We start from the raw sequence: 241773 nt of genomic DNA, 5'->3' as shown, positions 1-241773 counted from the left end.
CACAAAATAAATGCCTATTCTTGTTTTTGGCCACACCAAATGGCACACTGAATCTTAGTCCCCTCATCAGGGACTGAACCCATGACTCCTGTATTGAAAACATGGAGTCCCAACCACTAGACCACCAAGGAAGTTCCAGCCTTCTTTTCTATAAAAGGATAATATCTCATGATTAAAGAGAAGTAACTATTGGAATTCTTTCAGATAATCTGGAATGAAATGTCACTTTATTCTGGTTTATCTCTGGAAGAAATAAAACAGACTTGTAAAAAGTTCAAAGTCCTTTTCTCAGTGGCTGCAAGCTCCATACTCTGTAGGTTGCCATACGTATCTGCACGGTGGAAGACAGGAACTGTGATAAATACCATTCATGGGTCTGTCTGGTTTTTGTTTCTTCCACTTCATGGAATATCTACTCTCAAGGTTCTCAAAAACCATTTAATCTGTAATCCTTTCCTAGATAATAGTTCTAGAGATTGCTTGCTTTGTGAGTCTCCAAAAGAATATCATAACACCTAAAAGCAAGGCATGAGGCAAAATGTAACTTTGAAAGTTACATTTGAACATGGGAAAATGTAAATGAAATTAGATAGAAATTCTAAGTGTTGAGAAATGACACTGAATTTAGGGGCTAATTCACTTAAATGCAAAAAATTTTCATTCAGATTAGTCAAAATAGCATTTATTTCAGGCTGGATTTTGTTGCCAAGCTAATCTTTCTTACAGTATCTTCGTTGTAAACATTTGAACAGTGCAGAAAGTGAGACATACCTAAACCATGAGGTCCTCACCCCTTCTTCCTATCCCCCAGAGAGGTTTAAGAATTTTGTATATCTTCGTGGATATTTTCACTGCATACATTTCTTGAAAACACACACATTATCATAATATACTTTCTGTTCTGCAATCTGACAACACATGGAGCTGATCTATAGTAAGAAGCTGTAGTGAGGCGGTTTTCCTGCAGGGCTGCCAGTGTGCCATCTTTACTGGTAGTTAAAAAAATTTAAGTTGGGTGTGGAAGGTGCTAGGGCTCTGATGTCCCAGTCTCCTTCTGAGCAAAAGAAATCATCACTGCTTCTCTCTGCTCATTTAGAAAACTCTGTAGCAAACTACAGGGCAGGTGCTGAGTGAGGCTCTGGGTACTCTGAGCCCAGTCAGAGGCATGGCCCCACTCTGCTCTCCTCACAAACCACCGCCCCCAGAAAGCATCTGCTACTCTTTGAAGACAAACTTTACTGAGTACCTGTCACAAATCAAGAGCTCTTAGACACGGCATAGATGAACAAGGTTCCAAACCTGCCCTTCAGAGAGCAGGTCAGAGTCTAGTGGAGACATATACTATTGCTATCATGAGAACACTGTGAAATATGCAGCCTGCTGTTAAGGAGGTAAGATGAGATATCATTTCACTTAGCTCTAAGGAGGAGGGGAGCAGAGGGTTGGGAAGCTTTCCTGAAGTTCAAGGGTGGGATAATTTCAGGCAGAGGGGACAACGCAAGCAGACGCCTGCTTCAGGACAGGCGGGGAAACTGCAGCAGTTTAGGGCTGCTGGAGCATGTGCAGCAGGGTCAAAACACGGAGGTTTTTTTCACACGTGTGTCTGAGACACTGAGGGGTGGAGGGGGGACTGGTTTAGGCAGAAGGATTGGTGTGAGCATAAAGCATCAGAGCACTCATTTACAGCTAAAGGAAGCCAGGAAACTAACCCTGAGACTGTGGCAGGGGGTCCAGAGGAGAAATTATGAGACACTAAACCAGGCATGGATATTTAGTGGGTAAAACCATCTGGGTGTGAGAATGAATTGGATGTGAAGTTTGAAAGAAAAAAAAAGGCAGGTTTTGGAATAACCCCAAGGTTTAAAATGTTGGTGATTGGTAGATGATAGTCTTTTTTGTTTGTTTGTTTTTGCATTACCTGGTACTTACTCCTCAGGATAAAAGCCTTTTTCTATCTTAAACGCTTTCAATTCTATCTTCCCATCCCATCTTCTTAAGACAACGGAGTAATCTGCCTCACCTCCTATTGTCTTCAACCTAGTGCAGTGTGCCCCGGTACCCACAGCGCCCTCCAAATGCTCCACGAGGGTCACGCGTGAGGGGTCCTGTTCCCAGAGCTCTTGGCAGCACCAGGCTCTGTGATCAGATCTTGAACCCTCTCTTCCTTTGCTTTGCCCGACGTGGCCCCCTCTCCTGGTCTCCTTTACTCTGCATGTCGGCTCCTCCACTGGCTCTCCCTCGTCCCTGGTCCCAGAATCAAGTTCATCTTCTCTTCAGATTCTCCAGATGCCATCCCATCCACACCTCCACCTCCGTGATGAAGATTCCCAGCCATTCTTCCAATTCCAAAGTCAGGTGTCCAAGTGTCCTAGGCCGTCAGGGCCCATTTGCCCAGAATGCCTCTCTCCTCATCTACATTCTCTGCTTATGCACAGGGTACCACCAGTGATTATCCTTCAAAGCCTTTATCTGGAGCCACACTTGGGTCTAGCTGGACACGGGCACAGATGCTCAGTTCTCAGCTCCCACCCCCGACCTTTGCATTGCTGTGCTCTTTGTCCTTCCTTTGTTTAAAAAACATATTTGACACATAAAAAACATCTACAAAGTCAGCACCCCACATTCTGGCTTATTATTCCATTCTTTCCTTTATTATTTTTATAATATGTAATACATACAGAACTCTGTAATATTAAACTAGTTGTGAAGCATAATAAATAACCATAAACCTATAACCCAAAAACCTGAACATTACTAATAACCAGCGTCTAACCATGTGTCCGTGATATCTGCTCCCTCTGTTTCCCTCTCAGAGGTTAGTTTTGGCTTATCTTTTTTTTTTTTTTCCACACTTTTAGTTTTACCATTTACACACGCATTGAGAAGATGCTCTTTGGTTTTGCTTGGTTCTGAGCTCAATAAAAATAGCCTCAATCATATCCTGGGACTTTTTTTCTTTAGTATTTTCAGAGATTCATTCTTCTTGTCAGGTGTAGCTGTGGTTCACTTATACTTTTACTACAGAATAATATTCCTTACTGTTAATACACCTAATTTACTTAAATGCTGTCCTGTAGACAGGAAGGCATTTCAGTTTTTCCAGTTGTAAGTATCATGAAGACGTTACTATAAACATTTTTGTACATATCTCCTGGTACACAAAAGCAGGCCTTTACTGGATACATAGCTGGAAGGTGGACTCATAAGCTAGAGTCCAAAGTGTGCAAATGTTCAACTTGGTGAGGTGTGGTTGTTTTCTAAAGCAGGGGCGCCTGTTTACAGATCATGAAATGAGCTCACACGATCTTCTTTAGCACCTGGTGCTGTTAGATTCCTTAACTTTGTAAATGTTATGGATGTAACTTAACAAGCTCATTGTGATAGTAATTTGTATCTCACAAGGTTTCTATTGATTTATAAGCCCCATGTATTTTCTCTTCTGTGAAATGCCTCTTCAAGTCTTTTTAATTTTTTTTTCCTTCTTTTTGATTTTTAAAAATTACTCAAAAAAGCTTCATTTCTTAAATTTAGCTTTCTGACTCTCTGCTTGATTTTCTGCTCCTTGGTAAGGAAAGTGCACTTGATCCTGTAACAGACATATATCCACACAGAAAACCAGGCCTGGCTGACATGTCTTTTTGCTTTAGACCACCTCATAAAGAACCTTAGGTCTCACAGCACAAACTCCTTGAAGGTGGCCTGGGCACACACCACATGCGGATTTTAGTGCTATCCCAACTTTCTTGGTATAAAGGTAAACGATTCTATTACCAGGGGTTAAGGACAGCCTAGTCTTGTTAAGAGGCTGTATTGTAGGAAAGCTTATAGCGGCATATCAAATGCTGGACCGTCCTGAACGCCTCTAGATCCCATCCTGGGAAGAGGAAGTCTGTTTCCTATTATTTAAAAAATAGGAATTCTCTCTATATTCTTCTTACTACTTCCTTCTCAGTTAACAGTATTGTAAATATCAAGTCTTGGTTTGTCTTTTTACTACACTAAATTGTTTACTAGCTTAACCTAAGTGCTAGTTTGGATATATTTGACTTAATCATCTTTAATGGTTAGCATATGTCTCAAGAGATTTGTTCCTGCCCACAGATTTTTTTCTTCATGCAAACATTTAAATATTTGCTTTTTGCAACTCAGACCTTAACGTATTTGGGACTGATTGCTAGGTGAGACGTGAGGCGTGAACTGAGCTTCATTTTTCCCGTAAGGATAACCGTTGTTCTAAAACTACTTACGGAGTCACCCTTCGTCCCCCACTGACCTGTCATGCCATCTCATCATATCTCAGAGGTCAGTATATATGCATGGGCTACTTTCCAGGCTCCTCATTTCACCGCACTGCTCAGAACGCCTGCACCACAGACTCTTCAATACAACTTACTATCTTGTAAGTCTCCTCAACCTCTTCATCATAGTTAGAAGCATCCAGCTATCTTAGTCCTTTGCCATTCCACAAACATTTAAATATCTGCTCATCACATTCAGCAAACCTCTGTTGGAATTTCTGCTTGAAATGGCGTTGAGTCTACAGATAATTTAGGGGGAGATCTGACACCCTTACAACCTTCAGTATTCATGAACAAAGGCAGTTCTTCACTTGTTTCTACCTTGCTTCTTCACCTTTATACTTCAAGTCCCAAATCAGGCCTTAACCTAAAACAATGCCCACCTTAACCATCTGGTTAAGGTATTGGGGAAAGTATTTCACCTTCCCAACTAAAAGTGTGTCTTTTATGTGCAAATTGGGGTGAGTTTGAGGTTTCTGTTGGAGCGATGGTAGAATTCTTCCTTACTGAATATATCAAGAATTTGAGAAGAGTAAGATGATACTGGTTTGAGATGCACTGGGTTTGAGGTGTCTCTTGTATACTGGATGCTTGCTATGCTATGTTCTTCAGGACAGAGGAGTCTGGATAAAGATACTAGTTTGATGAGATTGCCCACTGAAACTACATGACTAAGAAGGTAACTAGTGATGGGATCGTGAGGACCAGGATTTAAATGGGTAGAGGAAGAGAAAATTATGAAAGAAGCTAAGAAATAAGAAACATGTAAAGTTAACCAGAAAAGTGAAGTCAGGAGGAAACAGGGAAAGACGATTTCTGAAGTGGTCAACATTGCCCAAATCCAGAGAAGAAAAATCACTAGAATAGCCAATGTTAGATCTTAACAGATCTAACAATTAAGAGGTCATTTATGACAGAAGAGATGGGTTTTAAAAAAAAAACACTTAACTTCACTGAGTTAAGGAGAGAATGGGAAAAAGTGGTTGGCATAAAACAGACACTCAGATACTTGTTGAAGACAAGCCTGAGAAAAATGGAGAGAAGACAGGCTAGTCTCTAAATGAGCCCAGCTGTGAAAGGAAGGAATAGCAGAATGTCTCAGAGGAGAAACAGGACATTATGAGACCTGACCTCTACCATCATCCCATACACTGGCCTCCATCCCATACACAGGTAGCAGAGTGAGCAAGCTTCCAAACAAGTGCTTCTTTAGAGGGAAAAATAAACATGGGATCCCTAAGGGGAATGATGAGAGTGAGCGAGTGGATGTGAGAGCCATGGATGCTGATGACAAGGTGATGTTCTAGATGACAGAGACACAGAAAAGACTCCGGGTACAGCATGGTCACCTTCCTGCCTTTGAGGTCACCTGACATAAATTAAAGAAGGGGTTTTCCTCAAGCTATCTTCTATATTCTTTAATGAAAATACAGGGGCTCAAACTTGAACAAATTGGTTTTGTCTTTAGATAAAAGGCATCCATCACAGGATCAGATCAACAATACAATGAAGGAAGCCGTTCTGTCACATTATGAGTTGAGAAAAGATATGGTAAACATTTAATGAAACTGGGAAACTTTTAACAAGTGTGATTCAGATAAAATAAATTAAAATATTAGGAAAAGATTATTCTTTCTTATACAGAAGGATGTGCCAACACCTAGAGTAACAGAGCTGCTACGGAAGAGGAATAAGTCCTCCAACTGAGCATCTAGGACAGATTAAATGGACCCTAAAGAAAGCATATAATTCTCTTTTTAAAAGAAAGCATATAATTCTCTCTTTAAGGGCCAGTGATGCCTGAAAAGCCATGTTACTCTTCAGGAACACATGTATATGCTGTTATATAGGATTATCAACTGCTAAGCTTTTTCCCCCTTTCACCTCCAACATACCTGAGTGTATATTTGATGTAACTGCTTTGGGATGAGGCCAGCTTATACCATGAGGGGAGAGGGGACTGTCTTACAGGAAATGAGATCTGATGATGCCAATGACATAGAAAGTAGCTTCTTACTCCAGTCACTGTGTTCAAGTGTGTTCCAGAAAGGGTACCTAGTATACGGAACCAGTCATTCCCACGTGCACTTCCTGAATGTCTTTTCACCCCATCAATCTCTTATTCCCTTTCCTTGAGCACCTACCCTGTGCTGAGCTCTAGAGACCTCACAGAAGCTGCTGTCTATCAAGCTCTCACTATATGCCAGACCCATGTTACCCACCTTACATGCGTTCTCTCATTTAATCCACGTCTCATGCCCACAAGAGAGGAACTAGTATCACTGTCCCCATTTTACAGATGAGAAGATTGTGTTAAGAGAACTGAAGCAATTTGCCTCCGTCATACAGCAAGCATGTGGCAAAGCTGAAACTTGAATCCGGGTGTGTCTGACTTAAAGCCCACGCTCTCAACCATCTCCCTGCACTAACCATGAACAAGTCCACGTGCTGTTCCGATACCGTACACGTTTGGAGTTGGGGCAGTGCAGAAAAGGAAGAACTGAGAAGTGAGGCTGCCCGTCCACCCACTCTGCACAGGACGCGCAGCTGAGCCTGCTCAACTCTGGAACAGGACCCAGGGGTTAACCACCCTTAGCGGCCGCTGCCTCTGCCTACCTCCTTCCTCCCCCTCAGGGCGAGGGAATAGGAAATTACGAGAGAACAAAATGCTTGGAGAATGCTGTATTTAACTCGCTAGGGCAAGCAGCCTGAGCGCCTCTAATAAGCCTCAGGGAGAGTGTGCCTTTGGCTAAAGGGATGCCTTCAAGCATCTCCTGGAGGCTTCAGGAAAGGAGGTCTCCGGGAGAGAGCAGAGTGATGCTTCTTCCCTGTCAGAGTAACAGCTCTAACCACTCAGATTTAAATGTCCCATTGCTCACAGCATCACTCTGCCAAAGGGTCACATTTTCTATTCAACTGAAGTGACCTCCTAGGTCTGGGATAAAAATGAAAAAAGTCTGACTTGCTTTGAAATGCAAAAGACCTCCATCTCCAGCTTGTTCTAGTCCCCAAGGGAGGGACACCCCTGGAGTCTGACTCGCTGCTCTTTATTCAAAGTCCAGACCCTGGTCTTCTATAAGGTCCCCCCAAAGGTCCGCACCCTGGAGTGGTGCAAAGGGCAACCAGATGCAGATGGGCTCCTGGCCATTGCGCTGTTATGATTATAATAGGCACTTTGGACTGTTTCCCTGAGGATCACCAAGTACAGACAGGTTAAAAAAAAAAAAAAAAGTTAGTCTGTATCATATCCCAAAATGGGTCCAAGCCATTTCTCAACCTCGGCCACAGACATGTTCTTCCTCGAAGCATAATCCTCAATCTGCAAAAGATTAAAGGCAGTTTGTTAAAACAAAATGATACGACTTTCTGAACTAAAGTTTGCTCAGCATTCACTAAGATACTCTAAGTACCTTCCACGTCTTATCTTAATATTAATAGTGATCCATTGAGTTAAGCAGAGACAGATATTTATTTATTCACTAGAGTGCCTTATTCTCTGGGCAGAAAAACAATATGTAGTAACTATCTGGTGCTTAGAGGCCTGGCTGGGGTGAGGGGGAGGGGAGGGGAGGGTGGTCTATTTATACCTGGGAGGACTAGAATTGGAGTAATGAGTTGAAACCAAAGCAAGACATTAGTGGGGGTAAATTTCTTCATCTTTTGCCTCTCATTTTATTCTCATTCACATGTAAAATAGCTTTAACAGTTCCATTTAAAACAAGACAGGCACCAAGGGATGCTGCCTACAATGAAACAGCTAACTTACCTGATCCTTGGAAATTTTCCCCACGGCAAAATACTTGGACTTCAAGTTGGAGAAGTAAAGGCCAGATACTGCTGAAGCAGGTGCCATGGCCAGCGATTCTGTTAACCTAATGCCTGAGGAGAGCACCATGAGGAAAAATGCACATTTATTCAGTGCTGAGACAGGCCTGCCAGTTGCTGGAACCCAATAAAGTCTTATTTACAAGTGAGTGAGAGTGAACTTGTGCCTTTTAGGTGGACATATGATGTGGCATGAAAGCTGTGAGCAGAGTGGTGTAGCAAACTCCCACCAAGGGGATGAACAAATTTAGGACATGCAGATCTCCTGTGACCAGGGCAGGGGTGGGGAGGAGGCCTGGAAGACTGTACACTCTTCCCCCGCCCTCCAAGCTCAGTCACAGAGGCTACACCCGGGCCTTCTAAACAAGGACCCCAACCCTGGAGTTGAGGACACCATCTGGGACTGCAGAGGCTCCTGTGGGGCCAAGGTCACTAAGGGATGACTGACAGCTGGGCCCCACTAAGCAAGAGCCCACGTCACGGCTACCTAGCCTACGTCATTCACTTTCTGGACTAGGCAACAGGGCAGTGTGAAGGTTAAGTGCTTTGCCAAAGGTCACCCCGCTGGCTTATGGGTCCTAAATCCCCACCGCCCGGCTCCTGAGCCTGTGCTGAGCCTGCCAGCCCAGATTCAACAAGCCTCACAGCTCCCCACGTGCACCTACATTCTTTGATTCTCCAGCGTGGATGGCACGCTTCTGATGACCTCCACTAACAACAGTGCGTTAACAGTAGTGTAGATATAAAGAGGAAGGGAGCGGAAGGGAAGGATGAGAGTTCTGTGAGACCAAAGTCCAGGGATGCTCCTGGAAGGAATGGAAGGACAGAGCGATGTGAAGTGTGTTACTTACTAGAGGTTACAGAGGTCACTCACTAGCGGAGAGGCTGAAAACAGTAACACACATATATTAAGGAATGGGGTAGGCGATGTGTGAGATGGTATGAATCAGCTAAGCTCCCATCTGTTGTGGTGAAGGGAAAATAATAAACTGATAAACCTAAAGATGGAGATGTAAGACCACCACTTGATAATATGGAGGGAAGAGGTCCCATTTCTACAGGACCTCCATGTGCAGAAATTAAAATCTGTTTCTTTTCCTCTTGTTGGAAAATAATAATGTTATGGAGGTGAAGTGCTAGAACAGACTGTGAGCAGTAAGGAAAGGGCTTCCTCAGTGGCTCAGTAGTAAAGAATCTGCCTCCAGTGCAGGAGCCACAGGAGATGTGGGTTCAATCCCTGGGTTGGAAAGATTCCCTGGAGAAGGGCATGGCAACCCATTTCAGTATTCTTGCCTGGAGAATCCCATGGACAGAGAAGCCTAGCAGGTTACAGTCCATAGGGTCACAAAGAGTTGGACATGACTTCAGCACACGCACAATGAGGAAAGACGGGATTGGGGATTTTACCATAAGCCCCTCTCCATGTTTTCCCCGTCACCCCTTCATGCCTCTCCTTCGCTACTGTGTGTGTCACCCGAGGAAGATGCACGCCCCTCTCCAGCACTGACCTGTGCGCTGCTCCACGTCCGCCAGCCTCCACATGGTCAGCTTCTCAGTGTGGTCAGGCTGGCTGGGATAGCCGGGCGCCGGCCGGATGCCCTCGTAGCGCAGTCTCCGCAGGTCAGCCACAGCCAGCTGCTCACCACTACAGTAACCCCACAGCTCCCTGCGGACCCGCTCGTGCAGCTCCTCAGCAAAGGCCTGGGACCAGGACACGGAACACACAGCTCAGGCAGAGGTGGAAGCCCCTCTCCTGCCTCCATCCTGCCTGCTATCCCACTCGCCCTGCAGGCAGGGAAGATCCGCAGAGGGACAAGTGACAGCCGACAGTCTCAACTCATCTGTAGTGTCAACAGCGGCTCTGGGGCTCAGTTTTGGTCTGTCTGGACTCTGAAAGGTCATAGTCCAAGATCTGAGCTCTGAGGCCCTTCAAACTTTCTCCTGACTCTCAGGTTCTGGTTTACGGTGGCCAGGAGGGGCGGGTGGATCGTGACAGTGGCCTCGGGAAAAGGGAAGTGGCCCCCACAGCAACATAGGCTGCCCCACCCCACAGAGGAAGATGAGGGATCTACAGAGGAGTTCAACATCAGAACGAGAAGCTCTGAATCAGAAATCTGTTTGGCTTTTCTCTGGCTCTTCTGGAAAACATTGTATCAAGGCTCTGGGGGCCGTTCCAACTACAGTGTTGCTGAAGGCTGCTCTGTGCCCAAAGATGAGGCATGAGAGCAACTCATGAATTCAAGATCTAAGAGTACACGTGTTGTTAGAGCCAGGAGTACACACGCACTCAAGCACACACATGCATAAACACACATGCCCGTCCCGTCCCTGGCCCCCAGCCCTGGACCCTGGCCTCAGGGCACCACGGTTCTACCTCGGCCAGCCGGTCCCCCAGCGCCTTGACCATGATGCTGCTGTAGTCATCACACTCCTCCTCGTAGGCCTTGCTCAGCTCCTCCACCCCAAAGCAGGCAACGGCGAACAGGCCCAGGTAGTCAGGGATGCCTGAGTGCAGAGGGGCGATGAAGTCCGAGAGGCAGAGGTAGGGGTCCGAGCTGGCAGAGTCCTTCTCGGCCTTGAAACGCAAGGAGTGGGTGGAGCGGCCATTAGCATGGATGCGGCACTAACACACAGCAAACAGCAATCTAGCATCTTCCAATGAATACAAGCTTCAAACGGGGCTGTCTGTTGTGTTCACCCCAGTATTTAGAAGAGTGCATGATATATAGAGTGTTCAATAAACACATGTTGAATAAACAAATGGAACGAGACTTATATGATATGACGTACACACAGTTGAGAAACCAGTTAACCTCACACACTCACAAATATCTACTGAATGCCTACTGGAACTAGAACCCTAAACAGTTACATAAGATATTTTTTTTTTCCCTCCAAAAGTGTTGTCAACTAGAGATCAACATTAAATCCTGAAGTTATGTTCAAAAGAGGTCTACTTGGTGTATAAGCCTCTACTTTGCATTGACAGAAGCAGTTCAACCAACGGCCAAGGTCAGCAACACAGGGCCACATGCTGCCAGCCATGGGTGGTGGTGAGTCATGAGACAGCTAAGGACACTGATTAAACAAAGCAGGATCTGCTTCTGGAGTTCTGTCCTCAGGCCAGGCAGCCATTCTCCCTGTTTTCCATCTCCAACTGATGACTGACTCTTCCTGCTGCTAAGTTGACAAGCAAACTCTTACACATGTTTCACAAGCAACACATATTTGCTGAGAAGGTAAATAGTGAATGGCTAATATGTACTGAGTGCTTACTATATATCAGGCATTAGTTGGTGCTTTATATGAACTAATTAATTAAATCATCTCGATAACCCTGTGAAGTAAGTGATACCATCAGTTCCATTTTACAGACAAGAAATCTGAGGCAGCAAGAGCTTGAAGAACTAGTTCAAGGCCAGAGAGTCGCAGGTCAGATCCACAACCAAGGCTCCTGACCACTAGGCAGCATTGCTTAGGACAGAACAAATAACCAGTAAGCAGCCAGCCAGAATCATCGTAGTTATTTGCTTGCCAGCTCTAGAAACAAGTACAGTTTAATCAACACGGGCAGAAAATGGTTAAGCGGCTGCAGGCAAGAAGGGAGCTGACAAAGGCACATGGGAATGTCATAGACCCAGGGCCAGCCCCGCAGGGAGAAGCTGCCTTCCAGTTGCACTCGGCCCATCAACTGCTCTTTGCTAACAAAAGCCAGAGGGAGAGGCAAAGCTTCCCGGCACCATAAGGAGAGACAGGTCATAGAGCCCCACAGCACTTTCAAAGACACAGTGATCAGAGCCACTCAGAAGAGAAGACCCCCCAGTGCAGTGAGTCGCTATAGTCAGAATTTTCCAGTGTACTGGAAAAAAAGCACCTCCTTAGAAATATCTATCCAGGTAAGTATATACGTACTGAGGTCATTACATTAAATGCCCTAATACCGTACATCATAGACTGCCTGGACAGGAACGGTGCTGGGTGTAAAAAGAGATCAGAGGACACAGGACTGAAGGAGGGAACTTCAGGCCAGGGAGGAGGTTTCTGAACTGAGTTACTTTGGTAAAAGGAAAGCCACTAATTCCCTAGTGAGGCGGGGCGAGAACTTAACATCAGAATCCTCTTGTGTCTTGCGGTATCTGAGCCTGAGTGCAATGAGGATGTGCTGGGCCTGGGTGCAAACAGCAAAGCTGTAACTACTCCCATTTAACTTGTTAAGGTACCTTTTAATATCCCCAGTTTAAGGATTCCCTCAGATGTTGTTACAGCTAAAATATCTGTATTATGAATTATATGGTGGTTATGATGAAAAGCAATACTATAGTTTTGAAGGACTGAGAATGGTAGTTAAGACCCTGCAAAAATAACTTTCTACCACCCTTTGTTAATGACTGGTGAATTCTGGTTCCAGTTGATTAGGACACCTTGTTTTTTTATAGCAGCTGAAGGGACATGCTTAAAAACTTGCATGTTCAACGGCAGGGGCACAGAGACGGAGCCATGTGCAGAACAGCCTGTTCTCTGACCCAGGAGGAGCCAGTGGTGTGAGGGTGTGGACAGGCTGGGCTCCCTCCAAGCTGTGGGGCTTAGCGTACTCTCCACTGGACCTTGTGTTCTCCTCTGCACATAGACACTGCCTGCCAACAAGCTGAGTGGAAATTAAACAAGATGCTCCATCAAGTGCCCTACTAAGCAGCTGGCCCCCAGTAGACATGCAGTGGAAGTCTGCTCCCACCTGTTTTCTCCTTGCGAAAGGGGGCCACCAGCCTGGTTTAACAACAGGCCTGGACCCAAACCGACATTCTTGAGCAAGTGAAAGTCCACCTGTGTGTGACCCCGAGGCAACAGCAGCGTTACTCCTCACCCATCCAATCTGACAGGAAACACCTCCCTCCTGCTGGTGCCTGAGGCCCAGCTTCCAAACCCGTGTTGCCCCATTCTCTCCATCACAAAGCCTCGGGCTCATGACTGCGATGGGTCATCTGGGGTGAGGGGGCGTGGAGCCAAGCTAACACAAAGCTCAGACTTATGCCAATCTTGTTTATCCGTGCCCGCTGGCAGCACGGCCTCCATACCTGCTGCCTGAGCCCGTAGAAGGTGGCTATGGGCTCCGAGGCCTGTGGCACTGCGCCTTCCGCGTACAGGTGGATATCATCCTGAATGCTCTGTGCTGGCCAGAACCCAACCACACCCCTGGCCTGGAGCTTCTTCTGACTGATCAGTGCCTGCAGCATATTTTGGGCATCATCATAGACCTTTTTGGCCTCTTCACCTATTAGGAAAATATAAGAATTCACCTAGAGATTCAATAACACCCACTAGAGAAAGCTTTTTAAAACTACTACTTGTCCCCAGTTTCCCTCCTTATTCCTCTCTTTTCCTCTCAAACATTTTAAGTCAGTATTTGCAGTCAGCACAGCCCCAGGTGCAGCAGCTGAGGGTTCAGCGGTTCTGCTAAGTACAGCTCCCAGACACAGTCAGCTCAACCAGCTCACACCACTCAGATTTTTCCATTTAACAAAAGGCAGGGCGCCAGCTCTCACTCCCTGCAGTAACGTGTCAGACAGAGTGACACAAAGCAGGCCAGATCCTCCCGTCACCGCGTTCCCTGTGCACACACAGCCCCCCTGACCTCACCGTGACCCCTGGGGTTCAGAACAGCCTACAGAGTGGAGTGGGGTTCGGGTGCTGCAGGGATCCCACAGGCCTCGCCTGGCTACAGCAGTGCCAGCAGGGCCTCAGGGCCTCACCAGGGCCTAGCCGGCCAGCTCTACTTTGGCCTCTCTACTGCTCCCTGTGATCACTCCTGAACACTTCAGAACTAGAGCCCCTTTCTCACTACTGCACCCTGGGGAGCCTGAGAGCTGCTGTATCCCAGAATCCTAATATGAACCCCAGGGATCCCTCCAGGAAGGGGGCAAGGGGCGGTCTCTCAGGCTCCTCTCAGCCCTAACCCCACATGTCCAGCAGTCCACTCCTCATCTTGCTCTGAGCTGGCTGTTACTGAACCCTTTGAAGGGCTTAGCCTTCATGGGCTTAGATCCCATGTCTCTGAGGCAGGGCTGGAAGACAGAAGCAGATTATCTATCGACTGGCTTGTTGCCCCAACCCTTGCCTCCACTGGGCACAATGGACTCCTTGCCATTCAAATCAGCCCAAATGCCCGTGCCTTCCCACTCGGTCTCCTCGGCCCGGAGTGTCCTTACTTCATCACCATCTCACATTCCCAGTCCCAGCCTCAGTAACTCCCACTTAATCTTCAAAGAGCAGTTCAAACCATCTCCTCCAGGAAGCCTCTCCTGATCTTCCAGTTTGAGCTTGAGCTCATCTCCCGGTGTGGTGTCCACAGAGGCCTGGGCTTAGCCCTGAAGCAAAGCCCGGTCTGTCATACGAGAATCACCCTCCACGGCTGCCCCAGCCAGCAGGTACCAGATGGCAGCCATGATACGTCTTCTCTGCAGATCCCCAATGCCCAGCAAGTAACTGATGTCCACAAAGATTCAGTACAAAATGGGTAAGCGAAATGCCAAGTTTAGTCAATAAATAACAATCAACCCAGCAGTTTAAAAACCATCAAAAGACTGAGCAGGTAAACAATATCCTATATCATATTGTAACAATGAACTCTAGGAATCTGCTGGAAGCCCAGGGGTTAGGACTCCATACTCCAAGGACCCAGGTACGATCCCTGGTCAGGACCCCACAAGCTTTGAGGTGCAGCCAAAAGAAAAAACAAAAAACAAAACACTCCATCCAGCATAATCCAAACCCACTGCTCCACTACCTATTCTCATCTTCAAGGGCCCAAGACAATGTCTTGAATATCAGAGCAGGACGGAAGCACTTATGGTACTAACCTACAGTTTTGTCGTCAAATATCTTGGGAAAGCCTCGGTTTGGGTATTTGCCCCGGAGCTGCCAGACGTCGAAGAAAGGCTTCCAATCAATGTAGTCCACCAGCTTCTGCAGGTCATAGTCTTCAAAGACCCGAGTCCCGAGGAACGTGGGCTTCACTGCAGGAAAGGAGTAGCCGTCAACCCTGATGATGCCAGGGCAGGCCTGTGGCTCAGCACCCTTTGTGCCCAGAGCCACCTATGAGAAGCCTTCCTGGCCTGCTCCATCCTGCTCTGTCAGCTCCCATGCCCTGCCTCCCTCCTGTCACCCAGAGGAGTTGTTTTACAAAGAGGGGAACTCGAAATTACTGTGGAGAAGACCTAATTCTGCAGCACATCTTAAATAAAAGTCTTCTTCCCCTGCAGCTGATTGACTACATCACCCTTGGAAACTTCCCTCAACCCCTCCCCTCACCCTCGCCCAAGAAAAAGGCAGACTGGGCTCACCTTCACTTGTACAGAGGAAGATAACACTAAAAGAAAATGCACAGGAGAAAGACACATAGAAGAAGCCACACCTATCAAGTTTTAAAACATGATCAATAATCTATATTGCCTACTGATACATATGGGCTTCCCTCATACTCAGTTGGTAAAGAATCCGCCTGCAATGCAAGAGACCCTGGTTTGATTCCTGGGTCGGGAAGACACACTGGAGGAGGGATGGGCTACCCACTCCAGTATTCCTGGTCCTCCCTGGTGGCTCAGCTGGTAAAGAATCCACCTGCAACGCGGGAGACCTGGGTTCGATCCCTGCATTGGGAAGATCCCCTGGAGAAGAGCAAGGCTACTAACTCCAGTATTCTGGCCTGGAGAATTCCATGCACTGCATAGTCCATGGGATTGCAAAGAGCTGGACACGACTGAGCAACTTTCACTTTCACTGACACATATACACATGATCAAAGTCTAAGGAAATGCATGGAAGCCAGGCGTCAGGTTCAGGGCCCTGCCAGGGAGGCAGGGGCTCACAGGATTTCCACTATGTATTGCTCTGTCTTTTTAAAATGGGCAGTAGGTTCCTTCTTAGGTGACTGGTAGGGGTACATGGATATTCAATACATTCTCCTTTGCACTGCCTTGTGAGGCTTAAGTGAAATACTGGTGAAGACTTCAGAGACAGACGGTGCCCCTGGGCTTCCTGGACACCACTGCTGCCCCCTGTGCCACCAAGCCTGGGGGGGTCAGGCCGGGGTCCAAGGTCACTCTGCTGCCCGCTTCCCAGCCCTCACATCCTCAGTTTCCTGATCTGCAAACAGGGATCAGAGAACTTAAACTAAACCACCATGCTCTGGTGCTCAGTGATAACACAGGAAGTCTCAAGAGTGTTTTTCTCTCATTAGGTGGTATAAGTGAGAGGTCAAAGTATAGGAAAAGTATGCGCAGCTTCTTAATTTTGCCTAGAAATCTCTACCTTTTTATATCACTCATGGGAGCTTTTTCCCATGTGTTCCTGGTCATTTTTTTACTATACAGGACAATCCCTTCCTTGTAAGTATTTTATTCTGCTGATCTGTTTGGTAATTAAAAAGAAACTACAGCTGTTCTCCTGACTGAAGTGTCCTCTTGCTTGGAAAGACAGGGAAACACTGGTTCTGGGTGACTGAAGGGTGTTATTCTTGAATGAGCTTGTTGGTCAGAGCTGGAGGTTTGTTTGAGGTTTCTAGGTTTACCATCGAAGACCTAGAAAAGAAGAACCCTTCCTTTTCCTTTTATTGACTTCCTGAAAATATGCCAGGACTGGGCTGTCCTTGAGGGGCCCTGCAAGGGGGTTTGGAGAAGGCAATGGCACCCCACTTCAGTACTCTTGCCTGGAAAATCCCATGGACGGAGGAGCCTGGAAGGCTGCAGTCGCTGTCGGGGTCGCTGAGGGTCAGACACGACTGAGCGACTTCACTTTGACTTTTCACTTTCATGCATTGGAGAAGGAAATGGCAACCCACTCCAGTGTTTTTGCCTGGAGAATCCCCGGGATGGAGGAGCCTGGTGGGCTGCCGTCTTTGGGGTTGCACAGAGTCAGACACAACTGAAGTGACTTAGCAGCAGTAGCAGCAGCAAGGGGGTTAAACAGCTCTTGAAAACTGCCACCACTGACACCTGGAACTGTGGACCTTGAGGGAACTATTTCTAGTGAGATGTATTTTGGACATTTGACTTGACTAAAATAGATTTTCCCTTGTGATATTTTCCCAATTTCATAGCGAAAGCTGAAGACAAAATCATCAATTGGGCTGGTATAGTAATGCATTTTTTTCAAAGGTTTACACATATTATCTTATTTTATTCTCACAACATTTCCATAAAGTAACTCCTTTCTTACATTTTAGAAATTGTCACACATGGAAGTAAGATGTTCAGGGCCACTCAGGGATTCAGAGACAGGAGCCAAGTTGGGATTAGAACCCGGGCCTCTTAATTCCCCATGTGCCTTCTTCACGCTAAACGCAGCTGAACTAAATCTAGAACCCAGCTCATCTACGTTTCCAGTTTAATACCCATCACTCTGCTGAGCATGTGTAGAACATGGATGAGATAAGGAATGGAAGCAGATGAGAGGTATTACCTTGGAAATATGGATTCAATTAATATAACCCCTGTTCACCCTGTCTCAGTTTTGCATTCATATCTCATGCCTCTCTGAACCTATCAAAATATCTTACACATTATAGTGAACACCTATGCAAGGCAAGAAAGGCTAGAAACCAGAAGGGAAAGAAACCAAATGAAAGAAATCATAAGAGGGAAGCGTCCAAGTGAGAATAAGAGTGAACAGAAACAGAAGAGCCTGCTTTGCTGCAATGTTTTAGTCTCTTCAACATGCAGGAATTTGCAATTTCAGACATTCCATGTCTGTACTTGGGCCGGCTGGGACCCAGGCCAAAGCGGTGACACTGCCATCCAGGCAGGTCTCTAGAATGGCTTCCAGATGAAGAAGGCCCACTCAGGCACAGCGCAGAGGCAAGAGTACGGTTTAGAAGACACAGCAGAGATTGAATGTTAGTAACCTTTCCAGTTATCACTTGAAATTCCATTTCTTCAAATTAAAGCAGAGATAATAACACATTCATTTCAGGGTTGTGTCAAGGACTCAGAGCTGCTGCAGTTCAATCTCAGGACAGTGTTTGGTTCTCTATAAATGGCACCTATTGACTTTCACTTTCAATCATCATTGTCGTTCATCATCACTGCTGAACATAATTAAGAGTTTCCAGCTGCCTGTTTGATTCTGCTGACCTGGAAATGCAAACCTCTCTTCAGCTCAGAGCTATCACATGCACTTTTCTCTAACCCACAGCCCAACAGACCTGGAGGAGGCTCTGACAGCCAGTCAATATGGAAACCATTTTCTCTAGCTTGCCTTAAGGTTAAGTATCTTCTCTCCTGTGAAAAAAGAAAAGTTATTCAGTCAGAGACTTAGATTTTCAGCTGCTATTATGAAAGTATGTCCAAGGAAGCTAGTAAATATATTTCACAAGAAAACAAAAATTCATACTCTAGAAAACTCTTCCTGTTACATCTAAAATGGCTTCACATCAGCACCAGAACAATAGAGAGTAAAGATGCAATCCACATCCAGTACACGTGGATACATAAATGCAAGGCAGACCTGCAGCCTTAACTGTAAGGTAAATAAGCGTGCAATGGGGCAGACTCCTGCCCGAACTTTACCTGAGGCTGGGGTTCACTGGGGCCACCGACTGCCCTGAGGCCCAGAAGGCAGAACCAAGAAACAGCCAACTGTGGGCAGATTAAGGAGTGGGCAAGCCAACCACAGTGTCTTGGTCCAGCCAACACCTCAGGAATGTATTCCTTTCTCACTGTTGGTCGTCACACTGCACTTACCGGGCCATCCCCAAAATGCATCCCCTATCCACAACACAAAGCCCAGTAAGCAGATAACCAGGAAGAAATATCCTGACAACCTCTAAAGCGTAATCATGCCTGATCTCCACAGATCCTCTGAAGCTCCTCTAGAGAAGGATAGTTCTCGAAACACTATTCTGCACAGAGAGTGTTGGATGATCAGGGAGAGAAGCTTACAATGTTCCTCATGTCTTCATTCTCTTCCATTATTTCCTTAAGAATAAGGATCTGTGGGAGTCATTTAGGCACACTGTCTCAGTTCCTGTCTTGCTGCTGCCTCTGAGCTCATGTTTTATTCATTCTCATAACTCGGGTAGCAAACAGCACCCAACACCTACTGCTTACTCAATATATGTTTGGCAGAATAAATAAAATTAATTTTAATATAGCCAAAAATTATTGGGAACAGTAAAGAATGCTGATGTGAAGCAGAAAGTAGGACTTTTCTAAAATGATCCCAAACCTTCCCCTCTTCCAACAGCAAAATAAAGATAATAACTGTAGGATCATTCTATTACCCAAACAAGAGGGGGGTTTTTGTTACTTACCTTGAGAGATTCATAATGGTCCTGTCTAATATCTTCATATTCTTCCAGGATCTCCTCAAAGTACTCATCTTTTAGATTCTCATCTAACAGTTGAGAACACTGGAAATGCAAGATCAAAATTCAGTAACCACAGAGCAGCGAAAGAAGATAAAACAGGCATAACAATGGTCAGTCCTGAGGTCACAACCTTCAGGAAGCCTTCCCGTGTTAACGTCATTTCCTCCCTTTACCAATTATGCCAGTTTCTGCCTGGCTGTACAGTAAAGGGTTAACTCAGTAGGCTGGGGACGTTTCAGTGCTGCACATTCTAAAGAGAGGACAGTTCCTGTGAGATAAATACTAAGCCTCCAGTGATAAAGAGTGTCTTTGTCTACCTGGGGCCTTGGGCTATCCCAGATTGTTTATGCTAACAATGTGATTTATGGGGGGACTTGGCTTGTGCTCTGTCTGACCTCTGGAGCGGTTCAAGACTGAGTAACTAAGGTCAGTCAAGTGAGCAGGCCACACCTACGTGACTGGCTTCCAGTAAAAGCCCAAGGCACCCAGGCTCTGTTTAGCATCCCTAGCTGGCAATGTTCCATCCATGCTATCACACATTATTAGCTGAAGTATCAAGCCCTGTCCATATGACTCCATAGGGAGAGACACCTGGAAGCTGGTGCCTGGCCTTTTCTCGATCTCACTCAATTTTAATCTGTATCCATTCATGGTAATAAACTGTGATTGTGAGTTTAATAGCATTTCTGAGTTCTGTGAGTCACTGAATAAATCACTGAAACTGAGGGGGTTCTGGGGATCCACAACACACTGGGTAGGCACCCTCTCTTCAGGGTTTCAAAGATACTCTGTTTCTCTCTCCATCACTGCACTTTTCACAGGCTTCCAGCATCTGTCTACGTGTCTACTTCCATCCTTACTGAATGTTTGCTGCCAGAATGAGGTTGATCTTCACAGTCAACCATGAACTTCTGCTAAAACAAGAAAGGAAACTGATTGGGAAATGTGAGGCTACTCAGTAAACTATAAAACAGATTCAGCCAAGAATATTTATGACTACGATTACCAAGGTGGTAGAAGAATCTCTTCCACCAAAGCTCAAAATATAATCACCAAGAAGAAAGACATGGTTGCCGCTAATCACATCAGTTCCAAAATCACAGCTCTGCCCTATTCCTGCATCCTCCAGCAGGATTTTCTAACACACAAACAGGCAGGAAAGTTCAATATCGTTATTGGAAAGGGAGGAAATTAGGCTGGATGACAACTACAGTGCCCATCAGCTTTAAATGTCTAGAATTCTATGTAAATTGCCAAAGTATCTCTAATAACAATCCAATGACCTATGAGTGAGTATAAGACCAAATCGCTTTATTAAGGAACAAAATCAGAAAAGGCCATTGTGATAAGCCTCAAACTAGGCCCCCAAATGGTATTCACATCAGTCTTACATGAGCCTCGCCTCAGTGGAGTTCTCCTTTAGGAAACTCAGTAGAGCTCACGAAAACAAGAAGGAATGCCTACTCCCGAGTCCCCAAAGTACATGCAGCCAACGCTTTGAAGAATTTAAAACATTGTTACATTCTGCTAGATTTTAAACTCTGGGAAAGTAAGCCTCGCTATTTCCAGAACTTGACAGCACCCAACAGGAACTACTGGGGAGATGGAAGGTGCTGCTTCCGTTGGCTGGCCCCTTCCACACCCCCCAGGGAACCCCTGCTCCCAGAGGTATGGTGACAAGCCCCTTCCTGCCCAGGCTGACTTGCTCAATAAGAACAAGTTCATGGTCAATTATATGGGCTGTTCCATATGATCAATCACAAAATCAGAGTCAACTTGGGTTTTCATGCCAACCATCTGACACAGTACAGCTTTTCTTTTCCTCTTTTTCTTTCTCACAGCAAATTACAGCACAATGAGAGGGAATACACTGAAAATAAATTCTGGCATCTTGTTTTTTATTATAAAAAAAGAAAAAAGCAAGGAGGCATCCCCCAATCTAAATCTCCAACTATTAAGCAGTTACCATATTTTGGAATCTTTCAAATAAATACATGAGACAGTAGCCAGAGCATAAGCCTGTGTCGTACTCACTGCAGTGAGATCAAAAGACTCTAAACCAACTATCAATCTAAACAAATCAGCCTAAACAAACTCTACCAATGACTCCCAAGATGTGTCACCAGCAGTTACCCAACTGATTTATCATCAGGCTTATATCTGAGTGATTTCAAAGGTGGCTGTTCCTTTGTATATGAGAAGAACCAACCACAGTCGGTTGGACCACACAGTGAAGAACACAGATGCCCCTGCCTCCTCCTCTGCTGGCTTCCAGCTGGGCCCATGGTGCTTAAGCTCTTCAGGACAATGGAAGAGTGTCCTAGAGCTGGAATCAAGAGGCCAAGTGGTTCCCAGCTTTACGCCCTGACCTGTAGGGGCTGTATCAGTCCTGTGTACTCAAATGGGTTCAACAGCCTGGTCTTCAAATGGGAAAGTCAGTCGCTCATTAGCATTTGAAAATAGCACTAGCCTTAAAGAGAGTTGCACTGGTTACTCAACCATGGACCTGAAATAAGCTCCTAGGAAATACAATCCAAATATAAGATATAAATAGTGTTTCAAAATTGAGTTGTAGAAATGTACTTTATTTGCACATTAGTCTATGTAAATTTCAAATTAAAAAACTGCAATTTTATGATTTCGGCCCAATTTAATTTTATCCTTAATAAAGGAGACTTATTAAACATTAACAAAACAAGTTTAACTAATGCAGCACAGAGTAAGGCCACCTGCGTTCCGATCCACACCTGCTACTTGAGGGATCTGTGGCCTCAAGAGTTACTAACCTCTTTGTTCCCGTATCCTCGCTTCTAAAATGGGGATAATGAAAACATCTACTTCATGAGAATTAAATAAAAAATCCATGTAAAGCGCTTAGTGCAGTGCTGGCCACACTATAAATGTTTAATAATGTTAGCGGTTACTGTACAGCTTTAATTCACAGGTCTGAAAGAATTCCTTTGGAAAATGGTTCGGGAAGTGTGGCGGCCCTCATCCAGGCTGCGGGATAGCGCATGGAGTGTCACAAATCACCAGGCCCTCAGTGACCTTCCTTGCCTGCAAATGTGATGGCTGGACTAGACCGTGCTGTGTGTGCTCAGTTGCTTCCGTCACGTCCAACTCTTTGTGACTGTAGGACTACAGCCCACCAGGCTCCTCTGTCTATGGGCTTCTCCAGGCAGAATACTGGAGTGGGTAGCCATGCCCTTCTCTAGGGACTGAACCTAGGTTTCCTGCATTGCAGGCAGATTCTTTACCCACTGGGCCACCTGGGAATCCCTGGACTGGATTAGTGATGTTTAAATTGTGCTCGTTTGACGAGAAACAGGAGTGGGATGAGGGAGGGGAAGGGGTCACCCTTTTTTGCCCACTGAGTTTCCAGAGAAGATGTCACTTGCAAAGGTTTCTGTGGCAAAAACATACTTGGAAACCACTGGATCACATGGTCACTCAGATTCCCAACAGCTATTATGTCCCATTAGTCAATGAATATAATGAAATACATAACAAGAGAAAATGTTAGGCTTCATGATAGAGAAAAGCAGGAAAAACCACTAAGGTAAGTTGTTTATTATGTTCACTAAACTCTGCGTTTTGAACATATATCTGTGAATGTTTTTCTGTCTTCAGGTAGGGTCAACTGGCCCATTTCAGTTTAAACGTTTTTCTATCTGGAAATGGGTTATTAAAAAAAAATTCTACATTCCTCTTACTCAACCATAATAAAGAATGAAATTTTCAGCAACATGGATGGACCTAGAGATTATCATACTAAGTGAAGTCAGAAAAAGACAAATATCAAATGATACACTTACATGCAGAATCTAAAACAGAACCCAAATGAATGTATTTCGGAAACAAAAACAGAATCATGAACACAGAGGACAGACTGGTGGTTGCCAAGGGAGAGGGAATGGGGGAAGAGGTGGATTGGGAGGTTGGGATTACCAGATGTAAGCTTTGTATGTAGGATGGATAAACAACAAGGTCTCGTTGTATAGCACAGGGAACTATATTCCATAATGGGGAAGAATATTAAAAAAAAAAAAAGAATGTATAAATATGTGTGACTTGATCACTTTGCTGTATGGCAGAAATTAACATAACATTGTAAATCAACTATACTTCAATTAAAAAAACTGATAAATTCTACATTCCATTAGGTAGAGTAAAGAAAGTGCCCACTCATATTTGTAAATATTTGTAAATGACTGAAATCCCCCTCTGGGTTGGTGTCCTGGCATCATTGCTCTGCTGCTCAGACCAGCACTGCTGATGCTGGCTCAGGAAGAAGTCCCTGAAAGCACAGGACACACTGACCCACCCTCCTCCGGCAATGCAGATACCTGCAGTGACCCTACCACAAGCCCTAGGATAGTCTGACAATTTTTTAGTAGAATAGGACAAAAATAAACAGAAGATCTTGAGCAATACCCTTAACTCTCAATGCTCTCTGTTTTCTCGTTACAACAGATCCACAGTAACATGAGGCCCACACTTACCACCACCACGCTCTTGGATGCATCCAGGACGTGGATCACGGGCGCACTGTATCTTGGGGCTATTTTAACTGCTGTGTGGGTTCTGAAAAGAGGGTCAGGGAGAAAAGCACATCCATCAGGGCTGACAGTTGCTACACAACTCCTGTTCAGAACCACTAGAGATAATGTGTTTCTACAGTGCTTTCCAGAGAAAAATTTCACAGTACTTATAAATAAATATTGAACATCCCTTGAAAAGCGAGAATGACCTTCTCCCCACCCTAACATGGGGAAGCCAAGGGGAAAAGACATGGATTTTTGGCCCAGGCAACAAAGACATCTAGGATCAAAAGAGGACAATGTCCTCAGCTCTCTGCCAATGGGATCATACCTGTGACCTCACACTCATTAGCAGCCTGTCTGAACTAAGGGAGCAGACTGGCCTGGTGACTGCACTTTGCTGTCATAAAGGTCAAAGTGGAGTTTTTTTCCTGCAGATGAACTGGGCCACCAGCCAGAGACCCTGGAGAAGCAGACAGTGGCAGGGGACATGGGATACCACTCCCCAGCTGCTGCTCCCCGCCTCCCACCAGGAGACACCAACACTCCTCCAACCCAAGCCCACCTTCTACTTGTCGGAAGGAAACTCGGACCTAAATAAATTCAACACACAGTAATACAGAGAGGTCAAAGCAACAAGATTTTATCCTAACACTGGCTCAACCCCCAATTTCTTTCGCCAAACCTGAAAATGTCAGTTCTGAGGAAGAAACACTCTTTAATGCTTAAAATTACCTGATTTTACCAACAAATTGCCCTCTGATTGCTGAATGTTTATAACAATAGCACAGGCTACATATCTGCTATTTTAGTATAGAGCATAACATATTAAAGTGAGAACTGAAGATATATATACATCCTTCCTTACTGCATGTGGTTAATCTAGGGCCCTGAGGCTGGGACAGAAGTGCAGACTTTGCCACAATTCCATGCACAAGGGTGATAACCATAGTTCCCACTCCCACTAAACGGACAGTGTTTCCAGTCTTCTCTCCTCCTTCTTTCCCCCTTAAAGCAGCAGCAGCTTTCCCCAAGTCACATACTTTCATATTCTTTCTCCTCAACTAAAATACATTCCCATTTGGAAAGATGTCCAGAATGTGCTATTTTATGGGGAAAAACTAAACTAGCAAAAACAGTGTGTTTAATAGAATTTTATTTAAAAAATAAACAAAATACTACCACCCTCAACCTGCCCCAACCAACCAACCTTAAAGTGTCTGTATAATAGAAAAAGCAAAGACAGATACCAAAATGTCAGCATTGGTTACCTGGAGATTAGAACTGGGACTGAATCTGGGAAGGAAGAGACAAAAGTTTACTTTCTGAATTGTTTGACATGTTCTAATAAGTGTGAATTGCTGAGGCAATTTTTGAAAAAAAAAAAAATTAAAGGTGTAATATCTGAGTGTGTTTTTAATAGGCTTCTAAGGAAAGACTCTAAAAACTCATTCACAATGAGACAGACAAAACCTCTAACATTTCACCAGTCCCCTTTCTCAGCATATTTCCCTACAGAAATAGAAAGCAAAGGATGAAAGCCATAAGCCACAGAACTGGGCTGTAAGATGGAAGTTCAGCCCTAGACCAGCTAGCACAGAAGGAGCCTTCTGAACTGGGAGGCTGGAGTGGCCACCGGCAGGGGGCACTGCACCGCAGCCCTGGAGCAGCCTAACGAACGCCACGGACTCCTCATGACCATCTGTGCCTACTGTGTGCTTGGAGACCAAAGATTCTGAAGTTATCCTGGGTAGTCTATGAGGCGGGGAAGATTTTCAAACAGGAAGAAAAGTTATAAAGAAGGAGTTGCTTCTAGCTTCAAAACAGAACACAAGTCAAGACTCTGTATGTTTCCTCTTCCTCAGAGGCTTAAACACACAAATATACCTATGTCCTTTTCCTCCACGAAGCTCCCCCAGGAAGCAATAGTTTAGGCCCGATGTGATTTCAGTGACATTTCTTTTAAAGCTAGTTGGTAAAAACCGAAATGTTTAAATCAACATAATTGATATTTAGTATGTATCCAAGGTTTCTCAGTGCAATTCTGGTCATTGTCTATTTGATGGTCTGGAAAAGGGCGCTGAGCAGAAATGGATGGATTTCATGATTTAAAAAAACAAAACAAATCAAAGTGCTCCTTTCCAACATAAAAACTGCCCAAGATGGATGAGTACAGGCATGAAGTTTGAGTTTGTCCAGCTATCAACAATAAATGCTGGAGAGGGTGTGGAGAAAAGGGAACCCTCTTACACTGTTGGTGGGAATGCAAACTAGTACAGCCACTATGGAGAACAGTGTGGAGATTCCTCAAAAAACTGTAAATAAAACTGCCATACAACCCAGCAATCCCACTGCTGGGCATACACACCAAGGAAACCAAAATTAAAAGAGACACGTGTACCTCAATGTTCATCGCAGCACTGTTTACAAGAGCCAGGACATGGAAGCAACCTAGATGTCCATCAGCAGATGAATGGATAAGAAAGCTGTGGTACATATACACAATGGAATATTACTCAGCTATTAAAAAGAACACATTTGAATCAGTTCTAATGAGATGGATGAAACTGGAGCCTATTATACAGAGTGAAGTAAGTCAGAAAGAAAAACACTAATACAGTATACTAACACATATATATGGAATGACCCTACATACGAGACAGCGAAAGAGACACAGATGTAAAGAAGAGACTTTTGGACTTTGTGGGAGAAAGCGAGGGTGGGATGCTTTGAGAAAACAGCACTGAAACATATATATTACCATATGTGAAATAGATCACCAGTCCGAGTTCAAGGCATGAAACAGGGCACTCAAAGCCGGTGCACTGGGACAACTCTGAGGGATGGGATGAGGAGGGAGGTGGGAGGGGGTTCAGGGTGGGGGACACATGTACACCCATGGCTGATTCATGTCAATGTATGGCAAAAACCACCACAATATTCTAAAGTAATTAGCCTCCAATTAAAATAAATTAATTTTTTTAAAAAAGAGTGCTTCTGGTTTGACATTAATTCCACTTTTTTCTAAGCTTCCATTTATGCGAACTTCTCCAGGTGGAAGAAGTCTGAAAAAATGCAAAACACTGGAATCTCTCCTCTCCTTCCTACATACCCAGAGCAAAGGGGTAGAGGCTGAGGCTGAATCTCAAATGCATCTCTGCTAAATCACTAGTCAACATCTAGGATTTAATTAGTCACCTCCCATAGTGACCGACTAACCACGGCAGTGTCGTCCCTAGCCCAAGGTCTCCCACCTTGCCACCAGTGTGGATTAGGCCTCATCCATGCTAAGTGGTTAGGTGTCGAATATGGAGGTCTTCCCTGAGCCTGTGGAACTGCTGGCACCAAGTCACCCCCAGCTTCAGGCTGGAGCTGATCTAAGAGGGCATAAGAAGAAATTCTTTCACATTCTGAAAAAGAACACATACTCCAAGCATCTATTTCATGTCCTACCCTATCCCAGAATTAGTGTTTTACATAAATGCAGCGTGACCAAAACTTAAAATGTGATGAGAAAAATGAAAGAAAATGGAAAATAAATTTCAGGAAAATTAAGATAGAATCAAGAGTGAGATTAGCATATAAAATTCATTCCATGAAATCCTATACAGAGGAAAATATTATCAGTTATGTAATTCAGCACCATACTTTGGAGCAATTTAAAAAAACAAAACAAAACTCAGAAAATTACCTCCCGCTTTGAGCAATGTGACTTCCTGTTGAATTCTCCAAGTTAAATTACACAAAAGATAATTGAGAAAGACATTTTGCAGCTATTGGCTTTAAACCAGTTAAAAAATTGAGAGCTAACTGCCAGACTTTTGCCCTTGAGAAGTTCTGTAGCTAAAAGGGCCAGATTTCTATTAAAGTCATTTCTAGTTTGTGATACAAAATCATCTGTATTACAGACAGGACACTGTTCAGTTTTCTATTCTCTTATTGCTACAGGTTTAGAAGGGCCACTCCAAGCACATTTCTACTCACAAATGATCCCAGATCTGTATAAGCCTTTCAGCCTCTCCAAGGATCCATCCTCAAGCCTCATTTTGAGTGTCTGGGGGAACAGTTCTAATTCTCTCATGCTACCTACTGCAGGCCCCTGAAGTCTGGGAAGGCCATACTGCTATTCCCCTCAGAAATCTGCTTTCACGAGAACTTGGAAGTCCTGAGCCTCCATCTGCTCAAAAAGGAGTTAGTAAAGGAAAGAACTGGGCCACTGCTAAGCCCTCCCTTGACAGGTCTGTAGGAGGTGATGATAAGGGTTCTCAGATGGGTTCTGAGACATTCAAACTCCTGAATGCGTTCTAGCAAAGCTGACTTTCCTGGGGCAGATGGCTTCTTACACAGATGCGAAAAGCACTAACCATAAAGGAAGAGATCCATAGATCAGACTTCATGAACATGAAGAACATCTGTTACCCCAAATACCGCTAAGAAAATAAAAAGTAAGCCATATTGGAAGAATCTGTTGCCATTTCTCTCTCTCTCTTTCTCTCTCTCTCGATTTGATCCCTGGGTCAGGAAGAACCCTTAGAAAATGGAATGGCTACCCACTCCAGTATTCTTGCCTGGAGAATTCCGTGGACAAAGGAGCCTGGCAGGCTACAGTCGATGGGGTTGCAGAGAGTCAGACACCACTGACAGACTAACACTTTCTGAGAAATAGCTGCATCCAATGTGAATAAAGAATGCATACAAATTAGTAAGAAAAAATGGTAAAATACCTAATTTAAAAAGAAAAAATTCAAAAAGCATATCCTGTCAATATACATATGAAAATGTACTGAACATCATTAGTCAGCAGAGAAATATAAATGAAGATCTTATTAAGATATTATTGCATACATACTAAAATGGCAAACACTGAAAAAGGTGTAGAATAACTTGAAACCTCATAATTGCTGGTGGGAGTATAAATTAGTACAATCACTTTGGAAAAAGACCCTGCAATAAATATCTAATGCAGATGTTGTTGCCATATAGTCACTAAGTTGTGTCTGACTTTTGTGACCCTGTGAACTACAGTACACTAGGCTCCTCTGTCCATGGAATGCAGATGACCATATGTATGTTCTGTGACCCAGCAAGTCTGCTTCAGGGAAGATACACATTTATAGCAGCATTCCATGTTAACAGTCCCAAACTGGGAAAACCCAAATGCCCACGACAGTAGCATGGATAAATAAACCAGAGGGCATTATACAATTCAATATTTTACCACAAAGAGAAAAAAAAAAAAACACACCAAAAACCCCCAACTACTGTAACAATGAGTTTGGGGCTTAAAGACATAATGTTGAGCTAGACACAGAAGAATATACAAAGTAGATGGAGTATAAGTAGTATCAGTGGAATCCACTCATACAAAGCGGCAGTGCAGGCACAGCTGGAGAAAGAGATGGCTACCTGCAGGCACGACTACTGGCTTTTATTTTCTAAATAATTTTTCAGAAACTGTAACAGGCAAGGAAGAGAAGAGAACCAAAAAACTCATCGAAAAACAGAGTATTGGAGTTAAAGAGACCTGGGAGATCATGGGAACCAGATGTCTGTCTCCTGGGAGGAACCTTCAGTTTTCCAGATGAAAAGAACAAATATTCTGTAAGAGCATGAAGACTGTTGGTCATTACCGATCTAATTGATTACTTGGTATACCAGGTTATAACTGTTAAGAGTCATTTATGGCTAATGTTGCCAATGATGTATCTTGAGAGGCTAGTCATGTTACTTCCGATTATTTTTTAAGGAAACTCTTTAGTCTGTGACTCTTACTTGGTGAGAGATATAATAGAATTAACTACTGGTAATGTTCCAACTTGGGCTTTTCTGGTGGCTCAGTGGCAAAGAAGCTGCCTGCCAATGCAGGAGACACAAGAGACGCGAGTTTGATCCCTGGGTCAGGAAAATCACCTGGAGAAGAAAATGGCAGCCCACTGCAGTATTCTTGCCTTGGAAAACCCACGGACAGAGAGACCCGGCAGACTACAGTCCGTGGGGTGACAAAGGGGCTGCACACAGCTTAGAGACTAAGCAACAACAGGCTCCAGCTTGAACAAGTGCAGGATGTGGTTTCCTGATGTTGAACTTCCAAGTGTAGAGTCCCCATAAAATCTTTCTTATTTGCAAACTAGCATCACATTCACATAACTCATAATGCATTTCATTACATCTGCTCATTTAAATATTTCTTTATTCCTATTTTATAACCATGATTTTAAAAGGTCTTTCATGTTGATAGTAATCTATAGATTCTCTTACCATTCTCTTTACTAAGCTAATGACTATTCCCACTATAATCATTCAATTACCCAAACGATGCTCATTGAAATCCCAGTTATTGATGGATAGTCATATTCCTGGAGAACAATCTGTCGCATAATCCTAGCAGGTTAAGTTCTTCATGGAAAAACAAAGCCAGTTTTCTAACGTGGACAATAACAGCCACACTATTGAGTTCTCCAAGTATGAAAAGGAATTAGTGGAGATAGAACACTGTAACCACTCATGAAAATGTTCTATTCAGATTATAAGTAGGAGGATGGTCAATTTTATGTGCCAATTTGGCAAGGCCATGGTACCCAGTTTTTCGTCAAACAACAATCTAGATGTTTCTGTGAGGATATTTTTCAGATGTGATTAACATTTACATCAGTAGTCTCTGAGTAAAGCAGATTGCCCTCCATAATATGGGTAGGCCTCATCTAATCAATTGAAGACCTTAAGAGAAGGCTGTATATTGTCACCCTCTTTATTTAACTTATATGCAGAGTACATCATGTGAAATGCTGGGCTGGATGAAGCACAAGGTGGAATCAAGATTGCCAGGAAGAATATCAATAACCTCAGATATGCACCCTTATGGAAGAAAGCGAAGAGGAACTAAAGAGCCTCTTGATGAAGGTGGAAGAGGAGAGTGAAAAAGCTAGCTTAAAACTCAACATCCAAAAAACTAAGATCAGGGCATCTCGTCCCATCACTTCATGGCAAATAGATGGGGAAACAATAGAAACAGTAAAAGACTTTATTTTCTTGGGCTCCAAAATCACTGTAGACAATGACTGTGGCCATGAAATTAAAGGACGCTTGCTCCTTGGAAGAAAAGTTATGGAGGGAAGGCGCCAAGATGGCGGAGGAGTAGGACGGGGAAAACACTTTCTCCCCCACAAATTCATCAAAAGAGCATTTAAACGTAGAGTAAATTCCACAAAACAACTTCTGAATGCCGGCAGAGGACATCAGGCACCCAGAAAAGCAACCCAACTCCTCGAAAGGAGGTAGGAAAAAATACTAAAGACAATAAAAGAGACAAAAGAGGGAGGGACGGAGTTCTGTCCTGGGAAGGGAGTCTTAAAAAGAGAGAAGTTTCCAAACACCAGGAAACCTTCTCACTGCCGAATCCATGCCGAGCTTTGGAAGCACAGAGGACAACATAACAGGGAGAAAAAATAAATAAACAATTAAAACTCGCAGATTGCGAGCCCTACGGTAACTCCTCCAGCGGAGAAGCAGCGCAGACGCCTGCATCCGCCATTAGCAAGCGGGGGCTGGGCAGGGAGGCGCGGCGCGGGCTGCATCGCTGAGAGTAAGAATCTGGCCTGAATACCCTGAGCACTATCTGAGCGAAATAATTTGGGCTAGCAAACCAGACTGTGGGATATCTACCATACGAAAAGCCAGCCCTAACCTAAGACACCGCCAGCCCGCGCACGGAACAAAGGACTAAACAGAGGTAGCCGGCTGCAAACCTTCCCCCTCCGGTGACAGGCAGCCAGAGCCGGAAGGGGGCAATCGCAGCCCCAGAGCGACATTATCTATAAAACTGGCTTCTTTGCTAACTAAAACTTATTGGGGGTCTGGACGGTCAACATCTGCCTGAGAAGGTGTGCCGGTTTTACACCCAGATAACCAAGTGGCAGGGAGGCGATAAGTCGCAGCATTGGCGCTCGCCAAACACCTCATCACCTGTGCTGCTCGGACCTGGGAAGAGCACAAAACGCAGCCCCAACTGAGTCTGCGCCTCTGAGGACTACCTGAGTGCCTGAACCTGAGCGGCTTGGACCTGGGAGGTGCATGCAACCCAGGCCCAGCCTCGGATTGTTCCCGGCGGAACAATCTAGAGCCTGAGCAGTATGGGCAGGGAGGCTACACGCGCCGTGAGCGGGGGCAGACCCAGTGTGGCTGAGGCACTGCGAGCGCACGCCAGTGTCATTTGTTTGCAGCATCCCTCCCTCCCTCCCCATAGCGCGACTGAACAAAGAGAAGAAATACAGCTCCACCCACCAGAACACCGACACAAGCTTCCCTAACCAGGAAACCTTGACAAGCCACCTCTACATACCCACACACAGCGAGGAAACGCCACAATATAAGAGAACTCCACAAACTGCCAGAATACAGAAAGGACTCCCAAACTCAGCAATTTAAACAAGATGAAGAGACAGAGGAATACCCAGCAGATAAAGGAACAGGATAAATGCCCACCAAACCAAACAAAAGAGGAAGAGATAGGGAATCTACCTGATAAAGAATTCCAAATAATGATAGTGAAATTGATCCAAAATCTTGAAATTAAAATGGAATCACAGATAAATAGCCTGGAGACAAGGATTGAGAAGATGCAAGAAAGGTTTAACAAGGACCTAGAAGAAATAAAAAAGAGTCAATATATAATGAATAATGCAATAAATGAAATTAAAAACACTCTGGAGCCAACAAATAGTAGAATAACAGAGGCAGAAGATAGGATTAGTGAATTAGAAGATAGAATGGTAGAAATAAATGAATCAGAGAGGATAAAAGAAAAACGAATTAAAAGAAATGAGGACAATCTCAGAGACCTCCAGGACAATATTAAACGCTACAACATTCGAATCATAGGGGTTCCAGAAGAAGAAGACAAAAAGAAAGACCATGAGAAAATACTTGAGGAGATAATAGTTGAAAACTTCCCTAAAATGGGGAAGGAAATAATCACCCAAGTCCAAGAAACCCAGAGAGTCCCAAACAGGATAAACCCAAGGAGAAACACCCCAAGACACATATTAATCAAATTAACAAAGATCAAACACAAAGGACAAATATTAAAAGCAGCAAGGGAAAAACAACAAATAACACACAAGAGAATTCCCATAAGGATAACAGCTGATCTTTCAATAGAAACTCTTCAAGCCAGGAGGGAATGGCAAGACATACTTAAAATGATGAAAGAAAATAACCTACAGCCCAGATTATTGTACCCAGCAAGGATCTCATTCAAGTATGAAGGAGAAATCAAAAGCTTTTCAGACAAGCAAAAGCTGAGAGAATTCTGCACCACCAAACCAGCTCTCCAACAAATACTAAAGGATATTCTCTAGACAGGAAACACAAAAATGGTATATAAACTCGAACCCAAAACAATAAAGTAAATGGCAACGGGATCATACTTATTAGTAATTACCTTAAACGCAAATGGGTTGAATGCCCCAACCAAAAGACAAAGACTGGCTGAATGGATACAAAAACAAGACCCCTACATATGTTGTCTACAAGAGACCCACCTCAAAACAGGGGACACATACAGACTGAAAGTGAAGGGCTGGAAAAAGATTTTCCATGCAAATTGGGACCAAAAGAAAGCAGGAGTCACAATACTCGTATCAGATAAATTAGACTTTAAAACAAAGGCTGTGAAAAGAGACAAAGAAGGTCACTATATAATGATCAAAGGATCAATCCAAGAAGAAGATATAACAATTATAAATATATATCCACCCAACATGGGAGTACCGCAGTATGTAAGACAAATCCTAACAAGTATGAAAGGAGAAATTAACAATAACACAATAATAGTGGGAGACTTTAATACCCCACTCACACTTATGGATAGATCAACTAAACAGAAAATTAACAAGGGGAAAAAAAAAACAAACAAACATGTATCTATAAAGCTCACTAAAGCAAAGCACAGTAAAATGAGGTATGGCAATAAAAGGCGTTAAATTTATCAAATAAAAAAAATAATAAAGTGCTGAAAAATTAAAGCTGTCAAAAAAAAAAAAAACAAAATAGGGGCAGTATTCTTTAACAATGACAATATCATAAAAAACAAAGAAAGGCTGTAAAAGTGTTCCAGATTAAAAGAGACTTTATCAACATGACAATGAAATGCAATATCTGATCCTGGACTAGATCTTGTACTAGAAGGAAAAAGTGCTAAAAAGGACACTGAGGGTCAGTTAACAGTATTAGAATACAGACAGTAGATTTAATAAAAGTATTTTATCCATGTTAAATTACTGAAGTTGACAACTGTACTATTACAGTTATTAACCGAATATCCCTATTCTTAGGAAATTCAGAAATATGTACTGAAGTATGTGGGATACTTCATGGGAATAAAAACCATGATATCTGCAGCAGGCCTTCCAAGAGTTTAGAAAAAAACTTTTTGGGTGGGGAGCAGACAAATAATAAAGAAATGGGGTGAAATGATAAGAACAAGTGAAAAATCTGGGCAGAGGTTATATGGATATTATTTGTATTATTTTTGGAACTTTTCTTTAAGCTTGACATTAAAAATTAAAAATGTGCAAAAAAAAAAAAAAAAAAGAAACCACAGCAGAGACAAAAAAAAAATATATATCAGCATACACAAAAGTAGAGAGATAGTATAATGAACCCCCATATATCATTACCAAGTTTCAGTGATTGTAAACATTTTGTCCATCTTATTTCATGCACCCTCCTTGCCTAAATCTGGAAAATCTTAAACCAAAATCCAAGACATCATATCATTCACCTGTAAATACTCCAGAATACATCTCTAATAGATAATGACTATTAAAAATGCCAGTCACAACACCAAGATTGTAAAATAAATCTAAAAACATAATAAAAAAAAAAAAAAAAGAAAAGTTATGACCAACCTAGACAGCATGTTAAAAAGCAGAGACATTACTTTGCCAACAAAAGTCTGTACAGTCAAAGCTTTCTAATAGTGATGTATGGATGTGAGAGTTGGACCATAAAGGCTGAGCACCAAAGAATCGATGCTTTCAAACTGTGGTGTTGAAGGCGGCTCTTTAGAGTCCCTTGGACTGCAAGGAGATCAAAACAGTCAATCCTATAGGAAATCAGTCCTGAATACTCATTGGAAGGACTGAAGCTCCAGTATGTTGGTCACCTGATGTGAAGAGCCGACTCACTGGTAAAGACCCTGATGCTGGGAAAGATTGAAGGCAGGAGGAGAAGGGGACGACAGAGAATGAGATGGTTGGATGGCATCACCAACTCAATGGACATGAGTTTGCGCAAGCTCTGGGAGATGTAATGGACAGGCAAGCGTGGTGTGCTGCAGTCCGTGGGGTCACAATCAGATACGACTGAGCAATTCAGCAACAACAACAAAGAGAAAAGACTGGGGTTCCCAGAGGAAGAAGGCCTTCTGCCTCCAGACTGCCTTTGGACTCAAGATTCAATAGCAACTCTTGCCAGGCCTCCAGTATGGCCACCTTCTCTGCAGATTTCAGATGTTCTTGCTTCCAGAATCACATGAGACAGTTCCTAAAATCAATTTCTCTCTGTCCCGCTCCCCTCATGCCCCATGTACAGACACACATCCTGTTTGGAGATTCCTAACTACTACAAGTGGCTTAACATACAGTTGTTTCTCGTGTGAAAGGAACTCTGAATAGCTTTGGCCTGGCCATCTACTATATTTTGTATCAGAAACAAACTGCATGCTTGTGTGACCATCGGGACCAATGCTCTATCTGGGCACTGCTCCCTGCCAAAGTGAGCTATATGGGGCATAAGGAATGTGCCATAAAAAGTCTACCTCTAATTAACATACCTCTCACCAACTATCATTATGATCATGACCCCAGGAGATATCTGACAAAATGAACAATGATCATGTGACCAAATTTGAACTTTCTCTTCTTTAAATTATTTGACCCAAAGGTTCCCAAAAGGTCTCCTTTTCAGAAACAACTTCCCAAAGTGATCCTCTGATTCATTTTCTCTCAGTCAGCTTTCTATCTCAACTATTACAAGGTCAGAGTTTCTTCAATAGAGCTTGTAATTACTCAGACACCTGCTTCAAGACAGAGAGTGGGCTAAAATTCAAGCAATGCCTTTGTGCTAAAACACACATCTTCACTCAGTCTGATTGCAGGAAGTATAAGTGTTCATTAGAAGCCTCAGGAACTGAACAGGAGGTGAGAGGATTAAGGGAAAGAGGATTACAGGCCAAAGGAATCCAGAAACAGGTGTGGGGGTGGCATTGATGGAGGAGTTTCCTGCAGCAGGCCCCCAAATTATTTTGGCTCTTGAGGTACGAAGACTGGAAAGTTCATGTATTTATATAACACGGAGCCAAGGTACTACGCGTAGGAAAAACCTCAGGTTTTATCACTGTTTTTAAACACTAGCATCTATGAAAATTTCAGTGAGGCAACAAGCTCATTAGCATGACTCACCTGGAAGTGGTAGCTCCTCCGATCAACAATGGGATCTTTATAGCTAGTCTCTCCATTTCCTTAGCGACAAAAATCATTTCATCCAGGGAAGGAGTGATGAGTCCTGACAGGCCAATTATATCTATTATTTAAAAAAAGGAAAAAAAGAACAATGACAAGGAGGATGGGAGAAAAAGAGTAAAGGTATGAAGACTCATTTTCAAAACTCTGTAATAAAGACCACAAGCCAGAAGATAAATTCCCAATTTCTATTAATAATTTTGAGACTTCTTTTCTGACTGGGGGTTTTCAATTTATTGTTTGCTTTTGGTAGTAAATATGATTTGCAACTTCAAGTTGCAATAATCTGCTTGCCACTGTTTCAGGAAAAGCCACGAAACTGTTAGTTCATGATTTCCCAGATGGGATAAGCCACAGTGTCAGAAGAAATATAAGAACAAATACACACAGAGAAAAATAAAATCTAATACAAATTGTTCTAAGAAGCCTGTCCCATACCCCTTCCTCAGAACTATAAAGGAGCTTCACGGTTACCTATTCACCCCTTTAGTCCCCGTTATAAATGGAAATGACAGAACCCTCCAGGCAGGAGCTATCACTTGAGTGTCTGCATGTCCCAGTAACCTATCACCCTTCGCCGACGGACACTGGGAGAACACAATTTACTGAAATGCCCAGGAACCCAGTTGCATAGTACCTGCTTTGTGGTCTAGAGCAGCCTTCAGTATCTTGTCACATGGAGTCATGACTCCTAAATCAATAACTCTGGGGTACAGAAACGAGATGTGAGATAATTAATGAGATCCCATTAATTATCAAAAAAGCTAAAGGAACATTTTTATTTAGCCATTAAACACCGCTCTCATGTAAACTGGAATCACACTGAAAAGCTCACCAAACATTGACAACCGACTCAGTGATGACTGCCATTGATTAGGAACTGACCCTGGGCAGGGGCTACACTAAGCTTTTTCAAAGACCTTCGCTGACACAATCCACAGAGCATGTAATTCACCCGTTTAAGGTAGCTTTTGGTAGAGGAAATTATTTTCTAAGCTCTGGTAAAATATATATAATACATAATGTGCCACTTTAACCATTTTTAAGTGTACAGTTGAGGGTCACTAGTTAGTCGCAATGTTGTGTAACCATCACTACTATTTAATTTCAAAACTCTCTCATTGCCCCAAACAGAAACTCTATAATCCCTCAGCAACAAGTAACCTTTACTTTGCCTTCCATCTCTATGAATTTGCCTTGTCTGGATATTTCTACAAGCAGAATCATACATCATTTGTCTTTATGGGTCTGGCTAATTTCACTTAGCCTAACATCTTTAGGGTTCCTCCCCCACTGTAGCCTAAGTCAGAACTTCATTCCTTTTTAAGGCTGAATAATATTTCATTGTATGAATGTGCCAGATGTTTATTCATTCATCTGTCAATGGACACCTGGGTTATTTCCACTATGCTAAGCCTTCTATATAAACAATCTTGTTTAACCCTCACAGGAACTGTACGTGGAAGCACAATCATGGGGTCTGTGTCTTTTTCTTGGGGTGGGGGGGGTTGTTTTCATATATTTATTTCATGTATTTATCCAAATATATACATGGGATGGACTGTTATAAGTGGGATTATTGCACTAAACAATATAAATATTTTTATGATGTTTGATTCCTATTTTAAATTTGATTTTGAGGTAGGTTTTACCAAAGAATACTTTTTCTTTAATTCTTGAAAACATGATTTTTACATTTTTAATAAAGAAGGGTCCAGAAAAGCATGTGCCAGGAAGTTAAGCATTTTGTCCAGCCAGACAACTCACTAGTAGCGGAGCTGGGATCTGAACCAGGATCTGACATGAAAACGCATCTTCTTAGCCATGGAGGCCAATAAAGACGTTAGAGAAGTTCACTCCCTCAATATCTACTGAACAGGATACCCTACATGGAAGCCAACAAGAAGGATAAGGAAGAAGGGATCAGTTCCTGTACATGAAAAGCTGATGAGAAGGGAATCTCCCAGAAGTCAAAGGAGAGGGACAACGAATGAAAGAACAGCTACCAGGAGAGATGAGCACGACTCAGAGGAAGAGCAGACCACGTGGGCACGTGAGGAGAGTGGGACTGGGCACAGGAAGCCCGGAGCGCGCTTTCCACGGAGCTGTGACTCAAGGAGGGGATGGCTTCCTGGATCTCAGAGAAAACGGGATTTCAGCCTTGGAAAATGTTCTGTAAACTACTCTATTCTAGATTTAGAGAGTACCAAGGATGTCCATCACTTTGACAATTTAATTTCATCATGAGCATTGGTTATAAAGATGTTTTAAAAATTACAGTGCACATTTTCTTTTGTTTCCTCATGTCAACAATTCTTAAATAACTAAACAGACAAAATGATTTTAAGTTAAAAAAAAAAAAAAGCAATGCTTAAGTACCACTACCTGACATCATAGCAGCTGTTAACAGTGGGTGTTGAACACCAAGGGCACGAAGGAGCATTGTTTCTCATTATATACCTGTTTATATTTAAGTTGGATTTTTTAGCTTGTTATCATAGTACTTAAAAAAAAAAATAGGAGGATTCAGGATGGGGAACACATGTATACTAATTAAATAATTTTCTATTAAAGAAAAAGAAAAAAAAATAAACTAGCACAAAGAGAATCCTCAGAAAGTGGACAATTTCAAATCAATGATGACTCTCTTCAGTCTAGTGGATTAGCACTAATCCACTAAAAAACATGCCACAGAGGTTGATGAAGGGGCACTGCAGGTTATAATGGGGGTGAGGTGGCCCCTTTCTTTCTCTTTAGCACACTGCACATAGGCCGGTAACTGGGTTTGTTGAACTATGACTAAATACAGCCTATAACACCAAGTGAAAGAGCATATTGCTTTTACATCAAGACAAAGAGGTATGGATTTCAAAGCTGACTGCTTTCAACATTGTATGTTGTATTTTAAGAATTAAAACCCATCAGTATGACGGCAAGAATCATCTCACTCTCAATCCTTTTTCTTGTTTCAGGCGCTCTATCTTTCAGGAACGTGTGCCTGCTTGCTTTGTTGGAGGAAAAATAAGGAGACCTTGTGGTCAGATAGAAATGGAGGAAAGAGAAAGCTGTAGGGAGTGAGCTCAGAGAGGGAGAAGAGGGCATCTTAATGGTGATTACTTAAAATTTCAAAATATTAAGTTTGAGTTTTTTTTAAGAAATCTAAATGGAGCTCTCAGGTAGTCATCTGGATCTGTAAGCCTGCAGCCCAGGTGAGCGATCCAAGCTGGAGATAAAACCTGGGACTTGTTGGCATATTACATGGCGTTAAGAAGTCCTGAGACCATGTGTAAAATATTCAGAAAAATGAATTGCCAAAAGTGGGTAGGGGTTGGAGAGAAGGGGTTGAGGGAAGAGTGGGAAGAGGAGGGGAAGGGGAGAGATGGAGATGACGGGAGAGGAACAGAAAAAAAAAAATTCATGAGACTGAATGAGATGATCTAAGACTGTCTGTCCAGACCTATTTTAATCAGATCTGACTTATCAAGATCCCCAGGTGGTCAGAAGGTTCACTGAAGTCTGAGAAGCAGTGAGGACAGACGGAGAAGAGGTCCCAGGGTTAAGCCCTGAAGAATCCCCTTTTCGGGGGTCACACAGAGAAGAAGCAATCACCAAGAGAGGTGACCAGATGTTAGGGAGGTTAAGAAGAGGTCTGGAAACAATGAACTGGGGGCCTAGAGTATGACGAGTTCAACTTCCAACTTATTAGGCTGCTTTAACAAGTTTTGTTGGGAAACAGTCAAATATATCACTGCTTAGAGGAGCACTTTATAATGTTTTCCATGCATAGAAAATAGTACTTATGGCACTGGGATACAGGAAGGAGGCTACTCGCCACCAGGGTCAACCAATCTAGGACTGGGACTGTCCTCACTCACACCCTGGAGAAAGAAGGGGATCTGTATGTGGGCACATGTGAGTTGAGAAACTGCTGGCAAGTTCTGAATTAGAACACAGTGTGCTAAGTGCCAGGCAGGAGGCCTTTACAGTGTGCTGTGAGAGGCCATCTAACCTGGACAACAGTTTTAGGAGGATTCCAGGAGGGTACTATCGCCTGAATCTTGAGCAAGTACTAGCCAGGTGAAGGAAAGAAGAGGGCCATCCAGTAGAGACTAGCACAACGAAGGTCTAGAATCATGAACAGCTGGCCCTGGGGAACTCTGGCTGAAGGAAAGGATCCAAAGCCTGGGTCAATCCCATCCCTGCCTGCCGCCACCCTTCCCAACCCCTCCCCATTTTCTCTCCCCTTTACTACAACTCCCTGCTTCCCCTGCATACATCTACACCTCCCTTGGCTTTCTCTTGATTTCCCTTCTGCACTCTGAGCTATACCCCATGTCTGTAAGTCTCTTCTTATACACATTCTTTCATTTTGCCACATGAGAGATTAAAGAAAATAAAAATGAATGCTATGGAAATTTCAAACTTTTACATTCATCATTCTAAAGTGGTTATAACAGAGCTGTAAACATTAGCATTTAATTTGGGCTTCTAATTCAGACAAAATATAAGCTGCACCAAATGCCTTAGCAAAGGCATCCAAAACTATTTAAGAATATATACAATTTTGAAAATAAATCTTTTAATAGATTAAGCCCCTTTTACTCTCCAGAAAGAATTAAAAAGTAAAATAAAACTAATTTTTCTTAGGGTGCCTCACATCTGTTAAGTGAGGTTAAAGGTGGCAGTGTCTTCTGATCCTGCAATTCACATGTATCACCACTAGATGGGAGTACTGTACCAGTTTGCAGTCCCAACCAAGATTTCCAACGTGTGGTTAAGCTGTGTGTCAACAGATAAAAGGATAAAGATGTGATAGATGCATACAATGAAACCATTAAGAAACCATAAGAAAGAAAGAAGTCTTTCCACTGAAACAATGGATGGACCCTGAAGGCATTATGCTGAGATAAGATATACAGTGAAAGAAAAATACTGTATGACAGGCTTATATGGGGAGTCTAAAAAGCTGAATGCACAGAAACAGAGTAGAAGAGGTGTTACTAGGGGCTGTAGGGTGGGGAAAACGGGGAGATGTTGGTCAAGGGTACAAACTTCCAGCTGGAAGATGACTAAGTTCTAGGGATCTAATACACAGCACTCTGAACAGAGTTAACAACACTGCATGCTATGAGAGTGTTAACCACAAATAAGAAATGGTAATTATGTGATGGGTTAGCTAACACTATGTGCTGATCATACTGCAAATCAAATCAATGTTTTACACCTTAAGCTTACTCAATGTTGTATGTCAATTCTATTTCAATTAAGCTCCAAAAGCACACACACACACCAGTTGAAAGCATCCAAATAATTATCAGGAGAACCTGTGAGGTGCTAGGAAAGATTAGTGTACCCTTGACTTAAATACACTCCTTTTCCTCACTTAGCTGAAAACTCTAGCATTATACAGTTTTAAAGTGTTCCCTTCTTAACCATATATTATTTACCCATATATTACTTACTAGATATTTATATTAAGAACCATTGATTAACACAAAAATACATCTCAGATAAGTTTCACCAGATCCATATTTTTAAAAGTACTAGATGTATATTTCATTTTAAATTTTGTTATTACATCCTATTTTTTCTTATCCAATTAAACAGGGTGCATTATGTTAAATGAGAAAAGTCTAAATTTGTCTTTTTATATAATTATTAGAGTATTCTAAACTCAACTTTATGTATTCAAATATCTGATCAAAATACGTTTAAATATTCTAAATTATTTCTAAAGAGGAATTAAACTGGAATATTAATACTAGACATTGCAGTTAAAGTTGCTTAAAACTGGAATAAATATTGAAAGCTAAACTGACACAGTACAGAATCCTGACTTTTGGACTCAGAAGCCCTGAGGATGGCCTGCCGCTTGCTAGCTGTGTAAATGAGAAGTACAATAATTGAGGCAGGCAAAGCAGGATCAAGACCACGAAAAGAAAAAAAGAATGAAGGACAGGAAAAAAAGAAAAAGAAAGACAGAAATCAGGACAAGAATACAAAGGGGAAAAAAAGGAAAAAACAGTTATATAAAAGCAGCACTATATAAATTGTGAAGTGGTAAATAAATGTTAGGCATTAGTAAACTCTAATACCTAAGGTGGACATATCCCCAGATCTATTCAAATTCTCAAATCTGCAAATTCTATTGCATCATCCCCATAAAAAAATGTGCTTTTTCTGTCTAGACAGAACTATCACTTTGAATCCTTTTTACTTCTTTTTTCCCCACAAAGAACTCTTAGCATTTCATGAGATTTACTGACCAGTGACAAAGAGCCGGGAATGAAAAAGTTGTATTAGCATCTGGTACTAGATGGTTTGCTAGACTCACTCAACTAGCTGGGTGATTCACCCAGGCATTAGCCTGCAGCACGGATACATAGTCAAAGTATACATTTCACTGCACAAGGCCTATCTCAGGGGCATCTGTCTACTACCTGACATCATAACATTAAACCCATCAGTGTAGAGAGTCCATGTATTATGAGACACAAGACTCAAAGGGGTGTTTGACCCCCAAAGAAAAAAGGTTTGCACATTCACTTATTTTTTACAAAAAGAATAAAGTTTCATCAGAAGATGTTTCTCCAGTTGCCATTATTATGTGAGTGCTCAGTCAGGTCTGACTCTTTGCAAGCCCACGGGCGGTAGCCCACCAGGCTCCTCTGTTGATGGAATTTTGTAAGCAAGAATACTAGAGTGGGTTGCCATTTCCTACACCAGGGGATCTTCCTGACCCAGGGATTGAACCCAGGTCTCTTGTGTCTCCTGTATTGGCAGGCAGATTCTTTACCACTATGTCACCTGGGAAGCCAGCAAAAAATAAGCGATCCTTCAGTGTACAAGCCAGAGGAGATGGGTGTGCTGGAGGAAAGCTTTCGGGTTTAATAAGTCGCTTTCACTGATGACATCGGGCTCCAGTAGCACCCTGGAGAAATGCTACAGTTCTCCCTGGCCTCTTAAAATGCCTTTACTGGAGGAAGAAACATTACTGGTATGATTCTCTCAGCTACTTACCCATTTTTCATAATACAAAAGGATAAACACAGACGATGATATCTCAAGAATTGCTTTAGAATTGCTTTAGGGAGCTTGCTTACAAATTGCTTTTTTTCAGTAGTTTTTGTCTTATTATCACCATTGAATATGTACCTGGCTTTTTAGCCTGACAAACAGTAAAGTTCCTGAATGGAGAAAAGTCAACTAAATCATCTGGGTGTCTCTGATACAATTCATGGTAAACAGTAGATGATCTATAAACATTTATTGGCTGAAATGAATTTGAACTAATTGAGATGAATGCAAATAGAAATCAACAGCATAGGATTTGAAAAGATGAGACAACAGCAGAAATGTCAAGAGATTTTAGGAAGCCAACACCTTATCAAATATTTATTCCTCATCCAAATACTTATTCTATACGTAAAAATCTTACTGTAACAACCTCCACTGTCTCTCTGGAATATTTATCTTTAAAAAAATAATAAATGTATTCCAAGAAAAATATTCCTTGTTTCCAGGACTAGGAGAGAATGCTCCATCTTTTGATAGTGAACAAGCAGCCAAACAGAAGTGCCTGTGAAGACAGTCAGAGAAGAAGGTGCCACTCTGCCAATGCTCCTTCATCTCCAACCTTCCTTAGCCGCATTTAATTAGCCTTGAACACAGACATGGATGAACAGTTTGAAAGCAGGGAGGGCCTTAGAGGGTGATGGCTGTCTGACAGTGGGAACTCTCTAACCCTGACCCCAAGGGGGCCCAGCCGCAGCTGCAGTTGTTTCTCCTCTCTATAGAGAAAACAGCACATGGAAAGAAGTTCACGCCTCAAAAGGACTGTTGGCTGGATATGGACCAGAGAAGACATTAGTTATATCAGGCTTTTCATTACAAAGAATATGTTGAAATGCGAGCAAAACACACTCTTACTGTGGGTCATGAGCTCTGACACAGAAATAAATTGGCGCTAAATAATTATTCAACTATAATGAGAGATATAAGAAAGGGATTTTACTTGTATACAACATTCAAAAACTAGCTTCATCAATACTAAGAGGCATGCATGGTTCTCTTCTAAGCAAAGGAAAAAGAACGGTCAAAGCCTTCTTATAAAACTCCATTTAGCCAAGGTCTTAATAAGATCTTGGCTTTAAAATCTGGCAGCTTATTGAGAGTAAAAAGGAAATATGGCCATGGGGTGGGGTCCAATGTTTGAGCCTCTGGCCTGAAGTCAATTCCCCAGAAGCCTCTGGGTTGTTTGACCCTGCTTGAATACTGTTTTCTATTCTTTTTGTCCTTACTGAATGTACACCATTAAATAATTGTTAAATTACTTCATTTGAAAAGGTATGTTCAATGTAGAAAATTCAAAAACATGTGAAGAAAAACAACCTCTAACATCCACAGCTCTTCCCTGCCCTTCCCACCCAAGACGTATCACCTGTTAATGCTTTTACTTTAAATAAGAAAGGGGCTCAGGTAAGAAAGGTGGGTCCTAATTTACCTGAAATTATTGCAGCCAAGAACCACTCCAACTATGTTCTTGCCTATGTCGTGTACGTCACCTTTAACAGTAGCCAGCACGATGGTGCCTTGGTAAGGGTCCTGGAGAGGAAGTCAAACAGCTCAGCATTGCTAGGTCACCTGGTTCTCTGGAGCCAGGCAGGTGTTGGCACAGAAAGCAATTCAATACAACCAAGGCAACCCTCAAAGATGGACCCAGAACCCAAGCCTCATGCTCTGTGCAAAGAAGGCTGTAAGCTGCAGCAACCCCCCAGGTGGTTCACTGAGGGGGCTTCAACCCAGATCATGTGTTCCATCATCTCAAAAACAGTTTAAGTTCAAATACAAAACAGTCCCATCACTGAAGATCATATTTGTAACCCCCAAGCCTATCTGACAAATGTTTAGTAAATGTTAGCAGTAAAGGGAGAGGGAGGCTCTGGTGAACTGCATGTGCCCCATTAGAATGGGAAGGACCACAGCAGGCCAGGGCAGGAGGGCTCAGACTATCTTCTTCAACACCGTTGTTCCATCACAATCTCCTCCCTCAAAAAAAGAAAAATAAAGAAGAGAAAAAGACATGCAAGGCAAGTGGGATTTTTATGAACACTACCGTCAGAGCCATTCACAAACACAGATAGATTTAAGAATTCAGAATCTTAGGGGCCAAAGCCGACTGAGCTTCACAGGGAGCTAAACAAGGTCAAAAGCTTAACGATTTACTGTGGTGGCACAGCCAACAAGAAGGGAACTAAATCCAGCAGTGGTGCCAAGAACATGACCAGCGCACAGAGAATATTCAGGTAAGACGTTTTCCAAAACCAAACAGTATCTCAAGGGCAGGGTCGAGCACACTACCTGCCACGTGTAAGAGCTCTGTAAATAGCTGGTAGATGAATGAACGAACTGGTTTTGTCTTGAAATCATGGCTTTGTTTAGAAAATAATGTTTCTATTAAAAATTTCATAAAGCCACGTTCTATAGAAAATCCTAGGGTATTCTGATACTTGGTAAAAAATTTGTTTCACTTCTCTGCTTCATCGTCAATGACACAGTCAAGCCCAATGGCTTAGGTCCCTACCCTCCCGCCCAGTAAGAGTATCCAGAGCCAATTCCTCACAAGGTCCACAGGCCCCAACAAAATGACTTGCCTCATCTTCTATTTTGCCAGTAAGCACTTTGGTTTCTTCTCTCTCTTTTTCCATGAAGGGAATAAGGTGACCCACGGCCTTCTTCATGACCCGAGCTGACTTTATAACCTGGGTAAAATATACACAGAGTCAAGCATCTTTACCAAAACACCTGGATGGTTACACATGGTTGCTTGTGAAATTTTAGCATCAATTATCATGCATGTTATGACCTCAGGTCAGCCACCCTTGAGTCCATTTTTGACAGTGGGTGGGTGAGGAATGAGTTCATCATGAGGAAAATTAATCAGTCAGGTACAGAAGAAGAAAAACAAGGCTGGAAATCAAATGTTGCAGTTTCTGTCCTCTGAACTTCTGCATGTTATTTTTTCTCCACCTAGAAGGCCTTCTATCATTTCCTGAAGTTCTGCACATCCTCCAAGTGTCAAGCTTCTCCTCCAAAAGCCCCTTCTCAGCCTTCTCTTCTCAATCCCCAGTGTCACAATTCACTTATAATTAAGGCTTATGCAAAAGGAAAAAGAGCCTTACAGTCTACAGAATTAGAGAAAAATTTTGTAAACATAAATTGGATAAGGGATTAATATCCAAAATATATAAAGAACTAATGCAACTTTATAATAATAATAATAATCTGATTAAAAAATGGACAGGAGAACTAAAAAGGTATTTTTCCAAAAAGGATATCAAAGTGGCCAATAGGCACATGATAAGATGCTCAACATCACTAATTGTCAGGGAGATAACAAATACAAATCACACTAAGATACCACTTCACACATGATAGCTCAGGGCTTCCCTGATAGCTCAGTTGGTAAAGAATCCACCTGCAATGCAGGAGACCCCAGTTCAATTCCTGGGTTGGGAAGATCTGCTGTAGAAGGGATAGGCTACCCACTCCAGTACTCTGGCCTGGAGAATTCCATGGACTGTATAGTCCATGGGGTCACAAAGAGTAGCTGAGTGACTTTCACTTTCATATGTTAGAATGGTTACCATCAAGAAAACAAAAACCAACAGGTGCTGGTGAGGTTGTGGTGAAAAGGGAACTCTTATGCACTGATGGTGGGAATGGAAAACAATATGGAGGTTCTTAGAAAAATTAAAAATAGGTCTACCACATGATCAAGCAATTCCACTTCTCAGTATAAACCTACAGGAAATGAAAATAGGATTTCAATAGGTTTATCAGAGCATTATTTATAACAGCCAAGACATGGAACAACCCAAATGCCCATCAACAGGTGAATGGATAAAAAAGATGTGGTATATATACAGAATGGAGTATCATTCAGCCATGATAAGAGAGGATATTTGGCCATGTGCAAAAAAACGCAGATGGATCTTGAGGACATTATACTAAGCAAGATAAATCAGAAAGAGAAAGATAAGTACTGGATGATCTCACTTATATGCAGAACCTAAAAGAAGTCAAACTGGAAAGAAAAAACAAAACAGAGTGAAACTGTGGTTACCATGGGATAGAGATGGGAGGGTGAGACTGATGATATTTAAGGGTACAAACTTGTAACAAGTAAATAAGCCAAAGGGCTCTAACACACAGTATAATGAATAGACAATCATGTACTATAGTTACATAGTGTGATAAATATTATTTCAACGGCAATCATATTAAAATATGTATCACTGTACACCTTAAATTTACAAAATGTAATATGTCAAATTTGTTAAATAGATAAAAAAGAACAGGGACTTTCATAAAAGTTCACGAATGTATACTAAAATTTATGAGAAGCAGGATGAGAAAACAGGGTATTTGTACAGTCTCAACGTTTCTCCCTACAAAAAAATTTACAGTGGAGAAACATAGAAGACACTCTTAACAAAATGATCAACGTTAACCTCACCAGGCTTCCTGATATGAGAAGGGCACAGCATTACTCTGCGTTATTCTCGCCAAAAATGAGAAAACATCAGGAAAATTCAAACTGAGAGAGAGCCTATCATTTACCAAACTGTACAATACTCTTCAAAAGTCAAGGTCATAACTCAGGAACTGTTCAAGATAAAAGCAATGTGGGATTATGGAACACAAAGAGAAGAGAAGAATAGCAGAAACACTGGTGAAATGTGAATAAGGTCATTAGTTAACATGATTATATCAGTATTAATTTCCTGGTTCTGATAACTACACTCTGATCAAGTGAAAAGGTTAACATTAGGGGAAGAAGTTGAGGGGGATACATGATCACTTAAACTGCATCTGCAACTTGCAAGTCTAAAGTTTACTCAAACATAAGAAGTTAAAACAATAAGTTGACATCATGAAAAAAAAAGACTGTGAAACTATCCCAGACTTGGGGAGACTAATGCAGGACAACTGAATGTTCCCTGAGTGTGGTGGTGGTTTCACAGGTACAGACATGTTAAAGCTTATCAAACTGCATCCTTTAAACATGCACATTTTATTGCATGTGAATTATAAAACAGTAAATCTATAAGAAAAGATAAATGCTATGAAGGAAAATGGGGAATGGACAATGAATAATTAAATATAGAATAAATTTTAAAAATCAATTATACTTCAATTTTAAAAAGTTAAAGAAAAAAAAAAAAGAACAGGGATTTTTTTGTTTTTTGTATGCCTCACAGACCTGAACCCAGAAGTCTCAAAAAGTGCCAGTGTTAACCAATGTGGTCGGTAGCTGCTGTAAATCAAAATAAGAGGAAGACTACTGGTTTTACTTGAAACATATTATTTAATGCATGTCATTATTTAAAATGGTAATGATCTTTTCAAAATATTCATCCTTAAGAATGAACACTGGCTGGTCAAATCAAATCTTAACATGATTGACTTTACACTAGTCTTGGGTTTTATTTTAATTTGAGGGGTCGGGGGAGAGACTTGTGCTGGGGTAAGAGATGGTACAGAAGCCCAGAACATGAAGACTAATGCTGGGAATGTCCAGATGACCTCTAACATCCACATCACCCTAGATGGACTTTTCAGACTATGCCTAAAAGTGAATTCAGACAAAGAATGAACAGAATCACACCTCAATGCCCCTGGGCTTTCATCAAAATTAAACCAGAGAAACAGACTCAAATTTACTATTTATTAAAAGATAAAGGCTCTTTCCTTCAATTGTGAAACTTTTTCCCCCATTTGCCAACCTGAGGTAGAAACATTTTTCCAGCTCCAAAAAGATCACCAACAATTTTCATGCCATTCATCAGCGGCCCTTCAATTATATTCAGAGGTCGGGGATATTTTTCCTGGTTTAACCTGGCTTCCTCAGTATCTTCAATAATATATTTTTCAATGCCCTACAGAAAAAACAAAAAATTAGGGAAAATTCACAGGATATATTGGCTTAAGTTCAAACATCCAACAACAAATAAATAGTTAAGAGTGTGGGTTTTGGAATCAGACTGCATGTGTTCAAATCCTGGCTCTTATCACTAATTTAGACAACTTATTAAGCATCAGGTTCCTCATTTAATAATCATACAATACCAACCTCACATGGTTATTTTGAGGATTAAATGTGTAAAATGTAAAGTGCCTAGATGGCTTTATTGACATAAAGCATTTTATTGATATAAAGTGAAAAATTAGTGACAGGAGTACTAATAAATTCAAATTCATAATAAAATACACTTTTTATCCTAGTGGTTTACCAGATTACATGTAAACAAATATCTCCTGTGAAATCACTGTTTTCCCACTGACAGGGCTGGGTGCAGGGAGGACCCAGCCTTCACTGATCAAGCCCTAATCCTCCAGTGCCCCCAGTTCAAGGATCCAAACTAGTTCTACAACCTGAAGTAGGTGAATCTCAAAAGTTCCAAGAAATTAAAAGTTAAATTCTAGAGACCAAAACAAACAAACAAACAAAACAAAACCCTGAAATTTCCAGACTCACAAATGAGGAAACCGAAGCCAAGAGATTATCTATCTGGACTAAAAGTCTAACTACAGCAGAAAAGCCAGAACTCATTTGTTGATCAAGAGACAGCCACATGGTCTAGAACAGCACTTCTCACCTCGGGCACTACTGACAGTTGCACTGAATAATTCTCTGTGGTGTAGGCCTCTACTGTGCAGTATAGCATGTTCACCAGCATCCCTGGTCACATGCCAGTAAAAACCTCCCACTCCAGTCAGAACAACCTAAAATATCTCCAGATACTGCCTAATGTTCTAGACATAGAGGTGGGATGGAGGGCAAATCACTCAGGAGTAGTCCAGGGAATCTCCTTCATCAGCTGCTGCCAGTACCTCTCCTCCAGCCATGCCATCAGCCACCAGGACCAGCACCCAGCCTCCGGCCCACACTCACCTTCACAAGAGCGTACTCAAGGCGTTCTTCGAGAGGGCCATTCCTCCACTCATCAGTCTGGATGACTTTCTTCCCTCCTTTGCCCTGAGTCTGGATTGAAATGTGAATAGAGAGATGGTACAACAGGTCACTTTCTCAGCTAGTTGGCAGAAAAAAACTATGTCTTATTCTTCCCTTATGTTTCAAGGCCCTAGTACAGTGCCGGCATGAATAAAATCTTTGGAAAATGCTTGAGGTAAGGAGAGAGGGAAATAGCAACCCACTCCAGTACTCTTGCCTGGAAAATCCCACGGACGGAGGAGCCTGATAGGCTACAGTCCATGGGGTTGCAGAGTCAGACATGACTGAGCGACTTCACTTCACTTCAAGGAGAGAGGAAAAGAGAGAAATCTTATAGGTTTTGAACTTTTATTTAAAAATTTTCTCCTTTCCAGTTTTATTGAAGTATAATTGACATACAGTACTATACAAATTTCAGGTGTACAGCATAAAGAGCTGATTTATGTACAAATGAAATGATTACTACAGTAAGTTTAATGTATATCCATCAGTATGAAAAAGCAAAGAGATAGGACACCGATAGATGAACTCCCCAGGTCGGTAGGTGCCCATATGCCACTGGAGATCAGTGGAGAAATTACTCCAGAAAGAGTGAAGAGATGGAGCCAAAGCAAAAACAACACCCAGTTACGGATGTGACTGGTGATAGAACCAAGTTCTGATGCTGTAAAGAGCAATACTGCATAGGAACCTGGAATGTTAGGTGCATGAATCAAGGTAAATTGGAAGTGGTCAAACAGGAGATGGCAAGAGGGAACATCAACATTTTAGGAATCAGTGAACTAAAATGGACTGGAATGGGTGAATTTAACTCAGATGACCATTATATCTACTACTGTGGGCAAGAATCCCTTAGAAGAAACGGAGTAGCCCTCAGAGTCAACAAGAGTTTGAAATGTACTACTTGGGTGCAATCTCAAAAATGACAGAATGATCTCTGTTCGTTTCCAAGGCAAACCATTCAACATCACGGTAATCCAAGTCTATGCCTCGACTGTAATGCTGAAGAAGCCGAAGTTGAACGGTTCTATGAAGACCTACAAGACCTTCCAGAATTAACATCCCCAAAAGATGTCCTCTTCATTATAGGGGACTGGAAGGCAAAAGTAGGAAGTCAAGAGATACCTGGACTAAAAGGCAAATTTGGCCTTGGAGTACAAAATGAAGCAGGCAAAGGCTAACAGACTTTTGCCAAAAGAACGCACTGGTCATAGCAAACACCCTCTTCCAACAACACAAGAGAAGACTCTACACAAGGACATCACCAGATGGTCAATACCGAAATCAGATTGATTATATTCTTTGCAGCCAAAGATGGAGAAGCTCTATACAGTCAGCAAAAACAAGACTGAGAGTTGACTGTAGCTCTGGTCATCAACTCTTTGTTGCCAAATTCAGACTTAAATTGAAGAAAGTAGGGAAAACCAGTAGATAATTCAGGTCTGACCTAAATCAAATCCCTTACGATTATATAGTGGAAGTGACAAATAGATTCAAGGGATTAGATCTGATAGAGTGCCTGAAGAACTATGGATGGAGGTTTGTGACATTGTTCAGGAAGCAGTGATCAACACCATCCCCAAGAAAAAGAAATACAAAAAGGCAAAATGGTTGTCTGAGCAGGCCTTACAAATAGCTGAGAAAAGAAGAGATGCAAAAGGCAAAGGACAAAAGGAAAGATATACCCATCTGGATGCAGAGTTCCAAAGAATAGCAAGAAGAGATAAAAAAAAAAAAGCCTTCCTCAGTGATCAGTGCAAAGAAATAGAGGAAAACAAAAGAATGGGAAAGACTAGAGATCTCTTCAAGAAAATTAGAGATACCAAGGGAACATTTCATGCAAAGATGGGCTCAATAAAGGACAGAAATGGTATGGACCTAACAGAAGCAGAAGATATTAAAAAGAGGTGGCAAGAATACACAGAAGAACTGTACAAAAAAGATCTTCACAACCCAGATAATCACAATGGTGTGATCACTCACCTAAAGCCAGACATCCTGGAATGTGAAGTCAAGTGGACCTTAGGGAGCATCACTACAAACAAAGCTAGTGGAGGTGATGGAATAGTTGAGCTATTTCAAACCCTGAAAGATGATGCTGTGAAAGTGCTGCACTCAATACACCAGCAAATTTGGAAAACTCAGCAGTAGCCACGGGACTGGAAAAGGTCAACTTTCATTCCAATCCCAAAGAAAGGCAATGCCAAAGAATACTCAAACTACCTCACAACTGCACTCAGCAAAGTAATGCTCAAAATTCTCCAAGCCAGGCTTAAACAGTACGTGAACTGTGAACTTCCAGATGTTCACGCTGGATTTAAAAAAGGCAGAGGAGCCAGAGATCAATTGCCAACATCCGTTGGATCATCAAAAAAGCAAGAGAGTTCCAGAAAAACATCTACTTCTGCTTTGTTGACTATGCCAAAGCCTTTGACCGTGTGGATCACAACAAACTGTGGAAAATTCTTAAAGAGATGGGAATACCAAACCGCCTTACCTGCCTCCTGAGAAACCTGTATGCAGGTCAAGAAGCAACACTTAGAACTGGACATGGAACAATAGACTGGTTCCAAATCAGGAAAGGAGTATGTCAAGGCTGTATATTGTCACCCTGCTTATTTAACTTACATGCAGAATACATCAAAACGCTGGACTGGATGAAGCATAAGCTGGAATCAGGACTGCTGGGAGAAATATCAATAACCTCAGATATGCAGATGTCACCACCCTTATGGCAGAAAGAGAAGAAGAACTAAAGAGTGTCTTGATGAAAGTGAAAGAGGAGAGTGAAGAAGTTGGCTTAAAGCTCAATATTCAGAAAACTAAGATTATGGCATCTTGTCCCATCACTTCATGGCAAATAGATGGTTAAACAGTGGAAACAGTAACAGACTTTATTTTTTTGGGCTCCAAAATCACTGCAGATGGTGACTGCAGCCATGATATTAAAAGACACTTGCTCCTTGGAAGAAAAGTTATGACCAACCTAGACAGCATATTAAAAAGCAGAGACATTACTTTGCAAACAAAGGTCCATTTAGTCAAAGCTATGGTTCTTCCAGTAGTCATGTATGGCTGTGAGAGCTGGACTATAAAGAAAGCTGAGCACAGAAGAATTGATGTTTTTGAACTGTGGTGTTGGAGAAGACTCTTGAGAGTCCCTTGGACTGCAAGGAGATCCAACCAGTCCATCCTAAAGGATATCAGCCCTAAATATTCATTGGAAGGACTAATGCTGAAGTTGAAATTCCAACACTTTGGCCACCTGATGTGAAGAACTGACCCATTTGAAAAGATCCTGATACTGGGAAAGATTGAAGGTGGGAGGAGAAGGGGACAAGAGAGGATGAGATTGTTGGATGGCATCACTGACTCGATGGACAAGAGTGTGAGTAAACTCTGGGAGTTGGTGATGGACAGGGAGGCCTGGTGTGCTGCAGTCATGGGGTCACAAAGAGTTGGACACAACTGAGTGCCTGAACTGATATCCATCATCTCATATAGGTAGAGAATAAAATAGAAAAAAACATTTTTTTTCCTTGTGATGAGAACTCCTGAGTTTTCTAACATCTGTCATATATATTATACACCAGTGTCAATGATATTTATCACATTGTACATTAAATCCCTAGTAATTATGCATCTTAAGAGGAATTCCCTTCATCCAATTTTCCCTCCTGTTAGCCCCTGCCTCTGGTAACTTCAAATCTGATCTCTTTTCCTATGAGTTTTGGGGTTTTTTTTTTAAAGCATAATCGACCTATAATTTTAGTTCCTGGTACACAGTATAGTGATTCAATATTTCTATAATTATAAAATGATCCTCACTAGGATTTGAATGTTCAGTAGAGAGACTGAGTGAGACTCCATTTTTTTTTTTTTTCCTTTTCTTCTTTCCTAAAAGATAGCATCTTGGGACTAAAGATTTCCCGGACAGTAAGAAAAGCTAAAGCTGATATCTGATGAGCTTTTAAAGTTCTCATATAGCACCATCACTACCCAGATATGTGAAGCGTCTGTAACAAAGGCAAGTCAGAAATTGTCTTAGAGGTGGGCACACTGTGAGGTACAAGACATAGACCGTGCTCTCAAGGACTTTGCCGTATCATAAGGTAGATGGAAATACACAGAGAAAGGTAAGCTACAAGAGAAAGCCTGTGCCAAGGGCTGAATGAGAAGATGACGGAGAAGGCAATGGCACCCCACTCCAGTACTCTTGTCTGGAAAATCTCATGGATGGAGGAGCCTGGAAGGCTGCAGTCCACGGGGTCAGTAAGAGTCGGGCACGACTGAACGACTTCACTTTCACCTTTCACTTTTATGCATTGGAGAAGGAAATGGCAACCCGCTCCAGTGTTCTTGCCTGGAGAATCCCAGGGACTGGGGAGCCTGGTGGGCTGCCGTCTATGGGGTAGCACAAAGTCGGACATGACTGAAGCATCTTAGCAGCAGCAGCAGCAAGGTAGATGGAAATACACAGAGAAAGGTAAGCTACAAGAGAAAGCCTGTGCCAAGTGCTGAATGAGAAGATGACACAGACAAGGCTAGGAATTTTGAGGACAGAGTGATCATCACAAACTGGAGTGGTGAAGAGAGACTTTGAAGAAGCTGACAGATTCAGCAAAGGGACAAAATCGTGATGATCCTGGGATGGAAGGTGAATTGCTTATCTGTTTCTTCCATCTCAAGTGATGTCACTCGCTGCCCAAATCTGAAATCTAAGTATCACTCTTGACTCTCCATCCAGTCTTCACATTCAATTAGTTACCCAGCCCTAAAAATTACACCGCCTCAATATTTTGCTCTACTCTGCTTCCACTTTCATAGTTCAAGCATCTAACTGGTCTCCACAGCCCAGGATCACCCTGGCCCCAATGCGTCTTCCACACTGTAGCCAGAGGGGCCTTTCCAAAACACAAACCTGATCAAACTGCCCCCATGGGAAGATTCACTGTAAGATCCCTGCTGCTGCTGCTAAGTCGCTTCAGTCGTGTCCGACTCTGTGCGACCCCAGAGACGGCAGCCCACCAGGCTCCCCCATCCCTGGGATTCTCAGGCAAGAACACTGGAGTGGGTTGCCATTTCCTTGTCCAATACATGAAAGTGAAAAGTGAAAGTGAAGTTGCTCAGTCGTGTCCAGCTCTTAGCGACCCCATGGACTGCAGCCTACCAGGCTCCTCTGCCCATGGGATTTTCCAGGCAAGAGTACTGGAGTGGGTTGCCACTGCCTTCTCCATATTGCTCTGCAAATGTTGTATTGATTCCTTTTCATGCTGGACAATGTCTGAACCAATTGTTTCCTAGCTTCATTTTCTGCCATTCCTGAAGAACTCAGCCTATCCTGAACATCTCAATTCCTTATGTTCTCCATCATCTCTCTCATCCTTGGCCCTTTACATCCATTCATCTGACAATATTTTCTTTAGCACCTACCAGAATACCAGGCCACAGCTAGATGCAGACACTCCTCCTCTGGCAGAGAATACCAGTACTGTACCCCAACCCCAAACTTTAGCCTGGCCAACTCCTGTTGAGCTCTCAGGTCCCCCCTAACCCATCACTCTGGGAGGCTTTTCCTGACCACCTCTACCTTTGGGTTCAGTGGCCCTCCCAAGCAGCCTACAGCATCCTGTACATGCCTTATCACAGCATCTCCCCACCACACTGGATGACAACTGCCCCTACATACTTGTGCACATCTCCCTGCACTGCAGGCTCTACAGGGGCATGCCTCTCTTATCAGTTAGATCCTCTAAGTTCAGAAAGGACAAAGCAGAAAACAAAACATGGGAAAATATTAGCTGAATGATTTAAAGCTGAATGAGAACCGATTTCCCAGAGCAATGTTTGTGCAGGATAGTAGAGGCCAAGCCAAAGAGTGCTAGGAACCCACGCTATGGAGTTTGGATTTAACCTTCCAGGCAACTGTGGCAAGGGTGCAGGTGGGGGAATGACAAGAATTCTGAAGCTTCAGAGTAACATTCCAAGTAGTATTTTTTCACCGGGGAAGTGAGACACACGGCTTGTGGGATCTTAGTTCCCCAGCCAGGGATTGAACCTGGGCCCTTTGCACTGAAAGTGCCAAGTCCTAACCACTGGACCACCAGGGAATTCCCACCAAAGTAGTATTTTTAAGAGAACCCTAGAAAGGGGAGAATGTTTTAGTAGTTCATGATGAAAGCCTGCACTACAGTGGTAGGAACAGGAAGAGAAGGAAAGGACAAACATAAAAGTATTAATGGACAGCATGGAAGGAGGAGGACTGGGAGGAACTCCAGGATTGAGGGCTGGGGTGGTAACTGATCACACAGGGCACTCTCATATGCAAAGAGACTAATGCTGCTCTCATATGACAAAAAAACCTTAAAGAAGATGGCAATTAAAAAATGTAGAGCAATCTTGAGAAAGAAGAATGGAACTGGAGGAATCAACCTGCCTGACTTCAGGCTCTACTACAAAGCCACAGTCATCAAGACAGTATGGTACTGGCACAAAGACAGAAATATAGATCAATGGAACAAAATGGAAAGCCCAGAGATAAATCCATGCACCTACGGATACCTTATCTTCGACAAAGGAGGCAAGAATATACAGTGGAGAAAAGACAATCTCTTTAACAAGTGGTGCTGGGAAAACTGGTCAACAACTTGTAAAAGAATGAAACTAGAACACTTTCTAACACCATACACAAAAATAAACTCAAAATGGATTAAAGATCTAAACATAAGACCAGAAACTATAAAACTCCTAGAGGAGAACATAGGCAAAACACTCTCCGACATACATCACAGCAGGATCCTCTATGACCCACCTCCCAGAATATTGGAAATAAAAGCAAAAATAAACAAATGGGACCTAATTAAAATTAAAAGCTTCTGCACAACAAAAGAAACTATAAGCAAGGTGAAGACAGCCTTCAGAATGGGAGAAAATAATAGCAAATGAAGCAACTGACAAACAACTAATCTCAAAAATATACAAGCAACTCCTGCAGCTCAATTCCAGAAAAATAAACAACCCAATCAAAAAATGGACCAAAGAACTAAACAGACATTTCTCCAAAGAAGACATACAGATGGCTAACAAACACATGAAAAGATGCTCAACATCACTTATTATCAGAGAAATGCAAATCAAAACCACTATGAGGTACCATTTCATGCCAGTTAGAATGGCTGCGATCCAAAAGTCTACAAGCAATAAATGCTGGAGAGGGTGTGGAGAAAAGGGAACCCTCTTACACTGTTGGTGGGAATGCAAACTAGTACAGCCACTATGGAGAACAGTGTGGAGATTCCTCAAAAAACTGGAAATAGAACTGCCATACGATCCAGCAATCCCACTGCTGGGCATACACACTGAGGAAACCAGAAGGGAAAGAGACACATGTACCCCAATGTTCATCGCAGAACTGTTTATAATAGCCAGGACATGGAAGCAACCTAGATGTCCATCAGCAGATGAATGGATAAGAAAGCTGTGGTACATATACACAATGGAGTATTACTCAGCCATTAAAAAGAATACATTTGAATCCGTTCTAATGAGGTGGATGAAACGGGAGCCTATCATACAGAGTGAAGTAAGCCAGAAAGAAAAACACCAATACAGTATACTAACGCAAATATATGGAATTTAGAAAGATGGTAATGACAACCCTGTATGCGAGACAGCAAAAGAGACACAGATGTATAGACAGTCTTTTGGACTTTGTGGGGGGTGGGGATGATTTGGGAGAATGGCATTAAAACATGTATAATATCATATAAGAAATGAATCGCCAGTCTAGGTTCGATGCAGGATACAGGAAGCTTGGGGCTGGTGCACTGGGATGACCCAGAGACATGGTATGGGGAGGGAGATGGGAGGGAGGTTCAGGATGGGGAACATGTGTATACCCATGGCGGATGCATGTTGATGTATGGCAAAACCAATACAATATTGTAAAGTAAAAAAAAAAATTAATAAATTTTTAAAAATGTATTTTTTAAGCATTATTTATAATAGAAAAAGACACAGAAACAATCTATGTGTTCATCAGTGAATGAACGGATAAAAAAGTGTGATATACTATGTATATAATGGAATATTATTCTGCCATAAAAAGAGGAAATCCTGCCATTTGAAACAGCATGGGTGGAACTTGAGGGCAATATGCTAAGTGAAATAAGTCAAACAGAAATGCAAATACCATATGATCTCACTTACACTTGGAATCTAAAAACAGAAACAAATGTGGTGATGGATGTTAACCAGACTTACTGTGATGAGCATTCCATAATATATACTGATATCAAATCATTATGCTATACATCTAACACTAATATATGTTGATCATATCTCAATTTTTAGATCTAAAAATGATAAAATTCATAGATTATATACTCTGACATTTTTTTAAGAGAAAATACAAAACTAGACCAGTGTGACACCTTCCCCAACCCCCCGCAAAAAAAAGAGTCCTTCTAAAGCTCACATTCTCATCACTTGATATATGTAAACATCACTTGTCCTGTCAACCACACAATCAGGCAATTCCTGCCTGTGGGATGGAGTCTGATAAGTAAAAACGGCAGAGTGTTCCAAATACTCTTGGAAAAAAGGCCAAGTGTGTTCACAGAAAAACAGCAGTGTGCCACATGGAAGGGGCAGGGAGAGGGCAATGCTGTGTGATTGTGAACAGTAGGAAGCGAGAATGCAAAGTGTGGCCCGTGAGGATTTCTCACCATGTACAGAGTTTCATTATCACACCTGATATATGATAAACATGCTTCAGAAAATCAATATTCTAAATGGTACCATTTCAGAGCAGCTATTTCAGAAGCATGACCCGGCACACTGGGTCCATCTGCTTTCCAACTAGTTATTCAGTAGGACACTCTCCATGATCCAAACTTAAGTTGTTGCGCCCTCACACACTGAGCGGCCCAGACACCAGACACATGGAGAAAGCTTCCAAGCATGGTGGCCGCTCAACTGCTCAATTGGCTACTCCTTCATCTGCTTCTACTGCTCAACAGTAGCTCCCCATTAGTAAGGTGCCTCATGAGGGCATGTATTTTATTTCTGATATCAAACTGGACCAGCACCTAGGGAGGAAACTGCTCAAGCAAAAACCAAAGGGGAGTGTGAGCACCCACTGGCAACGAGAAAACCAAGGCCAGATAAGGAACAGAGACCTTTTTTCTAGAAAAGCATCAAGGATACTTACATCTAATAAACCTATCATCTGCTGAAGATTCTAAGCTGAAAATGCACTTACTTACATAACCCTCCAAACATCACAGCTTAGCCCCTCACCTACCTTGCATGTAGGTGGGCTTCCCTTGTGGCTTAGATGTTAAACCATCTGCCTGCAATGCGGGAGACCTGGGTTCGATCCCTGGGTCGGGAAGGTTCCCTGGAGGAGGAAATGGCAACCCACTCCAATATTCTTGCCTGAAGAATGCCATGGACGGAGGAGCCTGGTGGGCTACAGTCCACGGGGTCGCACAGTCGGACATGACTGAGCGACTTCACTTTCACTTTACCTTGCACGTGCTCAGAACACTGACATTAGCCTATTGTTTCAGCAAAAGCATCTAACACTAAGCTTTTTTTTTAAATAATAAAATGTTGAATATATCATGTAATTTATTGAAAACTGTCCCAAGAGTGAAAAACAGAATGGCGGTGTGGGTCCAGAGTGGTTGTCAGTGGTTGTTTTCCCTCGAGATGGCAGGCTGAACAGAAGCTGCGATCCGCTGCCTTTGTCCAGCATCACAAGAGAGGATGGTACTGCATGTCGCCTACCCAGGGAAAGGTCAAAATTCAAAGTACAGTTTCTCCTGAATGCTTACTGCCTGCATATCATCATAAGTTGGGGACACGTGTATTCTCACAATCCAAGGCCATGCAAGAGCCATCACACCCAGAGATTGTCCCTGTTAACACCCAAACAGTACTGCCCAATGAACAAACTCCACGTGAGATAATGGTCTCGTGTTACCTGGAACTTCTTCTTACCCAAGATAATTTAGTCAGCACAGGTCAGCCTGCCCCATACCAAGGATATCATTTTTCAATAAAGCCCATTAGATTAGTAAGGTCAGAGATGAGACTCTTCCTACCCTTTTCAACAATAACACTGAATGATCTATCAGATGTAACTTGAGTGTAGACCTTATTATTTGACAATGAAAAGAGATAATCATTCTCTCATAAAGAAAAAAATTCAACCCTTATCTGCCTCATAATATTCCTGCTTTTCATGCTGTTTGCAATCAGTATACCCTGAGGAATGGTTAAAGAGCTGGCAACTCCTGGTAGTGATGAAAGCATACTTGCTTTGTTATTAATTCCTTAACAGCAACAGAAGTCACCTTGAATGCAGACAGTTAACCTACTCGACAGACGGGGTCAGTGGCTTATAATAAGTCCTGTGGTTACATAAACAGGGAGGCAATTTTTTTTATGATGGATTGATGAAGCCTTGAAATTGCTATTAAGATTTCCCCTCTTACTCTTCAGCTGTCCCTTAGGAGCAAAACCTCTTGGCAGTTTAGCAAGATATAAAGAAATAAAAACTTGTAAACAAGTACTGGAAGTGAATGTAGACCGAAAAGAATGACTGCTATAAAATACAAAACCAACAAAATCTTAAATGAGAACAGCCTCACAAATAAGGAGCCCTATCTTTCCTAAGTGAGAGCTGTCTCATCTGGACAGTGAAGATAAGAAACCGCATCACATTATGGGTTAACTAAGAATGCTTGAGTAGAAGCTATGATGCCCCTCTGGTCTTCAGTAGAACCCTGTCTTAGTTGGCAATTAATGAACAATCTCCTGCCAAGTGGAAAGCAGGCTAAGAAAAAAAGCTGGATATTGTTTCATACTTGTATCCTGGTGTCCAAAGAAATGGCTCAGCACTTTGTCTGAATAGACATAATCATGGAAATAGGGAAGGAAATCTAGCCACTGTTTCTTATGTAATGAACTGAGAAGAGCTTGTTTATATTTGCAACAGTCAAGATCCAGGACATTCTGTCCTGCGTCCATCTAAGAAATTATAAATGTCCTAAGGAATTGAGAGGAGGGTCATGTGCTCACTGGCACTGAGTCTGAACTCATCTTTGTTGAGTGAACCTAAGGCTAACATAGGCAGTTTCAGAAATCAAAATCTTGCCATCTGTGACAAGGACAAATCAAGGACGCAATTAACCCTAAGCTATCCTATCCCTTTTCCAGAACACTTTAGTACTCTTCAAAGGAAGAGGAAAAGTCAGAAGTTCTGCCAAAGTTAAATTCATATTTTAACCTAGAGAACATTAAACCAGGTGGTAACATACACAAAGGCATTCCTCCATTTTCCTGGTATGCTCTGTGAGAAAAATTTCTTCCTTTGCCATTGCTTTCTGAAATAAATTATAAAGTAAGTTTTCTTGAAAAAAGATTTCATCTTTCCTTAAACTCAATTCTAGAAAGCAACACCCATGATAGATAATTAATATACCTTAGTTCAGTTCAGTCGCTCAGTCGTGTCCGACTCTTTGCGACCCCATGAGTTGCAGCAGGCCAGGCCTCCTTGTCCATTACCAACTCCCGGAGTTCACTCAAACTCATGTTCGTCGAGTCGGTGATGCCATCCAGCCATCTCATCCTCTGTCGTGCCCTTCTCCTCCTGCCCCCAATCCTTCCCAGCATTAGAGTCTTTTCCAATGAGTCAACTCTTCGCATAAGGTGGCCAAAGTACTGGAGTTTAAGCCTCAGCATCAGTCCTTCCAATGAACACCCTTTAGGATGGACTGGTTGGATCTCCTTGCAGTCCAAGGGACTCTCAAGAGTCTTCTCCAACACCACAGTTCAAAAGCATCAATTCTTCTGCGCTCAGCTTTCTTCACAGCCCAACTCTCACATCCATACATGACCACTGGAAAAACCATAGCCTTGACTAGACAGACCTTTGTTGGCAAAGTAATATCTCTGCTTTTGAATATGCTATCTAGGTTGGTCATAACTTTCCTTCCAAGGAGTAAGCATCTTTTAATTTCATGGCTGCAGTCACCATCTGCAGTGATTTTGGAGCCTCAAAAAATAGTCTGACACTGTTTCCACTGCTTCCCCATCTATTTCCCATGAAGTGATGGGACAAGATGCCATGATCTTTGTTTTCTGAATGTTGAGCTTTAAGCCAACTTTTTCACTCTCCTCTTTCACTTTCATCAAGAGGCTTTTGAGTTCCTCTTCACTTTCTGCCATAAGGGTGGTGTCATCTGCATATCTAAAGTTACTGATATTTCTCCCGGCAATCTTGATTCCAGCTTGTGCTTCTTCCAGTCCAGCATTTCTCATGATGTACTCTGCATAAAAGTTAAATAAGCAGGGTAACAATATACAGCCTTGACATACTCCATTTCCTATTTGGAACCAGTCTGTTGTTTCATGTCCAGTTCTAACTATTGCTTCCTGAACTGCATATAGGTTTCTCAAGAGGCAGGTCAGGTGTTCTGGTATTCCCATCTCTTTCAGAATTTTCCAGTTTATTGTGATCCACACAGTCAAAGGCTTTGGCATAGTCAATAAAGCAGAAATAGATGTTTTTCTGGAACTCTCTTGCTTTTTCCATGATCCAGCGGATGTTGGCAATTTGATCTCTGGTTCCTCTGCCTTTTCTAAAACCAGCTTGAACATCTGGAAGTTCACAGTTCACGTACTGCTGAAACCTGGCTTGGAGAATTTTGAGCATTACTTTGCTAGCGTGTGAGATGAGTGCAATTGTGCGGTAGTCTGAGCATTCTTTGGCATTGCCTTGGTCTGACAGAATGTGGTCCACTGGAGAAGGGAATGGCAAACCACTTCAGTATTCTTGCCTTGAGAACCCCATGAACAGTATAATATACCTAGGACTGCCCAATACATAATAAATGGAAACAAGAAACTGATTTTGGATTAACTATAATTATTCTTACGTCTATAGATCAAAAGTGTGCAGACCTCAAGCTTTGAACTGTAGATTTGGACTAGATCCTAACATAAACAGGATACATATATAAAAATGTAAAGATATAAAAATGGGTACCAGGTAATCACATGGTCACACAAGAAAATCCAAAATAGTCAATTCGTAGCATGAGATATCGGAGAAGGCAATGGTACCCAACTCCAGTATTCTTGCCTGGCAAATCCCATGGATGGAGAAGCCTGGTAGGCTGCAGTCCATGGAGTCGCTAGGAGTCAGACATGACTGAGCGACCTCACTTTCACTTTTCACTTTCATGCACTGGAGAAGGAAATGGTAACCCACTCCAGTGTTCTTGCCTGGAGAATCCCAGGGACGGGGGAGCCTCGTGGGCTGCCGTCTCTGGGGTTGCACAGAGTCGGACATGACTGAAGTAACTTAGCAGCAGCAGCAGCATTAGATATGGCACCCCACTCCCGTACTCTTGCCTGGGAAATCCCATGGATGGAGGAGCCTGGTGGGCTGCAGTCCATGGGGTCACTACAAGTCAGACACGATTGAGCCACTTCACTTTCACTTTTCACTTTCATGTATTGGAGAAGGAAATGGCAACCCACTCCAGTGTTCTTGCCTGGAGAATCCCAGGGATAGGGGAGCCTGGTGGGCTGCCGTCTCTGGGGTCGCACAGAGTCGGACACGACTGAAGCAACTTAGCAGCAGCAGCAACATGAGATAGAAAAGTATCTGATAAAATGAAAAGATGCTCCTAGTATACTACTAAACAAACAGGTTACCAAAAAAGCATCAAGAAAAGTTAGATTTTTATAAAAATGTACATGAGTGTGTGTGTGCATGTGCATATGCATGAACATACTTATTAGCACTTTTTGTTTCAGAAGAATAAAACCAAAACCATGAATAGAAGGCTATAATAAAACCTCAACAGTGGTTAATGATGGGTAGTAGGATTATGAATAATTTCTATTTCTTCTTTTGCTTAACCTTATTTTATAAATTTTTAAAAATTAATACGTGTTACTTTGGTCTGAGAAAAATAAATTTTACATTTCAAAATAAACTTACAGAAATACAAATTAAGAGTACTGAAGCAGATATTTAAGGCCTGTTTCTTCTTCCTCGCCCTAATGAAAATACCTTCTCTGGAACTCTCTGTAGAAACCTTCAGTGATCCAAAGACATGGTGCTATCCTTTCTTCCATTCTACAATGAAAGACTAGTAACTGTACATTTAAGACAGATTCAAAGAAAAAAAGGAAAAGCCATCCATCAGAACCTCTCTCCTTACCTGGGCGTAGTGTAAGAGCTTCTCGGTGGCCTCAGGGTCTCTGTTCCAGATGAGGTCCTCACAGAGCTGGAGAAGCTCCTTGTGGATGTCATCATATACAGGAAGGCTTCCAGCATTCACTATTCCCATGTCCATACCAAACTAAGGGCAATAAAAACAAAAATAAGGATTTCCAGTGATACTCTAAACCAGGGATCAGTGACTCTTTCTGTGAAGGACCAGATTAAAAATACCATAGGCCACAGCCTCTGTCACAACCACTCAACTCTGCTGCTATAGCATAATGGCCGTCATAGACAGAATACAAGTGAGAGCGTGTGGCTTTGTTCTAATAAAGTTTTATTCACAGAAAATGGCAGCAGACCAGGTTAGTTTGTGGGCCAAAGTCTGCAAACACTTGCCCTAAGTAAAGGCTGGTGTCCAAGGCAAACAGGTGTTCCACTATACCTTGATCGCATGGTACAGGAAAACCCCATGCATTGCCTCTCGAATGGCTTCCATTCCTCGGAAGGAGAAGGACAAGTTGGAAAGACCACCGCTTACTTTGGCTCCAGGCAGCGTTTCCTGGAAAAAATTTTAACATATGAAAAGATTTCCCTAGTTTGCCAAAAGCAGCAATCGTGTTCCTTAAGCTTTTTAAAATAAGAATGGAAAGTAAAAAAATATATAAAGTCCCAAGTAAATCAGAACTTCTTAATATTGGAAATAAAAGCAAAAATAAACAAATGGGATGTAATTAAACTTAAAAGCTTATGCACATCAAAGGAAACTATTAGCAAGGTGAAAAGGCAGCCTTCAGAATGGGAGAAAATAATAGCAAATGAAGCAACTGACAAACAACTAATCTCAAAAATATACAAGCAACTCCTACAGCTCAACTCCAGAAAAATAAATGACCCAATCAAAAAATGGGCCAAAGAACTAAATAGACATTTCTCCAAAGAAGACATACAGATGGCTAACAAACACATGAAAAGATGCTCAACATCACTCATTATCAGAGAAATGCAAATCAAAACCACTATGAGGTACCATTTCACACCAGTCAGAATGGCTGCAATCCAAAAGTCTACAAGAAATAAATGCTGGAGAGGGGGTGGAGAAAAGGGAACCCTCTTACACTGTTGGTGGGAATGCAGACTAGTACAGCCACTATGGAGAACAGTGTGGAGATTTCTTAAAAAACTGGAAATAGAACTGCCTTATGGTCCAGCAATCCCACTGCTGGGCATACACACTGAGGAAACCAGAAGGGAAAGAGACACGTGAACCCCAATGTTCATCGCAGCACTGTTTATAATAGCCAGGACATGGAAGCAACCTAGATGTCCATCAGCAGATGAATGGATAAGAAAGCTGTGGTACATATACACAATGGAGTATTACTCAGCCATTAAAAAGAATACATTTGAATCAGTTCTAATGAGGTGGATGAAACTGGAGCCTATTATACAGAGTGAAGTAAGCCAGAAGGAAAAACACCAATACAGTATACTAATGCATATATATGGAATTTAGAAAGATGGTCACAATAACCCTGTGTACAAGACAGCAAAAGAGACACTGATGTATAGAACAGTCTTATGGACTCTGTGGGAGAGGGAGAGGGTGGGAAGATTTGGGAGAATGGCAATGAAACATGTAAAATATCATGTAGGAAACGAGTTGCCAGTCCAGGTTCGATGCAGGATGCTGGATGCTTGGGGCTGGTGCACTGGGACGAGCAGAGGGATGGTGTGGGGAGGGAGGAGGGAGGAGGGTTCAGGATGGGGAACACATGTATACCTGTGGCGGATTCATTTTGATATTTGGCAAAACTAATACAATTTGTAAAGTTTAAAAATAAAATTAAAAAAAAATAAAATAGGAAGGCAGACTAAAAAAAAACAAATAAATAAAATAAACGCAGCAATTTGATGAAAAAAAAAAAAAAAAAGAACTTCTTGTACCTAGACACAGACTACAACTTGGATATCAGGGAGACACGAAAGCAATGCTTCATTGTTTTTCCTACTATAATCTCCCTAAGGGAAAAGAAAAACTTCTGCTTTATCTCTGTGTACTTCTACAGTGACCATGATATGGCTACAATACATGGTGAGTGTGACATAAAGTATTTGCTGAATAGGGATTTCCCTGGCGGTCCAGTGGTTAAAACTCTTGAGCTTTCACTGCAGGAGGCAGGGGTTCAATCCCTGGTTGGAGAACTAAGATCCCGCATGGTCCAGCTAAATATATATGCGTGTGTGTATATATATACACACACACACACATCTGTTGGATAAATAACAGAAAAAGAAAGAAACACTGACAGATAAGAGAAGGAAAACCAGAGAGGACAAACACAGAGAAGTTGGTTATTCACGAGCTACTAGAAGGCTTCTATAGCCTAAAGGAACAATCTCCCTAGTTCACTAGAAACCTGACTAATTTTAAAAGGACAAAAGGAAACTGAGGTCCCCACCACACCTTATGACATATGAAGCATTAGTTTGCATGTAAAACAGGAACTCTTACTTCCTGTTAGATAGGGTACAGACTAGTTCAAGCATTTTGGGAGAGAGAGCTGCCTTTATCTACCACTGGACCCAACCCTTCCGCTTCTGGGTATATGCTATAGGGAACCTCACGAAGAGATACATACAAGAGATGTATACACACAGTTTTGTTCATAACTTACCCAAACTGGAAACAAACCAAGCGTATGTCAACTACAGAACAGTTAATTATGGAAAAGGTAAATGATGGAATATTATACATTAGTAAAATTGAACAAAGCACAACTACAACACAGGTGGAGGAAAAAGGCATAAGAATCGTAAGAGTCTGTTTATATTAACATGAAGTTCAAAAATATGCAAAACTAACTATACTATTTCTACAGTGAATTCTTGCCATTTGTGGTACTTATGTTCCATGAGTCACTGCAAACACTGAACTGGGGCATGCTGAAAACCACTGCTCTCACAGGAAGTGCAGGGTTAGGTCTGTGAAACTCTGGTCGCAAAACTGTCATCACTGATCAACATATAACCCTGTTTCCTATGTGTCCATTTACAGCTATCTTGTTTAATATATACTGTTGATTCCCTAATGTTGTGCGCTCACAGCCCACAGCATGACAATTCATGTCTAAACAAAGTCCATCTAACAAACATTTTCTCCATGAAGCACATCACAGCCTTTGTGCACACAGGAACACAGGGCAGCACTTCACCATAGTACGCAGGGGCTATCCAAATACAGAAATCAATCAGCAAAATTTTAAAAAAGCTCAAAAACGTGAAAAATGTGGCACTAAACAGGCCATGAAAAGGGTGCTTGTTTACAGAATGAGGACTGAACCCAGGGATGCAGGGTGTTGCCTCTGTTGACTCATCCGGATCACAGGGGTCAGGCACTCAAGAGTTTTCACCACTCTGCACGTGTGCGTGCCCGTGAATGACTGCAGAAGAACAGTTAGTATTGATTTTGGAGTCACAAATAATTTTCTCTTTTTTAATAATTTTATTTATTAAATTTCTGGCTGTGCTGGGTATCTGTTGCTGCTTGGGCTTTCTCTAGTTGCTGTGAGTGGAGGCTGCTCTTCATTGCAATGCATGAGCTTCTCATCGTGGTGGCTTATCTTGTTGCTGAGCATGGGCTCTAGGGTGCACGGGCTTCAGGAGTTGCAGTACATGGGCTTAGTAGTTGTAGCTCCCGGGCTCCAGACCATAGGATCAATAGCTGTGGTGCACAGGCTTTGCTGCTCACCAGCATGTGGGAACTTTTTCTGGACCAGTGATCAAACCTGTGTCTCCTGCATTGGCAGGCAGATTCTTTACCACTGAGCCATCAGGGAAGCCCACAAATAAATTTTAGTGAGTAGGTAAATTTGCAAATAAAAAACCCAGGATAATTCAGATTGACTGTGTATATAGAAGTGTTAAAATCATATAGAAAAGCAGCAAGTAGTACCATAAAACTCAGAACGAGGTGTAATCAGAAAGGAAGAGACATGGGACACTTTCCATTTCCTGTTTCAGGTCCCAGGTGGAAGCTACTATATGCCTCATAATCATTTATCAAACTCTGTATCTTTTATATATCCCCCAGTGTGTGTGTGTTTTACATCACAATATAAAATAACATAGAAAAAAATTTACAAAGCTCCTAAATTTCAGAAAGCCAATTTGCTACAAGAATAAGAATGTCAATATTCCTTGCCAATAAATATATATATGTGAGCTCAAGCTATTCACTGAAGCCATATGATAAATCTAAGCAATGTCTTGGATAGAAAGGAGAAAAATGTTCATACTTACTTTAATGACTTTTGTTGCATTGATAAAATTAACAGCATACAAGTTATGTTCTTCCATCCCAGTACCAATGGTGAGGATATTAGGGTCAAAGATGATGTCATTTGGATTGAAGCCCAGTTTTTTCAAAAGGAGATGGTAGGCCCGGGTGCACACTCTGATTTTGGTATCTGTTTCTGTTGCCTGGGGAAGGAGTAAAAATGTAATTTGAAAGAGAAAAATGAGGTGTTCTCTATGAAAAAGGAAGGACCATTCACTTGTCGAAAGCACTTAGGTACCAATGCTTGGATTCCATAGAAATCCAAATGCCAAACAGCCTTTAAACATTTATCAAATTATCTCAGAGGAGGAATTGGTTTAAAGTCCCTTTATGTTTTCATCCACACAACAGCTATAATGCTTCTGTAAAAATCAAATCTCACACACACACATATGGTATATTAATATATAGGTTTCTTAAAAAGACACAAGTGATAAGAATTCAAATAAATGACAAAATTAGTGCCCCTCCTCTCTGGACCTGCCTGCACTGTCACCCAGGCTTTCTTGGCCCTTCCTATAGTAAGTCTACACAGATTCAAAGATGTGCATTTATTACCCACCTCCAACCCCACCCATCACAGCATTAGCTAATATAATATATTTCCAAACAGTGACCCTAGGAAGCCAAGCACTGACTCCAGCAAAGCCCAACCCACCGATGCTTCCTACCTCCCTCAGAATCAGGTCCCGCACCTCCAATTTTGAGATTTTATTTTTACAGAAGCAGTGTAGCTGCTGTGCTGATGAAAACATCTCCCCCCTCATCTACTCCACTCTCCCCACACCACTCCTTTGATGTTCCTGAGACCCACCAAGCTTGTCTTCCCTCAGGGCCAGTGTGGGAAGTGGCCACTATCTATTTCTATCCATGGCTGTCACTGCCTGGAACACACTGTGACATGGCAGCACTCAGGCCTCTGCACAAATGTCCCCTTTTCAGAGAAGCCTTCCTTAATCATGATCTCTAAACCAGTTCCACCACCGCCTTCTGCCTCCTCCACCCCTCTTCATAGCATCTCTCCTCCTAGAAATTATTTTCCATGTTACAGAAAAACCTGAACGAACTTTTTAGTCAACCCAATATATTTATCTGGCATGTTGTTTATTGTTTTTTTACTTGTTTCTTTAGATATGATTAATTGGACTAGAATCAGTCTTGCTGTACCCCCAGAGCCGAGAGCAGTGCCTGCCAGAGGATGTGCTCAATATTTCTGTTGAATGAATGAATGTACCTCTGAACAGAGCATTTCTGAACTTTGTCAGGGAAACTGTCTTCAGGTCAAATTTACAATCTCAATGCAAGGCTTATGCAGTGAATTACATGCTGAATGATTTCTGGTTGCAGAAAAAACAAATTTGCTCTAAAGAAAAAATGAATACTTGCTATCACTACAGAATTCCGAAAAAATAAGTAACATACAACTCTGAGTAAATATGTAAAATGTTTTTGAAAAATGGCCAACACCACTGAATGAAGTGTTGAGTCTTCCAAGCTAACTACTTGGAGGCAGGATACCCTTGACTGGATGTGAGTGCTAAGAGCGGTCGAGAAGCAGTTCCTGATCACACACATCTTCACCTCTAAGGGGAGCTCTCCAGGGGCCCACAGGGAGGAGGGGTGAGGATACTCTATGCAGTTCAAGGACATTTAGTGAGGCCCCATCCTCCAGAGAAAGGCATGGTGGTGGTGGTGTTGTTCAGTCGCTCATTCATGTCTGACTCTTTGCAACCCCATGGACTGCAGCACACCAGGCCTCCCTGTCCCTCACCATCTCCTGGAGTTTGCCCAAGTTCATGTTCATTGTATCAGTGATGCCATCCAACCATCTTATTCTCTGACACCCTCTTCTCCTTCTGCCCTCAATCTTTCCCAGCATCAGGGACTTTTCCAAAGAATCGTCTGTTTGCATCAGATGACCAAAATACTGGCTCTTCAGCTTCAGTCTTTCCAGTGAATACTCAGAATTGATCTCCCTTAAGATTGACTGGTTTGATCTCCTTGCTGTCCAAGGGACTTTCAGGAAGGAGTCTTCTCCAGCACCACAGTTCGAAGGCATCAATTCTTTGCTGTTCTGCCTTCTTTACGGTCCAGCACTCACAACCGTATGCGACTACTGGGAAGACCATAGCCTTAACTATACGGGCCTTTGTTGGCAGAGCAATGTCTCCGCTTTTCAAGACACTGTCTAGGTTTGTCCCTGTATGGAACAACTGATGGGTTCAAGATCGAGAAAGGAGCATGACAGGGCTGTCTACTGTCACCCTGTTTGTTTACCCTATAAGCTGAGCACTTCATGAGAAATGCTGGGCTGGACAAGTTACAAGCTGGAATCAAGATAGACAGGAGAAACATCAACAACCTCAGACATGCAGATGATACCACTCTAATGGCACAAAGGGAAGAGGAAATAAAGAGCCTTTTGATGAGGGTGAAGGAGGAGAGTGAAAGAGTCGGCTTAAGACTAAATATTAAAAAAAACTAAGATCACGGCAACCAGTCCCATTACTGCATGGCAAATAGAAGGGGAAAAGGTGGAAGCAGTGACAGATTTCCTCTTCTTGGGCTCCAAAAACACTGCAGACAGTGACTGCCACCATGAAATCATAAGACGACTGCTTCTTGACAGGAAAAGCATGGTGAGAGGAACACAAAAAAACTCACTCAGATCTAGGCTTCTGACTGCTCGCCTACCTTGGTGTTCTTTCACAACTGGTCTCGTTGGTCTCTAATCTCTCCCTGTTCCTGTGGCTGCTCAGGTTAGAATTCACCTCCTGCTGGGGATATGACTTAGCAGATCACAGGTTCTAGGGAACAGACCACAAGGAGGGGGCTCTGTAGCCCCACTGCTCCAGGCTTTAGAGAAGGTGGGAGACTCTCATCTTTCTTAACTGAATGTCTTCAACAACTTCTTACTTCTCCCTTCAATTAGTGATAAAGTTAAGGTTAAAATCAACATGTGAGCCCAGAAGAAAGTGGTCAAGAGCAGGTCACCTAGGGCTGCCTTTTCATCTTCAACTTCAGTTATCCGTTCACCAGAAGGCCAAACAGAGGTCTAGGTTCTAGGTTAATGGCCCAGCTAAGCTCATTAACTGAATAGGAACAGGGGTTTGGGGCTACCAGTGCTGTTACTATTTCATAGTAACCTAGTTGGGTTGGTGAAGTGAAGTGAAAGTCGCTCAGTCGTGTCCAAATCTTTGTGACTCCACTGACTATACAGTCCATGGAATTCTCCAGGCCAGAATACTGGAGTGGGTAGCCTTTCCCTTCTCCAGGGGATCTTCCCAACTCAGAGATTGAACCCAGGTCTCCTGCATTGCAGGTGAATTCTTTACCAGCTGAGCCACAAGGGAAGTTGGGTTGGTAGGTCCTGGTCATTTCTTTCATCTGAGTCATGAATCTATCACTAGGTCAGAACCCAAGCAACCATCAGCTCCATAAGAATGAGGTCTTTTCAAATTGTTCTCCCAACACCTAGTACACTACTTGCCACATTAAAAGAAAGCAACTACCATCTGTTGAATAAACAAGCAAATCTCAGAATGCACAGTTTCAAAGGACAGGCCTTTGCCATAAGCATATCAAGCTAGATTCTCCAAGATTCCCTCTGTCCTGTTCTTCAGCCAGGGTGGTGACACAAACATGCTAATAAGCCTCAAGGCTTGAGGATTTTACAGATCCAGAAGGCTCTGCTGGCACATTTGAGTAACCCGAAGGGATTTCTGTTTTCTAATACTAATACCTGTTCCTGAACCTCACTCAAGACCAGTTAAATCAGAACCCTGAAATGAGACCTAAGTAACAGTATTTAAAGAGCCTCTTAGTGATCCTAATGTACAGCCCAGGTGAGAACCACTGATGAGTGAGATGCACCTTCTTAGGCTGAGTTAGAAGAAACCCCAGAGACAATACTGCAAACCTAAGGGCCAAGGTGGAGAAGGCAATGGCACCCCACTCCAGTACTCTTGCCTAGAAAATCCCATGGACGGCGGAGCCTGGTAGCTGCAGTCCATGGGGTCGCTAAGAGTCGGACACGACTGAGCGACTTCACTTTCACTTTTCACTTTCACGCGTTGGAGAAGGAAATGGCAACCCACTCCAGTCTTCTTGCCTGGAGAATCCCAGGGATGGGGGAGCCTGGTGGGCTTCTGTCTATGGGTCACACAGAGTCGGACACGACTGAAGCGACTTAGCAGCAGCAGCAGCAAGGGCCAAGAGGGAGGAATAAATATCTTCTCTCTAATTTTACAATTTACTAGGTTTATCTACTAGGTGTATCTACTTAAGCTGTAGGAAAGCTAGATAGCCATCAGTAGGTAGAGGCTTCGTTAATAAATCCACTGCTCAGCCACAGCATGATTATCAGACACTTAGGGAGAAATAAGATGAATGTAAAATAATTTTTTATTTATTTATCAAGGCTGATACTATGAGAAGGCAAAAAAAAGGATCAAAGATACCCAGATACTGTGAAAATGCAAGCTAACAAGAAGCAGAGAAGGAATAGGCCAACTTAAGAGGCAGCTTAAAGGTTTCAAATGACTGAACCAGCTTAACATGGGACAGGGAATACAGCAGGGGCCATTCTGCTGCCAGAGTTCAAAATGGAAGTGGTGGAAGAGACGCACATGCCACCATCAGACAGGCACTGACAAGTCAGAAAGAAAAAGGCTGAGAAAGGGAACTTTCGAAGGGAAAAACAACATGACAAGAGACATCTGGGCTTTACAAAATCACTGAGGACATAGACTTTGTTCAGAAATCCTTGGAGTGGCTTCTCTACTGTAGTTAACGTGTGAACATGAGCTGAAGGCAAGGGTGAGGACACCCAGAGCCCAGGGAGAAGCAGCAGCCTGAGGGCAGAAATGGAGGCAGGGGATGAAGCTCAGGGGACAGCACTGAGCTGGGAGATGCGAGGTCGCCTTGGAACGTCTCCCAGTTCACTCCTCACCTGAAAGAATGGAGGCTGTGTCCCTGGCAGAACTCACACTTGAGGCAGAATGTGGATGCTAGGAACTTGGGATTAACGGGGAAATGGACAGGATTTCAGACTTGAAGGCAACATTGAGAGGCAACCTGGTGAGGAAAAGAGGACTGCATTTTCCCATCAGCGTTTTGTTTCTCAAGTTCATCTGATGGTCATAACTTGGCCAGGAACAGCATAGTTGCTCCTGGGTTGGGGGATGTGAAAATGAGTTTGGCTTGGAGTCCATGGCCAAGGGTGGGAGAAGGAGGTGGAGTGGGCACAGGTGCTCAGTGCCATGGACGGAAGGACAGCCAGGAGGGGCCCTGGGGAAGCACAATGGAGAAAGAATAAATCTCCACAAGTGGGATTTGGGGGCAGGGTGTGTGTGTTAGGGGAGGGGTAACAATGGAGGCTGCCCAGAAAAAAGGGAAGTTGAATAAAGGGAAGTTTCTCCATTAGCTGAGAATTTCTGATTGCTTAGATTTGACCTTGGAGCCAACTATGAAGAGGCAATCTGCCACACAAGGGATTGGTGTAGACAAAATTGCAGGGAGAAGGTTCATAAGCTGCTTTTTCTAAGGCACTGTTTTCAAATACTATTGAGAACTTCACAGCCATGAATCAGGCCAGCCAGAGACAGGCTGGTGACCAGGCAGCAGCAGAGCCAACCTGACTGCCCAGTGACATGACACTGACAAAATGCAATGCTGTTGGCCCTGTGTGTGCGTGCTCAGTTGTGTCCAGCTTTTTTGTGACCCCAGGGACTGTAGCCCACCAGGCTCCTCTGTCCCTGGGATTTCCCAGGGAAGACTACTGAAGTGGGTTGCCATTTCCTTCTCCAGAGAAGGAAATTCTTAGTACACATATCAATCCCTGGAAAGAGCAGAGGATGGGTCTGCTTTAGTACCTTCAAAGGGAAAGCTAGGAAGCAGATACAGTAGAAAGAGACAGCTCCCAGGAAGAACAAAAGAAGACTGACCTACTATCTAGAGATGTATTTAAAACAAATACCCCCAAATATTAGGTAAGACCTACAACCTATCTAGATAAGACCTATAACCTGCCAGGAGCCAGTGAGAGACATTCCACTCGTGACAAAGGTCATGAGGAAGGAGGCTCGGCATACGCAAAGGCGGGATCAAGCCTCAGGAGTCCCCCCGGATATTCTCGAGCATCTTCCCCCAAAAAACCAGAGTCTGCCTACTTTGTTGCTTTGTGCTCTCACCTCTGACTTTACTGGGGGCTGTCCCCCACCACCATCTCGCTCTCACTGACAAAGAGTTAACTTACAGCTCCAATTAACAAAGTTCCTGGGCAACTAGGAGTGTTTAAATCCAAACCCCTCAGATGGCTCTCTAACTCGCCTGACAAGTTTACCCGGACTCCTACAGCTATGCATACGATTGTTTACAGTCTCCCAGTCTCGAGAGGCACAGGAAGCTTAGAGCCTCTCAGAGAGTTAGAAACTGTCAGAATAAACAGTAAAGGATTTCATTGATGAGCCAATGCTTGTTGCCAAGTTTTCACATCCCCTGTATTGTATCCTTGAATGTGTATTAATTAATAGTTGGTATGTAGAAAAAATAAGTAGTGGCCTTGGTGTTAGAACTTTAGACCCTTAAGGTAATAAATGCTTTCCTTTGTTGTAAACCCATTACACATCCGCCCTATAGAAATGCAATTTTATCTTTGGAAGACTTATTTTCTCTAAGAGTAATTATTTTAAGATTAAGTCTTTGTTGATAAGTCCTTGTCAAGAGTCATAAAATGTTAATAGGCCTTCTGGCCAGAAGATGATGTAAATCACCTAAACCATTTGTATACGATAAATTTGCAGGAATGAAACCCTGGTTTTTGATAAGGATCAGAGACTGCTGACTTTGCATCCCCTATTATCCTCTATGTGTAACTTAGGGTATATAAGCCCCTGTTAAAAATAAAGCTACGGGCCTTGCTCACCAACGCTTGGTCTCCCCATGTCATTTTACTCCTTAACTTCCAGCTGAGTCTCCATCTGGAGCGCGGATATCCTCTGCGACCATTTATTTGTCTGGGCTTCTAAGACCCACTCGAGAAGGTGTCTAAGGTGGGGCACCTTCCGCTATTCGAGAGGGCGCCTGCGGCCTCCGTGGTCAGAGCTAACCTGGTGTCACGGGTTATATTGATTTTCCGCGTAAACCAAGCTACTCAGCCTCTTTTCTCCACTGAATTTTCCTACTGAGCTATCCTCATTCTATTACTCTTTATATCTCTAATTAACATTTGAATAGGTCGCCTAAGCCGTCTCTCCTTCGAATACCCTGGATCAGCCGGGGCTGGACCCCAGCAATAACCTATCTAGTTTTGCCTTCCTTTTAACAGGGCTTCCCAGGTAGTGCTCCAAGCCCTAAAAATGAACTCTCTCCCTGCTTTTCAGATCTTTCTGGAATCCTACTGTCCTAGATTTTCCCTGCTTCATCAAGTCTTTCTTCCACTTTCACCAAAACCTCTGAAAGACACTGAATCTTGAAAGGAGCTGGGTCCTCTACTGGCCTTTATATATTCTCAGTGCCCAGAGCCAGCACTTGGCAGATAGAAGAGGATTAAATACGAAAACCTTATTTGTCCTTTCTCCATCAGCCAGATAACATCAGAGAGAAAAATGAGTTGCAGAAAAGAAGTCGCCCCGGATTAAGAACTGGGTAACTCACAATCAAAAATGGACAAAAGATCTAAAGAAGACATACAGATGGCCAAAGAGAAACGGAAATCAAAATTTGCAAATCAAAATACCTATGATGAGGTATTACCTCACATCAGTAAGAATCAGTTCAGTCGCTCAGTCATGTCCGACTTTTCGAGAACCCATGAACCACAGCACGCCAGGCCTCCCTGTCCATTACCAACTCCCAGAGTCCACCCAGACCCATGTCCATTGAGTCGGTGATGCCATCCAACCATCTCATCCTCTGTTGTCCCCTTCTCCTCCTGCCCTCAATACTTCCCAGCATCAGGGTCTTTTCAAATGAGTCAGCTCTTCACATCAGGTGGCCAAAGTATTGGAGTTTCAGCTTCAGCATCAGTCCTTCCAATGAACACCAAGGACTGATCTCCTTTAGGATGGACTGGTTGGATCTCCTTGCAGTCCAAGGGACTCTCAAGAGTCTTCTCCAACACCACAGTTCAAAAGCATCAATTCTTTGGCACTCAACTTTCTTTATAGTCCAACTCTCACATCCATACATGACTACTGAAAAATCATAGCCTTGACTAGACGGGCCTTTGTTGGCAAAGTAATGTCTCTGCTTTTGAATATGCTGTCTAGGTTGGTCATAACTTTCCTTACAAAGAGTAAACGTTTTTTAATTTCATGGCTGCAGTCACCATTTGCAGTGATTTTGGAGCCCCCAAAAATAAAGTCAGCCACTGACTGACATCAGTCAGAATAGTCATCACCAAAAAGTCTACAATAACAAATGCTGCAATAGAAAGGGGAACATAAACCGGTGCAGTCACTGTGGAAAATGGTATGGAGGTTCCTCAAAAAATTAAAAATAGAGCTACAACATGATTCACAATCCCACTCTTGGGCATATATCCAGAGTAAACCACAATTCAAAAAGATACTATTGGCAATTTGGACCAGATAATTCTGTGCTTTGTAGGGTTTTTAGCAGCATCCTTGCCCTCTCCCACTAGATGTCAGAAGGACATTCCCTCCCAACAACCCAGTCATGACAACAAACAAAAATCTGTCTAGACATTGCCAAGTGTCTCCTGGGGTGGCCAAATCACCCCATTTGGGAACTACTGGTTTAGAAGAACCACCAGTGACATAGCAGGTGAGGAGATCAGAAAGCAGACTCATCTGAATGGTCTTTATCATGAGCCAATGTCTCTTCACGGCTTTTCTCTAGAAACAACAGAGAGAGGCTGTTAGCTAGAAAATCCTACTCCACAAAGCCAAATACTACAGGCTGGATGAAGCAACACTATGTCTCAACAGGAGCAAATGAATCCACTCAAATCTCTCTCACAACAAATGCATTCCGGGAAACTGGGACCCTCAGCATTGGAGGTATGCCAACTGAATGTCATGCTATTATTTCTGGTGGACAGGATGAACACCCCAGGCATGGAGGTAAGACCAAACGTGGGTCGGAGGCTTATGCTCCTCATATTCCTACAACAAACTCTCACCTCTGAAGGCGCACTGGACAAGTCTCCTTCCTACAAAGAATTTAAAATACAATCCATCTTATAAAGAAAGGCTAAAGGAGAGAAATACTCTACCATGTCATCTTTGCCAGAGAGGGGTGACCTCTCTATAGCCACTAAAAAGGAGTCTCTTGAAATGTGAAAATATACATCAGATTTTAACAAAGCTCAAAGAGTGTCAGAGAAGAAAAACTGAGAATCAACTCCTTGGCTGGGGTCAACTACCTTCAGCAAAGTAAAAGTAAAGGTGATTTTGGTTTCCTAGAACTACTGGTACACATCCTACTGGAAAATAAAACTACGGGTACACACGCTACTGGAATATTCAACTCAAAACCAGTATCAACTTATCTGAATTTAATTAAAAAAGCTGATGAAATAAAAATCTAAAAATTATACCAAAGGAAAAATATTTATGAAAGGAAAAATAAACAAAAATCACAACAAGGAAACAACACAAATACATAGGAATGCTCTTGACATTTCCTATTAAAGAAAAACTATAAAACTTGATTGAATAGTAACTGGAAAGACATATCATGTTCCTGAATGACTCCCAGATACAGATTCCTCATTATTTTCTAGATTCGGTGCTAAGTCACTTCAGTCATGTCTGACTCTGCTTCCCCAAGGACTGTAGCCTGCTAGGTTCCCCTGTCTACGGAATTCTCCAGGCACAAATACTGGAGTGGGCTGCCATGCCCTTCTCCAGTTTTCAAGATTCAGTTCAGTTCAGTTCAGCCGCTCATTTGTGTCCGACTCTTTGTGACCCCATGAACTGCAGCACACCAGGCCTCCCTGTCCATCACCAACTCCTGGAGTTCACCCAAACCCACGTCCATCGAGTCAGTGATGCCATCCAGCCATCTCATCCTCTGTCCTCCCCTTCTCCTCCTGCCCCCAATCCCTCCCAGCATCAGTCTTTTCCAATGAGTCAACTCGTCACATGAGGTGGCCAAAGTACTGGAGTTTCAGCTTTAGCATCAGTCCTTCCAAAGAACACCCAGGACTGATCTCCTTCAGAATGGACTGGTTGGATCTCCCCACAGTCCATGGGACTCTCAAGAGTCTTCTCCAACACCACAGTTCAAAAGCATCAATTCTTCTGCACTCAGCTTTCTTCACAGTCCAACTCTCACATCCATACATGACTACTGGAAAAACCATAGCCTTGACTAGACAGACCTTTGTTGGCAAAATAATGTCTCTGCTTTTGAATATGCTATCTAGGTTGGTCATAACTTTCCTTCCAAGGAGTAAGCATCTTAATTTCATGGCTGCAGTCACCATCTGCAGTGATTTTGGAGCCCCCAGAAATAAAGTCTGACACTGTTTCCACTGTTTCCCCATCTATTTCCCATGAAGTGATGGGACCAGATGCCATGATCTTAGTTTTCTGAATGTTGAGCTTTAAGCCAACTTTTTCACTCTCCTCTTTCACTTTCATCGAGAGGCTTTTTAGTTCCTCTTCACTTTCTGCCATAAGGGTGGTTAGGATTAGTTAATTTTAATCAATATCCTGATAGAGTTTTATTTCTCTATAAATTATAAAATTATTTTAAAATCATTTTAACATAGGAAAATGTGTTGAATATAATGAATCTTTTATATGAAAATACTGATTATCTTTTCATATAATCAGTATACACATGTATAAGCAAAAATAATATAGTCTATTCTATTATGTGCTAACTGTACTTCTAAGAAGCCTTACATAATCAAAAATTGTCATATAAAAATAATCATTTCAATCAGAAAAGGAGAATTCAATCTAGAAAGTGAGTAGTGATAGTTATTTTTCCCCACAGAAGATTCTTACTATAATTTATATATTATCACATAAGAAATTCCCTGGCAGTGGTTAAGAATCCACGTAGGGGACACTGGTTTGATCCCTGGTCCAGGAAGATCCCACATGCTACAGGGCAACTGAGCCTTTGTGTTACAACTGCTGAAGCCCAGAGGCCCTAGAGCCTGTACTCTGCAACAAGTAAAGCTCAGCAATAAGAGGCCCTCACACTGCAACTAGAGAGTACCCCCCACTGGTCACAACTAGGAAGCTGGTACATAGCAACGAAGATCCAGCACAGCCTAGAACAAATAAATAAAGTTATAAAAAAATGTTTTTAAAAAGTTGATTTAAACTACTAACATCAACCAAAAAACACAGAGATGCTTCCTTATTTGCCTTCTAATCCAGAAGTCTCAAGGCCAGTTCTGTCATACCTGGCCTTGACCTTGCTTTGACCTTGAGGTTGTCATCACAGTATAGATGACAAGCATAAAGCAAAGACAGCCATCATGTACTGGAACAACAGTATGTGTGAATTCCTCTGCTTTATTTGGTTGCAACAGTGGTTTTCCATTTAAGAGAGCTTTCTACTTATAACGTGTGCTATCAGTCAAGCAAAGCAAATCTTGGTTCTTAACTGATTGTTACACTCAACAGTGTTGTGAACTCAATCGACAGAAGAAATGCCTTTGCACCAAAATATCTGCATTGTTGTTTCCTGAACTTTTCAACTACATGAATTTTTTTGCTTTGCTCTTTATAATTTTTAATACAATTCTTTAATGAGCATGTAAGTCTATAATCATACAGAAAAATATTTTTAATTAGGAAAAGCATTTTTGAAAAAGCTACCTTTAATTTCACCATCTCACTCTAACAATTATTCTCGTTTACAACATTTTCCTCCAAACTTTACCAAATGGAGTTTTTATGTAGCTGTATATATACAGTGTCTATATAACTATTGTTTTATGGTTTTATTTATATCTTGAAAGCACTGTTATGCTGCACCACAATATTCATAATTAATACTTAAATACTTTGAATAATATTTCAACAGACTGATGTAACATAAGTTATCAGTATCTACCCATTTGGGCATTAAGGTTATTATATCGTCAATAAAAAGCTAGTGAAAAATCTCTTCATATACAGTATTCTTATGCTGCTAATGCTTTTATTGGGATAACTTCCCAGAAATGAGATCATTATCTCAAAGGGTATGAACATTTTTATGCCTTTAGGTATTACAGGGTCATTCAAAAGGACTATCCCTGGAGAAGGAAATGACAACCCACTCCAGTATTCTTGCCTGGAATTGACAAGTCCATTGACAGAGGAGCCTGGCAGGCTGCAGTCCATGAAGTTACATGACTGAGCACACAGGCATGAGGGTGGAGGGAGATGTGTTTGTAGCAATAAACTTGGTAGAACTTAAAAAAAAAAGTCAATCCCAATTTATGCTACACTCTACAATGAACAAGACTTTCTCTTTACCACTGTTATACCAGCACAGATCTTGATGATTTTAAAGTATACTTTTGCTAACTTAGTAAGGACAAACCATTACCTTAATATTGCCCTAATGTGTATTTTTCTCATAACTGGCAAGTCAAAAAATTTCTTCTACATTTGCTCTTTATTTGTGGACACATTCAAATCTAAATTGGGAATGCTTGTTCTTAGCCAAGATCAAGTACTCTGCAGTGGAGATAACACAGGATTTGGAAGCATGTATCAGTTTTCAAACCAGGCAGGCCAGGGATCCAAATGTGGCTCCGTTATGTCCCAGCCATTTGACCTTGGCTCACTGTAAAACAGGACGACAGCTACCCCACGTGGCTGCTATAAGGACTAAATGAGACAAACTCTGCTGCTGGTTTTCAGCCAGAGTATTCATGAGAATCACCTCCAAGCCTGTAAAATTATTGAAGCCAGATCTTACCCCAGGCCAAATGAGTCAGAAACTCAAGGGGCAGAACCCAGGGCTATGTATGTTTTTTTAAAAGCACAGGCAGTGACTATCCTTCCCTGTGGGAACATTTCTGCTTTACACTCCCAGGAAAGCACCACATACACAAAGCACACAACACTCCACTCTCATTCTCAGAGCTTACCTTGCCTCCTGCTTCACTGAGAAAACAGAAGCACAGACTCCCCCAGCATTCTCAGCTCGGCCTTCTCTCCTTCACTATGAGCATGCTAACTCCCCCTCCCTGTGCAGACTGGCTGCCAGTCCTCTCAGCCCACGAGGTCATGGACCCAGCAAGTGCCCCCTTTCTCTTGCACATCAATTCCTCCCCTTCTGTCTACCAGGTCATTCCCCCCAGCTTACAAAACCATGTGGTCACATCACCTACCTTCACACAGACACACACACACATTCATTCTTATTCTCACATGCATCCCTGGTTTCCACTCTATTTCTGTTCCCCTTTATGGCAAAACTCCCCTCAAATGGTTTACATCTGCTGCCCCCATCCCATTCTCTGCAAGATCATAAACTACTCCGTTTCCAAATCCAAGAGTAAATGCTTGTCTCTTCCTCCCTGATCTATCCTCAGCTCACCATGCCCTTCAGAAAGCTTGTTCTTCACTTGGCTTCCAGGTGAACTCTCTCCTCTGTTTCCTCTTTTACCAAGGAAGCGTGTCCTTCCTAAGTCCTTCCGAAAGCATCCTCTCCTCTTCCTGACCATGAAGCACTGTGGCTGCAAGAGTCACTTGTTCCTAAGACCTCTTATCTACTATGGTTCCTTTGGTGAAGTCAGTCTCACTGCTTTAATTTCCATCAATGCACAAATAATTCCCAAGGAAGGGAATCTTATCTTCAAGCCAGACTTTGCCCAGGAAAACCAGACTCATCTACACAAGCACACACTTAACATACAAACATGTATCCAAACACACACTTCTAGTCAACCCCATCCAAACAGGCTGTTCCCTGACCTTCTATCTCACCTTCCCAGGCCAAAAAACCTAAAAACTTTCCAGACTCCTACTCCTTTCATGGTTCACAGCCTCCATGAAGGCAAATCCTACTGGCTCTATTTCAAAAATATATCTAGAAACAGATGAGTCCTTACATATTCTATTGCTCCCACCTTGGTCCCAGTCACAATCATCTCTCACCTGAACTACAGCAACAACCTCCAATGGTTCTGCTTGGTCCCCACAGACTCTTCTCCACAAAGAACCAGAGTGGTTTTGAAATACAACTCGGACCAGGTTCACTCCTCTGCTCAGAACCCTTCAGTGGCTTCTCAGATCACTCAGGGGAAAAGTCCAAGTGTTAGCAGAGGTCTCCAAGACCCTACGTGATTTGACCTGAAGGCTTTCTAACATCATGTCCTCCCCCATCACCTCTTCTCCCCTCTGATCTGGCTCTACCAGCCGCCCTGTGGTTTTCAAACATGACCTGCAGGCGTCTATCTCAAGGCTCCCTCTGCCCTACATTTTTACATGTTTCATTCCTTGGTTCCCTTCAGCTGTCTGCTAAGATGTCACCTTATCCATGAGGCCATCTCCAACCACCCTACATAAAAGAGCATCTCCCACCGTGGTACGCCTGTCACCCTCATTCTCTCCATATCCCTTCATTGTATTCAACACTACCCAGGGGTGTGTGCGTGTATTTTTATGTTGTTTTTTCCCTTATTCCTTTTGCCCCCTAAGAATACAAATTGTGCACGGGAAGGGACTAGGTTTTGTTCCTTGCTAACTCCTCACAGCCTGGCACATACTAGGTGCTCAAGATACATTTGAAGGAATTAGAGAAGACATCTGCCTCCTTTAAACAGGCTGCTATATAAATTTGAAAAAGAACATTTAGGTAACAAAAAAGAGCTCCTGGAAGAACATAAAATTCAAGAGAACATAAACATAAAACATAAAACTCAAGAGAAGATAAATGTAGATGTCAAAATCTCACAAATGTCAAAGTTGAAAAACTGGAGAGAAAAGGTAAAAAAATTAGGCAATCTTTCCAAAACATCCAGTTTCTGAATAATACACAGGCCACGAGAGGATAAACCATTCAAGGAAACTTCTTGCAACTGTGGCCGTAAGTGTCCTGACTGACAGTGCCTACTGAGGGCTTAACACAATGAATGGCTCATGATCACGAGACTTCAGAAAACCATGGACACAGCAGATCCAAGAAACATCCAGAAAAAGGGTCAATAAACAGGCTTCATAAAAAGAATCAAGGGTTAGACAAGCACTGAGCTTCTTACCAGTACCAACTGAAACTACAAGACAACGGATCAATGAGTTAAAAACATAGAGAAAATAATTTCAGGCTTGTACTCATATAATTTTCAATTAAGTATAAAAGTAGAATAAAGCCATTTTCAGACACATAAGGCTTCAAAAATGTTTACTTTCATGTCTTCTTTCACCAGAGGATGCACTTCGCTAAATAAGAGATTAAACCAAGTATGAGGAAACTGAAATCTAAACAGCTATGAGAGAGGTGAAAAGAACTGTCAGGATGATGGGGAGGGACATATCACAGCGACAGCTATGCCATCAGTCTCCTGAGCAACCACTCCTGATTATGTCAGAAGTCTTGGAGGGAGAATTATTCAACAAATTAAAATGACAGTCTACTTAAGGTGTCTGCATACACTGCATATTGGAAATTTACACAACTAGGGAAGAGTTTGAAAATATATAAAAACAAAATAAACACAAAGGTAAGTATTAACTTCTCAGAAAACAAAGAGGATTCAGGAAAGGAAAATGAATCACGGTAAACTACACGGCTCCACTTTTACACTCAGTTCAGTTCAGTTGCTCAATCGTGTCCAACTCTTTGCGACCCCATGGACTGCAGCATGCCAGGCCTCCCTATCCATCACCAACTCCTGGAGTTTACTCAAACCCATGTTCATTGAGTCGGTGATGCCATCCAACCATCTCATCCTCTGTCGTCCCTTTCTCCTCTCTCCTTCAATCTTTTCCAGCATCAGGGTCTTTTCAAATGAGTCAGCTCTTTGCATCAGGTGGCCAAAGTATTCGAGTTTCAGCCTCAACATCAGTCCTTCCAATGAACACCCAGGACTGATCTCCTTTAGAATGGACTGGTTGGATCTCCTGGCAGTCCAAGGGACTCTCAAGAGTCTTCTCCAACACCACAGTTCAAAAGCATCAATTCTTTGTGCTCACCTTTCCTTATAGTCCAACTCTCGCATCCATACATGACTACTGGAAAAACCACAGCCTTGACTAGATGGACTTTTGTTGGCAAAGTAATGTCTCTGCTTTTCAATATGCTGTCTAGGTTGGTCAAACTTTTATTCTGAGGAGCAAGTGTCTGTTAATTTTATGGCTGCAGTCACCATCTGCAGTGATTTTGGAGCCCAAAAAAATAAAGTCTGCCACTGTTTCCCCATCTATTTGCCACGAAGTGATAGGACCAAATGCAATGATCTTCGTTTTCTGAATGTTGAGCTTTAAGCCAACTTTTTCACTCTCCTCTTTCACTTTCATCAAGAGGCTTTTTGGTTCCTCTTCTCTTTCTGCCATAAGGGTGGTGTCATCTGCATATCTGAGGTTATTGATATTTCTCCCTGTAATCTTGATTCCAGCTTGTGCTTCTTCCAGCCCAGCATTTCTCATGATGTACTCTGCATAGAAGTTAAATAAGCAGGGTGACAATATACAGCCTTGACATACTCCTTTTCCTATTTGGAACCAGTCTGTTGTTCCATGTCCAGTTCTAACTGTTGCTTCCTGACCTGCATACAGGTTTCTCAAGAGGCAAGTCAGGTGGTCTGGTATTCCCATCTCTTTCAGAATTTTCCACAGTTTATTGTGATCCACACAAAGGCTTTGGCATAGTCAATAAAGCAGAAATAGATGTTTTTCTGGAACTCTCTTGCTTTTTCCATGATCCAGTGGATGTTGGCCATTTGATCTCTGGTTTCTTTGCCTTTTCTAAAACCAGCTTGAACATGTGGAAGTTCATGATTCACATATTGCTGAAGCCTGGCTTGGAGAATTTTGAGCATTACTTTACTAGCGTGTAAGACGAGTGCAATTGTGTGGTAGTTTGAGCATTCTTTGGCACTGCCTTTATTAGGGATTGGAATGAAAACTGACTTTTGCCAGTCCTGTGGCCACTGCTGAGTTTTCCAAATTTGCTGGCATGTTGAGTGCAGCACTTTCACAGCATCATCTTTTAGGATTTGCAATAGCTCAACTGGAATTCCATCACCTCCACTAGTTTTGTTCATAGTGATGCTTTCTAAGGCCCACTTGAGTTCACATTCTAGGATGTCTGGCTCTAGGTGAGTAATCACACCACCATGATTATCTGGGTCGTGAAGATCTTTTTTGTACAGTTCTTCTGTGTATTCTGGCCACCTCTTCTTAATATCTTCTGCTTCTGTTAGGTCCATACCATTTCTGTCCTTTATTGAGCCCATCTGTGCATGAAATGTTCCCTTGGTATCTCTAATTTTCTTGAGGACATCTCTACTCTTTCCCATTCTATTGTTTCCCTCTATTTCTTTGCAGTGATCACTGAGGAAGGCTTTCTTATAACTCCTTGCTATTCTTGGAACTCTCGATTCAAATGGGTATATCTTTCCTTTTGTCCTTTGCTTTTTGTTTCTTTTCTTTTCACAGCTGTTTGTGGACCTCCTCAGACAGCCATTTTGCTTTTTGCATTTCTTTTTCTTGGGGATGGTCTTGCTCCCTGTCTCCTGTACAATGTCGTGAACCTCCGTCCATAGTTCATCAGGCACTCTATCAGATCTAGTCCCTTAAATCTATTTCTCACTTCCACTTTATAATCGTAAGGGGCTTTGATTTAGGTCATACTTGAATGGTCTAGTGGTTTTCCCTACTTTCTTCAATTTAAGTCTGAATTTGGCAATAAGGAGTTCATGATCTGAGCCACAGTCGGCTCCCAGTCTTGTTTTTGCTGACTGTATCAAGCTTCTCCATCTTTGGCTGCAAAGAATATAACCAATCTAATTTCGGTGTTGACCATCTGGTGACGTCCATCTGTAGAGTCTTCTCTTGTGTTGTTGGAAGAGGGTGCTTGCTATGACCTGTGCATTTTCTTGGCAGAACTCTATTAGCCTTTGCCCTGCTTCATTCTGTATTCCAAGGCCAAATTTGCCTGTTATTCCAGGTGTTTCTTGACTTCCTACTTTTGCATTCCAGTCCCCTATAATGAAAAGGACATCTTTTTTGGGTGTTAATTCCAGAAGGTCTTGTAGGTCTTCATAGAACCATTCAACTTCAGCTTCTTCAGCATTACTGGTTGGGGCATAGACTTGGATTACTGTGATATTGAATGGTTTGCCTTGGAAATCAACACAGATCATTCTGTCTTTTTTGAGACTGCATCCAAGTACTGCATTTCGGACTCTTGTTGACTATGATGACTACTCCATTTCTTCTAAGGGATTTTTGCCCACAGTAGTAGACATAATGGTCATCTGACTTAAATTCACCCATTCCAGTCCATTTTAGTTCACTGATTCCTAAAATGCCGACGTTCACTCTTGCCATCTCCTGTTTGATCACTTCCAATTTGCCTTGATTCATGGACCTCACATTCCAAGTTCCTATGCAATATTGCTCTTTATAGCATTGGACCTTGCTACCATCACCAGTCACATCCACAACTGGGCACTGTTTTTGCTTGGCTCCGTCTCTTCATTCTTTTCGGAGTTATTTCTCCACTGATCTCTGGTAGTATATTGGGCACTTACTGACCTGGGGAATTCATCTTTCAGTGTCATATCTTTTTGCCTTTTCATACTGTTCATGGGGTTCTCAAGGCAGGAATACTGAAGTGGTTTGCCATTCCCTTCTCCAGTGGACCACATTTTGTCAGAACTCTCCACCATGACCCGTCCTTCTTGGGTGGCCCTACACAGCATGGCTCATGGTTTCATTGAGTTAGACAAGGCTGTGGTCCATGTGATTAGATTGGTTAGTTTTCTGTGATTGTGGTTTTCAATCTGTCTGCCTTCTGATGGAGAAGGATAAGAGGCTTATGAAAGCTTCCTGATGGGATAGATTGACTGAGGGGGATACAGGGTCTTATTCTGATGGGCGGTACCATGCTCAGTAAATCTTTAATTTTCTGTTGATGGGTGGAGCTGTGTTTCCTCCCTGCTATTTACCTGGGGCCAAATTTACCTGCTATTTACCTGAGGTGGAGGTAATGAAGAACAGTGACCTCCCTCAAAAGATCCCATGCATGTACTGCTATAGTCTGTGTCCCCAAGCCTGCAGCAGGCCACCAGTGACCCACGCCTTCGCTGGAGACTCCTGGACCCACCCCAGACACCTACAGGCAAGTCCGGGACAGTCTCCTGTGGGGCCACTGTTCCTTTCTCCTGGGTCCTGGTGCACAAGCTTCTGCTGTGCCCTCCAAGAGTCTATTTCCCAGTCCTGTGTAAGTTCTGGCAGCTCTAAGTACTTTTACACTACTTAATATAAGTGCCAAAAATAGTTACAACTGAAATTAACTATATTGGAAAGATGGGGGGATAAAAGGAAAGATACATGGAGTGGGGGTAGAGGATGATGAAAAAGTCAAGTTCTTAACCACTAGAACAGCAATAAATAATAACTAAAACTGGAATTTGAAGATGAGGAGATAAATGATATAAGAATCAGCTAAATTATAAGCAGTTGTCTGGGGATCTGGAGGCTTAGGGCTTTTGTTTTTCATAAAACAATATATGCTTTATGTTTTCATAAAAAAAACATACGTCTCTTTTAACTATCTGCATAGTCGTACCTTTGGTAAAAAAATAAAAATTATGTCAACTGGCCTTACCACACTTAACTAGCAGCAGAAGATGACTTTTCAGAAGGAAAATTTAACAATGTATATCAAAATGTCACATAAGCACACTCTTTGACCTAGCCATTCCACTTTTACGAACTAAGAAAATCACTCTACAAGGGAAAAACGAATGCATGACTTAGGATATTCATTTGCTATTTTGTGTTTCTTTTTCTAAAAATTGCTGCTCATTTTCTTTGTTCATTCTTCCACTGACTTGATAGGGGTATTTTACTCTCTGATTTATAGAAACTTTTTGCATATTAGGGGTATTAACCCACTGTTGTAACTCATGCTGCAAATAAAACCATATCTTTTGTCATACAAAGTTTTACATTTTTATATAAATAGGTCTATCAGTTTTATTTCTGGCTTTCTAAATTTAGATAAATATTTTCCCATATATCCTTTGGACCTTTTTTTTTTTACATTTAGACCTTTAATTGATGTATATTTTATTTTGGTATATGGTGGGAAATTGGGCTCAAGTTTATTTTCTTCTAAAATCATAGCCAGTTGTCCAATAGCATTTATTGAGTAATTTCTTTTTCAACTGATGTAGAGACTAAAATATAATCAAATTTTCCTATCTAGATAGATGTAAACAGGTGTACACACATACACACACACACATATATATATATACACACAAACATATATACGTATATATAGAGGCAGACCTTGTTTTACTGTTCTTCATAGATACTGCATTGCTTTACAAACTGAAGTTATGTGGCAACCAAGCATTAAGCAAATCTATTGATACCACTTTTCCAACAGCATTTGCTCACTTCATGTCTATGTCACATTTTGGTAATTCTCACAATGTTTCAAACTTATTTTTTATTATTCTACTTGTTATGGTGATCTTTGATGCTACTACTATAACTCCCTGGAGGTTCAGATGATAGCAGTTTTTAGCAATAAAGTATTTTTAATTAAGGTATGTACTTTTTTTCTAGACAATCAATCTCTGGGTTTGGAAGATCCCCTGGAGAAGGGAATGGCAACCCACTCCAATATTCTTGCCTGGGAAATCCATGGACAGACGAGCCCCGTGGGTTACAGTCCATGGGGTTGCAAAGAGTCAGACACGACTAAATGACTAACACTTTCACTTTCAATGTTATTGCACACTTAATAGACTATAGTATAGTGTAAACATAATTTTTCTATGCACTAGGAAACCAAAAGTTCATGTGACTGGCTTTCCTACGATATTTGCTTTATTGCAGTGGCCTGGAATGGAACCCATGGTATCTCTAAGGTATGCCCATGTGTATACATATGTATGGTACATACAGTATACACATCTGTTTTGGACTCAGTTCTCTTCCACTGCTTTAAGCCACCATGTAACACAGTGAAGCCAGATCAAAAGAAATCACTCACCTGTCCTTCTTCATCAAAAGCCATAACCACCACGGCAGCTCCAAACTTCTTAATCTTTCTGGCCTTCTCCAAGAAGTCATCCTCTCCCTCCTTCAAGCTGATGCTATTAACAATGCACTTCCCCTGGCAGCACTTTAAGCCGGCTTCAATCACAGCAAAATTGGAAGAGTCAATGCACAAGGGCACCTGAGCACAGAAAGGCAAGACGATCACAGAAAGACAGCAAGTCACCACAAATCCCCTTCCAAGGACTCTCATATATTCCCTCTTTCTCCTTTAGGGAAACAATATACAAATAACAGAGATAGGATTTTAATCTTTTTCTTGTTCCTAAATACCAAAATATTTGGAGTAATTCCAGTCTAATAAGAGACCTCATATGTGCGCCAGAAACTGGTAACTCAAAAGATCATAGCTAAACATCAGATTGAGAGCACAGAAGTCATTTCACTGGGGTCATTTCGTCCCCTCTGATTCTGATTTTAAACAGGTCATTTAGCTTCTCTTCACCTTAAATTCTCAAAATATTTACTCCCAGAGAAGCCTTGAGGCTTCTAAGTGCAGAGCTTTAAGACACAAATGAAGGATGGGTTAATGTAATTCAGTGCTTACCACAGGACTTCTCACTTAAACATTTGCTGAAACTTAACAAAAAAATGACAGCCCTAGCTCTAAAGGCACTAGGAAGTGTCCTTAAAAGAATAACAAAAACAAAAAAAAAGTCAAAACTCACTCATCACAAGTCCAATTGTAAAGAAATGAACATTTTTAATTTTTTAGAACCCATCTAAAATTTTTGAAAAGCTTGACACAAAAATTAACTTTCATCTTAAAGAACAAATGTAAAAGCCAACATTAATACCTCAATTTAATCTTGTTTTATAATTTTGTCTTACTCTGATATGCCTAAAAAGGTCTCTTCTTCCTGCAATAAGGAAGGACTATCTGATATCTGAGTTCCCTAGTCTGTGGTAGAAACAGAACTAATGATTTGGTAGGAACAGGTAAGTATATCCTTCAGAGACATGAAAAGTTAGTTCTTAGCCTATTCAGACATCAGAGGAAATTCAATAATCCTTGTGACCAATTCCAGAAGCGTTGCAAACAGTCGCACTACGGTCACATCTTTTTCTTTGAAGTCTGGTTTATATTGAAAGGCTGCCATTATGTGAGAAAATGAACAACCAGAAACCACTGAGCTTTCAACACAGTACAACAGAAAACCAGCGTATGAGATGACAGACAAAGGGAAAAGTGACAAAGTCAATGAGCGACAGAGCAGCACGTGTAAATTCCCCTTGATGAATCGAAGTTCTGCACAACCTTGGCAATGTCAGGCTCGGAAGCAATGAAGTTGCAGAATCTGGTCATTGCACTTGGACCATCCAGCATGCCATCATCCATGTTAATATCCAACACCTGGGCTCCCATTTCCACCTGCATTTTGGCAACGCTCAGTGCTTCCTGAGGAAAGAATTCAAGAGGAAGCAGTATCAGGAGAGGGTAACTCAAGAAAAGGCTGACAAAAGTAGTCCTTCATCATCCCGGGCAGCCCCTTCTAATTCCACTAGGCTACCTAGCCAGCCCTTCACCGTCCCACCCCGACCCTGAGATGCTCTCAACCATCACAGATGAACCTTTCCTAAACATCTCTTCCATCACAGTTCATCACTCCTCAGAACCCCCAGAGGCTCTGATTCCTCCCGTAAAGAATCTCAGTCCCTCAGCATGGTGTTCCAGGTCCTGGGGACCTGCCCCATCATCTTATCCAATTCAACATCTCCCCCTGAACCCTGGCACCCTTCACCCAGCTAAATCTGCTCCTACCTCTGTGCCACACATATTGTTCCCTCTGTTTCAAATATAATCCCCTCCCTTTCCGTACTATTTAAGACTCAGCTCAATTCCCACCTCCTTCAAGAAAAGTCATTACAGAAACCATCCAAAACATATCTAACTATTCACCAAATCATGCAAAGCATTCACTGCAGGCTACTGACAGCAGTTACATGAAATATAAGTTAAACTTTTTTATGCTAAAAGGATTTTCAAATCCATTAATACATTATTATACACTGTAAATCTCCAAGTACAAAATACAGCATTTTCCCACTTATGATCATTTAAGGAATATCCTGTAGGATCAGCGTTTCAGAGAACATACTTTGGGAAACATACTTTGCTTATTCCACAATGACTGGCTGCCTCTAAACATCTGCAACAATTATAAACATTATCACATGGTATATGACATTACCATTTCCTCATGGTTTCACAAATATGGGCTTATTCTCTGAAACAGATTTTAAGCATTTGGAAAATTGAGAAAGGTCTTATGTATCTCCTATTCTTGTTTGAACAATGATAGGCAAAACAGATATGTTCAATAAAGTTTTCTAACTGACTGGTAGAGACTTTAAGTCTTTGTTGTATGCTTCATAGTGTAATAAAATAAGCAGGGATAAAATCAACAGTAGATTCTAATATTGTCCTAATTTTTTATTAGCCAAAGAAAATCAAACAAATTTTTAGCAATCATGAGAAGAGGCATAAGACCCTCTGGCACAGGCCACAAGGGAAAACCATTCATAATGAGGCATGAGACCCTCTGGCACAGACCACGAGGGAATTCCATTCACAATGATCCAACATTACACAGAGAAAAAGGGTTGCAATAAGATTCAGCAAATCAAAAAGTGTTTTGGTATCAGCAATATATTAAATATCATGAATAAAAAGAAGCGTAAGTCATAGTCCTTGTTCTTGAAGGGCTTACATCTAGTTGAGGGCATACGACAGTCATATAAGAAGCTATGAATGCTGCCATACGATGTGAGAGTCAAATGTTTTGCCTAAACACCTGGAAGGGCGAGATCTCTGAGGACTGAAGAGAGAAAGCTACCTGAGAGGGAGTGGCTTCAGCTGCCCCTGGAAAACAAACTGGAGGAAGCAAAGGGGAGACAGTAAGCAGTGACCTGCTTAGACCAGAGGTCAAAAGACACAAAACAGAGATGCCAACGCCTGACCTTTCTACATCAGAAGAGCAACAGAATAATAGCTCAGGGGTCCAACTTCCCACACATGCCCCAAGGGATGAAGTGATTTGTTTAAAGATGTACAAGTTGAGTGAACAGACTGGGCTGGATCTTCTCTCAGGTCAGTGCTCGTTCCCGTAACCACAGAACCTTGAGGGAACACTAAATAGGGGAACTACAATCCAGCGAGGAGTCATTCCTCCCCACACAATTCCTACTTCCCAGCCCCATCCCTGCTGAGACAGCAGAGCAGTGAAGGGTATGGGCTTGGAGGACTTGGGGTCTAACATTCACTTGCTGTGAAACAACAGGCGAGTGGTTTAACCTCCCCCAAGCCTTCAACTGGACATCTGTAAAATGGGGATGATAACAGCAACTCTCTCACAGGTCTGAAAAGATGAAGTAAATAATGCCACAAAGCGCTGAGCACAGGCATATAGTAAGACCTTAGGAGATGACAGATACCACTCCCACTTGCCTGCTTCTTCCTAAAACGCTGTCTGCTCTCAGTAGCAAATCTATCAAATCTGAGACTGAAAAGGACACCACAGACTGGTTTTAATTATCAAAACATAAAGAGAACACCGCCACTGCAGAACTCTATACCACCATGAACGGTCATAGGGATTTCATAAGAGTAGACATGAATGAAGGCCCGGAGGCAGAAGAAAGCCTCCTGGAACATTCAGATGACAGATCAGGACAGAAGGCAGGCTGGTATCTAACTGGAGAGGACTGGATGATGGCCTAGGGAGTTTGGGTTGAATCCCATGTGCAAAAAAAGCCACCCCATGAAAGCTTTTTTTTTTTTTTTTTTTGGGGGGGGGGTCAGTCCATGGGGTCACACCATGAAAGCTTTTGAACTTGGGGAGACCATAGTAGCAGGACGTGCTGGCTGAGCAGTAGCAGAGATGAAGGGAAGAAGACAGATGGGAACCATCAGGAACCATATAACCACATAACCGAAGTACCCGCAGAGCAGATCTCCATGGGACACCACAGAGCACTCATTAACACGGTCATAAAGGAGAAGGCAATGGCACCCCACTCCAGTACTCTTGCCTGGAAAATCCCGTGGACGGAGGAGCCTGGTAGGCTGCAATCCATGGGGTCGCTAGGAGTTGGATACAACTGAGCGACTTCACTTTCACTTTTCACTTTCATGCATTGGAGAAGGAAATGGCAACCCACTCCAGTGTTCTTGCCTGGAGAATCCCAGGGATGGGGGAGCCTGGTGGGCTGCCGTCTATGGGGTCGCACAGAGTTGGATACAACTTGAAGCGACTTAGCAGCAGCAGCAGCAAAGGATGATAAATGCACACTTTCTCTGTGACTAAAACTAAGTCTACTTTGATACTGGTTGCTGAAGATCTAAAGGTTTTAAAATCTTAAAATGAGAGAAGGTTAATGAAAAAAATAAAATCATTAAAGCCCAGATCAGATTCCTCCGTGATTTAACTTCATATTTGCATAAGAAAAAAGAAGTCTGTCCATGGTGGGCTCTCTCTGGATTAAATTCTGCTCATTCATAGAATGATCAAGTTTAAGAACACTAGGGCAAAACTTTTCAAGGCAGGGCCTATTCTTTCTTTTGTGTTTGCTTGTTTATTGTAGTTTACAGTGAATAGAATCAATAATACCATGCTGGTCAGTATCTGATGTGGTCATGAGAATATAAATAGGAATTTTCTTGGCTTTCCATTTCTTTCAAGGATTTGTGAGAAGCTGAAATGAACAGTATCTTCAAACTTTTAAAATTTCACAATTAATAGAAACAGCTAGAACCTGGGTCCCTCCCATCTCATCCCATTTCATACCTCGAGTGCATTTTTTTAACAAATATCAACAAGAGCAGCTTTGATTTTTCGAAGCCTCATCCTCCCACCAGCCTGGCCGGCTGCAAACACACTTTACCATTCTCACACTGTCTGGTAGCTCTGCTAACAATGCTATCAAAGGCAGAGCAGCTTTGTTTACATGCTGTCTTAGCCAAAATACATGGCGGATGCCTCAAGGGTCTTATTAATGATGCTCACTTCATAATTTCCTGCCATGATGAGCTTAGCAAATCTCCTGGATCCTGCAACGTTACAGCGCTCTCCAATGTTAACAAAGTTGGTGTATGGTCCAATCCTGAAGGGCTCTAGACCTTAAAAGGAGAAGTATTTTGAAAATTTTCTGAAAATACATGTAAAGACAAGAGACAGAAAACAAATGTTGTCGTGAGATAGAAAAGAAGTTTCTATGCCACATCCCATCTGACTAGCTAGGCATGGCCTTTTCCCCTAGGGATATTTAAACACGGTACAAGTCTCTACGTTTATAACCAGAACTCTCAAAAGAAGAAATATTTCAGGGTTGGAAATTGCAAATTTCTCTAAAGAGCTGAATTGTAACCAGCTCTGAGTAACAAAGCAAAATTATCATCATATTCTTATGTAACCAAGACTCTGGGGCAAAAGCCATGAGGTTAGAATCTAAAGGAATGCTCCCCAGCTGTCCCTTCAGACATGGGCTCGAAGCCAGATGGAGTAAGCTTTCTTAATCCTACCAACAGTGTATTTAGAGTTTTATCTCATCTCTTTGATCCAGAGGGCAAGAACCAATAATCAGCAAGGCCAGACAGGGTGACTAGGAAGGACTCGGGCTGAACGCTGGGAGACAGCTGACCCTAGGCGAGCCACTTAGGCTTTTTGCTCCTCCTTCCTTATTTGTCAAGGGACAATAACATCTCACCGTTAAAGGCTGATTTAGTGGCAAATATCAGATAATTACTATGGATGTGTTACACTGAGGAAAAAAGCAACATGCAGTATAAAGTACTACCAGAGGAAATGACCTTTAACTGTTTTTGTTCTACTTAATATTTACAGTATTAGGAGCAGAAGCCTTGCTAGATGGTCACAGGCAGGCTCTGGGGACAGTCAGCCCCAGGATGCGAGCCTGTACAGCCATTTTAGTCAGCACCCCAGGGGACTTGTCTCGGAGGCTTCAGCTTACGAAAGGGCTCCAGGTCTTTTGTTCCCTGACTTGGAAGACTATCACTTCCCAGTTTGGGCCAGTGATTTCCTTCCCCATTGGTACCATCCTCACGGCCTCATTCCCCCATGCCAGCCTCGGGGCATCCCTGATCTTTAGTTAGAACCTGGAGTTCCCAGGACACACAAGCAGGCTGCCAACATTTAAATGCTAGAGAGGCCCTACTGCCTTGCTCTAAAAGCATTTCACACAAAGCACTTCTGATCTATTATCAATGTGAAGCATCTGACAGAAAAACTACATTTACTCTCAAGCCTGCAATTTATAAAAGAACAATTAAAAAGAGTATGTTTGATGTTATTCTTCTAAAATCTGATTGAAGGTGTTTTTTTAAAACAATTTAGAAATAGCACATGAAATTCAAATCAGAAGAAAGAATTCTTTCATTCTTACATATAGAAACTCTTTTTAAAATCGTAACTAAATGGTTATCTCCTATTTCAACTGTGGCGAAGGTTAACCATTTTAACTTAGTCCTTGGCTGAAGTGGTTCAGATGGTAAAGAATCTGCCTACAATATGGGAGACCCAGGTTCAAACCCTGGGTGGGGAAGATCCCCGGGAGAAGGGAGTGGCAACCCACGCTGGTACTCTTGCCTGGAGAATTCCGTGGACAGAGGAGCCTGACAGACCACAGTCCACAGAGTCGCAAAGAGCTGGGCACAACTGAACAACTTACACTTTGGCCGAAGTAAGATCTGAGGATGAAATAAACTATTCCACCACACCTCTCTCTAATAAAAGCCCCCTTTTCAGGGTAGGGGGTGTATCATAAATCACAAATCCCTCTTCTTCTAGTTTTATCCTATCTTCTGGAGAATAAAAAGGAAAAAAAGGGTAGACTGAAGAGGTATATTTTTAACTCAACTTCATCTCACTCACTGGGATTAATTCTATGCAGTATGTTCATAGTGAAAAAAGTAGTTATTACTTTTACTGTAACTTGTACTTTATTTCACTTTTCTTAGGAGACGTATGGAACAAAAATACATCAGTTTAGAGAAATGTTAAATTCTCAGTTAGGGTGCAGAATTCCTCGTGTGTGCTATTTGCAGGTTCTCTAAGAAACTGTATATACATTTTCCTTTTTGCTTAAAGATATTTTCTAAGAATACAACATTAAAGTGTTGTGGGAAAAAATAAAAAATTTAAAGCTTTTTTTCTAATTGTTGGCATGATAACCTATTTTACCAACACTCTTTTGAACACTGAAGCTTATTCTGAAAAAGGGAAGCTGCCTACCCCACAGGGCTGTTGAGAACAAAACAAATAATAGATATTACAACTCTTTGTAAAGTCCTGAACACATACTCAACATAAGAGCAGGTCAATGATATTTTAGAAGCACATAAAACTTTCTAGGAAGAGACTACCATCATTAAAAAACCTTGAGCCTGGGCTAGATTTTTTAGCAACTAGCAGCAAATCTGACAATTAAAATTGTTAGGCTGTGCTCCACGTACATTTTCAAAGCAGTGCACAATAATTCTGACCAAAGGCACTACCTGTGCCTTCCTTCACATTTCCCTGAAGTATCTTCCTGCTCCCATCCCTAAAAAACACAATGGGTTCTTTGCCAGAATTTAAGTGCCAAGAAAAACACATAGTCTTCTTTGACTTAATAAACAAGTTCCTTGACATAAACATCACTACCACGTAGACTAAACATACAAACTTAATCTACAAACGATTTCTGAAATTATAAAAAAATCACACCTTTACAACTTACCAGACAGTAGCATATGCCCTTCGAAAACAGTGGCAGGTGGAACTCTAGGCTTACAGTTTTTCACAGCTTCAGCAATTTCTCTGAGTTAAAAGAGAAAACACAATATCCATTAACTCAGAACAAAATTCAATTAAGCTGATTTCCAGCTATGACATTTAGTCTGTTTAACATAATTATATACCTAGTTCCAAATGTGCAGCAGCAATTGTGCTTTTTAGTTTTCTCAGTAATGCAGAAACTGAATCTATAATATTTCACATTTCTGTATCTGTCCCATCTGCTGTGTATGGACTGGACCAGTTTCTATGCTCAGACGTGAACCTACAAACATGCACCTACAGATATGAGACAGTTTACACAAATGCACACAGCAAATCTCCTCGACCTTTCCCAAACCTGAAGATGTCCTTAAGCCACACAGTAATTTAAAAGAAAGAAAAGGCTTCATTGTTGAGAAGGAAGAGTAAAGAGGAGAGGAGATGCCTAGAGCAAAGGAAATTAAATCCTTTAGGTATTTTTTTTCAAGCACACACACACACAGTAGAGAGGATTCAGAGTAAGACATCACTAAAACTCCAAAATAACTACTCCTGGAAATTTGTTTTAGTTATTCATACTCTTTGGAACCTTCTCGGCTTCAATGAAATATGTCTCTATTCAGCCTTGAAAAATCTGCCTGCTCTACTAAACTGATCAGGACCAGTATGAACCATTCACTACAGCCCCCCAAATTAATATGTGAATGACAAAATAAAAGCAGCAAATATACATATACAGAGATAGATAAACAGACACACACACACACACATAGGTATTTTTGAAGCAACTCTTTTTATAAAGGAGGAAAGTGAATGTGAACGTGGCTTAGTCATGTCCAACTCTTTGTGACCCCATGGACTATACAGTGCATGGAATTCTCCAGGCCAGAATACTGGAGTGGGGAGTAGCTTTTCCCTTCTTCAGGGGATCTTCCCAACCCAGGGTTTAAACCCAGATTTCCTGCCTTGCAGGCAGATTCTTTACCAGCTGAGCCACAAGGGAAGCCCTATAAAGGAGGCGATAACCTTAAAAACAAAAAGAGATCCAAAGATAAGCTATCCTCAACTATTAATAGCTTTCAGATAGTATTTAAAAGATGTTTAAAAAATTATAGACTCTTAATAGAGTCTATCACAGAGGTCAACAAAAGCAGTGCAACATTAGGCAATTCACAAAGTGAATATTTTATAGGTATGAAACAGATGCAGAACAGTCAGGTGACTAGCTCAAAATATGATCATCAGTCACTTTAGGAAAAAAAAAAAAAAAAGAAACAATCCTCAACTATATTTTACTCCAATTGTTTTTCAATTCCAAACCTCTTTATAAGAGGATTAATCACGAAACTGCAAGGACTTAACCATACCCTTCACCATGTCCTGTCTCACACTCCCTTCCTTAATCCTCAACAACTTGGATTAAGCAGTGACTGTGCCAGGTGAGGTGAAGATACTCTTCTTGACCTCAATGTGCTTGCCGCTTACTGTCTTTTCTGTCCATGAAAGAATCTAGTGGAGGCAGGTATTTCTCCACATATGAGCTGTCCTTCCTTGAGCACTGGAAGTAAACACTGGAATATTAATCAGTTATGTAAAGGTACGGTGTTAAGATAGCTAGCATTTGCTTATAATCATCTAAAGGGGAAAACGAAGTTAGAAAATAGATAAAATAAGAATAGCAAAATGCTGAAAATTATGAAAATTACATCTTAGGCACATGGGATTTCATTTTATTATTTTTGTACTTTATAAAAATTAAAGTATCCTAGTTTGCTAGGACTGCCATAATGAAATACCACAGGCTAAGGAGTTTAAACAGCAAGATTCATTTCTCAAAGTTTTGGAGGCTAGAAGTCTCAGGTCAAGGCGTCAGTAGGACTGGTTTCCTCTCCTTGGCTTCTAAATGACCCTCTTCTCCCTGTGCTTTCACAGGGTCCCCTCCTGTGTGTGTGTGTCCTCACCAGTCACACACTGGATCAGGATCTATTCACATGACCTCATTTTACCTTAATTACCTGCTTAACCACCCTACCTCTAACTATTGTCACATTCAGAACTGGGGATTAGGGCTTCGATCTATGAATTTTGAGGGGGACACAATTCATCCCATAACAAAAAATTAAACACTTAGAAGTGATTATCACCTGATATGATCTGGTGTCGTACCACAGCATCCGCCAACTATGTTGACCAAGCCATCAACAGCAAAATCCTGCATTTAGAAAAAGTTTCAGAGAGCTCATCTGAATTCTAAGTTCACCACCATCAATTCACCATCAATTCAGCATCAATTCTAAGTTCACCACCATCCACAGTTCCTGAATAACTAATTTTACATTTAAAAGAGAGCTAAACATATTTGACTCTAGATATAAAGCCTTCACAAGACTCAGATACTTAAAAGCAGAGAACAGTTCAGATGAAATGCAATGAGACATCTGCCTGTCTGATCATAATAAAAATTTCTTTTACCTATATGCTGAGCAGAATGAATGTGAACTGAATAATGTATTTTCCAATAACATCTAAGTTATTAGTATTTAAATTTAAATTCAAATGTTGAAAAAATCAAAAATTCAATTCCTCAGTCACAATAACCACATTTCAAGTACTCCAATGATCGCAAGTGATAGAGGTTACATAATGCATAATGTGGGTCGGGAGTTTAACCACAGCTGGTCTGAAGGAAAAGATAACCGAGAGGGAACTCAAGGAAATGAAAAGTGACAGTACTGAAAAGAGCATCTACATAAGGTACTGAAATCATAAGAATTAAGTCAGAAGAGGAGACAATGTCAATAAGCCAGAAGCTAAAAATCCAAGGAATGAGGAAAAGAGACCCAGGGGTTAGAAATAAGGAGGAGTTGTGGGCAATACGGTTTTGTGAACCAGGACTTCAAAGATGGAAGGTGTATGGAGAGAACAAGAGCGGGGGTGATGACAATGGGGAGCAAAGAGATGTCAACGCCACCCAGCAGTTTTGTGGGTAGAGAAGACCACTTGGGAGTGCTCAGAGGATGAGTTTCAGTTAGTTTGGGTCTGACCTCACTGAGAATCCACTTGTTTCTACTATGAGAGGGATGCTGACAGCAAGCCCCTTCCTCTGCCTCCATCATATTCATTCATCTTAAGCTTTTATTTCTTATATACTTATATATACTTATATATTGGGTTTTCTTTAGAGGCAAAGTCTACATCTAAATATTCTAAATCAAAAATTCCATTTCTTTATCTCTTAAAAACCAAGTGAAAGAGGATTCGTGACCTTTAAATGCATGGCCATCACGTGGGGAGTTTCATCATAGTCACCGAAGGTATTGGGAAGACCTAAGAAAGCATATTTCAACCATTACTGGAAATTTTCACAAACAGACATAGTATTTGTAAAGGCTTTAGGTTAAAAGGTTAGCAAACTTTTTATTTATAATTAAAGCAAGATTACTTAAAAAAATAACAATTCATAATATTAAACATAAGTACAGAGACAACATATCAAACAACAACAAAATCACAGAGGAAAATAAATACCATTATTTCTTTTCCATTTCAAAGAAAAGCTTCACTACTACATGGGACTGAATTCCTCTACCTCTGGCCCTCCCCTTCCTATAAAGGAAATTAATTCTAGTCACCTAGCTGCCAGGGGGCAAGGTTTGAGGGAGTACCACACATCCTTTGAACTATCAAGCACCAGGCATGCAATTAAAAACAACCAAAACACAGCCCATCCCCTTTCAAGTAAGTTTTCCCAAGTAAGACTTCAGCATCTAATCACCCAATTTCCTGTTTTATTTATTATCCACTTCTAGTTATCTTATTCCTAATGCTCAAAAACATACTCCAGGAAATCTGGTTAACCCAGGATGGATTATCAATATTAAAAGGACAGCTTAAAAGTTGTCTACATTTATCTTATGAATTTTTATATACCATAAATTTGAAGTCCTAACTTAAAAAGAGGAAAAGTAACAGGTTCTTTATCTGCTCATTTGTTGATACAGGGGAACAAAGAGGGCTCTCACACAGGGTCTTTGCGCCCATCACTTTGGCCATGCCCACATGGCAAGCACTGTCACCAATTCCAAGACTCTGGTCAGTTAAGCAATGAGGCTACATTCCCCCAAGCTCTGTCCACTTCTGACACTTTCAGGCTGAGCCAAACTGTTCTTTCATATCTAGACGGAAACAGTTGTCCAGACCGAAGTATTCTTCATTTAAAAAATTCCTATTAAAAGCTGACTATATCCTAAGATCTACAAAACAAACTCTTTTAATCCAGATCTGCTTCCCTATCTACTCAGGTCTTGTGTATCTGGATTCTCCTATGTATGACTCCCCTGAAACACATACCTGCATTGGGATAACAGAGAACATAAGCTGTTGTACATTTTCCAACTGTTTCAATAAAAGGTCTCATTTCAGCTGCACCCAGAGCACAATTTAATCCAATGCTGAAAAACAAAAAGAAGAGATTAGAAGCACCCTCTTTTATTCTAAATATTTATACACATACAAAGTTATGATGAGGAAAGGAGTATATTTAAAACCAAGCAGATCATAAATCTCTTGATTTGAAGCACATTTAATTCAGCTCCAGTCAAAGCCACCTCACTGATGTTCCCTGCAGCACTAAATATTTCCGCCCATGTCTCCAACAGATGATCTTACAGCTTAAGGATCCACACTATAAATAAAAAAATAAGTTCACAGTTTCATCACTGGTATACCACGAAACAAAAATGTCTGCAAATTACCACCACTAATAAACATTGATTGGAAAGCAATACTGCAGAGAAAGAAAAAGGAAGATCTTGCAGGTCGATGGAATATTAATGGTATATGGAAGCCACTTTGGGAGTCTAGAAGACCAAGACTTGGCCCTTGATCCAACTGACTTGCAACATGATCTTGGACTTAGAATTTGTCCTCTTATAAATTAAGTGGGTTTACTTGCAACCAAGGAGCTCTGTGTTTTGCAAATGAAACTTACTGCGACTCAAAACAGATCAAAGCAGAGCTGCTAAAACCCCTACAAAGCCACTCTCAGCGGGAGCTGCCAAGGCCTTCAGGAATTCAAGAATTAACTTGACTGGGACTATGTCATCTTTTATTTTTTCATATTTAACTTTTTTTCCCTTTATTATGATTTCTTAGTGCAATGTGATATACTAGATTAGACCTGGAACAGAAAAAGAACAGTGTGGAAAAACTTGAAACCTAAATAAAGTGTGTGAGTTAAGATAACAGTAATATGCTTTTAGTTTTGCTGAAAGTATCACAGGTAATGCAAGATGTCACATTAGAAAAAACTAGATTAAAAAAAAAAAAAAAACTAGCTGAAGAGCACACAGGAACTCTGTGTACCATGTGTGCCACTTTTATGCAAATCTGAAATTATTCCACAATAAAAAGTTTATTTAACAAATTCACAACTGCCATTTGTGATAAAAAAAAAAAAAACTCCTAGTTTACTAGGAACAGAAGAAAACTTCTCACACTGGATAAAGCACATCTATTTGGTGATGTAGAATTAAATGTTTTTCCCACAAGATCTGGAACAAGGTAAGGACTTCTTTCACCTCCTGCTAAAGGTCATGCTGGGAGTCCTAAGAGGGAATTAAGAGAAAATGGAAAATAAAAGGTATGCAGATTGGAAAGGAAGAAACAAATTTGTCTTTTTTCACAGGTAAGACTATCTATTACTATTCCAAAGAATCATCTAAAATGCTCTTTGAACCCAAACTGTAAAGTACAAGGTTCATATACAAAAGTTAACTGTTTACCTAAACACTAGCAATGAGCAATTGAAATTTGAAATACAAAACATAACAGTTTACATAACATATTTACAATGGCACCAAAACAAATGAAATACTTGTGTATAACTTCAAAACTCTGATGAAAAAAATCAAGGAAGATCTAAATAAATGGAGATATATCCTAAGTTCATGAACGGGAAGATTTATTATACTTAAGACCTCAATTTTTCCCAATTTTATATACATTCACACACATCAATTAAAATCCAGCAAATTATTTGTGAATACCAATGAACTGATCCTAAAGTTTACATGAAGAAGTAAACAACTGCTAATACAATTCTTAGAGGAGAAGAACAAAGTTGAAGGACTGATACTACCTGACTTCAAGATGCATTAAAAAGCTAAAGGAACCTCTGGTATTGATGAGAGCACAGAGCAACGCAGCAGAATAGAATCTAGGAACATAATCAACTGACTTTTGACAAAGAAGCGAAGGCAATCCAATGGAGAAAGGACTATCTTTTCAAGAAACAGTGCTGGAACAACTGGACATTCGCATTTGACAACTTAATCTAGACACACATCTTACATCTTTCATAAAATTAATGCAACATGGTTAACTGTAAATTGCAAAACTATTAAAGATATAAATATGTATATAAAGATTACACAAGAGATAAATCTACGTGACCATGGGTTTGGCAATGAGTTTTAGATACAGTACCAAAAGTAGGTTCCATGAAAGAAAAATAAATTGATAAGCTGGACTTCACTAAAATTAAAAACTCTGTCCAATGAAAGAGCAGACTTTAAGAGCATAAGAAGACAAGCCATAGGCTGGGAGCAAATATTTGTAAAACACATATATGGTATTCAAAGTTGCTGGTTTTTGTTTTTTAATTCTTAAAACTCAACAATAAGAAAACTACCCAACTCAAAAAAAATAAACAAAAGATCTGAAGAGCAAACAGCTACCTCAAGGTGTTGTTGCCAAAATTAAAAGAGCATAAAGCACTTAGAACTGAGCCTGGCACACAGCAAACTCCCAATAAACGTCTACGACTCTTATTTTTATGGCGAACACTATAATAAAAGTTCACAGAGCACTCTGAGAAGAACATTGACCTGGGCTGGTAAGCGAGGGAAGCGTCCCTGGAGAGGACCCTAGGGATGGACTTAAAAGGCTCATGTGTGGGGGTGAGAATGCAGGGCAGGCACAGCCTCCAGGCAGAGGTAGTCCACGCATGGACAAGGCACAGGAAGAAACTGTGTATACTCTAAGAGCTTCCATCTCATCACCATTTTGATCAGAAAAATATAGAGATATCTTAAAATACAATGCAAAAGCCATATTAATTTTTAAAAATATTTATATATTTTTTTGGCTGCAATGGGTCTTAGTTGCTGCACTCGGGATCTTCCATCTTTGGTTTAGCATCAGAACTTTGAATTGCAGCATGTGGGATCTAGTTCCCTGACCAGGGTTTGAACCCAGGCCCCTTGCATTGGAAGTGCAGAGTATTAGCCATTGGACCACCAGGAAAATCCCGGCCATGTTAATTTTAAAGATAAAAATCTAAGTTTTCGAATTCCTACTGTATTCCAAATTAGGCTGTTTCACCTTATTCCAAGCTAGGCTGTTTCTGGTTGCTCCACAAGCAGAGAGTGAAAAAAACTTGCTGTTTTTAAGTGCTGATAATAGATTTAAAGTGTTTTTACTGGGCCAAGGCAGTCTTAAACTATAAGGGGAACATTCACAGACAAAAAGGCAACTCTCTGGCTTGTCCAAGGAGTATAAGAACTCTCCCAGTAACTCAAATTGATTCATTTAGGTTGTCTTCTGATGTCCTCAGGGCAGTCAGAATATACCTCAAGGAAAGTCGATATTTCACACAAGTGATACGGAGGGAATATGAAGAAGCAATTCGCTCCCAGGTCACAGGCTGTAGTCACTAGAAGAGATGAACCCCAAAAGGAATGGAGGCAGGAAAGAATGATCACTCACCAGAGTGGGTCTGCATGAGACACGCTGATGACAAATGCCTCCCCAGTCTGGCCAGAGAGAGTCCGCCCACTTTTATCAACAATTGTCCCTGAAATCTGAATTCAAAAAGTAAACTCAGTCAACCACATAGACTTAAGAATACAGTCTCAAAAACAAAATAAAACTAAGAAGCTTTAAAAACAAACAAACAAACAAACATGAAAGAGAACTGTAGCACTAAGGCAACACTGTTTAACCATGGTTGGAAACAGATGAGTGCCCAGGGGAGAGGTTGGAAAGCCAAAGAAACAGAGAAAAGGGAAAGTCAGGGAGGCAAAAGCAGTGCCCAAAAAAGCTTTAGGATTTACACCACCAGTCCCATCGGAGAGGACTTTCCACAGATATTTAAGGTTATCCTGGTCTCTTGCTGTTCAACATCTGATTCGTCTAACAACGCTTGTGAGTTCTAATCTATTCTCAGCAAGCAGTGCGGGCCTGCCTAGTGCATCGGTGAACTGGCAGTCTGCTGTCTCTGGTGGTGGACGCTTCATGGTCAGCTTCAAGTCCGTCCCTCCCTGGGCCCTAGAGACAGTGAGCCTTTGACTCTGGGGACCAATTCAGCCAGGCTTCCTTGGAATAGCCTGCCTTTCACCAACCACCTCTAGATTCGTTGTCTTCATGTTTCCGCAGATAAGACTGCTATTGGTTTGAAGTGATGGTAGGAGGGAGGTAGAGAGAGGAAGTTAAAATAGTTGGTTCCTAAAAGATGATCAATACTCTCAAAAGTTCTGTGTCAGGAAAACTAAAACCCCACCCTCAAAATGATGATATTAAAAAAAAAAAAAAAAAAAACACAAAATTCATCAAGCGAATACTTTAGGACTTACAAAGACAGGCCGGGGAACATACTCCTCTTCAAAAAGTTTTTGGACTGCAAACAAAGCTGCCTGCCAGGGAGAAAAAGGGACATCTTTGTTACCGAGAGACCGTGTCAAAGGTCACAGTCTAACAGGCTGATCAGAATGTTCCTTTTACCAAGGCCTCTTCAGATAAGACACATATCACACTCTCTGGGGAGGAGAAACAAGTCCTCCATGTGACATACAACACCCACACCCCCTTCTCAAGGTAACACTGTACATATTCAGTTCAGTTCAGTTCAGTCCCCCAGTCATGTCCGACTCTTTGTGACCCCGTGAACCGCAGCACGCCAGGCCTCCCAGTCCATCACCAACTCCCGGAGTTCACCCAAACCCATGTCCATTGAGTCGGTGATGCCATCCAACCATCCCATCCTCTGTTGTCCCCTTCTCCTCCTGCCCTCAATCTTTCCCAGCATCAAGGTCTTTTCAAATAAGTCCCAGCATCAAGGTCTTTGCATCAGGTGGCCAAAGTATTGGAATTTCAGCTTCAGCAGCAGTCCTTCCAATGAACACCCAGGACTGATCTCCTTTAGGATGGACTGGCTGGATCTCCTTGCAGTCCAAGGGACTCTCAAGAGTCTTCTCCAACACCACAGTTCAAAAGCATCAATTCTTCAGCACTCAGCTTTATAGTCCAACTCTCACATCCATACATGACCACTGGAAAAACCATAACCTTGACTAGATGGACCTTTGTTGGCAAAGTAATGTCTCTGCTTTTCAATATGCTATCTAGGTTGGTCATAACTTTCCTTCCAAGGAGTAAGCATCTTTTAATTTCATAGCTGCAATCACCATCTGCAGTGATTTTGGAGCTCCAAAAATAAAGTCTGACACTGTTTCCACAGTTTAACCATCTATTTGCCATGAAGTGATGGGACCAGATGCCATGATCTTAGTTCTCTGAATGTTGAGTTTTAAGCCAACTTTTCCATTCTCCACTTTCACTTTCATCAAGAGGCTCTTTAGTTCTTCTTAGCTTTCTGCCATAAGGGTGGTGTCATCTGCATATCTGAGGTTATTGATATTTCTCCTGGCAATCTTGATTCCAGCTTATGCTTCCACTGTACATATTACAACAAAAAAAAACGCTGACTGGAAGTCCACCCATGAACTAATATTTCCCCTGAGGAAGAGCTGAAGAGCTACTCTTTTTCTTCCTTCTCTCAATCAAAACTAAAAAGACGTAAATATGAAGCCTCTACTTCTACAGCCTCACATAAACAAGGTAGGTCCATGAACCAACAGTGTGCTGCTGCTGCTAAGTCACCTCAGTCGTGTCCGACTCTGTGCGACCCCATAAACAGCAGCCCATCAGGCTCCCCCGTCTCTGGGATTCTCCAGGCAAGAACACTGGAGTGGGTTGCCATTTCCTTCTCCAATGCGTGAAAGTGAAGTCGCTCAGTCGTGTCCGACTCTAGCGACCCCATGGACTGCAGCCCGCCAGGCTCCTCCATCTATGGGAATCTCCAGGCAAGAGTACTGGAGTGGGGTGCCATTGCCTTCTCCGAACCAACAGTGTATGTCACTGCAAAAAAGAATATGAGCTAGAATGGGTTGTAAAGACACAAATGCTGTGTTAATCTGTACTGTCCATGTTTTCTTAAGTTCCAAGACCAGAAACTAAGGTCCTCTAATGCCCAAAGCTCTTCCATATCTGAACCCACAGACAGAGATACTGCATACATAAAAACTATAGTAAGGTAGTATTTTTCACCTATTAGAGTGGAAAAGATCAAAAAGTTCAATAGAGGGGGTGTGGTGAAAGCAGCAGCATTCCTGTGGACTGCTCCCTGACTGGAGGATAAATGAGTACAATCTTGGAGGGTGGAGATCAAAAGTAACAGTGCCCAGACTCTTTAACGCAGCAATTTCACATGTAGAAATTTATACTCAGAGACACTGTCAAAAATGTATGCGTGAGGATAGCTACTTTTTATTCCACACACTAAGTACCTTTGTACGTATGTAAGGAATACAAGCACATACGCACACTCACTCGTATACTTTTCTCTGAATGGAATCTCCATAGGGCCTCCACACCAGGAACAGCAGTTGTCCCTCAGGAAGACAGCTAGATACCCAGGGAATGGGGGCAGGGAGGATATTTACTTTTTATTCCATACATTTATCTTGAATTTTAGAATCGTGCATATATATCTGACCTATGCATCCATGCACATACAGTAGCTATACATGAAAATATTCAGTTTCATAATTAAAAAGTTCTTTATATAAAATAATAATGTTGTATGTCCTCACTTCATGAGGGGAAGCACCCCAGCCGGCACCCCAGATCAGCCCCCTTTTCCTCCTTTAACTCACCTTGGCATTGGCGGTATCAAAAATAGTTTCAATGAGTAAGATATCCACTCCACCATCCAGAAGCCCTTTGGCCTGCTCTTTGTATGCTTCAACAAGTTCATCAAATGCTGCAGAAAACAAACCACACCCAGGACATCAGTCATCAATATCCTTTGAAAGCCCAGGACACATCAAATTTAGGCCTGGTTCCAGGTGAACTACCTATTGCTGGTTTGTATGCACAATTGAAGGGCAACACCACATTTTATAAGAAACATGGCAGTGATGGAAGTTAAACCAGCAAACTAAACACAGACACTCCTAAACACTCTGCACACAGGCTCACCTCCCATATGTGAGCAAGAGAACAAGCCACTGACTGGGTGGGGAGGGACATGATTTCTTGAGCCCTGGCTCTTACTTTAAGATCTTTAAAACAGATCTTTCCAGGGATGGTTTTAATCAATCAATTCAGGGAAGAGTGTGAGGAATAATTAGAGAAACGTGTCACACTGGTGTGGATTCATGACTGGTCGAGTCACATTCTCTCACGCCCTCTGGGGTAAAATGTGGTTCTACTGATTTTGCGCCTGTCCTCTGACACCAACTCTGTCAGAAAAGAAACCTGCCTGGTGTGCAATTTCAGTCTCAAACACAAAAGCGTACAATCAAATCCTGGGTAAACTTTTTGTTAAAAATGTCTTATCTATTTCCATCTCAGAGGGTATCCCACTCGCCATTTTATCTCTCACCCAGGAAAGGAAAGATGCACATACATTCAATAGAGTAGCCTACTTCATCTTACATAGTGCAAGAGAGGAAAGCTCTCCACTGCCACATTAAGACCAAAAGAAGCTCCGCCACATGTCCGCCCAAAATGAGCAACTCCTAGTGGAAAAGTGTGTCTGGAACCAAAATCTACAAATCACGCTTGCCTGAACTTGTCTTTGACACAGAATTCATTACCACACACGGTATTACTATTTGGCTCTGACCGTTTAATTCTTTTTGTTTTTTTTCCAGTCTAATGCTTAAACTGACCTACCCTTCTCATAAAATTTCAATGCAAGTATGCTTACAGATGCTGGTGTATAATGTTAGTCTGTTTATAACTGCTCCCTGACAAATAAAGTGGAGTCTAGCAGGCTATTCTATAAACTGACCAAGGCCTAGTATCTATATTTGCTCAACTTCTCAGTTTAAAGTTTCATTTTGATTGGTTTTATTTCCACAGCTGATAAAGAAGCCCAAACACAACAACAGAAAGCAGACTCAAGATAAATAATACTAATCCAATGACTAATAACAGCTCACTTTTATTTAAATGTCTACCACATTCCAGGGACTGCTAAGCCCTTAAGTCACAACAACCCCTAAACAGAAGCTGGCACTGGCCCCATATTACAGATGTACAGATTACTGAAACACCGAGGTACTTGCCCAAGGTCAATGATTGTATATGATACTCACTGATGTTCCTGTAATCTGGTCTTTCCACAGATGGCGACACAGAGAGTGTCTTGTTAGTTGGACCCAGAGCTCCTGCCACATACCTCTTAATTCCTTTGGGAAAAGAAAAACAAGTGTGAAACCCCTAAATAGCTTGCCCTTTTTGTTGTGAGTCAATAGGCCATCAGATTTTCCCTAGAACATAGGAATACAATCTTTTGTCCATCGCTCCGAAATTCAGAAAGCACAAAAGCCTCACTTCTTCCCTTAATTCAACAACAAAACTTGACCTCACCTCAACTACAAGAGGCTATTTATAGTTTTTACTCACTTAGTAGACAATTCATAGATTTTACTGCAAATAGATATTTGATTATGAGGGCCGTCCTGGACCCCACTGGGGAAATTATGAGACATGAAGTATGTGCACATGTGACCTCCAAGCCAATGCAAAAAACCTGAATTCTCATATCTGGCTTCAAAGAGTTTCAGTTAGTAATCCTTTTCTCTCAACCACAGCCATGTGAAAGTGAAAGTCATTCAGTCACGTCCAACTCTGCAATCCCATGGACTGTAGCCTCCCAGGTTCTTCTCTCTGTGGAACTCTCCAGGCAAGAATACTGGAGTGGGTTGCCATTTCCTTCTCCAGGGAATCTTCCCAACCCAGGGATCGATCCCAGGTCTCCCGCATTGTAGGCAGATTCTTTACCATCTGAGTTACCATGGAAGCATCACCACAGCTATGCTTGGACAAATTCTCTCTTCCTACCCTTAAGAAACTTTGAAGGTCATGAACATAGGTTCTGCAAAATTTCCTCACAGCAGCACTGATCTTGAAATGCTCCCCACTGCTGTATTGCAGGGCCTTTGCAGGGGGAAAATATTAAATCACAATGAGTAATTACAAAGCCTGAAATTAAAGTATGAAAGAGATCCAATCTTACTTTAATAGCTCTTTAAGAACTCCTGAATAATCTTTCCTTTAGGCTAGAGTCCTGGTGCTCCTAAGAGCCTGACATGTTGTGTTCATTTACATATCATAACAGAAGCAGGGGGCACACTGCTCATCACTTGTGTTGATTTTAACTAAATGGTTATGTTTTACCATTTACCAACCAATCGATAACCCAGCCTTTAGCAGGTTACAATATTCTTTATCCACCCCCTCCACCCCCCTGCCAAGCTGGACAATAATGTTGGTATAAGAAAAACACTCTTATCTTTCCCTGCTTTGGCTGACTGAATATCCTCTGCCCTGTGATTCTTTTGGGGCAATAGTCTATGCCCTTCCATATTTAACATTATCTCTCAGAAACAGAGTTCCTATAAATTGCTTCAGTCTTCATTAGTATGCTGTGTCTAACTTCCTAACAATTTTGCTTTACATCTTTCCTGTTGGCAATAATTTCACATTTCCAAATCTTAAGGGGTTCCATATATTTCTTCTATCCCTTTCCCGCCCTCAAAGCCTCCCCTCCAGCTGGTGCCCAAGTGTTCTTATGGCAGCCAGCCAGGAGGTGAGTTATTTTGGGGAGCCATTTTTCAAATCCCAGCAAGACTGACTCTACTGTGCTACACAACAGCGCCTTCAAAGACATTAGTGGCATGAAGTGGAAAACACTCCAAAGACCATCTCTCTTTACCTAGGTAAGGAAAACCTCAAGGATGAGGGTCGCTTAAAAGGGATAAGATCAAATATCTTAATGATCACCACTATGACCACAGCAGTCAGTTGCGCCTCAGTAACCTGAAGATGTGCTTCTGAAGGTGGAGAGATCATCTTAGCTGTAAACGCATGGGGAATCCATGGTACCAGCTATAAAATTAAGACATAACATCGAATAAACACAGAGCAGGAGACAGACCGATGGAGATGGGGTCAATTCAGAGAGACGTTGAATGCTTGATTATGAAACTGCAGAGAAGTAACCTACAAACAAGTACACGATGGCATCTGCAGTGTTGCTGTAGGCCAGCTGTCACGGAAGGAAAAAGGGCAATAAGCACAGATTATTACAGCTAAGAATGTCAAAGGAAGCAGCTTTGGTTTTTTGTTTTGATTTTTAAAGCAAAAAGAAAAAAAAAAAAGGAGAACAAGGTTCCTTACCTGTCTGGAGAGATATGTCCTCGGCTGCTTTTCTGGCCACTCCCGCAGAGCACATGTTCATCCGGTAGGCCTAATACATCAATGGCAAGGGTTAGTTTGTCTTTTTTCTTCCATAAAATAAGTAAGGAATTCATGACCTTCTAAAACTCAATTTTATTCAATAAGAAAATGCAGAGTGAATTAATTTGAGGTCTGAATAAAATCTTAGCCAATAAGGCCTACCAGCTGCCCCAGAAATGAAGGCAACAGGAAGGGCAAGTCTTTGGGAACTACTTTTACGTTCCTCCCCAAAACCATGAGCTAGCTGGCAAACTCTGGACATCTGGCACATCAGAATAAGCTGATGTCACGAAATATGCTGAGAAAAAAAACAGTAATGGGAAAATCACAGGCTTCAGAGATAGGACACCTGGGTTCCAGAACCAGCTCTGTCACCACCTGCCTAGGCAGTTCCCTCAGCAACTCCCTCAGGCCCTGGTTTCTTTCACCATACAATGGTTAGAGACAGTGGGTCTGAACTTTTTGTAGATTATTAACCTCTAGAGGATCTGGAGAAGGGCCATGAACCCTCTCATTATGACTAAAAGGCAAGCATACACAAAGGTCCAAAGCAGTGCCCACAAGTTCTATTGAAATAGTCAAGCCCATTCATTTACGTGCTATTACTGCTCTTGCACTATAATGCCAGTGTTGAGCAGTTGCAACAGAGACTGTATGTGCCAACAAAGCTTAAAATATTTACTGCCTGGCCTTTTAAAGAAAAAGTTTGCCAATCCTGCCCCAAAATAACACAAAAGCAATTATGACACGATTTCATTTTCCCTTGATAACCTCAAAGGCAAGTGATTTCACAAAGCCCCAATACTGAGGGAAATCAGTGTCAGGGCACTCAGGACTACATGCCTGAACACAGAGGCAAGTCTGGGAAAAATTCTACCCAGAAATAGGAATCTCAGCCTCTACCACCTATTTTCATCAGGTTTACAAAAACTGAATATGGAAGCATTGTGTTGATTAAAAAGAAACCAGATCCTTTACCCCCCACCCACTAAGATGCCTGCTAAGAGGACAAAACAAAAACAAATCCAGGGCTTCCCTGGTGCTCAGTGGTAAAGAATCCAAGGCAACGGCACCCCACTTCAGTACTCTTGCCTGGAAAATCCCATGGACAGAGGAGCCTGGTAGGCTGCAGTCCATGGGGTCGCCAAGAGTTGGACACGACTGAGCGACTTCACTTTCACTTTTCACTTTCATGCACTGGAGAAGAAAATGGCAACCCACTCCAGTGTTCTTGCCCGAAGAATCCCAGGGACGGGGGAGCCTGGTGGGCTGCCGTCTATGGGGTCGCACAGAGTCGAACACAACTGAAGTGACTTAGCAGCAGCAGCAGCCAATGCAGGAGACATGGGCTTGATCCTCTAACCAGGAAGATATCACATGTCTCAGAGCAACTAAGCCCGTGTACCACAACTATTAATTCTGTGCTCTAGAGCCCAGGAGCTGCAACTACTGAAGCCCGCACTTGTCCTGTGGTCTGCAACAGAAGTCACCGCAATGAGAAGCCTGAGCACCACAACTGGAGAGCAGACCTCCTCCTCGCTACAACTAGAGAAAAGCCTGCACAGCAACGAAGACCCAGCACAGCCAAAAATAAACAAATAAAGTTATTAAAAAAAAAAAAAAAAGAAACAGGACAAATGCTGGCAAAGATGTGGAAAAACTGGAACCCTTGTATGCTGTTGGTGGGTTTATAAAATGATGCAGGTACTGCAGAAAATAGTGTGGTAGTTTTGCAAAAAATTAAACAGAATTACTGTATAGCTCAGCAACTCTACTTCTGGGTATATATTCAAAAGATATGCGAGCACAGATGCAAAACAGATTATCTGTACACTGTGCTCAGAGTAACACTGTCCACAACAGCCAAAAGGCAGAACCAACCTAAGTATCCAATAGTGGATGAATGAATAAACACAATATGGTATATCCATACAATGGAATACTATTCAACTTTGAAAAAGGAAGGATATTCCAATGCATGCTACAGCATGAGTGAACCTTAGGGGACATTAAGTGAAATAAGCCAGTCACAAAAGGACAAATACTGATAATCCACTTACATGAGGCAGCTAGGAACTAAATTCACAAAGACAGACAGCAGAATGGTGGTTTCTAAGGGCTGGGGGAAGGGAAAATTGGGAATTATTGTTTAATGGGTATAGAGTTTACTGTTTTACAAGATGAAGCGTTCCATGGATAGATGGTGGTAATGGTGGCACAGCAAACAATGTGAATATATGTAATGCCATTGAACTGCACGCTTAAACATGGTTAAAATGGTGAATTTTATGTTACATGTATTTTGCCACCATTTTTTTAAAAAGGGAAACCAGATCTGTCACTCAATTTAAAAAGGCTTCACAAAACTGCACACATGGCCAACCATTATGCTTTTATTCAATTACTGCATAATAAGCATCATTTTTATTTGATTATCACTTGTCCACAAAAGAAACCAGCTGGAAAATGACTGGGCTGTTATGGTTACAAGCCGAAGAGATTCCAACCATTTCCTCTGTCTGACCACAAACAACAGATAACTAGATATTAGCTTGACCCTGCAGGTTTGGCTGGTTTTCTCACTAGCAACTACCAATAGTAAATGCTCATGACTATCTCAGATACAAGCAAAAATGAAATCCTTACCAAGTGTTCCAGGCCATAGTCAGCTTGGGCAATAGAAGTGCTGCTGAAAGTATTTGTTTCAATGATATCTGCCCCAGCTAGGAGGTACTCCTGCAACAAGAGAAAGTCATGTCAATGCTATGAGTCACAGAATCCCTGCCTCCTAATAGTAAATTTGCCTTTTCCTCACCATCTTCACCAAATACCTTTTGACTACTTACTAAATGCAAGGCACTGCAGTACATACAGGACAGAGACACAAAAGGATATAGGGATTTCATAAAAAGGCATGTGGTATAAATAAAACAGAACTTGAAGTCAGACAAAGTTCAAATGTGGTGTGAACTGAGTCGAGTTCCTTAAACTCTGAGCCTCAGTTTCATTTGAAAGTAGTATAACCCTGCTTCACCGGTGACCAGATGATAGCACAGATCACACATCAAGCTTCTGGCACATGATGGCCCTCAACAAATATTCCGTCTGTTCCTCTGCCATGTCCCAGCTTCGGCACAGCTAGGATTCTGTTGAGAAGGGCCCTCTCGCTGCAATCTCAATTCTGACCACAGCTGCTTCAGCCCACAGGTCCTGGCCCCTGCGAGCCAGATCAGAACCCTCACTAAACCCCGAGGACCTTGGTGCCCTCCTGTTCTCCCTGTTTGAAATCTTTCTTCCTTGTTTCACTCTGTTTCAATCTGATAAACACTCTGGTGAATTTTCCAACACTAAGTAAACTCCTGATTTTCCAACACTGAGTAAACGTAACCCCACATAAGCAGATAAGACACTGTTTGCAGAAATATTTGGAAATAAAATCCAAGATTTACACACTTTTAAGTCACAAACAGCCTAAATACTCACCAATAGGGAAACGGCTAAATAAACTATAATATGTCCATTTTATTACATGTTATGTGGTAGCTAAAAAACACCATGTGTGGGGAGTTCCCTGGTGGTCCAGTGGTTAAGACTCTGTTTTCACTGCAGGGGATATGGGTTTGATCCCTGGTCAGGGAACTAAGATTCTGCATGCAACAAGCAGCCAAAAAATAGGTAAAACAACAACAACAACACTGTGTATAAATATCTACGAATATGGAAACATCTCCAAAAATACTATTCAGTAGAAAAACAAAATTAATATGACACCATATAAATTTAAAATATACACACATACAAATAATATTGAGTTTTCTAGTATACACAAACATATACACTTATGCATAAATGCATAACAAATGATTTGGAAAGACATACACCAACTAGTGTAAGTGGTTATCTCTGGGGGAAAAAAATAGAAATTTGGAGTATTGGTTAAAAGGGAATTTATTCTTAACTATGAGTTCTGTTTTATCAGAACAAATTAAAATTTAGCTTTTCAAAAAAGAGAAAGAAAAACTGAAAACAACCTTAAGGCCTAGGAATAAGGTTAAATTAAGCAAACGGTGATATATGTACAGAATAAATTTGTACAAAGTTATTAAAACCATGTCTCAGAATATTTAATACTCATGGTATTAAAAAATGCAAATTATAAAATAGTATGGAGTAATAATAATCCCAATTTAATTTTAAAAACCCAAATACAGAAAACTAGTCTGAAATATAAATTAAAATATGTGAATGGCAAGTATGTCTTGGTACTGAATTTACAGTCCATGGGGTCACAGAGCTGGACATGACTGAGTAACTGGGCATAAACACACATACTGATATTACAGGTGGTTTTTATTTTCTTTTATGTTTTTCTATCAAGCTAGACATTTTATTTTTGTAACAATGAACACATATTATCTCTATAAATAGGCAGAGAGTATTTCTAAATTCCCAGTTATTTTCTCCAATTCTCCATAGGTTTAAATTTTTCCATAATATGAAGTTTATAAGGTGTTTTTTCTAGCTCTTCACCTTTTCTCTCCACTTTCTTTCCTGGAATAATATCCCACTCATGGACTCGGGATATGACACCCCAAGATTCCAAGCCTATTCTCACCAATTAAAACACGTGTGAGTGCTATATTAAAAATGGATACGCAACAAGGACCTACTGTGTAGCACAGGGACCTCTGCTCGATCTCATGTGCAGCCAGGATGGGAGGGGAGTTGAGGGAGAATGGAGACACATACATGTATGGCTGAGTCACTCTGCTGTGCACCTTCAACTATTACAACATTGTTAGTTAGCTATGCTCCGATATAAAATTAAAAGTTTAAGCAAAAAAGCATGGATGGATGTGGGCAAGCTACTTAATTACTCTGCTCCTCAGGTTTCTTCTGTAAAAGCTGTCAAGATTAAAGGAGGCCATTAATGACAACACAGCCAGAGTCTACCTACAGGTGTTTTAAAATATCAGTTCCTGTAGGTCTCAGCCTAACAGCAGCAATGAGCTAGGAAATGCATGAGGCATTCACCTGGGGCCTTACCCCCAGTGCTGAGCCAGGGCGGAGCCAAGGCCACGGCCTGACTGGCCCTAGCGATTCTTATCACAATTGCAAGACTCACCTCAGCAATTACTATCAGGGAACTTTTGAAAAAACAAAAAGGTCCTACTATCCACAGGTCCTGAAGGGTGCAGGCATGCTCAGGCCACACAGTGAGGTAGCTGGGGGTTGGAGGGAAATAACTGAGAGAACCAGGGTTCTGTCTTCATTGGGATCAAGGTAGATGCTTAGAATATTGTGGGTTCACTCTTTACTGAAGAACTTAAAACCTAACAGTAGGAATTAGGGTTCAGGAAGGAAAAGGCAGGGTCACTCATTTAGGTTACCCAGGCCTTTCTCCAAGAGGAACTTCATGGCGGGGGAAGCCTGGTTGCTAGTCGGTCAGTCAGCAGCCGTTTCATACAGCTGGCAGGGTGTTTACAGACAAGGACGCCTTTGAAATAGATGCCTCCCCAACCAGAAGCTGAAAGTCAGGCACCTACATTCTTAGTGTCAGAGACTTGCATTTTGTATAGAGCCTGGACACTCCATTAAAATTAAGGATCAGTGGATCAGCTCTATGGTCAGTAATACTACTAGAAATAACTAAGTGTGAAAAGACCTAGTCTTTTTTCCTTCCTCATCCATGAACACGATATGGTCTCTACATCCAGAGAACTCCAGCGAATCAATATCCCTCACAAATGGGACAGCCAGATACACCTTATTGTATTTACTGCCATTTTGATTCATGTCCCTATCCTGGGAAATTTGCTATTCTTTCTAGTTGTCTATCTAACACAGAAGACAAAGATTCACTCTCTTGAAAAACATTTACTGACTTACTTTGTGCAAGATACTGTTCTAAGCAGTTGGAATTCAGTAGTGAAAAATAGGCATAAATTAGTGCCCTCAGGAAGCTAATGGTTGGGGAAGGGTGGCGATTTCACCAATTGCATGATAAGAACTGATGTTTGTATCCATATTGGGCTTCCCTGGTGGCTCAATGTAAAGAATTCTCCTGCAATGCAGGGGATACAGGAGACACAGGTTCAATCCCTGGATCGGGGAGATCCCTGGAGATAGAAATGGCAACCTATTCCAGTATTCTTGCCTGGACAATCCCATGGACAGAGGAGCCTGGCATGCTGCAGTCCATGGGGCTTCAAAAAGTTGGACATGACTGAGTATGCATGCATAATAATTGTAACTGTATCAAGCAATTCATACCCATGATGGCATTCCCAATATACAATGTACTGGAATTTTATAATGCAATTTGACTACATATTAGAAGGCCTAGCAGAAAAACTTGTAGAATCAACCTCTTCAAGAACCAACTTTAAATCTTCTAGTACTGACAATTTCTATTACAACAAAGGAAAGGTATTCCTAGTTTTTCTTGAAATGAAAACTATTCTGCATCTTATCTAGAACAAAGTCTTGACCAGCCAAGGGAAGGTTCCTTCCAGTCTCAATGAATCATTTAATCATTCATTCGTTTAAGTGATTTCCTTAAGAAGAGTCTGAAAGGCACCAAAAACAAAAATAAACAAGTGGGACTACATCAAACTAAAAAGCATCTACACAGCAAAAGAAACAAGCAATAAAATGAAAAGGCAATCAACTGAATTGGAGAAAATATTTGCAAATCATGTATCTGATATGGATATCCAAAATGAAGAATTCATACAATTCAGTAACTAACAAAAAAATACAAACAAACCAATTCAAAAAAAAAAATGGGCAGAATACAGGACTTCCCTGGCAGTCCAGTGGTTAAAGACTCTACACTTCCACTGCAGGGGGTATAGTTGGATCCCTGGTCAGGGAACTAAGATTCTATATGCAGCAAAAAGGAAAAAATGAGCAGGAGACTGCAACAGACATTTTTCCAAGGAAGACATACAGATGGCCAACAGGTTCATGAAAAGACAGTCAACATCACTAACTGCAAATCAAAATCACAATGAGATATCAGAGCTCACCTATCAGAATGGCTTTTATCAAAAAGACAAGAAATAACAAGTGTTGGTAAAGAGATACAGAAAAGGGAGCTCTTGCGGGAATGTAAAGTTTGCACAACCTCAATGGAAAATAGAATGGCGACTCCTCAAAAAATTAAAAATAGAACTACTATATGACCCAGAAATTTTATTTCTGGGTATTATCCAAATAAAACAAAACCACTAACTCAAAAAGATAGAAGATACTTAGTTGATCCTGCCAGTAGCATGCTTGTTTCAAATATTAAGCCGTGCATGTCTAAGAACATACGGTCAGGACAGTGAAACTGTGAATGGTTCACAGAATCAATGACGGTTCCTTCGGTTGCTTGCTTCTCTCAGAAAGCCCAGAGATAAGCCCATGCGCTTATAGGTACCTTATCTTTGACAAAGGAGGAAAGAATATACAATGGAGAAAAGATAGTCTCTTTAATAAGCGGTGCTGGGAAAACTGGACAGCTAGGTGTAAAAGAATGAAATTAGAACACTTCCTAACAACACACAAAAATAAGCTCAAAATGGATTAAGAACTTAAATGTAAGACCAGAAACTATAAAACTCTTAGAAGAAAACACAGATAGAACACTCTTTGATACAAATCACAGCAAGATCCTCTATAACCCACCTTCTAGAGTAAAATAAGAACAAAGATAAACAAATTGGACCTAATTAAACTTAAAAGTTTTCTGCACAGCAAAGGAAACCATAAACAAGATGAAGAGACAACCCTCAGAATGGGAGAAAATAATTGCAAATAAAGCAACTGAGAAAGGATTAACCTCTAAAATATACAAGCAGCTCATGCAGCTCAATATCAGAAAAACAACCCAACCAAAAAATGAGCAGAAGACGTGATAGACATTGCTCCAAAGAAGACATACAGATAGCTAATAAGCACATGAAAAAAATGCTCAACACCGTTTACTATTAGAAAAATGCAACCAAACGTACAATGAGGTATCACCTCCCAACAGTCAAAATGGCCATTATCAAAAATCAACAAACAGCAAATGCTGGAAAGGAGTGGAGAAAAGGGAACCCTCTTGCACAGTTAGTGCAAATATAAATTGATGCGGTCACTATGGAAATTCCTTAAAAAACTAGGAATAAAACTACACATGACCCAGCAATCCCACTACTGGACATATATCCTGAGAAAACCACAATTCTAAAAGACACACATATCCCAGTGTTCACTGCAACATGTTCACCATTTACAATAGCCAGGACATGGAAGTAACCCAGATGTCTAGTGAGAGATGAATGGATAAAGAAGATGTGGTACACATATACAATGGAATATTATTCAGCCATAAAAAGGAATGAATTTGAGTCCATTCTAGTGAGGCAGATGAACCTAGAGTCTGTCACACAGAGTGAAGTAAGTCAGAAAGAGAAAAACAAATATCATATATTAACCCATATATATGGAATCTAAAACAGTGGTACTGATGAATCTCTTTGCTGGGCAGGAACAGAGATGGAGGCACAGAGGACAGACTTGTGGGACCCAGCAGGAGGAGGGGGAGGATGAACTGAAAGAGCAGCACTGAAACATACACATTACCACGTGTGAAAGAGCCGGGGGGAATCTGCTGTCCGGCACAGGCAGCTCAGCCCAGTGCTCTATGACAGCTTAGAGGGGTGGGAGGTAGGAGAGAGGCTGAAGGAGGAGGGGACATAAGCACACCTACAGCTGATTCATGTTGATGTATGGCAGAAACCAACACAATACTGTAAAGCAATTAACCTCCAGTTAAATAAATTTAAAAAAAAAAGATGTACCCATGTTCACTGTAGCATTACTTACAGTTGTCAACATATGGAGACAATCTAAGTGTCTACTGACAGATGAATGAAAAAAGGAAATGTCATATGTATATGTAATGGAATATAACTGAGCTATAAAAAAGAAGAAAGGTAGTTGCCAGAAGTTGGGGAGTGGACAGTGGGGGAAACGGATGAAGGGGGCCAAAAGGTACAGGCTTCTAGTTATAAAGTAAGTCACGAGGATGAATGCACAGCATGAAGACTGCAGTTACTACCACTATAAGTTGCTAAGATTAAAAATCTTCATTACAAGAAAAATACTGTAACTATGTATGGTAACAGATATTACCTAGACTTACTGTGGTGACCATTTTGTAACATATACTAACATCTAATCATTACGTTGCACACCTGTAACTAATGTTATTTGTCAGTTATACTGCAATTTTTAAAAGAAGTCTGAAATATCTATAACAATGCCCTACTCCAAAGAGAAAATTTTCTCAGTAAAGTCACTCTGTCCTTCAAATTGAATCCAGACCAAGAAAACAGATTAAATCAAATTATTTCTTTTAGCCATAGTTCTACAAAATTCCTATGATAACCTATAAAACAATTTAGTTTTATGTTTATTTTTAAAAGTCTAGCAATACCCAGTTACCTGCTTCTGATCTATTTATGTTGGCTAGCTAGACAGAAAAATGAGATGAAAGAACATGGGATTTCAGGTCAGCAATCCTCTGTATCACCAGTTATTTAACCTCTGAGATGCTCAGTTTTCAAATCTACAGAATGAGAATAACAATTACCTTTCAGTTTCACATCACTGGGGCTGCTGTAGTGAATTAGATGCCCCAAAGGAAATCAGGCCTGAATATTCATTGGAAGGACTGATGCTAAAGCTGAAGCTCCAATACTTTGGTCACCTGATGTGAAGAACTGACTCACTGGAAAAGACCCTGATGCTGGGAAAGACTGAAAGCAGGAGGAGAAGGGGACGACAGAGGATGAGATGGTTGGATGGCATTACCAACTCTATGGACATGAGTCTAAGCAAGCTCTAGGAGTTGGTGATAGACAGAGAAGCCTGGCATGCTGCCGTCCATGGGGTTGCCAAGATGACTGAGCAGCCAAACTGAACTGAAACCTGCTTTCTGAATAAGCTACCTCTTTCTGAATAAATCACCCCTTTCTCTGTCTCCCCCAGAGCACTTAGCACAGTGGTCTGCCCTCAGGACACCAAAGGACTTGCAGAATGATAGATAAAAATATAAGAACTCAAGGAAGCTTTACCTTATGGATTTGGTAAATGACACTGGGCTGAGTTATACTTAAAATGTCATTGTTGCCTTTCAGGGGCCTGGCATGATCTTTAAATTCTTGTCCTCGGAAGTCTTCTTCACTCAGCTTGTGCTGCTGGATCATGGTCCCCATCCCTCCATCAAGCACCATAATCCTCTCCTGCAGGATAGCTTCAATCTCATCTTGCAGGGTCTTCTTCATCCCTGCTTTAAAGAAAACGAAAATGTGAGTTTCCAAAATGAAAGGGGAAAAATACGTGTGCAGAGAGATTGCAGACTAAATTAAAATAATTCACAACAGGGAGTAAATGGGGCTCATAGATATATTCTCTCAATCCTGCAGACTTTGAAAAAGGCTGCCCCAAAATGTTTTCATTAAGTTACAACAATGCTTAATGAAACAAGAGGTTGTACACAGCACAGAATCACTGGTATAGCACTACATCAAGGTTAACGTAGGCTGTAGTTATTCCTGTTTCAAAGATGAGCACAACAGACAGCAGAGAGCCAATTGCTACAAGCCCAGGCCAGCTGCTGGAGGTCTGCAGGACTCCCTCCCCGTTGGCTCTGTGCATGTGCCCAGAATAAGACATAAGATTTGGTTTGATAACCGAAAGCCATCAATAATTCCAAACTGCCATTTAGACTGTTAAGTCTGACAGTCTCTTCCACTACCACCAGAACTCATGACAGGCTACCCAGTCTTGAAAAGCCCTAATGCATACTCCTTCCAATCCTATTTTCTGGTCTCCAAGAACTACTGGAAAGCCACAAAACCATGCTGATTGGAATCCTCGCAATTCCTAACTTTGAGCCTCTTCTTTGGTTCACCTTTTCTCAGCTCCCTCAACAACACTTCTCATACCTGCTGTCCCAGACCTCTGCTTGCCTTTAGCACAAAATCCTTCTCATCCTTTTAACTCAGAGGTGATTTCACCTAATCCTGTACAAGAGTCTTCTTTGGGGAGCTCCCCAAATTCACCCCCCCACACACACAGCACAAAATCCTCTTGTATCTTGGTTCCCTCTGCACCTAAAGAAGAACATGTGATCACTTCCACCCACACCTCCCACTGTCCTTCCCATTTACCCCTTCCCACCTCCAGCAATTCTACCTCAACCTATCTTCATGCTGTGGCTTCTTCCTCCACCACACTACTGAAATCACTCCCTAAAGTCACACATGGTCTTCTAATTATCAAAAACAATGGGCTCCAATCTAAGACTCAGATTCCAAGCTGTCCACTTGTTACAGCCTGCCCCTCAATCTACTGTCCAAAACCAAATTTGCCACATTCCCTGTCTGATTTCTCTATTTTTCTGAATGCATCACCCTTTGCAGAAAACTGACCTGACAACCTCAGTGTTACGTGACTCCTCATTCTCCTTGATAATCATATCTACTCAGATCTCAAGCCCTATAGCTCTGGCATCCAAAATGCCATCCATATTGGGCCCACCTTCCATCCCAGTGCCAACCCTTTCCTCAAGTCATTACCACACATTCAGCCATCATAGGTCCTCTGTGAGCTTCAGTTTGCATCCATGAAAACTAAGAAAGACAATGCCTGCTCACCCCAACTTCACGGAATTGTCTTATGGGTTAAAGGAAATCAGATACAAAGATGCTTTGTTTAAAAAAAAAAAAAAAATCAAGTGTCATACAAACTGTCATCTCAACCACCGGGGTGACTATACCTGGTCACCCTATGTTCCAATCCATCCTATGCACCAGATTCATCTTCCTAAAAAGCATGTTTAAACCAGTTGCTTCCAATGCTTCAACAATGCTTCCAATGCTTCCAACCTTCAACAATTCCCTACTGCCTACCAAACTTACTACAAGTTATTCAAAACAAACTACAATGACACCCACTGCTCTAGTCAACATGTACTTCTGTGCTCCCTGAGAGGGGAGAAAAGCTGGAGTAAAATGCAGCTGGCTCTAAGCTCTTTGAGCCTCTTGGAGGAAGACTGGGATTAGGCCAACTCATCTGTATCCCTAGCAATACCAAGGACAGTATCCAGCAGTTAAGTGTTCAGTAAGTATTTCCTAAACCGACACAGCAAAACAGTGAGGAAAGATGACAAGAGAAGGTATTTAAACCCCAAACCAGTAATGTATGAATATTTGTAAACTGGCAGTGGTGCAAATGTAAAACCCAGACCTTACTGTCCAGAGTCTTAGGTATTCTATAAAGAAACAGGGGATGGATGGTGGCTATAGAGCTATTGTGACTGAATGATTCCTTAATAGGCTTCAGAAAGGTTGTGCTAGCAACCTGTAAATTGGTGGGTATCTGGTTTCTTTCTCAAAGGGCATTATGTTTATTTCAGGGTTTACTATTCCTTTCAAAAACTGGCTAATTTTGTTTATTGAGCTAATAGGGGTAAGAAAACTGAAAAAGGAACAAAGTTAAGATCCAAAAATCCGAGCAGTAGTACTTCAAGCACCAAAGGAAAAAAAATCACTTCCTGAAAGTGTGAAGAAAAGGCAGGGCTTACTGAGACATATATAACAGAAAGACTGGTAGGCAACCGGGCAGTGGTTTGGTCATTTCCAATTAATGTCAACAAAGGCAATTCAGGGGTGGCATTAATTTAGACACCCCATGATGTGGCTGTCCTTCAGCTAAGAAACACTCAGAATTTGATATGATTAAGCTAATGGGGATAGGATGAAAAAAGCCAAGAAATCTGGGTTTTAGTCCCAGCTCTCAAAAGTAGCTATGGGGTTTTGGACAGGCTGTGTTTTGCCTTATCACAGGACATGTGACAACAGAACGAGATGATGCATTTGAAGGCATATTCCAGATGCTAACGACTGGAACTCTCATATCATAAAAGTCATGAGACATATAACCTTGGCATAATCACCCCATAAATGTTAGCAACTCCTATTATGTCATTATTATTGCATAGCTAATAAAAAGTAGAGCTAGGATTGAAACTCTAAAGGTTGCTTTCTATACTCTACAAGTCCAGTGGGTTAAGAAAAAGGATCACAGAAGCCTGAAGCTCTCAGTTCTGTTAAAGCTGGGGCAGGAGGCAGGAATAGCATGTTTACAGATTTAGAGATGAACTTGAATGTGGCACAGCAAACACAATAATCAGCAAAAATATCTACATGGAGATCCTTTCAGATGGGGAATAAAAAGAAAGATTAAAAACTTTAACCTATATGCTCAATTGAATTCCTTTCTTTTTCAAAGAATGTAGCTGCAACTCTTCCTAAAATGAGGGCATGTGTGATGAATCACCCAGTGGGTAGGAACACGGTGTCTGGGCGTGGTGAAGGGGCGCTGGAGGAGGGAGTAGCTCATGCGTGCCTGCATGCAATCAAAGGTTTTTCCCCAAACTTTAAACATTTTATTTTGTAATGGTGTATAGCCAATTAACAATGTTGTGGTTGTTTCAGGAGAACAGCAAAGGGACTCCCCCATACATATACATGTTAGCATTCTCCCCCAAACCTCCCTCCCCTGGAACATAACACTGAGCAGAGTTCCATCTGCTATACAATAGTCCCTGTTGGCTATCCAAGGTATTCAAGGGACTTCCCTGGTAGTTCTATGGTTAAGACTTCGCCTTCTAACAAAGGAGGCACAGGTTTGACCCCTGGTTGGGGAGCTAGTGGAGGTGATGGAATTCCAGTTGAGCTATTCCAAATCCTGAAAGATGATGCTGTGAAAGTGCTGTACTCAATATGCCAGCAAATTTGGAAAACTCAGCAGTGGCCACAGGACTGGAAAAGGTCAGTTTTCATTCCAATCCCAAAGAAAGGCAATGCCAAAGAATGCTCAAACGACCGCACAATTGCACTCATCTCACACGCTAATAAAGTAATGCTCAAAATTCTCCAAGCCAGGCTTCAGTAATACGTGAACCGTGAACTTCCTGATGTTCAAGCTGGTTTTAGAAAAGGCAGAGGAACCAGAGATCAAATTGCCAACATCTGCTGGATCATGGAAAAGGCAAAAGAGTTCCAGAAAAACATCTATTTCTGCTTTATTGACTATGCCAAAGCCTTTGACTGTGTGGGTCACAATAAACTGTGGAAAATTCTGAAAGAGATGGGAATACCAGACCACCTGACCTGCCTCTTGAGAAATCTGTATGCAGGTCAGGAAGCAACAGTTAGAACTGGACATGGAACAACAGACTGGTTCCAAATAGGAAAAGGAGTATGTCAAGGCTGTATATTGTCACCTGGCTTATTTAACTTCTATGCAGAGTACATCATGAGAAACGCTGGACTGGAAGAAGCACAAGCTGGAATCAAGATTGCCAGGAGAAATATCAATAACCTCAGATATGCAGATGACACCACCCTTATGGCAGAAAGTGAAGAAGAACTCAAAAGCCTCTTGATGAAGGTGAAAGTGGAGAGTGAAAAAGTTGGCTTAAAGCTCAACATTCAGAAAACGAAGATCATGGCATCCGGTCCCATCACTTCATGGGAAATAGACGGGGAAACAGTGGAAACAGTGTCAGACTTCATTTTTCTGGGCTCCAAAATCACTGCAGATGGTGACTGCAGCCATGAAATTAAAAGATGCTTACTCCTTGGAAGGAAAGTTATGACCAACCTAGATAGCATATTGAAAAGCAGAGACATTACTTTGCCAACAAAGGTCCGTCTAGTCAAGGCTATGGTTTTTCCAGTGCTCGTGTATGGATGTGAGAGTTGGACTGTAAAGAAGGCTGAGTGCTGAAGAATTGATGCTTTTGAACTATAGTGTTGCAGAAGACTCTTGAGAGTCCCTTGGACTGCAAGGAGATCCAACCAGTCCATTCTGAAAGAGATCAGCCCTGGGATTTCTTTGGAAGGAATGATGCTAAAGCTGAAACTCCAGTACTTTGGCCGCCTCATGTGAAGAGTTGACTCATTGGAAAAGACTCTGATGCTGGGAGGGATTGGGGGCAGGAGGAGAAGGGGACGACAGGATGAGATGGCTGGATGGCAACACTGACTCGATGGACGTGAGTCTGAGTGAACTTCAGGAGTTGGTGATGGACAGGGAGGCCTGGCGTGCTGCGACTCATGGGGTCACAAAGAGCTGGACACGACTGAGACTGAACTGAACTGAACTGAACTGGGGAGCTAAGATCCCATGTGCCTCAGAGCCAAGAAAACAAAACATAAAATAGAAACAATACTGTAACAAATTCAATAAAGACTTTAATAATGGTCCACATCAAAAAAAGTGCCCACTCTTGCCACTATTATTCAACATAGTTTTGGAAAACAGAGCCATGGCAGAGAATAAAAAGAAATAAAAGGAATCCAGAAGAAAAATAAGAGGTAAAACCCTCACTGTTTGCAGATGACATAATATTATACATCAGATCAGATCAGATCAGTCGCTCAGTCGTGTCCGACTCTTTGCGACCCCATGAATCGCAGCACGCCAGGCCTCCCTGTCCATCACCAACTCCCGGAGATCACTCAGACTCATGTCCATCGAGTCAGTAATGCCATCCAGCCGTCTCATCCTGTCGTCCCCTTCCCCTCTTGCCCCCAATCCCTCCCAGCATCAGAGTCTTTTCCAATGAGTCAACTCTTCACATGAGGCGGCCAAAGTACTGGAGTTTCAGCTTTAGCATCATTCCTTCCAAAGAAATCCCAGGGCTGATCTCCTTCAGAATGGACCGGTTGGATCTCCTTGCAGTCCAAGGGACTCTCAAGAGTCTTCTCCAACACCACAGTTCAAAAGCATAAATTCTTCAGCACTCAGCCTTCTTCACAGTCCAACTCTCACATCCATACACGAGCACTGGAAAAACCATAGCCTTGACTAGACGGACCTTTGTTGGCAAAGTAATGTCTCTGCTTTTCAATATGCTATCTAGGTTAGTCATAACTTTCCTTCCAAGGAGTAAGCGTCTTTTAATTTCATGGCTGCAGTCACCATCTGCAGTGATTTTGGAGCCCAGAAAAATGAAGTCTGACACTGTTTCCACTGTTTCCCCATCTATTTGCCATGAAGTGATGGGACCGGATGCCATGATCTTCGTTTTCTGAATGTTGAGCTTTAAGCCAACTTTTTCACTCTCCACTTTCACCTTCATCAAGAAGCTTTTGAGTTCCCCTTCACTTTCTGCCATAAGGGTGGTGTCATCTGCATATCTGAGGTTATTGATATTTCTCGCGGCAATCTTGATTCCAGCTTGTGCTTCTTCCAGTCCAGCGTTTCTCATGATGTACTCTGCATAGAAGTTAAATAAGCAGGATGACAATATACAGCCTTGACGTACTCCTTTTCCTATTTGGAACCAGTCTGTTGTTCCATGTCCAGTTCTAACTGTTGCTTCCTGACCTGCATACAGATTTCTCAAGAGGCAGGTCAGGTGGTCTGGTATTCCCATCTCTTTCAGAATTTTCCACAGTTTATTGTGACCCACACAGTCAAAGGCTTTGGCATAGTCAATAAAGCAGAAATAGATGTTTTTCTGGAACTCTTTTGCTTTTTTCCATGATCCAGCGGATGTTGGCAATTTGATCTCTGGTTCCTCTGCCTTTTCTAAAACCAGCTTGAACATCAGGAAGTTCACGGTTCACGTATTACTGAAGCCTGGCTTGGAGAATTTTGAGCATTACTTTATTAGCGTGTGAGATGAGTGCAATTGTGCGGTCGTTTGAGCATTCTTTGGCATTGCCTTTCTTTGGGATTGGAATGAAAACTGACCTTTTCCAGTCCTGTGGCCACTGCTGAGTTTTCCAAATTTGCTGGCATATTGAGTGCAGCACTTGCACAGCATCATCTTTCAGGATTTGGAATATTATACATAGAAAATCCTAAAGATGCCACCAGAACATTACTAGAATTAATCAGTGAAAATAGTGAAGTCACAGGATCTAAACTTAATATACAAAAATCCCTGCATTGTTATTTACTAACAATGGAAAATCTCAAACTAAGGGAACAATCCCATTCACAAATGCAACAAAAAGAATAAAATACCTAGGAATAAACCTATCTAAAGAGACAAAAGACCTGTATGCAGAAAACTATAAGACACTAATGAAAGAAATCAAAGATGACACAAGAGAGATGGAGAGAGATACTATGTTCTTGGATTGGAAGAATCAATTTTGTGAAAATAATCATACCACCAAAACAATCTACAGATTCACTGAAATCTCTATCAACTATCAATGGTATTTTTCACAGAGCTAGAACAATTTCACAATGTGTATGGAAACACAAAAGACCTCAAATAGCCAAAGCAATCTTGAGAAAGAAAAAGAGAGATGGAAGAATCAACCTTCCTGACTTCACACTATACCACAAAGCTTCAGTCATCAAGACAGTATGGTACTGGCACAAGACACCAAATATAGACCAACAGAATCAGATAAAAAGCCCAGAGGTAAACCCATGCACCTATGGTACCTTGTCTTTGACAAAGGAGGAAGAATAAAAGAATATACAATGGAGAAAAGACAGCCTCTTCAATAAGTGGTGCTGAGAAAACTGGACTGCTACATGTAAAAGAATAAAACTAGCACATTTCATAACACCATGCACAAAAATAAACTCAAAATGGATTAAAGACTTAAATAAATGTAAGCCCAGAAACTGTAAACCTCTTTGAGAAAAACATACGCAGTATACTCTTGGACATAAATCACAGCAAGATCCTCTTTGACTCACCTCCGAGAGTAATAAAAATAAAAATAAACAAATGGGGCCTAATTAAACTTAAAGGCTTTTGCACAGCAAAGGAAACCATAAACAAGATGAAAAGACAACAGTGAGAATGGGAGAAAATAACTGCAAATGAAACAACTGACAAGGATTAATCTCCCAAATATATAAACAGCTCATACAGCTCAATATAATATCAGAAAAACAAACAGCCCAGTCAAAAAATGAGCAAAAGACCTGAACAGGCATTTCTCCAAAGAAGACATACAGGTGGCCAATAAACACATGAAAAGATGCCCAATATAATTAGTTATTAGAAAAATCTAAATCAAAACTACAATGAGGTATCGCCTTACACCAGTCAGAATGGCCGTCATCAAAAAAAATCTACAAACAATAAAAATTACAGAGGATGTAGAGAAAAGGGAACCCTCCTCCACTGTTGGTAGGAATGTAAATTGAAGCAGGCACTATGGAGAACAGTATGGAGATTCCTTTTAAAACTAGGAATAAAACTACCATATGATCCAGCAATCCCACTACTGTGCGTAGACCCTGAGAAAAACCACAATTCTAAGAGACACATGTACCCCAGTGTTCATTGCTGCACTATTTACAATAGCCAGGACATGGAATCAGTCTAGGTGTCCATCCACAGATGAATAAAGATGTGGTACATAAATAACAATGGGATATTTCTCAGCCATAAAAAAGAATGAATTTGAGTCAGTTCTAGTGAGGTGGATGAAGCTAGAACCTATTAAAACAGAGTAAAGTTAAGTCAGAAAGAGAAAAACAAATATCATTTTTAACACTTATATATGGACTCTAGAAAAATAGGATTGATGAACCTATCTGCAGGGAAAGAATGGAGATGCAGGTACAGAGAATGGACTTGTGGACTCAGTGGGAAAAGAAGAGAGCAAATGGATGGAGAAAGCAGCATCAACATATATACAGTACCACCAATTCAATGGACATAAACTTGTGCAAATTGCGGGAGATGGTGAGGGACAGGGAGGCCGGGCGTGCTACAGTCCACAGGGTTGCAAAGAGTTGGACACAACTTGGTGACTGAACAACAATAAAGTATAAAACAGAAGTTGCTTTATAACACAAGGAGCCCAGCCTGGCGCTCTGTGATGACTTAGAGGGGTGGGGGAGGGGGCAGGAGGGGGGCTTTAAGAGGGAGAGGATATACATATAATTATGGCTGATTCTCTCTTCAAGAAAATTAGAGATACCAAGGGGACATTTCATGCAAAGATGGGCTCAATAAAGAATAGAAATGGTATGGACCTAACAGAAGCAGAAGATATTAAGAAGAGGTGGCAAGAATACACAGAAGAACTGTACAAAAAAGATCTTCATGACCCAGAAAATCATGATGATGTGATCACTGACCTAGAGCCAGACATCCTGGAATGTGAAGTCAAGTGGGCCTTACAAATCATCACTACGAACAAAGCTAGTGGAGGTGATGGAATTCCAGTTGAGCTATTTCAAATCCTGAAGATGATGCTGTGAAAGTGCTGCACTCAATACGCCAGCAAATTTGGAAAACTCAGCAGTAGCCACAGGACTGGAAAACGTCAGCCTTCATTCCAATCACAAAGAAAGGCAATGCCAAAGAATGCTCAAACTACAGCACAATTGCACTCATCTCACATACTAGCACGGAGAAGGCAATGGCATCCCACTCCAGGACTCTTGCCTGGAAAATCCCATGGATGGAGGAGCCTGGTGGGCTACAGTCCATGGGGTCGCTGAGAGTCGGACACGACTGAGCGACTTCACTTTCACTTTTCACTCTTATGCATTGGAGAAGGAAATGGCAACCCACTCCAGTGTTCATGCCTTGAGAATCCCAGGGACAGGGGAGCCTGGTGGGCTGCCGTCTATGGGGTCACACAGAGTTGGACACGACTGAAGTGACTTAGCAGCAGCAGCACATACTAGCAAAGTAATGCTCAAAATTCTCCAAGCCAGGCTTCAGCAATACGTGAACCCTGAACTTCCTGATGTTCAAGCTGGTTTTAGAAAAGGCAGAGGAACCAGAGATCAAATTGCCAACATCCGCTGGATCATGGAAAAAGCAAGAGTTCCAGAAAAACATCTATTTCTGCTTTATTGACTATGCCAAAGCCTTTGACTGTGTGGATCACAATCAACTGTGGAAAATTCTGAAAGAGATGGGAATACCAGACCACCGGACCTCCCTCTTGAGAAACCTATATGCAGGTCAGGAAGCAACAGTTAGAATTGGACATGGAACAACAGACTGGTTCCAAATAGGAAAAGGAGTACGTCAAGGCTGTATATTGTCATCTTGCTTATTTAACTTCTATGCAGAGTACATCATGAGAAACGCTGGACTGGAAGAAGCACAAGCTGGAATCAAGATTGCCAGGAGAAATATCAATAACCTCAGATATGCAGATGACACCACCCTTATGGCAGAAAGTGAAGAGGAACTCAAAAGCCTCTTGATGAAGGTGAAAGTGGAGAGTGAAAAAGTTGGCTTAAAGCTCAACATTCAGAAAACAAAGATCATGGCATCCGGTCCCATCACTTCATGGGAAATAGATGGGGAAACAGTGGAAACAGTGTCAGACTTCATTTTTCTGGGCTCCAAAATCACTGCAGATGGTGACTGCAGCCATGAAATTAAAAGACGCTTACTCCTTGGAAGGAAAGTTATGACCAACCTAGATAGCATATTAAAAAGTAGAGACATTACTTTGCTAACAAAGGTCCATCTAGTCAAGGCTATGGTTTTTCCTGTGATCATGTATGGATGTGAGAGTTGGACTGTAAAGAAGGCTGAGTGCTGAAGAATTTATGCTTTTGAACCGTGGTGTTGGAGAAGACTCTTGAGAGTCCCTTGGACTGCAAGGAGATCCAACCAGTCCATTCTGAAGGAGATCAGCCCTGGGATTTCTTTGGAAGGAATGATGCTGAAGCTGAAACTCCAGTACTTTGGCCACCTCATGTGAAGAGTTGACTCAATGGAAAAGACTCTGATTCTGGGAGGGATTGGGGGCAGGAGGAGAAGGGGACGACAAAGCATGAGATGGCTGGATGGCATCACTGATTCGATGGACGAGAGTCTGAGTGATCCCCAGGAGTTGGTGATGGACAGGGAGGCCTGGTATGCTGCGATTCATGGAGTCACAAAGAGTTGGACACGACTGAGTGACTTTATTGAACTGAACTGATGGCTGATTCTTGTTGTATGGCAGAAATCAACACAACATTGTAAAACAATCTTCTCCAATTAAAAAATAAATTACAAAAACTAAAATGGTCCACATTGAAAAAAAGTCTTAAAAAATAAAAAAGTATTCAAACCTTTGAGGAAAAAAAAAAATCCCAGTTTTTTCTACAAAGAAATATGTCTTTTGGCATCAGTAAAATGGCCAGTAGTTTATCAGGAAGGTAGATCAGTTGGTCAAGAATCCACCTGCAATGCAGGAGACTGGGGTTCAATCCCTGGGTCAGGAAGATCCCCTGCAGAAGAAAATGGCAGCCCACTCCAGTATGCTTGCCTGAAAAATCCCATGGACAGAGGATCCTGATGGGCTACAGTCCGTGGGGTCGCAAGAATCAGACAGGACTTAGCAACTAAAACCATCACCATCAACCAAAATGATCAGTAAATACCATATGATTTACATGTCTTTGTACTTCTTTCTCCTCCACTGACCAAGTACACAAGAGTTTAAGGAGATAGAAATAAGAAAGCAAAGTTAACATAACAACAAAAGAAATGCCCTCCCTCCGTGCACCCTGGTCTCCTTCATCAGAGCTGGTTTGGCCTTTCTCTACTCACTGCAAATCTGACAGCGGAGTGTGCCCCTACTTGGCCTATTTTCAAAAAAGGGCTAAGCATTTTCCCAAGAGGCCTCTAATGTATTCACTTTTCAAATCAGAAATATAAATTGTTTTCAATCTTTAAGATAGTTCACCATTTACCATAAAACAACCCCATCCCCACACAAATCCTGATAGCTTGTTAAGAGTTATCATATATATAAGAGACAAAAGGTTTTTTAAAAAACTCTAAACAAAACATGTAATTTTTTAAATAAGAAGCTTGACCAACTTAACTCTGTAATTTATGTGGAAGACTAAAAGCCCAAAAAGAACTAACTTAACTTTAAAAAAGTAGAAAGAGATTACTTGACCTATCAAATATTATTATATACTACAAGATATTATAAAATAAGGAAAGTAAGATATAGAATATCTTCTCACTTAGCACATGGCAAGACATCTAAAGACTTAAATAGCTCAACCTATAATTTTTTTTTTAAGTAAATTTGATTACATAAAAACAAAGGATTTCTGTCAAATGAAAGTCACCACTGACAAAAGTAATAAACAGATTATCAACTGAAGGAAGATTCTGCAATGTCAAACTGAAAGGTACTGGGACTTCCCTGGCGGTCCAGTGGTTAGGACTCTGCGCTTTCACTGCTGGGGCCCAGGGTTAGATCCCTGGTCAGGGAATTAAGATCCTGCAAACCACACAGCACAGCCAAAGGAAGGGGAAAAAAAAAAAAAAAACCTGAAAGAGACTAAAATCTATAACATACCAGGAGCTCCTACAAATCAATAAGAAATTAAACAGAAAAATGGGCAAAAGATGTGAATAGGCAAATCGAGGGAGGGAAAAACTGAATACTCAACAATATATGAAGAGATGCTCCAACTATAAGCCATCAGAGCGACATGAATTAAAACAAGACAAAACCAATATATATGCAATGGATGGGCAGTAATTAGAAGATTGGATAATACCAAAGAAAATCAGAACCCTTGCTTTTTGGAATGTAGACAGATACAGTCATTCTGGAGAGCAACCTAGCAGGAGTCAGTAAAATTAAGCATGTGGAAAACTCAACAGTCTCACTCCTGAGTGTATTTCCCAAACAAAGGCTCCACTGATGCATAGAGAACATATCAGAGGATATTAGAGAAGTCGCAAATTGGAGACAACCTTGGGAAATGGCAAAGTCAAATGTGCAGGATGCTCGTGTGTGGAATACTACTGAGTGGTAGCCAGATTTACCACTGTATTGCTCTATTGATTGAGTGAGGAAGTCAGAAACGGCTAACTAGTGAAGTCACTCAGTCGTGTCTGACTCTTTGCGACCCCATGGACTGTAGCCTACCACGCTCCTCTGTCCATGGGATTTTCCAGGCAAGAGTACCAGAGTGGGTTGCCATTTCCTTTTCCAATGCATGAAAGTGAAAAGTGAAAGTGAAGTCGCTCAGTCATGTCCGACTCTTGGCAACCTCATGGACTGCAGCCTACCAGGCTCCTCTGTCCATGGGATTTTCCAGGCAAGAGTACTGGAGTGGGGTGCCATTGCCTTCTCCGGCTCTAGTCCTGTTCAACTCTTTGCGACTCTATGGACTGTAGCCTGCCAGGCTCCTCTGTCCATAGGATTCCGCAGGCAAGAATACTGGAGTAGGTTGCCATGCCCTTCTCCAAGGGATCTTCCCGACCCAGGGATAGAACCTGAGTCTCCTGCATCTCCTGCATTGCAGGTACCACCTGGGATGATATATATAAATAACACAGTCTAAAAGAGAAAGACACAAGGAATGTCCTTGTCCAGTAAGCCTAAGAGATCACAATGTTTTTCCCAGCTTGAAAGGACCTAGTCAATATACTTTATTTGGGTGATTTTTTTTCTACCCATTAATGTTTTATTTCCCAGTAATGATACCATGATTCATAGTAAATGCTCCAAAGAGTAAACAAACATGGCATTAACTGGTTAAAGGACCAATTAGATGTTGAGATGGGTAAGTCAGTATCACCCTTAAGAACCATCCTAAATAATGGTTCTTTAAAACAAGAACCATCCTAAAGACAAGATGATGGCATAAACCAATAAACCCCAAATACACATGATTTTAAGTAATAAATTACTGTCAAGAACACAGTTACTCTATAGACAGAATGATCCCATGTAGCTCTGATTTACTTAGGACTCCCACATCCACTGCACTAACTGGGGAAAACACAGAGCAAGGAAAAGAATTTTGCATTATAAACAAATGATCCCAACACTTCTCAGCACTTTCCTGACTTGACTATATTAAAGACTATCTTCAGTTCAGTTCAGTCGCTCAGTCATGTCCGACTCTTTGCGACCCCATGAATCGCAGCATGCCAGGCCTCCCTGTCCGGGAGGGACCGGAACACCAACTCCCGGAGTTCACCCAAACTCATGTCCATCGAGTCGGTGATGCCATCCAGCCACCTCATCTTCTGTCGTCCCCTTCTCCTCATAAGTCCCTTGCAAGACACTTCATTTCTGAATCTCTAACTTCTAGTTTGCACCAATGTGCTACATTTTGTAGACATGTCTTTACTTGTGCAATATTCCACTTCTGAAATAGCATACTATTTCTCCTTTGATTTTAATGAGACCGGGAAGGATTAGAAACATGTAACTACTGCTGCTGCTGCGTCGCTTCAGTCACGTCTGACTCTGTGCGACCACATAGACAGCAGCCCACTAGGCTCCTCCGTCCCTGGGATTCTCCAGGCAAGAACACTAGAGTGGGTTGCCATTTCCTTCTCCAGAGCTAGATTCAAACACTTAACAATTTTCCTTTCATCTGCTGTAAAAAGATCACTATTTAAACTATTCTAAATCTTCAGGGGTTTTTGCTCCAGATACATTCAGATAAAAAAGAAATCACATACTTCATTTTTTTAAATTACATGGGAAAAGGAAGGTCAGAAGTCATCAGTAAAAAATACTGTTCAAATAAACAAATGATATCCCTGTGGGAGATATAGGTCTCACTTTACAGTAACAGTGATAAAATGTTTCTTAGTCACATATCCACCTGTTTCATGAATAATTCTAATGGTCCCATTTATCAGGACCTTAGAATCAAAGGGTCACTAGCTTACCTCTGAAAAATTTCAGTTATGGAATTCCTGAGCTGAAGATCCTTATCTGTCACATCTACTGTTATGTCCTTGTTACTGATTCTCTTGTTTCTTCACTTGCTACTTCATACCTCACAAGTTTTAATAGGTGTATTTGTTCACAAATTACAATCAGGGAGGGCATTAAAGACCTAGAGCTCATTTTAAAACTGAAAATATTGATATACTTAGTTATTGTGTTAGTTTTCTTTTTCCTCATTGTTAATGTGAGAGTCACCAACATCAAAATCACCTGGAATTATTACCCCTTATCCCAACCTACTGAGTACCCACTAATCTATTCTAACATAGTTATTTTACACACACTAGAGTTGACAGAACTACTGTTGTTACCTCGAAGTGGAGAAAAAAAAGTTCAATGCAGTTGCAAATAGCTTTCTGGGCTTCCTTATTTCTCAGCACCTGAACCTTCTTTGGCTTAGATGCTCAATAAATATATTGAATAAGAACGTTCAATCATGCAAAACTTCTATAAGGCCCGGACGGAATACGGTACATCAAACTGAAAAGTTTAGTTACCCTGGCGCTCAGAATATGTTTCGGGGGCACGTGTCGGGGCGTGCTTTATGGATTTGATGGTTTGTCCACCTTGAGAGGAAGCCGGGTGGGTCGGGGAGAGAAGGAACGCAGGCAGCGAGAAAACACGGGACCTCAGGGTTCGCACGTTCAGAGGCGCCGCCCGCCCCCAGGGAAAGCTAACAAGGTGTCTCCGGGTGGTAACTGAATCACCCTAGAGATTTGGAGGTATTAAAGCACCGAAGCGCGGAGAGCGGGTCGCTGCGTTACCAGATGGCGTCAGGTCCTGGAGCGTGGGGGCCATGCTCCGGAGTCTTCTTTCTCCTCCTCCGGCCGGGGGACGCGGCAGAAAAGACGCACCCTCCACACGTGACGGCCCAGAGCCACGCCAGCCAGCGCCGGGCCAGTAGTTCACAGAAGGTCGGGGTCCCAAGGACACTGAGGGGCCTGCCCGCAACCAGACCCGACAGCGGGGCTTCCGTCAGGGCCAGAGCGCCGCGCGGCGCTGACAGGAGGCGCCCGGCCCAGACCGCTGCTCAGACACGTGCTTTCTTCTCGGTCACCTGGCCTGTCCTCGGCAAAGGCCTGGCGGCTAAACCAGCGCGACCGGAGGCCGAGTCGACAGGAGGACGCGGGCCTGACCCGAAGAGGAGGACGACGTGGCGACCGAGGCGCGGGGCCACGGCTGGCAGTCCCCGGTGGGTTTGGGTAACTCAGAAAACTGTTATTCTGCGCGCAATCCGGCCTCGCAGTGGGAGGTCCCGCCCCTTCAGGCCCGCGATTGGTCTATAGGAGCCCGTAGCGACTCTATTGGCTGACCGATTCAACCACTCATATGAGGCTTTGTCGCCCCCTCCCCCGCCCCCCCCCCCCCGGGATTTCTGGGAGATGTAGTTCAGGATCCCAGGTGACCCTCTGAGGTTTTGCGCGTCTCAGTCCAGCGTCTGAAAGTGTGGCCACCAGTAGTCTCCCCAAATTTAAATCCTGGTACGAAGTTGGCGCTGACTTCAAAATGTATTAATACGATGTCAAGAGGCTGGTACTTGAAGTCTGGAAGAGCAGGTACTAGTCACGCTTTACTGTTAACTGGCTTTGGGCAACATAATCTCAGGCTCCACTCTACACTTTATAAGAAAGGAAATGATAGGGTGGTGATAATTACTATTTTACAAGGTTGTTGTAGGGATTAGTAGTAGGATCGTGTGAACGTGCTGGGAAACTCTGAAGTACATACATGCATGTTAATTGTCACTTTTTGACAATAAACATTTATTAAGCACACACTATGTGTCAGACTTTAGACTACACGCTCGGAATGCAAAGACAGACAAACTACATCATATCCCCACCTTTCTCTTAAGAGGAAGAACTCACAATCTGACTAAGAATAATAATTTAACAGAAAAAAAAAAAATCACATGTAGTGTACCAAAGAAACTCAGAACCCCAAGGGTGTTGGGGGAAGATTTCAAAGGAGAAGCTGAGTTCTAAAGAGAAAGTATGTGCCAAGTTAAGGCCATTTTTGTAGAGAGAAACTAATGGGAAGAAACAGCACTTGAGAGAATTTGAAAATAAAGGACAGCTGTGTAAAATGAGATGGTTGGATGATAGCATCAACTCAGTAGACATGAGTCTGAGCAAACTCCAGGAGATGGTGAAGGACAGGGGAGCCTGGCGTGCTGCAGTCCATGGGGCCGCAAAGAGTTGGACATGACTTGGCGACTGAACAACAACAACAACAACCAGTTTTGTGGAAGACAATTTTTCGATGGCCCAGCTGGCAGGGGATGGTTTCAGGGTGGTTCAAGCTTCTTACATTTATTGTACACATTATTTCTAATCTAATGCCATTGCTGGTCTGACAGGGGATACTGATCCTTGGTCCAGAGTTTGGGGACCCTTGGCTTAGAGGGTAGGACAAATGATAATCAAGTATATCTTTATAAAGCAAGATTAGTACCCTGGAGAAAGATCTCTATAAGCTAGTGTCTGTCATCATCCTTGTTTACTGATGAGAAAACCAAAGTAAAGAGAGGTTGGCTGATCAGAGGGCAAGAGTGCAATGCTGTTTACAATTCATTGATCACAACCAGTTGCAGATTTTTTTGTTTCTTCTCCACCCCCACTGCTTTACTTAACTAACCTAGAAGAAAAGGGCAAAAAAAAAAAAAAAACAGAGAGAAGTTAAACTGCCCAAGGTCACATTTCTAAGAGGTGATAAAGCTGGGCTTCAAACCTGGGAAAACTGGTTTCAACATTCCCCCTGTTTATCACTAAGCCCTAATACTTTATTTGAACAGCTGATGAAAGAGCCCCCTTTCCAGAACAATGGACACACCAAATTGCTTGCAATTTCCATTGTTACTCAGATTCCCTGGCCTTAATTTACAGAATAAAGTGAGTTTATAAAATGTCACCTCACTGTTAACATTAAATAAATGTTGTCATTCATGAAACCTGGAATCTTAAATATTCTATATTTTCAATGGGAGATATTCTTACTTGGCGTTTGGGGCCAGATAAAACTTTAATCTTAAGATCAAAGCAGAGCAGCGGCTGTGCTTTGCTGGAGTACCTGTAAAGAGATACCCCACGTCCAAGGTAAGAGAAACCCAAGTAAGACGGTAGGTGTTGCGAGAAGGCATCAGAGAGCAGACACACAGAAACCATAATCACAGAAAACTAGTCAATCTAATTACATGGACCACAGCTTTGTCTAACGCAATGAAACTAAGCCATGCCATGTGGGGCCACCCAAGACAGGCGGGTCATGGTGGAGAGGTCTGACAGAATGTGGTCCACTGGAGAAGGGAATGGCAAACCACTTCACTTTTCTTGCCTTGAGAACCCCATGAACCGTATGAAAAGGCAAAATGATAGGATACTGAAAGAGGAACTCCCCAGGTCAGTAGGTGCCCAATATGCTACTGGATATCAGTGGAGAAATAACTCCAGAAAGAATGAAGGGATGGAGCCAAAGCAAAAACAATACCCAGCTGTGGATATGACTGGTGATAGAAGCAAAGTCTGATGCTGTAAAGAGCAATACTGCATAGGAACCTGGAATGTCAGGTCCATGAATCAAGGCAAATTGGACGTGGTCAAACAAGAGATGGCAAGAGTGAACATCTACATTCTAGGAATCAGTGGACTAAATGGGTTCACTGGAATGGGTGAATTTAACTCAATGACCATTATATGTACTACTGCGGGCAGGAATCCCTCAGAAGAAATGGAGTAGCCATTATGGTCAACAAAAGAGTATGAACTGCAGTACTTGGATGAAATCTCAAAAACAACAGAATGATATCTGTTCATTTCCAAGGCAAACCACACAGTAATCCAAGTCTATGCCCCAACCAGTAACGCTGAAGAAGCTGAAGTTGAACGGTTCTATGAAGACCTACAAGACCTTGTAGAACTAACACCCAAAAAAGATGTCCTTTTCATTATAGGGGACCGGAATTAAAAAGTAGGAAGTCGAGAAACAACCGGAGTAACAGGCAAATTTGGCCTTGGAATACGGAATGAAGCAGGGCAAAGGCTAATAGAGTTTTACCATGAGAACGCACTGGTCATAACAAACACCCTCTTCCAACAACACAAGAGAGGACCCTACACATGGACATCACCAGATGGTCAACATCAAAATCAGATTGATTATATTCTTTGAAGCCAAAGATGGAGAAGCTCTATACAGTCAGCAAAAACAAAACCAGGAGCTGACTGTGACTCAGATCATGAACTCCTTATTGCCAAATTCAGACTGAAATTGAAGAAAGTAGGGAAAACCACTAGACCATTCAGGTACGACCTAAATCAAATCCTGTATAATTATACAGTGGAAGTGAGAAATAGATTTAAGGGCCTAGATCTGATAGAGTGCCTGATGAACTATGGAATGAGGTTCGTGACATTGTACAGGAGACAGGGATCAAGACCATCCCATGGAAAAGAAATGCAAAAAAGCAAAATGGCTGTCTGAGGAGGCCCTACAATAGCTGTGAAAAGAAGAGAAGTGAAAAGCAAAGGAGAAAAGGAAAGATATAAACATCTGAATGCAGAGTTCCAAAGAATAGCAAGAAGAGATAAGAAAGCCTTCCTCAGCGACCACTGCAAAGAAATAGAGGAAAACAACAGAATGGGAAAGACTAGAGATCTCTTCAAGAAAATTAGAGATACCAAGGGAACATTTCATGCAAAGATGGGCACAATACAGGGCAGAAATGGTATGGACCTAACAGAAGCAGTAGATATTAAGAAGAGGTGGCAAGAATACACAGAAGAACTGTACAAAAAAGATCTTCACAACCGAGATAATCACAATGGTGTGATCACTCACCTAGAGCCACACATCCTAGAATGTGAAGTCAAGTGGGCCTTAGAAAGCATCACTACGAACAAAGCTAGTGGAGATGATGAAAGTCCAGTTGAGCTATTTCAAATCCTGAAAGATGATGCTGTGCAAGTGCTGCACTCAATATGCCAGCAAATTTGGACAACTCAGCAGTGGCCACAGGACTGGAAAAGGTCAGTTTTCATTCCAATCCCAAAGAAGACAATGCCAAAGAATGCTCAAACTACCACACAATTGCACTCAACTCACACGCTAGTACAGTAATACTCAAAATTCTCCAAGCCAGGCTTCAGCAATATTTGAACCATGAACTTCCAGATGTTCAAGCTGGTTTTAGAAAAGGAAGAGGAACCAGAGATCAAATTGCCAACATCTGCTGCTGCTGCTGCTGCTGCTACTAAGTCGCTTCAGTTGTGTCCGACTCTGTGCGACCCCACAGACGGCAGCCCACCAGGCTCCGCCATCCCTGGGATTCTCCAGGCAAAAACACTGGAGTGGGTTTCCATTTCCTTCTCCAATGCATGAAAGTGAAAAGTGAAAGTGAAGTCAGTTGCTCAGTCGTATCCAACTCTTGGCGACCCCATGGACTGTAGCCCACCAGGCTCCTCCATTCATGGAATTTTCCAGGCAAGAGTACTGGAGTGGGTTGCCATTGCCTTCTCTGGCCAACACCCGCTGGATCATTGAAAAAGCAAGACAGTTCCAGAAACACATCTATTTCTGCTTTATTGACTATGCCAAAGCCTTTGACTGTGTGGATCACAATCAACTGTGGAAAATTCTGAAAGAGATGGGAATACCAGACCACCTCACCTGCCTCTTAAGAAGGTCATGCAGGTCAGGAAGCAACAGTTAGAACTGGACATGGAACAACAGACTGGTTCCAAATAGGAAAAGGAGTATGTCAAGGCTGTATATTGTCACCCTGCTTATTTAACTTCTATGCAGAGTACATCTTGAGAAACACAGGGCTGGAAGAAGCACAAGCTGGAATCAAGATTGCCGCGAGAAATATCTGTAACCTCAGATAGGCAGATGACACCACCCTTATGGCAGAAAGTGAAGAGGAACTCAAAAGCCTCTTGATGAAGGTGAAAGTGGAGAGTGAAAAAGTTGGCTTAAAGCTCAACATTCAGAAAACGAAGATCATGGCATCTGGTCCCATCACTTCATGGGAAATAGATGGGGAAACAGTGGAAACAGTGTCAGACTTTGTTTTTTGGGGCTCCAAAATCAGCCATGAAATTAAAAGACACTTACTCCTTGGAAGGAAAGTTATGACCAACCTAGATAGCATATTCAAAAGCAGAGACATTACTTTGCCAACAAAGGTCCGTCTAGTCAAGGCTATGGTTTTTCCTGTGGTCATGTATGGATGTGAGAGTTGGACTGTGAAGAAAGCTGAGCACCGAAGAATTGATGGTTTTGAACTGTGGTGTTGGAGAAGACTCTTGAGAGTCCCTTGGACTGCAAGGAGATCCAACCAGTCCATTCTGAAGGAGATCAGCTCTGGGTGTTCTTTGGAAGGAATGATGCTAAAGCTGAAACTCCAGTACTTTGGCCACCTCATGCGAAGAGTTGACTCATTGGGAAAGACTCTGATTCTGGGAGGGATTGGGGGCAGGAGGAGAAGGGAACAACAGAGGATGAGATGGCTGGATGGCATCACCGACTCGATGGACATGAATTTGAGTGAACTCCGGGAGTTGGTGATGGACAGGGAGGCCTGGCGTACTGCGATTCATGGGGTCACAAAGAGTGAGACATGACTGAGCGACTGAACTGAACTGACTGAACTGAAAACTTTAATGTTTACAGGTTCATGGGGACTTCCCCAGTGGTCTCTTGATTAAAAATACACCTGCTAATGCGGGGGACATGGGTTCGATCCCTGGTTCAGAAAGATCTCACATACCTCGGAGCAACTAAGCAGGTGCTCCACAACTACTGAAACCCATGTGCTTAGGGCCCGTGTGACGTGACTTGTGAAGCCTGTGTACCTGAAGCCTGTACTCTGCAACTAGAGAAGCCACTGTAATGAAAAGCCCACATACCGGCAACTAGAGAAAGACCTCACTGCCAAAAGACCCCGTGCAGCGAAAGATAAATAAATGAATAAAGGGTTGGGGCTTTCCTGGTGGCTTAGTGGTAAAGAATCCAGCTGCCAATGCAGGAGACCAGGGTTCGATCCCTGCGTTGGGAAGATCCCCTGGAGGAAGGCATGGGAACCCACTCCAGTATTCTTGCCTGGAGAATCCCCATGGACAGAGGAGCCTGGCGGGCTACAGTCCATGGGGTCGCAAAGAGTCAGACATGACTGAGCGACTAACCAGAGCACATATGCAGATGATAGGCAGTAAATAAGTGTATTAAAAATAATAATAATAAAGTCTTATTTTAGGACAGACTTTTTCTGTCTTGGTCTTGTTATATAGCCACAGTAACATTTAATACCTGGCACAAGGTGGCATGTGACTAAATAGTGTTCACAAGGGTAAATTACTGGAGGAATATTGCAGCCATTGTGTTTTGGACATTATCTGATGAACACTGCTAGCACAGCTTCCATAGCAGACTTTTTACTGGCAGAAAGAGGGGGTTTTTTTGTTTGTTTGTTTTGTTTTGTCTTAAGCAGGATGTAATTTGAAAGCTATAATCATTCTCTGAAACTGGAAATATGATTCCTTTATTTGCCAATGGTAAGATAAATCTCCCAGGTGGTGCCAGTGGTAAAGAACCCACCTGCCAATGCAGGAGACAAAAGAGACAGTGGGGTTTGATCCCTGGGTGGGGAAGATTCCCTGGTGGAGGGCACAGCAACCCACTCCAGTATTCTTGCCTGGAGAATCCCATTTGCAGAGGAGCATGGCGGGCTACAGTCCATAGAGTCACAAAGAGTGGGATGTAACTGGAGCAACTTAGCACTCACACAAGATAATTTCACTAGTGTTAACATTAAATAAAGCAAAATAATCCCTAGGTCAAGCTGACTGCAACTTGATTAAAGTTATTAATCTTGGTAAAGAAACACTCGCCTCTCAGCAACTCTGGGAGGGTGGGACTGAGTACTGGTTAGGAATGGAGGCATAGACCAAGGAACTCAGGAAGGCTCACCTGGCTGCTGAGACCTTTAACCCTGTTCCTGAGATGAAGGTGCAGCTGGTGTCTGTAATGGAGATTGCGTATCTTCTGCTATAATGACTGGACAACATTAGTTTTCAAAGTCATTCAAGTATTGCCTCAGTCTTTCTAGAAAGCTAGTCTTTCTCTGGTGACAGACAACCATGTTGGTATTCCCCTTTAAAGTGTAAAAGTACTGTTCCCCTTTAAAGTATAAAAGTACTATACCTGGTATGTGATTAAGGATACCCATGTATAAGGATCATGTACTTCTAATAGTATTTGAGGTGGTTTTCACACTTGGCCAGACAGTTGGTATTAAGAACCTTAATATAAACCTTATTAAAACCATCAATTTGGACGTCACAGAAATGAACTGTAGCCTGAAAACATTAAAATTAAATAATGTATTTTTTCTTCAAGTAAATATTTAATCACCAATTATTCAATTTGTCAAAAACCATTAATGTGCAGTGCAAGGTTAGTTCTGCAGTGTGTTCAATCTTGGATTTTTTTAAAAATTAGGAACTAAATGAATGTCAAAGAAACTGAAACCCATGTCACTGTTCAGATTATCAAAATGTCTAATTAATATTTACAGCAGAGCTTTAGAAAATTCTATCAAATAAATGCCAGTTAAGTACCCAAAGTGGATAGGCACCATGTCAGATGCTTTGGGGAACATAAAGATGTTCAGAATAGGATTTGCTCCCCAAAGATCCTGCAAGACAAATTATGAGTGAATAAGATAAAGTGGATCATAATAAATGGGATAACAGAAATACAAGGGGAAAGCTAGTAACTAGAAGAAAGAAAGAAGTTCATTCAAAATATGAAAACCCAAGAAATTCATGTAAAGAGATAGATTTGGACTACAATGTAAGAAAAAATAATGGTGCTAGGGGCTGAATGTTTGTGTCCCCTCCAAATTCATATGTTGAAATCCTAATGCTCATTGGTAGTAGGGGCTTTGGGATGTGGCTAGGTCATGAAGGTGGAACCTTCAGAGGGAGTTAGGGACCTTGTAAGAGAGGCCCAGTAAAGCTCCCTTGTCCCCTCTGCTATGTGAGGATATACAGGGAAGTTTGGGTTCTCATCTAACCACGCTAATACCATGATCTTGAACTTCTCAGTCTCCAGAACTATGAGAAATATAAATCTGTTGTTAATACCCTACCTATAGATGCCTGCGGTATTTTGTTAGAGCAGCCCAGATGGAGTAAGACAAGTGGGAAGGAAGGAAAATGATATTACTTTTTAATGCTATTGTAAATGGAACTGTTTCATCGGTTCCTTTTCAGACTGTTAATTGCAAGGGTGTAGAAATACAGCTGATTTTGAGGTGTTGATGTTAAATCTCCTTGCTGAATTCTTTTGGCTCTGACAAATTTTTGTAGGTTTGTTAGAATTTTCTACATATAACATCATATCATCTGTAGAACAGAGATAATTTCACTTTCTTTCTAATCTGGATGGCTTTTCTCTTTTTAAATGTCATCTTTTCTAAGACTCTATTCATTTATTTGGCCATGCCATGTGCCATGTGGGATCTTAGTTCCCCAACCAGGGGTTGAACCCACACCCCCTGCACTGGAAGCAAGGAGTCTGAACCAGTGAACCACCAGGAAAGTCCCTCAAATTTTTTATTTCCGATGAATGGGTCATATTTTCTGGTTTATGGTCTGTTTTACATTTTTTTTGTTATTGTTGAGAACTAGACCTTCTGAGTATAATGTAGTAATTCTGGAAGTCTAATTCTCCCACTCTTCAGGGATTGCTAGTTTTTGCCGGTTGAGGGCTAGAGCCATGTGAATTTTCCAAACTAACTTTGCAGCACTTGTATCGTATGTTAGGTAAGATCACTGATCTCTTCCATCATCTCTGCAGTTGTCTTTGGCCTTACAAAGATCTCCTTAAATGTCTGGTTCCCATAAAGTGAAAAATAGATCCCGTCTTTGAATCCCCTCCTTGCTGGAAATCCACTTCAGCCCATGTAGGTTGAAACAATGCTTGACTTCTGTGTTGGCTCCTCAGTGATAAAAAGCAGCAATTAGCACTCAAAACACATGACCTCGACTTTTGAAAGATAAGCTCCTTGCTACCCACCTTGACTGTAGCAAGCTACACCAGGAACGCTTGCCCCTGTTCACAGCTGCCTGCCACAGGGTTGAAGGATGGGAGATGGTACCTGGTACAGCCCGAGATTCAGCTGCTTCAGTAGACTCTCTCCAGGCTCTGCAACTGTTCTGCCAGCCCAGCTTTCCAAACTAGTTGCTTCAGACAGCTCCTGCCAATTCAGTTGTTTTTTTGTTGGAGGGACAGCTATTTCAATCTTCTCCATTTTGCCTATGCTGTCTTCCTGTATCTCATGTTAGAGAGAAGTCTGAGCCCAGATGACTTGTATTTTGTTGTCTTTTTTCTGTCTGGTTACATTATTTTCTTATCTTGAAAATTATCTTTTTTGAATGGCAGAATATGTCGAGGTGTTAGTTTTTCTTTATTGATTTTTGCCCAGTATACTGTGTGTTCTTTTGCTTGAATGCTTAAATCCTTTTTTTCAGTTCAAGAAAATCTTATTTAGTGATATATTTGATTATTGCTTCTGTTCAACCATTCTGTTACTTTAGAATAATTATAATTGTTAGGGTTTAAAAACATTTAACTTAGATATCCATCCTCCACTTCTGATTTTTGCAAAATAATTGCTGTCTTTATAAAACCCATTTCTGATGCAGATTTTAATTTTGTTATTCCTTTGTTAGATTCCTCTCATTCTTTTGTCACCTATCCTCCATTTTGTAAAAAATTGCTGTCTAAACTCTTCACCTCATTCTGATTTCTCCAAATCACTATATGCTCCTCTTCCATGTCTGTATATAGCCTAGCATTAATTTTTATGGTTCCTATATTATTATACTTCATTGAATTTAAGACACTTTGATATGTGCTAGTGTTATTGTATTAAATAATCTTTTTGGCCACACCATGCAGCATTCTGGATATTAGTGGCTGTAAAATACAGTGGTTGTAAAACGAGTGAATGAATGTGTCGAATTAGGTACAAAATGTCCTTATCTCTCTTTATCAAAACTCATATAAAGCTGAGAAATAAAAAGATAAAAGTTAAAATGTTTAGTATATCTAAAATATCATAAATGTAGCTATACAGCTAGGTGAGGAAGCTGTCAAGGTTACTATTACTGTATTGTTTAGGGTAAGGCCAAGCTGTTGTAACAGATATTCTAAATACAGTGGCTTAAAACATACACAAGTTTCTGTTTCCACATGGCAGTTTTGAGGGGAGCAGCCCATACCACTGGGGTGATCTCCCGACAGAAACTCAGATTTCTTCTAAGCTGTAGCTGTACCATTCCTCGAACTCAGCAACTATGAATGACTCCTGTTACTTTTCTCCTAAAAGACTCCTTATTTAGTCCACTGTATTCAGAAAAAGTTAGAGGAAGTTGTTAGTTTTAACACAGCTTTGCCAATTCCTTTCTTCTTTCAATAAAATGTTTTTGTATTATCATGTGTTTTAATTATGTTTTCATCAAAACATCGGAGCCTCAGATTCAGATAATTGAAAAAATGGAAAATGTCCCCCATGTAGCCTAATTACCCAAGGAAAACTAAATGATTAAGTAAATCAGCCTTACTTTCTGTTGTAAAAAAAAAAAAAAAAATCTGACTTCATTTTCAATTCAAATAAACTCAAATCTTTATTTTGAGGAATCATTTAAAAACCACTGAGAAATAAATATTGAACAGAATCTTATGAAGGCAGTTAAGTCAAGATTAAAATGCTGTTGTGCTAATAGAATTAAAATTTGTATTACGTAAATCTTTCTCATTTGTGCAGTATAATATGTAGCTACACTTTTTTAAGTTTTTCATGAAACAAGGGTGGGGATGCTAGAAGGAGGGCTTATGTGTACTGAAGTTGTGTTTGGGAATAGTTATATAAAAATCATGTATAAATTCAGGAAATAATTCCATTGTCTTAAACATTCTGATCAAAGTTTTTCAAAGTATTTAATTAAAGAGTAAAATATAAACTGTCAAAAATTAATTGGCCTGGTATCTAGCATAAATTATACGTTTTAGCTAACATGAAATAGTACATACTGAATATTTTATAAGATGAAGTAAGTCAAAGATTGTAATGGGAATATTTTATATGCTTGGATAAATATGTTTTAAGTGTTTTCTCATATAATACACATCAAATCTAAAAGAAATCATGTAAACAATTACCACAACTTTTATCTAGTGAAACTTGACAATTGTGGTTGTCTCAGAAAGCATTCTTGTTACCAGTCTGTGCTGCCTTGGTTATTCACAGGTGTTTTTCTAATTGGCTAACTCATTCTAAGGGCTTCCCTGGTGGCTCAGTGGTAGAGTCTGGGTTCAATCCCTGGGTTGGGAAGATCCCCTGGAGAAGGAAATGGCTACCCACTCCAGTATGCCTGCCTGAAAAATTCCATGGACAGAGGAGTCTGGTGGGTTCTAGTCCATGGGGTCACAAGAGTTGGACACAATTTAGCAACTAAAGTTAAATCATTCTAAGGATTATTTTTTAATGATTTATGGGTTCTGTTAATTTCTACTGTAAAGTGATTCAGTTATACATGTATATACATTCTTCCTCATACTCTTTTCCATTATGATTTATCACAGGATATTGAATATAGTTCCTGTGCTGTACAGTAGACCTTGCTGTTTATCCATATATATAATAGCTTGAATCTCCTAATCCCAAACTCCCAGTCCTTCCCTCCTCCATGGCAAGCACAAATCTGTTCTGTGAGTCTGTTTCATAGGCGAGTTCTTTGTGTCGTATTTTAGATTCCACATATAAATGATGGCATATGGTATTTGTTTTTCTCTTACTTCATTTAGGATGATAATCTCCAGGTTCATCCGTGTTGCCTCAAGTGGCATTATTTCATTCTTTTTTATGGCTGAGTAGCATTCTATTGGGAGAAGGAAATGGCAACCCACTTCAGTGTTCTTGCCTGGAGAATCCCAGGGACGGGGGAGCCTGGTGGGCTGCCGTCTCTGGGGTTGCACAGAGTCGGACATGACTGAAGCGACTTAGCAGCAGCAGCATTCTATTGTGTGTATAGACTAATCTTTATTCATTTGTCAATAGACATTTAGGTTATTTCCATGCCTTAGTGTTGTGAATAGTGCTACAGTGAACACTGGGGTGCATGTGTCTTTTCCAATTCGTTTTTTCGGGATATATGCTGAGGAGTGGGATGGCAGGATCTTATGGCCACTCTTTTTTTTGTTTTTTGAGGAACCTCTATACTGTTTTCCATAGTGGCTGTACCAATTGACATTCCCACTAACAGTGTAAGAGAGTTCCCTTTTCTCCACACTCTCTCCAGTATTTGTTATCTGTAGGCTTTTAAATGATGGCCTTTCTGACCAGTGTAACATGGTATCTCATTGTAGTTTTGATTTGCACTTCTTAATAATTAATGAATATTTTTTCATGTTGGCCATCTGTATGTCTTCACTGAAGTGTCTGCTTAGGTCTTCTGCCCATTTTTTCAGTTGGATTGTTTCTTTGTTCTAAGTATCATTATTGAAAGTAGTTGAAAAGAATTCCCAATGTTTAAATACATGACCCAAAAAAGCCATTTATTTCTTACTGATACTCCAATTTGCCATCACTTCTGCCCATTTGTTTTATCAACACGGAAGTTTGCAGTGCTTTGGAGATTACTTCGAAAAGACTTTAAGGTACTGGGGAATCCTTGGTTAGGGATTCCCATTGATGGATCACAACCGCCTTCAGCTCCCAGCTTTAAAAGAATGATGATTTGTCAGCTGCTTGCTGACTCAGATGGGTTAGAATCTGACTACAATGCAGGAGACCTGGGTTCCATCTGCAGGTTTGGAAGATCTCCTGGAGAAGAGAATGGCTACCCACCCCAATATTCTTGCCTGGAGAATTCCATGGACAGAGGATCCTAATGGGCTACAGTCCATGGGATCACGAAGAGTCAGACACGACTGAATGACTAACACACTAAGTACTGAGTTATTAATTAATGAATCCAAAAGGGGAAAAAAAAACTTGTCTCCTTCTCTGCCGATTCCATCTGAAATATGAGAACGTCGCACAGAGGGCAGTTAAAGCACTACATAGGCTCCTGGGTATTTGAGAAAGTTCACGGACACAGTTGAATGCACTCAGTGCCTTCTTGTCAAATAACCCAAGGCGACTGTGGGTGAGTCTTTGTCAGCTTGGTAATAATTAACTACTTCTTAAAATACAAAGACAGGGAGGAATAAACTAGGAGATTAGGACTGACATACACACACTACTATATATAAAGCAGTAACTAATAATAGCCTACTATACAGCATAGAGAATTCTACTCAGTACTCTGCAATGACCTGTATAGGAAAAGAATCTTAAAAAGAGTGAATATATGTGTATGTGTAACTGATTCACCTTGTTGTACACCTGAAATTAATACAACATTGTCAATCAACTATACTCCAATTAAAATTAATTTTAAAAAGAAATACAAGTTTCTGACTTTATATCATTTTGATTTGCTTCTTTTCACTTAAAGGCTGTAGAGAGCTCATCTCCAGCTTATTTCATGAATATGTGTGAATCAGGTACGCAGCAGGAAAGAATATGAAGACAAGTGTACCCATCTGAAATTCAGCCATTGCCAATATTTGTATATCACCAACCAGATGGTACAGGGGTTGGCCTGACCATTCATGTGGTCCAACCATTAACCTTTCCAGTAAGAGCTTCTCTATCTGTTTTACACTTCCTGATTACTAATGACCCTTTCCATTACCTCTAATCCAGTGGTTTTCAATTGAGGGTTAGTAGAATCATCCATGGAGCTTTCAAAAAATGCAGATGTCTGTTGGGGGCCAGAGTGAGGCACTCGGCCCGTGGCAAAGGTCATGAGGAAGGAGGCTCAACATACGCAAAGGCGGGATCGAGCCTTAGAAGTCCCCCTGGAAATCCTCGAGCATCTACCCCCATAACTAGAGCCTGCCTGCTTTACTACTTTGTGCTCCCACCTACACCTCTGACTTTACGGGGGGCTGTCCCCCACCACCTCTTTTGGAGAAGGAGTTAACTTAGAGCTCCAGTTAATAAAAACTCCTGGGTGTGACAAGAGTGTTTTAACCTACAAACTCCTCTGAAGGTTCTCTAGCCTGCCTGACAGGCTTGTCTGGCCACATGTGATTGCTCACAGCCTCTCAACTGTGAGAGGCACGAGATGCTTTAAACCTTCTAAAAACAGGTTCCTTAGAAAAGTTAGAAAACTATGAGTATAATGGGCTGATTAGAAATTGTATTGGTGAAGGGTTTTTCATTTGTTGAGCCAATGTTTGTTGCTAAGTCTCCACATCCCCTGCCCTTACACACATTAATGAATATATAGAAGAAATAAGTATTAACCTTTGATATTAATCACATTAGACCTTAGGCTAAGTAAATTCTTTCCTTAACTAAAACCCACTACACCCTCACCCTATAGGAATGTAACTTTATTTGGGTGGCGTCTGTTTTAAGAATAATCACCCCTGGAGAAATAAGTGTCCTGGTTGACTGACCACTGTCCCAAGGAGAGGGTCATAAATTGTCAGCAGGTCCCCCTGGCCAGAAGATGATGTAACACCCCTAAGACCTCTGTATACATTTGTATGAAGCACCTGACTTTGATAAAAGTCAGGACTGCTGACCCCACGTGACTTTGGCATAACATCTCAGTGTATAAAAGTAGCCCATGGAAAATAAAGAATTGGGATCAGTTTCTCGAAATACTGGTCTCCCCATGTCGCTCTCTGTCTCACTCTGGCTGAATCTCCATCTGGAGCACGGAACCCGCCATGGTTACTAATTATGCCTGGGCTTCTAAGATCCAACCGGGGAGGCCTCAGTGTCTCCTCTCCTTCGGGAGAACGGAAGGACGCCTGCGACCTACGTAAGTGGTGCAAAGTTCTTGTCTTGAAGTTTTATTGGTCTCCCACGTAAACCAAGCTACTCAGCCTCTTTTCTCCACTGAATTTTCCTACTGAGCTATCCTCATTCTATTACTCTTTACATCTCTAATTAATATCTAATTGAAGCTATTGTATCCTGATCCTCACCGACGCCGTCCCCGCTTCGAATACCCTGGATCAGCCGGGGCTGGACCCCGGCAGATGTCCAGGTCTTAACCCAGACCTTCACAACTAGAAGCTCTGGGGTTAGGGCTCGGGGTGCCATACACTTTCAAAATACCTACTGGGGATTCTGAAATGATATCTGGGGTAAAAATTTCTTCCTAATCCATTTAGTTCCCTAGTCCATTCATCACTCACCTCTAACTGGGCCAATCTTAATTCCTCATCTCAAATTTACCCTCTACCCAACAAGCCAGTCTCTAATTCTTTAAACAAGGCAAATGCTAAACCAAATGAGAGTTTTAAGTGATGATGGAAATTTTAAGTGAGGAAAGTTTGTGGTTAACCAAAGAAACTGGTTATTAGTTGAAATAATAATAATAATAAAACAGGGATTCCTTTTCTTTTACAAATTAAGTTTAATCAATAATTCAGCTTCAGAAATAAAAATAACTTCTAAAATGAGAGTACAAACATGTTTATTAAGTGTTTCAGAGTTTATTTCCCTTTTTCATTTGTTAGCAGATAGTGTTGATCCATTCTCTTGCTTGAATGTTGTAAAGAAACTAAAATTTTAGGAAGATGAACCACCTACACCAATTGTAAAACACCACAAATTCCCACTAGTAGCCTCAAAGGCAGAATATCTTCCCGTTTTTCTCCCTATACAGCTAGAATATAGCACCTGCATGAAGTAGAATAAGGAGTCACAGTTCACCTAAACACCACCCCAAAAGTGTCTGGCACTGAACTCAAGGACTCAGATTTCAGAAATCTGTAAACTATCAGCTACTTAATAAAATGAAGCAAATTAAATGAAACTTACAAAGGTTGAAGGTTCTAAATGGGCCAATTGTGTAAAAATATTAAGTTACGGGACAGTCATGAATGGAAAATATCCCATTTCCAGCTACTGGTGGAAATCTAGAAAAATCTGAAGAAAAAGACTATAGGTTAACAGGCACATGACTGTTTTTCTAGTAACACTTCAATTGCTATTTACAACTGTTTTTGTTTGTTTGTAATTCATCTGATCATTAAGGATTCAGATATAAAAAGAATTCCTGCTTTATTCTTTACAAGCTGTCAACAAGATGGAAAAACAGGGGAGGTACAGCAAACAGCAGCATGAGCAGAAAAATGAATGAAAGCTGACAGATATGGGTGGCAGGAGCCATCGGTGTCCTCTGCAAGGGGCTTCCACATAGACATGGAAGGAGGTGTGGCAATGCCCCATCCAATCACAGTGGGGACACTCACTGAGAGCGGGCAGAAACATCAAGAATTCCTGCTACACAAAATGAATCCACCTGAAGTATGTAAAGGTTCTGCAGTTAAAGAACTTACCTCTACTGTTGGTGAGAATTAGTCCTTTCCTACCAACTCCTCCCTCTAACACCTTCTCTTTATCAGATAGTAAAACTAAAAGGCAAAAAAAGGAGAAATTCTGCCTGGAGAGCTATAAAAATAGCAGCTTTTGACTTGTCCCCCATCATAACTATTGCTATTGACACCTGTTTGTTTAAAAACAGAGCACTTATATATGGTCATCTCGTGAGACTCTAACATACTAACAAGCTCTAAAAAAAGCACAGAAACCTGGAATCAATAAATAATCCCCCCCAAACACATTTTACCTAGTGATTCCATCTTCCTCCCTGGCAATGAAACATTTCCATGGTGAGGTTCCTGCTTTGCAGTATGAGTAAGGCATTGCAATCCACTAACTGGACCACGTAGTCCTAAATAAAGAAGAGCTGACTATGATTTCTACCTAAAATGTTTTAAGTGCTAAAAGTCTTTTGGGGTGTCTGTTTCTATTCTCTGGAAGTTCACAATATTCAATTCAGCTAACGAGATGACAGTTACCATTTATCTTAAATATAATCTTTGGATAAGCCAGAAAGTAAAACACCAGTATCCCAAATATATTCCCCAAGAGATAACCATATAAACATATTATATATACGAAGAATTTTTTTTTAATGTCAAACATTTACTATTATTTTTCTGGTCTTGAATCTTGGGTATTTCAGAATTTTCCCATTTTGTATGTTCCTTCTATCCTTAGGTCTTCCTAATTTCACACTACTCAAGGATTGGCTTTGTTTTATAACCCCTGATATTTCATTGCACTTAGCTAAAAACTCAGAAGTAAAGAAACCTACTTATAAAGTACGCTATGTCATCTACTAGAAAAACTTAACTTCAGCCATCTTACACTGCTGGCAATAACTGAGTTGCGAAAAAAGTGTTCTCCCTCTACAACGTAATAAAGCTTGTCAAAGTTTCCAAGAAACAAACTGTGACTTCAGCTTTTATTGCGTTCTAATCAGCGACTACAAAACCCCAGCCTCACAGATCGCTCTCCCCGTAGAGTGCGGAGGAGAATGCGGTGTAATCCAGGGCTCCGGGCACGCTGCCTGGGCCTGAGTAGGCAGGCATCCTCTTGATGCAGTACTGGGCCTGGTCTGGGGGCAGCTCCCGACGCAACTCCTCCGCCAAGATGTATGGCTGGAAAACAGTACACACATGTTTTAAAAATCAATGGCAAGACACACTGGAACTTAAATGGTTTAAATACTGACATACTTCTTGCATTTGTTTAATTGTTAAAAAAAGGATTAACTGAATCAGTCTGCTATACACCTGAAATTAACACAACATTGTTAATCAACTATATTCTAAAATAAGATAAAGATAAAAAAATAAAAGACTAAAGGTAGGGAGTCTAACAGGCACAGTACCAGACAGCCAACCAAAGGCTGAGTTTTACTTGTAATTTGTCTTCTGGCCAGTGGGAAATTTAAAATGCTTCATAGAGGCAAAGGGAGCAGTACCATCAACACTTCTCAAATTGAGCCATAATATTAGTGAAAAATACTATGATGTAAATTTCATACAGAAAGATAAAGGGGAGGTTGGTTTATACCATACACTAATGAAAATATAGGAATATTTAATTTAAAATGATCAATGTGGTTTTTAAAAAATACATGTGATATGTGCTTGCTTTCCTACACAATTTATTAAAAAACTAGAGGCATGTTGCCACTGGTGAAAAACTCCTTCTAAAGCAAAACTAAACTGACATTGAACAATGGAGTCTTTTTTTTTTAATGTCAAATGTCCAAGAGAAAATAGGATAATTCTCATAAAATAGACTGATAGGTCAAGATAAATAAAGAGCAAATATATTGTAATATATAGTAGGGCTTTGGGTGTGTTAGATAAGCCTTGGTTTATTATCTCCTAAACCAGTTGGACCTTCTCCCCTCAACCCCTATCCACATGATAAAGGATTCATTTTAAAACAAACATAATTATTTTAAAGATAGTTTATGTTGTCAGATAAGATTTTTTTTAAGGTAATAAACATGGCCAAGCCGATGTGTTTTAGAATCCTAACTTCCTTTCCCTTTCAGCTAGAACACAAGACAAAGGGATCATATCCCAAACTGAACTTATACATATTGAAAAGTTTTAATATTGTTTTGGGAGATTTGAAAATTCTAAACTTGCAATTAAACTCCTACTTAATTTCTAGGTTACATGTAATGAAAAACTTGCCAATTTTTACAAAGAATGGATGGCTCTATTCAACTTTGCTCCAAGGGCTGGGCACAGTCAGTGTCATTGATCCTTGGGAGAAGGTTCTCAGTTTTCTAACATCTGAATTGCACTGTTTCATCTTTCAGAAATCTTATCTACCAATCCAGAATGTAAAGTAGGGTTGAACCAGAAAAACACACACAAAAAAACTGCAAAATTCATACTGCTGGTTCCTTCTATGAAACTCCCCATAAGGACCAAGCACAAATGCCAAGACAGAATGTCTGTGTTTAGCCTCTTCCCAGTACACCAGCGTTACGTTTAAGTGCTTTCTGAATTCAGTGTGGATGCGGTATAAAAGGCAGCAGTATCAAAATCATTATTATTTGCAACATTGCTTCCATTCTTATTGGAATAAAGCAGCAGACTGTCAGAAAGGCAGAAGAAAATGTGTCGATGCAGACCTTGTCAGAAGCCAGGATCCGGAAGGACGCGATGACCTGCTCGGCCGTGTCGGTATCAGCCGTCTCTCTGGTCATGAAGTCGATGAAAGACTGGAAGGTGACGGTGCCCTGCCCGTTGGGATCCACCAGGGTCATGATTCGGGCAAACTCAGCTTCACCCTGAGGCAAGGTTGCAAGGAAACATTGACTTCAACAGTCCACAACTCCTAACTGTGCTGCTTTCCCGCTTTTACCTGTTGGCATGCAAGTTCCCTTTTGCTTGAAAACTTAAATATTCCCTGCACTTCCCTTCCATGTTTGGAACAGATTCCCCTTATGGGCGACTTAAGTTTACTGTCATTAACGGATTTTGAAATGTAGCTACAGCATCAACCCGGAAGCTCCTGATGTCCGAATTCCTCTCTCTCTCTGATCCATGTCGCCTTGGGTTGTTGTTGTTTAGTTGCTAAGTCACGTCTGACTCTCTCTGTCACCCCATGGGCTGTAGCCCACCAGGCTCCTCTGTCTATAGGATTCTCCAGGCAAGAATATTGAAGCGGGTTGCCATATTCTTATCCAGGAGATCTTCCTGACCAAGGGATCAAACCCACGTTTCCCATCTCCTCCACTGGCAGGCAGATTCTTTACTGCTGAGCCACCAGGGAAGCCCTGTTGCCTTGGGACTTAACATAATTATGGAAGAAGAATTCAGAGACTTAGGCCTTTTCTCAGGCTATAATTGAGAAGAATAATACTGCCAAAGAGAAGGCAGGTTAGAGGCGGGCTCTGACAGTGCTTATTTGAAAAGGGAGATGCATCAAAGTAATTTATGTTTAACATTACATATTAAGTCATTATTGACTGGGGGATTTTCGCAGAAACTAAAGCCTGTAGGACAGTGATTTTTGCTTTGACTGGCCAAAAATTAATACGTTACTTCACTAACACTTTGCGAGTTATTACATTCAATAATTACACCTGACACCTATATAAAGTCTCTTCCAGCACAATGAGTTTCATTTTCACTTTCCGTATCAGAATCAATCACTAAGATATTTTGTCTTTTTGTTGGTCTAATTTTCACATCATCTGAATCAGAACTATATTTGGAAGAACTATCATATTACGAGATACTAAAGTATACATGTCACTCAGACAATCAGAGAAAGAATTTGCATAAAATTCATTGAAAAATTCTTCACTCAAAATTTCGCTATGCATCATTTTAAAAAATTTTATGGTAATAAGCTTGTGTTTATAATATATACAAGTTGGGACAAGAAGCTAATGGGGCAAAATGTGAATGATAACAACAATTGTTAAGTTTTGCATAATGAACCCTTGACCAATTTTAAGTTCTAACAGCTTCGCATGATGACGTAAATTACATCACTCTCACATTTCCAGTCAATAATGTTCAGGTAACAAAAGACATATTAATATGTCTTTGGTCAGTAATGTGTTAACAGGTAACACAGAAGTAAGGTTAATACAGGTACTCACAACCCACAGGGAAATGTAAGATTTCTTAGCTGATTTAAAAATTTTTTTAAATAATTAATTAATTTTTTGGCTGTGCTAGGTCTTCATTGCTGTGTGGGCTTTTCTCTAGTTGCAGAGTGGGGGCTACTCTCTCATTGCACAAAGGCTTCTCATTGTGATGGCTTCTCTTGTTATGGAGCACAGCCTCTAGGATGCACAGGCTTCAGTGGCTGTGGTACGTGGGCTCAGCAGTAGTAATTCCCAGGCTCTAGAACACAGGCTCAGTAGTTGCGGTGCATGAGTTTAGTTGCACCAAGGCACATGGGATCTTCTCTGATCAAGGATCGACCCTGTGTCTCTGGCATTGGCAGGTCGATTCTTTACCACTGAGCTACCAGGGAAGCCCACTAAAAACTTTTTACCTTCTAAAATACTAGAGGAAAAAACACTTTGAAAATCAGGAGGAAATGCCACTGAAGTGTCTACTTTCAATGGGCAAATTGTAGGGTATGTAAATTATCTCTCAAATAATGCTGTTTAAAAACCATCAGGAAAGTTTTATGTTATCTTCCTTCACAAGGGAAAAACCAGCTGACCAATGACTGAATGAAAATATATGTTCTGACTCCAGGAAGTCATTTTCATATGGTACCAGGCAAACTGTCAATGTTACCTAGTAACCTTGGTAAATGAAACAATCCCAAGTGGGCTGCCACAGTTTAAGGCAGTTGTCTTCTAAAATACAAACCTAAATAAGCTCAGTAAAATATCATAGTAGTAAAATTTCAACTTCTGTCTTACCAGGTCATAACCCATGGAGATCAGGCAGGCTCTGAAATCCTCATGATCCATTAGACCATTCTTCCTCTTTCAACAAAAAGAAAGAAGAAAGAAGTTGAGTGTTAGAGGCAAAATAAACAACTCGACTTGACCAGGGAACAAAATCCAGCAAGAGAAGGGACACTTTGACATCTGCCAAAGAATTTTTAAAGGTCTGATTTACAGAAAGGACAGGCCCAACACAGGGACATTACATTACAAAATAATTTCTTAAAAAGGAAAAAGTAGGGAAGGAAGGTAAACAGCAGTCAGAAATGGAGACCACACCTTAGAAAGCAGGAGGAATACCCAGTGCTACTGAAAATGACTATGTCAGAAGCTGCCCACTGCCACCCACTGATGACCGAACACAATGTAAGTGTTGTGAGAATGCCTCACACTCTTGAGGCCCCAGGCAGACCTCGCTTGTAAAAGTCCCCCAAAGATGACAGCAGGGCTAGGATTCATGCTGCAGTTACCCTACAGCCACTCTCAGGCCCAAGTCCCTCCAAGATGTAGAATCCTTAACTTAAACTTCTATTAATTCTTTTACTGGGCAGCGGGAAGGGAAAGCTAGTATGGAAGGAGTTCTTTTTTTTTTTTTTTTTTTTTTAATTTTTCACTCCTTCTTAGTTTTTTTTTTTTTTTTAACTTTACAATATTGTATTGGTTTTGCCATATATCAACATGAATCCGCCACAGGTATACAAGTGTTTGAAAGGAGTTCTTGTTAGATGAATGAAAATTATTCACTGAAACTGGGAAGCTGGGTTTTTTGTTTTTTAATTAATTTTTATTGGACTATAGTTGCTTTACTTAAACTTTTAAACTTGGCAGGTTCTGCATTGTCCTCCTTTGCACCTTTGTTGCAAGAGACAGTCTCGTTACCCTGGATTCAAATAGATGTGGATTTTCCCTCTCTGAAGTGGCCCAAACAAGCGGAACTGTCCTCCTAAAAGCCCAGGTGATATATGCAGGAACAATGGTCAATTATTTCCCTCCATGGAAGGAAAAAGACCCGACCTGAAGGAAGTCAGGTCAGTGTGATAGCATCAACAGTACAGCTGTGCTGAAGCCAAAATAACTTTAGTATCCATGTCTGTATATAATACTTTATTTATGCCTCAGGTCCCTGATCAGAAGTCTACTTTCTGAACTCATTAATAGGCCTGAATATGGCTGGTCTAGTCCACAGGCATTTTAAGAACCATTTAACTAATACCTGTAAATCATACACAGGGTCCTGAGCAAAAGAATGAAATATACTTTGTTAGGGATCTTTTAACAAATAGAATGTGGCCTTAAGAGTCACTATTAACTAAATGATAAGCAAACGGCATTTTCTTGTGAAGAACTGGTTTTACCCAATTATATTCAAATCAAAATATTAGATAATATTTTAAGGGTAGCACTAAACTTTTTATATGGTCATCATTTTGTTGATACATTTTCCTCATAACATTTCATGAGCTGATTTTGTTCGTTAAAAAAGAAAATTAAGTTTTATGGCAAAAGAGTAGGCTAATTTTCATCAGGTGCTTTACCTAAATAGTTAATTAGGAAAAGTACATTACAGCTTTGTATTTAAGTGCTTAGAAAATGACCTAAATCCTTCAACTATATTCTGTTAAGGATGTACTTTCACTTAGAATAAATCTTGCTTTGCTCCCAACTACAAAGGCATTTGTTAAGTGATCTGTATAAAAGGGCCCACAAACGTAGACCTTGTCTGATGTCACCTTGAGCAACATCAGAACTTAGCACACTTCATTTCAGTGGCTCTTTTCCTCTGGCCTTAATCATCCTGTTTCCCAGTAAATTTTAAGGACATGACGACTTAAAAATAACAGTATGACTGCTATTTCAAATATGTCTTTTGATGTCCCCAGCATTGCCTTTCAAATAAGTAGGAGTGAGGTACCCTGTCGAAGTGGTTGAAGGAGGCTCTGAACTCATTCATCTGCTCCTGGGTGATGCCCTTCGCATCTCTCGTCAGGATCTGGGTCTCCACTTCGTTGATGGTTCTGGCGATAGTCGTCAACAGCAGCTCCCAGCCCACACGAATGTGCTACCAAGGGAAAAACAGCAAATGATCAGCTCCAGGTTCTCCCGGCAGGTCAATCTCGCCTGCTCGCTTTCATAACAGGAGAGTCAACCCAAAGGGAGACAAGTAGGACTTCTCGATACATTTTTTTTTAAATTCTACTTTTGCACTTTCTTTCAAGATTCTATAGTGGGAAATACTCAGAAGTGAGGAGCAGGGTTCTAACAGTGACAACTAGCACCTTGTAGAATACAATGTACAGTGTACAGTCTTTCTGTCACTAGGAACACCTTTCTATTCACCAGGTAGCAGGATGAGCCCTGGATTATACCCACTGGCTCCCAGAAGGATCAAACTGGGCCAAACTGGTAGAAATAGAACAGTCCCATTCCTGGGAGTTTCTCCAAAGCAGTGCAGTGAATTCACTGTTGTGATAACAATGATGACAAAGGATGATGTTGATAAATAACAACTATATAGCACTTGATTTGAGCTGCTCAGGTGGCGCTAGTGGTAAAGAATCCACCTGCCAATGTAGGAGATGCAAGAGACATGGGTTCAGTCTCTGGGTCAGGAAGATCCCTTGGAGAAGGAAATGGCAACCCACTCCAGTATTCTTGACTTGGAAATCCCATGGACAGAGGAGCATGGCAGGCTATGGTCCATGGGGTTGCAAAGAGTTGGACATGACTGAGCGACTGATCACCCACACACAGTGCTTGATCTACTTCACAAAATGATTTCACATGCAGTGACAGTAAAGGCTTAATGATCCCTCACGTTCATACTTGTAGAACGAAACAGGAACAGATAGAGACAAATGTGGGCGGAAAACACCCTGACCAGGTGAAATGGTCACAGGCAGACACCAGGGCGCCGCAGGCCTGTGCGGCAGCTGTACCTCCATAGTATAATTAGTGTGCTTGTTGTCAAAGACCAGGGCCTCCTGGATGAGCTGATGGTCGCCTTCCAGCTTGTCGATGTTGTTCTTGTAGTTAATGATGTTGTGCTCGTACTGCTTCAGTTGGTTCATCTGGTCCTCCAGGGCTCCTGTGATTTGGATGGAGCTCCGGGCAATCTCCTGGTGGAGGCAAGAGCAGGGGAGGAGGACAAGGTGAGCCAGCCTCTCGAATGACTCTGTGGGCGACATCCTTCCTGGTTCTGCTTCTGATGCCAGCTACACCAGCATTTTAGGTGGCAGCCAAAGTCCCTTATTTTTCAGATGAAGTAGGAAATAGGGCAGTACCACAGCATGAAGGAAGCCCTAGTTCTAATCTATCTAGAGAATAGGAAAAGAAAAAAAATCAACCAAGATCCATGAAGAAAGGAGGCCTTTCAGCCTCTTCCAATGAAGACGGATGCCTGAAGCGGCCTCTTTTCGAGGAGACTGGGGGATGGTCTGCAGGAATGTGGCTGCCAGACAGATTTCAGACCACTAGATGCTTCATCAGCGGTCAAAAGAATTTCCTAGATTTTTAGATGTTCTCCTCTTTAAGAAAGAAGCCAACATTTTATCACCATGAGGGGGGACTCAGAGAAAAAAAAGAACAGTAGGTCAATAAATATCTCTTGGCTGCTCTTGGTAATAAAATGAACCCAGAAATCAATTGTCATTCAAAGATTACTTTTCCTTAAAGGTTCTGAATATGCCAAGTATTTGTGACTCTTCACACATCCTCCTTAGGGATGGATGGTTTAGAATCTAGGTCCTGCAGAGGCTAAAAACTGAGAAGGAGACCCATCACCATTTTTAATGACAAGATGAATGGATGACAGCGAGAACAGCCTCCCAACCTTCGGTGCGTGTACACCCTCCCCCAGCACCCCGCCCTCCCCCCAACCCCCCTAAACTGATGCACAGGCTTCAACAGCCCAGGGGCCACCCAGGGTAAGACCCAGGTGACTTGGACAGGGCTCTCATGGCACTGAGTGGACACCAGTGGTTGTGTCAGCTTGGGGACCGATTTGGAGGCCGTGACATGCTTTCTCTGAAGCACCAACCCACCTCCATCTTGTTCTGGATCCAGGGCCCGATGGCATTGGCCTGTGCAGCGAACTGGCGCCGCAGACGCTCGTTGGCATGCTGGCGGGCCAGCTCCTCCTGCAGTGACTGGTCCCGGATGGGCACGAGCTGCTTCACCTGCCAGGATTCAAGGACAACAGGGCTTAGAGGCCAGTGGTGGTCCAGGAGATGTAACCAAGATGGTTACAAGATGGTGGTGGGTGGAGGGCAGGGGTGGGAGCAGAGTGGGAGGGGAGGGAGGGAGAAGAAGGGGGAGGGGGAGGAAGGGGAGTGTGCTCCCTACTTTAGGGACTAAGGGGGAGCTCAGTCTAGCGTTGATTGCCACCCAGTGCCACCAGTGCCTGCTGAAAGGCTAAGTCTGCATGAGGGACGCTGACCATTTGTCTAACTTGGGGTTCCCGGCCTGCAGCACTAATCCGGGGTGGGGGGGGGTGGGGGTTGCGGTGCAGGTTGCAGGGCTGGGTGCAGAGTGCAGAGGATTTGTGAACTTGAATGAACCAAAACTGACATCCTTATTTTCCCCAGCTCCAGAGGAAAATGAGCATTTCCTTCGATTATGAATATGGACACCAAGTCCACTGTGACTTTATCACAACAGGAATCACATTCTTACATACGTTAGTTACTGCCTACCTCTCAAAATATGATGGACACTCATCACCACTCACATTTACTAGGTCTGCTATTAGACCTAGGTTTAAAATATGGTAGTATATTCCAACTTTAAAAATACATTTTCTTGGTCTTTTATTTTTTATTGATGTATAGTTGATTTATAATGTTGTGCTAATTTCAGTTGTATAGCAAAGTGATTCAGTTATATGCATATATATTTTAATAACTATTTTTCAATGTAATTTATTTGCTTTGTAACCTTTAATATTATTTATGAATGTATACATATTTTTATCAGAAAGGAGCCACAGGCTTCCCTGGACTACCAAAGGGATCTAAGACACAAAAAAGTTGGGAACCCCTGCCAGGTTCATGAGCTCAACCCTGTATGATGCTGGCCCACCAGAAAGGATCCCACCTGGCCCATATTTTTTTCCATTCCATTTGTACCCTGTGATTTATATTTTATGCTATGCCTGAGTTCTCTTTGGATCCACAGACAAAAGAGCTACTTCAGAAGCCTTTTTCTGTGTGTACTGGCAAAAAGACATTACTATTCAATGTCCCTTTTACAAAACTCCCTCTGGAAAATTTTGCTCTATAACTTAAGTGACAGGAGAAGAGTTTGTCTCACTTTAAGGGAGGGAAGCTCAAGAGGGAGGGGACATATGTATACCCGTGGCTGATTCATGTTGATATCTGGCAGAAAACAACAAAATTCTGTAAAGCAATTATCCTTCAATTAAAAAATAAATAAATTTTAAGAAAAGAAGTGACATATTTCCCTTTTTCTGCCCAAGGAAACTACTCAGCTCAACACCGTTTCCTTTTTACTCTGACTGTCTGAAGACCAGAGCTAATTTTAAGTTCAGAAACAAGAACTAACTGTCTCTCAGTTTAACAAGAACTTAACTGTCTCTGTGGAGAAGGCAATGGCACCCCACTCCAGTACTCCTGCCTGGAAAATCCCATGGACGGAGGAGCCTGGAAGGCTGCAGTCCATGGGGTCGCTAAGAGTCAGACACGACTGAGTGACTTCACTTTCACTTTTCACTTGCATGCATTGGAGAAGGAAATGGCAACCCGCTCCAGTGTTCTTGACAGAGTCGGACACGACTGAAGTGACTTAGCAGCAGCAGTAACTGACTCTCAGTTTAACACTTTCTTTCCCATACCTGTTTCTTTCCCCTCTCTTTGGCATGGTTTATAACTAAACAGTTGTTACATGTGTTTTTATAGCAAGCCACCTCAAATCCACCTGCTGGACTTCTTTACTGAAGACTTAGCAGCCTACTAAGATAACCGTGCTACAATTTAAACCATGAAAATAAATCTTTCTTAAGAATGAGACAAAAGGGTTCAAATGATCCCACTGGACTATAATTAAATCTGTACAGTTTCCCAAAATATAAGTGGCAGTAAATGAGCAGAGAGTCCTTTGGTTCCCCATATACAGTTTCCTAAGTAATTTCCCCACATTTTAAATTCACACACACTCAGGACATGTCTATCCCATATTCTTAAAAATCTCTGATGAAGTACCAGCAGAAAATGGATTCCACCAAATTTTCAGCTGGGGTTTTAAAAATAGTTTTAGTATCACAACCTGTACTGAGTTTGCTAACACTGAGAAGATTTTCCTTAAGGACAATCATTTCTACTTTCTTACAGATCATAGAAACTGCTAAATGTATTTAGGTATTGAAGAGTGTAACATATTTCATCTGTGAAAAACAAGACAACAGGCCCAAAATAGAGTCGCTTAGGCTAAATCCCACTCCACCAGACCTAGACTTAAATACAATTTCCGCTCTCCCAGAAATGGAATCTTAAAAACCAGTGAATCAGGAATCACCTGATCAGCACTAGTGCGACCATCTGCCAGGTAGACCCCTAAAGAGAAGTAACTTTGCAATAACCAACCTTCTTTTTTTGGCCATGTAACTTCCTTGTTCCTACTCTTTTCTGCCTATAAAAGTCTTTCATTTTGTACAGCTCCTTGGAGCTCCCTTCTGTCTGCTAGACTGGATGCAGCCCAGTTCAAACTGACTTTTGCTCAAAAAAAGCTTAAACTTGCTACTATGCCTCAGTTTCTCTTTTAATGCAACTGTGAAATTTGGGGTGAAGGGCAACTCTGATCACCAGGGAGTCACTCTAACTTCCCCAGGGGTTCACCTCTTCTCTCCACCTCAGCTTGAGAACATCCGCCTCACCCCACACCCTCCTTGCCCACCCCTGGACCTTCAGTTACCCACCTTGTCCCACTTGGACCGGATCTCGTCCACGGTGACGGTGCTGTAGGGGTTGCTTGAGCTGATCCTGATGCTGTAGCTCTGGATCACCTTCTCCACCTCGTTCTGGATGGCCAGGATGGACTGCCGCTCGCCGTCAGCCTCGGGCAGCGTGGCCTTGAACTGCTCATGGGCAGTGATCAAGCTCTAAGCCAGAGACAAGCGGAGAAAACCTGACTTACTTCAGAGTGAATTTTACAGGCATATAAATAACTTTACAACTGCAGGACTCTCCAGTGGATGACAAATTCTGAATGTCTCAGAGAAGCTATCTGGTACACAAAAGTCAAGTTCGTCGAAATGGGGGGAAAAAAGACCTCCTGATGACTCACTGGTGTCTATTAATCCAAAGTCTTTAAAAAATAATTGTTTTCTTCTTTTAAAAACCATAATTGATTTAATCATGATGCTCAGCTACTGTTTAGGTCTTACTCACCAGCAACGCGCAGAACTTAAATTAGCTGCCTTTCCTAATGACCAGGGTTTATTTACCCTTAGCCCCTCAAAAGGAACCCACCATTTGCTGCCTTTAAACCTACAGACCACCAGGAAGTACCTCCCTTTCCTGCAAAAGAAAAAGGCCACAGAAACCGACTCATTCCCCTCAGGCTTTATAAAGCCTCCACTTAACAACCCTATCCTTGGACCCTAGAGGGTAAAACAGCAGCTCCTTATGTTCAGTTGTATGTAGATGCCATGGGGACCACCTTCCAGGGCCATGCTAATACTCAGTACAGATGCTGCAACCAATCAGCTGCCAGCACACCTTTCACTAAATGAAGAGACTACTTCACGCATCAAGTATGGCTTCCAAGGAATATTTTGATGTCTCACTTATTCCAAAAACGATTTTAGATTGCCAACCTCTGCTTAAGAGTGCATGCAAGAAACATTGTCACAGCTTCTTTCACAAGACAAAGGCCATGTTCAAGGAAGTAATTTCTTCCCCCCTACAACCAGGTACAAACCCTTCTAGAATGCTCCTTGGCAAAAATTCCTGTTCCTTGGTTGGGTTCAAATCCCAACCTTCACTATTTCTTTTATATCTAGATTATTTTTGATGATCCAACAGTATTTTCTCTTTATATTCCATTATACATCAAATGGTCTCTAAATAAATTGGGTCCTGGCTATTTGAGAGGAACTTAGCTCCCTAAATCACTTTTAAGTCTTATTTGTAATTCTGATGCTCCAGAAGAGATCCAAAGCAGACCATTTCGGATTGTGGGAAGTAGAAGGTGCTGGTTTGTGTTTTTTTTATGCTTTATGGTCTGGTGAAATTCCATAGATTTTAATGAACAGTAAATGCGAACACTGCAAAGTAGGTAACTTACCAGCCAATAAACTCATCATTTGCTGTGACTAAGTCCAAGAGCATATATGTCTATTCTGCTCATATGATTTCACATTCTATTTTAAAGAACATACCCTTTTAGACATATTCTCCTTTATTTGGCTGATGTTAATTTAGCTGTAGCAGAGTAGTATACACATTTTTAAGCTAAAGGTCAAAGGGTACATTGGGCTTTCTAGTCCTATACATGCGTGTGTGTTTTTGGCTTCGCTGCACAGCATGCAGAATCTTAGTTTCCTGACTAGGGAGCAAACCCCTGCTTCCTGAAGTGGAAGTTCAGAGTTTTAACCCCTAGACTACCAGGGATGTCGCCAGCCACATTTTTCTTAATTAAAAAATGAGACAAAACAAAAGAGAGAACTCTTTTGAAATTACGATTCATTTCTAGTAGTGGGAACACAGAGCTGTGTTCACTTACCTGGATCTCTTCAATGCTGTGGACAATGAACATGTCTTGTAGATCCTCCATGGCGCCTTCCATCCAGTTGTTGAAAGGAGCTGCTCTCTTAGCAAACTCCAGGTGAAGTTGATCGATGGTTTCCAGCAATTTCTCAGTTCTCTGAAGATTAAATAGAAGTCAGTGTTATCATAGACTAAATCAGAAAAAGTTCTCGGAACATGTAAAGATGCACTCCAAAGCAATAAACTATTATCTGACATTTCGTCCATCACAACCCTCCCATTATCAGCATGTGTATACAAAAAGATTAACTGATGTCCAAATGACTAGGCTGAGCCCTGCAGGTCTCTGAAGTGCCTTCTGAATCAGAGGTGGATTTAATTACATCCAGAGTCACAATGTTCTGAAAGTATTTAAAATATTCTACCACCTGTTACTCTTGTATTTTTTAAAATTTTTATTTATTTATTATTTGTCTATCTATTTTGGCTGTGCTGGGTCTTTGTTGCTGCGAGTTTGCTTTCTCCAGTTGTGGCAAGTGGGGGCTACTTTTCATTGTGGTTCTCAGGCATCTCATTGCAGTGGCTTCTCTTATTGCAGAGCATGCGCTCCAGAGCACAGGCTCAGTATTAATAGCTGTGGCACAGGCTTAGTTGCTCCGTGGCATGTGGAACCTTCCCAGGGACCTGGGATCAAACCCATATCCCCTACATTGGCAGGCAGATTCTTAACCACTAGACCACCGGGAAAGTCCCCACATCCTACCTTTTGAAGACTAAGAATCCACATAGAGTATGCAGTAAGGTGCTTTCAGCTAAAGTACACTTTAGAAGTTAGAGGACCTGATTCTCTAACCATGCTGGTTCATAGAAAATTCATGGTATCGTCCTCATTTTATGATCAACACTGTGCCTTTCCCAACAGTCACCTACCTAGAGAGGACAGGAGGAACTACAGTTTCATGTTCTTAAATCCTCATTCAGAATTTAACTCAGAGAACCTCTCTGCCTTTCTGGCCATTTGAAAGCACAAGGCTTCAAGTCACAGAGAACAATATTATGCTCATTTCCTATGGCAGGGAGGCATCTGGAATCTAAAACTCTTCCATAGTTGGGAGTCATTTTTCCTCTTGTTCAAAAAATTTGAGCTTTCTCTGTCACATGCCTGGTCCATCCTTTCTCTCATCGTTTTTCTTTAAGTGAATATATTAACAGCTGGTTCGCATCTAGGAAGCCTGATATTACACATGTTAAAAGCTTCATCGAGTCAGGGTGAAAAGACTCAGAAAATTGCTAACTGCTTCTTTCTTCATGTCGTCTGAGTCTTCCATGGTGAGAGAAGACTGCATGTGTGCATGCTCAATCGCTTCAGTTGTGTCTGACTTTGCAACACTATGAACCATAGCCCACCAGGCTCCTCTGTCCATAGGATTCTCCTGGCAAGAATACTGGAATGGGTTGCCATGCCCTCCTCCAGAGGATCTTCCCGACCCAGGAATCAAACTTGTGTCTCCTCTATCTACTGCACTGAAGGCAGATTCTTTACCACTGAGCCACCAGGGAAATCTTGAGAGATGATTAGGTTCAGCTAAAAACCAGCCACTTACTTCTGTTTCTCCAAGTCTTATACTTGAATAGGGCCAGATTCATCCTGATTCTGTTTCACATCCATTTTTACTTACCTCAACATGTGTTGCCATCTTCCCTTTGAATGTCTCAACTTCCATTCTTCCTTATTTCCTGACTCAGTCTCAGCTCAATTTACTCTTAGATAAGGATGTTGGGAAATTCACTGCCATTATTATTTCACAAAAATGAGTTTATACCATTATCTCATTACTACTGGACTTTTGTATTTTTAATTCAAAAAGGCATGTCATTGCCATATGGATAAATGACAACAAAACTACCAACTTTCCATTTTCCTTGTTCTCCTGCTTTTCATGTTCTCTGTAGAAGCTCTATTCACTACACATGCTTTTTTTTTTTTTTAATATTTATTTTATTTGGCTGTGCTCTGTCTTAGTTGTGGCACACAGGATCTTTAGTTGCGACATGTGAGATCTAGTTCCCTGACCAGGGATCGAACCTGGGACCCCTGTATTGGGAGCATAGAGTCTTAGCCACTGGGGCACCAGGGAAGTCCACAGACAATCTGTTTTGGTTTATACACATCATGCCACAGAAAAACAAAATGAATAACAGTGAGTTAGTAAAGGAACCTCTGTTAGAAGGTGTCATGCCAACAGGTGGCCTGGAGACTCACCTCCAGGGCCTCTCTCCTCTTCTGAGTGAGCGTTCCCAGCCGGTCCCACTGGTCACAGATTTTCTGGCAGCGATCATTAACATTCACAGCGTCGTGATAGTCCAGTTCACTATCAGAAGGGAAAACGAAGAATAACTTTCCCAGATGACATAAAGAAAAGAGGACACAGGCTCAAAATAAATTGGTAGTAATTAAAAAAAAAAAAAAAAAGATGTAATGGAGAACGAGCAGGGTGTTTCAGGGTTTTGTTCAGCACTGCAAACATGATCGCTATTCTCTGACATCACAGGAAGAATTAGGAAAATTCTTGCTGGTCAACAGATTTCTAAACAGAGAGAAAAGCTGTCCTCTTGACACCTCAGGTTAACTTTATTCTGCCTTCATTTTCTTGGCCGGGCCCCTGGAGTGCATTATTTTTAAGTGGTGATGTACCTGTAAATGAAGCCAAGAATCTGACCTGAGGACAGTCCCAGGGACCGTGCTGAAGCCACGGTGACGGGAACATCAAATGAGTCATGGGGGAGGGAGGGAGAGGGGGATCAGCCTGCACCCCATTGTGTCCTTGGCTCCTCTCAAAGGGCACCAGGCTGGACAGAGCACCACGTCCCGGGGGGAAGGCAGGGGGCGGAGGTGCTGGGACTCTGAGCCCAGCAGCACCAAGCCCTTCTTCTCTGACAAGGACTGACTCATGTCACTCGTGTGACAGCAGGGACACCATGACTTCTCCCTCAGGGGTCCCTGTTCCTCACCAGCCCTGCTGTACATCCTAATGGGATCTTTGTGAGGTGAGATAACCTGAATTTACCATTCAAGCAAATTATTGACTAGAAAGTAAACCTAGTGTCTCTGGGGATAGAAAGTTTGAATCCTGGACAAAATTTAATCACCCTTTTAGTTAGGATGAAAGCAAGCCTCAAAACGGTCCAAAGTGAGGCTTTTAGGAAATTCCCTCCTATCGGACCAAATCCATTTCCCTGAAGCTTATTCCTTCTTTCGACTCTAAATTAAGGCAATGCCTGTTAACCTGCTTTTTATTCTCTTAAACAAAATTAACTTGTCTTTATTGAATGTCACTGTTTCTGAATAAAGGAGATGCATGTGTTGTGATGTGAGTGTGCTTTCTGTGGGTAAGAAGCTCCCAATCATCTAAAGAATCCAGTTCTTAAGAGCAGCTTTGTACACACGTACTCACACAGACACACACACACACACACATACACACAGACACACACACACAGACACACACCACTGAGATGGACTGAGATTCTCTGATTATTATAACCAGAAAATCAAAACCAACCAAAACATGACAGCAATACATTTAGCCCTGAATACAAAGTGAAAACGATATGGCTCTTCAAATGCAACTATTAAAGAGCAGAAAGACTTCAAAACTAAAAACCCAGGAACCTTCTAGTGATCCACAGTGGAGGCATCAATCACAGCTTTCTGTGATTATCATCAGGGCGAACATTTATCCCTCTTTCTAATTCATACATACTAGCTCTACACACGGAGAAGGCAATGGCACCCCACTCCAGTACTCTTGCCTGGAAAATCCCATGGACAGAGGAGCCTGGTGGGCTGCAGTCCATGGGGTCATTAAGAGTTGGACACGACTGAGCAACTTCACTTTATTTTTTCACTTTCATGCATTGGAGAAGGAAATGGCAACCCACTCCAGTGTTCTTGCCTGGAGAATCCCAGGGAAGGGGGAGCCTGGTGGGCCTCCGTCTATGGGGTCACGCAGAGTCGGATACGACTGAGGCGACTTAGCAGCAGCAGCAGCAGCAGCTCTACACATACCGAATTCCAAGGACTTAGGGAGTGCATAGCTGTGCAGGGTATTTTCTTTTCTTCTGTACTTTGAGGACTGCATAAACATTCATTATTTTAGAAAAGGTAAAAAGGAAAGGGAGACTAATAATAGTAAGATGAACACAGGTTTAGATTCTGTGGTTCCTCTCTTGAGTGAGTAAAGAAATACACATTGGGGATACCAGGAATAATAATAATATAAAATTGTTACTTAATTTTTATGAGCAATATTTGAAACCATCCCAAATTATTTATGGGAACTATGATATAACATTAAATTGCTTGTGTTTCCCTCCCTTTTTTTATTTGAAATTGTTAACAAGCAGCCAGATGGCCAACATTCAAGAAGCATAAGAAATAAGACAATGGTAAAGCCACAAATACAGTGAAAAACTGGATATGAAAGCCACAAATATTTAAGAATATATTTGGGCAAGGCTGAATAAGAAGATAGTTCTAAAAGAGGCCAACTCTGTTAATTAAGGAATTCACTCCAGTCAAAAGGGAGAAACATGAGAGTCTTAAAATGTAACATTATCATAAAAAACATTTATTATTGGTTGTTTAAAGTTATCATTATGTGACAAGCTCTAAAAAGTGTACAGATCTATCAGTGGTAATAATGAGGGATAGAGAAGTAGGGAATGGAATTCTGTATTTATGAAAAGGAGCAAGGATCTTAAAAAAAAAAGGCTTAGGAACAACAGAGCAGCCCCTCTCTGGAAGGATGGCCACAGCCAGAGGCAGCGTCTGGATCAGTGGGACCTACAACACCCACCAGGGCTTGAACTACCCTGGCCTCGACCTCATGCTAGCTCCTCTCATAAAATAAAGAGCATGAAAATGAAACGGCACTTATTTGATGACAAAGGAAAGTGGGGCCTTAATATCTCTTCCTTTGGAGGCATCTTGGTCTTTGGTTTCAGGGGCGGGGGGTAATATGGGGCATCTCATGCACCCAGGCCTGGGTGAGGCCCCCTTTGCAAGCCATGCTCCCATCCCGAGTGCTCGTTTCTCATCCTCTTGGAAGTGGAGCTGCCCGTGCTGGGCGTGAGGGTGCTGCCCGATGGATGGACACAGGGACGCTACCAAAACCAAAGGGCCAGCACAAAAGTCAGTGTCACTCTTTAAGGAAAAAAAAATAGGACCCGGACTGTGACTCAGCCATGAAAAAGAATGAAATAGTGCCGTTTGCAGCAACATGGATGGATCTAGAGATTGTCAAACTGAGTGAAGGAAGTCAGACAGGGAAGGAGAAATATCCTATAACATCCCTTATAGATGGAATCTAAAAAGAAATGATATAAATGAACTTACTTACCAAACAGAAACAGATTCACAGATTTAAAGAATGAACTTATGGTGGCCGGGTGGGGGGAGGATGGGGGAAAGGGAGAGTTAAAAGTTTGGGATGGACATGTACACCGAACTATATTTAAAATGGATAACCAACAAAGACCTGCCATATAGCACATTGGTTCAATGTTATGTGGCAGCCTGGATGGGAGGGGAGTCTGGGGGAAAATGGATGCATGTATATGTATGGCTGAGTTTCTTTGCTGTTCACCTGAAACTACCACAACACAGTTAATTGGCTATCTGAAAGTGAAAGTCTTGTCGCTCAGTTGTGTTCGACTCTTTGCGAACCCATAGCCCTTCAGGCTCCTCTGTCCATGGAATTCTTCAGGCCAAGAATACTGAGTGGGTAGCCATTCCCTTCTCCAGGGGATCTTCCTGACCCAGGGATTTCCTACATTGCAGGCAGATTCTTTACTGTGTGAGCCACCAGGGAAGCCCTGATACCCCAATACAAAATATACAGTTGAGGGGGGAAAAAAAAACCCAATACAAAATAAAAAGCTTAGGAAAAAAGAAAAAAAAAAAAACCAGGCCCAATCCCATCACAGCATCCTCTGGCTTGGATCAACATTTAGGAAAGGACAGGAAAGGCGGGCCCCCACAGCCCCCTCCCTGGGAATGCCTGGGGAAGCTCTCTGTAGGGTCCTTGGTGGGACCCAGGGCTCAATGTCAGCGGCGGAGCCCGCAGGCAGCACATACTTGAGCTCCTGGGCGATGGCGGCAATCTGCTCCACACGGTCCTGGTGTGCAGCCAGGTCGCTCTCGAAGGCCTCGTGCTTCCGCAGCAGAGCCCGAACTTCCGTCAGGGTTGACGACTCGTAATCCTTCTGCAGCAAGATCTGCTCTTTGCCTGCAATGGTTGCAGCAAGGGAGTGTGAGGGCTTTGGCCTCTTTGCAAAGTCCTGGGTCATTTCAGAAAACCAAGAGAAGGGAGAAAGAAGGACAGCCCTGAAGAGGCAGAGATAATATCTCAGCTAGAATTCAGGCTGTCACTCTGCTAAGGAGGCCTTGAGCCCCTGTGTGTTCTAGAACGGTGGAACGCACACTGCGTGCATGCTAGGTCACTTCAGTCATGTCTGACTCTTTGCGACTCTAGGGACTGTAGCCTGAAGCCTTCTCTGGCCATGGAATTCTCCGGGAAAGAATACTGGAATGGGTTGCTGTGCCCTCTCCCAGGGGATCTTCCCGACCCAGAAATAGAACCTCCATCTCTTAAGTCTCCTGCACTGCCAGGTGAGTGGGAAGCCCGGAAAGCACACTGAGCACGTTCTAAAGAACAAGTCTGTGTTATTCCTAAAGAAGTACCTGACTTCCTTGTGATGCTCAGTTAAGCTAGTAATTACTAGCCCATGAACATTATCCGGGATTATTAGACAAAACACGTGTACTCTTACTTGTCTGCCCATGGGTTCAACCATCTTAGCCCGATTCTGCTTGTTTGAAAACTTTATTTTTTACTGAGATTAAATGCAGCCTGTGATTTTTTTCTAATAACAACAGAAAAATTTCTCTCTGAAACTGTTTCGCCACAAATATTTCTTAAGTCAAGCAAGTTCTGTGGTTATAACTGGACCCATTTTTATTCCCTGGTTGATGACCTTTAAGAATGTAATTCCACAAAGCTAGACATGGAAAGCAAATGTTCACATACTGAATGATGACAACACAGCACTATGTGCCAAATGCCAACTGAAATACCTTATAAATATGAACTCATTAAATCTTCACAAAAACCCTGTGAAGGAGGGACGACTGTTACCCCACTTTGCAGAGGACACTGAGGCCTTGAGAGGTAAGAAGCATGCAGGGTGCACAGTTGGGAGGTGTCAGTGCTAGGAGGCCAACCTGCCTGGCTGCACGTCTGTGTGACCGTCTTTCTGTGCAACATGGACAGTCAAGCAGTACGACAGCAAAAGGAACCCAAAGGATGAGGGAAACCTCCCTGTCCTTTCTCAAAATAGATGATCATGTCACGAGGGGATGTTCTGTTCTTCTACCTCAGCAAAGAGCGCAGAGTCTAAATGATAGCACAAGCACAGCATCACAGCCATGCAAACAGGTATGCCTGTGAGGCCTGAAAGGAGCAGATGAATCTAAGTGAAACAAGAGCATTGGGAAGACAGAAAACCATACCTTGTGTTCTTTCCTTGCAAGCAGATTTGCTAAGTGGGAAATTTTGTTGCTTTTGTAGCATTTAATAAAACTTCTATCTGCAGAAGCTAGTTTCTGGGCCAGGGCTGTCTGACCCACAGTTAGGGAATAAACAGATGATTGTGGAATCAGACAGAGGAAAGTAGGGTGAGTCAGGAGGAGGCTGGGCCTTAAGGAGGACGAGGCCTAGCTGTGTAGTTAAGTGTGGGAAGAATGTACTATGAGTCCTGTTTGGTAAAAACATCCATCTTCATCTCTACTTTTTTGTTTTTGGCTGCACAGTACAGCTTGCTGGATCTCAGTTCCCTGACCTGGGATTGAACCTGGGCCACAACAATGAAAGCATGGAGTCCTAACCGCTAGACTGCCAGGAAATTCCCCATACCCATCTCCTGAAGTACCCTAGGACCTGGGACAGCAAACCAGAAAGGGGCGAGGGCAGCTGCCTACAGGGCCACAGGCACCAGGGACAGTGGTCACTGCACACATGCACGGCTCTGTCCGCAACTCAACCCCAATTTTCCAGGAGCCCACCGTGCCCCAAGGACTCACCGTACGCCCAGGTTTCATGCGTGGATGCCTTCTGCCGGAACTTCTCAGCCAGGTGCTCCACGCGCTCCAGCCTCCGGATCTCGTTCAGCAGCCACTCCTCGTAGCCCTTCTCTGCCTGCTCCAGCCGCTGCCAGGCGCCCGCAATGTCCTGGGATGGTTGGGGACAAGCACAGCATATCCGTTATGTTCTGGCCCCCTGGGCTCCCCTCTGATCCCCTCTGTGATGTCAGCGGCATTTTCCTGGGTGCCTTCTTGTCCTTCCTTCGCCCTCTGTACTCCCCACCCACCCCAAATAACCATCCCCATGTTTTGGCTTCTAAACATCTTCATTACCACCTTTTGGACTTTTTGGACTAAGATGGCCCTTCTCATCAGTGAACAGATATCAAATGCTTCTCCAGATGTGGACAAAGGTTTACACACTTTAATTTTCTGGCTACTAGAAGCTGAAGCCACAGAATGACTCAGCCTCAAAATGACTCAGAGACTGGGCTCTACCAGCCGCCAACTGGTTCCCGGACATCACACGCGTGCAGGCGCTGTGGGAACCTTTGGTATAAGAGTGGACAGCACCTGTAAAGTTCCCAGGGCCCCCGTGTAGTTTTCATGACTGTGGTGGGGGGTGGGGAGAAAGACAACAAATAAGGAATTAAACAAGCAAAACTCCTATTTCCGACAGTGATGTGCTGCTAAGGAAAAACAACTCACAGTCAAGTGACACTGATGAGGGCATGTGAGAGCGGTTCCTTTAGGCGGGTTACTGAGCGGAGACGCCTCTGAGGAGCTGGCATTTGAGTCGAGACCTCAGGGATGGGAAAGCCAAGTTCATGATGAAGGGAGGGATGAGCTAAAGGCCTGTGGAAGGGGTGCACTCTGGGCTTGGGAAGGGCCACAGCAGGTGTGTCCATAGATGGCTGAGGGGCAGAGCAGCCGGAGATGAGGTCAGCAGGGCGGGGTGGGGGTCGGACCACGTCAGATCCCGGAAAAGGGATCTGGATCTTATTCTAGATATTTTAGAAAGTCACTGGAGGGTTTTGAGAAGAAAGGAGACATACTGTGATTTATGTTTTAAAAAGATGGGGACTTCCCTGGTAGTCCAGGGGTTAAGACTCAATGCAGGGGATGTGGGTTTGACTCCTGGTTGGGGAACTACGAGATCCCACATGCCACAGGGCACAGCTGGCATGCCACAGGAAAAAAATTTTTTTAAAAGATGATGGCAGCTGCTATGTAGAGAATGCATTTTAGGGGGAAAAGAACAAGAAAAGCAAGTGAGAAAGTCACTGCAGGGTCCAAAGAGAAGCACTGGTGGCTTAGCACAGGCGACAGCAACAGAGGTCGAGAGAAGGGCTCAGGTTCAAGGTATGATCCCGAGCCAGGGGAACTTGCTGAGGAACCAGATACAAGAAAGTGACAGAATGGGAGGATCTGAGATGACACCTGGGTCTGGGGCTTTAGTAACTTAGGGGTCAGTGATGCCATTTACTCACACAGAGCTCACTGCAGAAGGACTCCTGGATGTTAGGTTTTGAGACATCCAAGTGGACATATGAATCTGGAACTGGGGCAGAAATCAGAGCTGGAGATGTCAAATTTGGGAGACATTGCCATTATAGCTGGTAATTAAAGCCACAAGCCTGGATGAGTTCACTTGCAGGTGTCAAGACAGAGGAGAAAGTCAGGAACCCTTGACCCAGAAACCATCTACCTATAGCCTCGGGGGAGGAAGCAAAGCTGTGAGCAGTGACTGGAAGGACTCGGTGGTCAGGCAGGAGGAACTCAGCTAAGTTCAAGAGTGGAAGGAGTTTCAAGGAAGCCATGGTCACAGCAACAGAAAACATGAAAGCAGAAGGGACCACTGGGTTGTCAACATGGATGGTGCTGACTTTGAACAGAACAGTCTCCATGTAGGTGGGATGGAAGCCAGATTACTTACTGCAGGTTGAAGAGTAAAAGAAGTAAAGGAAGAGGAAGGAACCAAAGCTAAGGACCATAAAGAATTCTCTCTGGATATCCTGCTGCAAAGGGAGCTGAGAAACAGGACAGCTGCTGTGGGGAGACGTGGAGTCATAGGAGGTTTTCATTTTTGTCTGGTAGATTCTAGACTGCTTCCTAATGCGGATGGGAAAGATTCAGCAGAGTGGGAGAAACCAATATGCAGAGAGGGAGGTAAATGTAGGACTGAGGCCTGGAGAAGGTGAAACGGGGAGGTGGTAACAGGAGGGAACAGAGGTATGTGATGGAGACGCCAGTCCACCCAGAGGCGGGGAGGGGAGGGAGGGACACCATCACCAGGTGTCTGTGAGAGGCCTGCTCTGTGTGAGGCACCAACAGCAGGGAGAGGCAAGAATTGCATGATGGCAGAGAGAAAATATCCAGAAGGAAGTGGCCACAGGGTCAAAATTATAGTCAGTGCCTCCTCTCAGCGGCAAATCAGAGGAGGGACTTTATGAAAAAAAAGAGCAGGGTGCCCCCGGGGCCAAGGGGCTACTCACCGACACCATCTTGCCCTCGGAGGGCATGAAGGCCGGCCGGTTGCTGATCCTCAGCTTGGTCTGCAGGGTGTTGAAGTTGATCTCCAGCTGGCACTTCTCCTGCACCTTGGGAGGCTTGTGCTTCCGGCGATAATCCCGGAAGTCCTCCAGCTTCTTCTGCATGGCCTGCATGGTCTTCTCAGGAGTCCGGTTCTCGAGCCAGGGGATCGTGCGCCGAATCCATTCCAAAAGCTGCTCCCAAAACACACACACACACATAAAAACTGCTGAAAAAAACAGCAAACTGACCCCCAGTTATAAAACAGAGGCATCTAACAATTGGGAATGGGTTGACCAAAAGCTCCTGAGATTATAGAAGTCTGTAACAGCCCCATCTGTAAGGAGGACACAAATGGAGACTTCAGTCCCCACCCAGGGCCACTCACCCTTGCCCAAGTGTACAGGTTGAAAACTCAGAGTCAGCACAAGGCATGTTTTACAAAAATGAGACATTTACAGGAAACTTGGGGACCAGACATGAGCAGACAAATGCTGGATGGAGCTTTCAAATGAAAAAAAAAAAAAACAACCAAAAACTTCACGTGGTGGAATAAAATCAGGAAAGGACTGGGTTTAACTTAAAATGTATTTCTAGTTTCAATCGGCTCAAATCTAATGGGTCTATTTACTACACAAAAGCACTGTAAATCTGGAACTGACTCAATGCCAAAGTGTATTTTAATAGCTAACTTTCAAGGAAATCCACAGGATGAAGGTGGAAATGGCAATGAATCCCAAGAATGAAGGATGCCCCGTTCTCTTGAATTACCACCAAGGCCTTACAAACGCCCTGCACAGTCTATCTGAAGAGGATGAATAAAGGACCAAGTAAGACAATGAAGGCTATCATCACTGAGGAGCATCTGTCCTTTGGTCCTGGTCATACTTCAACCCTGAAGCTGGATCACTGGCATTAAATGATGCTGCAAATGGAATTTTCCCACAACAGTGCAAAGTAAAAACAGCATCATCAGCTTGGACTAATACATACAACTACTTGGGAAAATTGATTCCAAGTGTTCCGATGCTTTACCCAGGACAGGCCAAGTATGAGCCCGAGTAACTCACAGCAAACATGACTTGTTCTCCGCTACTGTCACTGTGGCTGAGTTCAATCCAGAGAGGATCTCAGCCTGGTCCTGCTTTGCTTTGGTTGCATGCATACTCGGTTGTGGCCAACTCTTTGCAACCCCATGGACTATAGCCTGCTAGGCTCCTCTGTCCATGGGATTCTCCAGGCAAGAATACTAGAGTAGGTTGCCATGTCCTTCTGCAGGGAATCTTCCCGACCCAGGCATCGAACTTAAGTCTCCTGCATCTCCTGCACTGGCATGTGGATTCTTTACCACTAAGCCACCTGGCTTCTCCGGTCCTGCTTAGTTAATATTTACACTATAATAAGAACAAAAAGAAGAGCAGCGTGGAAAGTGCTACTCTAACCAAGAATCTGACTGAAGAGCTGTAAAAAGGCATCCTGGAAACTCATGCTCAAATGTCTTGGACGGAGGGCTCTACCAGCTCTGCCTCCACCAGGTTCCCTCTAGATATTTGATATTTAAATACATACACAGGGCTGAGCCTCTGTCATCTCACTATGGATTGTACATGTTCCTTAGATCCTAAGTCACTGCGTGGAGCCGGGATCCTGAATACGGAGTGCATCCAATGTGATGTCAGAAGCCAATGAAGCAGGAAAAAAACAAGGAACGCAGTGTCATCTAGGGGAGTCCAACCCCGGAGGTGCAGAGCTTCTAACATGCAAACTACCTCCATGCCCTGCAGTGCTTGGAACAACCTGCAGCAGGATCTTAGTGCCAATAATTAAGCTGCTACAAGATGAACAATTCCTGAGAGCTAGTGGAGTTTCCTACTTTAGTCTACCTGAGATGAAAAATGCAAAGAAAAACAAAACAAAACAAAACACTTGACAATCCGTGTTCACCCTCTGTTTCTCACCCTCAGGGAGGGAATGGACAAGACCGCGGGGACCCGTTTCCTTTACCTCACTCGCTAGCCTCTCATATTCTTCCATCAGCCTCTCATTCTCTTGATTCACAGCAAGAACCTTACATATCCTGTTAGCCGCTGTCTCAGCCTGTAAAACACAATAGGTAAACAGGACGGCTCTGTCGACAGGGACGTGCATACACAAGGCGGAAGGCGGCAGGGCAGGGGTGGCATGTGCTGTAAATGGTGCAGCTTCTAGGTTCTGGTGGGGTAAGCCTGAGGATATGGCTCTTGCACACTATGGGTCATTGCATTCCTTTAGGACAGTTTCATACAGACTTACACAGCAAGGTGAATATACTGTAGGGAATAACAGGAAGATTAGCGTTAGTTGAAAACATGAGCTTTGTGGAACATCAAACAAGTTAGTAACAGAAATCGATGGGTCGCAGAAACAAAAATCTCTGGTCCCTGGGCGTCCACCTGAGCCCTCCCAGGGGTCCCCAACTTCCGGGATCTAATGCCTGATGATCTGAGGTGGAGCTGATGTAATAAGAATAGAAATAAAGTGCACAGTAAATGTAATGCATTTGAATCATCCCGAAACCATCCCCTACCCTGGTCCATGGAAAAACTGTCTTCCCTGAAATCGGCCCCTGGTGCCAAAAAGGTTGGAGCCTGCTGCTCTAACCGACCTCAAAACTACAGGGCAGGAACTCTCCAATCACATTAGATATCAAAGCAGAGAGGACTGGGTTCTAAATACATCTATCATTCCCCTGAGCTCACAGAAGCCCTTCTTTTCCCAAAATGAACACATAGAATGTGTTAGCTGGGATCCTTTCTCGGAACAGAACCTGCTTTAAGACTTTGTTTAATCCACCTGAGTAGCTGTTGTGGTATCAGTAATTTTCTATTGTCCTTCTGTGGGGAGCTTGAGCTAGGAGTGGCCAAGTACCTTAAACCATGACCATGAGACCCATCTGGCTTCCAGCCCTCCTGCCTCATCCCAAGTCTTGCTTCTGAAACCCTCATAGGGGCCAATTTCCAATTACTACCATTTTCTGGAGACGGTCTTATAGAGTTATAGAGATCATAGAAATAATACATCCCTTGTCCACCCCCATCTATAAGAACACTGCAAGTAGAGATACGGGAACAGGCAGGAGGCAAAAACAGGGGACCAGGGAGAAAACGGAGGGACACCTACCTGTGATGTCCCTCAGGCTGTTGGTTAACGAGCATGCATTTTTTTTGAGGTTTTAACACTGTTATCTTTTCACTATTTCAGTTACATTAATATTCATCTTGCAAGATGTTTGAACAGGTCACTGAATAGTGAAGAGCATCCAGGTAGAAGAGAACTATTAATAAAAATGGGCCCTGGAAAGGTGTCCACTCCTCCTGGTCAAATCCCTCTTCACCACTCAATCAGTGCAGCCCAATTTTCATGGCTCTTGCTTTTCCTAAAGCATGAGTATTTCCCACAATTGACTAGTGAAATGTGAGCAATATCTTAGAAGGACAGAGAACTAAGAACACTTCAAGAACTTGAAAGGTAAAGCTATTAAGTAAAAAAGCATTCACAGTTTGGAACTTGCCAAGTTAGGTCATTACAAAACACTCAGAAAGAGTCCCAGGTAAGATGTGAAGTGCTTGGACACACACCCAGGCATGCACGCATGTGCTCGCGTGCACACGTAGACATGTAACTGAAACCAATGCACAGGGCAGCATGGCAACCGGATAGACGAGGGTTAAATACCTGCTCCGCGCCCGCGAAAGCATGGTAGAAGCAGGAAACGTATGTCATGATAGCTCTTTCATCGGGCTTGGGAGTGTTCACAATGTCTGAGGGAGGGAAAAATAACACAGAGAACAGACATACACACAGATGAAGAGTAGAAACCAGGGTGAACAAAGGGAAGAACAAACTGATTTACATTTGACTTTCTGCGTTTTTTGGGCCCACCATCCTGACCTTTAGGAAGGCCGTGCAGAACTGAACGCTCGTGAACACAATGCTTTCAACCAGCACGTTTCTTTTTACATCGTCAAAATGAGGGTTTCTCTCCCACCCTGGGTGGGTTTTTTTTTTTTTTTTTTAAGTGCAGGCAAGGTATTCCTATGGGAACCCGGGTGCTGCCTATTAGAGTTGGTTCCCACTTCCTAAGGACCTGTGGGATCCTGCCTTTTAAGTGGATCACGTCATCTGCCATTTTGGCTGTAAGCAGCCATCTCACATCTGTCCCTTTGCAAGATGCAGGAGGACATGTAGACCTCTCTGGCCCCTTCGTGGCCACCACTTCCCCTCCCCTCCCTCACAATCCTTGGCTTTCTGCTCTGTGCACAGCCCTCACTTAAACGGGGATGAAGTTCACTGAAGACAGCACGTTTTCTAATCCTTCTATACATACTTACCATGCGATTGATAGAAACCACCCAGAGTAACAGAACTTCTACAAAGAAGGGCATACATGACTTGAACTTCTTACTATGACTCTCGCCACCATATGTAGGAGCTGCCAAGACAACCACCAGGAAGAGAGAAAACAGAACCACAGGAACATACACTCTTCCTTTCTCACCTTGGCCACCCCATTTCTAACTTGAGACTCAGTTCAGTCACTGACAGAATGCAGTTAAAAAAGGTGTTGTGTAATTCCCCAAGGTGAAAGCTCGTCATCGGATTTCCAGAGGATATCAATAGGATATGGGCTTGTGGAACAGCATGGAACCTTCTAGAAAATGAACATGAATGGCATACTACTTACTGCATAAACAGTACGTTTCAAAGAAAAACAGACTGAAAAAAACAAATGACTGCTTCTTTGGAACCAGATGGATCTCCTTACTCCGAGGAGTTGGGGGATGGGGGAGAGAAAAACAACTGGAGAAAAAAGTCAAGACACAGAAGGTAAGAGGTGAGTGGCGACTTATGTGTCACATCCTCACCTTCTGTGCACCGGCAAAAGCATGATAGTAACAGGAGACATAAGTCATGATGGCTCTCTCACCAGGTCTGGCAGCGTATACTAAACCCGTGTGGAAAAAAGAAGGTAAACTGCTAGGATGTTCCAACAGCAGCAGGCCTCTCAGAGAGGCCAAAGTCTTAAATCTTCCCCCTTGCCCACATACTTCTGATGTTCAAACTTTGGCTCAAATCAAAGAAGTCACATTTGCAAGTTCCTTACTCTGTGTGCACTTCTAAGAACCGCCAGAGAGAAGGGCACGGCCAGCTCAGAAGAGCCCTAAACAAGCAAGTAAGTCCCATCCATGCCTGGAGTGGGAACTCCAGAATTCCACTGAGTGCACACAATGGTGCCCCCTCCCTCTGGACAGATGGGGTGTCCCAGGGTCACCCAGAGGCCTCCGGCAGGTCCACACAGACCATGAGCACCGAAAAATCTACAGCTGGTGCTCACTGGAGGCAGGAACATAGAGAAACAACTTTCACAGCTTTTTTAAAAGTGTGGAAGGTACTTAAGACGGGAAAGAATCTCACCAGTTTTTATTATAGGTTCATGGCTGGGTAGCCCAATTAGCTACTCCATTTAGAGTTCAGAGACCATCACAAATGACAAGAAGAAAGGTCAAAGGATTTGCCAAAGCGATTAACGATCTGAGGGGAGGAAACTGGTATTTAAGACATTACAATGAAAGAGTGACAGAGGGAGGAACATGTTACTACGAAGCTGTGGGGATGGTGAGTCCAGACGCAGGTGGCAAACACACAGAGGATAATTAACGGTGGGGGAAGATCTGCTGGGGAGCTGGTTACACCACCGCATGCCCCCCACCCAAGCCACTCAAGCTCATAACTCTTTTGCCAGAAGACTCTTACAGAAACTACTCTGCAAAGAAAATAATATCATACATAAGCGTTTTTCTGAACCATTAAAAACAAAACAAAAAAGGAAAAATATTAAGAGGCAATGATGTCACAGAGGAGCAGGAAATGAACAGAGTGCCAACATATCCCATGTCCTCAGGATAAGCAGAAGATACGCCCAGACCAGGACTCAGAATAAAGGAGAGCCAGGAGCAAGAGGATGACCAGCCTGCCAGAGTAACAGGGTAATTCCAAGCTCACCCTCCACTGTCAGAAGTCAGGGAGGCATCAGTGAAGGAAAAAATGAATTTACCGTCACTTGTTTTTTCCTCTCTTCAGTATCCTAGCAGTTCATTCAAGTGGTAAACTCTGCATAGGTATTTACTGCACGTAAAGTTTAAAGGCCAGAGCACCCAAATGTAAACGTAGGTCAGAAGATGGATGGACAAGAAGAAAAAGGTACTTCTTGTACATTGAGACTTCATTGTTTCATTGCCTTTCTCCCTCTAATGAGTTTGTGAAAAACCATAAGTAGATTCCAAAGAATGTATTCAAGTGTGTTCAACATCCAGTATTACAGGTGTTTGATAAAATGGCCATTAACAAACAGGCAAAATTAGACTATTCACTGACAGATCACTGAATGGGTTACACTGTGGCCCTCAAAATGACAGGTGGAGTCCTGCTTCCTGGTACCTGTGAATGCGACCTTATTAGAAGTATATCTTTGCAGATGTGATCAAGATGAGGTCATGCTGGAGAAAGACGCACCCTTAATCCACGGTGACCGGTATCCTTTAGGAAGAGGGAAAAGGCATAGAAACAGATGCAGAGGGAAGATGGCCATGTAAAGACAGTCAAGAGACTGGAGCAATGCTAAAAGGAGCTGAAGAACACCTGCGGCTTCTAGAAGCTGGAAGAACAAGAAGAGGTCCTCCTCCACAGACTCCGGAGGGAGAACGGCCCTGCCAACACCGTGATTTCAGAGTTACAGTTTACAGAACTAAGAGAGAATAAATTTCTGTTGTTTCAAGTCACCTACTTCGTGGTATTTTGTTAGGGCAGCCATGATACAGTCACCAAAAATAAGGAAGAACAGAAGAATGACAACTGACCAGAACCAAGCTCTTCGTTTTCCCCCAACAATGCTAATTAGCAGAAGCAACAAACCAACAGAGAATAGTACGATTCACAACAAGCACAGGAATATAAATTCCTTGAGGGCTGGGCCCTGCCTTATATATCTCGTCATCTGCAGCATCTCCAGGGTCTTGTATATGGTGGGTGCTCATCAAGCATCTGCTGAGTGAGAAGTGATTCATGCATAAGTGAAATGAAATAAGTGAATGATGTCCATGTATATGCACTTCCAATGCTGTGCCAGGGCAAAACTCACACAAACTCATCTCACAAAAAGGGCAGGAAAAGTTCTGAAACCAGTCCCCAGCATGAGGGCTGCTAAGCTAAAACATATTGAAAGGTTCCAGCTCTAATGAAACTAAATTTAACTCGAACAAATTAAAGATGAGACATGAAAATCTGAGAGGCACACGATGGCTAACTGTTCTATTGTCTACATTGTGATTCCATAACTTCTAGTGGGAAGGATTGTTTTTCCTTGTGGAGTCTTAAAGCTTAAGGAGAGTTATTTGTTAAATTTCTGCCTATGTAGTTCAAAAAAGAAGCAACCTTATGTTGTTTAAAAAATTAAATTAAGATAGGAAGCTTTCCATTGAAAATCACAAACCAAAGCATTCCGTTTCTTTGCCAAAGTTGAACCTTTTACCAAGTCCTTTCACTACAGTCTTGCTGGCTTGCTTTTGAATAGGATTCTAAAAAATAACTTTGAACTAGCTACACATGAAATATTCTATTAATTATGAGGCCAATGACAGAAACTTCCAAGGGACCCTAGGGCTTCAGATGTAACCTAGCTATACACTTTACAAGTCCCCACGTGTGGCCGTAACATAGGGAGCCCACAGATTTTCTGTAAGTCAGTAAACACAATTTTCATCTCACCTTCTGCATCCAACATTTTGGGAATATCCAGGTGCTTCTCTGCTATTTCCATGGCCAGGTTGATATTTCCTATTGGGTCATCCTGCATGGAAAAGAATATAACCAGCTTTTTAACATGTTTTTTGAACAGCACTTAATGAATTTTTTTTATATGCCTCATTTTGGGGCTGAAACTTTCCCATCCATACATAACCACAATAGTATAAGATTTTCTTTCTTATCTTTTCCCAAACACTTCAAACATTTAGAGAAACATCAAAAATAACATAAAAATTACTCAATCCATGCACACTTTATAAAATGTGAGCCAAAAGTCTGAGAGAACAGATACTGTGTGGCTGGGAGGAAAGTTGTGAAATATCTTCTCATGAATGGGAAAAAAAAACAAAATGTCCTGGATACTTTGGCATTTATTTCCAACTCTTGATAACAAAAATTTAGATGATTCCAAAAGGAAGCATGAAACATACATTTTTCCCAGATCTGGAAGGTGGTCATGGAGAATATTCATTAGTACAACACTAACTTTACATTTATTTATGTTTTAAATACAAGAAAATTCTGCTTTTAGCCTGTTTAGGTGAAACTTTTAGATCACTAAAGATTGTTACAACATGGCTACAAAGAGCCAAAGTTCGGTTTGCAGAATATTAAATTTTAAAAATCAAATTATTAAAGAAACTATAGAAACAATATTGTAAATGAAAACTGTGAAGAAATTTTTGTTCTTACGACTGTGTTTGTCATCCACAGTAAAACTGGTTAAATATATATGTAACATAACAAAGCATATTTAACCAGATGTTTTTAACTGAAATACTGAAAAATTAAAAGATGTATTTAATATTTCTTCTTTTTATCTTCTAAAGAGATTAAGTATTGTGAATCTGAAATGGGGTGGGGGAGTATATAATACAGAAAAATCAAAATGAGAAGTAATGTTAGTCCAGAGATGACTATAACGAACTTTATCATCAAAGCCATTTAAACATTTCAGAAGCTGCAGTGTTTTGCAATGAGAACAATCACTTTGATATGGTGAAACATTTAAAACATGCAGGCTTCAAAGACGTTCAGTGCTCAAGGAAGAAACCAAAGCAAGCCTCCTGGCCTCTCAGAGTTCACTATCATTTCAGGCAAAACGTTTTTTCAATTCCGTGTTGTCTTCACAAAGCATATAATCCTTTTATTAAAAGCAGCCATATAATAAGGGGAGTCTTAGCTGCACATTTTATGCAAATTTTGTAAAGCCAAATAGATGAGTAAAAGTTTCTTTTTGTTCTTAACACAGAAGAAAAATTTCAGCATTAAAAACAAAGTAATAATTCAGAGACTTTGTGAATGGTATCTCACTTAGAATGTGACTTGACATAAAACATGGCAATTAAGTGTTTTCTCGGCTCAGCTACTGGTATGTGACCCTGGGCAGATTACAAAATTCTCCTCTTCTTCACCTGTAAATCTGGGATAATAAGAGTACCAACTTTACAGGCATGTTACATTACACAGCTTACTGTGCATTATGAAGACTGAAAGACTAATTGCGCATGTACATGCAGGCATGCTCTGTCGCTTCAGTTGTGTCTGACTCTTTGCAACTCCATGGACCATAGCCCACCAGGATCCTCTGTCCACAGGATTTTCCTGGCAAGAATACTGGAGTGGGTTGCCATGCCCTCCTCCAGGGGATCTTCCCCACCCAGGGACTGAACCCGTGTCTCCTGCACTGGAGGCAGATTCTTTATTGCTGAGCCACCAGGGAAGCCCTTGTATAATATACATAAAATATATGTATTAATATTAACAGTAAAACCCAGATGTATGACACATACTAATACATATATAATAAACATATATACTTATTAAGTGCCTAATCTAGAGCTTATCAAAGTATTAACTGGTACTGTTAATTATTATCATTTTTTTACTGATCATAGGTGGCCAATTACCACATGTCTATTGACCTTTTGTAATAAAAACTTCCCAGGTGGCGTTAATGGTAAAGAATCCACCTGCTAAGGCAGGAGACACAAGAGACTCAGGTTCAAGCCCATGGTTGGGAAGACCTCCTGGAGTAATGGAAATGGCAAACTACTCTAGTATTCTTGCCTGCAAAATTCCATGGACAGAGGAGCCTGGTAGGCAGAGGAGCCTGGCAGGCTACAGTCTTTGGGGCTGCAAACAGTCGGACACGACTGAGCGACTGAACACTAAAAACTGACCCTTATAAATGGCTAATGAAGTTAGGTCTATTTAGTATAATTCCTTCATTTTGCAAATAAGCTAAACAGTAACTGAAAAAAATATACACTGTCTCTAGGTTTCAGAATAACTCTGGGATGAGAACATACACTTGGGGAAGTTGAAAAACTCTGGCTGCCCATTCCCTTTGGCAGTCTTCCATTTGAGGACCACAGTTCTCACCTTCAGGACACAAGTGCATTTTTCATGTGCTACCCCATGGTCAGTGAAGACAGGTCAGGGGGAGGGTGGTGAGCATGTGACAACTGCAAGGTGGCCAAAGCCAGCACACTCTTCCACGCCCCCCTCCACGGGTCACACCATGAGAGAAGCATGCAGCAAAGACCAGATTCCACACCAAACACAGCAACTCGAGGTGCACGGCCAGCCAAGCACACCAGCAGCGGGGGGAAATGTGCCCGACGCCCTGGCAGGAATGGTCATGGGGCGTCTTAAGTCTTTACATGGCCTTATTACTGGGCAGATAGACTGTCCATTGCAAGATTTAGAAGGGGGCAGGATTTCTTTTTTCCATCACAGATCACATGTGCAAACTATTTTAAAGAAAGAATTCAGACTATTTGAAACTTAAGCGCAATAAAAGCTTAAGCTTAAAGGGAGAATGAAACTTTCCTAAGCTGGAAAAAAAAAAAAAAAAGAACTTTCGTAAGCTGAATTTTTTTAAAAGAGAAGAACAAAAATTCCCCAAACCTCTTTTCTAAGGGTGCAACTAACACCTTACATCAATAGCAAGGTAATTATGAAGCATCTCTTGTGTGAGAAACAAGTTAATCAACTCTGAATAAATAGGTCAGCAACTAAATCCTTCAGAAAAGATAAAAGGAATTTAAATACAAGGTTTGGGGTATCTGCATCTCCTTCCCCAAATAGATACTTCACTTCCCATATTTTCAATCTGGGAATGTAAAATCTCTAAGAAACATACATAAAGCTTTCATAGTAAATCAAACCAATACAACAAACATCGTAATATGGGCCAAAATGGTGACTTGGCTCTGGGTCATGTCCTGCCCTAAAATGACAAGTGAGCACTCTCCCGGCCACCCTTCCTGTCCTCACCCCTCGCCGGGCTGGCCGGGAGGGCATACTGGCAGCAGCCTGGGTGTTGGTGTGAGTTCAGGGCCGACGGGCTCAGTCTCAGACGACATGCTGGGGGCAGGGTGGACACAGCATGCCAGGCCCCCCAAATGACCTTGTTCAGCTTTGAGTAGTCAATGAGGTCGGGCCGGTGTCTGTGGATGAGCGCACAGAGTCCAAGGCCATCTTTCCAGCTGCACGACAGTCACAGTCGGGAGGAACAGGAACTCGGGTTAATGGAGAGGCGGCAGCAGCAGCAGCAAGGGGCTGCCCTTGGTCATACGTTGGCCTGGAATTTGGGACCCAGAGCCCCAGGTACCTCCCTCGCTCCCCCACCCAGTGACGCTGTGGCCCCTTCCCTGGGAACACTCATCTCTCTCCTGGGGTCTGCCAAGGACTGCCACCCCTTATACTAGTTTTGATTCCATCTACGGCTTCAGGCTCAGCCTTGCCTGGGACTCCCTCCCTGCTGCGCTTCTGCTGTGCTGGTCAGTTCTGTGCTGGGAGAACCAGCAGGGACGGAGGGAAGATGTTCCCCCCACCAATGCTCCTCTTGCCACTCAGGATCTGGCAGGTCTGGCTCCCTCCTTTCTCTCTCGTCCAAGTCCCTGGAGTCGGCCCAACAGACAGACACCAGGACGGTCCACCCTGAAACGCCCAGGACACACTTTCCTCCAAGAGCACGCTCCTTAGTACGCTCCGAAATCCTACACTCTCCCCTATCCTTCTTCATAGGGTTCTTTTCTATTATTGCTTTATTTGTTTGTTTGTTTTAAGGCAATGACGCATAAGCACTTGAAGGACTTAAAGACACCACTGTGTTCCCAGGCACCCTCAGGCTATGAGCTCCCTGGTGGCAGGTTCACTGAAGACCAGGAGCGGGAGTCCTGTGCCTTGAAGGGTGGGGAAGAAGGAGACCCCAGGAGCTATACTGTTGAAGGGCTCAGGCCCATTTTGGGCCAGAGGAAGAAAAGAAGGTAAGTGGAAGGCCAGACTGGGCTTCTGACATTCACCCAGCAGGTCCCAGCCTTCCAGGTCCTCTCATCCTGACAGCTTGTTGTACGAACAGCAAGGCTCCTCCTCACCTGTGTGCACTCAGGACACCTAATAATACTTATCTCCCTAGATGAGCCTCCCCTCCTGGGGGCTCATCTGTATCCTTCATTTCTTTTCTCTGATCTATGGGGGCTAGGGACCCATTTACATTCACGGGTATCCCTGTCACACAAAGGCAGAAAACATAAACACCCGGCAAAAGATGGACACGAGAAAGGACAGACCGAAACAAGGGACAGAAATCATGCTCTCACATTATTTCTGGATCTCCTTCATTCAGCTCCCTATAGTTTTTCAAACAGGCCTTTTCTATTTTTCTCCAATCCCAGCCTACAAAGCTGACTGATGAAGCATCTTCTGGGCACTGCAGACAAGAGGGACAGGGTGGACCTCGTACATGGGATATGCAGACCCTAGTTCAATCTCCCCTTGTCCCTGAGAAGCCATCCCTGCCGTATCCCTGCATGATGCTCACAAACCATACCAGTCTCCCTAGCCTGAATCCAATGTTTTCCCCAGTGGGACCCTAAGCATCAATCAGTCCAGAGCCTGAGTTCTACTACATACAGAAAACGCCCCACAGACAGGAAGAGACACTGAAATAAATAAACACTGTTCTCCCTGTCCACTCATATTCCAGAGGGCATATAAGGACCCCAGGGCCCTGGCTGCTCACCTGGTATGGAAGTTCTGAATGTTCACATTTCTATAAGGAGCAGTCTTCCTTTGACACCAAAGTAGCAGGCCTTCTTTGGCAGAGGTTTCTGTAATGATAGCCAAGAGAAAGAGTTCACCCTCACCCATCACTCACCCAAGTTCTTGTATTTGTTAAAAGAGACTTCCTAGAGGGCCCATCACCAAAGACATCACCTCTGCAAGAGGAGAGGGGCTGGAACCCTCTTCCCAGGGACTGACTTCTGATGCCCCTTGAAGGGGCTTAAAAGGGATAATACAGAAGCAACAACAAGGTATGACATAATGAATACCAATCCAGACATCACGGGTACTGGTAACTTGCCTTTCTGATGAAAAAAAAATTTTTTTAATGTGTGTAATTTATAACTTAACTAACCTGTCATTGTCATTGCAACCCACTCCAGTATTCTTGCCTCGAGAATCCCATGGACGGAGGAGCCTGGGGGCTACAGTCCACAGGGTCTCGAAGAGTCGGACACGACTGAGCGACTAACAAATACACACCACCTGTCAATGATCTCATTTAAAATGTATATTCTTAAGTAAATGGAATTCAGAGAGGCCACTGTGTCTGAAATGTATTCCCTTCTATATTCCCTCAGTGATTTAAAAATACTTAAAGGTTTTTATTGGCAAATTCCACGTTTGGCCACTGGGGTTCTGACCAAGGCGGAAAAAAAAAAAAAAACAACCAACCACTACTGGGAATTTCCTGGTATTCCAGGGATTAAGACGACGCGTCTACTGCAGGGGGCTCAGGTCCCATCTCTAGTTGGAGAACTAAGATCCCGCATGCCACACAGTGTGGCAAAACAATAAGAACAACAGCCTCCTTGCTGCAACAGCCATGAAGACACTGTTTAGATGTCTCACGGCTGGGAACACAGCACAGAACTAATGTCCCAGCTGCCACTCTCTGAATCCACCCCTGCATCCCCCTGAGGACACACTTCTTCAGGGCTACTCCAGCCCCAGGCTGAGCAAAGGACGGGCACCAAAGTGGGGCCATTCCTGCCGCAAGTGGGACTCCTCTGAGAGCAACTGAGGCTGAGGGACTCCCCATCAGCCCGGCTGAACCTGCCTGAGGACCACTCTGCAAAATGAGATTTTTCTTTCCCAAGTCCTTCTCTCCACAGCACAAGTGTCAGCCAGGCACTAGGCGCCCTGCCATCTACTGCTTCCCTTATCTTATCCTCCACAGGCATTTCCCCCAACAAATCTCTAGCATTTCTGCTATGAACTGAATGTCTGTGTGTGTGTGTGTGTGTTAGTCACTCAGTCATGTCCAACTCTTTGCGACCCCATGGACTGTAGCCCACCAGGCTCCTTTGTCCATGAGATTCTCCAGGCAAGAGTACTGGAGTAGGTTGCCGTTTCCTTCTCCACTGAAAGTCTGCTGCTAAGGCGCTTCAGTCGTGTCTGACTCCGTGCGACCCCATAGACGGCAGCCCACGAGGCTCCCCTGTCCCTGGGATTCTCCAAGAAAGAACACTGGAGTGGGTTGCCATTTCCTTCTCCAGTGCATGAAAGTGAAAAGTGAAAGGGAAGTTGCTCAGTCATGTCTGACTCTTAGCGACCCCATGGACCCCAGCCTACAAGGCTCCTCCGCCCATGGGATTTTCCAGGCAAGAGTGCTGGAGTGGGTGCCATTGCTTTCTCTGACTGAATGTCTGTGTCCCCCTCAAATTCATGGGTTGGAGCCCTAACCACCAATGTGATGGTACTTAGAGATGGAGCCTTTGGGAGGTGATTAGGGTTAGATGAGGTCATGAGGGTAGGGCCCTCATGATGGGATTAGTGCCCTCATAAGATGAGCAAGCTCTCTGCTGTCTCTCTCTGTCTTTCTCTTCCCACCTGTCTTTCTCCCTTCCCTCTTCTTCTCTGCCATGTGAGGACACAGAGAGAAGGCAGCCATCTACAAGCCGAGAGCCCTCACTAGAAACTAACAGTGCTAGCAACCTGATCTTGCACTTTCAGCCAAATAAATTTCTGTTAAGCCACCCAGGCTATGGTATTTTGTATGGCAGCCTGAACAGGTTATGACAGCTTCTAACGCCATCCTGGCACTTGCTTCTTAGAGGACCCAAAGTTTCATACATCCAAATAGCTCCTCAAAACCTGAACATGTGGACTCTCATTCAAAATTGGGCCTTGGCCTTCCATTTCAGTATGAAGTTGACTTTTTCAAATCAAGATAAGTATTCTATAATTACTTCTCTGAAGTTCCCACTTCTAGTTCAGACTTTTCTTTGACCCATAATCCAGATGAAACAACACAACCCCCCAAATTTTGTGTGCTCCAAGAATAATTTGAATGGCTCCTGATCATGTCTCTTATTAATAGCAAATTCCTGTTAAGGAAAAAGACTGAAAGATCTAAGACTTTATTGCAATATTAAGTCATACAGATATTGAAACATGGCACTCCATAGCTAGCTGTTCTGCTATAGACATAACAGCCTGCCTTTGGGGTTCTAGCCAATGGTAAGAAAATAGTAAGAAAAAGTACAATAGGAGGAGATAATCCAAACTTTTAAATAAAACTTGGATTAGTGCTCACTTCGGCAGCACATATACTAAAATTGGAATGATACAGAGAAAATTAGCATAGCCCCTGTGCATGAATGACACGAAAATCTGCGAAGTGTTCCATATTTTAAAATATTGTATTCTAACACACATAGACGAAATCTAGAAAAATGGTACTGAAGAATTTATTCACAGGGCAGCTCTGGAGAAACAGACATAGAGAACAGACTTATGGACGTGGGGAGAGGGGAGGAGAGGGTGAGATGTATGGAAAGAGTAACATGGAAACTTATATTACCATATGTAAAATAGAGAGCCAACAGGAATTTGCTGTATGGCTCAGGAAACTCAAAACAGGGGCTCTGTATCAGCCTAGAGGGGTGGGATGGGGAGGGAGATGGGAGGGAGGTTCAAAAGGGAGGGGATATGTATACTTATGTCTGATTCATGTTGAGGTTTGACAGAAAACAACAAAATTCTGTAAAGCAAATATACTTCAATAAAAAAATAAATTAAAAAAAAAACAGGTTAGGTAAGTAAACATACAGAAAGTAGATTAATACAACCTTATAACTGCCACTTACATTTAGATTTATGATTTTTCTTAAAGATTTTTTGACGTGGACTATGTTTAAAGTCTTTATTGAATTTGTTACAATATTGCTTCTGTTTTGTTTTGGTTTGTTTGGCCCCAAGGCAGGGGATGTTAGCTCCCCAACTAGGGATTGAAACTGTACCCCCTGCGTTGGAAGGGAAAGTCTTAACTGCTAGACCACCAGGGAAGTCCCTTAACCTTAGATTTGTAAGTCATTTTGTAAATCATTATTGTTTAGTCACTAAGTTGTGTCTGACTCTTTGCGACCCCATGGATTGTAGCCCACCAGGCTCCTTCCGTCCATGGGATTCCCCAGGCAAGAAAAGCCATGAGTTTAACCTAATTTCTGTTTGAATATGTCTGAACACTCTTAGACCATGAATGCTGAAGCAAGTATTTCCCCTGTTGAATTGGCTACTGTAATAAAGCTGACTCTCTCTCACCCCAATTTAATTTTGAGGCATTCAATGGAAGGTTACAAGCCTGTGCCAAATAGCACACGACTGAGGTATACCTCACCCCCTGTAGGTGAAGGTTAAACCTGAAAAGTCCCCACAGAAAACCCTGACGGTGGGTACACAAAGCATGCTATAAATAGGCAGTGTCATCTGTCATTCCATCATGAGCAACCATACGACACACCAAGGAACTGCACCTACTCAGGCTTCTCTGCACTGCCCTCAGCAGCAGATACGGCAACCTCTCGTTTTCCTTCTTAGAAGAAGCCCATCATTTCTGTTGATGGAGAGTGGCTTCTCAAAGAATTCCGTCTAAATAACAATGTCTTTTTCTACATAATAGATGTCATTTAAATAAATTAGACAATTCTTCTGTACGCTTACAGAAATTAAGTGAGGTTTTTTTAAGAAATGACTCCATGAAAGTTAAACAAATAAAAAAATAGATTAGCAAACTATCTACTGTGTAGGACACTAAAAGACTTCTGTTTGAAGAGATTTATTTAAGCACTTTGCCAGTGGAGTCGCAATTCTGAATGTTTATTTCCTAGTCATTTGAAAATCTTTCTATCACGATGTGTTTTACAAAAAAACTATGATTTGATTATCTTATCTTGGACACATTAATAATAATTTGGGGGAAAACCTCTAGTGGATCATACCATTCATAGTTACATTTGAAATAGAAGTAAGTTTTCAATTAATATTATCAGTAATTTAAAATGTAACCAATCAGAAAAACCTGAGGTCAAGTTCACCTCTGTGATACCTGTGGGAAAAGGATTTGCTTCCCATGGGTGGAGGAGCCTGGTAGGCTACAGTCCATGGGGTCGCTAAGAGTCGGACACGACTGAGCGACTTCACTTTCACTTTTCACTTTCATGCATTGAGAAGGAAATGGCAGCCCACTCCAGTGTTCTTGCCTGGAGAATCCCAGGAATGGGGGAGCCTGGTGGGCTGCCGTCTATGGGGTCGCACAGAGTCGGACACGACTGAAGCAACTTAGCAGCAGCAGCAGTGTAGTAAATGCAATGATGTGAACAAGATTTTTTAACTTGTTCTACAAAGTGGGTTCAACTGCTTAAATATTTAAATGTAGAAGTATATAAAATTGATTAAATGATTATAAATTATTCTTTCTTAACAAAGCAGGAACTTTTTAAAAGCATCTCATAATTTTCACAAGCATGAACGGAATGTACTTTAATAAGAGTACATTGTATGAGGGACTTTCCTGGAGGTTCAGTGGTTAAGAATCTGCCTTGCAATGCAGGGGTTATGGGTTTGATCCCCGGTCAGGGAACTAAGATCCCCCATGCCACAGAGCAACTAAGCCCGAGAGCTTCAACTATTGAGCCCAGACACTCCGGAGCCCATGTACCAAAACTAGAGAGTCCATATGTCTGCAGTGAAGATCCCTAATGCACAATTAAGACATGACACAGTCAAATAAATAAATATTTCTTTAAAAAAGTCCATTGTATGAAAGTTTTCAAATTCAGGCTCAATAAATTCAAGCTGCCTGCTATTCCTGAGCTTGAATTACTGAGGCTTTAATATCATTATATTTTAGTTTGATCTTTAGAGAAATTCCTAGACAGAATTATAAACAATGCTCTTGGCCCTTACCATTCAGGTGCCTGGTTATCTGTTAGGAGACAAACTTGGAGAAGGTTGAACAAGTCAGACTACACTTAAGTATGATATGCAGCTACGCATTTTGTGATGCAAGTGCTAAACAAGCCAAGTCCTAATTTTAAGACTGTCAATTTGACACTTTTGACAGTGTTGAATTCATCAAAACATTTGGGAACGCAGTGGGCGTAAAAGACTAAAGAGTTCCATCTTCAGTGGCAGGGCCAAGGATTGGGATTATATTACAACAATGAAACAGTTACTGGGCTCAAAAATAGGATGACAATAGAGATTTTGTTTTGTTTTTTTTTTAAAAAGAGGGGGGAGGGAGTGAAGGATAAGAGAGAGAGGAAGTTAAAAATGAACTAAGGAATGAACAAACAGATTTCAATTGATTATCTTTTCGCACTTGGAAAAAAAAGGGTTTCAAGCTGTGAAGTCTAAAGAACTGTTATAATCATGAACCGAAAAGTATAATAAGCAATAAAGAAGCTCAAAAAAAAAATACTCATTTAAAAAAGCGACTTCTGTTCTGAACATGTGCTCATCTTTTCCTAAATGATTCCACCCCCATGAATGAAATAGCATTGCTGGGGTCTCTTTTTTCATACAAATAGAAAACTCGTGAAAACCCAACTCAGGCATCTTTCATTCAATCATGTAAGTGACTGTTCAGTTTTATAAAACTCTATTCAAACTTGACTTTATCAACTCAATTTTATTCTAAGTATCTATCAGGTTTTTACCCAAGTCATTTACCTTCAACTGAAATATCCTGAATAGCAAAGCGCAGGATGATGGTCCAGATCATACCCAGCGTCATCTTCACGTTGCCATCAACAATTTCTTTAGGTAAGAAAAAACAACAAAAAATGAAGTTAAAGATAACATAATCAGTATATAAAGTTTTCCTATGAGTCTTCTATAAGTTTTGATTTCAGAGCTATTGGAAAATAACATACGGAAAGACGAGTTTCTGTTTTTGTAAGTGTTGTAGCATGTCTAGTTATAAATGTGGTATTCATAACCAAATGTCTCCAGTTTAAATTCTAAGTTAATAATGAGCACAGATCTTGCATATGCAAAGGCACTGAAAACAACCCAGGGATTTCCCAGGTTTAAAGACTAGATGTGCTAAGGTTCTAAATAATCAAACACAGAGAACACAGACTCATCTTTACTCTGATTCTTCTTCTCAAGCTCCCCAGTTGGCAGGCTATCGGATTCAGTTGCAAAATAAATGAATGGCAGGGTAGTCTCAGCTCCTGCTAGACTCACCAGGACTCCCAATCTCCCACAGATAATGGAGATCCTTCTTATTAGTTCTTATTAAGAGTCACTGGGCTGGGGAAACCATAATTCAAAAAAACACATGTATACCAATGTTCACTGCAGTACTATTTACAACAGCCAGGACAAGGAAGCAATCTAGATGTTCACTGACAGATGAATGGATAGAAAAGTTGTATGAAGTTCCCTGGTGGCACAGAGAGTAAAGAGTCTGCCTACAATGCGGGGGACCCAGGTTCAATCCCTGGGTCAGGAAGATCTCCTGGAGAAGGAAATGGCAACCCACTCCAGTATTCTTTCCTAGAGAATCCCCATAGACAGAGGAGCCTGGCAGGCTACAGTCCATGCGGTTGTGAAGAGTTGGACCCAACTGAGTGACTTCACATTCACATATTTATAAGGGATACAGTCATAAAAAGGAATGAAATTGAGTCAGCTATAGTGATGCAGATGAACCTAAAGTATGGTATACAGAGTGAAGTAAGTCAGAAAGAGAAAAACAAATATCGTATATTAATGCATACATATGCAATCTACAAAAATGGTACTAATGAATCCATTTGCAGAGCAGGAACACAGATGCAGACGTAGAGAACGGACTTGTGCACACAGGAGGGGAAGTCTGTGTTAGGACGAACTAAGAGAAGAGCACTGACTTATATATACTACGAGGTATAAAATATGTAGCTAGTGGGAAGAAGCTGCTCTATGGCACAGGGAGCTCAGCTCGGTGCTCTGTGATGACCTAAAGGGGCGGGATGTGGAGAGTGAGAGGGAGGCTCCAGAGGGAGGGGATATATGTACACATACAGCTGATTCACACTGTTGTATGGCAGAAACTAACACAACATTGTAAAGCAATTGTACTCCAATTTTTAAAAAAACTCACTGGGCTATATAAACTCTTTCTCCTTCAGATGATTAGTCTGATTCTATTTGTTTTTTTGCACAAAGCATTGAGTTTCTCTTTATTATGTGTAATATAGGAAAAATTATTCAAATTAAAATTATTTTTTAAGGACTGTCACATGCTCTGATTCCTTTCACTGCTGATCACCTCAGTTCCTCCAAAGTCATAATCTTTAAGCTACGATATTTTTCAAACAGAAGTTTTGTCCAGTCCACAGCTCTCGTATCTGTCAGCCTTGCCACAATTATTTTAGGTGGGCCTTTTTGATTGCCAATGGAATACGGACACACTTCAAAATTCCCCATCTGTACTCTTTGGGATCCAATTTTCTAAAGCAGTTTACTTCAGGACCATGTTTAGGGTCAGGAGATGGATCTGTCTAGTTCTGGATCTGACACCCTCTAAAAATGTATTAAGGCTTCCCAAATGGCTCAGTGATAAAGAATCTGCCTGACAACGCAGGTGATGCAGATTCAATCCCTGGGTCGGGAAGATCCCCTGGAAAAGGAAATGGCAACCCGCTCCAGTATTCTTGCCTAGAAAATTCCATGGACAGAGGAACCTGGTGGGCTACAGTTCATGGGGTTGCAAAGAGTCGGACACGACTGAGCACACACACACACAAATGCATGAAGTTCAAATCACATCGTAAGTTATCACATCCTAGAACAATAAGATCATTGGGAAAATGGCAATATCGTCTTAAAATTTGGACACTGTGTTCTCAAGATAAATGCCTAAAAAAAGAAGCCATCTTTGTTTCATGTCAATGTTAAAAATAAGTGCTAAATCAATACAGCTAATAAGTTAAAAGCTTAATATACGAGGGGAAAGTATCAGCTCTATTTGACTCTATTCTTTTCAAACAGCCTTAGAGCCTTGTCTCCTGTGCATGTATCCAGAGCTTGGCAAAGAGGCTGACACGGTAGATGGGGGGAGGGAACAGGGAGGGAAGAAGGCAACCAGCTGCAGGCCCACTGCCCTTTGGGGAGGTTGATGCACTTTCCCATCACACCCCATTTACCTTCTGCCCCGATGGACACCAGCTTCACGCCTTTGCTGGCTATGTAATCCAAGGCTTTGTTGACATTAGCGATTTTGTGGAATCGCATTTTTCCTCGGTCAGGTTTGGGCAGCCTTTCCCCTGTCGGGTGAAAAGAGAACCGTGTAGACACAGAGAAAAGAGCCCCTTGATGTGGAATGAAGATGACAAAATTCAGAGCACACGCCCTCCTTAAACAAAAATCGTTATCTGACTGTTTCTCGTGTGTCTCTAGTTTCTGTAAATCACAGTACTTTCAAGATGAAATGGACCAGAGCAGAGGCTGTGCTATGAAGTCCATATGCTTTTCAGACCTGCTAGGAGAGCCTTGTTTGGTCTATGAGCCAATGTTTAAATAAGAAAGAGAGAAGCCAGCTGGGGCCCCCGCAGCAATTGGAGTAGCTGACCAGCTATAAGAAGAAGTCAGGGAGCCTCATTCAAATTGCAGGGCTCATCTCAGACACGGGAGTATGAGGATATCCCGGCAGCCCTGCCTTCATCCATTCTCCAGTCCAATGTCTAAACCAGCTAGCTGACATTCAGGGCAAGGTATAACCCCTCAGAAACTTTGACTCCTGTTTGCAGAGTTAAGCCAATATGTACACTGGCTTTTGGCACGAAAGACAATTTTTGGAATACACACTAGCCAGACTAAACCTGGACAGGGCAGCCTGGTGAGGAGTTATATAAATGTCATTTTCTCTTCTCTCATTCTGTTTCGAGGTGGGTGGCAGAAACATTATTTTAATAAGTCCGTTTTAAACAGAATTCGCTCCTCTTTTAGAAGAGAAAAATAACTCCAGACAGATTGCTCTTTGGAAAGTTTTCTTTGCCAATAATACCATGTTCTTGCCCAGCCAGGTTCAAAGGGAGCTTTTTTTTTAAAAAAAAAAAAAAAAAACAGAGGCATATATATCTACTGCTCAGACAAAATGGGTATAACACCTACAAAAAATGTTTAAGACTCACCTGAGATGACTTCCAAAAGTAGCATGAGCTTAAGGCCATTCCGGAAATCTTCCTCGATGTTCTCGATCTGAGTGCCAGCTTTCCTGAGGTGGGAGTTGCACCAGGCGGTGAAGGTCTGCGACAGAAGCAAAGAGTGCTGAGCACAGCTCTGCTGACACCCAGTGCCCCTCTGTGAGGACCACACCCAGCGTCGCACACCTTCTGGGCCACAGGAGGATGGGGCATCTTGGAATTGGATAGAAAGAACGATTGGAAGCCCAAAGGTAAGATATAAGTAACATTTCCTCTTTAGAGACTAAGAAAAGGAAGTCATTTATTTGGTCTAACCACTTGAGGAATTTTTGTTCAGTTTAAACAGGTACTACTTTTGGAATTAACACATATACACTACTATATGTAAAGTGGATAACCAACAAGGACCTACTGTATGGCACAGGGAACTTTATTCAATGGTTTGTAATAACCTATAATGGAAAACTGCAAGGAGATCCAACCAGTCCATTCTGAAGGAGATCAGCCCTGGGATTTCTTTGGAAGGAATGATGCTAAAGCTGAAACTCCAGTACTTTGGCCACCTCATGCAAGAGTTGACTCATTGGAAAAGACTCTGATGCTGGGAGGGATTGGGGGCAGGAGGAGAAGGGGACGCCAGAGCATGAGATGGCTGGATGGCATCACGGACTCGATGGATGTGAGTCTCAGTGAACTCCGGGAGTTGGTGATGGACAGGGAGGCCTGGCGTGCTGCGATTCATGGGGTCGCAAAGAGTCAGACACGACTGAGCGACTGATCTGATAATGGAAAAGAATCTGAAAAAGAATATATATTTATATATATATATATATATATATACATACACGCATATATCCTCCTTAAAGCACTGCATGAAGGAACTATTCCGTGCCCAGTCACTTCAGTTGTGTCCGACTCTTTGCAACCCATGGACTGTAGCCCATCAGGCTCCTCTATCCATGGGATTTTCCAGGCAAGAATACTGGAGTGGGTTGCCATTTCCTCCTCCAGGGGATCTTCCCCACTTAGGGATTGAACCGGCATCTCCTCTGTCTCCTTCACTGCAGGCAGATTCTTTACAGCTGAGCCATCGGGGAAGTTTGTGTGTATATTACACACACACACACACACACACACACACACACACATATATGCACATATATACACACAGACAAACACATATATATATGCACACATATATATATATAACTGAATCTGTGTGCTGTATACCTGTTAGTAAATCAACTATACTTCAATAAAAAAATAATAAAAAAATTGTAAAAGGTACTGTGTTTTTATACCAATGCCATTGCCTTCTGAAAACCTCTTACTCTGTAAGAAAGACAGATTAAATTAGGATGTGCATACAAGAAAAATCTATGTGCTTACAGAACAGATGAATAAATAACCCTTACAGAATGTTCAAAATGTCATACTTTAGAGCAGAAGGTGGGAGGTGTAGTAAGAAGGGGAAGAAAAGAGGGACTCATAACCACTAATTATCTACAACTAGTTTATCCTGGATGAACAACAATTTTAAGCTAGTAACTGAATCAATTAAACAAATTTGCAGTATAGTCAATCATTATTAATAATAATAACAGCAAGAGTAATAATAGTGACCTCCTACTGGCATATTCCAGGCCCTGGGTTAGACCCCAGATTTCAAAGACAATTAGATAGAGCTCTGCCCTAGAAAGGTTCAGATTCCAGTCAAGTTAAGAAATAACTAAGGCAATATTAAGCAGAAATATGAATGATATACTAAGGGGTATCCGAAGTCATTCTGTTTATTTTTCAAGCTTCTTTTAACTTGGCTTCCACTTGTGCACTATTTCCTGCCAAAACCAGATTAGAAATGCTTCTGGCAGCTGCTGGCTAAGAATGCAAACTGTCCCCTTGTCACACAACAGCTGCTGGGCTCAAGAACAAAGTGCCCGGCACACTACGCTGGAGGGAGACTCACAAATAGGGTTTGTGCTGTAGATAAGAAAATAAACCTCTCAGAAATAGACTTTTTCCAAGTTAGAATACAAAAAGACAGAGTTTCCATTAAAATGATTTTCCTGGATAATAAAAAGGATTTTCAAATTTGACTAACAGTTATTTCAAGAACTATGTGAAAGGAATTTGCAGCAGCACAGACAGACCTGGAGATGATCATACCAAGTGAAGTAAATCGGAAAGAGAAAGACAAATACCATACGATAGCACTTCTATGTGGAATCTAAAATATGACTCAAATTAACTTATCTACAAAACAGAAAGGACTCACAAACACAGAGAACAGATTTGTTGTTGCCAAGGGGGAGGGGGTCAGGGGTCAGGAGAGAGAGGGATTGGAAGGTTAGATAGTAGACGCAAACCATTATATATAGAACGAATAAACAAGAAGGTCCTAACTGTATATAGCACAGGGAACTATATTCAGTATCCTGTGATAAATCACAGTGGAAAAGAACACACACAAAAAATGAATATATATGTATAACTGAATCACTCTCCTGTACAGAAGAAATTAACACAACATTGCAAATCAACTCTACTTCAATAAAATAAAAAAAAGAAATATGTGATGGCATTAAATTCTAGGGTAAAAAGAAAATGTAGGTATTTGCTTAGATTTACAATAATAAATGTTACTGTGAGAGCCTAAACTAATAATTATTTCTCCCAAAACACACCTAAACTTTATTCCAGTCTAAACAGAGAGATACCTTAAGTCATATACTCTAGATCTGCACCTAATCAATATGATAGTCACTGACACACATATTTAACTATAATTAATTAAAATTAAAGGAAATAAAATTTTAGTTCCCCAGCTGCACAAGCCACCTTTCAAGTGCTCAAAAGCTACACAGAACTAGTGGCGGCTATGCTGGATGGAGTAGCCATGGAACGTGAAAGTTCTACTGGACAGTGCTAGTCCAGATAATCATCATTCCTGTTCTGAAGCTAAGATTATTAACAAGAGTCTATTATCACCTATCTATTATTTCAAGAATCTATTATTCAAAATTCAAGGGGTACAGAAAGGTATAAAGGAGAAAGCTTCCCTCTCCACTCCTGGTCACCCAGTTCTCGGTCACCCAGTTTCCTTCCCCAGAGGGAACAACAAAGAGATTCAGTTTCTTGCGTTTCTCTTCAACAACATTCTACACATGTGTAAACACAGATACATACATCATTTTCTCTATCCCTTTAACATAAATCACAATATACACATTGTTCTGCACCTGGATTTTTAATTTATGGCTGATTCATGTCAATGTATGGCAAAAACCACTACAATATTGTAAAGTAATTAGCCTCCAATTAAAATAAATTAAGAAAATAAACATTTAGCAATTGCTTTAACCAAAAAAAAAAAAGAAAGAAAGAAAAATATAACCCAGGGATCATTCACTATCAACAAAGATCACTCCTTTTTTATGGCTGTATAGTATTCTATTATTGTAAATATACCATCTTTTTTGAACTAGTTCCTTGGATGAACATTTTAGGCTGCTTTCAGATAACCAAGTTCATATAGTTAAAAAACTTCCCAGGCCCCATTTTCAGCAAGCAAAACTACTTTGAAAGTAGTTTTTCAGTTTTTTTCTGACAATACTGAGACTAACCATATTCTTAATCTTTTGGGAAAGGTACAAGAGAATATAGCAGGTTGTGATTTTTTTTTAATGGAATTAATAGAGAAAAAAATTAAAAACTCAACTCAGAAAACTCAGCTCAAAAAAAAATCTTTATTGAGTTGTCTTTATCTAGATTCTACTTTAAAATGTGCAAATATTGCTGGTGTAAATTTCCTTACTTTGTTACCATGTTATTTAAGGCCCTTCATAATACAAGTATCAGAAGCACTTCTGGATAGAGCGCCAAGTCTGTTCATGAAGTCAGTGCAGTTCCTGACCCCCCACTGTGGAACACTGTGAACGTCTGTTGGATACCACCTTTTTATAGGCATGCATACGATGAAGGTAATTTACCATAGATAATTATTCAGTTGTGCTAAGCCAGAGAATGAATTGAATCTACAAGGTCAATTTAGTCAGTTAAGTGTAATGAAGTTTCACTTTCTTTAATGAGTATTCTGAAGGGCCAATAAATGTGGTGACTAACTTCAATGCAAAAAAGGACCCCAATGGCTTTGTGATAATAGCTTGCAAAGAGGCCAGTACATTCTGAAAAGGAATTTTAAGCTTTATTAGACTGTTTAATTTTCACTCTATTTACAGTTTTCATTACCGTGGCCCACAGAGACCGTTTCCATGCCTTCCCCATTGTCCCCTGCTTCCGTAAAAAGCTGCAAATCATGGAGGAGATAGAAATGAAATCCATCACAGCAGCAACAAAATCCCACACATCGTACCTAAAAGGCATCTTCGTGGATTTTCTTGTTACTTGATGGCAATGTGCATCTTTAAGGTCCCTGCAAACTAAATCTTGGAGAACTGAAATGGAACCAAGGTATGTCCATGTGGTTTTGAAAGGAGGCTCCTTGGGTCAAACCAGATTACCAAGGCAGGTGTCCTTTCTGAAAAGGAATGGTGTTCTATAAACCAGACACAGTCCCACGAGGAAAGAGGTCAATGTATCCCAGCCTAGAGTCCATCTCAGACGCTGCCTCGTCACATTAAGGCTCTCTAACCTCCTCCCTTGCCTCCAACTCAAACCTCCCTCTCTCTCTCTCTCCTAGAAAAGAGCTACTTCTCTGCTCCTGTTCACCTAGTGATAAACACATATACTTTTTTTTTTCAGTATTCATTTACTTGGCTGTCAGGTTTTAGTTGTGGCTCCAGGATCTTTTGTTGCAGCATACAAGCTCTCAAGTTGTGGCTCTTGGGCTTAATTGCTCCATAAGCATGTGGGATCCTCCCAGACTAAGGACTAAACCCGTGTCCCCTACATTGGCAGGCGGATTCTTAACCATGGGACCACCAGGGAAGTCTCTATAGATCCTTTCTGCATCTTAAAATTAAGCACATTAAAAAATCTTTCTGAGCCTCACAAAGAGAACCAAGATGGGAAAACATAACCATCTACTCACAGATAGAAAAGGCTGACGTTCCTAGTCCTTCTCACCCTCCTAAGATACTCATGACAAAGCTAAGGGAATGATGGACCTTAGAGATGATCATACTAACTGAAGTAGGTCAGAGAAAAATAAGTATCATATGATATTGCTTATATATGTAGAATTTTTTTTAAAAAAAAGGAATACAAATGAATTTATATACAAAACAGAAATAGACTTACAGACATAGAAAAGAAACTTATGGTTACCAAAGGGGAAGGGGGGAGGATAAATTAGGAGTTTGGAATTCACAGATACACCCTACTATGTATAAAATAGGTAACCAACAAGGACCTCCTGTATGGCACAGGAAACTATACTCAATATTTTGTAATAACCTATAAGGGAAAAGAATCTGAAAAAGAATAGACATACGTATACCTGAATCACTCTGCTGTACACCTGAAATTAACCCTTTAATCAATTATACTTCAATAAAAAATAAAATAAATACATATGGATTTATTTCTTTAAAAGCTAAGGGAATGAGTGTTTAGTCACTGAAAGATGGAAAGGCACGGGAGTCTTTGTCTCACTGTGTATACATTCCTTTGGCAGAGGAGTAAATAATAGCATTTCCCCCTGAAATATACAGAATCATAACCCATGAGTCACCGGCCAGGAAGGACAGTGGGTGCAGATTGGTCTCCCTGCTCATAGGGCACCCTCCCTGGCCACTGTACTGAAACTCTGGAAAAACAGAGAACAGAGGAAAACAACTGGGGGTTAAGGCTCTGTGGCCACGACTTGTAGTAGTATGTTTTCGTGTGAAAAGTCTGAAGGATACTCAAATGATCAGCAGATGCACCTCCACTGTACTCCTGAACATAATCTAGAGAGCCAGAAAACGCTCTTCAACCCCTAAAACATGGTGGTGAGAAAAATGTCAGTTGGAATGGCCAAAACCTGGAAGCAACCTAAATGTCCATTGACAGATGAATGGATAAAGAAGATGTGGTACATATATACAATGGAATATTACTCAGTCATAATAAAGAATGCAATAATGCCACCTGCAGCGACATGGATGCACCTAGAGATTGTCATACTAAGCAAAGTGTGTCTGAGAAAAACAGATATCATACGACATCACTTATATGTCTATCTAAATATGACACAAACAGACTTATTTACAAAACAGAAACAGATTCACAGACAGAAAACAAACTTATAGTTACCAAAGAAGAAAGGTTGGGGAAGGGGGTAAATTAGAGGAGTTTGGGATTAACATACACACTGCTGCTGCTGCTAAGTCGCTTCAGTCGTATCCGACTCTGTGTGACCCCATAGACGGCCGCCCACCAGGCTCCTCTGTCCCTGGGATTCTCCAGGCAAGAACACTGGAGTGGGTTGCCATTTCCTTCTCCAATGCATGAAAGTGAAAAGTGAAAGGGAAGTCGCTCAGTCGTGTCCGACTCTTCACGACCCCATGGACTGCAGCCCACCAGGCTCCCCCGTCCCTGGGATTCTCCAGGCAAGAGTACTGGAGTGGAGTGCCATTTCCTTCTCCAACACATACACACTGCTATATATAAAACAGATGACCAAAATGACCTGCTATATAGCACAGGGAACTCTACACCTGAAACACACTAGAAATCGACTGTACTCTAATATAATATAAAAAATTTTTTAAAGGAAAGAAAAATGTCAGTTGTAGGAGTTTCCTAAGAATATCTGTTAGCACGAATTGCTATCTCCATTCAGAAGCCACACCTTCTTCTTTGAAGAACTTACTAGCAAAGTTCCCAGTCCATAGAAACTCTGTTGCCTTTCTCAAAGTTAAATTATATGTCATGATAATCAGTACACTGTGCTTAATGACAAAAAAATACTTATATCCTCACTGAAATGTCGAGATACGCTTGAGTTATTGAACATTATGCATTTGTATTTAGTTTCTTTTTAAGTTAATTAAGCCTACAGATATAACAACCTACATCGTAGATTATTCCAAAGAGAGAGGGGAAAACAACATCTTTCCATGAAAATGAGTAATATCTGTGATTAATTATATTGTTAAAATAACACAAGTTTGCAGCTCTACCTGGGAGACATCATCATCTGACACAAAAAAGGACCAAAAGAAAAAAAAATCCATCCTGCATCTGACACAGGTCTCTGAGTATGAGTCCATTTCACGCCATCAGTTAATTGTTAATTCTTCTAGCAATAAGGCTGTAGGACTGGGCTGGCTCCTGTAAGACTACCCTTGTTCAATTTACTATTCCATTTTCTCCAAACAAAAATCTGGCAACATAACAGATATCAATTTGCTTTATATTTTGTGAGCCAGCTTTTATTTTCATAATAACTACGTAAAATACTAATTTGAGGTCACATTTCCTAACATGGAGACTCACTTCAGTCATTGGGCATTTCTGAATGAAACAGAACAGGGTTTACCGAGGGCTGGGGCATTTGGGCACAGCAGCATGAAGTTTGGGCTAGGTAAGCCTGAATAACTTTCAGCTTTTAAATCCACTAATTATAAAACAACATTGTCACTGGGAGTTTGGGGTTGGCAGATGCAAACTATTATATAAAGAATGGATAAACAACAAAGCCCTACTCTATAGTATGAGTTGGTGGTGGACAGGGAGGCCTGGCGTGCTGCGATTCATGGGGTCGCAAAGAGTCGGACACGACTGAGCGACTGATCTGATCTGATCTGATAGCACAGGGAGCTGTAATATATTCAATATTTTGAGATAAACCACAACAGAAAAGAATACTTTAAAAGAAAGAAATGTATATAAATAACTGAATCTCTTTGCTGTACAGTAGAAATTAATACAACACTGCAAATCAACTATACTTAAAAAGCAGCACTGTCTATCAGGTCAAAACCAGTTTAAGGCAGCATCAGAGTTTTCTACAATTTTGAGTAGCTTATCATTTACTGTCGTCTGTGAGTAAAGACATCAAGAGGGTCAGAGTGTGGATTCCTGGCCAGATCCTCTGGGCAAGACAACTGAGCCCCAGGTGAGCAGAAATAGTGGTCCCCAAGAGAGAGTGGAGGGCCCGGTCCAGCTCACTATCATGGCTTGGAACTCAGATTCTATTTCTGACTCTGACACCACGCAATTATTTGTCCTTCATGTCCTGACACTTTCCCAGCTACCAAAAAAAACCGCCACAATCAACTTATGAAATTATTCAAAAGGTTATCAGGAGAAGAAATACAAAGGCCAGCTGGGCAACACAATCTATTATCACAATAGCTCTGAACTGCCTCCTGCAAAAAACTATTGAAAACTACAACTCTGTTAAGTCAATTTTCTAACAACGCTCCATTTCTTTTTCTACTTACAATAATCATTATAACCGTGTTTTTTTTTCCACTTCACAAATTCCCAATTTGCCAGGATTGCTTCTAATTACTATCCTGGTCCTTTTTTAATATTTGAAAAGTAAGGCAGGGGGTGGGAGTGTCTAGGAAGATACACACATTTTGTAAAATGTCTGGTTAAGGGAGGAGAAGCGGGGCAGCTCTGGCATTTTAAGTAAGGAGGCATTGCCCTCCTCAAGGGCAGAGAGCTGCTCCTCTGAGGGGGCAGATCCATGCAACCCATGTTCACCTCAAAGTTTCCCCACCCCTCATCCAGAAAAACCCTGACCCATGCATCATGGGGGAACAGCCCTGGGTGAGTTTGCACGATGCCACAATGCCTGGAATCACATCAGAAAAACACTCCAGAATCACATCAGACAAATCAGCAGAGTGACTTTAAATTGAAAGGGTCAGACACTCTACCAACTTTAAAAACATTTAAAAGGTGTTTCTCAGGATCAGGGACACAAGAGAACAGTCTGGTGGTTGTCAGGGGGAGGAGTTGGGAGAGGGATGGCGTGGAAGAGGGATAGAGTAGAAGGTTGGGGTTAGCAGATGCAAGCTTTTATATAGATAAAAACACCCACTGCTGTTCTCTTGAGCTCTTACACGATCTATATTTGCAAAATATTTTCCAGGCCCCTACAATTCATCATACTTCCCAACCAACTCATTGTATTAGGTCCATGGATCATTGCTTAGGGAAGAAATAAGCCACGGGATTTGTAGAGGCAAACTATTATTTATAGGACGGATAAACAACAATGTTTTACTGTATAGCACAGAGATCTATATGCAAAAGTCTATGAGAAACCATAAGGGAAAAGGATATAAAAGAAAAAGACTGCATATGTGCATGTAACTGAATCACTTTCCTGTACAGCAGTAACACAACCCTGTAAATCAAGTATATGTCAATTTTTAAAAAAGAACAAAATTGAACGCCATTGCAGGGGCGGGGGGAAAGGTGTTTCTGCTGGTGTTTAACATTAGAATAGCTCTCAGGACTCAGCAGTCACTCACAATGGTGACCAACTGTTCAGTACAATGAACATTGACTAATCATCAATCAAGATCATAATGATCTTCAAAAAATTCCAAGTCTTCAAGGTTGCCAAGCACCCAAGCACACTTTTCAATTACACACAACATTTTAAAAAAGTGAATCAAAGCAAGAAGTAAGTAAGTAGAAGAGTGTTCCTTCTAAGGACGCTGCATGCACTGCAATCAATTACCAGACATCTCGGAAGTCCATTTGGGGCCCTAACATTCTCATAACTGGCATAACCAGGCAGCTAACGGCATGGTGGGTAGCCCTTTTATTCTCTGGCCATAAATCTCTGCTTAGTCTCCAAGATCCTGCTGGATAACATAGCACACAACAGCTCAGGTTAGCAGTCCTTAAAAATCACCAGTTCTAAAAGCCTGAGCTTGGCTCTGTGACCAACTCAGCGTCTGGTGTGGGCAAGTCAGCTCATCTTTCCTGTGACATTTTTTCTTTTTTTAAATTTCACTGAAGTACAACTGGCTTGCCATGTTGTGTTAATTTCTGCTGTATAGCAAAGTGACTCAGTTATACACATATATATTTTCGTCATATTCTTTTTCATTATGGTTTATTACAGGATATTGAATATAGCTCCCCGTGCTAGACAGTGGGACTTGTTGTTTATCCGTCCTATAAATAATAGTTTGCCTCTGCCAATCCTGTGGCTTATTTCTTCCCCTAAGCAATGCATCATGAACCTAATACAACGAGTTGGCTGGGAAGTATGATGAATTGTAGGGGACTGCAAAATATTTTGCAAATATAAATGCTACAGGAACACAAGAGAACAGCAAGCAGTAGGTGATGGAAATTCAAAGAAATTTGAGGTGCTTTGGGGTTTCAATGGAAAGGGAAGTAAGTCACTGCATAGAAAAATAAAGACAGTCCATGGTCACAATTTATGTCTACCTGAGCATAGGAGATACTCCATCTCTGATAAACGAGTATAAACGCACTGTCAGTTCAGCACATTTCATAGACTGCTGCTATACACAGACAGCGAGGGATGCACGGACCCAGAACCACACCAGTTCTCTACCTTTCCTGGTTTATCACATAAACTCACCCCACCATTCAAAGAAACGAGGACACCACTGGCATATCTTAACTTCCTCAGGGTACAAGGTGCTTACAATACTAGTGTTTGCTCATAAAGAGTAAAAATATTTTGTCCATGCATTAAAAAAAAACTTACTCCTAAGGCAGAGTTAATATGAAGGGCTACATGGAAATCAGAATTTGGTTCATGATACATTAGATACAAACAGCCTTAAAGTTAACTCATGCAAAAAGGCAAATTCCATTGCACTCCATTGCAAATGGAAGGCCCACAACTGGTTTCTCAGGCTTTCCACATGCCCACAGGCACAGACTATGCATCAAAGATCCACAAAATGAACACAGTAGTCTCCGCTGCTGCTGCTGCTAAGTCGCTTCAGTCATGTCCGACTCTGTGCAACCCTAGAGACGGCAGCCCACCAGGCTCCCCCGTCTCTGGGATTCTCCAGGCAAGAACACTGGAGTGGGTTGCCATTTCCTTCTCCAATGTATGAAAGTGAAAAGTCAAAGTGAAGTGGCTCAGTCATGTCCGACTCTTAGCGACCCCATGAACTGCAGCCTACCAGGCTCCTCCATCCATGGGATTTTCCAGGCAAGAGTGCTGGAGTGGGGTGCCACTGCCTTCTCCGCAGTACTCTCTAGTCCTGCCTTATTCACCTTTGTATCACCTAATGAACGCAGCACCCAGCAGGTACACCTGTATGAACCCATACAGAGCCAGGACCCATTCAAGTTTTTAATACTTCAAGCTTAAATTGTGACAATTTCAGTCATAAATAAATTGGAGCCTTAACAGTACCAACATACAGCTTTTCATCTGAGTATCAGGAATACACATAAACACAAATTTAATGACTCAAAGACAAAGTAAGAGAAAAAAAAAAGAGAGGCAGTCTTTTCCCACTGATTCATCCCCAACAAATACTGCCTACAAGTAGGCTTCAGGCTTTCTTTCTAGGCAATGTGAGAATAGCTAACAATCTCTAATTAAGGAGTGTCAAAGCCTACGAGCAACTCAAGTAGGGCTGTCACCATGAGAGGGCTTTAAGGACTTGGTAAGGGAGCAGGAAAAATCCTCTCAGAAATACCTGGTGGGTGACACCATCACCTGGAACATTCTAAAAATGTCTGTGAGAGTGACACACAGGGAATCTGGGATTTTTTTTTTTTTCCTGCACCACACATTTTGTGGGAAACTTGGTTCCCTGACCCCCAGCTTGGAAGCTCAGAGTCCTAACCATTGGGCCGCCAGGGAATTCCCAAAGATGGGATTTTTGTTTTGTGTTCCAGACACTTTATCCTGGGACACAGTGGCACTCAGTAACTATTTGCTGAATAACATCTTGTTTGACTTTTTGGGACAAAGAAGACAGCTAACAGATTTTTTAAACTGAAAAAATAAAAACCACTGCAGAGCTAGAAGTCTCTATCTGGTCAAGTTCCAGGCTTTTGAAGATTCTTATTATGTCAAACTTAACTAGAGAACCCTTAAATGTTTAAAAAAATAAAATAAAAAGGAGTCTATAATCTTGTCTCCCAAAAAATGGCTCACTACTCATAAAAATCCTCACTACTGAAGAGGATCTAAAAATAGAATCTGGCTAATGGGTGACACCTGAAGTGGGGAGGGTAAAAATGGCTTTCCCAGCCCTTGAAAACACAGTCCTAACCAGCTCTGGTTTTCATCATGAATTTTAGGCTTCAATCACCAGGTTCATAAAACTGACTTCCATTTAGTCCCTGGATGTTCAGAATAGATAAAAAAAATGTGCTAATGATCCTCAAGGCTACCTGATGGGACAAAAATGCTTTTCAGGTTTTAAACAAAGCCAAGTCTAGCCCAGACTAATTCTGGTTTAAGGAATGATCTGTCTGATATATGGAGTCTCCTTCATAACTTCCAGAAAGGATGGGACAGATTAAAGTCATGGAATTTGGAAAGAGGAAATAGCTAAATAAGGTAATATAGGGAGGTTCAAGAGGGAGGAGATATATGTATACCTATGGCTGACTCATGTTGATGTTTGACAGAAAACAACAAAACTCTGTAAAACAACTACCTTCAACTAAAAAATAAATAAAATTTTAACATAATAAGGTACTTTATGTTAGGAAAAATCTGAGCTCTGAAGGTCAAGTGGTGCACTGGCTACAGCACCCCTTCCACGCTATTCTACAGCTCATGTATCTAACCACTAGATGAGTAAGCAATGCAGCCCGGTTCTTTTCTACAGAAGGGAATGCCTTTTGTTCAGTTCAGGGACAATCCTCCTTGCTCCCATCGAAAAGAATCTGCCGCTATTCGGACATTAGTTTCAATACTCCTAATCTATAAATGTACAACTGTACTTCAGGTTCTCTTTTGAACCAGCTGGAACAGCTCTCCAGTTTCTCATGAGTTAGTTAAACATCATCTTTAACACGTATTTATTTTTCTGCTTATATGAGAGTCGTGATTTTACCTTTACTTAAGAACTGTCTTATAGAGTCTTTCTTCTAAAAAGAGGTAAACATTCAAATGTGCTAAAATATTCACTATTCCAATCTAAATTTTACTGATCTGATTTTGATGAAGGCCAGTAGTAATCAATGCACAAGAATGATATCTGCAGAAAACAAACACACGGTTACCAAAGAGGGATGAGGGTGGGGGAGCGATAAATTAGTAATTTAGGGTTAGCAGATACAAACTAATATATATAAAATAAATGACAAGGTCCTACCTACTGTAGAGCACAGGGAACTATAGTCAATATTCTGTAATAAATCATAATGGAGAAGAATGCAAAAAAGAATATGCTAATATATATATATACATACACATATGTATGGATATATAACTGAATCACTTTGCTGTATACCAGAAACTAACACAATATTGTAAATCAACTATATTACAATAAAAAATAAAAAGGACATGAACAAAAATGTTACAAAAAAGAATGAAACAGTGAACTAACTGGAGTCTATCACTCGCTGATATTAACGACAGTACACGTCCCTTGTCCTGTGAAAATGACAACTGTCAGAAGTCTCAGCTTACTGCATTCCTTTTTCATTTCAATCCCAATGTGTGTCCCCGTGTTCCCTCTTACACAGATCACCATAAATAATATTGGATTTGGGTTGAATTATTTAGCACTTTTCTCTGTTTCATAAAAAATCATACATTTCTCTGGAGGCTAAAGTATATTTCCATCTGTTAATTTCCTCCCCACTCAAGAAAATTCCCTACAAACATTTTATTACCACTTACAGGAGTCTTCATTACTCATTCCCTATTTCTTACTTTTCAGCTGCAATTACTCATCTTTACATCTCTATAGCCCTCAAGACAGAGGCAACCTAGCAAGGACAGCAACAGTTCTCTGAGCCACAGACCAGGTACTAGTTTGCAATCCAAACTACCTTTAATTCCAAGGGATGTTTTTCAATTCTTGAGAGAACCGACTTGTGGACACAGCAGTGGAAAGAGATGGTGGGACAAATTAAGAGAGCAGCATTGACAGATATACATTACCACGTGTAAAACAGCTAGTGGGGAACTTCTGTATAGCACAGGGAGCTCAGCTTGGTGCTCAGTGGTGACTAGATGGGTGGGAGGGAGGCTCAAAGGGAGGGGATTTATGTATACTTACCGTTGATTCAACACTGCTGTACAGCAGAAACCAACATAACACTGTAAAGTAATTATCCAGTTAAAAATAAATTTTCTAAAAAGTTACAGCTTTCTGTCTTCTAAAGGGCAATTAAATGATCTTGATGAAACTCCCCATCTTAACTGTTAAATGGAAAAAAAGGAAGTTAAGATTAGCAATATGCAATTACTTCCCAAACAATTTTAGGACTGGAAGCATATGCGTACCAAATCAAATATCCACAGAATCAAAGTTTTGGTCATTTTTGTTTTAAAGTATTAGAACCAAAAAAAAAAAAAAGATAAGTTCAAAGAACCACATGAAAGCTACTGATGCCTGGTCATTTGAGCTTAAAGATTTCCTGAGGCCAACAACCTGACTTAGCCTCTGGCTGGGAGTTGCGTGGGGTCACACCTGCCTCCCGCAAGCTGGCACAACCTCGGTGAAGAATTCCTTTGAGGACTTTCTGGTAAGCAAGCATTTAAGGCTCCCAACAAACAGCCTTACATATGATTGATCCTGAGCTATGCTTCCCAAAATAACTTGTTCCCTTGGAGCCTGGGTAATTATGTGCAAGACACGGCTCTGGGTCAGGGCACACCCAACTGTTCCTTGGTTATAGGCAAGAGCAGCATTCATTGTACTTTCATGACCCTCTTCTTGAGGATGAATTCAAGCTTAAAGAAAAGCTTACTGATGTTTTTCCCCCTCCCCGTCCCCTCCCCCGAGTCCATCCCGGCAACTGGGGAAGCAGCTTGTTCTACCCAGACAGCAAAATAAATATACTTTAATTCAACTTCACCATATTGTTACTATTTTCAGGGACCCAAATAAATGGTTGCCTACACAGAAAAATTAAAAGTGCTTATTTTGAAGGAAATGGCTCTCTGGAATACGCCACGTGCTTTGTGCTGGTGGTTTGAACCCTAGCACGGTTCTAAGTGGGTAACAGTCCCCAGGCAGTTCCATCCACAGGTTTTCACTACATACAGGGAAAGCTCTGGAAAGCAGAAGGGCTACGAAAAAGGGAAGCTGCGCATTTCCAAAGCTCCTGCCACTGGAGGGAATCAGGCTGGCACTTCCTCCATCAAGAAGTTCTTCCCTAGGGCTCATGCTGAGGGCAAAGTGTTCAAAAGTCTTCATATTCTAAGCCATTTAGACAATATATATTATAGTGTAAAACATAAATATATGCTTTTCAACTATGGCCTCAAGTCATCTAGCAGGCAATAGGACAAAATGTTAACACTGGTTTTCTCTATGGTGTGACTTTAAAAAATTTCTTCTCCATATTTTCTGTAATAAAGACATATGACTTGGGCAATTATTTGAAAATGTATCTCCAAAAAGTAGTTTAGGAAAGCCTATACAATCTGTTAGGTTAGATTCTCTGCCCTTCTCTGGTTAGCTGTAATTATGCTAACTAGCTTTACTTTCCTCAGCCTTTGTCATTCTACCTGAAAAAGGAAAGTGACTTAAATTGGACATACTCCAGCAAGTCTAAATTTCTGAAGTTAATCACTTGATAAAGTGCTACTTCAAGGCTTTTTTGGGGGGTAAGTTTCACAGTAGAAATCCCTAGTTCAATATCACATTTTAAAATGTCATATAAAATAGATAAGTGATAAGAACCTACTGCATAGCACAGAGAATTCTACTCAACACTCTGTAATGGCCTATATGGGAAAAGAATCTTTAAAAAGACAAGAATGGACATATGTCTATGTATAACCGATTCACTTTGCTATATTCCTGAAGCTAATAGAACATTGTAAATCAACTATACTCCAGCAACAACAAAAAATGCCCCGTGGAGAAGGTACACCCTGTCCAAGTCCAAGGCCATGGAGGAAAAATCCTTTGGAGTCCTTAGTGTCTAGTTACCCAGACACCAGTGACAGCAATAGACCCACGGTCACCCTCCAGGTATTTCTGACAGCAATTTCCCTGTTTCCTGACCAAGTCCTTAAAGGACTCCCATGGCGACTACTCTATCTGTGTCTCATCACAGAAGGGACAATTTCACATTAAACGCAATTTTATCTGACATTAAATATACTTATTCCCACTTTACTATCAGACTTTCAAGTCTCTAAAGATATGTATAATTTTTTTAAGAAAAAGATTTAAGCTGTCATAAAAAACAAACTTAGAGATCTGACCTTGGAAATAGGTCCAGATATTTTAATAATGTTTAACTCAGATTTTTTGGGCTTCCCTGGTGGCTCAGGTGGTCAAGAATCCACCTGCAATGCAGGAGACCCGGGTTTGATTCCTGGGTCAGGAAGATCCGCTGCAGAAGGGAAGAGCTCTAGTATTTGCATTTTTTCAACTTCAGAAATAGGCCAGAATTTTCAGAAAAGGCATTATTGTCCAATAGACAAATTATTTGGGTCTCAATATTATTTTAACCTTCTCTGAAATGGCCTTGTGTATCTCCTCTGAACAGAGTGACCACAGAATTTAAAGTCTAAGCCGGACCACCTCTGAGGGTCAAAGGTGACACTATTTATAGTTACTCTAGGACAATACTGTCCACTCCAGTATTCTTGCCTAGAGAATTCCGTGGACAGAGTAGCCTTGTGGGCTACAGTCTATGCGGTTGCAAAGAGTTGGACATGGCTGAGTGATTAGCACTTTAAGTTTTTATTTACTTTTATTATTTATTTTTTACTGTGCTGGGTCTTCTTTGCTACATGGGCTTCCTCTAGCTGCTGCAAGCAGGGGCTACTCGATAGTTGCGATGTGTGAGCTTCTCACTGCTGTGGCGTCTTTTGTTGTGGGTCACAGGCTCCTGGGTGCCTGGGCTTCAGAAGCTGCAGCAGAGGGGCTCGGTAGTTGCGGCTCCCAGGCACCAGAGCACAAGCTTAATAACTCTGCAGCATGGGCTTAGTTGCTTGAATCAGGGATCAGGGATTAAACCCATGTCTCCTGCATTGGCAGGCGACCTCTTTACCCTGAGCCACTGGTAAAGAAAATCCTTAATTTTCTAGACGTGCAAAATCAGCACCCTTAAAGTCTAGCACATATTATTATCAAACTATCTGAGGTATGAGCATAAATATTACTTACAAGACTACACAGACGGTATACAAACTACCAAAATGACAACGGTGATGTGGATCTCAGAGGGAAACCTGGCCCACAGGAGGCCTCCAGTAAGGTCAGTGGTCCCATACTTCTCAGATATAGGGCTCACTCCCACTGCTGGCTGCAACGCTTGGTCTTCCAAAGGATTCATGAGTTAGAAGACTCAGAAATTACTGGGCTGTGATATTTAAATCTGTCGAAGTTTTAGAACTCTCATTCACTAATATTTGCATTTTTTCAACTTCAGAAATAGGCCAGAACTTTCAGAAAAGGCATTATTGTCCAATATACAAATTATTTGGGTCTCAATATTATTTTAACCTTCTCTGAAATGGCCTTGTGTATCTCCTCTGAACAGAGTGACCACAGAATTTAAAGTCTAAGCCGGACCACCTCTGAGGGTCAAAGGTGACACTATTTATAGTTACTCTGGGACAAGAGCCACAACTGAGATTGTCTTGGGAAAACCTAGATGAGGGGGTCACCTGACCTCTGGGATCAATCTCTCCCTCTTCCTCATTACCTTTCATAAAGAACTGAAAATCTGAGAGATGGGCATCATGCTATATGCCTTCAACCAACAGAGTGTTAAATGTCTATTACACCTCAATAAAGGTGGGAAACAAATAAAATCAATCTTTGCAAGGAAGGAGGTGGCCTGGAACTGCTACACGCAGATAGTCCCTATCCCTTCCAGGCCTCCCCTAGAAATTCACAAACCTAAGCAGGCGAGGACCTGATCTATGTCTAAATAAAAGCTCCGGAAGCAGTCTTGGCAAGGCTGCCCCTAAAAATAACCTTTCCCCAAAGCCATGTTAGATGTCTGTTCGACTCCTTCCTCTGGCTCTCTTCTGGGGATGGTGGAGGAAATAAAGATGCAGAGGTATCAAATTCAGCATCTTCAGACACTGTTCCCACCTCCTGTCTCAAATTCAAGGTCCCCACTCAAAGCAGTAAAAGCAATGGTCACAGGAGTCAGACCAATAAACCTGAAGGAGGCTATGGGATCAATTTATCTGATCAGTCTGCAGCAAGAGAAGAGAAATGGCCTACCAGTACTGCCTTCTCACAAACTTCGGTGAACCCATCCACCAAGTTTACAGGATGTTAAAAGCCTGTGCCTCTGCCAACAGAGGTTTCTTGGCACAATTTTGTTCTCTTCCCCTTCCGAGCCTGAAATTCACCATTAGGGTTCTTCTTGGAACCAGGAATAAGACAACAGCATTATTGTCTTAGAAAGGTCACCGTTAAAATATTGATGATCCCCTGGACACTCCTGGTGGTCCAGCGGTTAAGACTCCACCTACCAATGGTTTGATCTCTGGTCCCAGAAGATTCCACATGCTGTGAGGCAACTAAGCCTGCGTGCTACAACCACGGAAACCTTTGTGCCCTAGAACCTGTGCTCTGCAACAAGAGAAGCCTCTGCAATGACAAGTCTGCACACCACAACTAGAGCGGAGCCCCCACTCCTCACAACTAGGGAAAGCCTGTGCACAGCAACCACGACCCAATGCAGCCAAAAAAAAAGTTAAAAAAAACTGATGATCCTTGGAAAGGCAGATCTTGCCTAAAAATCTTTAGTTTTTAGGAATAGACAATCATAGCATAATCATAATACTGTGAGAAATTATCAGGGGAACTGGGGGTAAGGAGAGGAGTCCAAGCAGAGCAGGGAAGAGACCTGGATGGTCAAAAAGCAGGTAGCAGGAAGCCTGGGTCTGGGGGAGGAGCCAGAACTTTGAAAACAGGGAAGGCAACAATTGGCTCACTTGGCAATTTTGCTTCACAATTTGGTTTAGAGAATAAAGCATCTGTTGAACATAACTTTTTTTTTTTCCTTTTAGGATTGCACATCCCTGGTAATTACTTCACAATGTACACATTTATCAAAACATGTGGCATACTAAATATATACAATTTTTCACTTCTCAATGACACCTCAATAAAGCTGAGGTAGGGGGAAGAGCCGGGCATCCTTTATTTGTGAAACTTGCCCGGTAGGGTTCAGAGGGATTCACTATATGTTCTCTCTGCTTCTGGGTATGCTTGAAATTTTCTATAATAAGTTAAAAATAAATAAAAGAAAGGCAGGGTATTTTCAATGTAAAGTGAAGGGAGTCCTTGGCACTGCCACTGGCCAAATGTCTGTGGAGCCCAAGTCTTGGCGAGCATCCTTGTCCACTAAGACATCATGTCTGCTGGAAGATGGATCTAATCTACACCCTTGCCTCTGGAAGTCTCCTTTTCTCGTTCCAAAAGGGAACTGACTCAATTCCTTAGGCATCCTGAACTCCAGTTTCTTTTTGGAACTGTGTCAGACAGACCAGCAGTTAATTCCAAAGATGTGCCCTTAGTGGCATGTCCAAGAAGCCTCCATTTGAAAGATGTAGTTGGCTTTTCCTGGGGTCCCTGTGCTCCTCCTCTGGGATTTCTGTGGGATAGAGTGATTGCTAGAGCCTGACTATGGGAAAATCTTGGAAGGACAATATTTTCCATGTCTCAGATTTAGTCTTCTCATTCTCATCAGATAGTCCCCCTTAACCCACTTAGAAATTAAAAATCCAGACACACACCCCCTTTCAAACGGGGGTTTGGGGGAGGGATGCATTGGGAATCTGGGTTTAGCAGATGCAAACTATTATATTTTGGGTTGGCCAAAAAGTTCATTAGAGTTTTTGCATAAGATGTTATGAGAAAACCTGAATGAATTTTCTGATCAACCCATATTTTGGTTCAATCCAATATATAATGGATAAAGGTCCTACTGTATAACATAGAGAACTATATTCAATATCCTGTAAGAAACTATAATGGAAAAGAATATGAAAAAGAATACATGTATATAACGGAATCACTTTGTTGTACAGCAGAAATTAACACAACATTGTAAATCAACCAAACTTCAACAAGATAAATCTTTTAAAAATAAAAATAAAAGCACCTCCTCTGGAGTTAAGTCACCTGGATACAAAATTCAGCTCTGCCACTTGCAGATCAAAATACACAATAAAATAATTAGCACCTCTGTATTTTATAAAATTTTGATTGTGAAAGATAATATCTTTGTAATACAGACAAAATTCTGTGTACCTTTCCCAGCCACCACTTCCCCACCCTCAACCACCCGTAGGTGGGCTACTTAACCTCCCTAATGGAAAAGTAAGAATCACACTACTCATCTCTTAAGACTGCCATGACATTGGAATAAAATAATATAGATGGTTGAAACAGTGCCTGGAAATTCTCAATAAAGAGCTGCTCTGCCATATAACAGTGAATAGCTTGGAATACTGGGAACCATGTGCCAAAGCCCCTCCCCCTCTTTTTTTAATCCACTAGCAAAAAATCCACATTTTAAAAGATCATTTTTACTGTCTTATTGGAATATTTTTCTTGTATTGTTATGCTGAAAAAACAAATATAAACAAGATTAAAAAAAAACTTGAAACAAAACACCTAAATGAGGACCACCATTCATCTCATTTTTAAAATTTTATAAACAATAAAACAGAAAAAGTTGGGACTTCCTTGGCAGTCATGACTCCCAGAGCTCAGTCTTTCTCTCCTATAACAAAACCCACTGTGTATGCAGGTTTCTATTATGGGCACTTTGAATCACTCAAATGAGACTTGGGGATTATGAATAACCAGCATGAGCAGCAAGATATATCATATTCAGAGCCACAAAACAACTCTCAATAAATTTAAAAGGATATAAGTCTTACAAAGTATCTCAGACCATAATAGAATTAAGTTAGAAATCAGAAACAAAAAGCCCTCCATAAAATTCCCAGATAAGTGGAAATAACACATTTCTAGGTAACCTAAGGGTGAAAGGAAAAATCAAAGGAAATATTAGGGACATCCTTGGCAGTCCAGTGGTTAAAACTCTGAGCTTCCAATTCAGGGTGCGTGGGTTCAATCCCTAGTTGGGGAACTAAATCCCACATGCTGCATGTTGCAGCCAAATAATAATAATAAACAAAAACAGAAAAGAGAAATCTACCTTGTGGTTGAATGCTACATTTGGTATGTTAAGAGGAAACTAATTCTTTTCAGTCATGAAACTACTTCTCTTAATAATCCTTACAAATTTGCAACAAAGTCTTCCTCAAGAAGGCCCCGCCTTGGCCACTCCAGTTGCAGAAGGATTCTATGTCACAGACTTGAGCACACACCACAAATAGTTTCTTACAGCTTTTCACTTCCTTTGGAAACCATAACTTATCTCATGAGCTAAAAGAGCTCCCATTCCACGGTGCCAAGTCCCTGGGTTTCTGTTCTAGCAACTAAACCAATTCAAATGCCAGATTCAGATGGCAAAGTTCCAACAAAACACCAAGGTGAGATTTCTCCAGGAAGAAAAGCAAAGACATTTCGACAGTTTGAGTGGTTCCAAGTCGTCCAATAAATGCATGTTTTCATCCAGAAAAGCAATGCTTCCTCATTTCGGTAATTACTGCTTCCTGCAGGAGCCCTCAATGTTAGTTCACCTCAGCGTCTGCCAGGTACATCTTCCACTTCCCCCTCCTAACAGTTTCAAACTTGGCCTCTGAGCAGGTAACTCCTGCATGTAAATCTCTAGGCTTGACCTTTCTTTTCAATGTTTCCATGGGCTGTCAATCCCTCAATCCAAACCTTTCCATTTTAACTGCTACAAAAACTTAAATACCCCCTTATTTTCCCAGTTGAATACCAAAGGCACTAGAAATCAGACTAGAAACAAGCTGATTTCAGTTTTATGGCTTGGCTACTGTGAGGTCTTGGTCAAATACTGTACCTCAAATATAGTGGGACAGTAGCCGTGATACAGTGGTTTTATCGGGTCGAGCCATAAGAAACTGCAATTTGGGGAGGTCAAAAATTTCCTATGGTTCAACCTAATAAGTACAAAATATCTTAAAATTCTAATAAAAAGCAATGAGATTATCTCCTAAGTAATTATTATCTTCCCATCCTGTTCGACTATGATAAAGTAACTTAAAGACCCCTCATGACTCTAAAAGATAGGATTTCTTGATTTGCCAATCTCAGTTATAAGTATCTATATAAGATGCAGTCATATCTTCAATATCAAAGGCTGTTGTCATTCCCCACCCCAATCTCATAGTCACCTACTTGTCCTCTTGACCTTCACAATTACTAAAAAAACAGTTTTTTACTAAGATAGCAAGCCTTTTCATGTTGTGATAGACACTAATAAGAATCTATTTTCATTATACAGTAATCTCTAGGAATGATGCCTAACATTTAACCCCTAGCAAAAACAAACAAACACAACTCAAAGTCACATTAACTATGTAGTCCTGAATTTGGCTTATACCAAGACTGTCCCAGGTAGATTCTTTTCCAGGGTCCACAGAATCACCTGCATCTCTTCCCTATTTTCTAATTCTGCTACTGTGAAGCCTGGCATGTCTTCCAAAAATTCTTGTTTTACCAGGTTTTACATACAGAAAAACAAATTTAAATGTATACTTCTCTGTCTCAATGAATTTGGAATTTTATTACATGGGTAGATGTTTTCAATCTGGACAAAACAGTCATGTGAAATTAAATCTAGGTTATCAGAATTTTGTTCATTCATGTAGTGACACATTTTATTATCATTTAAATATATCTACATGTATGGTTTTATTTTATTCCCCAAATCTCTAAATTGCAACTTTTAAAAAACATTAAGCAGCTTCTCTTTCTAGGATCAGTCTTGGAATAAGAACCAAGTTGGAGAAATCCATCATTTGTGGAACTTGAGAAAATGCTTTGAGAAAACACCTTTAAGGAGCATTAAACATGAGTGTGAGGTGGATTTAATACATCTGTAGCTCATGGAGTTACAAAGATTGCAAAAAAAAATGATTAATAACTGTACTAAATTCTTTTCCGAAATATGACTTGTAATTTCTGTACTTCACAAATGTGAGTGCAGACTCCGAGTAGGCCCAGGGGACCAAAGAAGAGCATCTGCTCACGGGAGAGACCAGGAGAGCATCTAGTGAGCCACGTTCTAGAGGAGGGGCCTGAGCAGAAAGGACTCCCAGAACGGGGGAGGAGGCCGGACTTGGGTATAAGCAAAGGGATGAACTAAAAACAACACAATGACCACAAGAACCCTTGGAGTAAGAGGAGTAGCCGACAGAGGATGGCCTGACCTCCCAAACCCCTGTGAGAGGTCTGAAAGGCCCCCCTCAAGGCAATAAAGAACCGCAGAGGGAGACTACCCTGGTGGTCCAATGGTTAACAATCTGCCTTGCAACGCAGGGGACGTGGGATCAATCCCTGCCTGGCAAACTAAGTTCCCATGGAGCAATGAATCCTGCAAGCCACAACTAGAGTCGTCATGCAGCAACGAAAGATCCCAAATAACATGTCAAAGATCCGTGTGCCATTCCTAAGACCCGAGGCAGCCAAATAAATAAATTTAAAAAAAGAATCACAGAGCGGCTTTAAGTAGAAATACACGACTAGGCTTATGTTTCATAAAGATCACTCCTGCAGCATCTTTCTCTATGAGCCTCTTCTATAAATTCTGGCTCACCTAGGCTTCCATATTTTTAGACCTGGGGTGTCAAGAGTAAGATGAAGTCCTAAGCTCCCAAGTTTTGGTGTAAACCAGGGTAGGGGTATTTTGGCATTCATTCATTTAACAAATATTCCCGGGGGCGGGGCGGGGGGGGGGCGCGGTTGGTGCATAAGGGCTGTGTTAGAAGTGTAACTCAGTCTTGTCTTCCTTCTGGGAGCTCTAGGTTTGCTCCCAGCTCAGACCATGGTTACCTCTAGCCACTACTATGGGGCTGCCTCCTGTACTTCTCTTCCTCCTCTGGTTCTCCCATCTCTGACTCTCTTGAGGATTCTTCCCCTACTGCTCATGCCTTCAGGGTCCCTGTATTCCATCATTGGTCCACTTCAGGGAGATAAGTTGAGCACAAGCACGGAGTGTGGAAGGGTGACGAAGCAGAGGCCACCGCCCCAACCCAGACAGTTAACGCAGAGACTCTGAAGGGCCTTAAAGCACATGATGGGAGGAAGGGGCAGGGTCTGGGGGACTTTAGGAGGTGGGCTCCACAGGGGCTGGGAGAGAGGAAGGGCTCGAGGCTAACTCCCAGGTTCCCCACCTGGGTGCCCGAGAGGAAGATGCTTCCAAGCACTGTGACCAGGAACCATGTAGAAGGGGCTCTGGAAATGTTCTCTGCTTCATTCCGTGAGCCAGTCCCTCTTCTGTGCTTCTCACTCCCCTGTCTCCTGAACTATGCTGCATGTCCCTTAAGGCCTGGGATAGAGCCAACTCCATGCTCTAACCCTGGTACCCAGCATGACCGTAATCAACAGCTGCCAAAGAACGAACGGCCATGCTCCTGCTCCACTTCTATTCTGCTCCTCAGTACAGGTTGCAAGGGAACAATCTTCTACTGACAGTTTCTGCTCAAGGAAAATGTAGGGGGAGGGGTATACTGAGAAGTGTGTGTGCAATTGCTCAGACAGGTGTTTGTGTAAAACATAGTTTTCAGCCTTCTTTAGACAGACCCATCTCTTGTGTTTGAGATGTTCCTGCCTGAGAAATTCGTCTAGCACAGTAGTTAGCAAGCAATTTCCCCTCATCTTTGCTTTCTGTTCTTTCTGGAAGAACTAGTCCCGTTCCCAGGGAAACAGTGGTACGGTTCTGACCGTCCTCCAACGTATTCCGTGTCAACTCCTCTGCTTGTCATGGGAGCACCCCCACCCACCTGGGAGCTGCGCATTTTCTGTAGGTGTCTCCCAGCTGCAGCAATAGACTGCAGGGCATTCTGACACTTTTCTGAAGCTGTGTTCATTAGGTTTCCCAGCTAAGAGTTCTATTCCTCCTCCCACACTCTCAGAAAAGCTTATCTGGGGTTCAAGTTTCTTCCTCGGTGAATTAGGTTGAAGGGTGAAGGGCAGACTCCAGGACATATCACAGTACCTAAAAGAAGATGAAGAGAAAAAGACTGATTTCTCCACCTTACAGCTACTGCACCTGTGACTCTGCACAGCAAACCAAGGGCACCTTGAGAACAACAGCCACTCTGGGGGCAGAGGTCTCTTAGGGCTCCTACAAGATCCTATCTTATAAGCCTGCCCATCATCAACTCTCTCTGGACATCAATGGATACCTGAAACTCCAGTCCTCTCTTTAGGCAACAGCCACCTGGATGCACAACTGGCCCCTCAGCACTCGGCCCCCTGCATTGGATGATACATCCCATAAATGGTTAGCCTTCTGACCAGACACATCTCCTAGTGGAGAAGCAGGTACTCCTGGTTAGTTTCGTTACTTGTCAATATCACGATCTTGAGTTTTAAGTCCAGGAGCTCTAATGGTGAGATCGTGTCTGCTTAATTGGATTTATACAGCAGCCTGCCAGGGAACCACATGGGGTTATTTAGTACTTTTTATAATCCCTCCTGATCTCTCTCAAATCAATGCCTTCCTCAACACTGCTTCTAATCCTCACCACTTGAAATGTATAGTCCCCGTAATGAGTTCTACCTGGATCCTCCACCTCAGGCGCTTACCGGCTCCCGTTTATTCTGCAAACAATAAACTACTTGAAACGGGGCTCCTCCTAGCTCAAGCATTCCCCAAAGCTCTCTTGGAGCTCGAAGTCCACACTCACCCTGGCATCCCAGGTCCTCTATAACCTGGCTCCCCAGTTTACCAATGTAATTTTCTCTCTGAATTTGTTTTTTATTTATTTATTTTTAATTGGAGGACAATTACTTTACAATATTGGGTTGGCTTCTGCCATACATCAACATGAATCAGCCATAAGTATACACATGTTCCCTCCCTCTTGAACCTCCCTCCTACCTCCCACTGCATCCCACTTCTCTAGGTTGTCACAGAACACTGGGACTGAATCTGCATCTTTGGCTTCAGTTAAGCTCCTCTCTTCTTCACACTTCTTCAAACACATCTTGAATAACAGACATGTCAGCAAGCACATCACGGAGCTGAGTGTCTCGAGGCCCGAATCCCGGTCTGGCCACTTGGTGACTTTCTCACCCTCCCCCATCCCACCTCTCTAGGTCAGATGTGACTGTACTAATGTTACTGAGCTGTACACCTAAAAATGGTTAAAATGGTAAAGTTTATGCTCTGTACATCTTACTTCACACAAAAAAACTACATCCAAATCACTAAGGAACAAATAATGTGTTTCTTTTTCCCTCGAAAGTCCAACCGCAATACTGATTGCTATCAACACTGCTTGATGAAATTAACAACTATTGGCTGCATAAGGATAGTAATAACATTTACATTTACAGATCACTGTGCGGTCTACAAAGCCCCTTCGATGGAAACTAGTTTGACCATTTGATTCTGAAAAACTATGAGGCAAGAAAGACAGGGAATCCCTTATCTGTATTTTCCAGATGAAGATACACAATTCTAAAGGTCTAGTGACTTAATTATGGCCAAACAGAGAGTACCAGGCGGAGTTGAGGTTCATCTAGGGCTCATGAATTTGAGACACTGCACAGGCCCTTGGTTCATCATTCACCTTGTTGGAACAATTCTCACCTTTTCTTCCCCAGGAAAAATTCCCGCAGGACCAATGTGCAGGGTAGAAGAGCCCGCACCTGCATCCTAAGCCAACAGCTGCTCATCAGAACATGGAAAGGGGCAACTGGCAGTTTCTGAACTCTCTATTTAATCCGGACCTGTGGGCAGCTACTCCCACGCAAGTGTCCTTCCACACTGCCTGACCCCACGTGGCAACATTTTAGTCTGATGGCAGGACTGACAGCCGGTGCACTGAGGTGAATGGTGAGCTGGTCCATCTAAATTGTGACTACACAGGACTTGAATTTCTTTAGAAACAATGAGAAATGATCAGAATTCTGAATGTGGAATAAGTGAACAACTCTCTTATGCTCTTGACAATGAACAGAAAAGTGTATTGATCACCTAGCTCTTACAGATCAAGGATGGAAGAAGCCTTTATGTACCGAAACACACAGTCACTTCCTAAAAAGGCCTGTTTTAGCCTTGCAGGGTGGTGAAGGACAGCACTCTGTGCCCACAGAGATAGCACACATATTCAGCATTGCTGTTCTGACAAGTCACCTCCCAATTAAGCCACTGTTGAATTAAAGGCTGAATGTGCTCTTTGCTTCCAGGAGAAACTTATTTCTAAGCACCAAAGATCTGGAAGTTTTAAAAGTCCACTGAAGACAGCCCCATTTACATGAATACAAATATTCTCAAATACCCCTGGAAACAGCAGGGGAGAACTCTGAAGTACCTGTACACACTCTTGCTAAATTCAACATCTTCTAAACTGTGGCAAGAGCACAGTGCACCCTCAAAAAAATCAAAAGCGAATTATTGCCACAAGAACCAGAGATTTCACTTCTTGGTACACAATCAAAAAAAAAAAAAAAACCCAAACTGAAAGCAAGGTCAAGAAAAGGTATTTATATACCTATGTTCACAGCACTGTTTACAATAACCAAAAGGTAGAAGCAACCCATGGGTGAATCCATCAATGGATGATAAACAAAATATGTGGGCCATACAGTCAGAGAATTATTATTCAGCTTTAAAAATAAGGAAATTCTGACCCATGACACAACATGGATGAACCTACAGGGCATGATTCTAAGTGAAATCAACCAGACACGAAAGGGTAAACAGTGTATGAGTCCAGGAGGAGGTCCCCAGGGGCCTAATCCATAGAGACAGAAAGTAGAAGGGTGGTTGCCGGGAGCTAGGGGTGGGGGGAATAGAAAATTATTGCTCAATGGTACAGAGTTTGAGTTTAAAGGGTTTTGCAAGAAGGAAAGAGTTACGGAGACTGACTACACAATATGAATGTACTTAAGACCACTGAACTGTACACTTTAAAATAGTCAAGATGACAAAATTAATGTAAAAAAAAGAAACCTCTCCTCACACACACACAGCACTATACTTTTACTAAGTCCTCTGTAGTGAGGAATTCCATACCAGAGAGCAAGGATTACCACAGTCCATGAGACTCTGTGAACTGTGGATATAATTAGGCCCCACATCCATTATAACACTACAGACGTCATCATGTGTTACCAGCATCTGTTGACAGATCTCATACCCGGCATATCACTGAAACGGCAAGTGCGGAGAAGGTAGCCCACAATAGAAACAATGGCATTTTATCCTTGTCCTGTTCCAGCAGTTTGGCTCATAGGACATAAATAGAGGCCACTGCACTGGCTGCCACGACCTCCCAGTTCAGAACTATTTTACTGCCTTGAGTGAGTTCTCTACAAAAAGTAGAAAATAGAGGATCTTCTGGATCTGTTCAGGTCCATGTCCTAATGGAAATTTCCTTCTGTTTTGTTTTTCCCTAATGTCACAACACAGCACTCAACCTACCTGAGAAAAAAAATTAATTCTCACTTTTTAGCATTATTCTGTACTAGGACCAGGGCACATGTCTGTTTTTCAATAATATATTTCAAGTGTTATACAGTTTTAATAATATATTCACATAGGAACCCCAAACTTTAAAAAATTACAACAAGGAAATTATATCCCCAAATAGTGTGTATTAAAAATTATATATAATTATATATTATATGTAAAATAATTAAAAACTATGTATGCGAATACATATATTTTATATACATATATGTATATATGACAAATGACATATGTCTATATGGCTTTTGAAAACTAAAATTAACTCTGCCCTATACTGTAATTTTAAAAAAAATCAACAAAAACTATTGTGATTAGACTATTACTTTCAAAATGATGGGCAGACTACCTATCATGAGAAAAAAAAGAGCAATCTTTGCAAGACTTAAAACTTAAAAAAAAATCCATGAAAAAAATGTAGTAATAAAAACCGTGGAAAACTTTTTTAAAAAAAGAAACACACTGTTAAAAATCAAAGCAACGATTTAACTTCTTTCTGACTGATGATGCGTCCATCAGCCCAGATGACACAATAATAATAAACAGTAATAATCCTCAGGCCAGGTGTTTCCCTCACAATAAATCATTTTAAAAACTGTAGAAGATCTGAAATTTTATTCTCCTCTATAGACTCAACTTCCACTTATCACTCTCATTCCACTGTTTCCAAGAAGGTAGGGACTCAGAGGGAGAATGAAATGTAGCTAAACTGGAGCTTGCAAATAAATAATTTATTAAGTGGTCTCCTTAACAGAGAAATGACAACAAAAGAAAAATCTGGATTTGAAAATATTTGGTTATTTTATAAATAACCAAAAAACCCTCTAAAATGGTTATTTGATAATCATCCAAATATGAGACCTCTCTGCCTCTGTTTGTTAGGAGTATGGGATGTGTTTCCTGCAGCCAGACACTTATTCACCAAGCACTATCAGATAATCACCCATTGTGGCAGCTACGCAGAGCATTCCCATGCACACATATGGTCAAAAGACGTTATCCACTTAAAAGCAGGCCCTTAGAAGGGAAACACACTTTGCCCCACCCCAAGAAAAACAGGGGGTGAAAAAGCATAGGGCACTTTGCTTCTGCCAGGACACTGTCATCAGAAGGTTGGGTGAGCAGGTCTGCGTTGGCATCCCTGACCCGGCCAGGCTCTGCGCCCAGTCAAACGGAGGTGCGATTTAGCCTCCTGGTGAGCCGTCCCTAGAGTTCTAGCCAAAGGGATCAAGAAGAAACCTTGAAATAGTGGAATGTTCCACTGGGCCCCCAGAGAGCGCCAAAGAAGATGAGCAGGGAACTTTTAGAGCTGGCTGACTCCCTCGTCCCTGTGTGCTTACCTCAACGAACCATAAATAGAGTGTGAAATAACTATTACTTTATGGGTGAATGTCTGGTGATCATACAGCATCCCTCTCCAAGAAGCCCCAGAACATTTAATAAATGATTTCCAGTTCTTCTCTGGGGCAGCCCTGTGAAAATCGGAATGAAGCTGATGTTCATTTGACCTCTTTTATTTGGGGAGGGATGGGGGGGCGTTACTGAACACAACGGGACCAGCAAATAACTCTGTGGCGAAGGTCACAGACTCGAGGGGTCAGGAGCGGACCTGAGACTCTTTCAGATTCTGGTTTAAGGCAGGTTAAAACTGAAACGCCCGCACTGTTCTTCCCTTAACATTTTTCGTTTTGTAACTCGTGTGACACACGCGCGCACCCACGCACACGCGCGCGCGCACCCACGACGCCCAGTTCCCTGACCGTCCCTGGACTTTATCTCCTCTCTCCCGGGGCACCCGGGCTTCTAGGACACGGGACCACACAGCCTCCATCAAGCGCCCTCCCGCTAGTCCACCCGGTCGGCGGCGACCCCGCGCGGGAGGCCCCCCGGGTAAAGGGACACACGGACAAGCGGGTCGAGCCCGCAGACGGTGAGCACGCGACCCCGGCTGACCTTCCTCTGCTGCTTCTCCCAGGCGGGGTCGAGGAGCAGGTCGCGGTCCCACTCCTCCTCCTGGATCATGTACTCGTCATCCTCGTAGACGTAGTTGTACTGCACACCAGGCTCGATCTGGTTCATGGCGCTCGGTGGTCGCGGCGGCGGCGCGGCGCGCAGGGTCGGACGGGCGGGCGGGCGGAGACGCGGCGGAGCCGGCTAGGCGCGGGCGGCGGGCAGGTGGGCGCGGGGTGACCTTCGCGCGGTCCTCTCGGGGCGGTACGCTGGGCGCTGGGTCGCGGGCGAAGCACCAGCTCGGGCTCCGAGCGGCTGCCGTGCCGCTTAATACCCGCGCCGCCCGTCACGTGGCCGCGCGGCCGCGCCCCCGCCCCGCCTGGGCCTCCGCCCGCGCCCGCCCGCGTCGCTCCGAGCACGTGCTGGCTGGCGGCGGGGCCGGGCGACTCTGGTCCGCACGCAGGGTGCTACCCCAGACCTGCCCCACGGCGAGCTGAGTCCACCGGCACCATCTACCCTGAGGCTTATGGAGCGGCAGGACTTGCCGGCGCCCAGGTGGGTTACCCGGGTGCTTGGGTGTTCGGGGATCAGAGGAGGGACACACGTGGTTTGGGTCCCTGACCACTCCCCCCAACCCCACCCCACACCCCGGCACATCTGTGTTGTCCAGATGTGAATACGTTTTCCAAACGTGAATACGTTTTCCATGTGTTCCCACATATTCATAGATTCCACACACACACCCCTAAAAAGTAAAGTTCAGAAGCTACAGACTCCCTTTTCTTCTTACTCTCCTCCCTTGCCCTTACCTGGGGAAATCAAGGCAAAGGACTTGGACCAACTGTGTTAAAAAGTCAGGAACCAAACCAAAGGCAGAAAGTGTCTGCTCTCACCTGCCACTCATAAATTTGAAACAACTGACAATGGAGGACAAGCAGCCAGCTTCATGTTACATGTTCATCTCCCCCTGGTGTGTTGCACTTAAGCCTTTTCGTCCTTACGGTCCTGGCTAGCTGTTTCCTGTCCCTTGTGCCCCTGTAGGAACCAAGATGAGGTCCCTTGAAGAGGAGGTTGTGTTAGGCCCTAGGAATCCAGAGGGCGACTAACAGGCAAGGCACTTGCCTCCTGCAACTCATGTCCAAAGTGAATAAAAGTTGCCCACAGGCTATATAACTGTGGTTCAAGGCTACTAACTTGTTGACAGGTTTCAAGCTGAAAGTATGCCTGGATTTATCATCGTTCCTTAGAATTTTTTCCATCACTTAGTTTTATTGTTTTGAGCTTTAAGGCAATGGCACCCCACTCCAGTACTCTTGCCTGGAAAATCCTGTGGACAGAGGAGCCTGGTAGGCTGCAGTCCATGGGCTCCCTAAGAGTCAGATAGGACTGAGCGACTTCACTTTCACTTTTCACTTTCGTGCATTGGAGAAGAAAATGGCAACCCACTCCAGTGTTCTTGCCTGGAGGATCCCAGGACGGGGGAGCCTGGTAGGCTTCAGTCCATGGGGTTGCTAGGAGTCGGACACAACTGAACGACTTCACTGACTTTTCACTTTCATGCATTGGAGGAGGAAATGGCAACCCACTCCAGTGTTCTTGCCTGGAGAATCCCAGGGACGGGGGAGCCTGGTGGGCTGCCGTCTATGGGGTCGCACAGAGTCGGACACGACTGAAGCGACTTAGCAGCAGCAGTTCTGCCAAAAGACTCTGACAAATTCGCAAATACATCATGCTAATATTTTTAAACAACATGTCCACTAAATGTTCGTTTTTAAACAACACGTCCATTAAAATATGAACTCTGTGAGGCCAGGGATTTAGTCTCATTCATGGCCGTAATCCCCAGAAAGTAGAAATATGTCTACCATATACCACACACTAGTGCACAAGTGTTTGTTGATGAAATAAGTATCCTTAGAAACAGTGACTGAACTAATTTGCTGGGGTTTAAATTTAAAATTTTAGTTTTGGATTAAAATCATAATCTCTCAACAAGTTTATGAGTAAATTTTAACTATTAGAAATAGGACCAACAACTGCAAAAACTGTTTATATTAGGCCTTGAAAATTGTGGGGACCTCAGGTTCCAGATGAGAGCTATTAAAAGACATCAGATTCACAATCCTGCCTGAAACAACTGAAATCTGAGGGGAAATATATTAAGCAAAGCATTTGAAGACACTGACCATCATGCAACAAAGGATAATGATCCTTGAGAGGCAGAAAACAAATGGCATGTGTATTATGATTGTCCCAGATTATCACCTGGAAAAAGATTCCAAGATGTATTATAAAGGGAATAAAGGGAACGCAGGTATAACTCAGTGGTCTTCCTGAACTGTGAGTTCAGAGAGACCAATGCAGCTAGAATTTGCAAGGCCAGTTGCAGAAGAGGAGACGGCTGCAAAGAGAGAGAACCCTGGAGACTTGCAGAGGGTCTCCCTTGAGTCTGATCAGTGAATGCATGGGAGAAAAACATTTGAGGTCAGGAAAGAAGCACCCAAAAAGATTAGAAAGAAGGATGGTTAGAATTTAGAGAAGTCTAGGAATAGTTTCCATTTCCATTAACTAGAAGGGAAAACCTTATAATTCACAGAGCGTCAGATGGAGTATTCAGAAGTGAGGGTTTGGGAAAGAGGCTTTAGGCTTAAACTAAATGATGCATACTGGTTGTTGTTCAGTCGCTCATTCATGTCTGACTCTTTGTGACCCCATGTACTGCAGCACACCAGACTTCCCTGTCCCTCACCATCTCTCGGAGTTTGCTCAAACTCATGTCCGTTAAGTAAGTGATGCCATCCAACTATCTCATCCTCTTTTGTCCCCTTCTTCTCCTGCCTTCAATCTTTCCCAGCATCAGGGGTCTTTTTGAATGAGTCAGCTCTTTCCATCAGGTGGCCAAAGTATTGGAGCTTCAGCATCAGTCCTTCCAAAGAATATTCAGGGTATATTTCCTTCAGGATTGACTGGTTTGATCTCCCTGTAGTCCAAGGGACTCTCGAGTTTTTCTCCAACACCACAGTTCAAAAGCATCAATTCTTTGGCACTCAGCCTTCTTTAGGGTCCAACTTTCACATCAGTACATGACTACTAGAAAAACCATAGCTATGACTATATGGACCTTTGTCAGCAAAGTAATATAATGTCCATGCTTTTTAATATGCTGTCTAGGTTTGTCATAGCTAGATGTATTGGTGCTACTTGAAAAAGCTCCAAAGCAAGATCTGAAAGAATCAAACTGTTTCCAAGTCACATAATTGCATCCCAGAAGAAAACTTAAAAATACACATAGGAAAACAAAATTGTTCAACACTTACCAAAGTAAAAATTGCAGTTTCTGGCACATATCAAATATTACCAAGTATGCAATGAAACAGGAATATATGATCCATAATCAGATCACATCAGTCGCTCAGTCGTGTCCGACTGTTTGCGACCCCATGAATCGCAGCACGCCAGGCCTCCCTGTCCATCACCAACTCCCAGAGTTCACTGAGACTCACGTCCATTGAGTCAGTGATGCCAACCAGCCATCTCATCCTCTGTCGTCCCCTTCTCCTCTTGCCCCCAATCCCTCCCAGCATCAGAGTCTTTTCCAATGTGTCAACTCTTCGCATGAGGTGGCCAAAGTACTGGAGTTTCAGCTTTAGCATCATTCCTTCCGAAGAAATCCCAGGGCTGATCTGCTTCAGAATGGACTGGTTGGGTCTCCCTGCAGTCCAAGGGACTCTCAAGAGTCTTCTCCAACACCACAGTTCAAAAGCATTAATTCTTCGGCACTCAGCCTTCTTCACAGTCCAACTCTCACATCCATACGTGACCACAGGAAAAACCATAGCCTTGACTAGATGAACCTTTGTTGGCAAAGTAATGTCTCTGCTTTTGAATATGCTATCTAGGTTGGTCATAACTTTCCTTCCAAGGAGTAAGCGTCTTTTAATTTCATGGATGCACTCACCATCTGCAGTGATTTTGGAGCCCAGAAAAATAAAGTCTGACACTGTTTCCACTGTTTCCCCATCTATTTCCCATGAAGTGATGGGACCGGATGCCATGATCTTCGTTTTCTGAATGTTGAGCTTTAAGCCAACTTTTTCACTCTCCACTTTCACTTTCATCAAGAGGCTTTTTAGTTCCTGTTCACTTTCTGCCATAAGGGTGGTGTCATCTGCATATCTGAGGTGATTGATATTTCTCCTGGCAATCTTGATTCCAGCTTGTGCTTCTTCCAGCCCAGCGTTTCTCATGATGTACTCTAAAAGTACAATATCTGAGATTAAAAATACCCTTAATGGGGGGCTTCCCTGGTGGTCCAGTGGTTAAGACTCTGCCTTCCAAGTGCAGGGGATGCAAGATCAATCCCTGGTTGGGGAACAAAGATCTCACAATCTGCAGGGCAACTAAGCCCATGTGCCACTACTGGAGATGCCCACACACCACAACTGAGACCTGATGTAGCCAAATTCATAAAATAAATGTTTTAAAAATATCCTAAATGGGGTTCACTACCGGGTAGATAGACTTTGGCTAAGAAAAAATGAATGAACTTGAACACTTAGCAATAGAAATAATCCAATACAAACATGGAGAGAGAAAAAAAAATAAGCAGAGGATGAGTGAGATGGCAAAATTTCAGGCAGTCTAATGATTGTGTAGTTGGAGTCCCTAAAGTGAGAGAATAGAGAAGGAAGAAAAAAAAAAAAAACTTGAAGGAATAACAGCTAAATTTAAGAAGTTAGTAAAGAGACTTCTACTTCTGGCCAACATGGAGCAATAAGGACTGAAATTACCTTTCCTCTTTTTTAAAAAATATTTATTTGGCTGCATCGGGTTTCTTAGTTGTTTATTATTTTTAGTTGTGTCACATCTAGTGGTGATGTGTGGGTTCACTGGTTGCGGCCCGTGGGCTTAGTCACTCCACTGCATGAGGGATCTTAGTCCCCTGCTGCTGCTGCTAAGTCGCTTCAGTCGTGTCTGACTCTGTGCGACCCCATAGACGGCAGCCCACCAGGCTCCCCCGTCCCTGGGATTCTCCAGGCAAGAACACTGGAGTGGGTTGCCATTTCCTCCTCCAATGCATGAAAGTGAAAAGTCAGTGAAGTCGTTCAGTTGTGTCCGACTCCTAGCAACCCCATGGACTGAAGCCTACCAGGCTCCCCCGTCCTGGGATCCTCCAGGCAAGAACACTGGAGTGGGTTGCCATTTCCTTCTCCAATGCATGAAAGTGAAAAGTGAAAGTGAAGTCACTTAGTCGTGTCCAACTCTTCACGACCCCATGGACTGCAGCCTACCATGCTCCTCCATCCACCTGCTGCTGCTGCTGGTAAGTCACTTCAGTCGTGTCCGACTCTGTGCGACCCCACAGACGGAAGCCCACCAGGCTCCCCCGTCCCTGGGACTCTCCAGGCAAGAACACTGGAGTGGGTTGCCATTTCCTTCTCCAATGCATGAAAGTGAAAAGTGAAAGTGAAGTTGCTCAGTCTTGTCCGACTGTTAGCACCCCATGGACTGCAGGCTACCAGGCTCCTCCGTCCATGGGATTTTCCAGGCAAGAGTACTGGAGTGGGGTGCCATTGCATTCTCCATCCATCCACCTGACCAGGGACCAAATCTGAGTCCCTTGCATTGCGAGGCAGATTCTTAACCATTGGATCACCAGGGAAGTCCCTCACCTCTCCTCGTGAAACAAGAAGGAAAAAAAAAAAGAAAATTACAGCATATGAAACAATGGTTTTCCAATAACAACAGATATCATGTAATGAAGGACAGGAATCCTGAGATGGGAAACAAACCAAGGGAGTTCTGTAACTGCCTCAGTTTGTATCCCTGGGAGAGCTTGCAGACCAGACCATTGAGGTAGAGTCCAAAAGGCTCCCTGAGTTGCGAACATGAAGCTGAGAGTCCAGGGAGAAGAAGGCAGCAAGTATTCATAGGATAAAGTATCACAGAGGAGAGGACCACACACAGGGAGAGGGCTCTGGACATCTTCTGGACTTCTGAGTTTCCCATCTGAGTGCATACTGATCAGAACATGCTTGGGAGGAAGCCACCTGTGTTCAAGGAAAGAGCCATCTGAAAGGGTTAGAGAGAATAGTGCATGGCATTCACACAGGACCAGGTGGGTGCCTGCTCCAATCCCGGGACTGCAAAAACATTCAGTTCACAGAGCATTGAGTAGAGGACCTAGGAGGGTCTTTATATTTTTTTAATTTCCATTTTAACCATTTAAAAATGTTTTTCTTTTTCATGGCTGTGCTAGGTCTTCACTGTTGTACTCAGGCTTTCTCTAGTTGCAATGAGCAGGGGCTACTCTCTAGTTGGCACACAGGTTTCTCATATGATGGCTTCTCTTGTTGAGGAACAAGGGCTCTAGATGCATGGGCTCAGTTGTTGTGGCCCACAGGCTAAGTTGCCCCAAGGCATGTGGGATCTTCCCAGACCAGGGATTGAACCCATGTTCCCTGCATTGGAAAGCGGATTCTTAACCACTGGACCACCAGGGAAGTCCCTAGGGAGATCTTACTTCAGTAGTGTAGACTGAATTATTCCTAGACAAGTAGTAACGTGGACTTAATTATTTCTAAATTAGGCCTAGAATGACCACGGCTCTTCCATAAAAAAAAAAAAATCATAAAACAATCACAAATTTATAAAAGCAAGACTCAAAAGGATAAAACTGTTTCCAAGTAACTGTTTCTAAGTAACTGAACCACATCACAGAGCAAAGCTCAAGATTTATAAAGACACAGAAACATCCAGCACTCAACAAGGTGAAAGTCACAATTTCCAGCACCCAATCAAAGATTCCCGCATATACAAAGAAGCAGGAAAACACAACCCATAGTGAAAATCAGATCAGATCAGATCAGTCGCTCAGTCGTGTCTGACTCTTTGCGACCCCATGAATCGCAGCACGCCAGGCCTCCCTGTCCAGCACCAACTCCCGGAGTTCACTCAGACTCATGTCCATCGAGTCAGTGATGCCATCCAGCCATCTCACAAATAGCAAGCAATTAAAACTGATTGAGGACTGACACAGATATTAGAGTTAGAGGTAGAGTCCAGAGGGTTCCCTGAGTTGAGGACATGAAGCTGACAGTTCAGGGAGACGAAGGCAACAAGTATTCATGGGATAAAGCATCAGAGAGGAGAGAGCCACACACAGACAGAGGGCTCTGGGTATCTTCTGAGTTTCCCATCTGAGTGCGTATTAACTCTAAAAACAAGGAAGGGGGGTGTTAGAAAGTATTTTTTTTAACTGAATGAAGATGAAAACAATATATCAGAAGTTGTGGGGTGCCATTAAAGCAGTGCTTAAGAAGGAAATGGCAACCCACTCCAGTATTGTTGCCTGGAAAATCTCATGGATGCAGGAGCCTGGTGGGCTGCAGTCCATGGGGTCGCGAACAGTCAGACATGACTGAACAGCTAACACTTACTTACTTAAGGGGAAATTTATAGCACTAAATGCTTATATTAGCAAAAAAGGATCTTACATTAATAACCTCAGATCAGATCAGTAGCTCAGTCGTGTCCGACTCTTTGCGACCCCATGAATTGCAGCACGCCAGGCCTCCCTGTCCATCACCAACTCCTGGAGTTCACTCAAACTCACATCCATCAAGTCGGTGATGCCATCCAGCCATCTCATCCTCTGTCATCCCCTTTACCTCCTGCCACCAATCCCTCCCAGCATCAGTCTTTTCCAGTGGGTCAACTATTCGCATAAGGTGGCCAAAGTACTGGAGTTTCAGCTTTTATCAGTCCTTCCAAAGAACACCCAGGACTGATCTCCTTTAGAATGGACTGGTTGGATCTCCTTGCAGTCCTAGGGACTCTCAAGAGTTTTCTCCAACACCACAGTTCAAAAGCATCAGTTCTTCGGTGCTCAACTTTCTTCACAGTCCAACTCTCACATCCATACATGACTACTGGAAAATCCATAGCCTTGACTAGACGGACCTTTGTGGGCAAAGTAATATCTCTGCTTTTGAATATGCTGTCTAGGTTGGTCATAACTTTCCTTCCAAGGAGGAAACATCTTTTAATTTCATGGCTGCAGTCACCATCTGCAGTGATTTTGGAGCCCAGAAAAATAAAGTCTGACAGTGTTTCCACTGTTTCCCCATCTATTTGCCATGAAGTGATGGGACCAGATGCCATGATCTTTGTTTTCTGAATGTTGAGCTTTAAGCCAACTTTTTCACTCTCCTCTTTCACTTTCATCAGGAGGCTTTTTAGTTCCTCTTCACTTTCTGCCATAAGGGTGGTGTCATCTGCATATCTGAGGTGATTGATATTTCTCCTGGCAATCTTGATTCCAGCTTGTGCTTCCAGCCCAGCATTTCTCATGATGTACTCTGCATATAAGTTAAATAAGCAGGGTGACAATATACAGCCTTGACGTACTCCTTTTCCTATTTGGAACCAGTCTGTTGTTCCATGTCCAGTTCTAACTTTTGCTTCCTGACCTGCATACAGGTTTCTCAAGAGGCAGGTCAGGAGGTCTGGTATTCCCATCTCTTTCAGAATTGTCCACAGTTTATTGTGATACACACAGTCAAAGGCTTTGGCATAGTCAATAAAGCAGAAATCGATGTTTTTCTGGAACTCTCTTGCTTTTTCCATGATCCAGTGGATGCTGGCAATTTGATCTCTGGTTCCTCTGCCTTTTCTAAAACCAGCTTGAACATCAGGAAGTTCACGGTTCACATATTGCTGAAGCCTGGCTTGGAAAATTTTGAGCATTACTTTACTAGCATGTGAGATGAAAGCAATTGTGTGGTAGTTTGAGCATTCTTTGGCATTGCCCTTCTTTGGGATTGGAATGAAAACTGACCTTTTCCAGTCCTGTGGCCACTGCTGAGTTTTCCAAATTTGCTGGCATATTGAGTGCAGCACTTTCACAGTATCATCTTTCAGGATTTGAAATAGCTCAACTTGCAGGATGGAGGATATATATTTTTAAAATACCTAAATAAAACTTCTAGAAATAAAAGGAGTTAAATCTGAGATAAAAGTGTGCTGGGTGGGGATTAAGAGCAGGTTAGAGATTGCAGATGAAAAGAGTAGCAAATTTGAAAGTATAAAAATATAAAATTATGGGGACTTTCTTGGTGGTCCAGTGGCTAAGACTCCACATTCCCAGTGCAAGGAACTTGAGTTCAATTACTGGTTGGGGAACTAGATCCCACATGCCACAACTCAGAGTTTGCATACCACGACTAAAGATCCCACATGCTGCGACTAAGGCCCAGCACAGTCAAATAAATAAATATTTTTAAAAAATAGAAGCTATCCAAAATGAAATAGAGACAGAAAAAAATAATCCAGGAGAATGAAAAGAACTTTGGTGACTTTATTAGGGGGTAATATACCATAGGTCCTTAGTATGACTGCACATGCTTGCAGGTATGCCAAAATTGCAGAACCCGAGCTGCTTTATTTATCCAGGCTATTTCTCACCATTATATTTGCAGTG

The 241773-nt window shown here is 42.1% G+C and overlaps 2 protein-coding genes and 2 non-coding genes across 7 annotated transcripts; 1 reads left to right on the top strand and 3 right to left on the bottom strand.

Annotated features, from left to right (window-relative positions):
• Positions 1–2622: 2622 nt before the first annotated feature.
• MTR (5-methyltetrahydrofolate-homocysteine methyltransferase) lies at positions 2623–138751 on the bottom strand. 4 transcript variants are annotated; one of them, XM_061404931.1, is made up of 33 exons: positions 138274–138751; positions 122849–123060; positions 115383–115472; positions 112677–112746; positions 110591–110683; positions 109142–109248; positions 106781–106840; positions 105915–106009; positions 102498–102598; positions 101413–101474; positions 100292–100359; positions 98110–98189; positions 95379–95491; positions 91631–91771; positions 90308–90493; positions 69109–69288; positions 65252–65368; positions 64805–64945; positions 50502–50591; positions 49333–49485; positions 46198–46305; positions 45048–45148; positions 37182–37249; positions 36485–36605; positions 23985–24066; positions 19426–19524; positions 18319–18394; positions 14978–15133; positions 13196–13392; positions 10498–10698; positions 9632–9824; positions 8065–8177; positions 2623–7617 (listed from the first exon to the last, which is right to left on the bottom strand). In XM_061404931.1, exons 1-33 carry the CDS (start codon positions 138305–138307, stop codon positions 7531–7533), a joined length of 3795 nt encoding a protein of 1264 aa, XP_061260915.1. In that variant the 5' UTR covers positions 138308–138751; the 3' UTR covers positions 2623–7530. The 4 variants fall into 4 exon arrangements, with proteins under 4 accessions (XP_061260915.1, XP_061260914.1, XP_061260917.1 ...); XM_061404930.1 differs by having other exon boundaries at positions 122849–123063; positions 138274–138746; XM_061404933.1 differs by lacking the exons at positions 105915–106009; positions 106781–106840; positions 109142–109248; ... (3 more) ...; positions 122849–123060; positions 138274–138751 and adding an exon at positions 103644–103688.
• TRNAE-UUC (transfer RNA glutamic acid (anticodon UUC)) lies at positions 56599–56671 on the bottom strand. Its single transcript has one exon. It is a non-coding gene; the product is annotated as a tRNA-Glu (tRNA).
• Positions 138752–154099: 15348 nt separating the features above from the next.
• Positions 154100–232653, bottom strand: ACTN2 (actinin alpha 2). Its single transcript, XM_061404929.1, has 21 exons — positions 232296–232653; positions 201660–201774; positions 200673–200792; positions 198208–198294; positions 192212–192299; positions 190595–190673; positions 187141–187222; positions 183052–183137; positions 181342–181434; positions 179301–179531; positions 176806–176953; positions 174802–174952; positions 170926–171034; positions 168679–168819; positions 166871–167053; positions 163983–164117; positions 162879–163058; positions 161855–162001; positions 159916–159981; positions 157654–157812; positions 154100–156151 (listed from the first exon to the last, which is right to left on the bottom strand). Exons 1-21 carry the CDS (start codon positions 232419–232421, stop codon positions 155993–155995), a joined length of 2685 nt encoding a protein of 894 aa, XP_061260913.1. The 5' UTR covers positions 232422–232653; the 3' UTR covers positions 154100–155992.
• Positions 194784–194890, top strand: LOC133240800 (U6 spliceosomal RNA). The gene has a single exon (XR_009734398.1). It is a non-coding gene; the product is annotated as a U6 spliceosomal RNA (small nuclear RNA).
• Positions 232654–241773: the final 9120 nt, after the last annotated feature.

The sequence above is a fragment of the Bos javanicus genome, chromosome 28 (assembly GCF_032452875.1).
Source record: "Bos javanicus breed banteng chromosome 28, ARS-OSU_banteng_1.0, whole genome shotgun sequence".
In the NCBI taxonomy this organism is placed as follows: domain Eukaryota; kingdom Metazoa; phylum Chordata; class Mammalia; order Artiodactyla; family Bovidae; genus Bos; species Bos javanicus.
Note: the sequence above shows the minus strand (reverse complement) of the source record. Positions and strands in the feature narration are given on the sequence as shown.

Bases quoted from the DNA above. Each gene is read 5' to 3' on its own strand.
- MTR (XM_061404930.1), bottom strand. From the start codon at position 138,307: ATGGCCCCCACGCTCCAGGACCTGACGCCATCTG. The intron at 109,249-110,590 runs GTGAGTATCATA...TGTTTTCTGCAG, and splicing joins ACCAGATTACAGGAACATCA to CATTTGATGAACTTGTTGAA. The intron at 69,289-90,307 runs GTGAGTGATTTC...CTCCTTCCCCAG, and splicing joins CTTTTGATGAAGAAGGACAG to GCAACAGAAACAGATACCAA.
- ACTN2 (XM_061404929.1), bottom strand. From the start codon at position 232,421: ATGAACCAGATCGAGCCTGGTGTGCAGTACAACTACGTCTACGAGGAT. The intron at 198,295-200,672 runs GTAAATGGGGTG...TCTTACCTAAAG, and splicing joins GGTGTCCATCGGGGCAGAAG to AAATTGTTGATGGCAACGTG. The intron at 164,118-166,870 runs GTGGGTAACTGA...GAATCCTGGCAG, and splicing joins TCCGGTCCAAGTGGGACAAG to GTGAAGCAGCTCGTGCCCAT.